Source organism: Apodemus sylvaticus, chromosome 3 (assembly GCF_947179515.1).
Source record: "Apodemus sylvaticus chromosome 3, mApoSyl1.1, whole genome shotgun sequence".
Classification (NCBI taxonomy): domain Eukaryota; kingdom Metazoa; phylum Chordata; class Mammalia; order Rodentia; family Muridae; genus Apodemus; species Apodemus sylvaticus.
In genome coordinates, this window is record NC_067474.1 from 73,288,240 (window position 1) to 73,543,518 (window position 255,279).

At 42.6% G+C, this 255,279-nt stretch overlaps 3 protein-coding genes and 1 non-coding gene across 7 annotated transcripts; 3 read left to right on the forward strand and 1 right to left on the reverse strand.

Moving 5' to 3' along the window:
- The first annotated feature begins 7,085 nt into the window (after positions 1-7,085).
- Positions 7,086-41,188, forward strand: Hsdl2 (hydroxysteroid dehydrogenase like 2). Its single transcript, XM_052176568.1, has 11 exons — positions 7,086-7,257; positions 14,499-14,662; positions 15,600-15,698; positions 16,813-16,927; positions 20,048-20,151; positions 20,436-20,534; positions 24,185-24,379; positions 29,923-29,994; positions 30,590-31,009; positions 32,934-33,062; positions 40,193-41,188. Exons 1-11 carry the CDS (start codon positions 7,241-7,243, stop codon positions 40,303-40,305), a joined length of 1,527 nt encoding a protein of 508 aa, XP_052032528.1. The 5' UTR covers positions 7,086-7,240; the 3' UTR covers positions 40,306-41,188.
- Positions 41,189-67,071: 25,883 nt separating this feature from the next.
- Positions 67,072-67,131, forward strand: LOC127681877 (U7 small nuclear RNA). Its single transcript, XR_007977223.1, has one exon. It is a non-coding gene; the product is annotated as a U7 small nuclear RNA (small nuclear RNA).
- A 3,681-nt stretch (positions 67,132-70,812) lies between these two features.
- On the forward strand, positions 70,813-206,855 carry Kiaa1958 (KIAA1958 ortholog). Of its 3 annotated transcripts, XM_052176571.1 has the most exons (5): positions 70,813-71,089; positions 137,605-138,799; positions 167,331-167,414; positions 186,059-186,231; positions 200,279-206,855. In XM_052176571.1, the coding sequence occupies exons 2-5, from the start codon at positions 137,629-137,631 to the stop codon at positions 201,083-201,085; spliced, it is 2,235 nt and encodes a 744-aa protein (XP_052032531.1). In that variant the 5' UTR covers positions 70,813-71,089; positions 137,605-137,628; the 3' UTR covers positions 201,086-206,855. The 3 variants fall into 3 exon arrangements, with proteins under 3 accessions (XP_052032531.1, XP_052032530.1, XP_052032529.1); XM_052176570.1 differs by lacking the exon at positions 167,331-167,414; XM_052176569.1 differs by lacking the exons at positions 186,059-186,231; positions 200,279-206,855 and having other exon boundaries at positions 167,331-169,035.
- A 14,171-nt stretch (positions 206,856-221,026) lies between these two features.
- Positions 221,027-233,343, reverse strand: Inip (INTS3 and NABP interacting protein). Of its 2 annotated transcripts, XM_052176572.1 has the most exons (5): positions 233,142-233,343; positions 231,642-231,722; positions 225,760-225,862; positions 224,325-224,415; positions 221,027-222,963 (listed from the first exon to the last, which is right to left on the reverse strand). In XM_052176572.1, exons 2-5 carry the CDS (start codon positions 231,664-231,666, stop codon positions 222,868-222,870), a joined length of 315 nt encoding a protein of 104 aa, XP_052032532.1. In that variant the 5' UTR covers positions 231,667-231,722; positions 233,142-233,343; the 3' UTR covers positions 221,027-222,867. The 2 variants fall into 2 exon arrangements, with proteins under 2 accessions (XP_052032532.1, XP_052032533.1); XM_052176573.1 differs by lacking the exon at positions 231,642-231,722 and having other exon boundaries at positions 233,142-233,334.
- Positions 233,344-255,279: the final 21,936 nt, after the last annotated feature.

Here is a 255,279-nt window from a genome sequence, read left to right on the forward strand (position 1 = left end):
CTGCCTGTAATTCCAGTCTCCGTTTCCTAGGCGAACAGGCTACTAAGACTAGCCACATCTTCTGGTGAGCTCTGGGTTTGATTGAGAGGTTGCCTCAAGGGCAACAACCTGTAGCCCCCCCCCCCACATGGATGCAAACACATGTGTACCATATAACTACACTCCCACACATGTAAGAACATACAACACACACACATGAAAACTGGAGAAAGGCGAGGAAACACTTGGTAGGGAGAAAATTAGGTTTACTGAATTCCAGGCAAAAGGCAGTGAGTGGGTTGACCATCCTGTAACTAGAGACCTCTCTGCCTAGAAGTTCTAATCTGCTGGACCCCAATCCCTTTGATCTCTCTGCTGGCTTGTGCTTTTGTTGCTGAATCAAAAAAGTCATTGCTGAAGGCAAGCCTATGAATGTTTACCTCTGGGTTTTCTTCTAAGAACTTCACGATTCTAATTCTTACGTTTAGGGTTTTGATCAATTGTACACTGGTTTTTTTTCCCTATGGAGTGTGAGGGTGGGATCTAGTTTTATACATGTATATTCCTGGCTATCTTAACATCCTTGTAATACAGTATGTTTTGGCCCAAACGGAATGATGTCTATAGACTTAATGAAAGCAATTGCCAACACATGGGTTTTGTTTCCAGGCTCTCAATTCCAATGCACTGGTCTACATTCCTCCTTTTATGTAAGTATTATATTAGTTTTATTTTTAACATTTATTTATTTTATATATGTGAGTACACTGTCTCTTTAGACACACCAGAACAGGGTGTCAGATCCCATTACAGATGGTTGTGATCACCATGTGGTTGCTGGGAATTGAACTCAGGACCTCTGGACCACTGAGCCATCTCTCCAGCACCCCACCCCTCACCCCACTTGCCCCATGTAAGTTTCTGTTGCTGTTATTTAAAGGAACAGACATTTTTAGAATAGTTTCAATGTGCATCAAAAGCTGAGCAGAAAGTACAGATTTCCTCTTGTGCTAATACTTTGTTGCTGGGACAAAATGTCTGACAGAAACATCTGAGGAAGGGTTTACTTTGGCTCACAGTCCGTGCCCTTGGGGAAGGCAGCTGCTTACACTGCACGCAAAGCCAAGAAGAGGAATTAACGGCGGCATTCACATTATTTTCTTTCTTTGATTCAGCCTGAGAGTCCAGCTCATGAAACCGGGCCAATCAGCGTGAGTCCCCCTCCTCAGTTAACACCCCACAGGCCCATTCAGAGATGTGTTTCCATGGTGATTCTAAAGTCAGTCAAGTGGACAATGAAGTTTAGTCACACACCTGTGTATCATTACCCTCTTTCTCATTAACACCCCCAAACTGGTGTGTCAGAACTGATACAATTAATGCAGATACCAGCACTGTATCTGCTAAGTCCACGGTTTACATTATAGTTGTGTGTGATGTACGTTCTATGATTTTGTCGTGTTTGGGGACATGTTGTGTAGCTCTCAGAGTCCTACTTAGTTAGTTGTCCAATGCTGCCCTTGAGCTCCCCATGTAGCCCAGGTGGGCTTTGGTCTTGGGACTCTTTTCCTTTCCAAGATGCCTCAGGGGCTGGCTTGCTGCCTCTTTGTCCCCTCCTCCTCCCCTCATCTTCTTCCTCTTCCTCCTTCTTTTCTTCTTCCTCTTCTTCCTCCTTCACCTCTTATTTTGGGGAGACTTGAGGGCCAACTCAGTGGTTAAGAGCACTGGCTGCTCTCACAGAGCATTAGGGTTCAATTCCCAGTACCCGCATAGTGGCTCACAACTATTTTTCTTCTTCTTCTTTTAATATTTATTTTATTTATTTTATGTATGAGTACACTGTAGCTGCCTTCAGACACACCAGAAGACAGCATTGGATCCCTTTACAGATGGCTGTGAGCCACAACGTGGTTGCTGGGAATTGAACTCAGGACCTCTAGAAGAGCAATCAGTGCTCTTAACCACTGAACCATCTCTCCAGCTCCCGAAGTGTATTTTTCTTAAAGATTTATTTATTTATTTTATGTATGTGAGTACACCATTGCTCTCTTCAGACACACCAGAAGAGGGCATCAGACTCCATTACAGATGGTCGTGAGCCACCATGTGGTTGCTGAGAATTGAACTCAGGACCTCTGGATGAGCAGTTACTGCTCTTAACTACTGAGCCATCTCTCTAGTCCTCATAATTACTTCTAACTCCAATTCTGGGAATCTGATGCCTTCTTTGGGCCTCTGAGGGAAATGCATGCATGGGGTACATTACAAACATGCAACCAAAACCCTTGCAAGCAAAACACTTCAAAACTACTTTATTCTTTTAATAGTGGCAAAAGCGACAAAATGTATTTTTAAAAATCTATTTTTTTCTAGTGTAGGAAATTAAACTCAGGGTGGTATACATCCTAGAATGGCTCTAATTCTCAGCTTCATACCCAGTGTCCCATCTTGACCATTATTAAGGTCATAGCTGAATGATAGCAAATACATTGTCTATCCATCTATAGTATTTTTAAAAACACAACTTCTAAACCTCAAATTCTGTACCCATTAAGCAATAACTCATCCTTTCCCCTCTCACCAATGCTGGGCAAACACCACCTCTCCATTTCTTGTCTGAATTTAACTACTTTACATGTCTCATATCACTGTAGTTACATAGTACTTGTTCCTTATGATGGCTTTATTAAGGTTTTCAAGACTAATCCATGTTGCAGCATGTGTTAGCATGTCCTTTCTACTAAAAACTGAGTGATGTGGCTCGGAGTTATGAACATCCATTCTACTTACCTGGCCATGGTCACCTGACATGGCCAGCAAGAAGTTAAACCAGGCTTGTGTTGGAGGGGCCACAGCAAGACAGAGGCTGTGACAAGTTTATTGAGAGCAGTCAGATTTTTTTCATACCCTTATCAGAAACAGAATATAATGGCAACTGCCAGGATCAACAAGCTATGCAGGTTACACAAGATTAATGTCTAAGACCAATTGTTCTGTTGGGCTTCCATGATTCCTTGGCTACTAAGAGAACAAAGAGAGAAGCACAAACTGGTGTGAAGGCTTCCCTGCCTGGGGCGTATGAAGTCACACAGTGCCCCAGGGGTCATGCACGCTAACCTGAACACCCTATCATGCCTCTCTAGGCAGCTAGACCAGGCCAACTCCATTCCCTACAGGGAGCCGGGAAAGCTGTCTAAGAGGAAAAGCAAAAGGATGCCTTGAATCCCAGAATGGGGAGACAGAAGCAGGAGGATCACTGAGTTTGAGACCAGCCTGGTCTACATAGTGAGTTCCGGGATGTTAGGACTACATAGAGAGACCCTGTTTCAAACAAACAAACAAGCAAACATGCAAACAAGACTGATACTACACGACCTGCATATGCTACATTTAGCTTACGATTCCCACTGAAGAACAAACGCATGTAACGCTTTGGTTATTCTAAGTAATGCTGCTGCCAGTGAAGGAGTGCCAGCCTCTCTCATCTGCTGGCCTAAGAGCTGATGGGTCAGACCTCAGTTTTATTTTTACTGTTTTGAGGAACCACTGTGGCACCGGCCCTGTTCCCATGAGATCTCCATGTCCCAGCCTTGGGTCACATCATCTTAACATTTTTCTTGCTCCTGATGTTATTATAGGCTTCTGGGCCTCCATTTTCTTTGAAGCTATTATTCACACTGCAGCTAGACAGAATCCTAAGTTAAAACCAAACTGTTCCCGTGCTAAACCCATATCTAATGTTAATATGGCTTCTTCTTCTTTACCCACTCCCAACCTCTAGCATTGCTTGTTGTGAGATAGGGTCTTACACTGCAGCCTAGGCTGGCCTCAGCCTCCTGTAGGCTAGGTAGAGGCATGGGACACCACGGGTTGCTGTATAATAAAATGTTTACTTATCTAACTCTAAGTTACCTTGCTACTGTAGTTGACCTGCCTTCTGTGATCCTCTGAGGCCAGAAACTGCAGGTTCTGGCACTTAGCACATCTTCCTCAAACTGCAAAGGATTAAGTAAATCGCCTTTGGACTATCTCAGCAGGACTTACCTGGCTCTAACTTTCAACCAGAAGTAGCAGGAAAAGAAGATACTTGGAGAAGTGATTATAGAATTTATTACTAAGTTGTAAAAAGTTTCCTATGAAAGCTATCTAAGAGGAAAAGCAAAAAGATCCTAAGTAGGGAAAGGGAAAAAATTCTCTAAGTGGGGAAAGGGAAAAGATTTCTATTCTAAGTGGGAAAAGGCAAAAAATTATTCTCTCTTTCTTTTCTTCAGTACTTATACATCTTTCAGAATACATCATTACATATTACAAAGTTCATGACAAGTTCACACAAAAAAATCAAATCATAAAATGAAAGTTTAAACAGAGAATGTTTACATTCTTTTCCATTAGGAGTAATTATCTGGCTAAACATCTAACACCTGTCTCAGCTCCACAGGGTCACTGAAGGTTTAAAAACCATAACTAAGTTATTAGTGAAGTTTTGTATAGATAAAACCAGTCAATATTTTATCTTCTGCACCTATAATCCTTTTATCCTAGCACCTATAATAAATTAGTTAGTTCCCTTTTTATGACCTTTGGTTAATTGTTTTACAACCTCTTGGAATGTGCTCTGAGTAGAAGTCTGGTTGCCATCTAAGAACAATTAACTGGTGACACTTGAGAAACTGACAGAGTTCTCATTTAAGTTTTGACTATCAGAAAAAGACCTAATAGCAGTCCCAATGTGAAAGAGTTTAATAATCACAGTTATAATTTTAGGAATTTTTTTTTCGAGACAGGGTTTCTCTGTATAGCCTGCGCTGTCCTGGAACTCACTCTGTAGACCAGGCTGGCCTTGAACTCAGAAATCCATCTGCCTCTGCCTCCCAAGTGCTGGATTAAAGGCATGTGCCACCTCCGCCCAGCTCAATTTTAGGAATTCTTATAGGATCATCATTAAGACTTAAGTCATCTATTTGTCTATATAGCATCACTACAAGACAGTACATCTTCATAGATCTGCAGAGATCTGCTCCAAAGGGGCGTAGTGATTGTTCTATATGCTTAATAGTAACAGGAAAAAGCATATTAATAGCAGGGAACTTTCCTAAAATGAATCTCTTACAGCCTTGCTTAATAAGGGTGCACCTGTCACAGATTATATAATAATCCAAAGAAGGCCATTTCAGGATGATCACCTGCTAGTTATTAGTTTGTCCCATTATGGCTCCTGACAGCTGAGGACAGACAGACAGCATTATGGTCTCCTGGAGCTGTAGTTATAGATGGTTGTAAGCCACCTGACAGGAATGTGGGAAACCAAACCCAGGTCCTCAGGGAGAGCAGCACTCACTCTTAACCACGAAGCCTTCTCTTCACCCGTGTCATTTATTTGCTTATTTATTTATTTTTAATTTGAAAATTTAATTTAGGGCTAGAGAGATGGTTCTGTGGTCAAGAGCACTGGCTGCTCTTCCAAAAGATCCAGGGTGTTATTCTCAAAACCCACAAGATATCTTAACAACTACATATAACTCCAGATCTAGGGAACCTGGCACCCTCTTCTGGCCTCTTTGGAGGTGCACAAACCTGCAAAAAGCAGGCAAAACACCCATAAACGATGATGATGATGATGCAGCAATTTAAATTTGCTTAGAAAAATTACCACTAATAATTTAGGAATAAACTTACTTTCCACAGATGAACCCCTGCCCCAGCCAAATAACTTAAGTCTAAGTGTTGAATTTACAAAATACATTTTATGACTGAAAAATTCACAACTTTTTTCTTTTAGTTTGCATCTTAGCTGAACCCTGTCTCTCTCCCTCCTCCCTTTTGTAACAAATGGAAATAAAAGCAACATTATTGGAGAAAGAGGAATCTGAGGGACCCAGAACATTAAAACTTCCAAGAGTAAGGAACGCTTTAGACCCAAGGAAGAGGTGTCATCTCACCACCAAGAATTCACTGTTACCAGACAAATATACAGACCATTCAGTAAAAGCAGCCAAGGGCTAATGGAGCATTTCATTTGTCTATTGCTTTCTGAAACATCTGAAATTCACAAAGACAAATGGACTACTCACACCTCCTAGGTAAGGACAGAGATTTGGTACTTTTCTACCCGCTGTGTTTCTCACTTATGAAGTACTAATATTTGTTGAACAAGTACATTCTTCTAGAATCATCATGAATAATCATAGGTCACAAACTCACATGTCAATAGATGATGGTTAGGGTGACAAAAGAGTAAACAGCCACAGGTTAATAATAATTAATAATGATTTGACAGCCACAGGTTAATAATTGATAAATTTTTAATTTGAAGATTTAATAAAGGGCAGAGATGGTTCCGTGGTTAAGAGCACCGGCTGTTTTCCAAAAGATCCAGGGTTTGAAAATATGAGAATACATACCTGTCTTAAGTTGTTTTTCTGAACTATGATTTTGATAACAACCTCTAGCATCTTTTTCTACCGCTACAAAATACAAAACAATTTCATTTCCAGGGTAGCTTAAATAGGTATAACTCCAATAACGAGAGTGAATCCCAGAAACATTCCAGCATTCATTCCAAGACTGAGAATTCTTTCTCCAAATTTGATTTCTGTGGCCCAGATCACATGATAAATGCTGGCGGGAGACCTTTGCAAAGATCTCTTCCAGAAGCTCTTTATCTCCAGACACTGGAGGTCAGGCTAAGTTTAGATTCAGTGGCAGCGAAAATGCGACGCTGACTGGCTTCTGCAAAAGCATTTTTCAGATGTCTATGTCTTCGGAGAGAGCGCCTTGGCTCAGGAACAGACAGGGAAAAACGACGCCCAGCACCCTCAAGTCAGTCCCCCGAGCGCCCCTCCATCCCCCATCCTGCTGGCCCGCAGCTGCCGACACGCCGAACCTGGGCTGGCGAGGAAAAGCCTACGTAGTACTGATGCTTTAGACACGCCAGTGGTCCCCCAGGAGAGACTGATTGTCACCTACAAACCCGGGAAAGGGGCGGGGCGGAGGTGTCTTCCAAAGCGCCTGCGCAGAGAGTTGGTTTCCTGGGTGTCGTTTGTAGAACTGCGGGAAGACCCGCCCAGCTCCCGGTGTGCGCAGGCGCACACCGTCTAGTAGGCGCTTAGTCTTGTAGGATCTCCGTCTTGGAGGAGGGCTAGTTCCCGAGCGGGTCTCGGGGCGGGGCCGGGGGCGCGGCTAAATGCGGAGGGAAGGTTCGCCTGTCACTCACAGCTCGCTGCTGTTCCTCTGACACCAAGTTCTCTGAACTGCGAAAGTCATGCTGCCCAACACCGGGTAAGAGGACGCGGACGGGGACGGGGTGGGGTCTGGGGCCAGTCGGCGGTTCGCCCTCCCTATCCAGAGGGCACGGCGAGGATCGGTGAAGCTGCCGCGCGCTCTGGAACTCCGGTTCTCGGAGGAGATAAGAGTCGCAGGGACCTGCGCGTGCACGGGAACCCAAAGTTACGTACTACTGGGACTCAAAAGTTATTCACTGCAGTGGGCGGGGGGGCCAGCGGTGCGGTGTCAGATACCCCACAGGGAAAGGTCGCGAGGGTAGGTGTCCCCGACGCCCCGGTGTGGCCTTTCCTTGTCTTTAGCTTGGCCTGGTGACAATGTTGCTTTCAGCTTCCAGGCGAAAGGTCGCTGGGACAGTGACTTCAGATTTTCTGTTTGCATACTTGATTGTAGAATAATAAAAGAATGGTGTTTTGAAAATGCTTTTCAAGTTAATAGCGAGTTACAATGTTACAATACAAATATTTCTGGGAAGGGGTTTATTTATTTATTTATTTATTTATTATTTTACTTAAAAATGGAGTGTATTTACCCCAGTCTAGCCAGGTGCGGTGGCACCTGCTTTTAATTCCAGCATTCTGAGGCAGGGTCGGAGGCAGGGTCAGAAGAATCCTTTGAGTTCAAGGCTATTCTGGTCTACATTCTGAGTGTGCTAGGTCAGCAAAGGCTACAGAGTAAGAACCTTGTCTACGCCCACCCCACCCCCCAAGCCCACTTATATATTAACACAATTGTGCAGCCAGTCACCAGGACTTTACAAAATCAAAACAAATACCCATTAAACAATGTTCTTCCCATTTCTTTTGTACCTTAGTTCCCACCAAACTCAGGTAGGTCCACTATGTTCTATGAAGTTTGAGTATCTTCTTAAGAAGAGTGACAAGTTAAGTCCATTCAGTAATTAGTTTGACACAGACAGTTAAAAAACTTAAATGGTTCAAAAGGGTATAATAAGTCTCTTTAAAACTCCAGCTAAAAAACTTAAATGGTTCAAAAGGGTATAAGTCTCTTTAAAACTCCAGTTTCTTTCTATTTGTATTCTTTGCACTTATAAACATATTTTGTACACTTTACAGTGCTATCTTCTTTTTAGAAAATAGTAGCAAACTCCATTTTGGGCTTGCTGTTTTTACCTGACATGTCTTAGTTTCCTGTACATACAGTTTGTCCTTGTTCTCTTACTTTGTTTGTTGTCGTTTTGAGACAAGTTTGTCTGTGCCCTAGGCCATCCTGGAACTCTCTCTGTAGACCAGGCTGGTCTTGAACTCTGGGCATTCCTCCTGCCTCTGCCTCCCCAGTGCTGGGATTAAAGGCATGAACCTGCCCTTGTCCTTTTTTAATGGTTGCAAATTATTACTGAAGACCATCATGGACTTAACCTGTTCCCTAATGTTGGATACTAAGTCATTCCCAGCTTTTTGTTATCTTTTTGTCGGCAGTATTTTTATTCCATCTTTGCTTCCGTTATTATTCTTTTGTTTGTTTGTTTGGTTTGATTCGATTGTACCCTGGCTGCCTTAGAACTTGTTATATAGACCAGGCTGGCCCTGAACTCACAGACATTTTGCCTGCCTTTGCCTCCCAGTGCTGGATTAAAGTTCTGTGCTACCATGCCTGGCTTTATTACCCCTCTATGTGTTAGTTCATAAATACCTGAATGTACCATCTAGGATAAATTTTTGAAAGTGAAATTGCTAGAACCAAGAGAATATTTTTTTTTAAATTTTGATATTGCAAGACAGATAGGTATTCACCATTAAAAGAACTGCATCATCAAAAGTGTGATTGAGAGTACTGAACCCAATCTAGCCAGTCTCAGGTCTGAAGTTTGAAAAACTAAAGACCCTAGAATAACCAGAAAGGGGGGGGAAATGAGGTGAACTGGCTTTTCCAAATATTAAATAGTTTATAAAACTAGAGTAATTAAATAGTTCTAATTCAGACTAAGTAAATAAAGTGGGAACACATCCACTGGTGGGGGGTGGGGCTCGTCATTATAGTTAAAATGTTTATTAGTTTTTCACTAGCGAAGGTGAGACCATTTGGCTTCCAGAAGACATTTGGCAATATCTGAGAAGACTGAGTGTCACAGCTGAAAGGGGGTGCTAAGTGGCGGAGCTCCTAGATGAATGTAAACGACTTACAAGCAGTAAACAGCCCTTGATAGTGGAACTGTCCAGTCTAGAAGATCAGCTCTGCAGAGACTGAGGAAGTATGGTTTAAAGCCATTTCTGAATCTTCTTACTGACACGGTTAATCATCGAGGTGTTTTTGTCTTTGTCATTGTGTTGTGAAACCTGCAACAGAATCTAGGGCCATGTGCATGTTCAGGCGAGCACCTTTCTAGCCTCTTGGCCCCAGTGGAGCTAGCACCACCAAGATTTTTGACTGGTCTCTGAGGACTCGCATATTTATTTGAGAAATCTTATCCTTTATCATGTTTCACAACAATATATTTTTGAGTTTTCTTATAACATTTGGCTTTGACTATGGTCCTCATTAAACATGAATAAACGTGCTTCCTCAAAGTCAGAATCATCACTCTGTCCTTTTAAGACTGTTTTAGACCACATTAAGATCTTTTATTTTAGGTGGTATTCTGATATCTTACACTCTTACACTGTCTTATTTACTGATTTTGTGATGCTGGAGATTGAACTCAGGAATTTGCATGCTTTAGACAAGTTCTCCCAAGCTATCTGCCCCCAACCCTTCCTTTTATACTTTAATAAATATTTCATCTTTATGGTGAATATATATGTGTGTACTATCTTCATCTTTTCCCATCCAGCTGAGATTTATTTTGGCCTGGGAAGTAGATTAGGAAGCCCACTTCATTTTGTTCATATGGCTTCCCTATACTCGCAGCCACAATGACCTAGTTATTCTTTTGTTTCTATTTGTACCACTACCATAAGTGAAGATTTTGTGTGCATAGGGATCTGTTTCTAGACTGTCCTGTGTTTCCTAGTCTGTCTACTCACGTATCAGAATCTAATAATTTAAATTACTCTAGCTTTATAAACCTTTAAAATCTAGAAAAGCAAATTCTCTCCATTCAGTTTGTGTTTCAGGATCTTCTTGCCTGTTCTTGGGTTTATAGTTATTGAAACTTTATAGAGTTTGAGACTTGCTTGTGTATATTTTAATTTTTTAAAATGGTTAATTTTTCATCACATTTACTCTAATTTTGAGAGGATCTTAGTAAGTTAAAGTATGGGCTGTCTCTGCATTTGCAAACTCTAGTTACTCACCAGTGGCACTGAGAAGAATGCCCTTGCCATTGGCATTCTGATCCTCACATTAGAGACCTTCCTAATAGCACAGATCTGGCTGCCTTTGCCACTCCTGCTTCCAATGCCCTGGACTCTGGGTGAGGAAGAATGTGACCTTTATCTTACTGGGACTCAGTCCAACTGCATACCAGGCAAAGGGACAAGCCCTTCAGGTCAATAGGTGGCAGACATTTTCATGTGACAACTTAACATTAAACATCTCTGGATTTGTATTTTTTTTATTTTATTTTCACAGGTGTGTATCACGAGTGTTCAGTGCCCTTGGAGGCTATAAGAGGGTGTCAGGTCCCCTGGAGCTAGAATAATGGCTGACTATGAGCTCCTGATGTGGGTGCTCAGTATTGAATTCTGGTCCTCAGCAAGAGCACAGAGCTCTCTTAACCTCTGAACCATCTCTCTGGCTTCTAAACAGCTCTTTAGTTATATTTTTTCAGGGTCTCACTGCTAGCCTGGGACCCAATATGTAGTCCGGCTTTGAACTCACAAAGATCTCTCTTGTGTGTAGAGAGATACACTACCACAGCTAGCTTTGTATGTAGGTGTGAGGTATGGAATTCAGATCTAGATGCTCTTCGCTGACTGAGCCATTTCTCCCAGGCCTCTACATATCTATCCCTTGTTTGTCTTATTAACAGAACAGGCAGGATCTTTGTTCTCACTTTTGACATGAGATATTCTTTTTATATTCTCCAATCTGGCTCCTGGGTCCTTGTCTTCATTTAGAGGACCCATGCCTCTGTCAGTGTCTAGATTTTATTATCTGAAATCTCCGTGGTTTAGATATCTCTCTCTCTCTCTCTCTCTCTCTCTCTCTCTCTCTCTCTCTCTCTCTCTCTCTCTCTCCCTCTCTCTCTCTCTCTTCCTTTCCCTTTCCTGCCTTCCCTTCTCCCTATCCCTCTCCCTTCCTCTTCTCTCTTTCTCTTTGTCTTTCTTTCAGGTAGAGTCTCCAACCCAGCCTGAAACTTACTATATATCCCATGCTGGCCTTGAATTTTTGTTAATTCTGCCTTAACTTTCTAAGAGCTAGAATTCCAGGTGTATAACCACACCAGAATAGTGTTTCTATTGCCACATGACTAACCTAGACAGCTTATTGTTTCCCGTATGGTACTAAGTATCAAACACCTAGGGCTTCATACATGCTAAAGTATACCCTGTACTATTTACATATACCCACAACCTTTTTGGGTTGTTTTTTTTTAAATTTGGTTTTTCCCAGACAGGGTTTCTCAGTATAGCCCTGGCTGTCCTAGAACTCACTCTGTAGACCAGGCTGGCCTCAAACTCAGAAATCCTCCTGCCTCTGCCTCCCAGAGTGCTGGGATTACAGGCGTGTACCACCACCACCCAGCTCACCCACAACCTTTTAATTTAAACTTAAAAATTATCTATTTTTGAGACAAGGTCTCACTGTGTAGATCTGCCTGGCTTGGAACTTGCTATATATACCAGGATTGTTTGGAATTGACAGAAATCTACCTTCCTCTGTCCCGTGCCTCTCAAATATTGGGGTTAAAGGCAGGCACTCCCTTGTCTTACAACCTTTGATTGTCTTATATTCTTGTATTTCAGTATTCTGTCTGGAAACACTTTGTCTGGCTAAAGTAAATTAAGTGTAAGGAAGGGAAAGTATGTGAATTGGACTGAAATAAAGGATGCTGTCATCATATGTGGATGATACAGTTTTCTGCATAAAAAGCTGAAGTAACTTCTGGCATTGCTGGACAGAATTGACTTTGAGTCTATGCTTCATTTATCTATTGTTGCCTAATAAACTACTCCAAGTTCACTGGATTAAAATGACTTATTATTCTCTTCTTTAGTAGGCGTGAGGTTTTGTACCTCACATACAGTATGTCGAGGTCAAATGTACGGACACACTTCTCACCACCCAGCTTGCCATGCCTGGACCTTATAATTTAGCCATGCTGTCACTGCTTAGTATCTGGCTTCTCAGAGAGAGGCAGTAGCGACCATTGTCGTAGTTAAAAGTTCCTGTTTCTGCGATAAAGTACCGTTGACCAAAGTCAACTCCAAGAGGAAAGGGGGTTTATCTCAGCTTACAGTTCCACAGCATAGTCAGCACTGAGGGAGTCAGGCAGGAACTCGGCAGGAACGGGAGCAAAGCCGTGGAGGAGTGCTGTCCTCTGGCTTGCTCTTCATGGCTGCTCACCATGTTTTCTTCATGGGCCGCACTACCAGCCCAGAAGCAGTATTGAGAAAGAGGGGGCACTTTCCCAACTGCGGTGTCCTCTTCCTAACTGACTGTACCTGCTGTCTAGTTGGCATAAAACCAGCCAGCACATCCATCCTGTGGCTTGGGAGGCTAAGAATTGGATGGCACTTCTATTCCAGTCTTTGGTTCAACAAAAGCTAGACAAGCCAGAATCCAGGGAGGAGAAAATATGCTCCTTTCCTTGATGGGAGGAGTGTCCCAGAATTTGTGGTCACCTTCGAGATTTTCATTGATGCACGACAGTGTCCTGTAAGCTACGGTGGGTGATGTGGTAAGGAAGAAACGTCACCAGCACGCCCCTCCCCTTTCCGAAGGAGGGCGAACACAGGCCCTGTGTGTTCCAGGCAATCACTACCACTGAGGGTGGTGCACCGCCACCCGCCCATTTCAATTATTTGATTGAATTTAGAATCCCCTAGAATCACTCCCCTGGGTGTGTCTGGGTTTAACTGAAGATGGAAGACCCGCTCTCAGTACAAGGAGAGGTGGCCATAGCACAGGTTGGGCCTGAACTAAGCAAAAGGGGAAGGGAAGAGTCAAGCAAATTGGCAGCAGTGTTTGTCTCTGCTAGCTTCCTGACTGCAGTCACACTGTGTGCAGTCACACTGTGACCAGCCACCTCACTCTCCCACCCCCATGTCTTCCCTGCCATTAATCCCCTCAAACTGGGAGCCCAAATAAAACATTTTAAATTTCATTTTGTGCGTGCATAGCTGTTTCTATGTGTCTGTGTATCCCTAGAGGCATCAGAAGTGGGGTAGGGTCCTTTGAGCCTGGGGTACAGGCATCCATAAGTGGCCTGAGGTGGGTTTAGGGATCCAAATTCTAGTCCCCTGATAGAACAGTTAGCGCTCTTAACTACCGAGCCAACCCTCCGGTGCCAACCCTCCGGTGCCAACCCTCCGGTGCCAACCCCCCGGTGCCAACCCTCCGGCGCCCCTCATTGCTCTTAAAAGGCATTTGCCAGACTAATGAGACCAGAAAGCCATGCATAAGGAGCAGTTCCACTGTGGCGCTCTCTACAGATGCCGTGGCACGCGTGACAGGGAGATGGGTTCACAACACCTGTAGCTCCACTCCTCCCGAATTGTAGGATGGGTACATAATACATCCATGTGTGGAACTTCACAGACTGCTAAAAAATACATATAGTTACTTGAATCAACGTGGATAACTCTCAAAAGAATCACATACTGTATGAATCTATTATATAGAGTTCAAAATTAGGCCAAAAAAAAAAAAAAGCTAAACTAAATACAGTACAAAGTTAGGCAGGATTTTTCTGTAAAAGGCCAGCTAGTAAATACTTGGTTTTGTGAACCAGAAGGCAACATTGGAGATGGACATACTTAGGTAAAAAAACATAAAAATCAACCTCCATAATATTTTTGTTGTAGGTATTCAAAATAATTGGGCACGATTTTTATAGTATAGTATCCAGTGAGAAGTTTTGAGAGGTTGCTAGAGTGATATAACTTTCTAGGATATTATAACAAAGTACTACACACTGGGGGTTAGGATTAGTGTTTTCTGTCATTAAATTGGTTACAAATAAATGTTCATTTGTAAAGGTCGTTCTTAGCTTTAGGCCCTCCCCATACACTCATAGGTAATAATTTGGACTTGAATTGTGGGCTATAATTGGCTGACCCTTGGATAGATGTAGACAGTGAGGTTTCTAATAAGGTCGCCTTTGCTCTGTTTAGGAAGCTAGCGGGATGCACAGTTTTTATCACAGGCGCAAGCCGAGGCATTGGCAAAGCAATTGCACTGAAAGCAGCAAAGGATGGCGCAAATATTGTCATTGCTGCGAAGACCACCCAAAGACACCCGAAACTCCTCGGCACGATCTACACGGCTGCCGAAGAAAGTAAGTGTGAAACTGCCACGCATGTGCTGTCCTCACAGTGGTGACAGTACATAATTTGCTATAGAATTTAGTTTAAGCTATTTGAAAGTTACTCTAAAGATAATTGCATTTAGAGCTGGCGAGATGGCCCAGCAGGTAAAGAAAAGATCTTGCTGCCCAGCCTGACAACCTAAGCTAGGTCCCTAAACCCACACTGTGGGAAAAATTGGCTTTCGCAAGTTGTCCTCCAACCTCAGCACACATGTTGTAGCACATGCACGTATGTTAAAATAAACTAAATAAATGATGGTACAGGTTTTTAACTCTAGCACACTCAAGGCAAGGGCAGGTGGATATTTGAGAGTCCGAGGCTAGCCTGGTTTACAGAGAACCAGATCAACCAAGATTATATAGACCCTGTCCCAAAAAATAAAAAACTGTACATTTAAAGAAATATTTAATTTGTCACTTGAGAGAGGTAGTTCTGACCATCTTTCACCACTAGCTCTTTTGAGCAATATGAGAGATTCTAATTAAATCATATCTTAGGGCCGGGCCTATGAGTTGGAGGTATAAAGCCTGGGTCCCATTCCCAGCCCTGGAAGGAAATAATTTCTTAGCAGAGTTATTCTTGAGGTGGACTGTAAGTGAAGAGAAGACATCTGAGGTAGCGCCGAGTAAACGTGCTAATAGTTTTTAGATGTATTTATTTTGTGTGCTTTAGCATTGTGCCTGTGTGTATGTATGCACACTGCGTTTGTTCCTGGAGCCCGCAGAGCCCCAGCTGGTTTGAAGCTACATTTAGTCAGTTGTGTTGTTGTATCTGCTGTGTTTGTAGGACCTGGTGATTTATTTACCTCTCTCTCTCTGGAGAGGGAGCCCCCTAGTTTGACTGCCTTGGCGGCAGAGTGAAGGTGTGACCCTAAATCCTTGAATGCTTCTGTTTGCTTCTCTTTAGTTGAAGCAGCGGGAGGGAAGGCCTTGCCATGCGTGGTCGACGTGAGAGACGAACAGCAGATCCACAGTGCGGTGGAGAAAGCCGTGGAGAGATTCGGAGGTAGCCCTGGTTCTGAAAGTTATCGAACACTCATAGACTGCACATGTAACAGCTTCCACTGAAACAACGGGTAGTGCCCGACGCTGTTGGTACTTTCCCCAATCCCTGCATCCCTGTGTAATGTCACGTAACCTAGGCCCACTTAGAGGTGATGGCATCAGTGCAGTGAGCAGTGAGAATGTGCAGTGGAGCAAAGGTCACGTGACCATGGTCTCTTCCTCTCTGTTGACATTTTGGGGACATAACTGACTGAAGCAAACTGGTGTGTAGCAGGTCATAAACAGCTGTTCCCACCCAAGGGAGCTAGTTAGCACCCTCTGTATAGCAGTGTTTTCACTGATATTTCATAAATCTTATTTTTGTTAAGCATATAACTAAAAACAAGATATATTGCATTTACATGGAAACTAGATGGAGTGCCCAGAAATTAGGATTATTTTAGGGGTGTGTGCGTTTCTGCATATGAGTCATTTTTTAAAAGTCTTGTTTGGGATTTGAAACTCAAGATGATTCTCTTCCCCTCCCCTCCCCCCCCCCCCCCCCCAGTTCCTAAGACAGAAAGAACAGGAGCCTTTTAAGAACAGGAGCCTTGAGGAGAGGGAGTCTAGTTTGCTTGGACAGGTCCTGGGTCCTGGCGAGTACTACAGAGGATTTGGTTCCTGGAGCCAGTGAGAGAGGGCTGCTACATAAGGGTTAAAGCTACAGCTTGTAAGACTCGGCCTCCTTGAAGTTTTCCTTAAAGTGCTGGTTATTGGCTGTGTCTCCTCTGTGCCAATGAAAATCAGCATCTACTGTTTTGAAAGAATTACTAAGTCTGCATTGGCATATTGATCACTCAGAGTCTAATTATATCCATGTTTGTGTGCATGCGTGTGTGTGTGTGTGTGTGTGTGTGTGTGTGTGCGCGCGCGCGCAATAGACCTATATGACTTTATATATGTATATATGTGTATATGCATGTATGTATGTGTGTATGTATTTGTGACTTAACTGAGGGGTCGACCATACAAAGGAAATGCTTCTGTGTGTATGATGGGGAGAGGGAGAGAGAGGGAGAGATATAAAGATGAAACTATGACTTGCATTAAAGTGGAAGTGTTTCCTTTGGAAACAGGAATTGATATTTTGGTGAACAATGCCAGTGCTATTAGCTTGACCAACACGTTGGAAACTCCAACCAAGAGAGTGGACTTGATGATGAACGTGAACACCAGAGGAACCTACCTTACGTGAGTCACAACAGGAGTGTGGGGAAGAAAGGCCCAGTGTGTTCTCAGAGAGCTACACAGAAACAGAGGGGAGCCAAACAGTAGCTTAAAATCTAGTTGGCGTATTTACCTATCTGATTAAGCTAATGATATTAGTGTCTGTCCTAGTTAGGACCCCATTCCTGTTATGAAACACCATGAACAAAAGCAAGTTAGACTAAAGGAGTTTATTTGGTTTACATTTCCACATCATACTCCATATTGAAGGAAGTTAGTACAAGGACTCAAACAGGGTGCTGGAGAGATGGCTCAGCGGTTAAGAACACTGACTGCTCTTCCAGAGGTCCTGAGTTCAAGTCCCAGCAAGTACATGGTGGCTCACAACCATCTGTAATGGGATCTCATGCCCTCTTCTGGTGTGTCTGGTGATAGTTACAGTGTACTCATATACATAATAAATAAATTTAAAAAAAAGAACTCAAACAGGGCAATAATGTGGAGGCAGATAGTGATGCAGAAGCCATGGCAGGGTGCTGCTTACTGGCTTTCTCAGTCTGCTTTCTTACAGAACTAAGACCACCATCCTGGGGGTGGCACTACCCACAATGGACTGGGTCCCTCCACATCAGCAACTAATTAAGAAAGTGCACTACAGGCTTGCCTCTTGTCGAGGCATTTTCTTAACTTGGGTTCCCTCCTCTCAGATGACTTTAACTTGTGTTAAGTTGACATAAAACTAGCCAGCACAATACCTAAGTGTTGTGCTGGGAGTTTTCAACGTGACGTGTAAGACAGAGTTTGTTTTTATGAAAAGTGGAATGGCATTTGTAATGGTGATGGCCCGGCTCACTAACAGAGTGCGCTGGCAAGGTCTCCTCCAATAGACCATAGGGAAGATGATGTCACGACCTAAGTGAGAGGAGCTCCTTCCGCTGAGGGCAAAGTTTGGTCTTATTGCCAGAATGGACTCAGTTTGTCCTATTGATTGGTTGAGGTACAGTTTCAGTTTTAATGAGAAGCACCTATAATATAGTTTGCCTGTCCTCAAACACCTTTGGAAGAGAAAGACAACTTACACAAAAGCTCTGTAGTGGTATTGCTTATATTTGATGTGTAAAGTTAAAAGTATGCTGAAGAGGTCAGACATGGAGGTGCTCACCTTTAATCCCAGTACTTGGAAGGCAGAGGCAAGGCGGATTTCTGAGTTCGAGGCCAGCATGGTCTTAAGAGTAAGTTGCAAAATAGCCAAGTTGACACAGAAAAACCCTGTCTCAAAAAAACAAAAAGAAAGAAAAATGTTGGAATTGATAACAGAGTTTTGTCTTTAGAAATAATAATAATAACAATAATAATATTAATAATAATAATAATTAATAATAAATAATTGGGGCTGGAGAGATGGCTCAGTGGTTAAGAGCACTAGCTGCTCTTCCAGAGGTCCTGAGTTCAAGTCCCAGTGACCACATGGTGGCTTATAACCATCTATAATGGGATCCAATGCCCTCTTGTGGTGTGTCTGAAGACACAGGTACAGTGTACTCATATACATAAGATAAAGAATTCTTTTATTATTGTTATTAATATATTAATAGCTATAGTATTGTTATTAATGATAATAATCTGACCTAAAAGAAGAATGGCTTACTTCACACCCCTGCCTTTTACTCCAGTGCTGGGCTTGACCCGTAGGCCTTATGTGTGCATCATGGTCAGATGCTCTACTATGGCAGTAGGGCCCCAACCTCAAAAACTCCCTTTGTTGTACTTTTGAGACATGGTCTCCCTGTGCAGCTCAGGTTGGCCTGGAACTTGCAATCCTCCTGCCTCAACCTCTTGAATGCTGGGATTACAGTCATGAGGTGCCATATTTGCTGCCCTTAGAGGTCCTGGAATATAAAAAAAAAATCTATAATTGAGGTACAATATGATGTTATAACTTTAATACATAAAATTGCAAAAATATTGGAAATAATTTTCTATAAAATAATGTAGTTTAATAAGCAGTTAAAAATACAATTAGAGAGCTGGAGAGATGGCTCAGCAATTAAGAGCACTGGCTACTCTTCTAGAAGTCCTGAGTTCAGTTCCCAGCGACCACATAGTGGCTCACAGCCATCTGTAGTGGGATCCAATGCCCTCTTCTGATGCATCTGAAGACAGGGACAGTGTACTCAAATATGTGAAATAAATAAATATATCTTCAAAAAAATTCGGGCAGTGGTGGCATACACCTTTAATCCCAATATTCAGGAGGCAGAAGCAAGTGGATCTCTGTGAGTTCGAGGTCAGCCTGGTCTACAGACTGAGTTCCAGAAAACCCAGGGAAACATAGAGAAAACCTGTCTCCAAAAACCAAAATTAATAAATAAAAATAAACAATAAGTAAATAAATAAATATAAAAATTAGCTGTCATGGGGGCAGATATGTATAATTTTAATACCCAGGAGACAGATGCAGTAAGAATGTTCCACATTTAAGGCTATCCTGGTCTACATAGGCCATGTCTAGGCCAACCTAACCTATGTAGTGAGACTATTGTCTCAAAAAGCAAAACAAAAAAACAGTAATCAGCACCAAACCTCTAAATTATACATTGCTTTCAAAGGCACATTGCACTTTGTACTGGTAAAAATAACTAGCACGTGCGATGATGCCCATAGCAACCTTTTACTTCATGTCCAGCATATGCACTGTCTGAAGCATCTCATTTAGATCCCTGGATCAGTCCTAGATGGTAGTGGGTGTTACCCATTTCATAGTAACAATTCTGAGAACTGGAAGGCTGTGGCATACAAAGGGGCAGAATCAGGATTTAAACCTATGACTGCCTCACAAGTATGTTTACTGCTTCTGGAAATTATGAGTGTGGGTTGGAGTGGGAGAATTTGGGACAGTTATGGTTGAAGATATCCTCAGTTGAACTTAAAGCTAATATCGACAAGGATTTACTTTTTCCATCGAGCAGACATGAAGCATATTTCAAAGCATGCAAACCAGTCCTTTTATTATCTTCTTTCTAGAAAACAGAAGTACTCCACAAGCAAGTATTACCAGACACATCACTGAGCAAGTTCAGTTACTCTGTAGAAGTCCTTTAAAACAGAAGCTAGTGACTTGACTTGTGTTTCTTTTATTTTCAGATCCAAAGCATGTATTCCTTTTTTAAAAAAGAGCAAAGTAGCTCATATTCTCAATCTCAGCCCACCCCTGAACCTAAATCCACTGTGGTTCAAACAGCACTGTGGTAAGTGTTAGACGGGCATATTTTGTCTGGCCTCAGTGGGGAAGAATGCGCCTAGGCCTGCAGAGGCTTAATGTACCGGAGGGGGTGAGGATACCTAGGGGGCCCCATGCTCTCAGAGGAGAAGGGGATGAGGAAGGATTGTGGGAGGAGGGACATGGAGGGGGGCAGTGGGCAGGATGTAAAGTGAATTTAAAAAAATCATCAGGGCAAAAACAGAAAATTGGTTGTTTCTACTCAAAAATTAGTTTCTCAACTAAATTATTAATGTTTGTGGTTTCTTTTAGCTTATACCATTGCCAAATATGGCATGTCTATGTGTGTGCTTGGAATGGCAGAAGAATTTAGAGGTGAAATTGCAGTCAATGCCTTATGGCCTAAAACAGGTTTGTACTTAAAAGAAATTACTCAAACCCAGTGTCGTGGTCATGTTTGGTGAGCTCTCTACCAGTGGGCTAGTTCCACAGCCCTGTCATCGACTCTTGTGAAGTATCTCCGGTCACCTGAAACTTTTGGGAAAGAAGACCAACTGTTTACTGTGCAGCGAAGCAGCCTTGCCGTCCATCTCCACACCTTTACTTGGACTAGTGGCTGACTCTGGCAGCAGCCATGATGGGAGCATCACACTAGGACATACGGAGAGTCTCATGAGAGCCAACAGAAGTGTTTCCAGCAAGTTCTGTTAGAGTTTCAGGTCAAAAGACTTATTAAAGGAGTGGTAGTTGTAGGTGGGTATGTGAACATGCCTGTAGTCCCAGCAACACTGAGGCTGAGGCAGAAGGATCACTTGAGCCCGGGGGTTCATAGTTAGTATGCCAGATGGTAGTAATGCTTGTGAAAACGAAGCAAAATCGGGAAATAGTGACACTCTCTCCAACACTGGAGAGAGATGCTTTTAATAGGCATTTGTTTATTACTTTCTTAGACACATTATGTAGATCAGGCTGGCTTCAAAGTCACAGAGATCCACCTGCCTCCATCTCTGAGTGCTGAGATTAAAAGGGTGCACCACTACACCCAGTCAGGTTTTAACTTCTAACAGGGTAGAAAGGTTTCACCTTTTTGAGAATGTGGCTTTTAAGCATAGATTTGGAAGTGACTGGAGTTAGCCTTGCTGCTGAGAGGAAGTTCAAGGTTGCAGCCTGTGCAAAGATTCTGTGCAAAGATCCTGTGGGTGGAAATGCCAGGTGTGGGGATCGAAGAAGAGGGAGAAGTGCAGGAGTAGTAAATGATGTGCTGAGAGCAGTGAGGAAGTGGAGGCCAGACAGGGGACTTTGCTGACTGAAGTGTTGAACCTAGATTCTGAAGAAGCAAAAGGAAAAACCACGTAGAGGTAACTGAAATAAGGGAGCATCACACTAGGTCACTGATGCTGGTGGCCATGACCAGGATGGTAGCAGTAAAGGTGGGAGAGGTCTGGTGCTGAGGAAATCTTGAGGTAGCACCAGGAGGATCTACTGGTGGATTGGATGTGATAGGAGAGAGGAAAGACAGCATCCGTGGTGACTGCCAGACTGGAGTAACCAGAGCAGTGAGTTACACGACTGAGATGAAGACAGCTATAGATGGAGCAAGTTTAGTACTTAACTAGAGACATTGTGTCAGAGCATCTAGGTAGAGATTGATGGTAGGCAACTGAGCTTATAAGTCTGAGGGTTAGCTGTAAGCCCTGTGGATTATCAGCAATGAATGATAATATAAAATCTCAAGATTCTGTGCCATGTAAGAAGTTGAGAAAGGACTATTGTCACTGCAACATGATGGTTTGGAAAGAAGGACTCCATAGATAGGTAACGTAGGAAGAACCTTAGTAGTATGAAGTCTTGAAGGAAGGCCACTTAACAGGAAACATAACGAGGGCAAATACTCAGTTGTAGCAGTGCCGCTAATAGTTCTTACAAGATGAGGATTCACCATTAGATTCAATAATCTGTCCATCTCCTTTTTGTCACTTACAACACTCATTATGCATGATTACGTTATAAATAGTAAGTGGTGATTGAGTGTGTAGTGGGTCTGCCTCTGGTAGCTCTAAACTAGACATTCTTCCTAAGCTTATGTAATAGGTAGACTGACAGGAAGGATTGAAGGTATTATCAGGATTGACAGGATTTGCTGAGGCCTTGCTTTGGCTCTGAGGTATTTGTTTTAGGTGTTTTACCTGACACTTCGGAGCCAGTATCATTTGGCCCTAGACATGATAATACTGAATTTACAGTTGAGTTCCTTGTGATGCACGGAATGCGGAATTACATACAGTGCTTTTGAAATGCAGCAGGAAGGACATGCAGCCCATGTTAAAGAGTTAAGAATGAGTTTCAAATGGAGATATAAATTGAAGTGAATAAATTCAAGTGGAGATATAAATTGTTCTCCAGGGAATGTTGAGGTTAGCAGAGGAAAACTGGGCATGATATATATTCATGGACAGCAGGAACAACAGGCAAAGACATGCAGCATGGGAAATCCGTGTGTGTAGTGGGCGTGAAGAGATCGAGGAGGTGTGTTCCGATAGGCTCATGGCTGTCGGTTCCCACTGCATCTGGGCTGCTCTGGTTCCTAAGCTGCAGGTCCACTGGAATGTTGGGTGGAGGGTGTGGGGAATGGGTGAACTCAGACTTTGGTCTAATTTGCCAGTTTAAGCAACCAGATTCTGTTCTCACTTTTTGGTGCAGGGGTTTGAACACAGGCCTCACATATGTCTGTGAGGCAGGTACTAGCATTCCTTCTCTAGCTTGGCAGCTTGAATTGCACACTACAGTCAGTAGAGAGCTATTGGAAAGATTTTAAAAAGATTTTATTTATAATAAGCAGAGGGGGACGTAGGAGCAATGAAGCCATACAGTGTTTATGTCAGACATGTAATTGACAGGGTTGGGAATTAGAGAGAGGAGATGGGAAGGTGAGCTAGACCGCTGTGTTCTTCCTGACAGAGTGAAAAAGAGAGAAGCTCACAGCAGGGGTGGGTGGGGCAGTGGGTAGTGGTGAGGTGTCTGGCTGTTTGGGTTTGGGTTTTTTGAGACAGGGCTTCTCTGTGTAATAACCCTGGCTGCTCTGGACTCTCTTTGTAAACCAGGCTGGTTTTAAACTCACAGAGCTCCACCCACCTCTGTCTCCCAAGTGCTGGGATTGCCTGGCAGCCATGAGGAATCTGCTTTTAAAAACACATTGGCTCCTGAGTAAAGATCAAGGATGTGTCCCTCACCAGCAGCTGCAGCTGCGCCCTCCAGCTTAGTGCTTGATGAATTCCATACCTCCAGAGAAGACATTGGGAGCAGGAGGCCTTACAATTTTCCCCTTTATAAAATAAGACCTTCTCATAGTTTCTGCTGAATAAAGGAAGTGACTGACTCTTCTAGACTGCTGGTCTAGACCAGGGTGGGAATAGGAAAGCCCACTTCCGAGCAGATTTTCCATATGCAGGGATGAGACTGTCAGCTACTGATTTGGTAATGGCTACAGAGAGGAGGATCACCTCCAGCCTTGGCATTATTTTAAACACTGGGAATACTGTGACAATTAAGAAATATCTATTTTCTAATGCAGAAAGCTCAGGCAAAAACATTGGAAAGGGAGCTTCATATTTTAGAAATAGGAAGCTGAAGCCCAAAGGTGTGAAAGTTGCCAAAAGTCATGGCCCAGTTAGCTTAAAAATCCCACTCACCACCCTTCAACTCAGGGCTTTTTTGTTGTTGTTGTTGTTGTTAGCCTGTAACTGGCTTTTTCAACTTATAAGACTGCTGTACAAATTCTTGAACATTCTACAGCAAAAATCAAAGCAGGTTTGCTGTGCTTCGTTTATTCTGTATTGAGTAGCGGAGGAGTTTGCTTATTGTCTCCCCGGTTCTGTGTTGAGGAACCGAGTGTTCGAGTGTTCCTTTCTGCCGCACTCCACATCCCTGTTCTGTCTGTAGAGCACTCAGTGAGCTCCCTGGCCGTACTTCCCTTTTCATCCCCTTGGTAACTCTGGCCCGTGGGACTGGCTTGCTATTCCCATGGTCGCATGGAGTCACGTGTGTGCATGTTTTCTCTGCAGCCATCCACACTGCTGCTATGGACATGCTGGGAGGATCTGGAGTTGAAAGCCAATGTAGAAAAGTGGACATCATTGCAGACGCTGCATATTCCATTTTCAAAAGGCCAAAAAGTTTTACTGGACACTTTATTATTGATGAAAATATCTTAAAAGAAGAAGGAATAAAAAATTTTGATGTCTACGCAATTACACCAGGTAATGCTTATATTTGTTGAAAGAATTAATGTTGTCCCACAGTTTACATAATGGACACACCTGTTTTATGTATGTTTGTGTAATAAAATGACTATATTCTTTTGCAAGCTGTTTTCCAATAAAGAGAAAACCTCACACTATATCTACCTTAAGAGATAAGAAACCAATACAAGTGGGGGCAGAGCTTTTTAAATGACACGATGCTGTAGAAGGTTGTTTCAGTTACTATCCACCTCCAAATTAGAAAACCAAACATTTAAAAGTTATTCATAGAAATCAAAGTGAAGATTTTATTCAGATATATGACTGGTGATACAGGAGTAGAGTTCTTAATTCTTTTTTAAGTTTATTTTATTTATCTGAATGCTCTATTTGCATATATACCTGCATGACAGAATATGGGATCAAACAGAAGAGGACATCCGATCCCAATAGTTGTGAGCCACTGTGCAGTTATGAGATTTGAACTCAGGACCTCTGGAAGACTGGAAGAGCAGCCAGTGCTCTTAAATACTGAGACAGGTCTCCAGCCTCCTGTTTGTTCGTTTGGGTGGTTGGTTGGTCAGCTTTTCAAAATGGGGTCTCTCTGTAGCCCTGGATGTCCTGGAACTAACTCTATAGACCAGGCCGGCCTGGAACCCACAGAGATGCCCCTGCCTCTGCCTCCTGAGTGCTGGGACTGAAGCTGTGTGCTACTACCGCCAGCTAAGATGCTTGTGAGCAGCCCTGTCTTATAACTAGTGGTCTGATCTGAGAATTTCTAGAGCTCTCCAATGTTCACTGTTTAAAAATAATTTCCTTTGAAATTATAGATGACTATGATAATGGATTTTTATATATATATATAATATGTTTTTTCGAGACAGGGTTTTTCTCTGTATAGCCCTGGCTGTCCTGGAACTCACTCTGTAGACCAGGCTGGCCTCGAACTCAGAAATTTGCCTCCCTCTGCCTCCCAGAGTACTGGGATTACAGGCGTGCACCACCACCGCCCGGCTGAAATATATTTATACTAAGCAGTTTGCAGTGGTCTCCACTACACTCCCAGCTACTCAGGGGATCTTATATCCTTTTCTGGACTCTGTGGGCACTCATGCATATGTGCGCACATGCTCATGTGTACATACACACACACAATAAATACATCTAGCTGAGTGTGGTGGCACCTGTCTTTAATCCCACCACTCGGGAGACAGAGTTAGGCAGATCTTTGTGAGTTTAAGGCCAGCCTGGCTACATAGTAAGACCCTGTCTGAAAAAAAAAACCAAAGATTTTTAAAAAATTAAATAAATGTAGAGGGCTGGAGAGATGGCTCAGAGGTTAGGAGCACTGACTGCTCTTCCAGAAGTTCTGAGTTCAATTCCCAGCAACCACATGGTGGCTTGCAACCATCTGTAATGTGATCTGGTGCCCTCTTCTGGTGTGCAGGCATATATGCAGGCAGAACACTGTACATAATAAATGAATGAATGTTTAAAAAAAAATAAATGTAGAAAACATTTGGCAGGTCAGGTCAGATTGAGAGTGCAACTCTGCCTCTCTCTGGATCGGTGGTGTGCAGCATGTCACCTGCTGTCTCTGGCCCTGATTTCCTTATTATTAAAATAAGAAAATAATTTTTTTTCTATATGGGATTTCAGAACTTTGTGCAAAAAGTATATAATGCTCTTGCCAGAGTACCTGCATATGCAATATTCAACAGTTAGTATTTGCAAGTAGTGAAACAAGTTCAAAGCTGTTCTAGTGCTGGTCTGTGGGTAGATGGACATGTGGGAGGACACACTCTGCATGTGGAACACTGTAATAATTCCTTTGGGGCTTTTGTGTCAGTTGTGTTGTTCTGGGTCCACTGTTAGCCTTGCACACGCTAGCGAGCACACACTCTTACCCGTAAGCTGTATTCCAGCTCTTGGCTTTCTGAGTCAGGGTCTCGCTGTGGAGTTCAGGTCGGGGAACTCATGATCCTCCTGCCCACGCTTCCTTAGCTCTGCACTGCAGCTGTGTAGCACCACACCTGGCTCATCTTAGGTTTTGAGATAGGATGTTATTATATAGAGAGTTTTAAATTTGTGGCTGGCGATCTTAGCACGTGGGGTGGAAGCAGGAGGAACGCAAATTTGAGACCAGCTACAGCTATATATAGCAAGATCCTGCCTCCTTCCCTCAAAATCCTGCCAAGGGTCAAGAACTAAATATAATGAGATACTGTGATTTGAGTATATAATAAAAATGAGTTTACTCTTTCCCAGGTGGGGGAGGGAGAGCCTCCAGAACTGAAGGCTTTATGACCCTCAGATCCCTCATGTACATGTCTTATAGATGCCAGTTAATAGTAAGATGATATTTAGATCGTTGACTTACTTTCTAACCACAACTTTAGCTGAAAAAAAAAAAGGCCCAGTGAAATAAAATGACTTTGCTTAGTTCTCATGATGGCAGACAGAGAAAGGGAGAAAAGATTCAAACACATGGATACTGAGAAGCAAGACCTTAGTCAGGGCTCCTGCTGTCATGGCCAAGGGGAAACTAACCCTAAGCATGTTGGAGGGATGGAGGATGACAGGTCAAAAGGATGATAGGGACACGTGCTCCTGGGATCATAGAGAGCAGCTTTATGTACCAGCTTTTACTTGTTTTATTTTATAGTCAGTCTTATCTAGAAGGCTATATCACCTGTCTTATCATGACAGGTGAGTTTTAAAACATAAACGTGCAGCCAGGTGTGGTGGCATACACCTTTAATCCTAGCACTCAGGAGGCAGAGGCAGGCGGATCTCTGATCTTGAGCCCAGCCTGATCTGTATAGTGAGTTCCAGGACATCCAGGACTATGTAGAATGACTCTATCTCCAAAAATCAAAACAACAGCAATAGTAGCAACAACAACAATGACATATAAAGTAATGACTTAAATACGGTTTTCCATACATAGTTTGTTCCTTGTGTTGTTATTGGCCACTCCCTTTCCCCATCACTGCACAGCACCACAATTCATAGCGAAGCACAAAGACCCCAAATGGCAGAACGGTACTGCAGGTGTTGCAGCACTCACCCTCAAACTATACTACAGATCAGTAGTGACCACAACATTGTGGTTCTGGCATGAAAGCTGACATGTGGGCCAGTAGACTAGAATTGGGGATCCGGGATAAGTCCACATAGCTGTAGGTACTTACTTTTTGACAAAGGATGTAAAAATTAGCAATGAAGAAAAGCAGCCTCTTCATCAGATGGTGCCTATAAAACAAAGAACTACAAAAATTAAACCCCCTTTAATAAATGGGTTAATGAATTAACAGTTGGATAAAGAGGGGACAGTTTAGTTTGTATACGGCAGATCTCCAGCCTGGATAGTGGCACATGTCTTTAATTCCTGCACTTAGGGGGCAGTGAATGAGTTCAAGGCCAGCCTGGCCTGCACAGTGAGATTATGTCACAAAAAAAGAAAAAAAAAAAAGAAAGAAAGTAGACCTTCAGGGGTCTGGGGGAGATGGCTGAATATGTAAAATGCTTGCAGCACGATCCTAAAGACTTGAGTTTGGATTCTTAGCCTTCATGTAAAAAGCTGAGCATGTTTTGCATATTCCTAATCCCAGAGCTGGGAGACAGGAAGACAGGGAGGCAAGAGACTTGCTGGGTCATCGATCTAACTGAAGCGGTGAGCTCCAGATTCAGTGAGAGACTCTGTGAGGTGGGGAGTGACAGAGGGGACACCTCAGGTCTTCTGGCCTCTACAAACACAACCACAGCCACACATACATGTAGACACACATGCATATATATATATATATATATATATATGTATCCCTGTATACAAATAGATATCTGGTCATAGCCACATGGATTTGTAATACCAGTGCTTAAGAGGTAGAGGCAGGTGGATTGCTACAAGTTTCCTGATTTATATAGAGAGTTCTAGGCTAGGCAGAACTAGTGAGGCTTTGTCAGAAAACAAAATGAAACAAAATTAGATCTTAAGATGAAACCTGTCATAAGGGAAGAGGTAACTGATTTACATAAAAATAATTGAATATATTAGATCAAATAGTTTAACAATTGCATAGGGGCCCTTTCCATAAACACAAAAGGATTTTTTAAAAGAGATATGACTTTTATTAAAAGGCTTAGGAACCCCGGTGGGGGAGCTGGTGGAAGGACTGGAGGAGCAGAGGGGGATTGCAACCCCATAGGAAGAACAATGTCTGCTGGCCAGATTACCCAGTGCTCCCAGGGACTAGATCATCAACCAAGGAATGTACAGAGAAGGATCTATGGCTCCAGATACATATGTAGCAGAGGATTACCTTGTCTGATATAAATGGAGGGGAGGCCCTTGGTCCTGTGGAGATTTGATGCCCTAGTGTAGGGGGATGCTGGAGCCATGGGGCTGGAGTGGGTGGGTGGGTGAGCACCCTCATACAGGCAAAGGAGACAGGGGAGAGGGCAGATAAGATGTGGGGGTTGTGGAGGGGTAACCAGGAAGGGGGATATCATTTGAGATGTAAATAACAGTAATGATTAATAAAAAATAAATAAATACATAATACAAATAATTTTAAAAATAATTTTATTAAAAAATGGGGTACAGAGTTAAACAAAGAATTCTCACCTGAAGAACTTCGGATGGCGGAGAAGCATCTTAAAAAATGCTCAACTTCATTAGTCATTAGGGAAATGCAAATCAAAACAACCCTGAGATTTCATCTTACACCAGTCAGAATGGCTAAGATTAGAAATTCAGGAGACAGCAGGTGTTGGAGAGGGTGTGGAGAAAGAGGAACACTCCTCCACTGCTGGTGGGGTTGCAAATTGGTACAACCACTCTGGAAATCAGTCTGGCGGTTCCTCTGAAAACTGGGCACCTCACTTCCAGAAGATCCTGCTATACCACTCCTGGGCATATATCCAGAGGATTCCCCACCATGTAATAAGGATACATGCTCTACTATGTTCATAGCAGCCCTATTTATAATTGCCAGATGCTGGAAAGAACCCAGGTATCCCTCAACAGAAGAGTGGATGCAAAAAATGTGGTATATCTACACAATGGAGTACTATTCAGCCATTAGAAACAATGAATTCATGAAATTCTTAGGCAAATGGATGGAGCTAGAGAACATCATACTAAGTGAGGTAACCCAGACTCAAAAGGTGAATCATGGTATGCACTCACTAATAAGTGGATATTAACCTAGAAAACTGGAATACCCAAAACATAATCCACACATCAAATAAGGTACAAGAAGAAAGGAGGAGTGGCCCCTGGTTCTGGAAAGACTCAGTGAAGCAGTATTCGGCAAAACCAGAACGGGGAAGTGGGAAGGGGTGGGTGGGAGGACAGGCGAAGAGAAGGGGGCTTACAGGACTTTCGGGGAGTGGGGGGCTAGAAAAGGGGAAATCATTTGAATTGTAAATAAATTATATCGAATAAAAATAAATAAATAAATAAAAATTGTATTTAAAAATTATTTTAAAAATAAAAATATTTTAAAATCATTATTCTATAATTATTATAACTTGATTATTTGGGGTTTAATTTTCAGGTCATCCCTTGTTACCAGATTTCTTCTTAGATGAAAACCCAGAGGCAGTTATGGAGGAAAAAGAGCCAAATGGTAAGAATCTAGGGCATATTTGATTTTACTCTTTCTTTGTATGTGGATGGGGATTTTGCCTGCATGTATGTCTCATTTGGTTTTATAACTCAGATGGGCCATCCAAAAAGGTGATGAATATTCCTCAAATTGTAGTTACTTTGTGTAAACATTGTATTGTTTAGGAGTGACTTTCTTTGGTTTGGGTATTTGTAACCTATTTTAAAAGCCAACCTTTTGTTTAGGAGAGATAGCTTTTTAGCATCCACAGCCATAACTGACATGGTTGGCTGCTTTTCCCATCAGTTTTTTTTGTTTGTTTGTTTGTTTGTTTGTTTGTTTGTTTTTTAATTTTGGATTTGGTTTTTTCGAGACAGGGTTTCTCTGTATAGCCTGGCTGTCCTGGAACTCACTCTGTAGACCAGGCTGGCCTCGAACTCAGAAATCCGGCTGCCTCTGCTCCCAGAGTGCTGGGATTACAGGCGTGCGCCACCACCGCCCGGCTCTAAAAGCATCAGTTTTATTTATGCTTTTAGATGCCATTTAATGCATTTAAAATAATTTGGCCTTATATTGACAAAACTTTAAGGCTCTTTATGTAAATTATATTTTATAGACCCTGTGCCAGAAGTGAAAGAAGAGAAGCTGCAGCAGCAAGAGCAGCCACCACTGCAGGCGCAGGCACCGCTGCAGGAGCAGCCACCGCTGCAGGAGCAGCCACCGCTGCAGGCACAGGCACAGGCACCGCTGCAGGCGCAGGCACCACTGCAGGAGCAGCCACAGCTGCAGGAGCAGCCACAAGCACCACTGCAGGCGCAGGCACCACTGCAGGAGCAGCCACAGCTGCAGGCGCAGCCACCGCAGCCGCTACAGCAGCGGTCACAGCAGCGGCCACAGCCACAGCCCCTCGTGCAGTCAATGCTACCACCGAAACCACATTTTGGAGCTGTGGAAGAAACATTTAGAATTGTTAAGGACTCTCTCAGTGATGAAGTTGTTAGAGCCACTCAAGCTGTCTATCAGTTTGAACTCTCAGGTGAAGACTGTGTCCCGTTATCTGGAGCTTTTAAGAAACAGTGGGACATTTTTGTTGAAAGAAAACCAGCCTTTGGTGCCTAGATACTTAGCTATATCTAGGTCTATTGAATATAGATACTCAAAAACAGCAAGTAACTGTCAATTTATATTTTTAAGTTAAGATTTGTTTATATGGAAACATATATAGAATACATTGTCCCGGCATATACTTTCAGTGTTAAATACTCCTTGGCATATATAATAGAGAAGAAATCCTATATAGATGGACAGGTAATGTACAGGTAAAATACAATAATTTATCAGTTGTGGGTAGCTATCTATTTTTATCTTTGCGTTAGGTCAGTATGAATTTAGTCTAAAACCTCTACACATGAGCTGGGCGTGGTCATGCACCGCTTTAGTCTTAGGATTTCCTGGTGCAGGGAAAGGGGTCAGCAGAGGCAGGTAAATCTCTGAGTTCGAGGTCAGCCTGGTCGACAGGGTAAGTAGCCAGAGCTACATAGAGGCACCCTATCTCAGAAAACCAACCCAATACAAACTCCTCATGTTTTCCTATATAATAAAAATAACAAAGACTAATGGTAGTTTTAAGAGCTACTTAGTTCTGTTATGTGCAGACATTTGTTTTCCTCTGTGCTGTTCTCTGCCTAACTGTAATCGTCCTATCTTCGTTTCTGAGCTCATGGTCTGTTGCTTCAGTCTTTATGTTTTGCTGATGTCCTAAACTTGCTGAACCCTCCATGCTTATGGCATGACCTGTCTGTCAAAGGCTTAGTTCTGGATGATTCAAACTGCCTGCTGTCCCCAGAGCTGCATCAAGGCTACCAAATCTTGTTAGACAAAAACCAAAGCAGTAGTATCAACTGGACTGGTGGGTTCCTCTTCAAATAGGGCTAAGCAGCACCTTAAACTTCTCTTTTGTCTGCTCACTGCCTCGTTTTCCACAGCAGATTATTTTTAGAAACTTGCAAATAGAAATGACTTCAGCTTCCTGCTATTAGATGTCTGTAAATCGGCCATCATAGGCCCCCTCTTCCTCCCAGGTGATGGAGCTTAGCTCCTGGAAGTGCCTCCCAAACTTGATTATACATAGACCCTTCCTAACGTGTAGAGTTTGATCCGGTCAGTCGGGGTGGGTCTGACAGATGGTGACAGTGAAGTCATCCGTGGTGACACTAGCAGTATCTGAGTTATAGATTCTGCCTCCTCTGGCCTCCTCAGGAGCTGTTCTGCTGACTGTCCCTTTTCTTCAACTTGTGCACATGCTGCCTCCTTTCCAGTGGTTATTTTAATGTTCCCAATTATGTTCTGTCGTCAAAACAGAATGTAACAGCCATCCCAAACCATACTCCTGTCTTTGTCTTTCAGAGCCACACTTAATTTTATCTGAAGCCCACTCTATTGTACATAGTTTTCCCCCTTCCAGTTTCCCCTGTTCCCCAAAGGTTGTCTTCACAGTGGTCCTAGATGAGGACTCTGCACCAGTGGGTATGTCATCCCTCCCTGCAGCTCCTCGGCACGTCTTCCTTCTGGAAATGCCTGCTTTCCATGGCTTCCTCTTTAATAGCCTCTGTTTTCTTCTTCACTGTCCGTCTCCAAACTGAAGTGTTGCACCTGATAAAATTGAGCCATTTCCTTTGCCCCAGCCTCTCCTAAGCACTGCTGTAACTTCTGTGTGAATTTCACTACTCCAGCTTGGCTGTCCCTCTATCAACACACCCATATAACCTCTGTTTCCTCTTTGGAGAAGAACCTGGCTTTTCTTTTTGTTACTGAATGATTTTCAGAACCTAGCACAGTGCTTAGACCATAGGCATGCTGAGTCTGATAGGGGCCTGAGGATTTTATCCAGGACAGCATGTTAGGAGATTATTACAACTGTAGTAATGACAGTGTGGATTTCCACATATTTGTCTGTACAGGTGAAGATGGTGGTACGTGGTTTCTTGATCTGAAGAGTAAAGGCGGGAAGGTTGGACACGGAGAGCCCTCTTACCGGGCAGACGTGGTGATGAGTATGGCCACTGATGATTTTGTCAAAATGTTTTCAGGTAAGTTTTCAACTCTTTTAGTTCACTTGTTTTGAATGGAATATTTTGGATATTCAGCTTATTCCTTTTGTAGATAATCAAGGCTCAGAAACATTCCCAGCAGTGGGAGGGCTCCGTGATGTTCGTAGGCTGCCTCTGACCCACCTCTGCCTCATCTAACAAATGGAGAACTGAGGTAGAGCTTTCTCATCACTGAGAAAATAATGTAACATTGGAAACAAAGAATAATCCACAAGGATTACTAAGTAGGCTTCATTCTACCTGAACTAAAGTACTGTATTTTCAATGTGGTCACCGGAGGCTAGAAGTCAGCAGTACCTCACCCTGGCCTCACCAGATGCCACAAAGGAGACAAGACAGGACTCTCCTGTGCCCTAGAGCCCTGCTTTTGTAGGATCTCTATCCCAGAGAATCTTCTGCATGAGTTTATGTTCTGCCCAGTTATCTCTAAAAGTGCCAAAGTAACTTTAAGGGTGATTTTTTCTATTTTCTTCTATTAGAATACTATTCAAACAGGTAAGTTAACACAAATTCTAAAAATTAGCAACAATACTCTCAACTAAGGCATTATAATATTCTAACCTAAAAATCTTACATGTAATGAATTATAAAGTACCACTCATATGCTTATTCTTCTTAAATCTTGTTAAATAGTATCAAAGTATATTGTGTACCCTCCAGACCTCCTTTTCGAGTTCTAATAAAGGATGCTAGTGGCCTGCACTGTACGTGAGCTAGTTTGTGTATGATGTCTCATTGACTAAAGTGGAACTAGTGTGTGTGCTCTGTGTGTGTGTGTGTGTGTGTGTTCTCTGTGTGTGTGTGTTCTCTATGCATGTGTAGGTTCATGTGCAAATGCACAATCATGTACATACATGTAGAAGCCAGATGAGGATGTCTGGCATGCTGGTCTATCGTGCTCTTCCCTTCTGCCATGGGCTTCCCTGAATCCTGAAGCTAGGCTAGGAGCTAGTAAACCCCAGCCATCCTCCTTTCTCAGACCCCCACCTCACTGGAGTTACAGGCATGCATGTAGACACACTCTGCTCTTTGTCCAGGTGTTGGGGATTTGAACTCAGGTCTTCAATCTTGTGCAGCAAGTGTTCTTACCCTCCAAACCGGCTCCCTACGCTCTTTAACTTTTACAGCAGTATTAAGTGTTTATTGAACAAATCTAGAAAAAGCAACTAAAAAAATAAAACTTTTTTTTACTATACCATTGAAAGGATAGCCATCAATTCATTTGGATTAGCATCTTATATGCATATATTTATGTCCATAAACATATACATGTTTATAAAAACAAAATTATATCATTATTACATTGATGATCTTTTCTTTGTTAAAAGATTTATTTATTTATTTAATGTATATCAGTATACTGTAACTGTCTTCAGACACACCAGAAGACAGTGTCAAATTCCATTACAGATGATTGTGAACCACCATGTGGTTGCTGGGAATTGAACTCAGGACTTCTAGAAGAGCAGTCGGTGCTCTTATCTACTGAGCCATCTCTACACACACACCCCTTTTTAAAAAATTTATTTATTTTACATCTTTTCAAATTGTACATTATAACATTTTAACTAATTTTGCCTTTAGTCATTTATAGTAGTAAACTATTTTTTTAAGTTAAACAGTGGTGGAGCACGCCTTTAACCTCAGCACTCTTGAGGCTGAGGCAGGCTAATCTCAAGAGTTTGAGGCCAGCTTGGTCTATAAAGTGAGCTCCAGGTCAGTAAGGGCTACACAGACAAACCCTGACTTGAAAAACCAAACCAAAACAAGCCAAAACCCTATTTTCTTATTAGATATTAAACAGCATTTTGATACATTTAATGATCAGTAAATATTTGTTTGTTTTTGGTTTTGGTTTTTGAGACAGGGTCTCTTTATGTCTTCCTGGCAGTCCTGGTTCTTGCTATCAAGACCAGACTGGCACTGACTTAACAGATATCAATGCCTCCTAAGTACTGGGATTAAAGGTGTGTACCACTATACTCACCCTAAATGTTTGGTAAAAATGAATCAGATTTTTAAAGTTAAGGACAATTTTGCTTACAAACGCATTATGCTAGTTAAGGTGGTATATGCTTATAATCTCAGCACTGGGGAAGTGAAGGCTGGAAGATTGTGAATTCAAGGCTCTTAAAAGTGAGTTTGAAGCCAATTCATATCTATCTAATAAGATCCCGTCTCAATAAACAAAATGAAACAAAAAGGCATTGACAGTGTCTAAGCTGAATAAGTTAATATACTTAATAACTATTGGGCAATTGCTGTGGTATAAGAATGAATTTAACTTGAGATAAAGTGTTTTTTACTAGGGCTTGAGAGATGGCTCAGTGGTTTAAAGAACTGGCTGCTCTTTCAGAGGACAAAATCCTTGTGGGTGATACGTCTCTCTAACTCCAATCCCAGGGGATTTGACACCCCCTTTTCTGGCCTTTGCTGGCACTATATGCACATGTTGCACAGACATATATGCAGGCAAAACCCCATACCCATAAAATAAAAGTAAGTAAATCTTAAAAAAATCATTTTCATCATTTTATAGAGGTGGTGACTGAGACTCTGAAAAATTAAGTAATAATCCCAAGATCATATATTGAGTGAGTAGATGTTGGAGCTAGGATATGAATCTATATGTGTCCATAATTATCGTGTAAACTTAATTTATTATTTCTGTGTGGAGATTGGATGGGTGGTAGGCTGTGGGGAACATGGGCATGCTGCAGTGGACTGGTGGAGGTCAGGATAATTCTGTAGACAGCAAAGGCCTTTACCTGCTGAGCCATCCTGAAGGCCACTCTTGCTCTTGCTCTTGCTCATTCTGCTGTTCTGACTGACCTTCCAGTCTTCCAGGCTGGCCTGGAAAGCTGTATAGCTGAAGATGACGTGAACTGTGCCTCCTGCCCACGCTCAGAGCTGGCACCACCACTCATGGCTCCGTGGCTGCTTTAGCTTTTCCTTCTGTATAAGCGTGAGACTGTGGGCTTTCTGCCTCTTTTTGTGAGTGTGCTCTTGCGTTTGCTGGAGTCCCCAAGTCATGAGTTATGGGAAGCACATCTGACACCTAGCGTTTAGACTGGGAAGATCGTGTCTTTCTCCTTTTGTTGTATTTATTAATGTCTTCCTTATATAGGTACAGTTTAGATCTTGGAGCCTAAGATGTCTCTTTTAGAGATCACAGCCATTTCTCTATCTAGAAGCATGCACTGTAAATACAAAAACCTAAAATAACAAATCTCTCTCTTTGGCCAGTAGAGGTCACTGTGTGGCAAACAGAAAGTAATAAACTGTGGCAGGCTCAATGGCACAGGCCTGCAATCCCAGTTTGTTAGGCTGAGGCAGGCTGATTGCTTGAGCTAGAAGTTTGTGGCCAGTCTGGACAACAAGGCGAGGCCTCTCACTTAAGGAAAAGGAAAGAAAATAAATTGATTAGTAACTTTCTTTGAAAGTTTTTTTCTCTATCAATATTGTTTTGGTATTTTTTTTAAAAACGATTTATTTTTATTTTATGCACATGTGTATTTTGACTACATGTGCATATGTATGAAGATGTCAGATCCCCTGGAACTGGAGTTATAGACAGTTGTGAGCTGCCATGTGGGTGCTGGGAATTGAACCCAGGTCCTCTGGAAGAGCAGCCAGTGCTTTGAACCACTGAGTCATCTCTTTAGCCCCATTTTGATAAATATTTATACTTAAATTTTTTTTAAAATAAATGAACATGATTCTTAGTATATTTTTAGAGTTAGTCATCTACAAATAAGCTCGACTTTGACAATATTTCTATTATTTTGGAAATTCTCCTTATATAGTCAGTTCCTATTTCCATTCAATCCATAGCTAACAAGATATTATTGCTTCCTGTTTTTACATTCATTTTTTGTAAGTGGAATAAAAGTGTATAGTATTGCACATCTGGCTTTTTTCAGCTTAAGGTTTTAAGATTCATTTATGTATCAATAGTTCTATTTATTCTCCTTGTTGCATATTTAGTCATATGGCTCTACCATATTATTTTCTTTATCAGACAGGTAGCCCAGGCTGTCCTCAAATTTGCTGTATAGCTGAGGTTGGCCTTCCACCTCTGAGAGTCTTGTTTCCACCCCCAAAGTGCTGGATTACAGACACGTGCCATCATGCCTCTCACAGCACACACTGTTTATACTCAGCACTGGCAGGCTTTGTGGAGCTTGGGGACTGTGTTCTGTTTTGGGCTATTCTGTGGCACTGTCATTCCCATTTCTCCAGGGAATGTAAGACTTTGTTGCTTAATTCTTGCCTCTGACAGCACTGGTGTTTAGTTCTATTGTTTTTAAAAAATGATTATCATCCTACTAGAATCTTTAAGTTTTGGTTTGGATTTCCCCAAATTGCTAATGGTATCGAACCTTTAAAAATATGCTTATTGGTTATCTGGGTAATGTCTTATAGAAATGTTTATTCAGCCTTTCTTTTACAGGCTTTAGTATTATGTGTATGGGCATTTTGCTTGCATGTATGTCCGAGCACCACTTGCATGCCTGGTACCCATGGAGACCAAAGGAGGGTGTCAGATCCCCTTGAACTGGGGTCGAGTTGCAGACTGCTGTGAGCCCCCATGTGGATGCTGGGGAGCAAACCCAAGTTTTCTAGAATAGCAAGTGCTCTTAGCCACTGAGACATCTCTTTAACTCCCTTCTTTAAACGAAGGGTTTTGAGTTGTGTTTTGTCCATGAATTTTAAGAATTATACTTATAGTTCAAGGTGTATTATATGTAAATGCTTCTGGTTTTTATTCAGTTTCTTTTTTAAGATTTATTTATTTTCCATACATAAATGCTCTGTCTGCATGTATGCCTGCATGCCATAAAGGGCATCAGATCTTATTACAGATGGTTGTGGGCTGCCTTGTAGATGCTGGGAATTGAACTCAGGACCTCTGGAAGAGCAGCCAGTGCTCTTAACCACTGAGCCATCCCTCCAGCCTCTCATTCACTTTCCTGATGATGTATTTTGAAGGAACATTTTAAAAATTTTGATAGGAGTATAGATTTACCTTTTTGTTGTTGCTTATGCTTTTAGTGTTGTATTCAAGACTCCCTGACAAGCTTGGAGTTGCAAAGCTTTGCCTGTGTGCTAGTTACTTTTCTGATGATAAGTGTGTTAAAATACCATGACCAAGGCAGCTTATGTAATGGAGAGTTTACTTGCCTCCTGATTCCAGAGGAAGTGCCCATGGGGGAGGTGTGGCAGCAGGTGCACAGAAGCAGAGAGCTCACGTCTCAGCTGCACATGGGGGGGGGGGGGGGCTGGGAGTGGGGAGGCTGTGAATTCTCAAAGCCTCCTTAAAATGGTATTCTTCCTGCAGCAAGCTTAACATCTGACAAATTTTGTATCCTCACACCTAACTAACACCACAGTTTGGGAACCAGATGTTCAAATAAAGGAGCCTGCAGGAGACATCTGCATTTAACCTACAATCCCTGTGTTAAGACTACATTTTTACTTGATACATTTAAGTCTAGATTCAATAGTTGAACATACCTGAAGCACTGTCATGAGCTGTATGGCTTTGGCCAACTTAAAATCCTCTTTGAGCTTCAGTTTTCCTATTAACCTTATGCTCCAGATTGAACTGATGCTGAATTAATAGTAAAAAGAAAAAGGGAGGGTATTTTTCTGTATAGATAAATATTGTTTGTCAGTTGCTATGATTCTCTCTCTCTTTTTCTCTCTCTCCCCTTCCCTCCTTCCCTCTCTCTTCCCCTCCCTCCCTCCCTCCCTCCCTCCCTCCCTCTTTCTCTCCTCCATCCCTCCCTCTTTCTCTTTCTTTCGTTTTAATTTTTGGAGACAGGGTTTCCCTGTGTAGCCCTGACATCCTAGAACTTGTTCTGTAGACCAGCTGGCCTTAAACTCAGAGATCCACCTGCTTCTGCCTCCCAAGTGTTGGGATTACATAGCTATAATTCTGTTTGTAATACCTACATTTCTCTGGTTGAAAAATGCTAACATGAACTTTTGTGTTTGTAGACTATACTTAAAAAATAATTTCTTAAATTGTGTGTGTGTGTGTGTGTGTGTGCGCGCACGCGCCCATCCTCACAGACCAGAAGCATCAGATCCCCTGGAACTGGAGTGATGGGCGTTTGTGAGCCACTGGACATAGATTCTAGAAAACAAACTCAGATCTTCTGAAAGACCTCTTAACCACTGAGCTATATCTCCATCCCTACATACACTATACTAAATATAAAAATGTTTAGCAATGTGTTTCCATGTTCATATGAGTACACATGTTCAGGTACTACTGTGCATGCATAGATGTCAGAGACAGCCTTGGGTGTCAGTCCTCACCTTTCAGCTTTATACCAGGTGTCTTTGTTGTTTATTACTGTATATGCCATGCTAGCTTTCCACAAGCTTCCATGGAAAGCTGTCTCTGCTTCCCATCTCAAAGTAGGACCACTAGAATTGCAGGTGTGCACTATAGTGCCCAGCTTTCCTGGGGCTCTGAGGATTTGCACTGAGGTCCTAACACCTGTGCAGCGAGTACTTTACCCAGTGAGGCATCTCCCCAGCTCCTAACCATTATATATTTAATGGTCTTAGTTGTTTGTCTTGTCACAATGTCACTGTTAAGCTCAGGCTGGCTTTGAACTTATGATCCTCCTGACTCAGACCCCAAGTGCTAGGGTTATAAGATATATGCTGCCATGGCCAGCTTAATAATCATTTGTAAATATTTTATATACTTTTACACCATTTGATTTCTTGAATTTAAACTTGAGGTAGTTAAAGAGTTTAATGAGCTATAACAGATTGGAAAATTAAATAACATAGTATTTGCCTACCAGAATTTACTGAGGCCGATGTCTCTTTAGTACTGTAACCAGCGGTTGTAGTATCTTCAGCTTCTTGCCATTTTCTTCTGATTCTTATGTTATCTTTTGTATTGTACTGTTAACATCCAAGTCAGGAAATGAGACTCCCTAGATAGTAATATGAAGTGCTGTGTAGACATCGCTGTGCTCTGGGATTTATCTAACTCTGGGAATTCTTCCTGGAGTGCACGTTCTTCAAGTAGCAGACTCCTTAGGGCACTAATGCTGCTTTCTCTGTCTTCTTTCTCATTTCAGGGAAATTAAAGCCAACCATGGCATTTATGTCAGGAAAGTTGAAGATTAAAGGAAACATAGCCCTAGCAATCAAATTGGAGAAGCTAATGACCCACATGAATTCCAGACTGTGAAGGACAAGAAGTACCAGTGTTGACATTTCTCCTCCGAAGTGAAAAAGCTCAGCAGTTACAAGTCTGTTGTCTCCCCCACTGTCTTATAAGGACATATAAGTTTTTTTCTGGAAAGAAGTAGAATTTCTGTATCTATAAGACTTGAAATTGTAACTAAAACAACTAACTAATCAAGGACAAGTTTAATTAAGTGACATCCTAATATATTGTGGTTTTCCCCAATTTTCCCCTCTATGCCTTTATTTCATTCATTGCCTTCTTGCGGAAAAGTATGTATCATGAACAACCAGTTGGTATCAAGCAATAAACTTAGCTGTGTACAAAACTTCTTAAGTAAAATGAAGCTACTTTATCTTCATACAGACAGTTGGGTGAAAGTTGGGTGAGGGACTACAGTATCATTTCTTTCTGTAACCCTGACTGGCTTGGGACTCACCCTATAGACCAGGCTGGCCTCATACTCACAGAGATCTGCCTGCCTCTGCCTCCTGAGTGCTTCAATTGAAGGTGTGTCCCACTACCTGCCTTTTTTCTTTTAAAGGACTTTTGTTTTGCCTGCCAGTGTTTTTTATAAATTTCAGTACATGATACTTGCAGGCAAAATTTTAATTTAAAATTTTCAGCTTTTCCCTTTTTTCCAAATGGGTTAACCCAACCAGCCTTAAACTCGAGTCAGCCCTCCTGCCTTAGCTTTCTTAGTGCTGTTATCATAGACATGAGATGCAATGCCTGGCTTTATTGAGTTTTCAAGCACTAACGTACTAAAGTATAATTTTTATGCCCTACAGTAGTTAGATCTACTCATTACCTTTAGCGGCTTCTTAAAAACCGATTCTTTAAATCATGTAACTTTAAATAAAGATGAATTTATCTTTTTTTTTCATTCTATGTGCCTTTTATTTCTTTTTCTCGTCATACTGTATGGACCCACCAATATAATGGTGACTACTGATGGAAAGAACAAAATTCCCCAACCTGAGGAATAAAGTAAGACCTGTCTTAAAAATTCCACAATACAAAACAAAACCAATTTTATTAATACAGAAATCACTATATAATTTATTCACTAAGCATATAATACAATGTTCCCCCACCTCCAGAGTTAGGAAACCCTCATCACAATGCATTAGAACCTTTAAAAAAACCTTACCTTTTCCTCTCCCTCCATCCCTTCTTTCTTTTGTATCCTGTGTGGAGTCAGGGAATCACTTGTGGGGAATCAGTTCTTACCTTCTGCCATGTGGGTCCTCAGGTCATCAAGCCTTTGCATACTGAGCCATCTTGCAGGCCCCAATCAGATTATTTTATTACCCTTTCCCAAACACACACTTCAGTATATGTCCCCCCTCAACAAAAGAGTTCAGTCCTATACAACTTCCTCTTGCTGCTGCCTTGTCTGTTCTGGACATAATGTGGAGAGTCACACTTCATCGCTTTCCTAATAGGCTTCCTTCACTTGGTGCAATATTCTCAAGGTTTATTCATGCCATATAGATTTCAAAGTTTGTTTGATACATTTGTTGTTTGACATTCATTTGGGGGCTTAACCTAATTTACTTGAAATTCTGCTGTGCCCTGTCACCTTTGGGAGACTCAAACCTTTCCTTCTCACACAGGAATTCATGCCAGGTATATTGGCTCTGCTAAAATTCTGCTACAGTAGTTGATGATATAGTCCGTTTGTTTTACATACCTGTGACTCAAACCAAACATACTTGACAGCTACTGACCACAATTAAAACAAAAACAACAAACCTAATAGAACATCATCATAAAGTCTTGGAAAAAAAATCTCTTTGCTAATGTTTTCAAAAGCCACCCAACCTGTCAGTGGACCTAATGAACAAACACGGCACCAAAGATTTCATTTCTTTTTAAAAATTACTTTATGTTTATAAGTGCTGTATATATGTGTGCCGTGTGTGCTTGGTACCCATGGAGATCAGAAGAGGGCATCAGGCTCCTGGAACAAGTTACAGATGGTTATGTGTGTAGTATGGGTGCTGGAACCAATCCTAGGTCTTTTGCAAGAACAATAAGAACTCCTCACCACTGGGTAATCTCTTCAGTCCCAATTTCATTTCTTTCTGCCTCTTTCTTGCCCACTAGTTAAATGTCCTGCTCTCTCCAGATGTGTTCGCCTCCTGTCAGCACGTCTTACCTTCTTGAGAATAAGTTCGTGCTTTATTCATTTTGGATCCTGAATCTAACTTTTGGTCATGGCTCTAGAATGTCACTATTGTGGGTTATATTTTAAAAAACACACACAACAAAATCACAATGAACATTACTTCATTCCTGTTTTCTGTCAACTAAATTATACAGATTGATGGACATTTGAGTTTTTCCAAGTTTGGGCCTATTATCTATAATGCTGCCTGTGAATGGTATTTAAATTATTTGTGCTGATATATTTTCACTTTTCTTGGTTATATACCTAGAAGTTCTGCAGCATTGTATGGTAATTTTTCCATACGACAGGAAATGGCAGAATTGCCATTTCCAAAACAGAGTTCTCCTACCCCCATCCTTTCCCCCCCCCTTCTCTCTTTTTAATTAGGTATATTCTTTATTTACACTTCAAATGTTGTCCCGTTTCATGGTTCCCCCTCCCCCCAAAATCCCATAAGCCTTTCCCCTCCCACTTCCCTGTCTGGTATTCCTCTACACTACAGTATCAAGTTTTTCCAGGACCAAGGGCTTCTCCCTCATTTGGTGTCCAACAAGACTGTCCTCTGCTGCCATGTCTGGGGCCATGGGTAGCTCCATGCTCCATGTCCACTCTTTGGTTGATGATTTTGTCCCTGGGAGCTCTCGGAGTACTTAGTGACTCATATTGTTGTCCCTCCTATGGCACTGCAAACCCCTTCAGCTCCTTTGGTCCTTTCTCTATCTCATCCATTGGGGAACCCTGTGCTCAGTTCAATGGCAGACTGTGCTCAGTTCACTAGTTTCCCCCTCTATTTGTTATGCACTAGCAGAGCCTGCCAGGTGACAGCTATATCCAGCTCTGTCAGCAAGTACTTGTGGGCATCCACAATAGTGTCTGGGTTTTGTAATTGTATATGGGATGGATTCCTAGGTGGGATAGTATTTGGATGGTCTTTCCTTCAAACTCTGCTCCACACTTTGTCTCTATCTCCTGTGGGCATTTTGTTCCTCTTTTTAAGAAGGACTAGAGTATCCATACTTTGTTCTTCCTCTTTCTTGGGCATCATTTGATACGTGAATTGTGTCTTGGGTATTCCAAGCTTCTAGGGTAATATCCACTTATCAGTGAGTACATACCATGAGTGTTCTTTTGTGATTGGGTTACCTCACTCAGGATGATATTCTCCAGTTCCATTTGTCTAAGAATTTCATGAATTCATTGTTTTTAATGGCTGAATAGTACTCCATTGTGTATATATACCACATTTTCTGTATCCATTCCTCCATTGAGGGACATCTGGGTTCTTTCCAGCTTCTGGCTATTATAAATAGGGTGGCTATGAACATAGTGGAGCATGTGTCCTTATTACATGTGGGAGAATCTTCTGGGTATATGCCCAGGAGTGGTATAGCAGAGTCCTCCGATAGTATTAGGCCCAGTTTTCTGAGGAACCGCCAGACTGATTTCCAGAGAGGTTTTACCAGCTTGCAATCCCACCAGCAGTAGAGGAGTGTTCCTCTCTCTCCACAACCTCTCTAGCACCTGCTGTCTCCTGAGTTCTTTATCTTAGCCATTCTGACTGGTGTGAGGTGAAATCTCAAAGTTGTTTTGATTTGCATTTCCCTGATGACTAAGAATGTTGAACATTTCTTTAGGTGCTTCTCAGCCATTCGATATTCCTCAGATGAAAATTCTTTGCTTAGCTCTGTACACCATTTTTTTAATAGGGTTATTTGATTCTCTGGAGTCTAACTTCTTGAGTTCTTTGTATATATTGGATATTAGCCCTCTGTTGAGTGTAGGGTTGGTAAAGATCTTTGCCTGATTTGTTTGTTGCAGTTTTGTCCTATTGACAGTATCCTTTCCTTTACAGATACTTTGTAATTTTATGCGGTCCCATTTGTCAATTCTTGATCTTAGGGCATAGGCTATTGGAGTTCTGTTCAGGAAAATTTCCCTGTGCCTATGTGTTCAAGGCTCTTCCCCAGTTTTTTTTTCTATTAATTGCAGTGTATGTGGTTTTATGTAGAGGTCCTTGATTCACTTGGACTTGAGCTTAATACAAGGGGATAAGAATGGATCGATTTGCATTCTTCTGCATTCTAGCCTCCAGTTGAGCCAGCACCATTTGTTGGAGAGGCTATCTTTTTTCCACTGGATAAAATTAGCTCCTTTGTCAAAGATCAAGTGACCATAGGTATGTGGGTTCATTTCTGGGTCTTCAATTCTATTCCACTGATCTACCTGCCTGTCACTGTACCAATGCCATGCAGTTTTTTAACACTATTGCTCTGTAGTACTGCTTGAGGTCTGGGATATTGATTCCCCCAGTTCTTCTGCTGTTGAGAATAGTTTTAGCTATCCTGGGTTTTTTGTTATTCCAGATGAATTTGTGAATTGCTCTTTCTAGCTCTATGAAGAACTGAGTTGGGATTTTGATGGGGATTGCATTGAATTTGTGTATTGCTTTTGGCAAGATGGCCATTTTTACTATATTAATCCTGGCAATCCACAAGCATGGGAGATCTTTCCATTTTCTGAGGTCTTCTTCTATTTCTTTATTTAGAGACTTGAAGTTCTTGTCATACAGATCTTTCACTTTGGCTAGAGTCACCCCCAGGTATTTTATATTTTTTGTGACTATTTTGAAGCGAGTCATTTCCCCAATTTCTTTCTCGACCTGTTTATTTTTTGAGTATAGGAAGGCTACTGATTTGCTTGAGTTAATTTTATATATGGCCACTTTAGTAAAGTTTCTTTTATGAATGAAGATGCCCTTGCATTTGGAGCATTGATGTTCAGAATTAAGAGTTCTTCTTGGTGGATTTTTCCTTTGATGAGTATGAAGTGTCCTTCCATGTCTTTTTTGATGACTTTAGGTTGAAAGTCAATTTTATCTGATATTAGGGTGGCTACTCCAGCTTGTTTCCTGGGACCATTTGCTTGGAAAATTGTCTTCCAGCCTTTTACTCTGAGGTAGTGTTTGTCTTTGACACTGAGGTGAGTATGCAGCAAAATACTGGGTCCTATTTACATATTCAGTTCATTAGTCTATGTCTTTTTATTGGGGAATTGAGTCCATTGATGTTAAGAGATATTAAGGAAGGGTAATTATTGTTTCCTATCATTTTTGATGCTATTTTTATGTTTGAGTGCTTATCTTCTTTTGGGTTTGTTGAAAGAAGATTACTGTCTTGCTTTTTCTAGGGTGTAGTTGCCCTTCTTGCATTAGGAGGTTTCCATCTATTATCCTTTGTAGGGCTGGATTTGTGGAAAGATATTGTATAAATTTGGTTTTATCATGGAATATCTTGATTTCTCCTTCTATGGTGATTGAGAGTTTTGCTGGGTATAGTAGTCTGGGCTGGCATTTGTGTTCTCTTATGAGATCTGTATGAGATCTGGGCAGGATCTTCTAGCTGTCATGGTCTCTGGTGAGGTCTGGTCTAATTCTGATAGGTCTTCCTCTATATGTTACTTGGCCTTTTTCTCTTACTGCTTTAAATCTTTCTTTGTTTAGTACATTTGATGTTTTGATTATTATGTGATGGGCAGTATTTCTGTTTTGATCCAGTCTGTTTGGAGTTCTGTAGGCTTCTTGTACATTCATGAGCATCTCTCTTTTTAGGTTAGGGAAGTTTTCTTCTATAATTTTGTTAAGATATTTACTAGCCCATTAAGTTGTAAATCTTCACTCTCTTCTATACCTATAATCCTTAGGTTTGGTCTCCTCATTGTGTCCTGGATTTCCTGGATGTTTTGGGTTACAAGCTTTTTGCATTTTGCATTTTCTTTGACTGTTGAGTCAATGCTTTCTATGGTATCTTCAGCACCTGAGATTCTTTCTTCTATCTCTTGTATTCTGTTGTTGTTTGCATCTATCACACCTCATTTCTTTCCAAGGTTTTTTTTTTTTTTTTTTTTTTTTTTTTTTTTTTTTTTTTTTGGATTTGGTTTTTTGGAGACAGGGTTTCTCTGTATAGCCCTGGCTGTCCTGGAACTCACTGGCTAGACCAGGCTGGCCTCGAACTCAGAAATCTGTCTGCCTCCGCCTCCTAGAGTGCTGGGATTACAGGCGTGCACCACCACCACCTGGCTTTCCAAGGTTTTCTATCTCCAAATTTGTCTCCCTTTGTGATTTCTTAGTTGTTTCTACTTCTGTTTTTAGATACTGGATGGTTTTGCTCAGCTTTTTCACTTGTTTGTTTGCGTTTTCCTGTACTTCTTTAAGGGATTTTTGCGTTGCCTCTTTCAGGACTTCTGCCTGTTGATCCATGTTCTCCTGTATTTCTTTAAGTGATTTTTGTGTTTCCTCTTTATGGGCTTCTATCTGTTGACCCATGTTCTCCTGTATTTCTTTAAGAGATTTTTGTGTTTCCTTTTGAAGGGCTTCTACCTGTTGGTTCACGTTCTCCTGTATTTTTTTAAGGGAGTTATTAACGTCCTTCTTGAAATCCCCTAACAGCATCATGAGGTGTGATTTTTAAATCCAGGTCTTGCTTTTCTGGTGTTTTGAGGTATCCAGGACTTGCTATTGTTGGAGAACTTGGTTCAGATGATGCCATGTTGCCTTGGTTTCTGTTGGTGATGTTCTTGCGTTTGCCTTTTGCCATCTGGTTATCTCTGGTGTTAGCTGGTGCTGCTGTCTCTAACTGTGCCTTCTCTGTGCTCCTAAGAGACCCGTTCTCTCTGTGTACACCAGTATGTAAGAACTGCAAGATCCACTCTCTTGTAGTTGTATTTGGGTATGTAGCTCTGTGGCCCCAATCAACTCTGGGTGCAGGTTGTGCTGGCTGTCTCCTCCACACCACTGGGTGTATAGCTGGCTTCTTGCACCACTTTGAGATGGTGCTGTGGCAAGGGATGTTCCCAAGCCAGAGGCAGAAACTAGAAGGCTCCTGCCAGAGGCCTCCGGACAGGCTCATCTGAGCTGCAGGGCAGGTCTCACCTGTGCTGGCTACCTCCTCTGTGCTGCTGGATGGATATCTGGCTTCCTGTGCCTTTTTTTTTTTTTTAAGAGACCTGCATGACCCATCCAAGATATGGTTAGGCTGAAGGGGTTTTTTGTTGGTGGTGGTAGTAGTTTTTTTTTTGTTTGTTTGTTTGTTTAGCCTATGGCTGTTTTAGTCATTTTATTTATTTATTTTAAAGATTTATCTATTATTATTAATATTATATCCCAGTGTACTTGCTGGGATTTAAACTCAGGACCTTCTGGAGAGCAGTCAGTGTTCTTAACTGCTGAGCCATCTCACCAGCCCCTCCTACCTACATCCTTATCAGAGCATGTCTCCTGCCTTTGTCGTATTCATCTTAGATGCACACTTGCCATCTGTCTTAGGGATTTGCTGCTGTGAATAGACACCATGACCAGGGCAGCTCTTAGAAAAAACAACATTTAATTTGGGCTGGCTTGCATGTTCAGAGGTTCAGTCCATTATCATCAAGGTGGGAACATGGCAGTGTATAGGCAGGAATGTTGCAGGAGGAGCTGAGAGTTCTACATCTTCACCTGAAGGCTGCGATAAGACTGGCTTCCAGGCATCTAGGACTAAGGTATTAACACCCACATCCATAGTGACATACCTACCCCAACAAGGACACCCCTCCAAATAGTGGAACTTGCTGACCCAAGCATATTTCTACCACATTCTACTCCTTGGTCCCCATAGGCTTGTTCAAACACATGAGTTTATGGGGGCTATACCTAGCCATAGTATAATAAAAAAATACATTTAGTTCAGCTTCCAAAATCCCCATAATCCATAGCAGTCTCAACAATGTTTAAATTCCAAATTTCAAAGTCTCTTCTGAGATCAATCCAATCACTTATCAGTAATGCCCAAAGCAAGACAAGAAAACAGCTGGGCAAACTCCAAACTCTATATCTTCATGTCTGATGTCAAGGGAGTCTTCAGATCTCCACTCCTTTTTCTTCCCTGTTGACTGGAACAAAGTTCTTTCTCCTGGGCTGGTTCCACTCCCTGTTAGCAGCTTTCCTCAGCAGATAGACCACAGTTCTGTCATCTTCAACATCTTGGGGTCTCCAAGGCAACTTCAGTGTTACAGCTTCTTGTTCCAATGTCTGGGATTCGCACATGATCTTCTGGGCTCCTCCTAAGGGCTTCGGTCACATCTCCAGCTCTATACTCTGTAGCTCTATAGGCTCTGGTTGACTCTACTCCATCACTGATGCTGATCTTGGTCATCCCAAAGTATAGGCATCTCCAATACTCAGGGGTCTTCTCCTGCAACTAGGCTTCACCAATAGCCTCTCAAAGGCTCTTTTCATGGTGCCAAGCCTCAACTCCTTTGCATAACTCCTTCAGTCCTGGGACATCAATTAGAACTGAAGCTGCACCTTCACCAGAGGCCTTCCCTGACCTCTCACAGTGCCAAGCCTCAGCAGTTCTTTATGACCCATTCATACCTTCAAAAACAGTACCACTTGGGTGACTCTTATACTTTACCAAGTCCAGCTAAAGCATGAGGTACAACCTTGGCTATCTCTGGAACACAGCTTTTTTGAGATCTCAGAAAATACTTCCCAGAAATTTTTACCTTAGTGATGCTGGTGTCTTCTTCATCACTGCTTCCTTAGTTCCAGCTAACCAGCACCAATTGTCCCAGTAGTCCCTTCTATTCTGGACTCTAAAGTCAGAGCCACATACCTAAAGCTGCCATGTTCTGCTGCTTGCTGGGGATGGAACATGGTCCCCCTTATTCTATTATCAGCTTTCTGTTTTCCAACTCTTTCACAGCCTAAACTTGGCTGTCAGGGAACTTGCTCTGTAGATTGTCCTTAAACTCAGAGATCTGCATGACTATCTCCTGAATGCTACAATTAAAGGTGTGTACTACCACACCTGAACTTAAGCTTTTTTTCACCTAGAACTTGCTCTGTCCCAGGCTGGCCTTGAACTCAGAGATTTGCTTGGCTTTGTTTCCTGGAATTAAAGTACTGTACAACCCTGCCTGAACCTAAATTTAGCTGGGTGGGATCTTGCCACAAAGTCCTACTCCCTTAATTTGTTATATCCTAGGATATAAGATTCAGTTCCATTCTACTTCCTAGTGTCCTTTAATACTTAAACCATATATATTTTTCTCAGCTTGCTCCTTTTCATAAAAATGCTCTTGATAAGAGTGAACATTAGTACTCATGTGACAGAATTTATAGCAGGCTGTTTTGAGATTTCCTTTTTCAAAGCAACTAATCTTAATCTCTTCATCTTAGTCTCAGGCAGTCTCTTTGGCCAATGGCAGAAAGCAGTTACATTCTTAACCAAAATACTAGAAACAGAGTCTCTATGCCACATAGTGAAATTCTTCATTGAAACCTCTTGGGCCTAGTCTGCCCAGTTCAAATCACTCTCAGCAACAACATCTTCTATATTCCTACTAGAATAGTCCATTAAGCCCCACTTAAAGGATCCCACTGCTTTCCAAGTCCAAAGGTCCCAAATCCACATTCTGCCAAACAAAAGCATAGTCATGCCTATCATAGCAATACCCCACTCCTGGTACCAGCTTCTGTCTTAGTTAGGGTTTTACTGCTGTGAACAGACACCAAGATCATGGCAACTCTTATAAGGATAACATTTAATTGGGGCTGGCTTACATGTTCAGAAGTTCAGTTGATTATCATCAAAGTAGGGGCATGGCAGCATACAGGCAGGCATGGAACAGGACAATCTGAGAATTCTACATCTTCATTTGAAGGCTGTTAGGAGAAGAATGGCTTCCAGCCAGCTAAGACTAAGGTATTAAAACCCACAGTGTTGGCACGCTGGAGAGATGGCTCAGTAGTTAAGAGCACTGACTACTTTTCCAAAGGTCCTGAATTCAAATCCCAGCAACTACATGGTGGCTCACAACCATCCATAACAAGATCTGACACCCTCTTCTGGAGTGTCTGAAGATAGCTACAGTGTACTTACTTATAATAAAATAAATAAATGTTAAAAAAAAAACAAAACCCCACTGTGTCACACCTACCCCAACAAGGCCACATCTTCAAATAGTGCCATTCTTTGAGCCAAGCACATTCAAACTATCACAGCACCCTATTGTGGTTTTGGTTTATATGTCCCCAGTGGACTCTATTGGTTATTTTAAAATCCTAATGTGTACTAAAAGTTCCATTCTGTCATGTATGCCTTGATAATATTAAACACAGCTATTATAAGGGTCTATCTATTGACCAGGACATCTGGGACATATGTAAATATTTTTGACTGTCCTTTTTTTCATTTTGGTTTTTATGCTTTTATCTTGTCATATATGTGATGCCAGATATTATGTAATACAAAATTTTAAAAGCTCCTCCACCAAAGATTTACTTTTCACAGACAGAATATTGGAACTTCATCAACCAGGGATGGAAGTAGCTCAGGGTTTAGTTGTGGCACTGGTGGGACCAATTTGATCTGATTTTTCTCAAGACAATCTGGTTCATAAACAGCCTCAGTTGAGACACTGATGTGTTTAACCAGGACCACCTTCCTATTTAATAACTCTTTCCAGTAGTGTCTTAGTTAGGATTACTACTGCTGTGATGAAACACCAAAAGCAAGTTGTGGAGGAAAGCACTTATTTGGCTTATATTTCCACATCACAGTTTATCATTAAAGGAAGTCAGGACAGGAATTCATGCAGGGTAGGAATCCAGGCAGGAGCTGATGTAGAGGCCATGGAGGAGTGCTACTTTCTGGCTTGTTCCTCATGGCTTGCTCAGCCTGCTTTCCTCCAGAACCTGGGACCACCAGTCTAGGGATGGCACCATAGTAGGCTGGACCTTCCCACATCAACCACTAATTAAGAAAATTTCTTACAAGCTTGCCTACAGCCAAACCTTATGGAAGCATTATCTCAGTTGAGTCTGCCTCCTCTTAGATGACCCCAGCTTGTGTGAAGTTGACATAAAACTATCCAGCACCACGAGACAGCTAAAGATATCTGTTTTACAATGTTTTCTGTAGCAGTTTCTTTTCATTGCTTGGTTTTTTTGTTGCTTGTTTTGCAGGTAAGGAATCCACAAGTTCTTTGGAGCAAACTGGCATATAGAATGACTATTTTTAATAGTATATAGTTACTTGGGGGCAAAAGTAGAATTTAAAACTTAGCTTCTTAATCGCTTAATATATACTGGTTATGTTAAATATATTTAAATCTTTTTTTTTTCAAGACAGGGTTTCTCTGTGTAGCCCTGCCTGTCCTAGAACTCAGTAGTTAGCCTCTGCCTCCCAAGTGCTGGGGTTAAAATTGTACTACCACTGCCTAATTATATTTAAACCTGCATGCCACTATTGGCAGATCTATCTAATCTGTGATAGCTGTGAATTCAGCACAACAAAATAGTACACTAACTTAAAACAGTATGAGATTTAATTTTTATTAAAGTTTTTTTAATATTTCTTATGCATTTGCATATGTATGTTTTGGTGTGGTTGGGTGTAGCCGCCCGCAGCTACATTTGAACTGGTTAGCGGGTTCCCTGGAAGGAAATCTGGGGATAGGAATAGGGTAGTAGCCGGGCGGTGGTGGCGCACGCCTGTAATCCCAGCACTCTGGGGGGCAGAGGCAGGCAGATTTCTGAGTTCAAGGCCAGCCTGGTCTACAGAGTGAGTTCCAAGACAGCCAGGGCTATACAGAGAAACCCTGTCTCAAAAAACCGAATCCAAAAAACCAAAAAACCAAAAAACTAACCAAACAAAAAGGAACAGGGTGGTGAGAGAAACATGGAGTCAAGACAAGATTTCCTGCTCAAGACTCAAAGTTTAATGGAAGTCTCCAAATATATATAGGCCAGGGAAGACCCTTCCCCCAAAGACTACAAACAGGTCTGCAGAACTGGTTCGTTTGCTCTGCCAGAGGCTGGTGTCAGGTGCTGGCTAGTGTCTCTCAGGAAACTGCTATCATTGGAGAACAATGGGCTTCACCTTGGTCTGAGTGCTCTACCCTAGGTGGAGGGGATTATGGCTAGCACAGGAATTCCTGCTCAAAGACTGGGAGAGTAACTTCACCTTGGTCAATGTCAGTCACGCCAGGTGGCATAGCACCCCAATACGGCTCTCTACATCTCCTCCATTTTTATTAGTTTTAAGAAGAGGAGGTAACAACCATGTGGATAAACATCTGTCAAAAGACAGTGGGCATTAACAATGGAGGGAAATATTGACCTGCTCCTCCTATATACTTTATGGTGTCTTTTTTATGGAGGAGAAGTTTTAGGCTTCCTTGCTGTTATTTTAAGGAGTGCCTCTAAACACCAACCTCTATGCAATCAGGTTTGCTTCACAGGGAACTCAGAGACAGAAAAACATGGTCCTCCCCTTGCAGTGCTTTGCCTTTTGCCTCTCACTGGCGCCCATGTCGGCTCATAAGCAGACACACATAGACCTGAGTTCTATGTGGCTCCTAAAAGGAGATCTACTTATATATGTTTTGATGCTAGATAGTCAATTTGTGACAAATGCTCTCCAAGTGTCTTTAACAGACACACCAAGTTTCAATCCAGGTTAGCCTGGGTGGAAGCAGCCAGTCCGATTAAAAGAGAAGGTCAAGAGTTAGAAGCAAACAGAATTAACTTGTCTTTGGATGGCCCAAGGTATCTCATTCAATTGCAAATTAGGAACTTTCAGACACCAAGCCTGACTTCCTAGTGTGGAGGAAGTGGCTCTGAGAATTCAGCTGCAATTTAGCAGCTATCAGACACAAAAGCTAGTCTCTGGGGTGGGGAAGGGTAGCTTTGTGAATCAACAGATAAGCAGTTATTTTTCAGGAAGAGTGGACACTATATTTTAAATTAACTCAGCTGGCTGATAAAGATTATTAGCAATCTTCATAATTAGAATCTCCAATATTGGATTTATTTCTAGACCAGTCTATGATTGAGTCAGCTGATTAAAGGAAAGAGAAGCGTCATTATAACTCCTCCTTTAGATTAATTTTTTCTAAGTCAGTTTTAATAGTCTCCATGTTCTGTCCCACAAGGTCTAAAAGCTTGAAGCAAGGCAGTTTATCTAATCTGGGACATAGGCAAGTAAAGTGGGTCGAGAACATACACCCAATACAGCTTTCCTGTCACCATTGTCAAGGCACTCAGCAAGCCCACAGGTCAGCATTATCTTTAGCATGTCACACCAATCACTCTGGCAGCTAGCATGCTTCTGCAGCATTTTGTGGAAAAAAACCCCACAAACATGCCTTCTTCCCCATATTAAAATAACTGATCAGGATCATGCCATATGCCAATTATTGGGTCTTTCCATCTCACCTAGGCATCACTATGCCTAGTTACAGAATGCTATAGACACTCAGCAAGAAGTTTCTTAGCATCCAAATTTTAAAATTTTTCTTAAAAATATACAAGCATAATTTAAATAATATGCATGGGGATATAATTTTTCCCTTTTTGTTTTTTAAGAAGACATAGTTTTAAAATTTCCATATTACCTCATCCTTGAGGGTTATAAAGAATTAAATTGTTGTTAAATTCATGTCAAAGACATCTCAAATGTTTGATGACTGTAATAAATAGCCAGTTCCATTATCTGTTTTAATCTAAGTTGGAACACCAAGCATAGACAGTAATGTAGGCAATTATGTAAGCATAGAAAATAAATGTAGCATTTTAGTTGCTTTTTCTGTTAGAGTAGTTGCAACTATAAAGCCTAAAAATGAATCATTAGTCACATGTACATATTTTAATTTTCTAAAATGAGAAATATGAGTACCATTCATTTATAATAATTGATTAAGTCCTCTAGAATTAACACCGTTATGTGGTACAGGTAGAAATTGAGGACACCAAGAACAAGTCTTTATAATTTGATGTGCACATTTTCTAAAAATTAAAATTATTTTCAAGCCATTACGATTTTGATGATATAAAGAATATGATCGTATGGCCAATTGTTTCTATGTAAGACCTATAGTCTGCCTGGGATATAAATCTTTTGTGACCTTGCCTTAAGAGGTCTTATCCAGGCAATCTAGAATGAGCTCATTTTTTAAAGATGTATTAATTTATTATACATAAGTATACTGTAGCTGTCTTCAGACACATCAGAAGAGGGTGTCAGGTCTTATTTAATGGTTGTCAGGTGGTTGTGAGCCACTGTGTGGTTGCTGGGAATTAACTCTTATATTTTTGGTTGTGAGCCTAGCCTTTAATAGCTGAGCCATTTCTCCAGCCCCTGGATCAGTTCTCAAATGTCCAGAGAACAGTTATTTAAAGGAACATATTTTTTTTAACTTGTATTTGTACAAATAGTTGTAAAATTTAAGAATTAGCAGTATCTAAGAAAGGAACAATTTCAAGCAATTGTAAGCCATGGTTTTACACACACACACACACTGGCTATCAGTATACAAATTAAAGGCTTGATTTTTAACCTTTTAAAATTAGCTGCTACAGCACTCAAGTCAATTATCTGTGCTGAAGCAGAGGGAAACTCAAAAGAATAAACATGTGATCCAATTATATGAGCTTCACTCCCACAGTAGATGCATTCTTTATGGGATGCATGTATAAGTCTATAGGAAATATAAAAGCATGTATAGAAGCAAATTTTAACAACTTATCTTTTGGATAACAATTATCCATTTTGCCCAAAAGGCTTGCCCTGCAATAGACCAACCATCAATATTCTGCAAAGACCAATTTGATTGCCATCTGAAACAAGGGACAATGTTTCATCAGGTTCTTTAGGCATTCCCTTTAAAATACCTTTATGATTTTATCTTATAACATTTTATTAACACACCAATATCTTTATTGGAGGATGTTAAAACTTAACTTGGAGATGAAAAAAGATGATTTTACATTAATGTTCTCTTTGGCAAGGAATGGCAGTGAACACATAACAAACTGTTGGCTAATGATTACAGTAGGTTCCTCCAAATTATTTGTCTTTCAGTTATTTTGTATTTATCTTGAGAACAGAGTTTTAAGTTCTCCTGTGGCAAGCTTGGGATGAGGTTAATATAAGATAAAGTCAATTAATATATCCTAACAACCTTCAAAAATCATTTAGAATAAGCAAATTATCTTTATTTGAATTTTCTGTGTCAATTTGCTTAGAATATAATTGATATACTACCTTTGAATCTTTTTTGGAACAACAACTACTTAAAAAAATGTTAGAACCCATTGTTAAGAGCAAAGGCCGATAATAAAATTCTATGAATAATATACACTGAAAGATTTAAAATCCTAGCTTCTTGTATTGAGGCAGAGACAAAACATTTTCTCACATAAGCTAAGACTATCAGCCATGGCCGGGCGATGTTGGCGCATACCTTTAATCCCAGCACGTGGGAGGCAGAGGCAGGCGGATTTCTGAGTTCGAGGCCAGCCTGGTCTACAGAGTGAGTTCCAGGACAGCCAGGGCTATACAGAGAAACCCTGTCTCAAAAAAAAAAAAAAAAAAAAAAAAAAAAAGACTATCAGCCATTTCTTGAGGAAAACCCTTCTAATGAAATTGCTCTATTGGCTCTCTTAGCTCATTAGAAGCAAATGCTTTTACAATTATCAGAATGTAAAGCAAAAAAAAAAAAAAAAAAAAAAAAAAAAACCTTTTAAATCCATAGTAATTTTGTATGGAGGAGACAGGCCAGATTTTAATGCCTTCATAAGTTTTACATAGTCTTATTAACCTTTCATAGATTTTTAAGTTTGAACTGTATTTTGAACCACACCTGGATAAATTTGTCAGGAATATTCTTTTGGGCCAGAAACTCCCTAAGTGTGGTTTGCAAGACAAAAGCAGTACCTCACAAGCCTCCACTGAGGCAGCTCTGAGCTTTGCATTAACTCAAATTAAGTATCTTCTAATCTGAGCCTATTGTCTAAAGCCAGACCCAACCCCACCTGTCCTGCAAGGCAGCGGCCTGCAACCAGACTCCATAGTGTGAGGGTCAAATAAAAGGAACCTGTTTTTTTATTTATTTTTTTGAGGGTTCCTGGAAAAATTCTACTAGCTAATTTTTAGTAGTCTAAGGAGCCTGTTGGATATCAAATAAATTCCCACTGAGATCTCCTTTTCAATCTTGGGGGGGGGAGGGGAGGAGGGGGGCATTAAATTTTGCTTCTATCACTGTAGCCAATAAACTTGTGAAAAAATTGCAACAGGCCTATACTGGCCACAGCTGTTTTGAACCTTTATCACTCCAATAATCATCTTAATTACAAAATATGTTAAGAATTGTGAGAATTCAATCAGACTGGAAACTGCAGTCAATGGTACACTGGCGGTTTTTACTGTAATTCTTAATTTTCTCTTGCAGTATTAGAGCATAACTACAATTTTGGAAAGCAAAACCCAATTATAAACAGTCTATTCTCTTTAAAATCAATGGCAAATGAATTATTTTCACAATATAAAATTTGTCTGCCATTTTTATGCTTGAAAGCATGACAGTGCAACTTATTAAAAGAGGCATTGTTTTAAATCTTATGCCACTTTGGAAGTATCTTAGAGGCCTGTTTTTCCTAGGTTGGGTCATGCCATGTGTTGCTGTTTAAGATGGCTCCAACCCTGAGTTACCATTTTTAAACTAACCTTTTGTTACCAACATTATATCTTTTAAATCATGCCCAATAACTTATAAGCCAATACTCTATAATCAAGGCATGCAAAACATACCTATACCTTTAGGACCAATTAGAAAAAAAAATGAAGCGATTACAGGAATCTCATAAATTTAAACCAAACAAATTTTTCTTTTTCTAACTGTAATTTCAAGAGAAAAAAAGCACTTTGGACCCAATGATCACAATTGCAGAATTTTTCTAGGAAAAAAACCAATTAGCCCACTTGCCATAGAACTTGAGGCTGTTGGCTCTTTTAAAGGCAGCTTTTTCTCTAGCTGAGTGCTGGGCTGCTTAAATCAGCCTCTGCTGTGTAAACTGAGACTGGATTAAGAGATAGACTGCCAGCAGATGAAATTTTTACCATTTTTTTCTTTTCGACATGAAACATAGAACAACAATCATTCAAACAACAAAACAAAGACAGACACAAATTGACACGTGGACAAATTGATGCACCAAAGACAAACAATATAGAGAGAGGGAAGCACTTGTTGTACAGTACTAAGAATATCTCCAGTAGGTTCCATAGAGGAAACAGGACATCTCTATATTTCTACCTGGCCCTAGGAGAGTTTTAAAATCCATTTTCCTTCTCTCTTTCTCATGTTTCTAAAATCTGTTTTGTTTTGGTTTTTTGTTTTTGTTTTTTACTTATTTTATTTTATTTTATTTATGCCCTATTCCTCTTGCCTGATGCAGTTCTAGACTGTGGACAATTTGCCTAACTGAATTCCCCGTTCTAATTCGCTGTCACACCCTAGCTGTTTTCAGCATCGGGCCTATACTGATTCAGTCTAGCCCATATCCCTTTTGCACCCCTGCAACAACAGTGTTAAAAAAAATGACATTTATAGTGCTAAAATTAATACTCTATTTTGCTTACCATGCTGGATACTTAACTTTTTTCTGTTTCTGTGGAGCTCCACCCAAGACAGCATCCCTCAGTTGGTCTCTCCATTTCCAGGCCCGTAGTCAGGTGCCAATTGTTGGGTACCCATGGAGTCTAGAAAAGTATGTTGGCTCCCTTGGAGTGGAGTTATGGATGTTAGGAGCCATAGGATATAGGTGCTGAAAGGATAGAAAATAGTACAGCCTAACTCTAATGAGCCTAAGAAGTCAGAAGTTTAAAATGCTATCTCACTTTGTTAGAAACTAGGTAAAAGGTCACATTCCAGAGCCAGCCCTTTGTTTAGAGTTAGCAGAAAGGCATTGAATAGGTGATCCTGGCCCCATAAGGTAACTGGAAATGGACTAAGCTTATCTTGCTTCTGTAAACTTACGCCATTACCCCTAGGCAGGAGTTCACACAGCTGTAGACATTCAAGAAAATAGGAAACTAATTGGTCCACTGAGTGCGGGCTCCAATAATTTAAACTGATTGGCCTAAAAACTATGGAGTGGTGCAAATCAATTGGCTCGCATTTTTCGGGCTCTCCATGCTAAGAAATGATTGGCTTGTGATTCGCTGGCTTTGTCGTAAACTTATAAAAGCTGTCGCAATTCGGCACTTGTGGTCCTCAGCCCTCTAGCCCTGTGTGGTGTTTGGCTGTGGAACCCAGAATTCTGGAATAAAGAAAGAAATCCTTATGCTATTGCATTGAGACCGTTTCTCGAGAGTGATTTGGGTGTTGCCTTCTGGGGTGTGGGGGTCTTACACTTTTTTGGTGCATTGGCCGGGAAATGCGATTTCCCTTCACATGCGAAAATCAACTTGGAGGTAAAGGGGATCCTCTCTCGAATGTGTGTGTGCCGGCGATGTTTTTGTTCTAAATGTCCTGAGTGTTTGAGTGCGGTGCTGCTGTGTATGTGCCTTGGTTTCTGTTTGTTGGCATAACAAAGCAGATGTGGAATCCTGCTCCATGGTTAGTTCACGGCCACCACTGTGGGTCGTACGAACCCAGTGGCAGCAGAAGGGGACGCCCTAGGGCCGCAGGCTGTAACCCCAGAGGACGTTCTGAGGGTAAGAGACAGTCAAGGGAGCCTGATTGTGGTTTTTTGGAACGAAGGGGACAGAGTGCTCCTTCTACTGAAAAAAGAGTGGATGTGGAATCCCACGGGGTCAGAGGTTGCGTTTGGTGGCTGTTTGTTTAAGTCCAGACGCGGACGAGTATGTTTGGAACACTTGTTAGTTTTGTGTGTCTTTGTCTACAGTTTGACCACTAGACAGTGCCGCGTGTTTGTTTTCTGTCTGTCTCACTGTGTCTGAAAGCTTTTTGTTTTTGCTTACAAGCTTCTGGGGGCTTGGAGAGTCTGTCTGGTACAGTGTGTTTGACTGGCTGTGGCTAGAGTTGAGACCGTGGGAGTCTAGAGGAAGCTTTAGACCCAGGAGAGCTGAATAAGGCTCTCCTCCATCTGTAAACAGCAAGTCAGTAATGGCGGAAGCCATGTTCTGCTGGAATCAGATATCTGGTGTCCTCTAGGGGCAAATTGCATGATTTTCCTTGCTCTGTGTTCTTGAATCTAGAGGCCTGATAGTGGCAGGGTCAGGCTGGCTATGTAGTGTTGTTTTGTACTGTGTTTTGTGTTCTTGGACTTAGACGGACGATATTATTTTAACTTTGACTGAAAAGCAACTGTTTGTGGTGCCAAAATCAGGTCATGTGACTCAAGCGCGCCAACTTAGAACAAAAGGAGAGACAAAATACTTGGACTATGACACCCCCTGGTGGGGAAAATAAGTCTTGACAAGACGCTCAATGTGACAGGTGTGAGAATTTTGGGTACAGATAGTTTATTTTTTTATTTTAAATTGTTTAAATCATTATGATCTATGTGATGCTAAACTTTGTGGTTATATTGCTCCTCTGGGAGAGAGGTCAAAATAAGGGAGACCTCCAGAAGACTAGATTCTAAAATATCAAATGAAAAATCTGTCTTTGTGATACTAAAATCTTGTTTTGAGATTTACATTACAGAAAATGCCACTCCCCTTCATATCTCAACATCCATGTTCAGATTGAAGAAACGTTTTTTCTAGAGAATATAGAAATGGTCAGATTTAAAATGGGGAGAAAATAATATCAATTTCATTTGATAAAATCTTTATAATGATTAAGCTCAAGGCATAAGTTCTTATTTGATACAGGTTTTATTTTGATACAAAAATCAAGGTTTTCATTGGTATAAATACTAAATTTGAAAGTACAGGATTTACACCCAGTTCTTTGTTATTATTACTGATCTGAGATGTGTTTAAGCCTATGAGTTTAGGGCTAAATAGAATATAAGGCTCTGAGTTTATTGTTAGGGTGTTTTCTAAGTTTTAATCAGAAATAGCTGAAGATAGTTTAATAGACAACAGTCCACATTACTTTACATAGATAGTTGGTTTTCAAAACCATCAAAAATCCATGGTATATGATGTTTATGTCTTAAAAGTTATGTTAAGCTTTCTCTATACTTTCAGTTAATATTGGTCACTCTTAGATTTCTGATGGTATTGAAGACTCATAGACAGGCCAAGCTGTTTAATCCTGAGAAAGCTGATATAAATTTAAATAAATGATTTTCAGGTGACATAACATTTAAAGCTAGGACATAAGAATTAACATTGTAAGAATTGACTTAAGTTGCATTGCCATATTCTTAAGCCTTATTAGGGAGTCCGGCCTCATGGTAGGAACTTGACATTGGTCAATGACAATCCCTGGCTTCGGGCAGGAATCTGACCTTAGGGCATAATAGGGAAGTAGGTTACAGCAGGAATTTTTATCCTACTGTGGAGCTCAAAGTGTGTACTTGACATTGGTCAAGGGGAACTTCTCCCAGCCTTTGTTGAGCCCGGATTCCTGTGCTAGTCCGGATCCTGTTCCACCTAGGGTGGAGAAGCTCAGTGAAGGTTAAGCTCATTGTTCTTCCAGGTCTATGAATTCCTGAATTAAGCAGGTGACCCACCCAGCAGTAGAGTCTATAATCGCCAGATAGACTTCCGCCTGGAACTCAGCCTGGGGCCTATGGGGAAGGGTTTGCCCAAACTGTTAAAAGGTCTGACTGACATTAAAGTTCCAGCTACCCAGTTCGTAGTAGTGGCAGGCAGCTATGGAATGCAACATTAAGTGTTAATTCTGACAGACTTTTAAGATAATACAGATGAAAAGGGTTCTGTTTAATTGACAGGGATGATAAACTAGGTGTTATGTCTATCTTATAGTTTATAATTTACAAAATGGTAATTATGCTCAATTGATATTTAGAGAGGACCACAGAATGGAGCAGGAGAGCACCTGAGACCACCTATCCTGATACCATGGTAGTTCTCTCACTAAGGGTATATTTCCCAAGAGACTAATTAATCTCTTTGAGACTGTTTTATTTGTAATATAGGAAGCCAAAAAGATTACCCCCTAAGACTAAAGGTAAGAGGCATCTGACAGACCAACACCAGATTCCATTGGCAGGTCTCGAGGGCATGGCAGCCCACGAATTTGACCAAGGTATGTAAGGTTAAGCAGGGACCAGATGAGTCACCTGCAGCTTTTCTAGAGCAGCTCATAGAGACATTCTGCCAATATACATGCTATGAATCCAGGGGCTTGGAATATAAAGCTACTATGACAATGGCTCTTATAGACAGGGCTAGTAGAGATATCAGGAAAAAGTTTCAGAGGTTAGAGGGATTTGGTGTAGGTTGCTGAGTTCTGTAGAAGGATTTAGTAGTGTAGGTTATTGAGAAAGTCTGTAGAGAGATTTAGTAGTTTTCTGAAACAGGGAGACAGAGGAGAAGAAACAGAAAAAGAAAGAAAATGACAGAGAAGGAAGGAAGCGACAGAGAATCCTGGATATAATAGTTAGAAAAGCAGAAAAGGGAGACAGAAAAGGACCAGTGTACATATTATAAGGAAAGAGGCCACTGAGCCAGAGTGTGCCCTAAGAAATAGAAATTGGGAGCAGGAATTCCCAGGTCTTGGGAAAAGTGCCCCCAAATGGCACAGCCCTGGGTGAAGACAGCGACTAGGAGAGATGGGTTTTCTGACCACCTCCCCCAACCCAGGATAACTATGGGAGTGAAAGAGAAACCCACTCAATTCTTGGTGGACACAGGGGCTCAACACTTGGTCTTTCAAGCCAATGGTGCTGTTTCCAAGAAAAGATCTTGGATCCAAGAAGCCCCTGGCACCAAACTGTATTCATGGACTACCGAAAGATCAGTGGACCCAGGGATGGGATGGGTAGCCCATTCATTTAGGGTCACCCCAGGCTGTTCCTACTCTCTGTTGGAGTAAGACATACGCTCCAAAATGGGGAGGGGGGCAGATATGCTTCCTGCCCAACAGGCTGCAGCTTATTGGCCCCAAAAGAGAGACTGACCCCTGCTGAAAGTTGCTACAGACTGGAGCAGTTTTCTCCATGATGGAAGCAGGTGCTGCTATGGTGGACGGCACAAATGTCATCTGGGTAGAAGAATCTTTATCCCCTGGCATGTCAATGCAGAAAGTGGAGCTTGTTGCCCTCACAAAGACCTTGGAACTTGGAACCAGCAAGAAAATCAACAGCCACATGGATAACAGGTATGCCTTTGCCACAGCCCACACCCACAGGGATATATGCCAAGAGGACTGCTCACATCAGAGGAAACCAACAGGAAATCTTGAACCTCTTAGATGTCCTAATGAAGTCAGTCACTGTGAGTATTCACTGCCTAGGACATGCAAAGGGAAAAGACTCAATGGGCAATAGCCAGGCAGAGCAAGTGGCTCCAGGAATGGATATGCAGGAGCCTATACTGATTATGGGTATGTATGATACACCCATTGGGAAATGGGACAGAATTAAGGAACAGCCTCACTTATAAAGGACTGAGATTGCTAGCCACACTACCAACCATTACCAAGAGAAGGTGCACACAAGAATGGAGAACTATACTCCCCAGAAAGTAAGCCAAAGACTCACTAGGTCAAGTGCACAGATGGACTCATTTAGGGGATTAAAAACCTTGTCCTGGCAGTTAAGGGACTAAACATATATATTTATGACTCAGGTTTTAGGCTAGAGAGATAATAGAACAGTGTAAGATATGCCAGCAAGTAAATGCTTATGCACTAAAGAGTAAACAGGGCAAAAGACCTAGAAGAGAACAGTATATTAAGAGATTTTATAAAAGCTATGGCAGGAGAATATGGTTATAAAATATAGCATTTATAGATACTTTTATCTAGATGAGTTGAAGCAGGAAACAGCTGCCAAGGTTAGAAGAAATTTTTCCAAGTTTCAGAGTGCCCAAGGTAATTAGATCAGACAATGGTTCTGTTTTTGTTTCTAAGATAAGTTAGAAATTGACAGAGATATTGGGGACTAATTGGAAACATTATTGGATGTACTGTCCCCAGGGCTCAAGGCAGGTAGAGAGAATAAACAAAACGCTATGAGAGACCTTAACTAAATTGACCTTGGAGACTGGCTCAGGGTGGGTGGTGCCTCTCCCCTTGTTTCTGAAGAGCCCCTACCATTTTATCCTGACCCCCTAGAGATCTTCTTTGATACCCCAACTCTGGTGTTCACTGGGCCCTCCCAGGAGGTGTCCCACAATAAGAGATTTGCCTTAAAAGCTCCAGGCATGCTAGAGACTCCTCACTGCTTCCAGATAGGTGACTGGATCTTTATAAGAAGGCTTCAGGAACTGTTGCTGGAACCCTGATGAAAGAAACCCTCACCAAATTGACCACAGAGACTGGTATTAATGATTAGATAGCTCTCCTACCCTTTTTGCTTCAGGCTTTTGTTCTCTAGGCTCAAGGCCCTCTAATGGGCGTGGCAGCAAGTGTGGAAGCAGCTCCAGGAGGCCTACTCAAGAGAAAGAGACTTGCAAGTCCCACATCTCTTCCAATTTGGAGATTCGGTCTACATTAGATGCCTCTGCGAAAAAAATCTTGAGTCTCGGTGGAAAGACTCTTATCTTGTACTCTTGACCACCCTGCTTTCTGATTTGATGAGACCCTTTGTAATTTTGCTCCCTTTGCTTACAATTGGAACCTGTGTGATTAACTGGTTAATAGTTTTTATTAGAGAACAAATAAGTGCTGTGCAGATTCTTATGCTATGCCAACAATATCAGAGATTTAGGGTAGGACAACCAAGAATATATAGAGTCAGAGATTTAGCTCTATAGTTCTAAGATTAGAACTATTTAACAAGAGAAGAACTGTGGAATGAAAGGATAGAAAATAATACAGCCTCACTCTAATGACCCCAAGAAATTAGAAGTTTAAAATGCTATCTCACTTTGTTAGAAACTAGGTAAAAGGTCACATTCCAGAGCCAGCCCTCTGTTTAGAGTTAGCAGAAAGGCCTTGAATAGGTGATCCTGGCCCCATAAGGTAACTGGAAATGGGCTAAGCTTATCTTGCTTCTGTAAACTTACGCCATTACCCCTAGGCAGGAGTTCACACAGCTGTAGATATTCAAGAAAATAGGAAACTAATTGGTCCACTGAGTGCGGGCTCTGATAATTTAAACCGATTGGCTTAAAAACTATGGAATGGTGCAAATCAATTGGCTCGCATTTTTCGGGCTCTCCATGCTAAGAAATGATTGGCTTGTGATTCGCTGGCTTTGTCGTAAACTTATAAAAGCTGTTGCAATTCGGCACTTGTGGTCCTCAGCCCTCTAGCTCTGCGTGGTGTATGGCTGTGGAACCCAGAATTCTAGAATAAAGAAATAAATCCTCATGCTATTGCATTGAGACCGTTTCTCGAGAGTGATTTGGGTGTCACCTTCCGGGGTGTGGGGTGCTGGGGCACCCTCGGTTTTGGGGGGTCTTACAGTGCTTAGAACTGAACTTGGGTCTTCTGGAAGAGCAAGAAGAACTTATCACCACTATACCCTCTCCTGCCCTGTGATGTAAAATTACTTTGTGTGTTTCATGTGTGGTATTCATGTAGAGGTCTGAGGACAACTGAAAGGGATTGGGTCTCTTCTTCCACCATGTTGGGTAGGGATTGAACTCAGGTTGCCAGGCTTATAGGCAAGCACTTTCACTCACTCACTTAGCCTGAGGGCCCATTATAAGATTTTGTTTTTAGGGGGCTGGAGAGATGGCTCAGTGTTTAAGAGCCCTGACTGCTCTTCCAGAGGTCCTGAGTTCAAATCCCAGCAACCACATGGTGGCTCACAACCATCCTTAACAAGATCTGACTCCCTCTTCTGGAGTGTCTGAAGACAGCTACAGTGTACTTACATATAATAAAAAAATAAATCTTTAAAAAAAAAGATTTTGTTTTTAATGCCATATGTATGTATGTATGTATGTATGTACACGTGTATACATCCCTCACACACATACACACACACACACACACACACACTCACTCAATTGTGCATTCTTGACCATGGACTTTGTAGGTGGTAGTGTGTTGCAGTGTCAATGATGACTATGCCTGGTAGTAGGCCCTGTCACTTTCTATTTTGCCTTTTTCCATGTGTACTGGCTGGTTTTGTGTGTCAACTTGATACAAGCTGGAGTTATTAAAGAGAAAGGAGCTTCAGGTGAGGAAGTGCCTCCATGAGTTCTAGCTGTGGGGCATTTTCTCAATTAGTGATCAATGGGGGAGGGCCCACTATGGGTAATGCCATCCCTGGGCTGGTAATGTGGGGTTCAATGAGAATGTAAGCTGAGCAATCCAGGGGAAGCAAGCCAGTAAGAAACATCCCTCCATGGCCTCTGCATCAGCTTCTACTTCCTGATCTGCTTGAGTTCCAGTCCTGACTTCCTTTAGTGATGAACAGCAATGTGGAAATGTAAACTGAATAAACCCTTTTATCCCCAACTTGCTTCTTGGTCATGATGTTTTGTCCAGGAATAGAAACCCTGACTAGGAAACCACCATTTGGGCAATGTCAGCTATCTCAGGAACATGAGATCATTTAGAATTTGTCCATTTTTTGCCAAGTCCGGCATGGCTTTGGTAGGGACAGAATGACACGATTCTGTTGTGCCTTGTTGTCCAAAAGGCCAACCAGGAGCCAACTCTGGGGATGTAATCACATTTTCAGTCTCTTTATTATGAACTCGAGTTTGGGCTTACTGCCAGCCCACAGGATGGTGTGGTGAAGCAGCCCAGAGTTCTTATCATTAGAACAAGACTTTATAGAAAATGGAAGCAAGTGAGGGGTGTCCATCCTGGCTGGCATCTAATTGATTGACTATTGTAAGCCGACAGGTGGGTGCTCTGAAGCAAGGCTGTATATAATCACAATGGTCTGAAAGTACCTCTGAAACCATCAGACTAATCTTTGACTAAACATTGTTAGGGAGTAGCTAGGGAGTAACTGACTAAGGACAAGCTGTGGGGTCCTCCCTGGTTCTTGGGTGCAGCTTGGGTTCTGCTGTGGACCAAGTTCTCAGGCCTTATTTTTTTCTTTTAAGATGAGGGTAGTAACAAGATGTTCCTGCCTCTGGGACAGAGCCAGCAGGTGTGGGCCTCCACAAGTGTCAATGGCCGCCATGGGCATAAGGCTTGTCTGTATAATAATGTTCGTGTTTTCATGTTCCTCTGAGGAATGTCCTCTGTGTTAACGTTAATGACTCCATGAAAAGACAGAATGAGTCCAGGAGGCAAAGGTGTGGCTTTTGCAATGTTAAGAAAAGAGAAGAAAAAATGCACTTGTCCTTTCTTTTCCTAAGAGTCAAGAGGCTAAAGTCATAGAATTTGGATTCATGGGGTGGCCAAGAGGGAGCCTGGAATAAATGAATGAAATGATATGTAAATAAAAAGTGGGATTTTGGTCTGCTGGAGGTGAGCTAACAAAGCATTAACAGTTCTTTTTTAGAATGTTTTCTCTAGTGAGAGCTGAACTGTCTGGAGATCTCTGAAGAGCAAACATAACTCTTCAAGAATTTTTTTTCCAACAGGATTTCTGATCTTATTTGGAAAATCCATGGAAATTGAATAGAGCTCTTTTAGAATTTTCATAGCTCTTTTAGATTTTTTTCCTAACAGAATTTTGGTCAGAAATCCTAAAAATTATCCAGAGAGCCACCAAGTGTTTTCTAGCAGCTATCCAGAGAAGGCTGTCTAAAGAGCGAACATAGCTCTTTTAGAATTTTTTCTGGTTTTCTGATTTTGACCAGAAAACCCAAGAATTACTTTTAGAATTTTTCTAACAGGATTTTTGACTTGGTCAGAAGATCCAAGAATTTTTTTTATAGTAGTTTTTCTTACTTTGGTCAGAAAACCCACTGAGCTATCCAGAGAGCTTTTAGAATTATTTACTAGCAAAGAAAAAGCAGAAAGCTTATCTGTCTCAACCATGGGGTTTTGTTTGTTTTTTGTTGTTTTTGAATAGCAAGAAAAAGCTGTCTAGAGCAGGGCAGAATATACATAGAGAAAGCAGCCTGGAAAGCCATCTCAGCTGAACATAGGCCGCCATCTTGGACCCATGAGTTGAATTCCAGTCATTTGTTTTCACTGCTTCCAGACACTCCCTCTGTCAGGAACTCAGACCTAGCCAAGGATGGTCCTTGGCATCTTTTTGTTTTGTTTTTTGTTTTTTTGAGACAGGTTTGTGTGTGTCTGTGTGTGCGCATGTGTACCCTTGGCTGTCCTGGAACTTATTCTGTAGACCAGGCTGTCCTTGAACTCACAGAGCTCCACCTGCCTCTGCCTCCCAAGTGCTCGAATTATAGGTGTGCAGCATTTGTTTTTTTTTTTTTAAAGATTTATTTATTTATTATATGTCAGTACACTGTAGCTGTCTTCAGACACTCCAGAAGAGGGAGTCAGATCTTGTTACGGATGGTTGTGAGTCACCATGTGGTTGCTGGAATTTGAACTCAGGACCTTTAGAAGAGCAGTCAGTACTCTTAACCACTGAGCCATCTCTCTAGCACAACTTTTTGTCTTTTTGAGGATTTGCCTTTTTGTTTTGCATTGAGGCTGTACCTTCTTATATCAGCAACACAAAAAAGATTCCAATTTCTCCACCGGAGTACATTTAAGAAAGATGTGGCAGTTAGCTATGTAAGGCATTTTGCTTTACTTCACATAGATTTCACTGAGTCAAAGCATTTACAGAAATGTTTCTATTTAGCTTGGACCAGAGTGTTGACAATGTACAGGTTTAAGATCATCATCAGTCTGAGGGGCTGGGGAGGTGGTTCCATTGTGGGGAGGACTCAGGTTTGATTCTCAGCACCTACATGGCAGCTCACAAAGGTCTCCAACTCTAGTTCCAGTGCCTTTTCTGACCTCAGTGGGCCATCCTGCATATGGTACACAGACATACACGTAAAATAAAATACTTAAAAAAATATATTGGGCTAGAGAGATGGGTCAGTGGTTAAGAGCACTGCCCGTTCGTCCAAAGGTCCTGAGTTCAATTGCCAGCAACTGCACAAAGGCACATGATTATCTGTAACGGGATCTGATGCCCTCTTGTGGTATGTCTGAAGACAGTGAGAGTATACTCACATACATAAAATAAATATATTAAAAAAATAGTAGCAGCCTTAAATACTTCAAGATTGTGAGGGGCTGGTGAAGTTGCTGTGCAGGAAAGAAGTGACCAATGTGGCAACTGAAGTCATCTGATATGTCTGGGATCCCTGGACCCTCTGTTTACAATCTGTCACATTAGTATCTCTCACCTACCTCAGAGGTAGGAATGAATGAGATTTTTTGTCCTAGGAGCTGTAAGACCCAGACGTGGATAGTGCCTAAGGCTAACCAGGCTATTTCTAAGTGGGACTTCCGACCATTACACATGTGTGTAAAGGGCTCAGTGCTGTGAGGAGAAAAGGGAGTCTGGAACTAGTGGATAAATCTGAGCTCCCACAACAAACTATGTACTCAAGATTTCTTAGTTTCTCTAAGCCCCAGTTTCTGAAAACTAAAACTATAATCATTTTTTTTTTTTCTGAGCAGGGTTTCTCTGGGTAGCCCTGGCTGTCCTGGAACTCACTCTGTAGACCAGGCTGGCCTTGAACTCAGAAATCCACCTGCCTCTGCCTCCCAAGTGCTGGGACTAAAGGTGTGCACCACCCCTGCCTGGCAATCATCTTATGAATTGCAATATCACTTCTCAGAATGTACCTGAAAATGTGGGGCTGGAGAGATGGCTCAAGTGGTTAGGATCACTAGTTTGCTCTTCCAGAGGACCTGGGTTTGATTCCCAATACCCACGAGGGAGCTCACAACCATCTGAAATTACAGTTCCAGGGCATTTACACCCTCTACTGGCCTGGGAAGGTACTGAGAGCATCTCTGGTACAGAAGATATTTATGCAGGCAGAACACCCACACACATACAATTAAAATTTGTATCCAAAATTTTCTATAGAATAGTAATGTTAATAGCACCAGTTTTGTAGGGTCACTAGGACTAACTGAATTATCAACCTACTAAGTGCTTGGCACAAAGGTATCTGGTAGTTGCTATGAAAGGGTTTTTTAAACATGCAGCCTTGTCTCAGTAGTGCCATGATGTGTAGGTAGCTTTCAGTCCCTTGTGTACCAGAGCACCACTCTGAGAGTTTTAGCTGTTCCAATGGCCCCACTCCTGAGGTGGGATGAATGTGTAGATGCAGAAGTACAGCTCTGAGCTCAGTGAGTCTATTCTTGAGCCAAATATGAATGATGGCGGCCCAGCAACATGGATTCAGATTGCCCTGAAAGACAAGCTCCACTGTGGAAGTAGTTACCTTAGCTTTTTATTATTAGTTACAGAAGAAAAAAAGTCATAAAATCAAGGCATTTACCAAATAGCAGGGACTGCAGGTTGGTGGATTACAGCCAAGAGAGCCAAACTTACAGGTTTCAGATACTGATGAGATTTGTAGCTTTTGACTTGGTGGAAGCCAGCAGTCAGCCAATAATATATTTCTTCTTTCTTTTTATTACTACTACTACTATTATTATTAATGGCATTATTATATTATAATAATAATATTATTATTATAATAATACTATCATAATAATAATAATAATAATAACTATATTATTATTATTAGTCGTTTTGCCTGCATGTACATCTGTGCACCACTGTGTCAGTACTGCGGGGACTGAACTCCAGACTGTTGTGAGCTACTGCTGGGAATCAAACTTGGTGTTCTGGAGGAGCAGCCAGTGCTCTTAACCACTGAGCTGTCTCCCCAGCCACTGCTAAAAAGGCATATTAAAGGTTTTCCTAAGGTCATGAGGGCATTAAGTTTGATGGGTAGGCAATAAAGGGCTTCCAAAGGAACTAAAACAAGCCCAAGATAATTTGGCTCTGGTCTGCAACATTTTTAACTCTTCACAGTCGTGAAGTTAAATTATTAAGCCTTGTAAAATCTTTAACACCCTGTAACATTTTTTTTTTCCAGAGGATTCCCGTTTATTACAGGTGTGTGCGTGTGACGCGGTGAGGCATTAGGACACTATGGAGTAAGTACACGGTGGGTGCCAGGCCACTTGGAACAACTCTGGCTGAGGTGTCACACACCTCTAAAGCGATCAAGCTTTGCTTACTTCAAGTGCTTGGGCTGAAGTGCGCGGAGACCAGGACAGCCGACACGCGTGGAAAGTGGCAGAGACCATGTGTTCTGTACCCGTCGGAGCGGCGGGGGCCGAGCTCGGCCGGCTCGGGGCTGCGCGTCGGCGGCAGGAGCTCGGCTCGCGCCCCCTTAGGGTAGCGAGCGCCGCGGGTCGAGTACCTTCCGCGGGTGTCGCTGCACACTTCCTGTAGGTCCCGCCGCCTGAGGAGCGCTTCCGGTGCCGGCTGGAGCCGGGGTCCGAGCCCCCGCTCCGCCCCTCTCCGGCCCCGCCCCGTGCGGCCCCGCCCCCGCGCTCCAAGCCGGGCGCGCGGAGCCCGGGGCGCACGGAGCGGCGCGCGCCGGTGGCCGAGCCAGGCTGGCGCCTGCGCCCCCACCACACCACCGCCGTCACCCGCCGCGCAGCCCGCGGGGCGCCCTTCCCGCTTCACCGACTTCGGCCCCGGAGCCTCCGGCTGTGGTGCTGCCGCCCTCCGTCCCGTCGTCCCTCCCCGTCCAGCTCGGGCCGCCGGGCTCCCGCAGGCCCCACCGCCCGCGTTCCTATGGACAGACGCACAGACACCTGCAGGTGGGTGAGAGCCCGCGCGGGGCTGAGGAGCACGCCGGCGCGGGGCCTCTTTGTGTGTGGGCGGCCGCGCTGTGACCCTCAGAACCTTCCTTTTGTCTGCTCTGGGCCAGCGAGGCGGGAGGGCGCTAGGGGCGGAGGGGTCCGCGGGCGCCGAGCGGGGCGCGCACGGGTTCGCGGCCCGCGGCATCTTGGCGGGGACTGCCGGTGCGCCGGCGTCCCCAGCCGGGCAGGAGGGCGGGACGGAGGAGGAACCGTCTGCCCAGCTAGTTGCAGAGTCTGAGGCACCTTGGGGCTCTGCCGGACTAGCTTGGAGGTACCGGGAGGTGCGTGTGGGGCGTGTAAAGGAACGTGCGGCGCTTTGCTCCCTTATTTATTGTTTCTAACGGAGGAGGGCTTTCTCCCAAAGGCTCCCCCCTCCCAATCTGAGGCTGCGCACAGTGATTTGTGTTTGTTATCAAATAGATCAAGAAACCCTGGAGAGGGGAGGTTGAGCTGACCAGCAACAACACATCAGATCAAACAAACAAACAAACGAAAAATGTTTGTGATTTTCTTATGGCTGTCTTTAATTTTAAAATTTAAAGGTCAGATAGTGACTTAAATGGAGAAAATCGAACATGGTTGATTTTTTAAAAATATATTTTTGTTTTGAAGTTTTGGAGTAAAGTTTTTTTTTCCTCAGGGTTGTTAGGATTATCACTGATAGAGTAGTCTACCTATTAAACAGTTAACTGGAGTGTCATGTAGTGACAGCTTTTACGGTAGGGCTTACAATAGAGAATAAAACATAATGATATTCTTTCTAAGCAGGCTAAAACCTTTGTTTTCCGTTTTAAGATAGGAGATTTTTTTTCTTTTTGGTAACATATGAAGAGAACGTGATCTTAGAAGTGATTTTCCCACCGGCATTTCCTTATTTTACATGATGGATTTATATATTCCATGCATACAAACCAAGGATTGGGTTGTATGTTAGAGTGTTTTGAAAGGTAGAAGGTAGTAGCTTTGATTTTTCTTATTTATTAGCTGGCTAACTTCGTGAACAGTTGTTTTTTGATCATAAATGATCAGATAATAAATGAAGTCTACTAAGCATTCATAAAATTCATTTCACAGACTCATGTTTTCTATGTAGGTATGGCATTATGCCCTATGTTAATCTGTTTGTTCCTCACTTTTAGAAACTTTAGTTTTGGCTACTGTGAGAATTCATATTGACATACATAAGTCTGTTACCTAGGGATGGTTGTTGTTTTTGTTCTTAATAGTTTTGAGGAGCACTAAACAACCATTTGAAGAAAAGGGAAGATTTCTTAAAAAAAAAAATCTAAATTTGAAGGGAAAAATACTATGGTATGAAAGTTCCTTAAATTTCTAATAAGTTGTTAAAAATATAAGAAAAATACAATTCAATGTACTTTTATTCGAGTACCCTATTTTTTTTTATAAAAGAACTTAATATGCTTAAAATAGTGACTTTTTTGTGAGAGAAAAATTTACCCTAGATTCCTGCCCCAGTTACGTTAGATTAACAATATTGTATACTGACTTTTTATAAGTTATTAGACTATACATTTATACACACTTAATGTTTAGAAGCAGCTTCATCTACCATAGTTAATCAGGTTTTGTTGTGACTTCCGGTCTGGATTAGGTAAATGGGTTTAAACTACACAAAGGGACAGAGCTTAGTGTGTAGCTCTGATCCACCCTGGCCTAAACCTTATAGATAGCTTAAAGAGGAGTCTTGAACTGGGTCTTTCGTTATCAGGAACTGGGAGTTCTGGAACCGCGTCAGAATTGCAGCTCTTTGGCACTGGTTGCAATACTAAAGAAGACAGGGCAGCAAACTGAACTGCTTGCTTGTGTATTTATTAGGCTGTCGGTGGCAGGGATAAGACTAACAAAGCATCTCTGTGAAATGGGGGAGAAGTTCACAGTGCCAGGGCTGTGCTGGGAAGGCCTTGGGTCAGCACTCAGTGCCTCTGTCTGTGCTGGCTGAAAGAGAGAATACCCTGTCTTTTCTTCATTTCTTTTTGACTGGTGTGTTGATGTTAATCTTTTTCTGTATAATTAATAATGGTATAATCAGAAGCATTCCAGAGTGGCTTATATATTTTTTACTTATTTCCCTTTTAGTCAGTTGGTGTCTATGTAGGCATATAAATTAATTTTTTGTTCTGATGGGTTTGGTTTCTTTTTCTTTTTTTCTTTTTTAACCTTACAACAAACAAATGCTCCTTGCAGAAAATTTGTGTCAATTGGACTTTAAAATGAAGTTACCATTCAGCTGTTTTTTGTTTTCCTAAGCAACACTAAGCTGTCAGTTAAATTTGGGAGACTTAAAAGTCTACAGGATTTTTCATCACTTTCCTATGCTTGGTACTAGCATAATAAAATAGGAAACTGGGAGGTAACAGATTTGCTCTTTAGAGACCTGACTTTGTCTTGTCCTTTTCCTATGACTTGTTCTTTCCTATGATGACTTTTGGTCGTGGTCGTTTCCATGTCCTGCAGGTATTGTCCCCAGTCCCCACCCCCACCCCACCCAGTTCTCTGTGGCCTGGTGAGAGGTGTGATAGGAACTGCTCATTGTAGGTCTTGTCATTTTGCACTGAGAGCACAAATCTATGCTGTTTGCTGACATGCAGAATCCATTCTTGGATTAATGTCCTGGTACCAGATGTACGAGGCTGGCTCTGAAGAAGCTTTCCCTCCTAAATACTGTCAAATAAAGAAGCTGAAGATTGGAGAGAAGCCATTTATTTGGAACAGTTTATTTTATAACAGTTTGTGTTTATAAAGAAACCTGCTCACAATATTTACTTGAAGGATCTACATAGTACCCGAAGAAGCCCCACAGGTTTCTTCCCTCCTCCCCCCTTTAAGTTTCCACAGAGCTTAGTGGTTCTGTGATACTTCTTGAGTTTGCTTCTGATTAGTTGATTTATGGACTTTATTTACCAGCGTGATTGGAGAATTCTTTGGCTAGTCTGAAATTGCACTCTGTCTGTGCTCTGGTCGGTTTCCTAGGAAACAAATGTACTGCATAGATTCCATAATGAGGACTGTGGTTGGCTAGTGACTGTGTAAATTCTGTTGTTTGGTAAAGCTTAGTCTCAAATTCAAATAAAGGTCAAGAAAGCAAAAGTAGTGAAAATGCAAATTTGGGGATTTTATTTTGTATCCAGTGCCAATGCAGGCTTCTCTGGAGAAAGGCAAGCTCCCCAGCAGCATTCATTTGCTTTGCAAAGTCGCACACTTGAGGCCCTTGGGAGATCTTGGTATCTTGTACTAGTGATGCTGGTGGCTGAAGTTGTTGCCGAAGTGACAACAGCAATGTATTTCAGAAGTATGTGCTTACACTCGAAAATCATGCAGAGAACAAAGGGGCAGGGTGTAGAACATCAGACATATTTTTATACCTAGAAGGAAGTAACATGTATATTTCAAAAACTATTATGCAACTTCACATGAAATAGAACTTTAAAAGTATTAGACAAACTTCTAAAAGGTACATTAAAATCATACCATACACTGATGTATTTATAATCTAGTGGTTTTTCTTCTGATCTATCTGGACTGTACCCCTGAACTGCAAGTTAGAGACTGACTTTCCCCCCTTCCTTACTGCTGCCCTCTGGAACTCCAGCTTCTGTGGCTCTAGATGCAGGATGAGGCACCGCAGCTGCTGGTAGGCAGAAGAAGGACGAGAAGCTCACAGATAGCCAGACCCCCACTAAAACCACGGCGAACGTCTTTTCTTTTTTGATTTTTTTCTTTCTTTCTGCTCTATAAAGTGAGTTCAGGGACAGCCAGGGCTAAAAGGAAAAGCCCTGTCTCTAGACAAACCCCCTAAGCCTCTTTTGGATTGTGGGACTCGCTATATCTAAGTCACAGTTAAGGATGTTTGTGAATTGTTCTGCTGGGACATGGCCTCCCTCTATACAGCTCTCCTAACAGCATCTTCCTGTGCGTGGCTTAAACAGGAGTTTATTTTCTGTTAATCCTTCATGGTAGAAGCATGAGGTCTGGGTTTCTGCATGGTTGGGTTCTTCCATGGAGGGCTCCTTGGATTGGTTTCTTTCTGCCTGTCTATGTCTTAATTTTATTTTGTAAAGATGTCAGTTATTTGAAGGAGTATATGGATTAGACTACCTATACAACTTCATTTTACCTTAATTACTTCTTTTGAAGACCTTAGCTCCAAAGATAAGTTACTTTTTTAAGGTGCTGGTGGTTAGAACTTGAAAGGAATCTGAGGATACAATGTATTCACGGCACAGCCTGTGCTTGTGCTTACTGGGAGCCCCAGGGATATACTTCATTCTGTTTAGTGATTTCTAGTGATTTGTTTTTATTTTATATGTATACGTATATGCCTGCAGGATGTGTACCATGTATGCAGAGCCTATGGAGGACAAAGATATAGTTGGAGTCCCTAAAATTGGGGTTAAAGGTAGTCGTGAGCCTCTGTGTGAGGGCTAGGAATTAAAGACTAGTCCTCTGTAAGAGCCGCAAGTGCTCCTAACCGCTGAGCTGTCTCTGGCCACAGAGTTTACCTTAAAGGAATGGAGAGTGCATGTGCTTATGTGTGTGCATGTATGTATTTATGTATGTACTTGTGTATCTGTGTGTGTGCACACACACACGCACATGCAGGTGGACGTGAACATGTGGGTACACTTGTATGTTTCCACCTGTGGAGGCCAGAGATTGATATTGTCTTCCTCAGTTACGCTATATCTTTATTTTTTGAGGTAGGATTTCTTGCTGAACCTAGAGCTTGTCGATTCAGTTTGGTTGTCATGGCAGTGTGCTCCATGATCCTCCCGTCTCAGCCTCCTCACAGGGATTGGCATTGCAGCCATGTACTCTTGTACCTGGCTTTTATATGAATGCTAAGGCAATGAACTCAGGTCCTCGTAGTTAGGCTATCTCCCCCGTCTAAGGAATGGATTTGGAGAGGGGGAAAAATAAGCCAGGAGTGTGGGATAGCAAAAAATTTTTTTTGGTGGAGGGGTTGGAAACAGGGTTTCTCTGTGTAGCCCTGGCTGTCCTGGAACTCACTCTGTAGACCAGGTTGGCCTCAAACTCAGAAATCCGCTTGCCTCTGCCTTCTAAGTGCTGGGATCAAAGGCATGTGCCACTACCGCCTGGCAAGATGTTTTACTAGTTGCTTTTATAACAATTAGTACAGAGCAGCCCCTTTACAAAACACAGAGGTTCTCATAGCAAGGCTGCTAGTTCAGCCTCTGTTGTGTGGAGTTTGATGTAGGCCTTACATTTGAATGAACCACTGAGTGTGTGGCACAGTCTGTGCTTTTATCAGCTTAGGGCAGAGGAATGGACAGTTGGCCCAGGTAGAAGCTGATGAAGTGCTTGGTTTTTTGTGCTAACTACCAGAGTTGCTTCCCGGGTGTCACTGCCAGGGGGATTGAACATCTGTCAGATTGCTTTGTGTATGGCAGCAGTGTTTGAGGCTCGTCTGTGTACCTTCCGAGTCCAGGTAGTGTGTTCCACTGAAGCATTCTGTGCCTTCCAGCATGCTGGCACTTTCGAGCCTGTATTGTACATGGGTTCCTTGAGTCAGGGCTGATGGCCAGCAGGAGCCCTGTGGCTAGCTAAGCTGTGGGTTGGGTTTTTCTAACCTATTGATGTGTCACAGCACCAGGCTCAAGTAAGCAATGTGTCAACTCGATGCGATTAAAAATAAAGTAGATAAAGGCTTTGATTTATTCACACTTTTCATATTTGTTATTAATGGTTAAATTAGAAAAATTTTGGAATACCAGAGGATTGTGTGACCAAATTCAGTGGAAGTGTGAATGCTGCTGATTTGTGATTTCTGAGGACACGTTTCCTTTGGTGGTCTGTTTGGTGCTATTGCCCTGCTTTCTAGGGAGTTATGCACCATCCTGTGGTTAATCACCTAGGGATATAGGAGGTGGTTTTCCTTATCCTTAGTCCTATCTTCTGTACATAATCAAGTCTCTAGATTTATCAGTTATGGTTTCCAAGATTTTTTTTTTGATTTTTATTTATTATATTATATGTAAGTAAGTACACTGTAGCTGTCTTCACCAGAAGAGGTGGTCAGATCTCTTTACGGATGGTTGTGAGCCACCATATGGGTGCTGGGATTTGAACTCATGACCTTTGGAAGAACAGTCAGTGCTCTTACCCGCTGAGCCATTTCTCCAGCCCCGGTTTCCAAGATTTTATCTAACTTCCAAAATTGCTCTTAAGTCTATAGCTACATACCTACAGGGCGGGAGGTATAGCTAGTGATATAACACATGTTTTCCATGCACAAGGCCCTGGGTCTCATTCTCAGCATGCATGTACATAGACAGTGTATTTGCATTCTTCATGTGTAACACAAACCCTTAGACAGCACTGTAGTTAGAAGTTCACCAAATCCTCATAGATGACTCATGTGAAAGGTACTTTCTGCTTTTTTATAAGTAAAACGGTTCATGCATTTATACTTTAAAGGTATAGTTTGAATAAAAACGCTTGTATTTGACTCAGGCTTTCTTTGCTCAAGTATCTTTAAGAAATGTTGCTTTATTATAGTGATGGGCAGATGTGTGACAGGTCAGATATAACTATCTTGGTTTTTCAGGTCTTAATTATAGTTATTAACTGAGCCTCTCAGAAGCAGGCAGGGTAGTATGTAAACACGCAAGCACTGTTTGTGCTCTGTTAAGAGGGGTTTGATTGGTAAGCCAGGCTGTGAGTTGCACTTGGTTACAAATCATAGTTTTCAGAATTGTACTCTGTTGTATTCTGGTGAGATGGACTATTGTCACAGGAGGACGGGGATTGAGCCCAGCGCCCTCATGTGTACTGCGAGGCGGAGTGCCATGCAGTTCTGTCTCCAGTTTGGATTTTCTTACAGGCAACTTTATCTCTGCTTAGATACCTAAAAGGCATTTCCCCCACTCTGAAGGACAATGCTTTTACTGGAGTATTAACTGCTTTTTGTTAATTTTCCCAGCTATATAAAGTATTTTGCTATATTGGCCCAAATATATTACTCTATTATAACTTTTAGTATTAATTGTATTTTATTGATTTTTATTTGGGGAGCTCCTGTGTTATACATACTAGATCATCCTTTCTTATCTTTTTTACATATACCTTTTCTGGTTTTTTTTGTTTTGTTTTGTTTTTTTAAAGCAGGGTGTCAGTGTGTAGCCAAAGCTACTCTGAAACTTGCTATGTAGACCAGGTTAACCTCTAAGTCACAGCTCTGTCTGGGCAGAGATTGAATATGCTGTAATATCTGGCCAATTACATTTTTAAAAATAATTGTCCTCATACTTGATTACTTGTAAAAAGAAAAAAGACACTTTTTATTTAAGTGTGAAGCGTTCCTTCACATGTGGAGGTCAGAGGACAGCTTCCTGGGGTAGGTGCTCCTCCTCTTACTGTGGGGCTGAGCCAGCCTACACCCGCTGGGTCACCTGCCAGCTCTACTTCACCTTCCTTCTCTCTCTCTCTCCCTCTCCCTCTCCCTCTCCCTCTCCCTCTCCCTCTCCCTCTCCCTCTCCCTCTCCCTCTCCCTCTCCCTCTCCCTCTCCCTCTCCCTCTCCCTCTCCCTCTTTCTCAACCTTTCCCTTTCTCTCTCTTTCCTTCCTTCCTTCTTTCCTTCTTTCCTTCTTTCTTTTATGTATGTGAGTACAATGTCACTCTCTTCAGAACACATCAGAAGAGGGCATTGGATTCCATCATAGATGGTTGTGAGTCACCATGTGATTGCTGGGAATTGAACTCAAGAACTCTGGAAGAGTAGTCAGTGAGTATTCTTACCGCTGAGCCATCTCTCCATCCCCACTTTTTCTTTTACAATCTTTATTTATTTACTTATTTGTGTGTGTGTGTGTGTGTGTGTGTGTGTGTGTGTGTGTACCACATGTGTGAGGGTACCCATCAAGGACCGAGGAGGGAGCTGGCTCCCTTGGAGTTCTGTGGTTACAGGCAGTTGTGAGCAGCTGGGCATGGGTCCTGGGACTTAGATCCTCCAGAAGAGCAGCAAGTGTTCTTAACTGCTGTGCCATCTCTTTACCCCACCCCACCACACTTTACTTTAAAAATAAATAGTTTATTCTTGAATGTGTATATGATACATGTATGAGTGAGTGACACTGTGCATATGGAGGTCAGAAGACATCTCTGCTGAATGCTGGGATAGCTGTGTGTGCCACTGTGCCTGACTGTTTACCATGTTAGTCCCTTTACCAGTCTTTCCGTGACATACATCTACTGAGTTTTAGTGTTCCTTTCAGTGTTTCTGGTCTTTGTTCATTTCTTTCTTAGTCTATCCTGAATTTTCCTTGTATATCCTTTGTCATCTAACCATTGTGTGTTTTTAGCTTTTTTGTGTCTCTCTGTCCCTCCACTCCCTACCCTGGGTGTGCTGTTCTTTCTGTCTGTGTCTTTCTTGTTTCACGTAGCCCAAGCTGTTGTGAAACCCCCTGTATAACCAAGGATGCTTGAACAACTCCTCCTTGCACTCCCCGGGGCTGAGAGTACAGACACTGGAATACTGGGCTACTGCGCATCTGCTTTGTACCATGTCCTGTGGTAAACCCTTATTGGCGTCAGTGTTCGGTTCTTGTCCATTATCTTCACGGCACCTTTCATGGTATAGTTTGGCTCTTTTCTCATGTTTATATTAAATAAGATACCTATATTTTAGAATGAGCTTGCTGTGCTAGGGATAGGAAGTTGTCTTAGATTCGTGGCTCAAGATATTTTTTCTCATATTGCTTTTATAAAGTACCTTTAAGTATAGCCACTCAAAAGTCAAAGTGAAATACCCTCATTAGAATGAAAAAGATGAAAATTTAGCAAGTATTGTGAGAAAATACAGCAACTGAAATTCTGCATTGCTGTGGGAATTATACATTGGTGTGAGAATGCAAATTGGAATGAACAAATTGGAAAGCTGTTTGGCAGTGTCTACAAAAACTAAACACTTGCATACTTTGCGGTTCAGCAGTTTTACTTGGAGATACATGTAAATGTACTAGAATGGTTGGTCATAGCACTATATCCCCAAACGGACTCTTCAGGGACCATCACTGCAGTGTATGGTAAAGTGTTACATTGGTATAACAAAATAAATCACATCTCATAATACTGATATATTTGTCTTTTTCCTTAGTAGTCTGCTTTGGTTAACTGGATATTAGGAAACCTTACTGCCATAGCAGCTTCATAAATGCTTAGACATTGAGGTAAATACTGTCCAGAGGCTGTAGCCAGAGCCCTAGGCCAGAGGCTGTGTGTATGTGTGTGTCTCTCTCTGTGTGTGTCTTTTTACCTAGGGGAAGTGGTAAAAGGAAAGGAGAAATGGGCGCTCCTTGAATGCAAGGAGTGTTCCATGATCTGGTTGTAGGCTCTGTTATAAAAAGTTGTGAAGTAGTAGGAAGACTTACTTATTATTTCCTGACTGCATATCATGTTAGAACAACGGAGATAACTAAGCCTTTCATGTAGCCTCTTCTCTCCTACTGTCTGAGGTTGTCTTTTCCTGGTATCTGTCCCTCCTTTGTGTTACCCAGTCCTCTTTGGTTGGTTGACTCTGTGTTAACAGTTGTCTTCCCAGGGTCTCTTAAGTCAGTGTCACCGTACGAAGTGAATCGTCTGCCTTAGGCCGAAATGTTTAGTGTTTGGTTCTTGGCTGATGGTGCTGTTGGGAGTCTGGGAACTTTTGAGGTGAAGCCTGCTGGAGGCAGTGAATCACTGGGGTGTGCTCTTGCTCTGGCCTTTTCCTTTGTTCCTTCTCTCTGCTTCCCGGCTGCTTCAAAGTGTGCAGCTCTGCTCTGCTCTGCCAAACCCTCTCCACCATGACGGACAGACCCCTAGACTGCGAGCCAAAGGAACTCTCCCCTTGAGTTGTTTCTCTCAGGTCAGGGCAGCCGCGGAACTGGCGTAGTGATGCGGGTGCTCTGTGCCAGCTGGGAGCTCGAGCGAGCGGCTTGGGCAGTTCTTTGTGGATGCAGTTTTACTTAAAGGAAGGCTGTTTTGTTAAGGGCAAAATTTGGAAATTTCATGTTTTCTGTCTTAAAATTAGCAGAATGGAACTTTCATACACACACACACACACACACACACACACATACACACACACCTTTGATCCTACCTAGATGGTCAGTTTTTCTGTTTATCTAAATAGATATCCAATGATATATCTCATATATCTAATATCTAAATAATAAACCAATAGTGAAGGTAGTTTAATTCTTTTACAGTGACAGGTTTGTTAATGTTTTTGTGGCAGTTTGGGTTTAGAAATTCACTTTATTTGGCCATTTTCAGAAAACTAGGAGCTCAACGTTAGTGGATTTCTCAAATAGTAAAAATTAACATTATGGGAAAAAGTCACTGTTTTAACTTTTTTGTGAACATATTTCCTCGAGTTTAAGTAAAAGCAGTTATGCTATTATTTGCCTTTGGAAATGTTGATTAACAAACAGAAACCTTTAAAATTATCTTTTTCTTTCTCTGGACAATATCTTCTTACCTTTGAAGGTTTGTATCTTTAGTCCTGCTTTCTGCAACCAGTTCCAGAAAGCATCAGTCAACCCTAGTGACAAGCCCATTACATTGACTGATTTATCCATCTGATTTGACTAGCCTTTGATGATGATCCTATGAAATGTTAGCTGAAGCCTCCCTGTGCCTCCTGCAGAGCAGTCCTTGAGAGATAAGCATTGTCTGGTGACAAGTATCTTCTCTCTTGAACATAAGGAAAGATGCGTAGCCTTATAAATAGCATTTTGCCTATGAATATATTGTACTTGTGAACATATTTGATATATGAATTTTTGATTTGTATGTATCCTACTTAAATTGCGTTTTATCCAACTGGCTATGTTCTTTCTGGCAGTCAAAAGTCTTACCACAAAGTATGTTTTCTATATACACTTCTTTATTGATGTATACATTGATATAAAGCCTCTACCTTTCATAAAGGAATTGATTTTCATATTAAAACTTAGTTTTAAAGCCAAATGTGATGGCACATCCCTGTGATGCCAACACCAGGGACAGTGAGGCAGGGGGATTTCTAGCTGGAACCAGCTTAGAGGTTGCATATGGAGATCCTGCCTTTAAAAAAAGTAGTAATAATTTTATAAATTTACCCTGTTGCTTTCCTTTTTCTAGGTCATTTTTTTGCTGTTAAACACTCAAGTATGTGCTTTGTGTGTGTGTCACATTGAAGAGAGTTGAACGTGGATGTGTGTGCATGTTGGAGATCAGAAGATAACTCTGGGCATCATAGTCACATTCCACCATGTTTTTCTTCTTGTTTTGAGAAAGGGCCACTCAATGGCCTGCAAGTAGACTAGACTGGCTGGCTAGCCATACCAGGGGTGGTTTGAATAAGAATGTCCCCATAAGCTCCTATAGGTTACGTGTGGCCTTGTTGGAGTAGCTATGGCCATGTTGGAGGAAGTGTGTCACTGCTGGTAGGGCTCTGAGGTTTCAGAAGCCCACACCAAGTCTCGATTTCTTTTTCTGCTGCCTACAGATCTGGATGTAGAGCTCTTGGCTACTTACTACTCCAGCACCATGTCTGTTTGCATACAGTTATGCTCCCCACCGTGATAATGTACTAAACCTCTGAGACAGTAAGAAGCCCACAGTTAAATGCTTTGCTTTGTAAGAGTTATCTTAGTCATGGTGAATAGAACAGTTTCCAAGACAGGTTGGTACTAGGGAACAGGGGATCTCTGTCTGTGCTGTTTGTTGGTAGAACTAGAAGACATTGAGACTTGGGACTAGAGAAACATTTAATTGGGGGTTTTCTTTCTTTCAGAAGAGTTGCCTTGGTTGTGGTGTCTTCATAGTGACAAGATGCAAGGATCCACCTTCCTGTTTCTGCCTGTGCTCAGCATTTTGTTGTTGTTGTCTTTCCTTTCCTTTTCTTTTGCTTCCCTCCCCGTCTCCCTTTCTTTCTTTCAGACAGTCTTACTATGTAGATCAGGCTGGCCCCAAACTCACAGAAATCCACTATCTTCTCCTAGTTTTTTGTTTGTTTTTTAAAATGTTGTTTCTGAGGCTCAAACTCAGGTCTTTGTGCAATGCAAGGCAGGTACTTTACCAACTGAGCCATTTTCCAACCCATATCTGTCTCCTTAAGAGTATACTATTGGTTTGAGAAATAAATATTTCCTTACATGTAATAAGCAATAATATGAGGTTCTAGATAATAGCTTTGAGAAAGGTTTACCAATAAAAAATCAATTTGACTAAGTACTTAAACTTTACTATTGTAAGAAAACAATTGCATCTGGGGGTCTAACTCAGTGCTGTAGAGTATTCCCTATCATGCACAAGGCCCCTCGGTGTCATCCCTAGCACTGCAGATCCATCTATCTATACATCCATCCCTCAATCCATACATACATACATACATACATACATACATACATACATAACATACAATTTTAAAGAAGGAACAATCAGGAAAATGGTGTAATGCTATAATAAAGAACTGATGTCTTTTGGGGGGGGAGGCAGGGGTTGAGACAGAGTTTCTCTGTGTAGCCCAGGCTGTCCTGGAACTGACTCTGTAGACTAGGCTGGCTTCAAACTCATAGAGTTCTTCCCTCTGCCTCTGCCTCCTCAGTTCTGGGATTAAATGTGTGCACCACCCCCACCCAGCCAAGAGTTGATGTCTTTAGACATTGTAAATATAAATTATTATTATAAATGTAAATTACTTAATTTGCAATTTAATTTGTTTTGTATGTGTTGAGTGTGTGTATGTGTGTGTGTATTCACCTTCTGTGGGTCCAACCAGTTCTCCATGGTTTAGAGTTCACACCCCGCAAGGAGGTTCTAGTTGCTGTATTCCTTGATTGTCTTTGAAAAGCAATTTGACAATGTACAAACTGAGAATTTTGGCACCAGATGTATAAACTGAGGGCATGACTGCGCCAAGGTATGTTTGCAGGAGAGTGCAGCCAGAGGCATTTGGAAGAGTTCAGAGCAGAGAGAAAATAGTAAACTGAACGTGGCCAACAGACTAGACTGGGCTGTGGGGTGTGGTTGTAGAGCAAGAGAGGAAGACAGAGGAAAAGAAGAGAGTGTGTAGCTGAAGTAGTAGGTTTACAAGGGAATGAGAAATGCAGAGAAAAACCTATGAGCTAGAGAAGCTTTTAGGGTTGATGACCAGGTGGGAAGAGCTAAGAGTCCCAGGAACAGCGTGAGAGCCTGGGTGAGCCTGGAGGCCAGCAAGCACTTTGGTGTCCCGAGAGGCTCCGCAGATAGCCCCTTGTCCTGCTGACAGTGATGAGAAAATGGCTCCTTTGCTGGAGGAGACTAGGTCCCAGGAATCGGGGAGTGGAGTTTCCTTTGGACATGACAGGACGCTTAAAGAGCCATAAGTAAATGCAGTCATACTAGTTTAGTAATTCTGATGTAAGGGGCAGGAGACAGATATACACATGCGCTGTTATCCCCAAACCAGTTGTCTGTGCTTACTTGTGTTTGTTTGAGTCTTGTTACTTAGTCCAGGATAGACATCAATTTGTAATGTAGTTCATACTGGCCTAGAGTTTGCCTTCCTCCTGCCTCCACTTCCCAAATCCTGGGATTACAGCATGCCACCATGCCCAACACTGTGGTTGCTTCTGTGCTGTTGAGCAGAATTGAGTAGTTATGACAGAATCCAGTCAGAACAGAAAACATTTATTAGGCAGTTGCTGTGTGTTAGGTACTTTCCTTTGTCCTATGAAATGAGTAAAGACAAAACCAACCTCCTTTATAAACATTTTAATTTGAGTAAGGCAGAGAAAGAGAGACCAAACAAGATAAAAGAACCTATAAGAGATAGGTGTTTAGGAGAAAGTAGCAGAGAAGAGGGATAGGAGATATTTCAGGCTTAGGGCTTGACATTTGAGTTAAGAGTTAGCCAAACTGACTGAGCCAAGCATACCATAGTCCCAGCACTTAGCAGGCAGAGCCAGTAGATCTCTGTGGCCAGTAGATTTGAGGCCAGCCTGGTCTACATAGTGAGCTCCAGGGCAGCCAGGAGTACATAGTGAGACTCTGTTTTGAAAAACAGAAAAAGAACTCACTGAAAAAAGTGCCTTTTATGTTAGAACTTAAAATAAAGCAAGGTGTCTAATGTGTCTGGTGAAGCTTAGGAGGACCCCAGCTGAGTGACAGAAGTGGGTGACAAGCATGTGGAAGAGGCGGGGACTGGAGAGATGATTGGAAGGGACAGGGAGTGTGTGTGAGATGGCCAGACCATGTGGAAGCTTGTGGCAAAAGGAAAATTCCGGCTGTAAAGTTGTCAAGTAGAAAAAGAAAGGAACAACACTTGTCTTCTACACCTGCCTAATTGTGACAGTTAACTTAAATATGCATAAAGAAAATATGCCGAAAATCTTAAAAAAGTAACCGTTATAGACTGTTAATGTAGAAGGACACAGTAGAGTGTTCACTGAAATGGCCTCTCCATTAGGGGAAGGTTTTGGTTGTAGATAAGGAAGATCCCAAAGCAGAGAGAATAAGCAGACTGGACATGGGCTGTCTTCCATGGGAGAGCAGAGGGTGAGGATAGTGGAGGCACAGCTGCTGTGAGGGCCTTGCCATTATGGGGGAGGTGAGAGGGCTAGGGGGCTAGCTCAGGCTCTGAAGCATTTGATGGACACTTGTGAATAGAGACTGTAGGAGCCCGGAGACCAGCATTGGCCTGGTTCACGGCTGCAGGGGTGTGTCAGTCACATGTCCCTCTGCCAAAGGCAAACAAGGGAAGGGACTCCTTTTGGCAGAGGGAGCCTTGAGAAAAGTTTCTAAGGAATGCTGTCTATTATCTAACTACCAGGAAACCCTGGTACAGTCCAGCTTGAGGTGGGTCAAGACTGTCCTTTCTGGGCACGTGTACTGCCTTTGGGAGTTTGGGAATTGGAATTTCCTTTGGACCTAACACTGTAGTGTTATATATTTTGTTCTTTTGCTGTACTTCTAGAATTTTGCTGTATTTTATTTGTTATTATGTAATTTTAAAAGTGTGTATTTAGGTCAGAGGACTCCTCACCTCTCCACAGGGTTTCTCTATGTAACCTTAGCTGTCCTGGAACTCACTTTGTAGGCCAAGCTGGAGTCAAACTCAGACATGCACCTGCCTCTGCCTCCTGAGTGCTGGGATCAAAGGCGTGTGCCACCATCTGGCTCAGAGTCTGGTTTTTAGGAGTGTGTTCTTGCCTTTCATTTTGTGTTTGGAGGCAGAGTCTTTGTTGTTGCTGCCGTTCTACATCCCCCAGGCTAACCCTCCATGGACTGCTGTACCCTCTCCAGGAGGACAGAGGCTGGGGAACACAGGAGCCACTGCATCCAGCTTTCCAACCTGGGTTCTGGGGATTGAATTAGGGTTGTCAGGTCACCTGGCAAGCTCAAGTACCCACTGAAGCATCTCACCAGGATTATTTAAAAAAAAAAAAAAGATTTTTAAAAACACAAAAGATTTTGTATATTTGTGTCTTTGAAAATCTTTGAAATCGAGTATTTTTGATCTTCCCAAGGTGAAAGTGATGTGGTTACTGAGAGCAGATGACAACAGTGTCTTCGCTGTCTAAGGAGCTAGGTTTTCTGTTTTTTTTTTTTGTTGTTGTTGTTGTTTTGGATTTGATTTTTTTCGAGACAGGGTTTCTCTGTGTAGTCCTGGCTGTCCTGGAACTCACTCTGTAGACCAGGCTGGTCTCGAACTCAGAAATCCGCCTGCCTCTGCCTCCCAGAGTGCTGGGATTACAGGCATGCGCCACCACCACCGCCTGGCAGGAGCTAGGTTTTCTTACTTCTGATCTTCATGTGTTTGAACCAAGGAGCTGTAGAAATGACTTTCTATCCTCACTTTATGATGCAGAAGTGATCTGTAAAGTGAACCAAGCAGGCTCTGGCTCCTTTCAGCAGTGTTTACAGCTTCTGTCATTTAATCTATGGCTTTCTCGATCCTGAGTGGCTTTTGTGATTAATAATTTAACTAATCTTTGTTGAAAAAATAAAGTTTTTGTGGAGAAAAGAAATCTAAGTTTGTTTCATAAACCACCACAGCAGCTCTGTGCCAGTAACAGGCATGTTTGCTTAGTTAAGAGCAAACTCTGGAGTCAGTCTTACTGGCTTTAGAATTTGTTCTCGGCCCCTGTTAACTACTTTCTGGCCTTTAGGAGTGCTTGACGTCTGTGCTTTTGTTCCCACATTTACAGAGACGATGCTAAGTACATGCTTCATAGAGTTGTAGTTAAGAATTAACTAAATTCATGTGGGAAGAGTGCCAGGCACATAAGATAATTATTACTGAGATTTAAATATCTGGAAGACTCTCATCATTTCCCTGCCCTCACCCCATCCCCACACATGCTCCTAGCTCCTGCCGGGCGGTGGTGTAGCATGCCTGTAATCCCAGCACTCTGGGAGGCAGAGGCAGGTGGATTTCTGAGTTCGAGGCCAGCCTGGTCTACAGAGTGAGTTCCAGGACAGCCAGGACTACACAGAGAAACCCTGTCTCGAAAAAACCAAATCCAAAAAAACAACAAAAAAAATTCAATGAAATCTTTAAGAAAGAATTCAAGAAATCTTTAAGCGCTCAGTGGTTAAGAGCACTGGCTGTTCTTCTGTAGACCTTAAGTTCATTTCCCAGTGACCACAGGGTGGCTAACATCTCTAACACCAGTTCTAGGGTGTCTAACTCTCTCTTCTAGTCCCCGTGGGCACCAGGCACAGAGGTGGTACATATATAAACATACAGGCAACACTTGTACACACAAAATAAAAATAAATAAAATCTTGAATCTTCACGTATTTATGTCTCAGTTAGTGCTGAGTTGTGAGAGAAGGACGCTTGTTTTACTGGAGTTAGAAAGACATTGTGATGTTCTCCGAAGTGACCGTGTTCTGAAATGTGGGGCAGCCTGAATGACAAGAGCAGCTCCTTGAAAGGCTGCGGATCCACTGGAGCAGGCAAGGACTTGCTCTGTGAGTATCTAGGTCAGGGTGGCGAGGAGCTTGGTTTAAACAGACACAGGTAAGGAGCATCCCGTGAAGAATGGTGGATGGAGATGAATCACCCTTCAAACATGCCACCGCAGCTCTGGTATTTGCATGTCCTCTAACCTCAGATGCTAAAGACCACTGAACTCACAGAGTGAATATAACCTAGGAATAAATCATTTACATGTTTAAAACATTTAAAAATATGACAGTGGTTTGATGAAATTGAAGGATGGAGAAATGAAATTTAACTCCGTGTACTATGAATGTTTGTGGAAAACAATCTGAGATTTTATGTCTTCATTGTAGTTAATGATAGATAACTTTATATCCATAGGCTTTCTCTAATCCAGTTTGTGTTTGTGGCTATTTGGGGATTGTGTAGAATTCTATTAGTTTCTATTAAGAAAAGTGGGAATAATACCTTTGAGTGGTTTCCTGGCCCCTGTGGTGAGTTGACCATTGCAGCCTAAGGCTGTGTGAGCAGAGTGATCTAAGGGCAGACTAAAGCTAAGCATGCGGGAGCTCTGGGATCGCAAACCCTTCAAAGGCAAGCTGTGGCCATGGTGGGGTGGCTTCCCTTCTCTCCCCAAGGCCCGTCTCCTGAGTCTCCTCCATGGCCCAGTAATGAAGGCTTCAAGTTATAGCTCTGTTCATGGGTTGATCATTGAGAGTCGAGAGCCCCCAGGGTCCAAATGCATCGTTTGGCTACCAAGCCTTCAGTGCATGAACATTTTTGGGGAACTTTATACGTAGTCCATATTGCACTAGTTTAACCCTAAAAAGAGTAACGGAACATATGTAAATAGAGATCATATATTTCTACTGCACTAGCTTACTACATACATGTTTATTGTCTTTGCAGAACTATAGCTTGTAACACAGGGTTTCCGTGGGCATGTTAACTGTCTTAAGACCTGAAGGGTGCTCAGCTATTAAGTGTGCTTTTGTAGTGAATTCTAACAGGTCTCAGGTTCTTACACACTCAGCAATTACTGCTTTTATTAACAGTTGTGGTATTTAATTGAACCTAGAGGTCACTTGAAATTTTCCTTATGACCTATCACAGGCCTCTAAGAAGTTATTTTTAAAGTGTGATGAATATGTATGATTTAGTAGGTAAGCTATGGGTTTTAGTGTTTGGGGTGCAAGGAAGGAACAACAAAGCCCCTCATGAATCATGAGAGGATGACATGGAGTTAGCATTCCCCACCTTCCTGCTGACCAAGGCTCAGCTCCAAGGACTGCCTTGTGACTTGGAGTGCTCAAGAACACCTTCGGGTTTGGGTTGGTGATATGTGCATGAGAATGCTCAGGATGTGGAGATAAGAAAATTACTATGAAGGAATGTTTTGGCTTAGTTTTTTTGAATGGGGAGTTGTTGTTACAAGAAGTATTAGCACCAGGGGAACTTCTGGACACCAGTCCTGCTTTGCCCTGGCAGTGACAAAGTGTTACCCAGAGACACTGTATCTCTTAGCTTTATTAGCTGCTTAGTTTTTTTTTCTCGGTATTTTTAAACCCCTTTGAGAATTAGTTAACAACTTTGTGTCTGGCATACTCTAGCCCAGGCTAACCTGAAAATCACTGTAGTACAAGGTGGCCTTGAACTCACAACAGTACTCCTCAGCCTCCCTAGTGCTGGCTGGGATTTCAGGCATGAACTGTCACATCCAGCTGTACCTACAGTTTGTTTTAGTGCTAGAACCAAGCCCAGGATTTCTGCTTGCTAGGCAAGTGCTTCGCCACTGAGCCCTACCCTGTACAGTGGTGTATACGTGGACTCCTCTGGTCTGTTATGCTAACACACTCTAGTTTGTGTGCTTGTACTTCAGCATATGTCTTTCCTCTAAAAATAGAAACTTAAGGTGTAAGATAAGGATAAGGGGAATGGAGTTGAGCTGGGAAAATAGAAGAAAGATTAACATGGTATTTTTTTCATAAGAAATCTATTCAAAAAAATTCCAGATAAAAAGTACTAGTAGTGTGCATGCGATTAAATAATTCTTCTGCATTTATTATGTTATAAAGACACAGTGTCTTCCTACTGGTGTATTCACAAAAGCACTCTAGCAAGGAAAAATTAAAAAGCTTACCTTCTCATTTTCATTTCTGAGGGAATAAAGAGGGAGAATTCATTATGTAAAGCATTACAAATAAGCATGTATTAAAGCAGCTACATATGATGATGGCATATTGTTGAACACCCCAAGAAAGATCATTTGCATGGAAGATGATTATTCAGTAGGGCTTTAATTTACAAGAAGCGTTCCATCGTTTAATTGAGCCCCTTTGCACACACTGCCTCGCTTCAGTGCATTGCATTTGCTGCCGCACATGTACAATGCCATCAGGGTGGTTAAAATTCGATTCAGTCTAGCTGGAAGCTAAAACAACAGCTGAATGCCATGTCATAAAAGTATACATTATTAAACACCCCAAGATTGGTTTTGGAGTCAGTTTTCTATTGGCTGGTTTGTACTGTAAAACTGATGGTCTGATTTTTTTCCTAATAAGATTTTTATATAAGATTATTTGTCTCTTTTGGTCACTAGTTAAATTATATGGTTCAATTTAAAATTTTTCAGTTTTCTATGGCCATTTATCAGTATTATGCTATTGTGAAGTGATCAAACATAACCAGTATTCATAGTTATTATAAAAAGAAAACTATTTAGTAATAAAAAACACACTGAAATAAACCTTTCAATAATTAGCTGACTTGGGATTAAAATGCCCAGAAAGATAATACATTGTAAAATTTTAAAAATATATTTTTTATTTTGATTTATTTTCTTGGTGTGTGTGTGTGTGTGTACTTCACTTGTTACAGATATTGAGGTCAGAGGATAGCCTGTAGAAGTCAGTGTTCTCCTTGTGAGTTAGGTCATTGGGTTTGGCAGCAAAAATCTTTACATGAAGAGCCATCTTTTCTAGCCCTGTAAAAAAGGTTTTTTACTGGGTGGGGGGGGGGTACAACTTTAATCCCAGTACTTGGGAGGCAGAGGCAAGGGGATCTCTGTGAGTTCAAGGCCAGCCTGGTCTACAAAAACGAAACAAAACAAAAAACTTTACTGCCTCTTCCTCTTCTTCTTCTTCTTCCTCCTCCTCCCCCTTAAATAGAGAAAAGATTTTGGATGAGCCAGGAACTGACTCCCTGTAGATATTTAGTCTTAGAGACATTTAAAATAAAATGACTGAGAAGCCGTACCCAAGCCCATTCTTTATGTGGGATTACTGACCTTGAGTGTCAGGGAGGAGACAACAGTCCTGCAAGCTAAGTCAGCAGAAGAGAAGAACATCAGCACTGTGGCTGTCCCTGCGTAGGCCCGCTGGGTAAGGGAGATAGAAATCTCGGACTGGAACCCATATGTTGATTACCATTTTCATGAAAAGTAATGGCAAAGAATATATGTGAGAATATGAAGGAAGCTTGAAGTGGAGATAGAGGAGGCTAAACTTCTTTTACAGTGTGTCTACCACGTGTTTGATGAGTGAAGTCTTTTTGCTAAGCATGGGGAGGGGAGTGAGTAAGGGTGAAATCGAACAACTAATAAACCTAGCGAGAGCGGATTTTAAACGGCTACCATGTGACAAGGAGCTTGACTGAGGGCAAATGACAAGTAGGCACAACAGTGAGCCCAAAGAGTGCATTGCAGTAGCCACCTGCCGGGCTCCCTAAGCTGGTCCACCTCTTCTTTATAAGTTTGCTTCTAAAAGCTCAAGTTTGATTGTATAACACCCTGAATTTTGAGGCTCTGTAGGAGTAGTTATTCTTAAGGCAAGAAAGGTTGGAATTGTTTAGAAAAAGACTGGATTATTATCTTATTTTAATTATTATATTATTTGTTCTTTGAGAATTCCATACATGCATGCAATGAATTTTGATTATACTCAACCCACACATATACTTCCTACATTTCTCTCTCAATTTCTTCTCCTCCTTCATCATCATCTTCCTCACACCCTTCCCCCCACCCCCGCCCCAGTGAATCCAGTTAGTCTGGTCCAAATATGTACAAGTGTAGACCATGGTATCTTTATACTGGGCAAATCTGTCAGGTATTTTGGGGGGGGGAGCATGAACAAAAGGCCTAGCTAACTGTATAAACTTTCTGCACAATACCTTACATAGTATACACTCTTTTTGTTTGTTTGTTTTGTTTTTTTGAGACAGGGTTTCTCTGTGTAGCCCTGGCTGTCCTGGAACTCACTCTGTAGACCAGACTGGCCTCGAACTCAGAAATCCTCCTGCCTCTGCCTCCCAAGTGCTGGGATTACAGGCATGCACCACCACTGCCCAGCTCATAGTATACACTCATAGTACCTAGATGTTCTGTTGTTCAGTTGTTTTTCTGTTTATGTGTGTGGTTCCACATTGTATGTAATGGGTGGGAGGGAATGTGTGTGCTCTTGTGTGTTTGTGTCTGAGTGAAGGGATGTGCATGTGCTGTAGTGCTTGTGTGGAGTTCAGAGGACAGCCTTTGTTTGAGAAGCTTCTCTTGGATGTCTTTGAGCTTTTGGAGTCTCTTGTCTCCCCTCACACTTCTCCTGCAGTGTTACTGTGGATTGTAGATGTTTGTGCTACCAAGTCTGCTCTTACTTGAGTTTTGGGTCTCTGACTCGGGCTCTCAGGCCTGTGTTGTGCACAAATGCATTTACAGTGAGCAATCTTCCTAGCCTTAGCCACCTCTTGAAAACAAAAAATCTGTTGACACTTGTTTCTTCTGAGCATTTAAACAATTGTATTTACTGTAATGACTGCTGTTCTTGCTGCTGCTATTGTATTTGGTACTGGAGGCTGACCCCTTGACTTTCAGATGCTGCTGGGTCTACACTGGTCCTGCCCTGCCTTTCTTTCTGTCTCTGTATCTCAGGTACCTGTACTTGAGCGCACAACAGCATATTGTTTTATGAACACGTGTCTCAGATGAATGGGCTGCAAGCACTGCTTATTTTCCTACCTTTACATCTCTATTAGTAGAGAATGGGACAGCTTCCATCCTGGTCAGAGTTGTCACGTAGCTGGATAGACAAAGAAACCTAAGTAAACCATCGGTGACAGTGAGTAGCTCAGTGAAGGGCAGGGGGCATCAAGTACATGTGGGAAAGGCTTTCTAATTTTTGTAAAAATGTTTTTAAATTTATTTTTATTATGTGTATATCAGCGATGTGCCTGCGTGTGTATTACATGTGCATGTGTTGCTTGCAAATGTCAGAGGAGGTCATCAGATACCCTGGAGTTACTTTCAGTTGTGAGCTGCCATGCTGAGTGCTGCATCTAGGTCCTGTGTGAGAGTAGCAAGTGTCCCTGACTGAGGGAGGGCACCTGTCTCTCCAGCCTCAGGTTTGCTGATTTCTGTAGGGCAGCAGGAAGGCCTTTCTACAGGGCGCTTACCTGGACTGCAGTGGAGGGACGGAGCAAGCAGGTGTCCATGCTCAGCAGCCAGTATGAAATCCTTGAAGTGGGAGCAGAAATGTGTTTGAGGCTGAGCGAGGGAGGGCTTTGCAGACTCAGGAGAGTAACCTGAGAGGTGAGGATAGACAAGTAGGTAGGCAGGGTATTGGGACAAGTAGACGGACTCTTCCTCTTGCCTGCTATTGTCTCTGTAAGAATGAAGCTGGAGACAGAAGGAATCGGAGAGGTGAAGAGGTGTCTGTTATCTGCGTGGCCCTGGGCCCACAGCCCAACATCTGACAGTTAAAGATGCTTAGGGGCCAACTGAAGTCTGCTGATTCAAACCCTTTGAGGCTGAAATGTTTTGTTAAGCCCACTGGGTTACTTTGGTGCACAAAAGTCTTGAGAGGCACTGCATAGAGGTAAGAACAATTACCCATAACACTAAGGACTCACTTGGATTTAGCTGCCATAACCTCTGTGTGCAAACTGACCTTGGCTTATGTTGAAGCAAGAGGGCAAGAGGGAGTTCACTGTGAACATGGGGTTGTTATAAGTGATGTCCCGTAAATGCTAAGGGGCAGAAATAAAAAACAAGGACAGCACGGTGAACTAATGACAGGGTAGGTTGAATCAAAATAAGTCCCTGAAAGAAACTCTGACACAGATCTGACTGACTAAACCCAGGCTGGCTTTGAACTTAAGAGTCTCCTGTCTTCCCCTCTTAGATGTTGGGGGAAGCAGGCATAAATCCCACAGCATTTATTTTTTCGAGTCTTGGGTAAGTCCTGTAACAACCTCTGAACCAGTTTTGGTATCACTGTGCAACTTAAGTGCCTAACAGTCGAGTCTTGTTGTTCAGAGCATGAAACTGATGTGTGGAGATATCCTGTGAACTCTGAAGTGCTTTGCCCTAGTCTGTGTAACAGTATTTTTCATACTACTTTCCCCCTTTTATGGCTTGTATTTTATTCATGAGGTATTCTGCCTCATCGCTATGACAAAAGTACAAATAAATCTTGGAGAAGAGCATGGAAAAGGCATATGTGACTATTGTAACCATTTGCCTTTTAATAAAATACTGTCTCAGAAATGTACCAGGCTTAAACTTCAAGCAGTGGCACTGTACCCAGACATACAACCAGTATTGTCATATTGGCAGTGGTAGGTCATTTTGTTGATGTTTTTGTCTGTGCATGCATACGTGCATGTGTATATGTGTATGTATTTGTGAAGAGGTTTTATTATGATAAAGGATTGACTTACATGGTTATGAAGACTGGGAAATCAGTTATCTTGGCCCTAGGAAAGCCAATTGCATAAATTCTTACTGGAAACTTTAGAACTGGAAAATTCTTGGGGCCTAGAGACTAGTGTCCCTGTTTGAAGACAGGGAAATGATGTCTCAGATAAGAAAACATCGAGCTCCTTCCTATTCTGTCTGTCTTATTTGTTCATTTAGAAGAGTCTAACATTTTGGGGGTGAAGAGCAGCCTGCTTTACTTGATTTAGATGTTAATTTCATCCAGAACTATTCTTGTATACATACACAGTAATGTTTGACCACATGTTCAAGTACCCACTAGTCAAGAGAACACCTAAATTTAACCATCACACCATCCGAATAATGAACAAAGTTGATAAGATTTTTTAAGATCATGGACATCAGATAACAAGGATAGTGATCTCTGAGAGGTGACAAGCATGACAGACTCAGTGGCTGCCTCACCACACGAGCTGTGGTGGAGGCTGCTTAGATGCCAGTGCTAAGAAGGTGGAACTGAGCTGGGGCGGCCAAGCTCACTACTACATTCATAGAGCTAGTAAGGCTCATGGGAAATGAAACCAGCTGTCTCTGTTAGGGTTTTACTGCTTTGAAGAGACATTGAGACTGAGGCAACTTTTATAAAGGCAAACATTTAATTGAGGCTGGCTCAAAGTTTCAGAGGTTTAGTCCATTATCATCATGGCAGGAAGGATGGCGGCATGCAGGCAGACATGGTGCTGGGGAAGGAGCTAAGAGGTCTACATCTTGCTCTGCAGGCAGCAGAAGGAGACTGTGCCACACTGGGGGTAGTAACAAGCACATGAGACCTCAAAACCCGTCCCCCCAATGACACACTTTCTCTTACAAGGTCACATCTCCTAATAGAGCCACTTTTATGACCAAGCATTTAAACACATGAGTTTTGGGGGGCCATACCTATTCAAACCACCATATTGTTGTTCACGGATAACATGGTCCATAGAGAAGAACCCCAAGATATTCAGAAGGAAAGAAGGAAGGTGCAAGGTGTAAGGTCAGAACACGCACATCAGTCATGTTTATATCATACAAAACCCGAAAAGGAGAAAGTAGTTTCATTTACAGTATCATCTCAGAGAATAGAATACATTGAAATTAATTTAACCAAGGTGGTAAAAGATTTGTACAGTGAATATTACAAAATATTGCCAAAGTAAAGAATCCCTAAATAAATGGAAATATGTTCCATGCACATCAGTAGAAATGCAACATTGTTAACATGCCAGGGCTCTCCAAAGCTTTTTGTCTGAACTGTAACAGAGGGTTTAAATGGAAAACTACATCTCTGAATTAATTAGGAGTTATAAGAGGCCAAAATAGCCTTGAGAGAGAGCAGTAAGATGAGTGTGGTAGCACGTCTTTAATCTCAGCACTCAGGAGCCAGAGGCGGGCAAATCTAAAATGGACAGGCATGAGTACAGTAGTACCTGTCCAGTTGAATTTCAGAGTGTGTGACATGTATGCTCAGTGAGGGAAAGAATAGTTTTACCATGTCATGCTGGAGTGATTGTATTTTTGCATCCAAAAGAATGAAGTCATACCTGTCCTTTGCCCTTATATAAGCCGTACTTCAAAATAGATCAGCCACCTAGATGTGAGTTAAAACCATAAAATGTTTGGAAAATAGAAAGGAATAAATCTTCATAACCTTGATTTGTGCAGATTTTAGATGTGATACCAAAAGTGCTAGGTTAGTGGAGGGGAGGGGGTTAGCTAAGTAGAAATTATCAAAGTTTAGAACATAAAATATCAGAGATCCCACAACTAAAATTGATTTAGCCAGAAAATCAGTAAGAATGCAAAAGACAAAACAAAAAATCATCAGCCAATTTCATGATAGCTGTAGAACATCTCACTCAGTCTTAACAAGCACACTCTATAAAATATTGACAAAAAGGAAGCTACATCCTGGCCTTAAAGATGACGTAATGTGACTTGATAAATTGGAAATATTTGAATTATGCAAAGTAGTTCTGTGACCACAGTTGGAGTGAGAGATGCCTGGGAAATCCTCAAATACTTAAAAAGGCCACAACACCGCTTTGAGTAATCCTGAGTCAAATAAGAAAAAGAGAAAACGGAGTCAGTGTGGTGGCATATCCCAGTGGTCCCAGCACTTGAGAGCCTGGCATAGGAGTATGTGAGCTTGAATCTAGCTAGCCTGGATAACATGATGAGGCCTGCCTTGGGGGTGTGAGTTAACAGGAATTGTTTTGAGCTAAATGAAAATGAAAACACAACCAGGCAGAGTGGTCCATCATTGTAATCCAAGCATTTGGGAAGAAGAGGCTGGAAGATCAAACCTTATCTCAAAATCAAACGATAAAGCAAATGCAAACTAAACAGAACATGAAAACAAACATCTGTGAGAGACAGCTAGAAAAACACTTTAGGAGAAGTCTATAGAAAAAAAACAACACAGTAGTCTGAACGTTCAAGAAAAAAGCAAATGATAACTGAAAAAAAGTAGAATATCAGAACTAAAATCTGAAGGAGAAAATAGACAAATCAAGAATTAGTTCTTTGGGGCTCAGCAGTTAAGAGCACTTGCTCTTCTCGCAGAGAACTGGTGTTTGGTCTCCATTATATGCTTGGTGCCCAAAAGTATCTGTAATTTCATATCCAAAGAATCTGATGCCCGGTCCTATCGTTGGACTGTCTCTGGCCGCCAGCTGAAAGCTGGGCCTGGCTTGGGCTTGCTCCAGCTAGCTCACAGCCGGTCTGTCACATGGCTCGTTACTTTCCCTCAGTTTCCTCCATGCCTGATTCTTTCCCGGCATTCTTACCTCTGCCCAGAAGCCCCTCCTATCCTCTCCTGCCTTGCGATAGGCCATCTGCTCTTTATTAAACCAGTCAGAAGGTGGTGGATGGAGCATTTACAAAAATATGGTGCAGCCATAAGAATAACAATACCAAAGTCAGGCCTGCAATCAGGTCTCTGCTGGTACAGAAATCAGCACTGGAGTAGTACAAAGACAACCTTTACATAGGGCACAAAGAGATTCCTGAGCACTCTTCTGACTTGCATGGGCACCAGGTGCACATGTGTGCACATAATATACATGCAGGCAAACAATCATGTACATACAATAAATATATTAGTAAAAGAATGAGTTCTTTGAGGAGCCTGTTGATAATTTTAGAAAACTTTAGAAATACATTTTCAAGTCTGACCAGAAAAGCAAGAGGAAACACAAACCACAGTACTGTGCATGAGAAAGAACATAATCTTTAGTACCTGAGGGCACTAAAAAGGCAGGAACAGATTTTTAGGAACAACTTAAATCTGTAAATCTATAGCCCATGACTCCCAAACTTGCAGAGCTCTTACCCTGTCATAGGAAACACATTTGTAGTTAAGAGCCTTACAGAAAAAGCTGTTGACCAAGATGACTTAAGGAAGAGATAATACCAATTATATACAAACTTCTAGACTATTGAAAAGGAGAGAATACTTCCCAGTGATTGTGTAGTACAGATACTACAAATCAGTCTTCTAGATTGGTGTCATAAATATAGCTAGATTCTTAACAAGATTATTACAAATGGAGTTCAGATAATTACAAAACAGGAAACTGTATTATAACCAAGTGAGGTTTCCCCCCAGAGTCGAAGGTTGCCTGAACACTCAAGATCCAGAAATGTAGTTTATTATCTTCACAGTGTAAAAGAGAAAACTATTACCTTCTGAGTAGAAAAGAATATTGACAGAATTGGACCTTCATTCCTGACTAAAAACAACTACTGTGTGCAGACTATCAGAATAAGGGGTCTTCTCTCCTCTGTAAAGGCATGTCTATGAAAATTATGTTAATATCTATGAAGATTATGTGGCCAGCCTCTGTAGTAGTGAAACTGTGAATAAGGAGCATCCAACTTTGTACTAGAGCTTCTAGTCAGTGAAAGTAGAGACAAGAGATGAAAAAGTAATGCGGCAGAAGAGTCTCCCTCTGTGTTTGCTGGCAATGTGATTTTGTCACACCATGCAGCTTGTGTGAGAGCAACACTGAGACCGCTTGGCTTGAGAAGGTTGCAGAATATAAATTAAACCGGTAAAACTCAGTTGCCTATTTGTAGATTAGCCAAAACTGTTAGGCATTGGAATTTAATATACTATTTCCAGAAGCATCCAAAAAAGTAATTACATAGAGATAAAGGTAACAAAATGCATTTGAGATTATACACTTTGTATTATAATGCACAGCTGATAGAAATGTAAAAGCTTAAGTAAGTGATATAACCTGTTTATGCACTGAACAGTCTGCAGTAGGAGATTAGTTCTCCCCAGCTGGATACTGTAGTTTCCATGCAAGCTCAGTCCATACCCCAGCAAAGTATTGGTTAGGAGTGGATACACTGGTGCTCAAGCCTCTTCAGATATGCAGAGGACCTAGGAAGTCATTCAAAGGGTGAAATAAACAGTATGTAGTAGTAATTTGATGGCAGTGGAGTGTATTGATAGAATTGTTAGATTATTACAGTGACATTACTGTAAGTATTGATAAACATACCTTGTTCCTAACTAGATGACGTTGCAGAAAGTGGACCATGTACAAGAAAAGGAGGGGTTCCGCCTCTTATGATACCATCTTAATTAAGATTAAGGATACTTAAATTCTGTTTGGGGAAAATGGCCAAGTGAAACAGTTGTTGGCCATTGAATACTTTGGCTCCATTGATTAGATTACTTAGTAGAAAAGGCAGAGAGAATTTAATGCTCTTGCATTTCTAAGCCTTAGGTAGAACTAGACAAGACAAAGGAAGATAATCATACAGCATGCATTTGCTGTCAAGGGTGTCTAACTCATTCTTCCTCGGTGGCTTGTAGGCAGCTGAGGGCAGCCTATGGATGTGTTAATCTCAAATAGCCAGGGACAGAATGAAATTGATATCTCCCATAAGTTGTGCATTATTTATTGTGTCTGATAAAGCAGCAACATATGTTTAGTGCTTTTACCTCGGCCTACATAATACTCTGTATGCTAGGAGTTATACAGGTCCTATGCCAACTCTTCTAAGGTAAGAGCTTTGATATTCTATGTGAATTACCATTCAGAAACCTAAACTCGAGAGGAAGGAAGACCAGTGAGAGAGAAGTTCAAGACCAGAGATAAACACTGCGCCACTGTGGGGAATGGAATTTCCCCACTATAGTTAAACACTAGAAGTGATTCTGACAAAATCAGATACAAATTTTTAGTTTTTAATAACAAAAAAAATCAAAGTATGAGGAATAGAAATGGTGGCTGGAGATGCAGCTCTGTGGGAGGGGCTTCCTGCCCAAACGTGAGATCCTGAGTTCTGTCCTCAGCACCTGAGTAAAAAGCTGAAGGGGAAGAGGGGGAGGGCCCCCTCCCCACCCCGGAGCTCATTAGCCATCCAGAAGAATCGGGTTTGGTTAAGAGAGCCCACCTTGAAAAAATAGTGATGGAGGAAGACATCCGACAGTGACCACTGGTCTTCACATACATGTGTACATGCCTCTTGCATTTACACACACACACACACACACACACACACACACAAGTAGGAATAAAAATGGAAGCTTAAAGTGCCTGTGCATTGCGTTTTCATTGTGGAAACGATTTCTAGACGCACGTGTGGCTTGGACCAGGCCATCCTGTCGCCCTTTCCATATGGGCATCTGGCACACATGCAGTGTTTGAAGTTAGGACATGTTGAAGCATGTTTACGCTTGATCTGTTGTCCTTCACAGGACAGCCCGTGCCGCTGGCAGTGATTTCTAGCTCATTAGCTTTATTCCTAAGCCCTTCTCTGTAGTATTTTGTTTTGTTTTTTATCATGTTTCAGACTTCTTGACCTTCATATTTAATCTGTTTATTCTTTGACCTTTTCATAAAAGTATTCGGCAGTCTTGTTTCTGGAGGGATTCCGTGCTGTAAGCCAGGTGTGGTGGAGGAGGTGGAGACACACAGACCTTTGACTCTGAGGGTGAGCTGTTCTAAACAGTTCCAGGACAGCCAGAGTTAGGTAGAGAGACTGTGTTTCAAAACAACAACAACAACAACAAAATTAAAAAACAAAAACTTCTGTGGCTTTCATTTCTAGTCTTAATCATTTAAAATAGTATTTTAAAAGAATGTCTTATTCTAATTTTTAGTTTTATTACATTTTGGTCATAAACTTGTATGATTTTTGCCTTTGGGAATTCTGAGATTTGTTTTCTATACATAATCATTTCTGAGGAATGTACCCCCCCCCCCGCGCGCCCCCAAATTCTTAGAAAATAGTATTTATCCTGTGTAGTCTCTTCATTCCAGTTCAGTTTAATTCTTCAGTGCTTTGTCTGTTTCTCGAGCTCTTGCTCTACTTTACTTCTCATATGACTGAAGTACATTCTCTGTCCTTCCTGTACTGGCCTTCCTCTTGCCTTTCATTTGCATCACATTTGATCTCTTGGTCCCTGGGTTGCGTTACACTGAATGTCTGTTCAGTGCTAGCATTGATTCTGGCACCTCTAAGGGGCCCACGACCCTGCTTGGCTTTACACCAAGGCTGTAATTGGTTTGGTGAAGGCATACATTGTGTTTGCTTTGACCATGGACCCAGATCTGTTGGCCCATTTTATTTGTGTTTACTATGTTTACTTGCAGCCGTAAAGTTGAGCATCCTTACCCAGACTGAAGACTAAAAGCTCCGCATGCTAACAGAGGAGGACTTGGGCAGTTGCAGGAGCTTATTATTATGTGAACCCCAACATCCAGCACCCTCTTCACAATGGATAGAATAGAAATTTGAAATGACGTCATCTAGATTGCTTTTAGAATGGATGGCGAGGGCGGGAGATATCCCCAAATTAATGGACATAGATGGCTTGAATTAACAAGGTCTGGGGTATTTGATGATATAGCTGGGCATTGTCTTCTGTGCCACAGTACAGCTGCTTCCATCATCACCACCTTCGTCCCAGCTACCCATGAAACTATTTATTTTCCCTCCTTACACATAGCTCATCTGAGAAGTGACTCAGACACACATGCTTGAGGCAGAGAGAGGTCTTGGTAAGACACTGGGGATGCACACAAGATAACTGTTTTGTTATTGTTCTTTGTCAGCCAAGTGTTTCCCATCTATACTTCCTTTTTCTTAGAAAGGCCCTGAAGTTAAAGTTTCAGTGATGCACACAGTTCTAAAAGAATTGTATATGGGAAAGGTTTAAGAATTTCTGGGCATAACCTTGTTTTACAAGGTGAATGGGTGTAGAGGGTAAAAGGTCCTTGTGCTCAGAGATAACCATTTGGGGAACCAGGAATGTTAAACAAGAAGGGTTGTTTCTTCCAAGGGAGAGATGTATAATCTGCCTTCTGCCTAGAAGGCTGGGAATGGACCTGGTTAATAGCCTGGTGACTTTTGCACTATCTGTATGACAGAGACCTCACTGACTTCTTTCCCAGACTTTTAAGATGTCACATGTAGTCAATCCACAGAGCCCATCTTTATGGAAGAGATCCCATGAATTTTACAAAGAGTTTTGATGTAGTCATGCCTTAAGCTTTATTGTATACATGGGATTGAGTTGATTATACCAGGAAACTTTTTTCCAGATTGTGCTGTTCTTAAATATGTCTAACATAAACTGCCCAGTGTCAGACTCTGGAAGTTTGAGCCAGCCCCGGCTACTGGGTTATGGTGAAACAGACTTCCTTCTTGTTTCTTGCTGATGACACTCTGCTGGCCTCCGTAGTTGCAGAGACCCCCACAGATGGTTTTAAGATCCCATCACAGATGTGTGAAAACATAGAAAACCAGAGTGCAGACGGGGTAACTGGACCACAGGAGCTAGCTCTTTGTCTAGTTACAGCCATTCATAAATCTTTACCTTTGGCTGTTCCATGCTCCAGAGGTATCCAGAGTGACACAGACAAGTTGTGCCTTAGGATACACATTCAGTAACAGAGATGCTTTTTAAACTGTACATAACCTAACATTTATCATCTGAACCATTAATGCATTGTCTACATCTGTATTTTTTTTTAGGGGAGGGGAGGAGCAGAGATCACATAATCCAAGGTGGCCTCCAATTTACCAAGCAACCTAAGAGATCTTAATTCTTGATCCTCCTGAGTGCTGGGATTAAATGTATAAGTCACCATACCTTTAATACCCTGGTACAGGGCTATATGCATGCTAGGCAAGTTCTGTACCAGTCAGGCTACTTCCCTAGCCCAGCTCATGTGTGTTTGTGTGTGTGTGTTGTACATGCTGGGCAAGTACTCTTTCACTGAGCTTCATCCCAACCTTTAGCAAGTCTTTAAAGTCCATAAGACCCTGGAACTCTTAAAGTTGCAGGTGGACTGTATTTTCATGCTTCCAGACTGTCAAGAATCTGTTACTTTAGTAAATGAGGGTTGCATTTTCTCATAGAGATAATAAATCTCTGATAGACTCTGTTATGTATTAGTATTAGTTTTATACTTCTGGTTATGAGAATCACTCTGTATTAATAGTACATGTATTTTCTAAACCAGTTATTGACCATCTTTAGACTTTAGATTCTTTAAAATTTTTGTACTTATATTTTATATGTATGGGTGTTTTACATGCATGTATGCCTGGGCACCACTTTCATGCCTGGTACTGGAGGGTATTGGGTGCCCTTGAAACTTGAGTTACAGATGTTTCTGAGCCACCTTGTGAGTGCTAGGAATTGTGTGTGCTGGGAAAACTATCCATATCTCCTGGGCTTCATATTGTTTGAACAGACTCACTCTGTGCTCTTCCCCTCAGAATTGTCCACACAGGCGATTGTAACTATCATGTATAAGAAAGGATACACTCTTTCAGATGTTGGGCAGATGTAATTTTGTCAAAGAAGGTTAGGTAGGTAGTCTTTTCTGTGATGATCAGATGGTGTTGCTACTGTACAGTGATGTTTGGCCAAGGCCTTGCTGCATTGTAATGTTGCAGGACATGAGTAGGTGAGGGGCCCAGAGGAGCAAACATTCCCTTTCATTAAGGCACCAGTCCCACTGTGAAAACGTGGCATTCATGGTCAACCGCCTTTAAGGTCTCACAATTAAATCAGTGGGTTTTGGAGAAAGCAGGCATTCAATCTGTAGCAGTTTCCCTTGGCTTGTAGGGATTTAAAAAGAAGTCATAGAGATATCTCTGGGAAGGTTTTAAAGAAGTAGAAGTTGTTCCTCCTGTAAGCCCCCAGAGAAATTTTTAGTGACATTATTTAGACATTTAAGACATATTCTCACTCTAGAACTTTAATACTTATCCTTTGTCTGGAATGTTCTATCCCCTGAGTGTCATCTAACTTGACTTTTGCATCTCTTGGTTTTCAGTTTAGGCACTCCCTTTTGAGAATGGCCTCCCCGACCATCCTGATTATGGTTTCTGATTATGGTGTAACTCTTTCTCTGTGCTTGGTTGCGGATGCCGGGAAGTGCTTGCTGACAGTAGCCTGATATGGCTGTCTCCTGAGAGGCTCTGCCAGAGCCTGACAAATACAGAGGCAGATGCTCACAGCCAACTTCGCAGGGTCCCTGATGGAGGAGTTGGAGAAGGGACTGAAGGAGCTGAGGGTGTTTGCAGCCCCATGTTGGGGAGCTACAGTGTCAACTGGCCAGAGCCCTGGAGCTTCTGGGGACTGAACCACCAACCAAAGAGTACACATGGAGGGACGGGCACCATATGTGACAGATGATGGCCTTATTGGACATCAGTGGGAGGAGCAGCCCTTGAACCTGAGGGGGTTCGATGCCCCAGTATAGGGGAATGCCAGGGCAGGAAGGCTGGAGTGGGTGGGTGGGGGAGTACCCTATAGAGGCAGGGGTAGGGGGGATGGAATGGGGGGGTATCCTGAGGGAAGACCTGAAAAGGGGATAACATTTAAAATGTAAATAAAGAAAATATCCAATTAAAAAAAAGAAATGTTTTTTACCAATCAGCCATAGCTCTACATCTTTACATTTCTCCCATGAATGACCATTAGGATTATGTAGCTACCTACCTCTTAGACATTTATACATTGATTTTCTTTCTTTAATTTTTTCTTTTATGAGTGCTTTTCCTGTCTGTTCACCATGTGTGGTCAGAAGACGATGCTGGGGCACCTGGAACTTGAGGTACAGATGATTGTGAGGGTGCTAGGAACTGGAGCAGGGTCCTCTGAAAGACTCGGCTCTCTCAATTGCCATCTTTCCAGCCTCGTGTTTACTCTTTTGACTGTCTCTACTTTCGCCATATGCTAGAGTACAGACAGTCCTGGCCTGTTCCCTTGACCTCGTGGGTTTATAATTTTAAAACAAACAGTGTTAGTCAAATACAGTCAGTCCTCATTATTCCCAGCTGAGTTACAGCAGGAAAGCAAACATGCTGCTTCTTGCTTTGGTTCTCACATTATATGCAAGTATAATTTTGTGCTCTACGTTCTCCCATGATTTTTACTTTGTTTTGTTTTGTTTTGTTTTCTTTTGTTTTGTTTGTTTCCTCTGTGTAGACCAGGCTGGCATGGAACTCAGAGATCCTCTACCTCTGCCTCCCGAGTGCTGGGATTAAAGGCCTGTGCCACCATCCCTTGCTGATTTTGACATTTTTGTACTTTGTGTGTTTGTTGTTACTCTTCACACTGGCTGCAAGTGTATGCTAAAGTGTTGTCGTGGTCCCAGACAGAATCAGCTATGATGTACCTTACATGCTTGGTAAGCTTTGTCCTGCCATTGTTTAAAGTGCTTGCCCAGAGATTACTGCTTATGAATGAACAGAGTCTATATATGATGTGTTTGAAGCAAAGGTTATGTACTGATTGTTTGGCAAAAACTAATGAGCATATGCTAGTAGGAGCATCAGTACTTCCTCTAGAGCAGTGGAAGATACTGGTCTAGTATCTCAAAGGACTGGTCAAATACAGTCAGTCCTCATGACTGTATTCATAAGCTGCTCATGAAGTGTCTTCTTTAGCAGTAAGCTAGGCGCAGTGACTTTCTAGGACATAGCTGCCACAGGGATGAAAACCATTTGCATAGTTTAAATGTAAAGAAAAACAGGAGGCTGCGACAGGAAGTAATTGTGGAGGACAGGCCTCTTTGGTTAGTTTAGAGGACCAGACTCTTGGGAGTCACATTTTAAGTTGAGATCTGTGGAAAGCACAATAAAGCATTTTAGTCAGGAGCCATCCCCCTCCTGTAAGTGCGGGGAGCAAACCCTGTTCTCCCCAAGCATCCCCACTGAGCCACAGTTCCAGCCCTAGCTTTGTGTGTGATCTTGCTGCTGCTGTTGTTCTCTCTGTTGTTGGTTGGAGGATAGCAAATGATGAAACTGGGAGAGAAAGCAGAAACTTGATTATGACTCTTAGAGGTGATGCTCAGGAGCTTGGAACGTGTAGTGGGAATGCACTGGAAAGTTTTAAACTGGGAGTTGCCATGGTCCACCCCAGCTGGGTATGGGGGTCACTGGGATGAGGGTCCTCAAAGTCCAGGTGGGTAAGGATTCAGCGGTCACAAACAGAAACAAACACAGAAGCAGTCTGAACCAGAGTGTATTTTGCAGCTCTCAAGCAGGGGACTTTATACATTAAACCAAATATAACAACTCTTAGAAGCTGTATCCAGTGAAACAATCACAAAAACCAACAAGAATCATTTGGCACAGTAAAATACAAAAATCATCTGAGCATTATGACTCTGAAACTACAGGTTCAGTGAATCACAAACAGACCAGGTAACATCACCATCAAAATATAAAAATTCTAAAAGAATATATTCAATAGGGCAGTCGTCCAAGGCTAGTGGAATATTCCCAAGAACAGGTTAATACTTCTTTATGGTCAGTGCTCTTAACCGCTGAGCTAACTTCCAGCCCCTATGGTTAATTATTGGTTAACTTGTAATGCCTGATTTTTTACAAATCTTCAAAGCATAAATTTAAACTATTTTAATACTTTCTTTTTTGTTGTATTTTTTTCTTATATCTTTATTTATGAACAGGTTATCAGTCTACCTCCCTGACCCCAAATATGTGGGTTTTTTGTTTTGTTTTGTTTTGAATAATATATATTTTTATCTTCTATATTCTTTGTTTACATTCCAAATGATTTCCCCTTTCCTGATTCCCCCCTCCCCATAAGTCCCATAAGCCCTCTCCCCTCCGCCCATTCCCCGATCAACCCCCTCCCACTTCTCTGTTCTGATAATCCCCTACATTGTTGCATCAAGCCTTTCCAGGACCAGGGCCCTCTCCTTCCTTCTTCTTGGGAATCATTTGATATGTTAATTGTGTCTTGGGTATTCAGAGCTTCTGGGCTAATATCCATTTATCAGTGACTGCTTTTGTGATTGGGTTACCTCACTTATGATGATATTTTCCAGTTCCAACCATTTGCCTAAGAATTTCATGAATTCATTGTTTTTAATTGCTGAGTAGTATTCCATTGTATAAATATACCACATTTTCTGTATCCATTCCTCCATTGAGGGACATCTGGGTTCTTTCCAGCTTCTGGCTATCATAAATAGGCCTGTATGAACATAGTGGAGCATGTGTCCCTATTGCATGCTGGGGAATCCTCTGGTTATATGCCCAGGAGTGGTATAGCGGGGTCCTCCAGAAGTGTCATGCCCAGTTTTCTGAGGAACTGCCAGACTGATTTCCAGAGTGGTTGTACCAGCTTACAATCCCACCAGCAGTGGAGGAGTGTTCCTCTTTCTCCATATCCTCTCCAACATCTGCTGTCTCTTGAGATTTTAATCTTAGCCATTGTGACTGGTGTGTGACTGGTGTGAGGTGAAATCTCAAGGTTGTTTTGATTTGCATTTCCCTAATGACTAATGATGTTGAACATTTCTTAAGGTGCTTCTCAGCCGTTCGAAATTCTTCAGGTGAACATTTTTTGTTTAGCTCTGTACCCCATTTTTTTTTAAAGATTTATTTATTATAAGTACACTGTAGCTGTCTTCAGACACACCAGAAGAGGGCATCAGATCTCATTACAGATGGTTATGAGCCACCATGTGGTTGCCGGGATTTGAACTCAGGACCTTTGGAAGAGCAGTCAGTGCTCTTAACCACGGAGCCATCTCTCCAGCCCTGTACCCCATTTTTTAATAAGGTTATTTGGCTCTCTGGAGTCTAACTTCTTGAGTTCTTTGTATATATTGGATATTAGCCCTCTCTCGGATGTAGGTTTGGTGAAGATCTTTCCCCAATTTGTTGGTTGCTGTTTTCTCCTTTTGACAGTGTCCTTTGCCTTACAGAAACTTTGTAATTTTATGAGGTCCCATTTGTCAATTCTTGATCTTAGAGCATAAGCTATTAGTGTTCTGTTCAGGAAATTGTCTTTCTAATTAAGGCTTTCTTTATCATATACCAAACCCCACCTCTGATAACACATGTGTAGCCATATGAAATTTTATTGCTGGGAAAGTTTTTAGCTATCATAATAATTTTGTAAGCGACTTGAAAAGTAAAGCGTTTGTTTCCCTGGAGATAAGGTCATGTAAGTGACCCATCTCAAGGGGTGGTTTCCTACCCATTATTCTTGCTTTAGATCATAGTTTAGGCTACCAGGAACCTGTAACTAAGAAAAGGAATGAAAGAGAACAAAACAAAACAAAAAAATTGCCTCAAGAACTACAGCTCAATATGTCTTCTCTGGCTGAGTGTTCCACAAGCGGTTCCAGGAGCCCTCCTTCCTTTTGAAGTCTAATGCCTCAGTCTGTGGAACTTTCACACAGACTACTGTGCTACTGGGGTCGTCATCGTGGCAGGGAGTAAAGCGATCTGCTTTACACTTTTGAAAGATAATCCGTCTTCTGTGAGGGGAGTGGTTTGAAGAAGACAGGGGTGATAATGAATTGGAAGTTAATGAATGTTCTAATTTATTAACGCTTACTCTGCCTGTATTTGCTCACTGTTGCAGCTTGCCATCCTTTCCCTCTACTTCTGTAAGGTCATATGGGTCATTCTGCCTTGTCCTTGCCCCACTAAGTCCAGAGGGCTACTATCTGGTGATGTCACCACCTTACTATTCCACTGCCCTCTTTAAGCCCCACTCTTGACTCCCCAGACCTCTTGAAGACCTGCTGTCTGCCTCCATTTCAGTCAGTGCCCACCACTGTGTTTTGCTTAGCATTTAATTTCCCATGTGACAGAAACAGCCACACTGTACACCCCAAACTTTACCTCTTTGGTGCCTGTTTACCCTGCTTTGCTTGTGAATTCTTTGTATTTGCCATCCTGGGGTGTTGGTGTGCAGGTGCTCCTGACATGCTGTCCTATGGTACCCAAAGCAAGAACTTACACTCACCTAATGTTCTGCATTCTGTATTGATTCCCATTTGTAGATCACTGTCTTGAGGTGGCAGCATCTAGATAAATCTTCTGTACAATAGTTATCCTTTTCCCACAAATAAAGTAAGCATTTATTTCTGTCAACATGGATATGTGGTGATGTATAGCTGTTACCTCTAAATTGAAACAGTCCCTAGAGGTGAGGTTGGGGCTCAGCAGACTGTATATTAGTTACTTTCCTGTTGCTGTGATAAAATACCGTGGCCAAAAGCCATTTACTGGAGAAAGAGGCTTTGTTGTTGTTGATTTGTTTACTGTTGCAGAGGTAACTGGGAAAACACTATAGCCACACATCAGAAGCAGAGAGAGAGAGAGAGAGAGAGAGAGAGAGAGAGAGAGAGAGAGAGAGAGGAGAGAGAGAGAGAGAGAGAGAAATGGAGAAAGGGAGAAAGGGAGAAAGAAAGGGAGAGAGAAAGAGAGAGAGGGAGGAGGTGAGAGGAGAGAGGGAGAGAGAAAAGAGAGGGAGGGGGAGGGAAAGAGGGAGAGAGGAGGGGAGAGGGAAGGAGAGGGGGAGAGAGAGAGAGAAGGGAGAGAGAAAAGGGAGAGAATTGGAAATGGGGAGACTATAAACTTTCTAAGCTGAACTCCAGTGATCCACTAACTCCAGCAAGGTTCCAGGCCCTAAATGTTTCATATCTTAGTTACTTTTCTGTGTCTGTGACAAAACACAATGACCAAGGCAACTTACAAAACTAAGTGTTTAGTTGGACTTCCTGTTACAGAGGGTTAGAGTCCATGATGGGAGAACAAAGAAATAGTATCAGGAAGGGCTGAGAACTCACATTGCATTAATTGTTAAGCAGCAGCAGCAGCAGCAGAGAGAGAGAGAGAGAGAGAGAGAGAGAGAGAGAGAGAGAGAGAGAGAGAGAGAGAACTAGTGTGAACAAGCATATTGAGCATGAGCCGAGACTTTGAAACCTGAAAACCTGCCCCCAGTGATACACCTTCTCCAACAAGGCCATACCTCCACATCCTTCCCAAATAGTTCTACTAACTGGGGACCAAGTGTTCAAATAGCCAAGCTGTGGAGGCTATTTCTCATTCAAAGAATTGTACTCGGGAAGTTCACAAAGCAATTAAGACTTGGGAGACTTGCTTGAAGGTGACAAGCAGTAAACAATTGCTGGGGGAAGGAGAGAGACTTCAGCAGGGCTGCCTGCAAGTTGCTTAGAGAACTGTAATGATGCTGGGTTGGGCTTTTGAGTAATTTTGTTGCTTTTGAGTCATCCATGCTCCTATAATTAGCCCTGGTAAACTCATTGGTTCAGTTATCAATACTGGAATAGAATCATTTATTTTGTCTGTGTATTTTCTGTTGGGTGTGAAGTGAGGTTCATTCACGTCTCTAGGAAAAGTCACATGACACATACTCTGGATTAAAGCCCAGTATCTATTTTCTTGCTCAGATTGTCCCAGCTTTGTCGGCCTTTGGGAGCTCTTTGAGTTGACTCCTCAGTCCTTTCTTACAGTCTGCTCTTTTGACCATTTTTAAAATTCTCTGGTACCGGTCCCTGGTTCTGGAAAGACTCAGTGAAACAGTATTTGGCAAAACCAGAACGGGGAACTGGGAAGGGGTGGGAGGGAGGACAGGGGAAGAGAAGGGGGCTTACGGGACTTTCGGGGAGTGGGGGGGGGGATAGAAAAGGGGAAATCATTTGAAATGTAAATAAATTATATCGAATAAAAAAAAAAAAAGAAAAAAAATTCTCTGGTACCACAAGGTTCTCAGCTGTTAGTTTGGAAAATTTAAATAATCTCAATGATCCTGTGGGATATGTGGATTTGCATGAATGAACCAGGATGTAAAAAGATCAGAATATTTTCAATATTCTTGGATATAATAGAGTATTCCCTTAATCCAAAACTTGGGAGGCAGAAGCAGGTAGACCTTTGAGTTTGAGGCCAGCCTGGTCTACAGAGTGAGTTCCAGGACAGCTAGGACAAAAGCCTTGTCTTGAAAAACAAAAAATTAATTTCTTTTTCAATATTGAATTTGTGTGATTATTTATATAGATAAATACTGTGTGTATGGCCACAGGTTTTATTTTAGAAAATTTTTCAGCTTTTATTGGTTTTTTTGTGAATGTCACCTTATGCACCCCAGTCCCACTCATCTCCCACCCTCTACTTTTGCAGTCTCCCCTGAAACAGATAAAACAGTAATCTCATAGAAACTGTAGTGTCACAGTATACCCACAGTATTTCCTTTTGTCCACACTTCTTTGCTTGCAAATCTTCACTTCAATGATTCAAGGCCTCTGGTTTCTGCTACTTTATCAATACTGGAACCTCACTGGGATATCCTGTTGTTGCCCGTATCACGGAGATCCTGTAGTTTTGGACCAGCCCCTTCATACACTCCAGCACTTCATCAATGGGGTAGATGTTGGGGTACGCCAATTCAAAGCCCTGGATCTGGGCCTGAGAGGTATCTGAGCTGGTCAGTCCATTGGCTCTCCCACCACTGGAATGCCTTCTGTGTCAGCTCCCCCAAACCCCTGCAAACCAGGGCTGGCTCTACCTGCTGCTCAGGCGAGGTTCAGGCCATGTTCTCTGCAGTGAGACTACAGCCAGTGAGGAACATGGCCAGTTCTCCCACTCATAATCCTGGGGCCAGCTTTCTCACGTGCCGCAGATGGTGAGTGATGAGGGAGGGGAGGAGGGGATCTCTCCCTTGTCCTTGCTACTGTCCAGCAGACAAGACATTGGGCCGGCTCTCCTGTGCTCACACGCTTGGTGCCAGCTCACCCGCAACTCCCACATCCAGGGCCAGCTCTACTGTGCTGGCCAGGCAAGGTGCAGGGCCTGCTCTGTGCTGCAGCAGGTGGGGGAGGGCCAGTTCTTCTGCTCTCATGACCCCTGGGCCAGCTCCTGCTGCACGTAGACGGCCACAGTTTTGTGCTTTCTCAGTTTGTTGAGATACAAGTTTCGTATTCTAGGTCACATTAGAGAAGCTCGATGTGTCTCCTGCTTTCAGCAGCTGAGCAGATAACATTCTTCCAGAAGTGCACCAGTGATTGCGTGTGCTGAGTGGGAAGACTGCTTCATCTAAAAACGGACTCCACAATATTTGGCTTTTGGTTTTAATTACCAGTCATGCTTGCCAGAAATTAAGTTTAGCTTTCAAAGGCCTAGAATTCTTAATATGTTTTTTCTCTAGCTAAATATCACCGAGTCTGTTATGAAACTCAGTAATTCTATTATATACCCAGACTCTGCTTCTCCTAACACACGCTGGTAGAATGACATGCAGTGTAATACAGGCTTGACCACAGCCTTCCTTCAAGGAAACTGACCCCAAGAACAAGTGAAGGGCTAGAAGAAGAAAACAAGGTTTTAATAGTGAGTCCTTTTAATAGATAGTGTGATGCCTCTCTTCTGTTTTTAAAGTAGAAATGAATTGTCATGTATTTACTATGTAAGGATTTTTTTTTTTTTTAGCAAGAGTTATGGGATAGAGCAGTCTGTTGGTTTCTCTTTGAGTTTATCTCAGATACTAAATGTTAAGAGGCCTTTTGAAAATAGTCCTACTTGGTTTACTCAGTTTTGTAATATGTTAATCTTTTCAGATTTCTCTGCGTCTTATTTATTAAAATTAATACTGAATGAGTCCCCTCTTCACAAGGCAGTGATCAGGTAGAAAGGCTAGTGTCCAGTGTCCATGTACCCCATGGCGCCGGTGTCTGCTTCCCTGGAACAGAGGTAAAGAACCCCAGGGTTAGGGTTACAGCCTGTCACCACTGCAGTGCTGTCGGACACAGCGATAATCTCGCATTCCTCTCTGAGGGGCCTGGTGGCCTCGGAGATATTCTAGGAACCTTAGGAGTAAAAATATCCCACATTGTCTAGCTGCCTCTAGGTTTTCAGCTTCTGGTGGTGTGGGAGGGGAATAAAGTTCAGGGCTCGGGCTTGGAATTTGCAGAGCAGCCTTTTCAGGCTGTTAATCCTTGGGACGTGTGTGCGTGCGTGTGTGTGTGTGTGTGTGTGTGTACACATGTATGTGGTTTAAGTAGTTATGTTCTAGTCTTCAAATATGTTCAAATAAGGACAATTAAAGATGGATTTTAAATTTCCTAGTAAATTAAACTTCTTCTCTCTCCATGCACTTTTGTTTCTTTTTCTCTTAATGAACAATACTTTTTGACTTAACATTTAGAAACATATTTAAAGACACACCTCATAAAAATGACCCTTGACACTAATGACCAGCACCCTGTCTATTCCTCTTTCTAACTGGGAAATACGTGTCAGAGAGTAGTGGCAGGGCGGTCATTTCCCTGGGTGTGTACTGGTGTGGAATGGCTTACCGTGTGTAAAACAGTGGAGGGATTATCAGAGCATCTGGTAGCCCCAGCTGGAGTTAGGACTGTCACACTAAACCCTGGGTCAGCATTTGAGCAGGCTTGTTTCACCCACGGTGTTCGTGGGAGTAGGTCCTGTGGACTAGAGTGTCACAGTGCAGTGCAGCTGCAGTGGGTGAGTGCTCCCGCCAGAGGATGCCTGTGCCTGCACTTTTGAGAGTGGGACTTGTCAGTACACTAGCATGCTAACCAACACCTGTACAAAGTACCTCTTTCCTTTGAAGCTACCAAGGTAGCTTTAAAAGCAATTATATATAGCCACTTGTCTATCTATCTACAACACTGTCCCAAAGTTGAAAATAGCATATTATATATAATAAAACAATATCTAAGCAAATTTTTTTAGTAGTGTGTTTTTATGTGTGCACACATGGGCCCCTACAGAATGCATATGTAACGTCTGTGTGGCTCCTCAGCTTCTGACTTGTTTGAGGCCAGGTCTAGATGTTTGCCAATGCCCTGTGTGAGCCAGGTTTGTGAGTTGGGGGCGGAGCAGGGGTCTCCTGTCTCTGCCGAGAGCACCAAGGCTGGAAGGGTGCTAGGTATTGATCTCAGCCTTGAACAGTTTCTAGATGTTTGAACTAAGGTCCTCATACTGCTTCACCCACTGAGCAGTCTCTCAGCCCTAAGTGAAAGTTTTCTAGTACTCATTTTTTAACATGCAGATAGTATAACAAAATTAAAACATGAAGATAGTATAACAAAAATAAAATCCCCCTAAATAATCTCCACAATTAAATATATTCTTCCAGATTTATGAAATAATGCTTTTATATATATATATATATATGTATGTATGTATGTATGTATGTATGTATATAACCTGCATTTCTACCAAATAGGTAATTGTAAAATAGCTCCTATTCTCTCGTGGATTTTAGTCTGTGGGGTGGGTCATGCTTGGTCTCAGAGCTTGTACTGGGAAAGAGAACAAATCTTTCCACCATGTAGGGTCCAAGGATCAAACTCAAGTTTTCAGGCTCAGTGGCAAGCATCTTCCACTGCTCTTGTTTTTGAAGACAGCATCTCACCATGTCACTCAAGCTGACTTTGAACTTGCTATGAAGCCCACCCAGGCTGACACTAAACTCTTGTCTTTCCTTCCTCTCCCTCCCAAGTACTAGCTTTCCAGGCATGTACTATCATGGTTAGCTTCTCTTTGAGTAAGGTTAGCAAATATATATAGTTAGTCACTGTTGTTTTTGTTTAGGGTAACTTGCTAAAAGAAGATATTCTGGGTGAGCGTAGCTCTTAGTCACATTATTAAACTGTATCTCAAGATTACTTTTCATGAAGCTGTATGTTCAGGGGTGTTCTCACCATTTGATTATAGCGTATTATATGCCTCAGGAGAGGCATGCTGGACAACACGGAAGGGCAGCAGTAAACACAAGGCCTCTAGTTTCCCTTCTGTTCTCAGCACTATTATCTCATTTAACATTTGGTATGACATTTACTAATTTGTGCATATGCATGCATGCATGCATGTGCACGTGTCATGATGCATATGTGGAGGTCAGAGGACAATTTGCAAGAGCCGATCTCTCTAACTACTATGTGGTTTCCTATGTGAGTTCAGGATCAAACTCAGATTGTCAGGCTTAGTGGCAAGTGCCTTTACCCACTGGGACATCCTGGCAACTCAAAGTAAGTACTCTTCCTTCTCTTCTTTCCCCCCTCCTCCCTCTCTTTCTCCCACCCCCACTTCCTCCTCTTCCTCTACTTCCCTGTCTCTTATTCAGTGTGTGTAGGAAGTGAGCCTGTGGAGATCAGAATAGTTGTTCTCTCTTCCATTATGTCGATTCTGAGGATCTAACTCAGGTTGTCAGGCTTGGGGGCAAACACCTTTACCCATTGAGCTATGTTGTCAGCCCACACTTAATTTGAAAAAAAAAAGCTATGCATATGTTTTTTAGTTGTAATGTCATATGCCCTTAATCTTAACACTCAACAGATCTCTCTGAGTTTCAGGTAAGCTTGGTCTACATAGTAAGTTCAAGCCCAACCAAGCTACATCTCTAAAAGTACACACACAGATAGATAGATAGATAGATAGATAGATAGACAGACAGACAGACAGAGTGTATGGCTTTGTATGGGAGACAGACAGACAGGCAGTGCATGACTATGTATGGGTGTCAGAGCCCAGAAGTAGCAGATCTCTTGGAGCTAGAGTTATAGAGGATTGTGAGCCACCTGATATGGGTGCTGGCATCCAGACAGGAGAGGATTTGTGAACATACTGAACATAAAGGGATTTGGCTGCTTTCCTTTCCTCCCATTTCCATTCTATCTGCAAGTTAACTGCTCTTTTCCGTGAGTAGCTGGATGTAACAGAAGCCTTTGGCTCCATCACAAGTGAATATAAGAGAAACTGGCTTTCTTCCATGAATATTTTGGATCAGGAAATAGGGGATCTTGTATGGACTAAGTTTCAGATTTAGAGACAGACTCTCTCAGATTTCAACTGATAACTAGTTTATCCTAATTAATTTAAAAAGTGTGTGTGTGTGTGAGAGGGGGGAAGAGACCAGTGAGTTTATGATAAAAATTATACAGCTGTACAAATGACCAAAAGCAGTGCAGGATGAAGCACAAAGTTGTAGGACCAATGATTCAGTCAGTAGCAGGGTCACTGTACTTTCCTCTAATGAGCAAGAGAACTGTAGTTTAGATTTTACAGACACATATTTCCACCTTATAAGATTACTTCTGCTCTGCAGGATATCAAGACTTGTAAAATTGTATAATCAAGGTAAATGCCAACAATGGATAAGCAAGCCACTGGGAAACCATAAACAACCCAAATGTTTGTGATACCATCAATGAATTGTGCAGGTCAGTTAGATATTCATATGGAATAGTATTAGCACTAAACTTATACATTAGAATTCTAAGTGAGATTTTGGATCTAAGTGTTTAGTGTAAAAGCAGCTAAATACCCACAGAGCAGACATACCTACTTTATGAGATAGGCACAAGTATCTGAAACAGTAACAAGAAGCCACAATCATCAAGGAAACATAAAGAGAACCACTTTGGTGTTAAAACTACCTTGTTGCTAGACAGTCAGCCACACAGTGGGGCAGGTCACTTCAGCACTAGTAACTGACAATGGGATTCATATGCAGAACCTTAGTGGAGTGAGTTTCTGCAGCCAGATAAGATAGTCAGTGCTATAGAAAGTGCCCTCAGCAACTGCGACTGTACGATCCAGGACTGGTGAACAAGAACATGACAGGGAAGCCCTACAGGTGGGTAGGAGAACCTGTTACAGTCTTTTGGGAAAACTCTAATCACTGAGTGTGTATAGAAGATAATGCCACAGGTGGATAAATGGAAATTTTGTCTCGAAATAACACCCAGAGCAAGAAAATGAAAGAAGTTGTCTTTCAAACAGAAATGTAATAAAAACTTCTATAATAACAAAAAATCATGGCAACAAGTGTAAGCAACTTAACAAAATAGAGAGAAAGGGAAACGGGGAAATACTGCAATCATAAATATGAAGTAAAAGAAATTGGACTGTGTGCTAATTATTGGACTAAATGTGAATAGATTAAATTCTCCTGTTAAAAGGCAAATCACTGTGGTTGCAGACTTTACTCCAACACTGAGCAGGCAGATCTGGGGAGACAGAGGGAGGTGTGTCTCTGAGTTTGAGGCCAGACCCATTTCAAAGAGGTGACAAGGAGGGAGAAGTGTTAAAGTACTGGAACCTAAATGAGTAGGAGAAATAAAGAAGAAATTTTACTTTTCTGTAAAAAGTACAGAAAAACACACTAAGTCCCCAAACAAAAAGCAAACAATAAATTGTAGGTTCATGACGTGAGATAGACAGTTCAATCGTAATCATATATGAAACGAGCAACATGGTAGACAAAAACCAGACAGCTGAAGGGAAGCTGGGTAACATTCCGGTATTGCACTCTGCTTTAGTGCTCTTTCCGTATGGGATTCAGATACTAAGTAAATCATGATCAGATACTTTAGCTGGATAGTATTTGGTGCCCACTCTCTTACTTTTGCTTTACACTGTTAAATAATGGTTGATCTTTGTAAAACTTACTAGACTTAACAATCATTTTTCCAGAGAGGATAAACAATAAGCGTGTAATCTTCAGCCGCTTTTGTGTCAAGGAAGTGCAAACCAAAGCAGGAGCTGCTGCTTCCTAGACACAGGGTGTGTAGTGAAGAACTATGGGGTAGTGAGATATGAAATATTACTCTTAGAATTGTCAGATAATGCAACTGCTTCAGAAACAGTCTGGCCCTTTCTTAGAGGGTTATAATTCAAGTTCCACTCCTAGACTATTATTTTCTAAGAGTATTAAAAGCAACTGTGGAGGTGAGGTGTGAGTAAAATGGCACAAGGTGCCAAGTCTTACATGAGCTCAGTCCCCATAACCTACGTAATGAAGGAAGACAACTGACTCCTGCAAACGTGTGTGTGTGTGTGTGTGTGTGTGTGTGTGTGTGTGTGTATGTGCGCACGCGCGCGCATGCATAAAAACTTATATGTGGCTAAGAGTATAGTCATAGAGCACTTGCCTAGCCTGTTCAAGGCCCTGGATTTGATCCTTAGCATTACATAAAACATACTTACACATGCATGTTTATAATCATGTTATTTATAAAGTAGAACAGCCAGAGCTGAAGAGATGGCTGTGATTAAGAACATCGGTTTGTCTTCCAGAGAACCCAGGTTTAGTTCCCAGCACCCAAATGGTGGCTCACAGCCGTCTGTAACTTGAGTTCCAGGGGGATCTGACATCCTCTTCTGGCTTCAGGAATGACAGGGACATATGGCACGCACATACATTCATGCAGCTAAAACACTTGTACACATAAAATAAACTAAATAAATCTTGGGGAGGAAAAAAGAAAGCCCAAACAGTCTAATGCCTGTCAGTAAAATGTGGCATCTCTGTATAGTGGGGCATTGTTTGCTTATATGAACTGTAATATAGATGCATCTTGAAGATATGTCAAACAAAAGACTGAAGTAATAAAGAATCACACATTTCATTTACACGAGCAGGTAAACAAGTCTGTAGGCATTACAGTGATAAGTGGTGGGGTAGAAGTACATGCTACTACGTAGAGGAGCTTTCTTCTAAGGGAGGTAAAAATACTCTTAGCTTTATTTACTTATTTGTTTAGAGATGGTCAAATGATGTAGCTCAGGCTGGCCTGAAACCTAGGGTTCTCCTGCCTCAGTTTCCTGAGTGAGTGCTGTAGTTAGAGGTGTGGACTGCTACTAGCTAACACTATTCCAAAATTGATTATGGTGATTGTTTTGCAAACACACACAATAACTATTGAATTATATGCTTGAAATTGATGTATTTATAGTATGTGGAATATGGTATATAAAATATATCCTGATACAGTTGCTCTCAACAATAAAATAACATTAATTAGTTATACTTGTTGACTTTAAATGAGCTCACCACTGTGTGTTTGAGCGAGGACAGTAAGGGCGGTGTGGGGTGATGGTGTAGTGAGCAAAGAGCTCGCTCGGATCCTGAGCACTCACTGAGAAGTCACCAGCAGTGTGGCCCAAGTGCTAGTGAGGAGGAGCCAGTTTGACAGGCAGATCCCTGGGCCTTACTGGGCCAGCTAGTCTAGCTAAAACTGTGAGCTCCAGGTTCAGTGAGCCACCTGTCTCAGAAATCAAGGTGGAAAAGGGATTAAGACACCCAGAGTTAACCTCTAGCCTTCACTCGTTCCCACAGAAGAAAGAGCACAGCTGTGCTTACATGTGCACAGAGTGCGTACAGATTATTAAAGATTGTGTTTGTAAGATGACAATACTATATAGACTATGTGTGGATGTAATTTTGTGAACATGTATTACATATATGTAGATACATAAACTAGGCTGGGTCACCCAGAAAGGGAAGTCTGTTAGGGCTCTCTGGAGAGAGATATATGGTGACATTTTAGGGGTTGGTGCACATGATTATGGAAGCTAGAAGTCTCATGACCAATATTCAAGCTGGGAATCTTGAGATGCCAGTAGTATGACTGCATCCAACCTGAAGGCCTTAGAACCAGAGGAACTGGTGGGATTACCACTTCAAGACCGAGAACTGGAGAATCCAGGGGCTGCTGTTCAAGTCGTAGGTTCAAAGGCCATAGAGCTTCTGTGTCTGTGTCCAAAGGCAGGAGAGGAAGAGACCAAATTGCCTTCTGTATCTGCTTTCTCCAGGTCTGGCTGATATGTCGCTGGAGAAATCCATCTGTATAGAAGGAAATCAGTTTACCAGATAGAAGCAAATGATGCTCATAGCGCTTTACAGTGTTCATTTTGTCAATTAAATGTCTTAGTTGACTTGCGAGAATACTGTTCTTAAATAGATTCAGCAGCTATGACTGCATTCTTATGGATATATTCCTAATGAATCTATTAATATTTATCAGATTTTAAACTGAGTTCTAAGCTTTTCCAATATGGTCAAGAATACAGGCTATGAATATGAATATATGCTGATGAAAACATGAATATATTCTTGGTGAATATATTGATATTCATTAAAATTTAAACTAGGTTTTAAAATGTCCCAATATGGTCAAGAACATAGTTCATGAATATGAATATAAACTTATAAAAATGTTCATGAATATATTCATGTTCATTAATTTTAAAGTGTATTAAAAAAGTTTTCCCAACAGGGCAAGGAAGAATGTATTCATGAATATATTCATAAGGAGGATATATTCATGAATATAATCATTATAGAGAATATATTCACATTTATTGAATATATTCACAAAGAATATATTCGCAGGAATGCTGGCTTATCCTAAAACCCTTTGCTTTTTTGCAATCCAGAGTTCCTCAAAGCTGCTGCAAAGCAGAGTGAAAAATCAGTGCACTGAAATCTCACTGAAGTCTTCAAAAGGAAGGAGGTTAAATTTGATACATTCAGCAAATTGGTCTGCTGATAAATTGGCTCCTAGCAAATGATTCTTGCAAATTAATTTAGAGCCCCCTTTCTCAGCATAAAATGAATCATCATTTATTATCTCATGTACTCTAGGAAAACAAAGAGAAAAGGAAAGGAGTTTTATAAACAACTGGATTGTGTGAGTGCCACATGATGAGGTCATGAGGAAGGGGGGGTAGGGTGGTTGTGTGGCCTCTAGGTGTGAAGTGCTGCAAGGGCAGCGGTGTCCTCTTCACTCTGTTACAGCCATGATAGACAGGGGCTTCTAGTGCTAGAAACCTGCATTTGGGAGCAGACTCCACTCACTGACCCTTTGGCTGACTCCCCCTGTCCCCAGTGAGGTCTGATTTACATGCGGTAAAACACAGAACTCTGTAAGTTGCTACATATGTATGAAGGCACACATACCACGCCAGTAATGCACAAAGTGCACTTCGCCCTCCTAGTGATAACAGAACTCTTGAGTTCTGTCACATGGAGTTTTCTGCCTGTTCTTGAAAAGTCATATAAATGGATTATGCAATATTTATTCTGAAATGTATTAGCAGTATATTATATTTGTAATGCTAGTGTGTGAACATATAGCACAGTTTAGTTTGTTCTCATAATGTGGATTGTTTGTACAGTGTTTTGCACAGATTGTCAAAAGGAAGACTACTATTTATGTTTTCGTGGGCTTGGGGATACTTACACATTTCTTAGTGCACACACACCAAACAATCTCACTTAGGACACAGATCTGCTCTGCCTTAAGACAGAAGTAGTCAAACGGGAAATTTAAAAAATATATATTTTGTTTTTATTGTAATTTATTTTACATCTCTAGCTCTTGATCTTCTGTAATTTACTGTCTTGTTGATGGTGTTTGGTTGTACTTAGGGGCTGAGGACTTCATTGTCGTTACCATCTGCACGATGATATGAATTAATCTTACTCTAAATAGAAGCAAGCTGGGAAGTCACATAGCTGGCTGTGTGTTCTCACTTCATCTTAGTGTCTCAGAAATTCACAAAAAGAAACCTCAAGGCTTTAGACAGTTTGCTGTCCTGAGACTGAGTGCGAAGTGTTTTGCACAGCTTGTTTCTGCCCCAGGTGAAGCTCTGAGCAGCTGGAACACCGTCGCCAGCAGCATCCTAGATCTCCCTGCCCATTTAAGGACCTAAATATTAGTGAATTTTATAGGTCCCAAAAGTAACCATCTATTTCACTAAGCAAAAAATTGATGATTACATATAAGTGGATATTGAGTTTATTAGAGCCCATGCCTTTGTTATAGACTTTGTGTATAATATTAATTGTCTAATGTTTATACAAAGAATGAGAAACTCGCTTATCCTCATTATGGACTTTACTATAAAACTACGATCTTCAGTCTGATTTATATTGTCTGTGTGGTAAGAATTACCATTTCCGATTAAACGTACTTTATTGTATGTAACAGATGCTAAATGTTTACATTTTAATGACTACATATTAGATTTTTAGATTAACCTCTTTATAAATAATTAGTACTTACAAGAAAATTTAGCTTAGGGATAAGAATCATTTGAACATAGGTTTTTTTAAAGTAATAATTTATCTTTCTTTATGATGTTTATAATACTGTCCTTTCTGTTCACTAACAAAGGGTAGGACACTAAGCCTTTTGTGTGTCTATTGTTGTGATAAAGATGCCTTCTTTTCTTCTGTGTGCCTAAAGACTTCTTAGACTTTGCTCCCATTTTCAGACATTTTCCTTTTTAGTTGATGTTTTCAGTTAGTGCACATGCTAGTGGGTTTTTTGGGATAGTTCATCTGTATTATTTTTCTTTGCTTGTGTTTGTTCTCCCACTGTCCTTCCCATTCTCCACTCCCACCATTCAGTTTGTCCGAGCTCTCATCATAGATGTATATATCTGTATATATGTGTGTGTTTGCGCGCGCGCGTGCGCGCGCATACACACACACACACACACACACACACACTCTGCAGTTTAATTTAGATTCTGCATATGAGGGGAAACATTCGGTGTCAGTTTTTCTGAGTCTGGTTTATTTTGATTAATATGATGACTTCCCGTTCTGTGTGCTTCTCTCAAATACCATGATTCCATTGTCTCTACGGCTTCTTAATGAGACCCCACTGTGTGTAGGTATCACATTCTTTCCTATTTCTTGGCTTCTGTGAGTTAATTCTATAAATATGGATATGTGAGTAAGGGTTGGCTGGCTATGTCTCTCTGTCAGGGCCTCAGGCAACCTGCACAGCCTATGCCATCATCTGACCAGAGCATTAGGGAGGGACGAGAAGGTTCCTTGTTTTTAAAATGGTGAAAACAAATGTCCTTAGGCCAGGGATTTTTTTTTCCCCAACATATCTGAATGTCTCACTAGGATGGGAGAGAAACGTTCACCATTTTATATATTCTTTAACCTCTCCACTAAATAGTGATTGGAGCTGCAAAATGGGTTCCCAAACTCTGGCACTCCATCTTTCTACGTATATTAAACACTAAGTCTCTGCACACTGGGTAGGTTGTTTTCAACAGTGTAAGCTGATTTAGCTTTGGAAATGAGGATTATAAAGACTTAAAGCCAAAGATCCGTAGTTGCCTGAGTCATTATGGGGCTGTGTGCCCTTGGAGCCGCTCCCTCCCGTCTGGTGGGGCTCAGGTTGGGATGTCGGGGATGGGGGCAACTGACAGGGTTCAGGATGCCATCACTGTGTCGGCTAGCTTTGGAATAAATCTTCTTGTTTCTGTGTGTTTTTTGAGACACAGTTTTTCTGTGTGGCCCTGGCTGCCCTGGAACTCACTTTGTAGAGCATGCTGGCCCCCAACTCTGAGATCTGCCTGCCACTCCCTCCTCTCACTGCCTCCACTGCTCAGTGAGCTTTGAATGGATCTTAGCTTCCTTATACACTGGGTGTGTGACAGAACACAATTTTATTAAGCATCCTGACTTTGTTCTCCCCTTTAAAATGAAAATGATACCTCCCTGTAAAGGTCAGTGTACCACTACGTCTCCTGTGTGTAGAGTAGTGCTTGCTCGCCAAGACATGCCAGTGTGCGCCATTACTTTATGTTCACTGAAGCTCTTGGGACCTTCTTCATCTCACAGTTGCTTAGAGAAGATGGACTGGCATAACCACCACAGTACTGATGAGAAGGACTCTCACTAGGTTTGTGTGTCTGATTATTGGATCAGTGTTGCTTTCTACAAAAGAGAGAGAGAGAACAGCCCTTTTGGACTTTGCTCACATTATTCACAAGTCATTGTAAGTGTTACTTATAGAATTCCTTATAGAATGAGAATTTCTACATTTATAAAATAACTCAATCAGATGTCATTATACTTCTAAAGCTAGCAGAAGTTTTTAAAATAAGGCAGTTGCGTAGAGAAATCAGGTAGATCTGTTCTACCTCAGTTTGACAAAAAGAACCTAAGAATTCTATTTTTATTCTATGTCTTGGCATTTATCACAAAACAGAAGTCTATTAAAAAGATGATCTGGAGCTGGAGAGACAGGTCAGTGATGCTCTTGAATTTGAGATCAATTCCTAGCTCCAGAAGATCCAACACCTTCTGGTTTTCTTGGGCACAAGAATATGTACATACACACATAACATACTCACATACATATACATATATACATTCACACACAAATACATACATATATACACACATTCATATATATACTCACATATGCACACACATGAAAATGAAATATTTTTCTTAAGAAAGCTACATTATTAATCAATAAGCAAAATCAAGCTAAGCAAAAATAATTAAAATTCAAGGCCTGATTAATTATAGTTACTGTATTGTTAAAAATTTTATTGGATTGGGCTGGAGAGATAGCCCAGCAGTTAAGAGCCTTTGCTGCTCTTAGAGAGGACCAGAGTTTTCAGTTCCTGGTATCCATGCAACGGAGCTGACTGCCACTTCTGTTACTACAATCTTCAGAGAATTTGACACCTGCTCTGGCCTCTGGGCACTTGTACACGTGTGCATACACAGACACAAATCTTTTTTTAAAAAAATCATAAAGAGTCATGGTGTTCTAATGCTAACTCCTAATATCGGCTAAAAAGTTGGTATGAGAACATCTTCCCAAGCCCAGCCTCCTAGTCAGTGCCTAGTAAGTGCCTAGGGTTGTCCCAGTAAGAGGTCATGGACTCTAACAACCCTAGGTGGTGTCAGCTGGCAGGATTCGAGAAGTATTGCTGTCTGCTTCCCAGTTGTCTACAGTCAGCCAAGCCAAACATTTTACTGTCTCTTAAAGCCAAGTGGAGGGTTCACCAAGAAAAAAGAATTAAAATCTGTAGAAAATCTGGAAACTAAGAAAGGAAGACTTCACACACACACAGATGTACATAGACTGGAAGATGACCCAGAAAGCTAATTAGCCCTGAGCCAAAGAAAAGTCTTTCTCCCTCCCACCCCCCATTTCCCAGACAAATTAGAGGTAAAGTTTCAAAAAAAAGAACACTGGCTGTCCCATAAATCATAGCCACAGGGCCTGGTTTGGAGTTGTTGCTGCAGCTCCTTGTACTGACCCTTGGGTTTAGAGCTACCCTCCAGGCACCATTTTGAAATGGTATTAAGAATACGTGAACTTCGGCTGGAGAGATGGCTCAGGGGTTGAGAGCACTGGCTGCTCTTTCAGGGGACCTGGGTTTGATTCCTAGCACTCACATGGCAGCTCACAAACATTGTAACTCTAGTTCCAAGGATCCAGTGTCTCTTCTGGCCTCTGCGGCACACAAATGATACACAGACATACCTGCAGGCGAAACACTCATATACATAAAAATACAATTAATAAAAACCATATAGGGGGTGGTGGCACATACCTCTAATTGTTGCACGCAGGAGGCAGGTGGATCTCTGAGTTCAAGGACAGCCAGGGCTACACGGAGAAACCCTGTCTTAAAACCAACCAAACAAAAAGTTCACAAAAGAGAAGAAATGAACTAGTTTGTAGCTTTAGCCACCAGAGACATTCCTGAGATTGAGCAGACTAGGAAAGTTGGGGTGGGGGTGGGGCAAACTAAACTTTGTGTCACACTGTGAGTGATCATAGCATTTACCCTCTGGCTTTATTAGATACCTCTTAGTGCCAAGTACTGGAGTTGTTTACTCTGCTGTAACCAAACACACGAGACTGTTTGGCTTACAAAGACCAGAAATGTATTCTTACAGTGTAAAGGCGGGGAAGGTAAAGATGAAAGATGCTGTCAGAGTTGGTGTCTGGAAAGGAGGGCTGGCTTCACTGAGAGTCTTCCTCTAGCAGATTCTCACAGGGCAGAAGATGCAAGAGAAAAGAGGCAAGCAGGTGCCTCAGTGTCCTCACACGACACCAAAGCAGAAATGCAGGAACCGCCTAAGTTCCTGTCTACAGGATACTATTCCTGTGGCAGAACCATGGTTCGGCCATTTTTTTCAGGGTTCTCTCTTAATACTATTACAGTGGAGATTAAGCTTCAGGGTGGTTTTGGAGAGGATCAAACTATGCCGCTACCTGAACTTCATAAGCTACACAGAAAGCTGCTGTGTTCTTGTACCTGGGTGTTCAGTACCCAGGAGTGAACAGCAAGAGGAAGAAGGCCAGCCTTGGCTACACAGCAGGAGAGGCCCTGTCTAAACCGCTCGCGCACACGCGCCTGCGCGCGCGCACACACACACACACACACACACACACACACAGAAGACAGAAGGGGTGTGGTGTGGTAAATACTATTTGGATATAATATTTAATATTATAATATTTATTATGTAAATATATAACTACCCCACCATAGATCATTTAGATGCCAAATAAAAGATACAAACCTTTATATTTATAGTAAGCCTTAAAGCACTAGAGCTGGCAGCTGTCAACCTCCTGTGTCATTTTGTCTGCTTCCCTGTCAGTAACCACAAGGTATCACTTGCCATGCCCTGCCTGGGCTGCTCCTACTCCAACAGCAGGCCCTGTGGCCATGTGCTCACGATCCTCCTACCCCATGGTGGTGACTTCTTTCTTCCTCCCCTCCCTTGTCATCTCTGCCTCTAATCCCAGGCCCGGGAACCTTCTTTCTACCCCCCTCTCTTCTGTCCAACCCAGACTATAGGCGTCTATTAACCAGTCGTGGATAACTTGGGGGCAAGGTTTGCACAATAAAAGCTGGTGTACATGAGGATCGGCTTGTCTTTGGAGCAACCAGATCTTGGGGTTCAGAGTTTAGCATTTGAATACAAGCAGCACTAGACCAACCCCTACATTTCCCCCCTTTCTGTCTAAATAGAAAGGCACATTCTCTTATAGAAATAAACAAATATACAGTAAGAAAGCTATGGTATAATAGTTACATTCATAATGACCAGTCCATTTGTATTTAGCAATTTAGGAGAAAATATTCTATCATTTATCCTACCTTGGTGAGTTTAGAGTTTTGTATTTAAATCATTTTTATTCCCATCTCAATTTCATTACCTCTAATTTTCGTAACTTGCAATTACAAACCTTACATTTCTGTTCTTGTCCATACTGCTCAGACTGCAGATGTGTGTGCCACCATATCCTGCTTCTTATGTGGATTCTGTGGATTGGACTTAGGTCTTGAAATATGCATGGCTAGTTTGCATCTTTAACCTCCGAGCCATTCTCTCTGCTCCCAGTTTCTGAATCTTAAACAAATTTAAAAAATCTTAGCCCTGGGTCCCAGCTGACCAGCTCCACAGAGGAACTAGTGAGGCAGGAGCAGGAGACAGGAACGCCAGGACCTGTTTGTGAATAATGGAGACTCGGGGACACTAGCAGTGGCAGTGAGAAATCTCTAAGTGTAATAATGTAGGTCTCACACCCTGGACAGGGGGCTAGCTTGGGTGCCTGTTAACATGTTAAAGCAGACTCTGGCTCTGGTGCTAGGGTTAGGACTCAGAATCTTGTGTTTGAGCAGCTGGCCTTCACAAAGTCCTCCCTAGCCCAAATGATGGACAATAGAGAAATAGATCAGAATATAAAATCTAGAGGTAAATGAGAGCGTGAAGTTTTGTGCTTTTATGAAGGGACCATAATATTCAAACAATTGATCTTTAATTTTTTTTTTACATGTTAGAAAAATGGTCTTCCTCCAATATTTTCTAGATGAATGCTACAGTCCCACGTCACTGGGATTTGTCTCATTAACAGTATATTGAGAGACAAACCACCTTGATGTTTATTGAACTTATTTCAGAGTTTGTTATGAGTAAGTGGGTTACCCACACCCCAGTGTTGCTGTTGTCTACCCTTCTCTTCTGTAACAACTAACATCGTGTTCAGCACTTGTCAGATTGTTCCTGAAATGAGTCAGAAGAGAGGAGTTATTAGAACGAGATATGAGTAGCTTCAGGTCTCACTCCCAAGGGCAAATATGTCACGGTAATGAGGCAGGTACATCCTCCCTTCCTGAGAGCCAGTGATGATCAGGAGTTAATTGATATAAGACTCTGTGGGCAGAGTGTTACCACATTTTTAAAAGGTCAGCAACTGCGTAAGAAAGAAAACACCGCTCTGTCTGACTGCTTCATCAATTTCTGTGAGTTTCAGAAGGGTTGCAGTGCTACAAAGCACAAGCTCTTTTAACACTTAGTTTTGAAAGCCAGTGGCTGGAATGAGTTTCCAGAATTGAACCAGGCCTGCTGGATCCTTTGGACGAATAGCAGCATATGTTGGAGTCAGGGAGGGGTCTAGAGTTTGAACTTCAGCAGCTAAGAGGAAAACATCAATTATTAAGACACAGTGGCTTTGGATGTTAAGTGTCCAGAGTCTGTACCTGATATCCAGCTCTCCATGGGTGGAGAACGCTATCTAGAGAAAGTGTAATCTGGGAAGAGAACACTGCTAACTATAAGCAGGAAAGAAACGAGGAGCAAACCGAGCAAGAAGGGTAGAGGCAGTACCCCGAGTCAGAAAAAGGAGGGTAGACAGTAGAGAGCAGCTCAGGGCTGGGGAGGCCAGTGGCCTGGGGACTGGCACTGGGCTTTTTTCATGCGGAGTGAAGTTGACCAAAGCCTTTGGGGTGGAAAGGGGGCCTCCTCATGCTGTTCTCAGAAATCTAGAACCAGACACCTTTAGCTCACTTACAAGGTGGGTCTTTAGCATCTAGGACAGATTCTTTGTTTGAAAGATATCATTGCTCTCTTAGTCTTGAACATTTGGGAAATGAAGTTGTGTAAATTCAGAGGCCGTTTAAGAATACATGTATTATTTACAGTGAGAAAGGATTTTCAGATTTTCTGTTCACCGTACTTCTTCGCACGGGCTATAAACTCATGAAGCATCATGTCAGATCATACCTATTGATAAGAACACCACCCTTTAAATTTCATAGATTTTGCCCCTTCTCCCTTCATCCTTTCCCTTCATCCTCCCCTTCTCAAGTTCATGGCCTCCTTTTCTTTAACTTTTATTGTTACATACGTATAAACACAATACCTGCTGCATCTGTTTTCTGTCACTTGTGAGTGTATGTTTTTAGGGCCCGACAACTTGACTGATATTGGATAAGACTGAGAGTTCAACCCTGGGGAAGCCTAATTCCTCCCTTCTCGGCAGTGATGAATTGAAGTTCTTCATGTAGTGCGGGCTTTGTGAGAGTCCTCCTGTTGTTAGCTTTTCACCTGCTGTTGCTTAAGTAGCTCTATTGTTGAGACATGAGTGTAGTTTCCCTGTCATCTAGAAGACTCCATCTTGCAGCAGACTGCCTAGCCCTCTAGCTCTTTAGACTCTTTCCTCCCCTCCCCCTGTTCCTCCATCTTCCCTGAGCCTGAGGTGTAGAGGTAGTGCTGGAGATACAGCAGAGATGTTTCAGGCACCCAGTAAGTTGTTCTCTATCTTTTTGACCAATTGTGACTTTCTGTAATGGATTCTATTGCTGCAAAAATAATCTTCTTTGGTGAGGGGTGAGAGTGTCACTATCTGTGCCTATAAGGATGGGTATTTAGAATGCAGTGGGATTATACGGGTTTGGAAAGGTAGTAGCTTCCATGACCTCACAGGACCAGACATTCCTTCTGAATGGGGGCCCTAAGTTCAGTTAGACAGCGGTTGGTTACCCCAAGTTGAACCTTTGGAGCTATCTTACTGTGCTGGCCAATGTGTGTCCCCTTTAGGGACAGGAGGACTGTCACAAAGGCCCACCCCTACATGAAGAACCTCTCTGTCACGGTGGGTAGGACCTTTGGTTCTTTCCTCCCTGCAGTGTGGATAGCACCTCTGACTAGGTGAAAGCTCTTCCTCAGCGGGGAGGCCTTTGGGTCAGACTTTTTTCTTCCTGTCCTGTGTCAGAGAGTGTAGAATAGCACATATTATGTGGTCTGGTGATGCCACTAGTGGAAAGGCTGGTGTGATGCGGTACCCTTCTTGTAACTGCTCTTTACCCTTCTCTGATGCTACAGAATGAAGACATCTATTCAGTGTAAACTGTGAAAACTTAAGACCATAAATAATTACACTTGAATTTTGAAATATTGGAAATTAAAAAAAATATTTTTATTTATTTTATGTGTATAAGTGTATTACCTATACGAATGTATATGTATATAATTGCACTGCATGCTTGCCTGATGCCAGAAGGAAGGCATTGGATCCTCTGGAACTGTAGTTAAGGACTGTTGTAAGGCACCTGTTTCAGGAATCCAATCCTGATCCTCTCTGGAGCTGTGACCCAGCCTGGGTTGTTTTTTTTTGAGGCATAACTAGTTAACAAGGTGTGAATGTTATCTCAGTGAGCCACACCAGAGCTGTTGCCCCCACCCCACCCACCCCCTTTTATCTTCCTTTTACTTGGTGTTCAGATCTGTTCTCTTCCCCTCGCCCATCCATTTGCCACTCTTCAAGGCTGGTTAGTCTCAAAACTCGCTTGAATTCCAGTTTCTATAATCAGAATGGCTCTGAAGTCACTCTCTTGCTTACAAACAAACAATGCTTTGCTGTTATCTCTACAACAAAGTCCAAAAAATATTTCCATGACCTGCAATGCCTTTGTGGCTGGAATTACATTGGATCTACAGATGGATTAGGAGACAGTCTAAATGTGCTGACTTTTGAAATACACTAATATGGTTTACCTACTTATTTATGACCTGCTTATTTTTTCTTATGTCTTTGTACTTTAATTTTTCCTTCTCTGGGTAGCCTTGGCTGTCCTGAAACTTGCTCTATAAACTGGGCTGGCCGTGAACTTAGGGAACCAAGCACCTGCCTCTGCCTCCCAAGAGCTGGGATTAAAGGTGTGTTCTGTCACACCCAGCTTGCTTTGTATTTTTGAGTATAGGAGTCCAGCATCTTTTATTATACTTATTGCTGTTGATTTTGCAAAGTTTAGTTTTCCAGCAGTGTGTTGTAAATTCTCTTGGTCTTTAAACCTAAACAGCCCTGCCTGCCCTTTACCAATAGGAAGGGTCTGGTCTCCTCCCCTCTCTTGTGAGGACTTCTCTGTCACCTCCTCCATTTCGACCTCTCAGTGGCTAGGTCTTCAGGGCAGTGTTGAGTAGAAGTGATAATAGGTGGACATTCATGCCACATTCACACAGAGGAAAGGATCTATTCTTCTACACTAAATGTAAATATTAGCCATGTATGTTCATAGCTGTCCTTTGTCCATTTGGGAGAGTTTTTCCAACTATTATTAGTTTGTTAAGAGGATTTTTTTCTGCATTTGTTAAGTGATCTTTTGGATTTTCTCTATAGACTGTTAATACATCGAATTATGTTTGTTTGTTTGCTTATGTATCTATTTTAATGTTCTACCTTGCACTCCTGGAGTATTTCTTTTTTTTCTATATTCTTTTTTTTTTTTTAAGATTTATTTATTTATTTATTATATGTAAGTACACTGTAACTGTCTTCAGACACACCAGAAGTGGGTGCCAGATTTCATTTTGGATGGTTGTGAGCCACCATGTGGTTGCTGGGATTTGAACTCAGGACCTCTGGAAGAGCAGTCAGTGCTCTTAACCTCTGAGCCATCTCTCCAGCCCTTTTTCTATATTCTTTGTTTACATTCCAAATGATTTTCCCTTTCCCAGTTTCCCCCTCCCCATAAGTCCCATAAGCCCTCTTCCTTCTGCCCATTCCCCAATCACCCCCCTCCCATTTCTCTGCCCTGGTAATCCCCTACAATACTGCATCAAGCCTTTCCAGGACCAGGGCCCTCTCTTTCCTTCTTGTTGGGAATCATTTGATATGTTAATTGTGTCTTGGGTATTCAGAGCTTCTGGGCTAATATCCACTTATCAGTGACTGCATTCCATGTGTGTTCTTTTGTGATTGGGTTACCTCACAGTGATATTTTCCAGTTCCAACTATTTGCCTAAGAATTTCATGAATTCATTGTTTTTAATTGCTGAGTAGTATTCCATTGTATAAATATACCACATTTTCTGTATCCATTCCTCCATTGAGGGACATCTGGGTTCTTTCCAGCTTCTGGCTATTATAAATAGGCCTGCTATGAACATAGTGGAGCACGTGTCCTTATTGCATGCTGGGGAATCCTCTGGGTATATGCCCAGGAGTGGTATAGCGGGGTCCTCCAGAAGTGTCATGCCCAGTTTTCTGAGGAACTGCCAGACTGATTTCCAGAGTGGTTGTACCAGCTTGCAATCCCACCAGCAGTGGAGGAGTGTTCCTCTTTCTCCACATCCTCGCCAACACCTCCTGTCTCCTGAGTTTTTAATCTTAACCATTGTGACTGGTGTGAGGTGAAATTTCAGGGTTGTTTTGATTTGCATTTCCCTAATGACTAATAATGTTGAACATTTCTTAAGGTGCTTCTCAGCCGTTTGAAATTCTTCAGCAGGTGAAAATTCTTTGTTTAGCTCTGTACCCCATTTTTAATAGGGTTATTTGGCTCTCTGGAGTCTAACTTCTTGAATTATTTATATATATTAGATATTAGCCCTCTGTTGAATGTAGGGTTTGGTGAAGATCTTTTCCCAATTTGTTGGTTGCTGTTTTGTCCTTTCTACAGTGTCCTTTGCCTTACAGAAACTTTGTAATTTTATGAGATCCCATTTGTCAATTCTTGATCTTAGAGCATAAGCTATTGGTGTTCTATTCAGGAATTTTTTTCCCCTGTGCCCATGTCCTCAAGGATCTTCCCCAGTTTCTTTTCTGTTAGTTTCAGTGTGTCTGGTTTTATGTGGAGGTCCTTGATCCACTTGGAGTTGAGCTTAGTACAAGGAGATAAGAATGGATCCATTTGCATTCTTCTGCATGCTGACCTCCAGTTGAACCAGCACCATTTGTTGAAAAGGCTATCTTTTTTCCACTTGATGGTTTTAGCTCCTTTGTCAAAGATCAAGTGACCATAGGTATGTGGGTTCATTTCTGGGTCTTCAATGGATTTCTTTTTGTTAATGCTTTGTGAGGGATTTTAACATAAACATTTGGAAGTAGTTATAATTTATAACTTTATTACAATAACCTCATCCATAAGGGTAAGGCTGTCATCCTTAAAGCTAGTGAGTACTCCCCCCACCCCTCTTATTTTACTTTGGTTTTTCAAGACAAGGTTTCTCTGTGTAGCCCTGGCTGCCCTGTAATTCACTCTGTAGACCATGCTGGCCTTGAACTCAGAGATCCTCCTACCTCTGCCTCCTAAATTCTGGGATTAAAGGCATGTGCCACTGCCTTCCCCCACCCCCTTGTTTATTTACTTAGAAATAAGATTTTGCTATGCAGCTCAGGCTAGCCTCAAATTATAACCTCCATTCTTCAGCCTCCTGACACTGCTGGTATCGCAAGCATGGCTTCAGTGCCCAGCCTCCTGGGGCTTTGTTGTTGTTGTTTTTTCCCCAAATACTTGCATATTTTTAAATGACTTTTCCCTAGCTTAACTGAATTTACCAGTAAAACCATCAGAGCTTTTACTAAAGAACATTTAAAAAATAAGTTGTTACAGAAATCTTATATGTAAGCAACTGAGATCTGGTAGTTTTAAAACAAGTAATAGAAAAGGCTTTGAAGAGTTAGAACTCGTAAAGATTGTCCAGCTGGTGAAGCATCTGATGCCAACTGGAAGCCAGCTAGGTTTTCACTCCAGGCTGACTACTAGGTAACTTTCTTGGGTTTGGGGAAAGTGGCATAATGCTTTTAGATCTGAATATTATTTTCTTTAAAACAATTTTCCTCAAACTATTGAAAAACTTACTCCTGTGTTCTGCCCTCCCTCTTTAATTCAAGGTTGATGAGTTTGCTTATCTTGCTGTTTGCAGGGCTGGGGCAGGGGCTCAGTGTGAACACAAGGCCCTCAGTTGTGGGTCCTCAGCGCCCAGCTCTGCTGACACACACCTGTAATCCCAGTGCTGCAGACAGGATGGTGCCTGTAGTACATAGGCTAGAGAGCCAAGCCAAATCAGTGAGCTGCTTCAGTGAGAGACAAGTCTCAAGGGGCGGGGTGGGGGTGGGGGAGCAGGCTCTGGAGTAATAGATAGCTCAGCAGTTAAGAGCACTGGCTGCTCATTCAGGGGACTTAGGTTCGATGGTGGTACACAGATATACATTCAGACAAAATGACAGTATACATAAATAGAGAAGCAATTGAGGAAGACCCTCAGTGTCGATCTTTGTCACCACAGTCATGCATTACATCCATGTCCATATAAACACATACACTACACATGTACATGCAAAAACATGCTTACACACAAAATGAAGATGAGCTTTCCATGTATCTGCTTGCCGTGTACAGACAGAGCTGGATGCAGAGGCCGAGGAGAGCAAAAGGAGCCAGAGACTACAAGAAGCGGGTAGTGCTGGGCAGTGTGTAGTGGGTCTCAGTGATCCACAATGCCTGTGGCTCAGGACTGCGTTGTGGAAAGAAGGGATCCAAATATAGTAAGGACTGTGCAGAAGGCTGGGTGGTATTCAGGACAAGTGCATAGTGCATAGCCAAGCAAGGAGCAACCAGGCTCCAGACGTATCCTTGGGCTCTTAAGGCACAGTCAGTCTCCTTCATATAACCCACGGATCCCCCAGCAGTTACACCACTTTACTTGGTTCTATTTCAGAGAACACTTTGCTTTTTAGTGGAGGTCACCCAAGCAAAAGGGAGAGACTGAGGTCCGTCTTCAGAGAACAATGCCAGTGGGGATCCTTGCAGCTAATGCTCCCAGGTGGCATCCCAGCAGGGGCTGAAGTTCCAGAAGGCAGCTCAGGCTGAAGGATGGGAACAAGTCCTGGCTATTGCCTGAGTGCCCTGGCTACTGTCTGTGAGCTCTGGCTACTGCCTGAGAGCCCTGGCTACTACCTGAGGGTGGACTCTGCTCCAACAGAGGATTCCTTGCCAGGATCTTTGGACCCCCCTACAGAGAACAAGCAGTAATCCTAACTAGTCATGGTCTCCCTATAGAAAAAGAAGCTCCTTGTGCCTACAAGCCTTGCCCTCTTCGCATCTGCCTCCCGTGGAGTAACTGACTATCCAGGCTGATGTTTTCTCTGTTCCTCAGACCTGGAGTCCTGTGAAAGTCTTTGGAAGTTTTCCAGGCCTCCTTTACCCAGCTTCACCAAATCCTGTGAGTGCCCTTACACTGAGAATGAGGACGACTGCAAATACCTGTTGACTCTTGTTTGACCTCTGGTTGCCTGCCTCTTTCCCAGCCAGTGTGCTCCTAACAGAAATTTCTAGGTCAGGTCTGGTACTGTTTTTCACGAGAGAAGCAGTGGTGAGCCCACTTGGTCAGTGGTGAGCCCTCTATGGTGAGAGCAGAATTAATGGCCCAGACTGGTTCAAATGCTTCAAAATATATTTATTGAAAAGAATATATTGAAAATGATAGACAAATAAATCTAACTGTGGGAGCTTATAGTTCTGATTTAGATATAAACCTAAGGAAATGTAAAATTCAACCTAAGTAAATCTGTAAAGCAAACAAATTCAAATCAACATTAATGTGACAGTGACCTAGACTTGAGGTAAAATCCTTCTGCTGTTATGCTGGTTGGTTATGTTGGTACACACTGGTAGATACACTGAAACGGTGGCAGCAAGGGGATCGTAGTTTGAAGCCAGTCAGGTTTTACCTTTGAGGCTGGAGAGATGGCTTAGGGATTAAGAGTCTGCACTACTCTCAGAGAAAGCAGATTTGGTTCCCAGTCTCCGAATTGGGTGACTCAGGCACCTATAACTCCAGCTTTGGGAGAATGTGATGCCTTTGGCCTCCAAGGCACCCTCACTCAACACACACACACACACACACACACACACACACACACACACACACACACACATCATTTTAAAAAATGTTTTTAAAATGCCAGAGATAGAACATTATAAAGAGCATAGACTCTAGAGTACAGCATAAAGTCAAACACTAGGTCTGGTACTTTGAGTACCATAATTTCTTCTCATTTATAAAATTAAGGTACTAATCGAAATCACGGAATTAAATTATAATTATTTAAATAATTAGGTTGTTTATATGTCAAGTCCTACAATAGTGCCTGACAATAATTATTGACTAATAATTATTAATGAGTGGTTTTACATTGTTGATGTACAAACCTGTAGATGGAAGCTGGTGGCAGTAGCCGTGCACACCTTTAGTTCACACTCAGGAAGCAGAAGCAGGGAGATCTCTTTGAGTTCCAGTGCATCTTGCTCTACAGAGTGAGTTCCAGACTTTGAGGGCTATACAAAGAGATCCTGTCTCAAAGAAAACCAGAAAAAAGAAATAGTATTTTCAGTGGTAGTGGCCCACACCTTTAACCTCAGCACTCTGAGGGAGGCAGAGGCAGGTGAATTTCTGAGTTTGAGGCCAGGCTGGTCTACAAAGTGAATCCCAGGACAGCCAGGGCTACACGGAGAAAAAAAATAAGACCCTGTCTTGAAAAAACAAACAAAACAAAACAAAACAAAAAGCCAAGCCTATAGATGGTGTTGGTGTTGGGCTTATTGTTAGAACATCTGCTTCTTTCTATATTTCACATTTTGAGTTTAATAGTACATGTCTCTTGCTTACCATATAGGATGATGTTAAAATGTCAGAGGCTTGTTGACTAGTTTAGGGTAATCATATCATATCTCACACATAAATGGACTCTTACAGCCAGGAATCCTTTTGTTTTAATCATTAGTGGTGTGACACTTAGTAACTGTACAGTGTTGAGTATTTTATCAGCCATGTGAGGTATGGAAAAATACCTCATGTGTGAAGACAGTTTCAGTTTTTGAGAGTGACCAGGGCCGATAAAGCACTCATGAAGGCCTTTGTGTCTCCCTGTCTAGCTCGCCTCTCATCTGAAGACTCCACACGACCTTTACACTTTCCCTCCCTATCCTTCTGTCCCTGCTTAGAACCCAGCCAGGACTTACAGTCACTGCTTCTGACTCCTACCTTTAAGGAATGATTTAATCCTGTTTCAGTTGTTTATCCGTGGGGCCCTCAGAAGGCCTTTTTATCTTTAACTGGAATGAATGGTGTCCTTTCAGGAATGTGGGAAGGCTGTGATATGCGGCTGCCTGTTCCTGCTGCTTTGCGCACTGCCTGCTCTCAGCATTTTCCCCCTATTCTGTCCTTCCTTTTCCTCAGACTTTCTTCTTAGCTTGTTAAGTCTAATGCCTCAGTCTCTCCGTGGACCTCAACTGCCTTGTTCTCTATAGAGTCCAGCAGATTTGCCCTCCCACCCTGACATTTGCCCTGCAGTGGATCCACATTGTTTTCAGCTCTGCCTCCAGTAATGTTTACTAGATGATGACGTGGAAGAGCAGTCCTCTTGGCTAATGCAAACAGTGCACAGGTTTTCTGAAGGATTGAGCAGATGCGCCTCCTGTCATGATGGGAAGAGCATACACTGTGAAGAAACGCCCCCGGCACTGCCCCACTTTTCTCTCTTCATTCTTTCTTCTTCCTTCCTCCCTCCCTCCCTCCCTCCCTCCCTCCCTCCCTCCCTTTCCCCCTCCCCCCCTCTTTCTTTCTTTCCAGGAATTGTAGCGATAAAGGAAGCTAACAACATTCTCTTGAAACTCCATCCTGTGCGAACAGCTGTCTGTCTTACCTTCGCCATCCCTGTTCCTATGCAGTGATGATATCTACATGCAGCTTACACGCACATTTCCTTTTTTATTCCGAATGATTATAGTTGGAAAAGAATGAACTCTGATGTGGGAATGTCTTGGGTAATAACAGTTTCTCATTTGATTATTTCCCTTTAGGAAAGACACTGCTGATCCTGTATCATGGAGGATTGTCTTCATACCTCATCTGAGAATCTCTCCAAATTGGTCAGCTGGGCCCACAGCCATGGGACCATTTGCAGTCTCATTCCAAACCTGAAACATTTGCTTTCTGAAGGTTCCCATGGGAACCTGACTGCAATGTGGGGCTGTAGTGCTGGCCATGCGTATCACTGGCCACTAACAGCTACTTGCAGAGCTGGGTCCCAAGAGAGGGTTTGTTTCCAGGACAACCGAAGTTTTAATTCTGATAGTCCCAGTATAATTGGGGTGCCTTCTGAGACACAGACTAGCCCTGTGGAAAGGTACCCTGGGAGACCTGTGAAGGGAAAGCTGGACTGTAACCGGACCAGAGACTCTTGTGACTTCTCTTACTGCAGTGAGCCCTCTGAACTGGGTGAAGCTGTTGAGGAGTATGAAGATGAAAACACGCTGTTTGACATGGTTTGCGAGTCTTCTGTTACAGATGAGGACAGTGACTTTGAACCCCAAACCCAGAGGCCTCAAAGCATTGCTCGCAAAAGGCCAGGAATAGTCCCATCTTCCATCCATTCAAGTTCCCAGGGACAGATGGTCGATGAATGCAGTAATGATGTCATCATCAAGAAAATCAAGCAAGAGATTCCAGAAGATTATTACATTGTGGCAAATGCAGAGCTGACTGGAGGAGTGGATGGACCAGCCCTTTCATTGACACAGATGGCAAAACCCAAGGCCCAGACTCATGCTGGTCCCTCCTGTATAGGGTCTGCTAAACTGATTCCCCATGTAACATCTGCCATCAACACGGAATTAGACCCACACATTATGTCAGCGTCCCCCTCTGTGATCTCCAGACCGATCATCCCAAAGACTGCTAGGGTATCTCTGGCTTCACCAAACAGAGGACCTCCTGGTGTCCATGGCACTGCCCACCAGGTGACCATGCAGATGCCTGTGAGCACCTCACATCCCAACAAACAGATCAGTATCCCTTTGTCTGCCCTGCAGCTGCCTGGACAGGATGAGCAAGTTGCTTCGGAGGAGTTCCTGCCCCATTTGCCTAGCCAGGTCTCATCTTGTGAGGTAGCCCTTTCTCCCTCTGTTAACACAGAGCCTGAAGTGAGCTCCAGTCAACAGCAGCCCCCCGTTGCTCCAACCATAACTACTGAAGCCACTGCGCAGTGCATTCCAGGTATGGAACTCGAGGTGACTGTAAGTCCCTCATCTGCGTGCCTAAGAGTTCTGCGCCGTCAACGTTGTAAGACCGTTGGTTTAGTTTACTAGGGTGTAGTCATTTTCATTCTCAGGAAGATAGAAATAATGAAATAAATTACATGTAAGGAGTACTAGGAAGGAATGCCATCTGAAGAAGACTGTCCACTCAGCAGATGCACCTTAGGGCTGAGGTGGCAAATAGAAGATTGTGCTGTTGATGGCTAGACTTAAGGATCATATCCAACCTTAGCTGAACTTTTTATAGTAAATTTACTTTTGAAATGAAAAAAAATTCTTTCACCTATTGGTATCAAGGTAGTTAGGCCAACTAAGGTATATGATAATAGATTTTTTTTTTTTTTGGTTATTTATTTGAACCAATTTCCCATTGCCATTCATTTTAGTGTGATGACTTAAACTGATTTTTTAAAAAGCAACAGGTAACTTCTTAAACAAGCATTTGATCCTGTCTTAAAACTTAAGAGAATCAGATAACACACATTTCTGAGGTAGACCAGCATAGCTCAGTGCATTCTCCTTGACAAGAGTGTGGGTCAGCATTTATGGCTGCTACCTCTACAATTCTAATTCTAATGCTCTTCAGTTTAAATATCCATCACTTGTCTGAGCTAGGATATAAAGGGGTTTGATGCCCATACTTGGGGTCCACAATTCAAATCTAAAAGGACAGACACAAGTCCTTTTATGGACAAAGGGTGAACAGGCGCAGAGAATACAGAAAGCAGAACACTGGAGCACATTTAATCCTTTTCAAAAGAATCATGTGCTTGGAAGAAACATCCTTCAAAGACTGATGTGCTAGTGCCTTTGGCCTGAAACTTTTTAGAATTAAGTTGCTTTTACAAATACACATTTACAGTTTCAGTGTCAGTCCCCAGGGCTCCAGAGGGAACTTAGCACCTTTCTATTACAGTTCTGCAGGCAGTGATGACTCCTGGGGAGAGTGTCATCAAGTTGCTTTGAAAAGTATGCTAGTTGAAAAATCATAGATTTTCCCTTTTTTGGTGTTTTTTTCTTAGCAATTTTATTGAAATGTGATTCACATTTTATAAAAGACACCTTTTTTTAAAAAATGTATTTTATGAGTGTTTCTGTGCATGTATATATGTGTACCACATGTATATTTGTGTGCCACATGCTTGCTCCATGCCCAAGGAGGTCAGAAATGAACGTTGGTTGGTGAATCATCATGTGGGTACTGGAAACTGAACCTTTGCAAGAGCAGTAAGTACTGTAACCTCTGAGCCACCTCTGGCCACTAGAAGCACTCTTTAAAGTGCGCGCACCCCAACAGAAGCAGTTCTTAAGTTCTCCTCTCAGTTCTTAAGAGCAGCAACTAATGTGTTTCCTATGAATTTACTTATTCTATGTATTTCATATAAACTATACTCTTTTGTGATTACTTTCTTTGATTTAATGTAGTATTTTCAGGATTAGTCCATATTAGAGAATTTTTATTGCCAAATGACATTTTACTATAAATATGCCATACTTTAATTTTCTTCAATCGATGGTCAGACATTTGGGCTATTTCCACCTTTGATCTGTTTGTTACTATGAACAGTTATATACAGTTATTATGTGACGTATACTGTGATTTTTGTGGGGTGTGGCAATGCCTGTGGTTAGACCTCAGGTAGGACTGTGGGCATCTGCTCACTGTGTTTTCAGTTTTCCAGAAGCCACTAACCTGCTTTCTAAAATTTGATTTAAAGTCTTAGCACGAATGCACAAAGGTTCCTGTTTCTATGAGTGCCACCAACATGTTATTTTCTGTGTTTTAAAAATTGCTCCTATACTCCCAGCACACAGGAGGCAGAGGTAGACACAACTTTGTGAATTTGAGGCTGACCCTGGTCTACAAAGCAGATCCTAAGCCATCCAGAGCTACACAAGAGGACCCTGCCTAAAAACATACAAACAAAACTGCTGTGTTATTGTGCCTGTATCACTCTGATAACTAATGATATTGAACATTTTTGTGTTTTTATTGGTCATATATACACACATTACATATATATGTATATGTATATACACATATATATTTTTGAAAGTTTTTAGATTTTTTTTTGTTCATTTTAAAGTTAGGTTCTCTTTCCTACTTTGAGTTGTAAGAGTTCTGGAGTTGTCTGTATTCTGATGTCGGCCCTTTACGTGGTTTGTGAGTGTTTTCTCCTATTCCCTAGACTCATATGCGCACCCATTGGTCCATTCATTATGTATTCATTCATATACTCTTCCTCCCTCTCCCCTCTTGTCCCACCACTTCTCATAGGAAAGTCTTGAACTTCTGATCTTTCCTCCACCTCCCAGGGCTAGAATTACAGGCTTGACCATGCCCAATTATGCTTTCTTTCTTTAAAGTACTTTATACTTTATTTATTGTATAATCCTGTAGACGTAGGCCGGTCTTCACACTGCAGAACACATGTTTATCAGGTAGTAAACATCTTTACACTAGGACATACAATTTTTAATATATGGAGGGTATAAGAAGTACTTTTCACTTAAAAGGTTGGTTTATCCTCTCTCTCTTTTTTTTTTTTTTAAATAGGAGACAACCTGGCAGAGTTTTCTCTATTCTCAAATTGTCTTTAATGAAACAGTCTAGAAATACATTTTCTCCACACTTACCTGTGAAGTAAGTTGTGGAACCCAGCTGTAAACCACATTTGAATGTCACTGTATAATGATTTGGAAAAGACATTCAACTTATTCGAAGAAGACGTGGTTTTTGTTTTGTATTGTTTTTCAAAAGGGTTTCTCTGTGTAGCCCTGGCTGTCCTTGAACTCACTCTGTAGACTGTTGGCCTCAAACTCACAGAGATCTACCTGCCTCTGCCTTCCTAGTGCTGGGATTAAAGGCATGGGCCATAGCCAGCACAGCCCAGAGAAATGGTTTTAATTCTTCCTTTAGTGCACATTAGTGCCACATTAGTTCTCTTTTTTATTGCAATCATACCTCTTATATCAGCTATAAAAATTAGGCATAACCAAAGATAGCATATCATTTGTCCAGCCATGAATTGATCTGACATTACTCCCACAAGGGGAGTTTGACAAGGAGAATGTGTTTGGCCTAGAGTAGAATGTTCAAGAAAAGCACTCTGAAGTAATGGCAGGTTTCCAAGGCGGTTCTTGTATTCTGGCCCACCATTCTGAGGAAATTTCAACATGCCGTTAGTTGGCTTCAGAAAAACTGGACTGGAAACAGCAGTGAGATTAATAAAAACCTAATTGACATTTCTGTTTTTGTGAGAGCTACATAAACTTAACATAAATCCTAGAGTCCAACCTAAGTTCTATAGTCTAAATTTTAAATTTTAACTTATTTACTTATCTGTGTTTTTGTATTTATTTATACTTGATCACACACATACAAAAGTATGTGATTACTGTATAAGTGGGCTCTGCACAGTTAATGTATCAAGCAAGCATAATGGAGATTAAACAAAAGAGAAAAGCCCTGGGGGAAAACAGCCAAAATTAATAACAGGCATTTGAACACCCTGGAAGCTTTAGTCTCTTTATCAGATCATTACAATAATACTACATGACTTTACAAATTCTATTTCAATAATAATAAACTTGGAGTCAGCCTGAAACAAAGAGAAGTTATTCCGTTTTTAGTGGTAACGTGTCTGTTGTCCATTTGAATATATTAATAATAAGCTGAGAGTCTCCGTGGTTATGTAGATGTGGCAGTGAGGAACTCAGACCCCCTCCCGTTGGTGCTGGCTCACCAAAGCAAGCCTAGCGTGGTTCTCTACTTCACACTCCACCTCTGCCTGCCTTAGGAGGCCTGCCTGTACCTGCCTGAAGGCGGCCCTGCAAATGTGTCTCTGTGTCTCTCCCTAACAAAGGCCCCCCTCTCAACTTTAGTGAACAGCACAGAAAGCATTACACAGGGAAAAAATGAGGGATAATTTAAAAAAACCTTTAACAGATTTTTACATGGAATTACATCGCTGATCCCAGCTGATCCAGATTACAAATAGTATTATAAATGCCATTGTTTATCAAGCAATATCCACTTGTTACATTCAACATTTATGGTTGATATTCATTTTATAAGATGACTTTCAACTTCTGTTTTTCTGTTTTAAGCAAATGATTATTAAAACACACAGATATTACTCTAGGAGCAAGCAAGGTATGGTAGTGTATGCCTTTTAATTCCAGAAATCCAAGGGGAGGCAGATCTTTTAAATCTGAGGACAGCCTGGTCTACATAATGAGTTCTGGAAGAGAGAGACCCTCTCAAAAAAATTGTTTTTCAACAATGTATTACCTTAAGTCATAAAGGTAAAGGTCGATTAAAGGTAAAGGTCGATTACATAAAAATTCTGAGACAAGTAAGGTTGGTTGTTACATTGTTTTCTTTAAAGGTAGTTAAACAAGCAGGCTGAGTACTCAGTAGGCTAGCAGTGTTAGTGACCTGGAGGTATATTGTCTGTGGAGTTCAGCAACAGTTCCAGTTCCAATCTTTTCCAGTCTTTTAGAGGTGTTGCTTTAACTCGTCGTACTGATATTTCTTAAGTTTTGTTCCCTGGTAGGAGATCATCCTTGTTTCAGTTCAAAACTGAATTCTTAAAGTTGTGAAATGCTAAGGTATAAAGCATTGACTTTCACATCCTTTCTGCTGTTTCACTCAACAGACTTTAGCAGTAAGAAAAGTGGTCAGACTATATTAGAATTACTAGTAGTAGCTTTTATTCCATTAACTTTCAATGTTTCTATAAGTATAGCTCATTTGGATGAAATTTAAAATCCTATTGTGTCCTGAGTTACATTTTTGTTTGTTTCTTGAATAAACTCTTGTGTAACCTTCTGTGGGGTTGTACTGGCTGTGCAACTTGACACAAGCTAGAGTAATCCTAGAGAAGGGAGCCTCAGTTGAGAAAAGTTTTCTATAAGATTGGGCTGCCAGCGAGCCTGTACGACATTTTCTTTATTAGTGATGGATGGGGGGGGGGGGGCTAGTCCTTGTGGGTGAGGCCACCCCTGGGCTGTTTGGTGGTCCTCTGTTTGGGTTCTGTAAGAAGACAGGCTGCACGCCTCCATGGCCTCTCCCTCAGCTCCTGCCTCCAGGTGCCTGCCCTGTTTGGTTCCTCCGGCTTCCCTCAGTGATGGACTATGTTGTAGAAATATAAGCCAAATAAAGCCTTTCTTCCCCAACTTGCTTTTGGTCATGGTATTTCACCATAGAAACAGTAACCCTAACTAGAACAAAAAGCAATATTATCTGTCTGACAGGATTTAGAATCACCTAGGAGACACACTTTGCCAGAGAGGATTAACTAAGGAAGAAAGACCTACCCTGAGGTGGGGGTACCATCCATTGACTGTGGCTTGGGGCTGACTTAAGAAGAGAGCGTCAGGTGCACAGCAGCACCCGTGTCCACTCCGTGTTCTGGCAGTTGCCACAGCTCCTGTTGCCAAGAAGCCACCACGACCATAATGGACAGGACCCCAGACCCAAGCCAAAGGAAACCTCTTCTACGACACTGGTTTTTGCCATGTATTTGGTCACAACAGTAAGAAAAGTAACGTTTTCTTTAAGCTTCCCATTTTTATTTACAAAATAATTCTTCTGAGTGTGTGTGCTCCAAGACTGCAAACTTGTATGACATGCTACTATAATGAAGAATGGAGATAATTGGCAGTGGCAGGTGCTTCTGAGTCTAAATATAGCTAAAAGTAAAAAAGTACTATGAAAATATAATAGATAAACAATAAATAGTGTGTCTCTTCACATCACACACCATGCATGGGGTTTGTAGGACCAAAGCTGCTTTGGTGAGTGTGTGGGTCCAAGCATTAACCACTCTTTTGGGGGAAAGTGCATCTCAGATACGTTTATTGAGGCCATATTGTAAATGGTACTTAGATATGTATACCGCGATGTTCTGTGTTCCCATCTATCACAGTTTTCTTAAGCTTAGCCTACTGACTTCATTTTGAGTGACCTCGGGAGCTGTTAATGATGGCCACAGGCAGGTGCAGGATGGGTTAGTGTGGGTCTTTATTTCTTGGGTTTTAACTAATCTGAACTTAGTTAACAGTTTATATCTTTTATCAGCACTCCTGATTTTATGAAGGTCATTAACCCAGTTCCTATGGAAATTTTCTGGTAAACCTGGGCCTAGCATGTTTCACAGGGACCCAGGCGTTCTTTGTAAGGCTCTGAAGCGTGTCAGCAGGATCCAGGCTGCAGGCCACAACAGATGACTGTACTCTGCTGCAGGCTGTAAGCTGTACTCCAGCCATGTTCAACTCACTTTAAAACTGTCTTCTTAAGTGAAAACTTAGTCTTAGCTTACAGTGTTAAACCTAAGAGCCTTGAGAAAAGACTGAGTCCACTATTCAGTTAAAGCAAGCTGCATCCTGAGGTGCACCTGGAGCTAGCCAGCGCGCTGCTAGCTAAGGTTTGAGAGAGCAGCCCCTGCTGGCTCTTGAAGTCCCTTTTATAGAAGAGATGAGGTGTTCACAGTGGAGAGTTGGCTGTTATCCATTGTTAGAAAGATACAGTGGAAAGAGAAGGAACAAAGTATATGTACGCATCATGTGAATGGACCCCAAACACTTCACACCACATGTAAGAGTCAGGAACACGTCATTACAAATGGAAACCCTTGCTTGCGAGGACAAACAGGAACTTATTGTCAACCTTCTTAACTGCACACTGAGCCCTTAACCGACAAGGTCTATTTTTCTCTTCTGGTTTCCCATTACCTTGCAAGGATTATTGTTCCTGTTTTGTTCTCAGAACTGTTAAGGTTTTTTCTTTTTTTTACTTCAAATTTTAGAAAAATTTTAAGCTTTTTGACTCTTGTAATAACATTTACCTTAAGAAACAATTCATTATTTATCATTAAATTTTACTATCTTTAGTCTGATGTGGGTGTTTGTTTGTTTGTTTTCCTCTCTCTTTTCTCTTTTAGGCATTTTAAGCTAGTTTAGTTAAAAACCAAGAAATAAACACCCACATCAGCAGAGGTTTTCACGATCAGAATCATTAATTTTACTGTCTTCTTCCTCCTCTACATCTTGTCTCTTTGGAAGATCTTCAGGGGGCCAAAAAGGTGGAGCTGCTGTCTCCTTTAGCTTCCTCCTTAGTACCTACCTGTTAAAGGACCGGCCTAAGGCTGTTTTCTTCATCTTATTGTGTGTCTGTGTAGGCGCACATTAAACTGGTTAGAGAGTTTCAGTTAGCATATAAAGGGATGCACACGGCCATCTCCAAGTGCTGTGCTGTGTACAGAGTGTGAGTGTGTGCTGCTCTCTGGGGTCTTCATGCAAACAGCCTCACTTCACAGGCAGCCAGCACATTGCACTGTGGTACCGCGAGGCATGATGACCACTAAGCAAGAGGAAGTTTCCTGTCATGTGATGATCATGAGACTGCTGTTACACACAGCCTGTCATTGGCTGAAGGGTTGACTGTGGAACCTGAATGTATTAGAAATAATACCCCGCTCTGGCATGTCTATTGAAAGTATATTGGGGGCCGGCGGTGGTGGTGCACGCCTTTAATCCCAGCACTTGGGAAACAGAGGCAGGCAGATTTCTGAGTTTAAGGCTAGCCAGGTCTACAAAGTGAGTTCCAGCAGCCAGGGCTACACAGAGAAACCCTGTCTTGAAATTTAAAAAAAAAAAAAAAGAAAGTATATTGGGTCCTAATTTTGTTGGTGATATCTTAGGAAATACAGATTTTCTTAAACTTTCTTGTGATAATAATTCTTTCATTCTTGTCTGTTTAATCTGACATATTTTCTGCCTTTAGTATTTTATTCAGAAAGTCCTTTCCCTATCTTGAGATCAGATAAATAGTTAGGTGATGTGGTATGTCTCAGTGATAGAGCTGACATAGACCCCAGGCATTTGCAATTATAAAACAAAACAAACATTTTAAAAATAGTTATCTGGGGCTGGAGACATGGCTCAGTTAAGAGCAATTGTTGCTCTTGCAGAATAGGATGCACTTCTTAGCACCCACATGGTGGCTCACAACCAGTCATAACTCAGCCTTCAGAGGAGCCTGTGCCGCCTTCTGCATACGTGCAGCCAAAACACACACTTAAAAAATAGAAGTAATTTTTAGCTATCTGTTTGTTCCTCTGCTTCTTCTATGTCCCCCTTTCCTTCACTCCTTTTTGACATTTAAAACTCTAAAATAGAATATATTAGGGGTGGGGATTTGATGTCATTTTCTGCAAGGTTCTAGAATAATTTTTTGAATAGTTCCTATGTCCAGTGATTTCATGTATCACATTTTTGTTTACAATTGGGTCTACTTCTAGTTTTTACTTTCATTGTTCTCTGTGTACTTTTTTCTTACATTTTTACCTTATGGTTTTGTTATGAAACAAAATATATTCAGAAGGAAGTGCTATAGTCTCAATTGTTCACTGTCCTTTTTGAAAAATTACTAATGTAAAATTGAGTTTAATGAGCTTCTAAAAATTAATAAAGGTATATGTTGCTTCCTGTTATTTGGTTCATGATGACACAATAATTAATGGTTTCTTTTGTTAGAAATAGAAACTGAGTTAGACCGGAGGAAAAAATTAATTGCCTTCAGGCAAGCATTTCTCCAGAGGGAGAGGCCATCTCATTTCTGCCGTCTTCAACCTGGGCTTCCTTGGTACATTTGTTTATCTCCACCTCCTCATTTAAGTGTGGAGTGAAGTTAGTTGTGCTGGCTGCTGTCGTGTCTGTCAGTTGATAGAACCCATGTCACGGCATATGTACTAACCACTGATCCAATCTTAGGAGCTTCAGGCCTCTACCCTAGAAATAATAGTAAGTTCAGTCCTTGGTTAGCCACATATCTAGAGAGAGGCGTTAGGACAAAGTTTCCAGGACAAGAATGTTCTTGGAAGTTCTATACTTGAGATGGGGACAGACAGAGCTACCTACTGCCATTATGTGCAGCGTTCATTCATATGGGCAGAAAAGGTTAATCCTTTAGAGACATACTGGCATGGACTTGAACAGTCTGTTAAAGGGTAGTAATATGTAAAATGTGTACACTTGCGTGTGCATAAACTTACATGTACTTATAAATGTACTCAGCTTCTGTGTGGCCATATTCCTCTAAAATGTGTGTGTGTCTTCTTCCAAGAAGGTTCTGTTTACCCTTTCTCATATTTATTACAGGAAATCGTGAGACAGAAGTATTGAAAGATAGGAGAGATCGTCAACAAATTCAAGTCTTTTTACCATCCTTTTCCCTGTGAAAACGTTCTTGTCTTGAGAACTGTGTGGCAGGCAGCCTGGTTGTACCAATTTAGGATAAAATATTTTTAAATCGATGCCTCCTGCTGGCTAGCAACCGCATTTACAAATTAACAACAATGCTTTTATAAAAACCAAACACAGAATTGTAAGGCGAGGCACTGAGGGGAGGCCTGAGCTCACCAGTACACTGCGTGAGTCACCCTGTGCTTCCTGCCAGCATTGGCAGGTCTCGTGTCTTTAGTGCACTCTGCTCGCTCGCTTGCTTGCCTGTTGGGGCACTCCTTAGGAAGTGAAGCTGATTCTGACTGTATCCTGAACTGTCACTTTCTCACCCCTTTATCTCCAGGTCCACAGGTTAGGTGTTAGATTGTATCCCCAAAAGATGTAAAGAAATTGCTTATTTTTCTGAGAAGCCTTTTTAGAAAGAGCTAGACTTTGACATAAAGATTACCTTGAATATCAGGACAAGAAAATCCTGTGTCTTAGTTTCCCCCACCCCACCCCCACTACACCTCTAGACAAGTCATTTGGCATTTAACAATTTTCAAGGTCAGCTAGCTATGTGATCTGACAGACACTTGAATCAAAGATGAATGTCAAATTCCCTGTCCGTGGGGATACCATTATTTAAAAGGGGCAGACAGACCACCTATTTCCAGTGCATAAGTTGTAGTGAAATACATATGTGGAACAGTTGATTTGGCCTTCAAGAACACATGGAAGAGCATTGCAAAGAGACCATGAACAAAGATGGTGTCCACAGTCCCTGTGGACCCATGAAGAAGGCAAGGAGCTGAGTATGGCTTGAGAACAGATTCAAGGGAGATGGCAGGCTTGCTGCAAGACAAGCTGGGGTCAGATGTGCATGCTGTGCATATGATGCTATGGTGCCCAAAGAGCTCACAGCCTTAGAAGAACATGTTTAGTAGGTGTTAGCGACCCAGGAAAGAGTGACTGCTCACATACCGCAGGCTGAAGGCATTTGGAGAAGAGGGGACAGATCATTTCAAGGGCAGAAAGGCACATCTCCAGGACCCAGAAATCTTCAGTAAAGCCGTGTGTGCAGTTCCCTATGTGGATGAGGTTCTGAGGCCTGCTACAACCATTCATTCACCTACTAGTTAAGCAAATGCCCACTGTGAGGCTCAGAGGCCTCGATCAGGTGACACCAGCAGCAGTGAGAAAAACCTCTCCAGTACTGCCGTCTCAGAATAACCTGGGTTGTCTAGAGCTGGCTCGTGGCTCTGCCTGTGATCCCACTATGTAGCTCTCACTTCAGCACAGTGTGGCCTACTTGTCAAACCCCAGTCTCAAAAACAATGTTTTTAAAGAACAAACTTGGTTCCAAATAATTGCTAAAGCATGATATTGTTAATTGAATTGAATGACTTTGTAAGACTAAATTGGTTGCCTTTAGATAACACGTTTATTAGGACTGTTTTAGGGTGATTTATGATTAAGAGGGAGTGGCTAGATGAGCAATTAAGCTGCAGTGATAAATGAAAGCCCCGACTTTCTTAGCCAGTCCTCATAATTTATTCAGGACACTTTCTCCTTGGCTACAAATGAGCCTGGTTGTGTTAAAATTGTAAATTTATTTTTGCAGACAACTGGTAACCTGGCTCTAAGATTTAAAAATACTATCATTTACTGTGTAGCCCTGGTTGGCCTGGAACTCAAGAAATCCTCCTGCCTTTGCCTCCAAGTGCTGGGATTAAACTTGCAACACCATGCTTCACAGGGGCTAAAATTCTTAAGTCAAAGCACCATGGGGTGAAATGAGTCTTTCTGGTGTTTGAAGCTGTATTGTCAATGCAGTAGAAAGCAATTTCAGTTGTTTTTGATTATTTTATTTCACGCATATGAGTGTTTTGCCCAGATATATGTCTGTGTACTACATGTGTACCTGGTGCCCAGGGAGGCCAGAATAGGGTATCAGTGCTCATGGAACTGGAGTTACATGGAGTCACCATGTGGGTGTTAGGAATCCAATCCAAGTCCTTTGCAAGAGTGGCCACTGCTTTTAACCACTGAGCCATCTCTCTAGCTCTTAAAAAGCAACTTTTAATATTGCAATTTACAGGCTATATCTAACATTTTATAGCTTTAAAGCTTTCTTTTACAGGACCTCACTATGTAGCTCTTGGCTGTTCTGCAACTTACCATGTAGATCAGGATGCAGAGATTTGCCTGCCCGGCCTCCTGAGCGAGTGCTGAGACTGAGGGGCATTCTTTACCTCACTCAGCTTTTAACTGCCTTATTTATGGTGGGTACTTCTGGAAAATGAGAACTAAGGACAGACTTTTGAGCAAAATCAGATAGAAACATTTTTCTTCTCATTTTTTTACAGTTTCTTCTTAAATTTAAAGAGGGTTTTTATTGTTTGTTTGTTTTGTTTTGTTTTGTCTTTTTGAGACAGGGTTTCTCTGTATAGCCCTGGCTGTCCTGGAACTCACTCTATAGACCAGGCTGGCCTCGAACTCAGAAATCTGCCTGCCTCTGCCTCCCAAGTGCTGGGATTACAGGTATGCCCCACTACTACCGGCCTAAAATAAGAGTATTTAAATGACAATAAAACAAAAACTGACAAGCTTAGCCCACACATAATAAGCTCAGGGACACAAATTCAAAGGCTGAGGAAAAATCAACACAGCTATAAATGATTTTTATACAGAATGATTGATTCAGCGATAGCCGGAAGCCCACCCTTTCTTCATTTAAATTATTAGTTTCAGACCTGACAGAATTTGAAAATAATGAAAGGAAATTGTTTGACTGGACCTTGTGAATCTGCAGGTTAGACAGGATTCTCTACTCTAGAGAGGTAACAAGTCAAATGAGTTGTCACGACCAGAGCCAAGTGCAAATGGACTCTGATGACATTGGAGGGAGAGAACCACTCTCAAGCCCCACTGTAAAAGACTCAGACATGCATAACGGGCAAGTTCTGGAAGTGAGGACAATGGATTTGGTGAATAGCCTTGCAGCCTTTGCCATCAATTCGTGTACATAAAATTGACCCACCTAGGTCCACAGATGGTTTCTAATACAGTCCTAGAATTGTGCTCTCACCACTGGCTAGTGTTTGTGATCTCCATTCCTCTTACCCCCCCAACCCCCACCCCGCATCTTTACCGCCAATCCCTAATTTTTATTTAGGCTCTTTTGATTTTTTAAAAAATGTTATTCTTTAAGAATTTCATCCATGATTATGAACTGTATTTTTTTTATTTTAAATATATGGGTATTTGAATATATATGTCTTTGTATCCATAGAGGCCAGAGGAGTGTATCAGATCTCCTGGAACAGGATTTATGACTGGTTATGAGCCACCACGGGGATGCTGGGAATCGAACCTGGGTGGGTGCTCCGGAAGGTCAGCCAGTACTTTTAACACTGAGCCATCTTTCCAGCCCTACAATGTATATTTTACTCACCCCCAACTTTCCCCTCTGATCCCTCTTGGACTCTTCCCCATGTCTACCTCCCAACTTCGTAGCCTCCTTTTGCCATCAGTAACTCATCAGTTCAGTTAGTGATCTGCGCGCACGCGCGCGTGCACACACACACGCACACGAGAGCATTTGGGGCAATTCACTACTTGTTTCTGCCTTTTATCTCTTAATGGAAACATCTCAGTTGTGGACTCAGCCTCAGGTTTTCTTGCGGCCAGATGTTATCAGCTCTGTCTCAGTGTAGACCTGAGGGATGAGTGTGGCAGATCACACAGTTCCTCTGTTGCCACCGTGAGCACTGCTGAACGGTTTCTGTAAACGCTTGTGCCATTGCATTTCAGCATCTGTGGCTCTAACTTCTAGATCCTTGCCAACATGTGTTGTTTGCCTTTAATTATAACTAAATCACTTCTGTAATGAATGATGGTCATGAACATATTTTCATTGTGTGGCCATATTTAGTACGATAATTCTAAAACATTCGAAGCATCCACGTGTTTCTCACTCAGTTCAGCGGTGACTAGTAAATCTTGCTGCTTGGGTATTGAGTATGTACGTGCAGGTCAGTAAGCCATTATTCACCTCTTTCTTCATCTAAAGTGATTCATAGGAACCAAGTTGCTAATTTCGCTATAGAAGTGCATGTAGCTCATAATAATTGAAGAATAGTAAAATGTAAGTACAAAATAATACTGAAGTAGCAAATCAGTGTCTTTGAGCATACAGCTCAGTGGTCATAACATAGTCACACAGTGATCTGCTGCAGTGCCCCAAGAAAACATTAGAGTTCCCGCTTTCTATTTATACTAAGAATTCAACTTCATTGGTTCTTAATATATTGAATGACAGCAGAGTGGGTAGAAAGGCAGTGGGGTGGGCGGTCCACCACTCTTGGAGGAGTTAAAATAATTTTTACCAATGGTCTGTGTTTTTGAAATGTCATGATGAAACCCATTATTTTGCATGCCAACTAGAAAAGATAATTTAAAATATCAGCTTTTCCATAGAGATGTATAATCAAGAAGGTTTGCAGGGCTCTAACGTAGTAAATAAAGTAGTTAAGTGAAGCTGAGAGTTAAAGTAAACTTACAGAACTCACCTTAATGACTAAATTTCATTCAAGAAGAAAAAATGACTATATAAGAATTATGATAGCTGTTGTTTCTGTGAATCTGACTGAGATTTGATTCAAAGCACACAGTTATGTCTTTTTTGAAAACAATGTCTGGAATCTTTAACTTCCAGATCATTGTAGTCTTGAGTATATAGTTGTTTACTATTATGGGAAGGTGTCATGTCATTGGCAAAGGCTTTAATTTTCTCTTTTACTCATGTGTATAACTGGGTGGTAGAATGCTGATCTACATAAGAAAACACTTTTTATTTTTTTTACAGTGAGGTTTTCTAGAATGTGCTGTGTTGTAGTCATTGACCTACTTAGAGAAATTAGCATCTTCCTTCTGTCCATTAGGTTATTGCTTCTTGGGTGGAATTTAATGAATATTAATAACTCAGTTCAGAAGGAGGTAATTTATTAGAGTTTTACACATTTCCATTTTTATGTTATTTGTTTTCCTTGTGCTTTATGTACCATACGTCCTTTACTTCAGGTTGATTAATAGCTGCTTTTTGTTTTTTGCATTATTATGCATTTTCTATATAAGATGTCTTCATATTTTTATTTGTACTGACTAAAATATGCAGTCATAAAATGGGGTGTAAATAGAAGAGAAGAAGTGGTTTCTACTCAGAAGTTTCTGGTAACTTGTGTAGTGGATATCATGATTCAGTTCATGCCCATCGTATGGTGCCTCGTGTTATGTTTGTTCTCGGTTGTTGAAGTCGGAGAAATTGGACAAGCTCATGCCAAGCGCTGTCACATTCTTCACTTCTATCGTACTAATGAACTGAAGACAGGGCTGACTCTTGGATGTTTTGAGATGGGTTGCCCCATATAGGCCTAGCTATCCTGGAACTTACTATGTAGACTAGGCCAGCATTGAACTTAAGGAAATCCTCCTGCCTTTGCCTCCCAGTGTCATGCATCTGACGGAGCAATGCTTACCCAACCCCTTTTCAGGATGTGGATCATTGCTGGTTAGCTCGCTAACCAGGGAGTGCAAGATAGCCTAGCCACAGTAGCAGCAAGCACTGCAGTCTGGTGCCTAAGGGGATGCTTCTCTTGCATCTCAGCAGCCTCCTTACCTGCAAGCGGTATTCTACACCTAGACTAGCATCTTCTCTGCTTGAGTCCTCCAAACACCTCACTGCCAAAGTTCTTCTTTCCTACTTCTAGTCTCCAACTACTCTGGTTGTCCTCACAGAAGGGATGAAATCAGGGTCTGACAGCTGCAGTGCACAGGCACAGAGCACTTGAAGCTGTGCCTCTCGTGTTGCACCACTGAATGTATTTTGTTGAAAGTTGAATCTGACATACAAATAGTAAGATTTCTAGAAAGGAAAAGGACATATGACCTTCAAGGTGGCTCAGCAGGTGAAATCACTTAGTTAACAGTCCAGATGACCTGAGTCCAATCGCCAATGCTCACACACTGTAAGGAGAGAACTGACTCCCAAACATTGTCCTCTGACCTCCACACATACCATGGCACACACTTTCACCAAAAGTAATAGCAAATCACTTTTTTTCATAAATTTTTAAAAAAATGTTTATTTGTTTTACGTATATGAGTATACTGTAGCTGTCTTCAGACATACCAGAAAAGGTTATCAGATCCCAGTACAGATGGTTGTGAGCTACCATGTGGTTACTACCATGTGGCAATTGAACTCTGGACCTCTGGAAGAGCATCAGTGAGTGCTTTTACCCGCTGAGCCATCTCTCAAGCCCAGTAAATCACTTTAAAAAAATAGGACATAACTTTCTGTTTCTTTGTGGCTTTATATTTTTTTAACAGTTTTATTGTCTTATGTTTTGATACTCACTTACATGTTTATCAGTTCCTCTTCTTCACTTCTTCAGTCATGGATGCATCCATGTGAAAATACAATGCCCCTTACTTCATGACGCTTACACTCTAAGGTTCTTTCACAGATACTAGGTGATATTAGGTATCTTCTTTCATAGATATTAGGTATGTCACACACATTGTTAGAGATGCTGCGGTGGGAAAGATGTGAGGATCAGCTGGGGTCAGGGAAAGCTTTGGGAGATCCCCATGGAATGGCCTTTTGGCTGTGAACAGAAGTAGAAACCACGGGAAATGGAGGGCAGAGGTGTATTCCTGAAAGAGGACTCGTGTTGTACAAACTCCTTAAATAGAGACACTCCTAAATTACTGAAAGAAGAGGATGTTTGAAAACTTGAACAGATGCCACTGTGGGTGGGAGTGAAGACTGGAACTGGTGTGGTAGATCAGGGTTTGTGAGAGGACTCTGAGGCTGAGCAGGAGAGCAGCCTGAACATGTGTGGAATTTAAAAGGCTTTTCTGTTTTCACCTTTCCCACATCTTTGTGAATTTCATACTGTGCACTCTAATCCCTCACCTCCCTGTCCCTCACACAGCATACCCTTGTGCCCAAACAGCTTTGCTTACAGATGTTCACTGCAGTGAGTCATGGGTCTGCTTCGAGGCCTCTGGCTTCTGCTGCACTGTCAGTACTGGGTCCTCACCTGGAGTCCTCTGGGGTATCCTGTGGTTGCCCTGTGTTTTAGAGATTGTGAGGCTTTGGATCTGTAGGACCAGCCCCTTCATGTTCTCTAGCAGTTCATAGTGGGGTAGGTGGTGGGGCGGGCCAACTGACGCCCTAGATCTGGGCCTGCGTGGTAGCTGAGTCGGTCAGCCTGCAGGCTCTCCCGCACCCACACCACCAGGGCGAACACTCCAGCACTGCTCAGTGCTGCAACCTTCGACAGGCAGGACCTGCTCTCCTGCCCTTGGTGTCCACTCTCCTGCACCCTCGCCACCAGAGCCAGCTCTACCACTCTGCCCAGTAGAGGTGTGGGCTGCTCTCCCAAGTGATCTCTCCCTCACCCATGCCACCGCACAGTATGAGGGACCAGCTCACCTAGACCCTGGCCACCAGGACCTGCTCTCCCAAGTGCACGGCTCTTAGACATTAACATGGTGCCAGGTGGCAGCCCAGACCAGGAACTTCTGAATGACCTTTGGTGGTAAAAAGGAGTTAGAGACATTGACACAGACCCCTGCTGCTGTGTGGCCAACAACCCAGACGTAGTCTTCAGTGGCAGCATGGCCAGGTCCTCAGGTGGCAGGCAGGCTGATCACATGAGGCTGGCTATTCCTGTCCACTCTCACATGTCCAGTTCCACCTGTCTTCACGGTGCTCAAACTGTTGTGCTTCTCTCTCTCTCTCTCTCTCTCTCTCTCTCTCTCTCTCTCTCTCTCTCTCTCTCTCTCTCTCTCATCTGCCCAGTACTTCCTGACTCATCATAGTGGCTGCCTCTGTGTCTTCCCTAGAAGTCTTGTTCTTGCTGCAGTGTGAACAGTTGAACCAGTGTGGTAGTGGGCATAACGAGTGCTCTAGAGTTAAGTGAGGAAGAGATTTCTCAGTCAACTGTGGATAGTAAGTTCAATTCCAAATCCTGAGTGACAGATGGGAAGGAATGTATCAGGAATAGTATCTTAGCCAGGTTGTGTTAGCAGTGGATTTCCTCTTGAGTATATGAGAAAGCAGCATTTCCAGAGAAAAAACAAAAAAGGATACAAAAAGAAACCAAGGACTGCAATTAGAACAGAGTGGACTCTATTCTTGGTAATTAAGGGGTAGTATTTGTAATTAAATTTTAAATTGAGGTGTGAGGTGTGGGTCAAGCCGTAGAACATTTTGCTAGTTATATGCAGCACCTTGGGTTCTTCCTCAGCACTAAAGTGTTGGCTTAGATTTTTAAAACCTCGGGCAGTGGTGGCGCACACCTTTAATCCCAGCACTTGGGAGGCAGAGGCAGAGGCAGGCGGATTTCTGAATTGAGGCCAGCCAGGGCTACACAGAGAAACCCTGTCTCGGAAAACAAAAAACAAAACAAAACAAAACAAAAAAACAAAAAAGAGATTTTTAAAACCTACTTTTAATAAGGGTTCTTAAATGCTTTAGCCTCCCTTCACCAGAGGTAGTGGAAAAGAAAGGCTATTAGCATATAGGGGAATTGGACCTGTTTAGAAATAGTTCTTTAGAGCAAATCCAATCCACTTTATTAGGATATCAGCAGTTCAGTTTACACAAGTCAGCAGCGAAAGCTTGTTCTGCTCACACCATTCACAAATCAGCAACGGCAGGTCAATCCGGAAGAAGCCTCTAGGCTCTGCTGTATGCCGTTTAGGAGTTCCTTTGGGGATTTTAATCTCCAGTTGTCAGGACACCAGCAGTGTAGTTCAGGATAGTAAACATGACCCAGTAGTGTTGGCATGACCCAGGAGAAATAGCCAGGTCTCTGCCAAATGGGCACGAGTCAGCAAGAGCAACCAGGACCAGCAGGGACGCCAGGAGAAGCTCTCTGTCCTGCCTCTCTCAACAAAGTGAAGATCAGCAAAGACCTGAGACCAACGAAGCATTGCACAGCGCCATGTAAGCCCACCGTAACTGCCTGTGGAGTCTTATTTATACCCCCTCCCGCACGCCTTGCCTCAGCAAACGCCACATGAGTCTGTATCAGCTGACATACCCAGAAACTTCCACTTCACTCTGCCCGTCCTCCCACGTCCACAGAAGGGGCAAGAAGCTGCCAGAACACCAGAACACCACCACAAGTTTTTTGGTGCATTTCTTTCTATGAAGTCATGACAAACAATGACCTGTAAGGAATGGCAAGGTGTACAAATACCATCTAGTGTCGTCCACCAAGTGCTGAGTTACATTCCTTCTTAACATCATATGACCTGTGTCTGCTTCAGCGAAACATTGCTTCATGTGTCTGCTTTAGCAAAACATCCTTTCACCTGTGTGCCCCAGCAAAACATCATCTAGCATTACTGCCTTTAAAAAACAAATCAGAAGTTTCCACTTCACTAAAGGAAAATCAAAATGTATCCAATGACAATCTCTTGGGGAGGGATTTATGGGTAGGGTTTTTGTTTGGGGAGAGGTTGTTTTGTTTTGATTTTGTTGTTGTTTTAATCTTTGCTATGTTTTTTTTTTTTTTTATTTCCTGGGGTGGGTTTATATTATCCTAAAATCCCTTTTTCATATATGAATAATTGCTCTTTTTTTTAAAGATTTATTTATTTTATTTATATGAGTACACTGTAACTGTCTTCAGACACACCAGAAGAAGGACTCGGATCCCATCACAGATGGTTGTGAACCACCAGGTGGTTACTGAGCAGGACCTCTGAAGATCAGTCAGTGCTCTTAATCACTGAGCCATCTCTCCAGCCTCATAAAACATCAATTTCTTTAAAGCTGAGCTGCTTAGAAACTAAAAGTTAGGTATGCACAGCAAAGTCAAGGATGTGACAGCTCACTGAGGTGCGGTGCTGTCAAGGCTGAATTCCTGGACTCTGAAGAGACTAATTTTTACTCTGGGAAATGATTTACTATTGAATCTTTCAATGTTTCTTTTAGGGATCGTGTTAAAAGCACTGGAAAAACATGTATGGGTTGATTGAAAATGCTTGTGTAAGAAACTCTGTGCTGTATAGTTAAATCAGTAAAGAAGGGACTGTAGAAGGACTGGCGGTGTGAGGGGACAGCTGCGGCTTCATTACTGAATCTGTGGAAGATGTAAATGTTGTCTCTCTAATGAGTTTATGTGGAGCCCTGCCTCCAGTCTAGGAAAGTGAGAGTGACAAGCAAGATTGTTTCTGGGAATTGTATATGCTATACCGATTTCAGTCTACTGGCATCAGCGCACTGTATAGTTTATGTATTACACCAGTGGCAGATATTCATACACATCAGAAGGTACTCTTGATTCAGTGCCTAGCAGTGTAATAAAAAGGGGGTGATGGTAGGGGTGTTCTGTGGTCTCTAATAAGCAATATCTCAACGGGCCCTGTCAGATTCTATGAAAAGTCCACAAGATGATGTATTATGTTAATTACCGTCCTGTGGCTTTCATGCTGTTAAGCCTACAAATGCAGCTACATTTTGAAGTTGATTTAAGAATATATTTCAGCCAGGATGAAAGCACTCCTTATTGTGATTAATGTCATACAATATTTATTCTCTTGTTCTCCTTTTGCCTTTGCTTTGGAATGCTTAATTTCTCTCCATAAAGTAGGAATTAGCCTTGAGATTTAAGCTTTTTCTAGTTTATTTTTAAACCTATTAGATGATCCCGCTTTTGGCTTTTAGTGTCTTATAATTTTAAAGACCAGCATTTTCAAGAGAGAATTCCACGATTGTATCGTTGTTTAATTCCATACTGAACAGGTTCAGTCACCAACCGATTCTCATAGTGACACCATAGACCTGGAATGGATATGGTCTCCAAAAAGCAAGCTGAGTTTACAGCTGCCTGTAACAAAGTATTTTCTTACACATGAAGAGCTTATAGAGGTTTGGGAAACTGTTTTCTGTGAACAAGCATCAAGAAAGACTGTTGGTTTTTTTGGCAGGTGATTCCTGCTTGGCAAGTGCTCACTCCATCGTTGCACTCATTGCCGGCCGGGGTAGGGAGATGTGGGCTCAGGGGGCTGGAACACATTTTCTAAGCAGTGATGCTTTAAAGGACAGAAGATACATGTGTGCCCAGTACTGAGCTACTTTGCTGCCTTACTCCATTTCCATACAACTCTTTTAAGAGATACAATTATAACCACTTAGGTTTAAAGCAGACATGATTTTATGAAGCTGAGCTCAAGCATTGCTTCTAAGATTTGAAAAGGATGTTATGTTAGCAAAGATCAGTTAACCATTGGCCACACTACCTATGTCAGATCAGCTGGGCCAAGTAGATGAAGATTTTAAAATGGTCTTGCAATTAGGTGGGCAGTGTTAATAACTTAATGATTCCAGGGGCTGGAGAGATGACTCAGTGGCTAAGGGTGTTTACTGTTTATGCAGGGTTCAGTTCCCAGCACCCATATTATGGTTCACAACTGCCTTTAACTCCAATTCTGAAGGACCCAACCCCCTCTTCTGTCCTCTACAGTCACAGTCACTGCCATTTCTCCCTCTTCTGCATTTCTCTCTCCTGGCCACTCCTCTGCCTGGAAGATCTGCCCCTACTTCCTGCCCAGCTATTGGCCATCAGCTCTTTTTTTTTTATAACCAACCAGCAGCAACATTATCTTTAGGCAGATGAGAAAGGAAGAACATTTACAAAATAGAAAACGCAGTGACTGGCCACAGAAATAACAAGACCAGAATTCTGCCTGCACTTGGCTCTCTGCCAGTACAGAATTAACTATTGAAAATACAGAGACGTGCCTTCATACAAGGTTTTTTTGTTTTTTAAAGTCACTCCAACAAAACCTCCCTAGTGGTTAGCAAGTATCTTGCCTAGGAAGTGAAAATCTCAGACTATAAACCCTGCTCTGCAGGTAATGAACTCAGACAGAGATTGGGCATGCACTTCCTAGGAAGAGGAGAGACCTTTCCAGGCACTCAGACTGTGTACTAATGGGCCACACTAGGGTTAGAACCATCTCAGGACTTGTTTAAAAGGCAGACTCCTGTACCCTGACAGCCTTAAATTAATTCCATGCTGTGGTCTCACCCCCACCTCTCAAAATACAGCTTTGCGGTCTGATTTAGTTTACAGAGAGATAGCTAGTGGCACAGATAGGAAAGAAACAGGCCTTTCTTTTGCTCTTGACACCCCTTGTGTTGATTTAATAGATAGTATGACATTTTGTGGTCTATTTGTGTTTCTAAATTTCTGCTGAGGAAATTCTCCAGAGGCTGTGTAGTCACATAGTGTACCCATCATGATTATAAACAGGTGATTGATACCATTGAGTGAGTTTTGCTTCAGTAAAAGAAACTAGCAAAAATCACACTAGATGAACTGCACTATTCCTGGTCTTATGTTCTTGGAGAGAGAGAGTGTGAGTGTGTGTGTGAGTGTGTGTGTGTGTGTATGTGTGTGTGTGTGTGTGTGTGTGCGTGCGCACACTCTCATATGAACTGTGGAACTGTGCTTTACTACAATCGGAAATAACTGGTCAGATGACTGCAGTAGCAGAGATACCTGGCTTCACTTAATGACGTTAACAGTCCTAGAAAGTAGCCTAGGTTTAAAGTCCTAGCAAAGGCAGAAAGCGAGTGAGGAACAGGCTTAAGAGAGAAGAAAGGCAGTGACTTTTTAATGTATTTCATGGCAGTTGTAAAATTTTCACAATTTATTTTCTGTATTTTAGGCAAGCATAGCTTACTGTTGTAGATATTAAGAGCTGTTGCTACTTTCAAAAATGATGCATAAATGTTGCCAAGTAAGTTTGTATGACTACTAGCAAAATTTAGGTTGTCTGTTTCCTAAGATTATCAAACAGGAATCTTACTTCTCCAACATAGAAGTCATAAGAAATTTGTTTCTCTCAAACAAGATACATTATCAGCCAGTATATTATCTTAGTAAAGATCAGAAAAGGAAGAGGGAGCTGTTGTCTACCTTTATAGATAATTATATTCTGATACAGACTTTTGTTAAAGCATTATTTGTTTTCTTATCCTAGTAAGATGAAGATGCTATCTTTTTTTTAAAGAGATTTATTTATTTATTTTCTGTATATGAGTACACTGTAGCTGTACTGATGGCTGTGAGCCATCATGTGGTTGCTGGAAATTTGAATTCAGGACCTCTACTGGCTCTGGTTGGCTCCGGTCCACCCCGCTCACTCTGGCCCTGCTTGCTCCCGCCTAAAGATTGATTTATTATTATATCTAAGTACACTGTAGCTGTCTTCAGTCACACCAGAAGAGGGCATTGAGTCCAACTACAGATGTTTGTGAGCCACCATGTGGTTGCTGGAATTTGAACTCAGGACCTTTGGAAGAGCAGTCTTAACCACTGAGCCATCTCTCCAGCCCGAAGATATTATCTTGTAGCAGTTTGTGTTGTTTTGAGTTGGGTTTGCTTTGTGTTTTTGTTTGAGATGGTTTTACTATGAAGCCTAGGCTAGCCTTAAACTCACACTACTGGCCTCAGGTTCTGAAGGGCTAGGTGTACAGGTTTGTTCCACCATACCCAGCAAGCAGGTTGTTGTGATGGCCAGTAATTCTAATTTCCTAGGGAAATATCCCTGAGGAAAGCCACTAGGGCCTCTTAGGCCATTTCATACCATCATTATGGATAGTCAATCACACCAACCCTGACCCCCGCTGACTGTTAACAGTCTTAAAAATGGATCAAGTGAGGCTTTGAAATCTGATTGTGATACCACAAATTAAATTCCTGGCCCTTGCTTTATTCTTAATGCTTTCTAAATGCAGTCAGCACAGTTTCTGAAGTGAACTAAGTAACCACCCAGTTATGTTAGCAACTGCCCTTTGACCTTAGTGCTGACTCAGCAGCCAGTGCTTACTGACCACCTTCGCCTGCATTTCCAGACTTGGGCTAACACATTGAAGTCAAATGGGTCCACTGCACAGAGAGAGACAGATATAGAATAACCAACATGTGCCAGGTGATGATAGGTGCTGGAGGCAGCAGTGGCAGAGAAGGAAGGAGTGAAGGATGGCAGGGGCAGGGGATGGCTGTCAGTTTGTTGGTTGATTGGTTTAGAAAGTAACCTATATTAGATTTTTGACATTTGGGGGTTCTTTGCATTTGGTGCTGTCTCTCTGGTCCCAGCCCCACTGGTCTAGCTTTCTCCTCTTCTGACTGTCCCCTAAACAGGAGTCAGTGCTTTACCCCCAGGAGCTCACAGTTTCTTCAGGGATACACCGCTGTCCTTTGTTGCTTAATCAAATGGCACCTGACCTTCCAGAACATCTCTCACTCCCTCCTAGGTTAGACACAGATGAAGCTCCCTTACGGCCCAAGCTTGAAGATCTCAACTCCCATAGAATCTGCAGCACTGCAGAGTCATGCCTGGCCTATTGAACTAATTTTCTGTGCATTGCTGATCTCCCTAACTGTGACATCATCTTCACAGTGGTTATCCACAGAAGTTCTTCAAATGCTCAAAGCTAATGGTACCCATGAGTATGGAGTCATTACTGATTCCAACCTCAGCCTCCTGTATATAAATCTGCTCACCAGATATTTTCTTTTTCAAATGTAAAATGCATTCTTACTTCATGCTTACTTCTTAACCATGGGCTTATTGTTCACTAGTTTATAGAGAATTAAGTGAAAGATAAGACAGAAATACTCCTTGTTATACATGAAAGCAATAAAGAAGTTAAACATTGGGAATTGTTTGATATTACTGCAGATGTATGACTTTAATAACAGCACACGGGGATGCCATAGCTAAGTTTGTGCCTGTTTTAAACTGAATGCAGCAGCAACAGAAGCAAATGTGTCTGGGTTTAAATCTGACATAGATCTCCTCAAATTAAATGAGAACATAAGATACTGCACTAATTATGTGTGTTTCCATGTCATCTCCTAACAAGGAAGGGAATAATTGGATTAATGGAGCATGGAGACAGTGAGCCGTGGGGAGCTGGGAAGTGATCTGGGCGGCTGGCTACATTTGCTGAAAATGCTGCTTTTCTTCACAGCACTTGGAAGAGCGTACTGAAGATTGACTTCTGTGACTGTCCCCACACTTGGATAAATCCCCCCAAGCTTGTCATCTAGCCTCTTTCTGTCCTGGGCTATTGCTTGGTGTGTAGGTGAGGCCCATCTCTGAGTTGAAAATGGAAGAGTTCTTAGGTTTCAGGCAGCTGCCCAGTGGGTAGGCAGACACTGAGTGGGAAGTGAAGCCTTGTGGGAAAGCTCCTTAGACCCTAAGTTACACGAGGTCTGTCTACATACAGCAGTTAGGCTGTTAGGCGTACAGGCTGGTGGAAGCAGGAGACATTCTTTTCATCCCTGCATGTTTACATGATTCAAATACTTGAATACTAGGAATATGGCTCAGTTGGCAAAGTGCTTTCCATGCAAACACAAGGACCTGATCAGATCCCTAGTACCAGTGTAAAAGGTCGTATTGTGTGTTCAGAATTCCATTCCTGGGGAGGCAGCCAGGCTAGCAAATTGGTGAGTTCTAAGTTCAGTGAGGGACTCTCAAAAAATTAAGTGGAAGGGCCGAAGAGATGGGTGAATGATAAAGGGTTGACCATGCAAGAATGAATTTGAATCTGCAGAGCTAAATCTAGGTCTGATGATCTAGAATGCTGGGCCTTTTGCAGTTAAATGGAAGAATTCCAGATGCTTGCAGGCTAGCTAACAGGTATATGCAGTGGTGAATTGCCTCAAGGTAGAAGGAACACTGAAGATTGTCCTCTGACCTCTGCATGTGCACCCACACTCGTGCAAGTGAGTACACATGCACACGCATCACAATCAATTGTAAGGTGGGGAACAGTTGAAGATAACCGTGGACAGCCTCTGACACAGCTACACATACACAAAAACCAAACACTTGCTTTGATTGGAAGACAATGACTTATATCTGCATGTCCTTGGCTGCCCAACCCTGCTTTGCTAACTTTTCTTGGCCTTTGGGGTTTACTGAGATGTTGGATTTATATGTAGTGGAATGTCACCCTCAGAGAGGATGCAGCACCTGCCAATGCACAGCCATGGGTGAGAGAGAGAAAAAGAAGCCCAAGGTTCCTTCCATTCCTAGGCATTACAGCAGTAGGCCCGCCAGCCAAACTCTGACATTTCACTAGAGAATGATGGAAGAAGGATTTCTTCTAATATGGCTCACAGGTTCGCTAGGTTCACAGATATTCTGTGTATGTTATACCTAGTTTAAAAAACAAAAACAAACAAAAAACTTTAAAAAGGAATGGGGTGGAAACTTCCAAAACTGGAGACAAATGCTCGATAGTTGCAGTTGCTTTGTTTTACTGCTGGTTTTCTCTGGCCTTACTTGATTTTGTTATCATCTGAGAACGTGTCACTTGTACAGGGTTTGAAAACTATGTCCTTGCTCTCTCCATGCAAGTGCTGGAGAGTGCCTTCCCTTCCTCCTGCCTCCTGGGGTGCATTCCAAGCTGCTTGAAAAGAGAGGCTACCACAGCTCCCTTGGGCTGGTCTCCTGCATGTGCACATCTGTTTGTTAAGGACACTTGAGACCTAGCAGAATGGAGGGAAAGCATTTCAAGCCATGCCAGGCTGAGGGTGTCTGGAGGAGGTCAGCTCAGAGTGCAGTGGGTTGGAGTTGAAGTGTGGCCCAGGCAGATGGAGGAGAGCTGGCCTCCTGGTTGGGGACTGTGACCCGTGCCAACTCCTGCAACACATCAGCCCAGTTCAGGTTCACAGCCATCCTCAGCTGCCCTGCAGCAACTGCTGGGGCTTCTCTGAGTGCGGAGCACCTGGGTGTATGCTCACACGTCCTGAAATCAAATTTCAACTTCTCTCTCCCTCTCTCCCTTGCTTCCTCTCTCCCTCTCTCCCTCTGCCCACCCCCGTCTCTCATAAAATTATTAAATACTTTACAAACTAAAAATGAGCACTGGCCAAGTAGAGTTGGTCCCTCAGAGTGGGATTTTGATGGTAGCTACTGAGTACCTGTGGATATACACACCCAGTACAGGTATATATCAGGTGTGATGGATTCACACACCCGGAACAGGTATATATCGGGTGTGATGGATTCAGGTGGCAGGGTACACGGACAGTCTCAGACCCCATATGAACGTTGAGGGGCTGCAAGTTATTTCCCTGAAGTTGCCTGTGAATGTTTATTTCCTAGAAATCCTTTGAAGTTTGAAAACTGCTTTTAGATATTTGCATAGCAGCCAAAGTCAACACGTGCTGGCCTCTGGCTTTCCTTGTCAATAGTCCAGGAAACCAGCTGGTGAAAGGTTACACTCAACCCCTGCCTCTTTGTTTTTAATGAAAAGGAAGCTGGCCGGCTTTGTTAATATATAAGCAATTTCAACTACAGAGAGAGACTGAAAGTTCAGCTGTTGAGGCATGAATTCTGTTTTTGTGCTTCCATTTTAGAAATGTCATGTCTCAGGTGTGCCTATGTACATAAGGAATTCGGAAATCTGTCCTAGAATTTGTCATTTAAGAGAAACACAGTAATATATGATAATGTTTTACAAAAAGTAGTTTATTCTGTGAAAAAAAATCCAGCATATTAAAAACTCTATTGTGGGGTATAATAATTACAAACACTATCACTGATAAGTCTTGCAAATTAACCTAAAGTTTTCCTTTATAAATATTTTCAATAAACAAAATGCTATTGCCTTATACACAAGAGTCCTGAGTTGTATTTTTTGTTTTAAATTAAGTTCCATGCTTCTCTCTTAAAATCAATAGGAAAACCAGTTTCATTGCATATCAGTAGATAGGCTGGTTTTCTACTGTGTGATTCTGAGTTTTGTCCAGACCATGTCTGATACACAGAACAGGGGGTTTTTAGCCAAGTTGTCTTGGTTTTTGTTTTGTTTTGTTTTGTTTTGTTTTTAGTTAGTTCGTTTTGCTGTCACTGGGTTTCTCTGTGGAGCTGGCCTCAAACTCACAGAGATCCACTTACCTCTGCCTCCCAAATGCGAGGATTAAAGGCGTGTGCTACCACCACCTGGCTAAGCCAAGTATTTTTATTAGTAAAGTTAAGGTCTCAAGTTTCATGTCACTGAAATGAAATCACTTAGTGTTTCTTAGACTTTTTTTTTAAATGGGCAAAATAGAGTTTCTTACACAGGATACTGGCATAGAGCTTGTTTCTGAGCCTGGGTGGGCTTTAAACTTGAGAGACCTGCCTCCTGAAGAACTTCTTAGGGAGCAGGGATTATAGGTTGAGCCTGGGATACTGGTTAGAATGCAGATGCCTAGGCCTGCAGCAGGTGGCCCACGTTTACTGAAGCATGGTCAAGAGTGAGGCCTCCACCTTGGACAGGGCTACTTAATGGGGATCATAGCTTGTGCCGCAGTCCTTCCGGCAGAGAGGAGATAATAAATCAAGAAAACGAACCACTGAACCAAGAGAGACCTTTCTCTCGCCTCACATTTAAGTTTTTCTTGTAACCATGAAGTTTGCTCCCAGTTGTCCTTTAAAAGAGCAGATAGATTCGGATCACTTCCTTACAAACTTTTGCTCTCCATAAGGAATATTTATAAATTGTGTTCTAAATTCCTACAGAAGAGCAGGTATCAAGCACACTGCCATCTAGTGCACCTAGCCCTTTCTGAATAGACTTCCATGATGTGTTACCGTAACAGAGCAGCCGGTGGAGCCAGCACTACCTCCGTTTTTACAGATGAAGTGATTGTACCAGCTTGGGGAGGGGTGCCTCACATGCACATAGGACAGAATGCACATCTCCGCCCACGGTTTTCCTCAGACAGAGACTACCTTCATTTTCACCCTTACAAAAGCCTTCACTCACTACGCTATGTGACTCAGGGCTAGCAAGCTGGCCGTGCAAGCCTGGGGACCGAGGTCAGTCCCTGGAGCTGTATGAAAATGGAAGGATTCGCACCTAGACCCACTCAGATGCATCGTGCATGCACACCACACAGTGACAACAAAGCATTTTTAGGGAGAAGTTCTCTCTCGTTGTCAGGATGGGCCATATCTTGTCCAGTACATTTATGAATCTGAATTTGGCTTCAATAGTGCGATAAGCACAGCCTATCAATACCATTTATATCACTGTTCTCTGAAAAAAAAAGATCCTTCTTCCCCTTTTTCATTATAAAAGGAAACTTGATTTCAGAGTAGCAAGTGCATTGTCTGAACTCATCCACACCCTCTTTGTCCCTCCCCTCCCCCGTTTGTTGCAGACCAGGATGAAAGAGCAGCTGAGCTCAGCAGAGAGCAGAATGAGAAAACCATCCGGAGCACGCAGACCGCGCTCCGCAATTTCCGGGAGTTCCTCATCTCCAAGTACCCTTCCGAAACCAGAGAGATCTATGTCATCCCTTGCAAGGAGCTAGATGCCTACCTTGCCTCCTTCTTCGTGGATGCCAGGCAGAAGGATGGGTCTGAGTACGAACCCAACAGCTTGGCGAATTACCAGTGTGGGCTGGAACGGTACCTGAAGGAACACAGGTATGGCTACAGCATCACCAGGGACAAGGAGTTCAAGCGGTCCCAGGAGGCCCTGAAGCAGAAGCAGATTGAGCTTCGCTGCAAAGGCAAGGGGAACAAGCCACACAAGTCCATGAAGCTCACCTTTGCCGATGAGCTCATCCTGCGCAAGAGGGGCCTGCTGAGCAGGTACAACCCCGAGGGTCTGCTCAACCTCGTCTGGCTCAACAACACCAAAGCTTTTGGGCACTGCACAGGCTTCCATGGATCCACCTTGAAGTGGGGTGATATCCGGCTCCGAGTCACAGAGACTGGGCTCGAGTACTTGGAGTGGATGGGTCAGGACACCGGTGATCTGAATGCCAAAACCAAGAGAGGAGGAACAGACTCGAGAGTCTATGCCACCCAGCATGCCCCACAGACCTGCCCAGTGCAGGACTATAAGGAGTATGCCCAGCGGAGGCCTCCTGCCATGCGCTATGAGGACGCCCCCTTCTACCTGTCCATCAAGCCCGTTGTGAACTTGGCAGCTCTACACTGGTACAACTGCCAGGCCCTTGGCAAGAACAAGCTAGCCAAGATGGTGAAGACCATGTGTGAGAAGGGCAACATCCCCGGCAGGAAAACCAACTTCAGTGTCTATCAGAGCTGTAGCACCCTGTCCGAGGCCCAGAGCAATCAGCTGGTGCTCATCTGCAACAACCTGAGCCAGCAGGCTGCCCAGTCCATGGCCGGCCACTCTGGCAGCGGCAATTTCATTGTCTCCTCCTATGACTCCTCCTCAGACACGGCCTGACCAGGTGGCTCGCTCAAGCCCTCACTTTGGTTTCTGTGTCCCAGGAAACCGTCATGTGTACTGCGTTGTCCCTTCCGCCTGACCTCACTGCTAACTTTATAAAATGCAGATCTCTATTTTTCTTTTTACAGATAAGCCAATGACAATAGTTTAGTATTACTAACCCAGTATTTGTAGGCTTGAGGCAGACAAGTGTGCTTGTGGGTCATGACATAGAATTGCTGTTACAGACTTGGAAAAAACGATAGCGGTTCTCAGGCAACTGTAGAGAAAGAATTCCGTTTAAAAACAAACAAGTCAGAAAGGAAACCGAGAGTCATTCAAGACACTGTGCCCTCAGCGTCTCCTCCTGCCTCACCTCCCGCTTTTAGTCTCCTTCATAGATGGATTTATTTTTTTAATTTTTGAAGATTACATATGAGTCAGGAGGCAGCTTTACTGCCCGTGCAGTATTGTTGAGCCAGATCAGAAAGTAGCGTCATAAGTTCAACATGAAGTTATTTGCATATATTTTTAGTATAGAGTTTTAGCCATGCCTCATTTTCACCGGATATGGAGATCCCAGCATGTAAAGGACTTTCCTTTGGGGAGGTGGGGTGTAGAAGAGGAATAAAGGTGCCATTCTTTTTTTGGAGATGTCTCATTTAAAAATAATATGCAAGGTCTGCTCTGGGTGGGAGGGTGGGTAATAAAAGACTGTTCCCTAGCTCATTTTTAGTGCGGTACTTGGACCTGAATAGAATGTTCTTTGTCTCTAAGTCAGTGGAAATGAGTTTGGTCATCAGATTTACAAGAAATTTAAAACTACCAAAAAATTTGAGAATATTTGAGTATTAGATTGTTATGTCAGGCATGAGAGAGCAGGTAGAGAATTAAGGCCCCACTAAAATGTCTGCGGCATTGGTAGAGCCAAGCTGCAGTATCCCGTTACTGTGTCTAAGCATTTAATGCGGCTCTCTTCCCTAGGGGTTACTTGACTCTGAGCTTAAGATCAAAAGAACATTGACACCCATTTTAAATCACAATATTTAGTTACCAGGCTTAGCAGAATTCAAAGCATGCTTCAGTTTCTTCTCAGTAAATAGAAATGCATTTATCTGTGATTCTCTGTAGTTTGAATAATTTTGGTTAAACATTTGTCATGGTTTTTTAAGTCTTGTTTTCAAGTCTTGAAGACTATAGTACACAATTAGTTAACTATAGTTTCATTTCAAATCTCAAGTACCTGTAGTTTTTAGAGCTACAGTGAGCCTGAGCTGGGGTCGTCCCCATCCTGTGCACTCAGTAATGGGTAAGAACTGCAAACCATCGTCGGTTTGCCACATCTGAGAGCCCTGTTGGGGCAGGCGTTTATTCTTCAAGTCAACCTTGTAACTCACATTAGCTTGGAAGGTAGGTGGTATTTTATATTATGGCAAAAAGACAAATATTTTTATTTGCTTTACTAAGCTGTCACAGAGCCGAGCTCTCCCGTGGCTAGGTGGCTCTTTGCATCAATAAGTAATAAGCACACAAGGACTTCTAGGCTGTGGTCTTCTAGTGCAGAAGTGGCAGGTCTGTGTGGGGCATTGTTGGGTAGAATATCCCCAGGAACTTGTCCTTCCAAGAGAAGTATTGGTAAGAAAAGGTGCATATGTTTCTATGCAAGTATTATCTAAATCTTTTGAACAACCTTAAAGAGAAAGTAAGTTGTTTTTATTTTAGGATGAAATTACAATAAGTCAGCTAGATGAAGAAGGAATAGTCGGCTTCCTCCCTCCCAAGCCTTTTCTGTTCACCCTTTTCAGTATGACCAAGGTGTTGGTTTGAGCCAGAAATGAGAGCAGTGTCTTTGCAGCGCTGAAGGCTGTCTGCTCTAAAGGAGCGCTGGGCAGTTCGTCATGGCTGCACACTGGCCTCCCGCCCCGCTCCCCGTTGCCTCCACTTTTAAACACACAGGGCTTTCTCCCAGTTCCTCTGCAGAACTTCCAACTCTCCTTCTCTAGAGCTGGCCTGTGAGCTTGCGGCAAGCCCAGTAGAAGGGAGCTCTTTAAAAGGCCTTTTTTATGTGGTGTACCTGCCATTTTTAAGGTTTCTATAAACTCTTATCTGAGACATAGTTTGTAAATCCTGATTGTGTTGACAGCAGACTGTTTAAGAAGGCCTGTCCCAGCACTGAACTGAGAGAGCAGACTAGCAGTGTGGAGTCCCTGCTGGTGTGTGCTGCGTACTGCCAGACAAACCCCGCCCTGCTTCATCCTCTGTACTACATCGAGACAATATCACATCAGTAATGTGAACTTTTTTGTTTATTTATGTTTTGCTGTGAGAACTAACCAAATAGGAACACTGTGATATTTAGATTAAAACAACCTTTTGAAAATGGCTTAATAGAAGAAGTATGGCCAGTTTAGAACTTCTTTAAATTATAAGAGTCTGTGACTACCTCTAAATTCTGTGTCTTTATCTCAACAACACCGAGGACATACCACTGCGAACGCCTTTTTTATTATTTGGAATTTTAACTTACAAAAATTATTCTACTCTGGCAGAGGCACATGCCAACATTTATTGTGGTTATTAGGGCTAACATGGAATGTTTCATACATAATATATGTCAACTATTAAATATTTATTTCATAATTTTAACTATGTTAAATGTGCCCTGTTAATTCATTTCCTCTTGAGTTTTTTGTTGTGTTTAGTTCTGTTTGATACAGGGTTTCACCACATAGGCCGAAATGGCTTTAAACTCCTAATCCTCATCCCTCTGCGTGAGTGCTAGAGTTGCAGTAACACTATATACAGCTTTTTCCCTAAATTAAGGTATTACCTGGTCTATAATATAATGTCTGCATTTTTCAGTTAGAGTCTTATTAGTGGAAACGCTGGCATTAACTAACATCCAGAGCTGTGATACCAATGAGTTTATTAACATGAAAATTTATGGCCATATAGGCGAATATTTAATGAAAATTTAGTTGGTGAGAAGTCTGTAAAGATGTACACAGAATTCTTCCTGTTCTCAAAGAAAATGTAAAGATGATATAATGAAAGTTTCATTTTTGGGAACCCAGCACCCCCAAAAAAGTCTCTGTACTGATCCCTTCTGTCTTATCTTGTGAACTTTCTGCTTCTGCAATTACATAAGTCCTTGAGTATTCCTCTTTGCTGCAGTGTACCCTACTTCTTTGAGTATTTAATGAAGACTTTTCATTAGAGCTTGTCTTAAAATTAGTATGGTGAGGGTATTTGTGTGGTGGTCCCTGTGTTCACACAAGTGTACACACGGGAGAGAAAGGATCTGTTGTGGCGGTCCTTTGTTAGAACATACAGTGTTCCCTTCAGCAGGTGCTTCTCGTTGTCGTTATTAATAATCACCTTAAGTTATTATTCTCCCTCTTCATGAAGGAGAAAATCAAGTTGCCCGTGTCACAGAACAAATGGGTAAGAGCAGCTGTCCTGTCCCTGAAGTACGTCTGGATCTAGTTGTCCCCTTCACTGTGACTGCTGTGGCTGGCGAGTCTTGCTTGTGCCCCTGGTAATTCTGCAGTAGGCTCTCTGCAGGAACAGGCAGAAGATAAACTCCCAGGTGTAAGACAGTGTTTTTGAGAAGGGGTCCAACAGGTATACTAGGCTGCCGTTTCCTAAGGTAGAGATAGGGCTGCCATGAGATCTTCAGCAGTCCTCACCACTAAAGGGGCTGGGAACCCAGACACACTGCAGATGCTGTCTGCCCATCACTGCTGGGTTCCGACATATAAAGGGGAACGTGTCGTTAGCTTACCAACAACTCTGAACTTACCATTCGTTCTAAGCAGAGAAAAGGAAGGGGGATCTTAAAGGGTCCCGAATAACTTAAAAATTGACCAGCTGGGTTTGCTGGAACTAAGTGAAAGATCCTATTTAGTATTGAAAAAGTGGTTTCTTAAAAATATGCCATTTGGGGGCTGGAGAGATGGCTCAGCACTTAAGAGCACTGACTGTTCTTCCAAAGGGCCTGAGTTCAAATCCCAGCAACCACATGGTGACTCACAATCATCTGTAATGAGATATGATGTCCTCTTTTGATGTGTCTAAAGACAGCTACAGTGTACTTATATATAATGATAAATAAATCTTTTTAAAAAATGCCATTTCTATATACTAAGTTGAGATTTAGTATAAACCATGGTGAATTATTACAATATTAACAATATTAGTTAGGTCTTGTGAATAAAACCATTGTCTGTGTTGAATTGTGATCTCAGAGGCTACCCGTAGAAAGGACCTAGGAAGGTGTCCAGTGGCTGTTGGGATTTAGACTAGGAAACCCTCCTGTATGGAGGTGGTAAGAAAGAGCATATGCACACACACACACTCACTGGGCACCTCAGAACACACACACACACACACATGCACACGCACACGCACATTCACTCTCACTCACTGGAGACTACCAGTCCTTAGGCCTTTTTTCCTTTGAGATGCTGTATTAAGTGGGTCCATGTTTCTTCTGTTAGACACCCTTCACATGGTCTTCATCACAACAGGAAACAACCCCCTTGAGAAACGAGATCAGTACCTGAGTCCTACCATTTTGTTGGGACTAGAGCTGGTGAACCCTGGCACCCAGAGTCCCTGTCCATTTATAAAAATGATAGAGTTTAGAGAATTATTCCTACCTACATGGACAGATGTTAACCCCAATTAAAGTGTGTTTTTCTTCTTTTCCAAGCTGTATTTTAAAATCTCATGTGTTTTCGCCTTGTTTTTTTTTTTTAAGATTTATTTATTTATTATATGTAAGTACACTATAGCTGTCTTCAGAGATATCAGAAGAGGGCATTAGATCTCATTACAGATGGTTGTGAGCCACCATGTGGTTGCTGGGATTTGAACTCAGGACCTTTGGAAGAACAGTCAGTGCTCTTAACTGCTGAGCCATCTCGCCAGCCCCTTCGCCTTGTTTTTTAAAGATTGGATCTCACTGTGTAACAGAGATCTGACTGCCACTGCCTCTGCCTCTAGAGTGCTCAAATTAAAGGTGTGTGTACCACCAAGCCCAGAATTAGCCCCCACATTTTTTATAGGCTGTTTGGATGTAAAACTTAACTTTTCATTGTATCGGATTATGTATTGACTTTAACCCTGCTTCATTGTGAGATTAGAATAACCTCTAGTGTAAATGGTTCTTAATAAATGTCACTCAGTTTGTTCCACTTACATTTAGTTTCCAGTTACACATGGGGAGGCAGACTACCTGCATCGTACCCAGTTGTAGATCATGGACCAAAAGGCAATTTCTGTTCATTGGCATTCTCTGGAGCTCAAACTGTTCAGTATCCATATTGTTGGTCTGAGACATAGTTTGTATGATCTGACTATTTGGGACAGACCTTCAGTCAAAAGGAATACATTTTTATCAACATAATTAAGATTTTCTAAAGTGTATTTGTTTAGTGAGAAGGGGAAAATAGTAGCCGATGATACAGGTCTCTAGCAGGGAGATTAGAAATGCGAAGCATGGTACTTGTATTAGCTTGACTTTTTTCTGTAAAGAAATTCAAGCATAAGAAATTTCCCAGATATAATTAAAAACTTATCAGAATTGGTGGAAACAATATCAAATTTTATGATTTTTTTAAAAGTACAGTGTAATTGTCTTTTTACAGATTGTTTGTCTTGGTATGACACTGGAATTAGCTTTTCTACCATTCTGCATTTGTTTCAGTGGGAGCTTTAAGAGTGCTGTGGCCTAGTTTTCTTGTTTGTGGTAGGTAGAATAGGCATTGGTGATCTAGAATCCTAACAATTATTGTGCTTACAGTGTTTCTAGTGGCTGTTTGTTTTCTGTGTTACAACATTTTATAAACCACATATCTTAGAATACTTCACTATTGATTTATAATTGATTATTTATACTGGGTGTCCATATTTAGTATTAGACCAGCAATATTAACTTTATCTAACTGAACTTTTATACCTATAATCCATATGTTACAACTTTTAAAATAGCATTTATAATTTTAAAAACTGCTTTATAAAGCATTTGTTACAAAAATAACTTGCCAAAAACCATTACAATTTCTATGCATTGTGTGATAACTGAGTGGCTCCAAGGCTTTGCATGTTGTTCTAGGTGCTTGTTCACAGTGTTTATAATGTTGTGGGATTGTTAGGCATTGCTGCTATCACTTACTGTAGTTAGGCTGTGCTGCCCACGTGTTTGTGTGACCTGAGAAAGTAGTGCTGTGTCTAGTATGTTGAGCCTGCACTTAGTGGCTTCTTCGGAAGGAAATGTAGTTGTCATGCAGTGCTAACCTACTTTTGTGTGTGTGTGTCATTCCATTCCAGAGGAGGATGGGAGACTTTCTTGCCACACACCTGCAAAAAAAGAAAACAATTCTGTTTTGTTTTAAAGTTTTCTGTCACTGAGAAGTTTCTTCTTTTAAACTTGAGCATATTTATGACAAAGTCCAGCAGAAGACAGTGGGGCAGCACAGCCTTCCTGGTCAGGTATTTTTAGGTTGAAGGGTGTAGCAGCAGAAGCCTGCAAGGTGCACACACCTGTCTTAGATGTCAGCATGGCTCACTGCTAGAACTGCCTCTGTAAGCGTAACTAGTACTTTAGGGGCTGGAGAGATGGCTCCGTGCTTAAGAACACGTACTGTTCCTCTGGAGCTAACACATCAGGTATCTGTAATTCTAGCTCCAGACCAAAAACCTCTACACATACTTACACATAATTAAAGATAATAAAAACGAATCTAAGAAATTTAAATTTAATTTATACCTTATAGTTCCTATTATCAGCTTTTATGTCAAGTGTTTACTTAGGGCTGAGGTGTTTCATGGCCTGATGTCCATCAGGTCTTTTTACCTGTCCATCCATAGTGTTTCCTTCTCTACTTGGTGATACCACACATACTCTAAAAATGCAGCACAGAGGAAAATATCGTTACACTCTTACTTAGTCTCTTACAGCAGAGGTTAAACTATCACAAAATATTAAGCAAAGAAGGCTGCTTCTAAAAGAGCCTTTCACACCAACATGCCAAAATCCCTTACTTACTGCAGGGTTTCCCCACCAGTTCAATAGGTAATAATTGCAAGATTCCTTTCATGAAGGAATAATCTCTTTAGTTACACAGAGGCTTTTTGTGTGGCTGTCAGGGGCATAGTGACAACCAATGCTGTGTTTGGACACATTGGTGCTAGAATTACTGATTTAATTCTAAGATTAAAACTAATTCGTCAGGGCCCCTGCCACATCTTTGTGTAGAGCAGCAGTTCTCAACCTGTGGGTTGTGACCCTTCTGAGGGCGTTGAATGACCCTTTCACACGGTTCACTTATCAGATATCCTACATGCCAGGTATTTATATTACAGTTCATAACAGTAGCAAAATTATAGTTGAGAAGTAGCAATAAAAATAATTCTATGGTTGGGGGTCATCATTATATGAGGAACTGTATTAAAGGGTCACAGCATTAGGAAGGTTGAGAGCCACTGACTTAGAAAGAAAGGCAGGTTTACCTGAGCATGCCTACCAGAATATGCTTTAAATGCCCACCCGTTCATGAGGTGGGGAAGCGAGAAAAAGGAACTGAGGTCTGTGTGGTGCTCACCTAGCCCTAGAGCCATGCCACAGCATTTCTTGATTCTGGTGTTGGGAGATTTCAGACAGAAGAGACTGACATGGTGGTCCCAGTGATGAAATCTCTGAGTTCACAATGGGCATGTGTTGGAATCCTGCTTTCGGCCGTTCTTTTTCACCCCCAGATCTTCTGTTTTGAATATCTCTCTCTATCCTAAGGGCTTTATGTCTACAGTAGCTTTTTGAACAAACCGTATATGTATTTGGTTTGTTTTTAATTTATTGTTTCCATTTGCCCCATGACTGTAAACATATTTGTTGCTAAAGTTGGAGTTGCCAGATCCACCTTGTGCTAAGGGCTTGTTTCCCTCTCCTATGCAGTAATAAAAATTTTCAACTAAAATCCCGTAGGTCTGGTGAGGAGACTGGATGGGTGACCATGCTTACATGCTTACATATACCAGAATCAGCATGTGATGCAAGTGTCAGCCACAAGGAAGACGCTTATGCCCTGGTGGAGGGAGGTGTGTTCAGCTCCGGTGAGGTCCTCCATGCTGGTTATAAATTGTAGAAATGTGTTTGCAGCTCCTTTTCCATCCCCGAGGACTTAGGGAATAAAAAGACAGACTTGTAGTTTGGTTAAGACCAGGCATCTGTTTGGAAATACTATAACCACAATTTTTGTTTAGGGAATATCATGAAACCACAGAGGGCTGTGCCGTGCTTTTTTTTGGGGGGGGGGGCCTTGCCCAGGTTGGTCAATTGGCATCTTTCTGTGTATTTTTTAGCCCCTGGCTTCTATATGGTTTATGTGGGAACATGTGTCTCTCTGTCACTTATGCCGTATTTTAAATTTTCTTTAAGCTGTTGCAGTTATAACTTGTGGCGGAACGCAGAGAGGGGTGAGTCCAAGTGGAAGGAGCTTGTGTTAACTTGTCAGATGACACTCCTCATGACACTCCTCTGTCGGCACCTGCTCCCTGTTGGTGTTTGTAACAATGCAGAACTTTTGTGACTAAGAGTGTATATGGTATCACTTTCATTTTTGTTTCACTGCTCACTGACCTTTCACACTAAGGTGTTTCGTTTTTCTCAGCTCATGTTCTGCCTTCATTACTGTCCGTGTACTTGTGCTTTAAATAAAACTCTAGTGTTGTGTCCCAGTGCTCAGTTCCATCATGTTTATAACATTTGCCTCTAATGTAGTAAGATTTTTCTGTTGTTGTTTTTTTATATATATATATTTGTTGGTACAGCCTAAAAATTTATGGAAATAAGCAACCCAATAAATTCAGCCAATGCGTGTTGATGGTGTCTCCAGTGAGGGCCTGTTCAGTCACACTGTCTTTTCTGTATTTGGACATGACAACCAGTTTTCAGTTAATAAACTATTTTATGCAAAGTAACTGTTTTTGTAACTTTACCAATTTAAAAAGCAGGTCTCAATTTGAAAACAAAATCAAATTGTTGGCCTGGTGTACCGCAGTGGTCCTGGGATGTCGTCACGATGTACAGAGCCAGGTACTACATATACGTGTATCTCACCATGAAGGGACAGCCCTGAAAGGGGAAGCATTTATGTGCACAACTATTTACACAGACATAAATAAATAAAATTCTGTAGTAGTGGCTCTGTAGCTGGCTTATTCATGGGCATTCTGTGGTTCCAGGCCGATTTATGGACCAAAATGTTCCACAGCAGATCTTTAACTGTTTATTTGTATATTTATTGTGGGAGGGTATGCAGATACGTGAGTGTGTGTGTGAGAGAGAGAGAGAGAGTTTGCACATACACCAACAGTCAAAAGCCAAGTTCTTGTCAATTGCTTCACCACTTAACTTTTGAGACAGGATCCCTCAATGAGCCAGGATCTCAACATTTTAGCTCAATGTCCTGGCCACTGAGCCCTCAGGATCCTTTTGTCTCTGTCCTCCAGCACTACATGTGAGCACTGAGCCAGGTTTCTACATGACCTTGTTTGTATGGAACCCCCTTTTATTTTATTTTATTTTATTTTATTTTATTTTATTTTATTTTATTCCATATTTGAGACAATATGTATCTCAGGCTACCCTCAAATTTGTTACATAGCAGAAGGTGGACTTGAACACTGATCCTCTACAACCCACCTCTCATGTCCTGGGGAGGGGGGAGGGAGAGACAGAGAAGGAATGTGCGCACACACATGCAAACACCAGGTCTGTTTTCTCTCCGTATGTAGACGTCTGCTGCCCCCTTACCTCCACAAAAGGATTCCATGCTTTTTAAATATATACAGAGTTGTACAGATGTAAATACAGAGATTTGTATTTAGATTGAAGAGATGGTTCAGAGGTTATTAAAGCACACGATTCCAGAGGACCTGAGTTTGTTTCCCAGCAGCCACGCAGCAGCTCACAGCTGCCTTCAACTCCAGTCCCAGAGCATCTAACACTCCTTCTGGTCTCTGCAGGTACCAGGTACATACGTGGTGCAGGCATACATGCAGGTAAAACCCTGATACACATTAAACATATGTATGCTGTAAAGCTGGGTGTCGTCACACCTGTCATTCCAGAATTTAGGAGTCAGAGGCAGGTGGATCTCTGAATTTGAGGCCAGCCTGCTCTACAAAGTGAGTCTAGGACAACAAGGGCTGTTATACTGAGGAAGCCTGTCTCAGAAAACAAAAACAAAAGAAATATATACATCAGGTCCTAGGTTTCCTTATTTTCAGGAAAATGTTTTTCGTCAGATAGGGTTCTCCATGTGTTGTTTATTACATTTAGTTTTACATTCTTCTTTAAGCAAAATAGAAATGGTTCCTTGTGCTTAATCCCAGACATCTTTGTCAGGTCACTAAAATTATTTGATGATGATGATGATAGGAGCTAGGGAGATAGCTTAATAGTTACGTGTATATTCTGCTCTTCCAGAGGACCTGAATTCAGGTCCCAGCATCCAGGTCGAGCAGCTTATAACTTAGTTGTTGGGGATCTGATACCTCTAGCTTCAGCGTGCACTTGTGAGCGTGCACTCGCAAACACACACACGATTAACAATAAATCTTTTTTAAAAAACATTGGAAAATAGAATGAATATTCACAACCACTTTGCTAAGATAAAATGTAAACCTATTGCATATCTGAGTAATTCACCAGTCTTCTCAGCTGAATATTCCAAATAGAAATGGCTGTATCATTGTAACAGCAATGTGGATGGTCTAACTAGAGGTTATGCCTGTTTTCATAGTACTTCAAGAAACAAGAGGCCTGTCTTTGAATAAGTTTGCAATTTGTAGATTTATGATGAATCTTATTTTGCTTATTGGGAAAGAACATTAAAACTCAAGTTGACTTAAGTACAAGACTTTGTTTCTATTTTTAAATTTTAAAATTTAAAAGTGATTTTATTTGACTAATATGGTTAATGCATATAAAATACACATTAGTTAAAAGATAAGAAAATATTGGAAATAGCAAATACTCAGAATAAACTTGTTTTTAAATGGGAGTAAAACCAGCATTTGCTTTATTTAGCATTCTAGTGCTTTTCAACTGGTATAGCAATAAACAGTCATCGCAAGTAAGGAACCGATAGTGTTAGGATACTGGGACGTGACTCTTGGATACTGCCACACAGATAAGACTTTCTCTAGTCTTTATCTGGGATGTGGCTGTTCAATCAGTGAACTCTTGAGGGCCAGGAAGTGTAGAACAGTGAGAAAGCGCCTGCTTTAACAGGCAGAGCCCACTGTTTGATCCCCAGAAGGTTGGCAGCAAATGGAGCGAGATAGTTTGAGATTGCAGCCTCACGAGTGCCCAGGCAGACCTGGAATTTGCTATGTGGATCAGACTGGCCTTGAACTCGGAGCACTGCCTTCCTCTGCTAAAGGTGTGTAGCACCATACCTGGGTGCACCTTAGTATTTTAAAGTATGTTGTTATTGTCTTGCACAAATGTGCCAAAGTCTATTTTAAAATACCTTAACTCAATGATATTCTAATTTTTTTTTTACTTTTATAAATTCACGTTAACTCATGCATATACTTTTGTATCTCTGATAAAATCCCTTAGACATTTTGAAAAGTCTTAGATCATATAAGAAGTTTTTGTTTTATCCTACATAGTTCCGAAGTCCTAGTGATTTTTACAATGTACAAAAGTAATATATTCATACTTAAAGGACTGAAAATACTATACAACCAGTAGCTAACATGATATGCATACTTCAGGACTTTTATAATGAAAGTATTAATAGACAATTTTATTTTCTTGTTAAAATGGCATTGTACTGCACATGTTACCTGAAAGTAAAGTTTACTTGTTTACTTTGTATCCTGCGGCTTGTTTTCGTAAGCATGTACAAGGGCAGCCCAGCTTTTAATGACAGCCTATAAACATGCGTTCTTCAGTTATTTCTCCATTAATAAGTTCTTGGTTGACATCTTTATTTTTGCATACTTATTTCTACACTTAGCTAGGAAAGGCTCCATGCAAGTTTAGATGTTGACATCTCAGAACGTTGGCCAAAGATGCAGCTGCTTCTTCATCTTCTGCCCAGAAGCAGGGTTGGCTGGTTGTTTGCTTAAGTCTTTGCCAGTTTGCTAAGGAAATCCGTCTTGTTTCGACTGTTACTAATGTGTTTCAATACTGGCGTTTCCTCAGAGCCCATTTCCTAGTGAGTCTCCCTCATTGGTCTCTAGAAGCTTGTCCTGTGTCCTTTGCTGCATATTTTTTGAACATTTTCTCCGGTTTGAATTCCTTCAGCACCAACGTCTGGCCTGCTTACCTGCCTTTGTGCCTTGTGGGTTGGATCATGGAAAGGCTTTATATCTCTGCACTCCCAATTTCTGCAAATCATTGCCTTTGTGAAAACAGCTTTTTAAAAAAGAACCACTTAGAAATGTGTGTGCATGTTGGGGGGGGGTGTTAAAATATGAATCAATTTGGTTTCTTTCTGACTTGACAGTCAATTATTTTTTTAAAAAAATTTTGTTTGCTTGCTTTTAAAACAGGGTTTCTCTGTGTAGCCCTCGCTATCCTGGAACTCACTCTGTAGACCAGGCTGTCCTCAAACTCAGAAATCCCCCTGCCTCTGCCTCCCCAGTGCTGGGATTACAGGCGTGCGCCACCACTCCTTGCTTGTTTATCACATTCTTGTAACACATTTTATCTTAGGATTAGGCCTCCCAATTATTATGTTTATGACTGTCTTCCCCCTTAAAATTCATTTATAAAACATTACTATGTTCTCTACTAAGCTTTAAAAATAGCTATCCAGGGCTAGAGAGATGACTCAGTGGGTTAAGAGCACTGCTGCTCTTCCAGAAGACCTGAGTTCAATTCTCAGCAACCACATGGTGGCTCACAACATCTGTAATGAGATCTGATGCCCTCTTCTGGTGTGTCTGAGGACTGAGCACTCACATACATAAAATAAATATTTCCCTAAAATGTATATTAAAGATTATCCTATCACAAAGGGAGTAAATAAATTAAATACCTTGTTGACCCATTCCACATTATATAGCCATATATAATACTATCCAGAAAGTGTTTTTTAAAGATTTATTTATTTGTTTTTTATGTATACGAATACATTATAGCTGTCTTCAGATACATCATAAGAGAACCTCGAGGGGGCTGGAGAGATGGCTCAGTGGTTAAGAGCACCAACTGCACTTCCAGAGGTCCTGAGTTCAATTCCCAGCAACCATCTGTAATGAGATTTTATGCCTGCCCTGCTGGCATAAGTAAAAATACTCCAGAAAGTATTTTTAAATTTTAAGAAGTTTTGGATTGTTTTCTTAATTGGATTACCCAGAAAAAACACACAGATCTTTAATTGATTTTTTTTTCCTGACATAAACATGTTCACAGCCCCCACCTGGAGGAATAAGAACCGTACTGAGCCTGGAAGTCTGTTCTCTTCCTGGTGTTATCGGCAAGGGCACTACCTAAGGCCAGCGGCTTGCTTCGTGCTTTGAGTTACACAGCAGTCTTTTCAGTCTACTTCGCCGGCTGGCTCTTTCTTGTACTATTACGCTGGTGGGATGCCCTCGTGCCCTTGCACAGTTTGTTTCAGTAGTTCATCGCTCACCAGTGCTCCGGGAGAATGTGCTGTTAAGTGTTCTATAATTTCAATGCAGTTGGTGACTTATTGGACAAAAGACAGTCTTCAGTTTGGGGCTATTATGCTGTTAGATTTTTATGAACATTCATATGTACCTGTCGATACACAGGTATACACTTTTGTTGGGTGTCTTGGGATGTTACAGATACATGTTCAACATTGGCAGATACTGCCAGTTAGTTTCAAAAGTGGCCATGGCTGTATTCTTGCCCCAGCAAAGTGTTCATTTTTAACATCTGGTATTTCTTCTTCATTGAAGATGCCTTGCTCATTGTGAATTCATGTATGATTCCTGGATCATTACTAGTTTTATATGAAGTTCATTAAAGTCTTATCCTTATGTGTATATGTGTGCGGGGAAGGGGGTGCCTGAGTATATGTGCATGCATGTAGTTCCCTCAGAGGCCCAAAGTGGGCATTAGCTTCCCTGGAACTGGAGTTACAGGTGGTTGTGAGGGACCTGAAGGGTGCTAAGGTAGAACCCGGGTCCTCTGCAGGAGCAGCGAATGAAGCTTGGATGATTCTTCTCTCTAGCCCTAAGTTTTCCAGATGAACTGTCTGCTTTCTCATTGACTGGTCAGATAAACTCTAGAGTTTAGAGTTCCAGATGGTTGTGAGTGACAATGTGAATATTAAGAGTTGAATCCTGTGCCCACTGCAAAAACAAATGCTCTTAACTACTGATCCATCTCTTCCGCCCTCCTCATGTTGTTTTAAAGATCTTTGTGTCTGTTTAGTTGCTGAGTTGGCTTGTAGGTTTCTTTATTTGGTTCTGTTTTTATGGGAAAGTGAGACTGTCTTATAGAGTTATAGGTAGGCTGCAGGGATTGCTCTGTGGGTAAGAGCACTTTCCACCTTTACAAAGGGCCTGCGTTTGGTTCTTAGCCCCCACATCTGGTGACTGAGAACCTCCTGTAACTCCAGTTCTTGGGGAGCTGACACCCTCTTCTGGTGTCTGCACTATATACAACCACAAACATAAACATAGTTTAAAACTAAAAATAAATCTTGCAGAAGATGTCTGGGTGTGCTGGTGGTGAATGTACTTGGGAGGCAGAGGAGGGCAGGGAAAAAAAAAAAAAGAAAAGAGAGTAGTTAAAATATTTTGTCCCCTAAAGGTAGGATAATTTGCTAGTAAAATCCTTCTGATCCTGATGCTAGCTTTCAGAGTATTTTCCTATAGATCCACTTTCTGTAAGCTGTGGAAGACTGTTCTAACTTTATAAATTTTTCATAGATCCTAGCATGTTGTGTCTTCTTGGCATTTGTGCTTTCTACTTAAGTTTTAGGTCTGCTGGCCTCACGTTGTTCATGATCTTTCTTTGTAAGCTTTAGTGATAATTTTCATTTCTGGTGTAAACCCGTCTCTCTCCACTTTCCCTTGCTAGTATTTAAAATCCTGTCTTTTCTAGTTCATCTTGGCATTTCTTCTTTACTGTAGGTTTGCTGTTCCACTGCTTTCTGGTTTTGTCCTTCTGTCAACTTCTCTTAGTATAGTTCTGTGTTTCCTTTTTGGAATAGTTGGTAGTGTTTCTTCTCAGGTCTACACAGCCAGTGTTTATCAGTGTCTCTGACACACAGTAGCTGTGTCCTAGACCTGGGTCGAGCTGTACTGTCCTCCTCGTGGAGTCTGAAATGCCTTCTTGCCCCAGGAACTCTGTCTGTCCTCAGAAAGAAGATGGTATTTGTCATATGTGTATATATGGTGCTTATATATCTGTGTGTGGTTTTGAATATGTTCCCATTTCTTCCTGTGGCTCATCTTTGTGAAAGGATGTTCTGTGCTCTCAGTTATCTACATTTGTTGGGTTTTGTTTTTTTTTTGTTTTTTTAATTTTTTAACCTGTTTTGTGCTTTCATTGTGTTTGGGAGATCAGTAGGAGTGTAGGCCCTCTGCTGTTCATATGTATCTTGTCAAACACCAGTTTTATTTGTGTGCTCATGTGTTCAGATTCAAGACTAGGTTATTAGTAGTCACTGGTAGGAATTCAGGTTTTTTGTTTTTTTTTGAGGGTTCCCATTTGATACATTTGGACAGAACTCACTTTTGCTGATCTTTTGGAGGATCCAGGTTTGGTTCCCAGCACCCAGATAGTGACTGTTGTCCCTACTAAGTTATTGTCAATGAGATTGTGTCCCTACAATACCCAATACCATTGTTATCATGGCCAGTGTGTGCCATCAAACTCCAGTCTGGAGCCTGGATCTGCCAGTGGCTAGCTCCTGGCTTCAGCAGCACACTTCGTGCATAGTGACGGCTCTGTGCTATGCATCTGATGAGTGTATGAAGCTACTAAGATATCTGGTGCTATTTCTTGTCTGTAAACAGGTATAATTGTGTACTTGTTCACAAATTATACACCAGCTTTAAAAATCGGCACATAGTAGGCTTCCTTTGATGTTAATCTTATTAAAGTCCAGAATGTCCTGCAAGTTTTTAGCTCCATGGTGCTTCAGACAGCGCTGGTGCGTGCTCAGTGTTGTGCGTTCCTCTCAATACATGGACAGTAAAGCAGTTTGTGAGTTCCATGGTTGTGGGCAGGATCAAGTTGTCAAAAGTGACGTCAGGTTTTTAAGGAGCATAGAGACCATCACCATCAGAACACACACCTGAGGAAGAGAAGGCAGATGTGGAAACATGGAAAAGGGAGGGTCTCATGTGCAGACAGCTTCTAGAAGAAAGTCTGAAATCGCTGAGTGTGTTGAGGGGCTGGAGAGATGGCTCAGTGGTTAGAAGCACTGGCTGCTCTTCTAGAGGACCCGGTTCGATTCCCAGCATCCACATGATAGCTTATGTAGCTGCAGTCCTAGGGAATCTGATGCCCTTTTGTGGCCTCTATGGACAGCAGGCATGCATGCAGTGCAAAGAAACACCCATACACATTAAAATAATGAAGAGTGTTGATTGTGTGGCATACACACACAGAGATGAGAGCATGCATGTGTGCATGTGTGATGCTCCTGGGTGCCAGAGGATTCTGGGTCCCCAGGACAAGGGAGTTCGGTACAGAGAAGATCCTCTACGGGAGCCTTGAAAACCAAGGTGGGTGGGGTAGAGTGAACCAGCTCAGAGACTGCACTGGCTTTATCATTCTGCTGTCTGTCCAGGACCAAGCCAGACTGTTTGAATATACATTCCTCAGAGGGATGCTTGGTTTTACCAAGTATAATATAAGGAAAGGCCAGCTAGTGGTTATGGGTTTGGTTTTCTTTTTGGCACTTTAATCTGTCTTCCTTCTCATCTGAAGGTGAGCTTACAGAACTCTCTGTTCCGTAGCAGTGCTTCCATTTCACCTTCTACTTGGATTTGAAACTGGTCAGTGGTTTGTGTAAGCAAGGCTTACATCAGTCTACCCTCCCATGCATGCCTGTGTGCATGGCTTTAGGGTGTCAGTGTGTATATATCATTACTTGGGGGAAGAGACTGATAGGAATAAGCTAACTCCACTTAGTTCAGGGCCGCCCCTGGTGGCACCAAGTAACTTGAAGCTGTGTTAACAAAGAACAAGTATTCTTTGTGCACTGAAGGTGTCACAGAAGTCACTCTGTCTTCCTCCCTCCCATCTTTTTTTTAAAATCTCCCCTACTTCCTTTCTTCTCATCTTTTGCTACTGTTAGAAGAGATGCTAATTTTTTCTAGTAATAAGTTTAGAATTTTTTAGTATTAATTCCATCCTATTATTGAAATGTTTAGAACTGCATTAGCCAGGGCAGAATGATCAGGGTTAGATGCAAGGCATAGATTCTCATACGTGTAATCAGGAGGCAGGGTCTCATTGTATAGCCCTGTTTGTCCTGGAACTCACTATGTAGAGCAGGCTGGCCTTGTGGCCATAGAGATCTGCCTACCTCCTGAGCGCTGGAATTAGAGGTGTGCCCTACCACTGGAAATGGCTAGAAATTTCACGTCTTTACTGTCGTTTTGGAGTTCTGTGTTACTGAATATCACCCCAGCTGAAACTCACTAAAGAAGGGGGTGGGACATTAATGTCTCTGTTGTTTTTATTTCTAGCTTATTCTACTAAACTCAACAAATTTCCTGTGTTTAATATCAATGATGACTTGAATGGTCTATGTACCAGTGCAGTGAGCCCAAACACCACCAAAGCCACGAGGTACGCCCTAAACGTGTGGCGCTACTGGTGCATGACCAACGGGCTTAAAGACCACACGGACATCACCAAGGTAAGGGACGCTTGAGTTTGCTAATTCTTTTGGCTGGCTACACTGAGCTTCCGGGAGCCAGCCACTGTGCTAACTACTGTGGGGACCGTAGGTAAGGGGACATGAAATACAAAGAAAATTATCTACAGAACCAAGTAGAATTTAGAGAGTTTTAATGACTTGCATCTATTAAGATATTCAGGAGAATAAATCCAGCTGAGATTCCAGAAGAAGGTTGGAGCTGGTAGAATTAGAAGGCGGGAGGTCAGAAGAACAGATGCTGTGAGGAGGAATGTAGCAGCGACACGTGCTGCAGTCCGGCTATACCAAAGCACAGGGTATCGAGGACTCTCAAGTGACAAGCTAAGGGTCTTGGTTTTGGTTTGTTTTAGTTTATTTTGGATTTTTTGAGACAAGGTTTCTCTGTGTATCCCTGGCTATCCTGGAACTCACTCTGTAGACCAGGCTGACCTAAAACTCACAGAGATCTGCCTGACTCTACCTCCCAAGTGCTGGGATTAAAGGCGTGTGTCACCACTGCTACCGCCAAGCTCAGGGTCTTGTAAACACCGGGAAATCACTGAAGTCTCTAGGTTTTCCATACTACAGGATTCGGATTGTAAGAGCTATAAGTCTCTGGGGTCAGGCAGAAGGGACTTCACTAGAGTTTTTCAAGCAGGAAGGAACATAATTAAAATATTTTAGAGAGAATAATTGGAAGTTTTAGACAAAATAGTTATCTAGTGTCCTTGGTCCCCAATTCCTCTGTAAAATGAGCTCTGATAAACTCTTCCAATTTCAAGTATTTGAGATTTGTGAATAGCAGGGGAAGATTTAAACCATGGGGAGGTTGAATAGAAAAGACACTGTTCTGCCTCGAATGCAGTTCCTTTAAGCCAGGGTCCAGATGGATCTAGCCATTAAGTAGTTGGGATTGTGAGGTTTAAAATCGTGGAAATGATGAGCTGGAAGCAGAGATCTAAAGGTCTCACAGCTAGAGGCCATTAGTTGAAGCCTGGCGGCATGGAAGGAAGCTTTCCGAGTTTGGGCCATGTACTTAGAGAATCAATACAGTTGACTGGAAAACCTGGGTTGCTCCTTTTGGCAGCATGGTGCATTAGGTGGTGTGAGAGGCTTCTCTCTTACACATGAAGAAGTTAGGAAGCACCCAGGGGTGGGGGCAAAAGAAGGAAGGGAGGTGAAACTGGTAATGTCAAGGAGGGACAACAGGCGACTACAGGACCTTTAGCTAGGGGAAGAACCTCTGAGTTCCTAAAACGTTCTAGGCCAGGGGGCTGGTGAGATGGCTCGTTTGATAAGAGTGTCCGCCATGAGAGCATGAAGACCTGAGATCCCAGCATGCACACAGAGCCAGCCCGGCGGGTGCCCAGAGCCCAGTGGCCACTCACTGAGCTAATCTGGGAGATCCAAGTTCAGTGCGAGACCCTGCTTCAGAAAGTAAGATGGAGACACAATTCAGGAAGATGTCTACTTGCTACCTGTGGCCTCCACATGCATGCTGTACCTCATGTTTATGTACACACACAAACGCACACACGTCAGAGATGGGATTGATTGGCTGCATGGTAAACAGCAAGCTCTGGCTGCCACCAGAGTCATATGTTAATGAGCCTTTCAGGGAAACATCCAGAATGTAGGCACCAAGGGGTTTTGGCAAATTAAGATCAACTGAGTAGGCGCTTGCTCTAAGAACCAATGCCAAGGTCAGAGGGTGGCATTCCAGTAAGAGTGTCTGCCGCTCTTGCTGAGGACCCGAGTTCAGTTCCCAGCATGACAAAAGCCATCTGTAACCATCTGTTGCAGAGAATCTGGCACCTTTTTCTGACTCCCACAGGTAACCCATGCATCAGGTGGTGTACAGACATACATGTAGGCAAAACATCTATTCACATAAAATAAATGCCAAAGTTCATAGTGTCTGGCATTTAATGAAAAACCACCAAATATGCAAAAAACTAGAAACTATATCCCTTAAAGAATTAATCAAGTCTGTGTGGGTGGCAGTCACATCTAATCCTATCACCCATTGAGTCAGGCTAAGCTACATTTCAAGACTCTGTTTCCAAAAACAAAAAAATAAAAATAAACAAGAGGGAGAGGGGCTGTAGAGATGGCTCAGTGATTAAGAGCAGGCTCTGCACTTACAAAGGACCTGAGTTAAATTCCCGGCACATATAATTGGTTAACCCACTTGTAACTTGTTATTCCAGTTCTAGGGGCCAATGCTCTCCTCTAGACTCTGCAGACAGCTCCACTCACATGACTATATCCACACAGAGACACATATTGAAAATAAAATAAATATTTAAAGGACTCTCAAAAATAAGTAGAAGAAGCTGTACAACTATATCATAACCATGTTCTTACCCAGCGATAAAAAGAAACTTAAGAACAGCTAGAAGAAAAGGAAAGATTACAGAGAGTCAAAAGTAAGGCTGAATGATTGATTATTAGAAACTAGGCAGGGGCTGGTGAGATGGCTCAGTGGTTAAGAGCACTGACTGCTCTTCCAAAGGTCCTGAGTTCAAATCTCAGCAACCACATGATAGCTCACAACCATCCATAAAGAGGGCTGACGCCCTCTTCTGGTGTGTCTGAAGACAGCTATAGTGTACTTGCATATAATAAGAAATAAATCTTTAAAAAGGAAAAAAAGAAAGAAACCAGGCAGCTGGAAAGATATTGGGACAAACATCTTCATTATTGAAAGGAAAGTAATTTCAGTATCCACAGTGAAGATACATTGCAGAAGATGCAGTAATGACTGTTGAGATGAGGGAATTCAGCAGCAGTAGACACACACATGGCCTCCATCCAAAAGGGAGAGGCTACCATCTGGAAATGTGGTCCTTCACATAGGGGAGGGAAGTACCGGGGGAAGGCTACTGGGTAAACACATGGGTGCTTTAAATCTTCCCAAGGAATCTCATTGACTTTCTAAACAAAACAGTAACAAGATCAAATGGAACAATAAATAGGGAATTGATCCAGAAAAGAAGAAACTGGGCAAAACCAGTTCTGTATTAGCAGTCTGCAAGGCAGACAAGGGATGGTAACATTCATAACTAGCTGAAAGAAAACCTGCCCACCTAAAATTTTACACTGCCTCTCCTCCCTGCTGTCCTCCTGTCTTGTTCTTCCTCCCCACCCTCCTTTCTTCCTCCCCTCTCTTTCTCCCTGCCTCCCCCTCTTTCTCTGAAAAAAAAAAAAAAAAACTAGCCAGGTGGTGCACACCTTTAATCCCAGCACTTGGGCAGTAGAGGTAGGTATATCTCCAGCCTGGTCTACGGAATGAATCCCAGGACAGCCACTGTTGTTAGACAGAGAAATCCTGTCTCAAAAACCAAAAGAGAGAAGTAGAGACTGACAGAGACAGAGATACAGAGACTATATTTTATAACTGCAAAGACATCAGCAGACATGACAGTAGAAGAAGTCCCATCAACCAAGAAAGAAGTTCTCAGTGACAGAGTCTTGATTAGTATATTGACTTTTTAGTGTGTCCCTATCTGTGACGGAATTAAAGTACATTAGTTATAGATCACTAACTAAAGAGATCCTGATTCTGGGGAGTTATTAAATGACTTACAGATCAAGAAGAAACCACAAAGTATATTATAACATACCACGAACCAAATGAAAATTACATCACAGCTTAGAGTTTATAGAACGTGACTCCTGCTGGGGAATCAGGTAGGCTGCCTGCAGATCTTCACCTCTCCTGTTCCTTCAAGTGCAGTCTCCAGTCTCATCCCCAGGCCTGCAGCAGACCACCTGTTGTAGCCTCCCTTCCCCGTCTGCCCCCATCTCCAGTAGATCACACAGATCTTCCCCCCAACCTCTCTCACTCCCCCATTGCTTTATCCCAGCCCTCAATTCAGCAGACACTCAGGGAAGCTCTCTGAGAAGGTTAGCAGGTAGACTGGCTGTAGAGCTGCCCTCTCCCTCCACTCCTCCAAGTCTGCGTCTTGAGTTACAGCCCCAGCTCTGTAGCAGTGGCCTGCCTCATCTCTGCCCCCATCCCCAAGGGACTAAGCAGCTCCTGATTACCCCCTGGTTTCCTCCCTCCTGTGGACCCTTTTCCCCAGGCCATCTCCATTCCTAAGTGTCAGCTCCCAATACCCAGAAACATCTTACCTGGAAAACCAGTGGCCACACCTATCAGGACCCCAGAAGGATTTCCTCCCAGGCAACACACAGCCACCACACTCTCTTGAGAACCATCTTAGGGCAACAGAAACCAAGGAACAAAACAACCACCCCACACAAAGACAAGACCAGATATCAGCACCTAGAATTATAATCTTCCTCAAATGCCTAGACACCAGGGTAAAAACACAGACGATCTGCGACAGTATGTCTCTACTAGAGCCCAGCACCCTACCTATCACAGCATGCCCCAGAGTGTTTCAGCATAGCACAAGAAAAAGAGTATAAAATAGCCTTAAAACCATGATCGAGCTCCTTAAAGAGGAATTAATAATCCCCTTAAAGAAATCAACGAAAGCACAAACCATGGAAGGAAATGAATAAAACAGTTCTGACCTGAAAGTGGAAATAAAATCAATAAAGAAAGCCCAAACTGAGGGAAGTCTGTAAGTGAAAAATTCAGGGACTAGAACAGTAACATCAGAGACAAGCCTCAGCAACAGAATACAAGAGATGGAAGAGAGAATCTCGGGCATTGAAGACAAAATAGGAGAAATGGATATCCCACCCCATCCTCAAAAAAGATACATCTAGCCGGGCGGTGGTGGCGCACGCCTGTAATCCCAGCACTCTGGGAGGCAGAGGCAGGCGGATTTCTGAGTTCGAGGCCAGCCTGGTCTACAGAGTGAGTTCCAGGACAGCCAGGGCTACACAGAGAAACCCTGTCTCGAAAAAACCAAATCAAAAAAAAAAAAAAAAAAAATCTAAAAACTGGCACAAAACATCCAGGAAACTCTGGGACACTATTGAAAAGACCAAGTCTAAGAATAATAGGAATAAAGGAAGGAGAAAATTCCCAGGTTAAAGGCACAGAAAGTATTTTCAACAAAATCATAGAAGAAAGTTTGCCTAGCCTAAAGAAGGAGATGCCTATCATAGTACAAGAAGCATAGAGAACACCAGATAGATCAGACCAGAGAAGAGAATCCTGTCAGCACATAACAATCAAAACACCAAAGGTACAGGGCAAAGAGCAGGAGACACTGCAAGGGAGAAGCGAGAAGGACTATCTAAAGGCAGACTCTTAGAGTTACACCCGACTTCTTGATGTTCCGCAGACTCTAAGAGACCATAGCAAATGAACCTAAGGAGCAATCTGACGTAGCCATTTTACCATACAGAATAGATTTCAAACCAATACTAATCAGCAGAGATAGGGAAGGACCTACATACTCATCAAAGAAAAAATCCACCAAGAGACACCAAGACATTACAATTCTTAACATCTATGCTCCAAACAGAAGGGCAATCAAGTTTGAACAAGAAATGCTGCTACAGCTTAAATCACATATTGACTCTCATACACTGATAGTGGGAGACGTTGGTACTCCAGTCTAACCAATATATATGTCATCCAGACAAACACAAAGAAATGCTTACAGAGCATTTCACCCAAACACAAAATAATATATCTTCTTTTCAACACCGCACATAACTTTCTCCAAAACTGATCACATACTCGGGCACAAAGCAATTCTCAACAAATACAAAATAATGGAAACAACACCCTGCAGCCTATCTGACCACCACTTACTAAAGCTGGGTATCAACAACAGCAGAGACAACAGAAAGCTTACAAACTCAGAGGAACTGAACAACTTGCTACTGAATGGAAACTGGGCCAAGACAGAAATCAAGGAAGAAACAAAAGAATTTCTAGAACTGAATGAAAATGAATACACACCATGCCCAAACTTATGAGACACAGTGATCTCCACATTGGTTCCAAGAGGCAAGTTCATGGCTCTAAGTGCCTACAGTAAAGAGAGCTCATACTAGTAACTTGACAGCACAACTAACGCTCTAGAACAAAAAGGAGAAATCACACCCAAAAATAGTAGATGGCAAGAAATCATGAAACCCAGGGCTGAAATCAATAAAAGTGAAATGATCAAACAAAAACAATCAATGAGGCAAATTGGTCATTTGAGGAAATAAGGTTGGCAAACTTTTATCCAAATTAATTGAAAGATGGAAAGGGAATATCCAAATAAAATTAGAAATGAAAAGAGGGACATAACAGTAGATACCATGGAAATCCAGAAAATCCATGAGGACATACATTAAAAATGTGTATGCTGCTAAATTGGAAAATCTAAGAGAAATGGATGAGGGAGGGAATACAGGGAGAGACAACTAAAATTAAGGATCATTCAAGGGATGGTATGGAAATCTAATACAGTAGAAACTTCTTAAAATTTATACATATATGAAGGCAATCTGAATGAAATTGCCAAATAATGAGGGGGTCAGGGCCACAGTTGGACATTTCTTTTCACCAAATGAAGCCTCTAGTACTGAGACTGGCTTACATCTAATTGAGTTTTTTGTCCCTAGACAACCCAAGCTGTTGCCAAGACTATAGGTTGTTTTCCACAAACTGTCAGCAAAACCTCATTGCTGAAAACAACACCTATACAACTCATTGAACATGGAGAAGTTGACCTAGTACCTATATATAGACTTTTACCCCTACATTCTAACTCCTTCAGGATAGGAAGTTACTCTGCAAGACACACACTCACACACACACACACACACACACCAAGTCAGTCACAAGCCCTTTAATTCACAATGCTATCCTGCCTGCATGCTAATACAATGGTAGCTCAAAGTTTGTGGGAGTGACCGTCCAATATCTGATTTGACATAAGGCCTACTCCACAAGATGGAACCTTTACTGACATCACTTAGATGGCCAAGAATCAGAGACTAGACAGCTCAGGGACCTAGGGTAAGACCAAATACTCCCATTCTGAAAACAACAATAATAACAACAACAAAGGTAACACTAAAATGACTCCTAATGATATTCTGCTGTACACAGAGCTAAGTGCTTTGCTCAGCCATCTGCCGAGATGCTGAATGGAAAGTCCTGCAGCAGGCGGGAATACATACAGAGCTACACCCAGGCATTACACAGAGAGGGAGAGACCTTGGAACACTCCATCCTAAATAGGTACCCCTCAGATCCTCCCCTCAGAGGTCGGGGAACCCCACCGAAGAGGCAGAAAGGGCGTAAGAGCCAGAGAGGGTGGATACCAAAGAGCCAGGTCCTCTAACTCAACATGAGCAAAGCTCGCTCAGAGACAGCGGCATGCGCAGTCAGAGCCAGGTCCCACATTTAGGCCTGGCTTCCAGTTCAGTGTTTGTATGGAATTCCTGAGTGTGTGAATGAGTGAGTCTGTGATTCTTGGTCTTCCTGTGGGCGTTTCCTTCTGTTTGTCTTGTCCAACTCCGATGTGTTATTTTTTGTTTTATTATATTTTATTATTAACCCTTGTTAATAATAAGGGTTTATTTCCTAAAGAGACAGAAGCGGGTAGATCTGGAGAGGAGGGGAGGTAGGGAAGGACTGAGAGGACTGGAAAGGGGAGCCATAACCAGATACGTTTTGTGAGAAAACACCCATCTTAAAGCAAAGGAATCAGCTTAAGGTATGTAAATAGTTTAATTGCATCTCTCAAGTATGTGGCTAATGTTTGATGGGGTGAGTCTGTGGCTATAGACCATTAAGAGAGCTGAGTGTGGTCACTTGCTCTCACAGCATTTTCTGAGTCCTTCGCCCCATAGGCTCATTGAGAAAGAATATAAATCAGTTAAGCATCAACTTTAATTTTCAGCACTCTGAACTCTGAGGGTTATTCCTGGTTTACATATGAAAAGAATTAGTCTTGAGAAGACTTAATTTTGAGAAGAGTTCATTCTTTTACCTAATCTGGAAGTTTCTTTTTAAAAATAATTTATATTATTTGAGGCTTTTATACCTAAGACCACTGCCTTTCCTCCCTCGGTAGGCTGTATACAATCTTCTGGCACTATGGAGACTAGCCAGTGGGCAAGAGGTTTTCTGGTCAGTCTTAAACGTATTTCTTTATGTCTGGCAACTAAGGTGTGTGGTGACTTCAGCTGTGTGTCCTTATCACATTATAATGGGCACCAAAGGATGTGGACTGTAGCCATGTTGCCTCTGGACCTGGGACTGTGCTGACCAGTAACTCATAGATGCACTATTCGTGGGCCTGCCCCCCAGATTTTTTATAATAAGCCAGGTATTCTTAAATAATAAGCCAGGTAGTGGTGGCACACACCTTTGATCCCACCACTCAGGAGGCAGAGGCAGATGGAACCCTGAGTTTGAGACCAGCCTGGTCTGCCAAGGAATTTCAAGATGGCCAGGACAACACAGAGAAACCATGTGTCAACCCCCACCCCCACAAACAAACAAATTTAAATAATAGAAGGTATGTGTGTGTGTGTGTGTACATATATGTATATATAATCAAATATGGAGGGGTTAAAAAATGCCACAAAAGCAGTATTTATAGGAAAAATATAGGTTAACTCTAAATGTTTATGTTATGGAATATAATACAAATATAAAAGCTGTAAATCAATCAATAAATATGATATTGAAATAACTTAAAAAGCAGTTCTATGTTGGGCCTGGAGGCACCCGTGTAGTTTCAGCACTCCGGGAGACAGAGACAGGGGGATTGCAGCAAGCTCAGGGTCAGCCTCAGCCGCATAGTGGGCTCCAGCCTTCCCAGGCCTCCTTCACCCTGCTCCCCCCCCCAACAAAACAAAACAAATTAAAAAAAAAAAAAAAAAAAAAAAAACAGTTTTAGACTCAGATGACAAGACCGGAAGACTTTCTGGAACAGTAAGGTTTGTGGTGACCCATGCCTTTGCTGCCACATAGTGGAGACAGAGGCAGGATGATTGTGAGTTCAAGAACAGCCTGGAGTTTATAGTGAGACACTGTCTCTTTTTTTTTTTTTTTTTAAGAAGAAAAGGAGTTAAGATTAAAGACTATAAAAGAATATAAAATGCCAAACGCAGTAATAAGGGGCATATTACTACCAACCTTATGAAAAAACAGAAAGGATTCTGTGAACAACCATGTGCCAGACAGCGGAACATAGATAAGAAGAACCAATTCCTAGAAGGATTTGAAAGAAACAACAGCAAGAAAAACTACCTTCTATAGCTTCCTTTGCCCCGAGTCAGTTCCCCGTCTTAACCTCGTAGGTTGACTCCCCGTGCTGCACTGCTCAGTGTCACGGACAGGGACACAGCTGCAGCCCTTTCCTGTGCCATCTCCCACCAGCAAACTTGCTGCTCTTCTGCCTAAAATGCCTTTTCTTCTGTGCGCATATTCGGAAACCTTCTATGTGGTCTCACACAGAGAGCCCAGACCTAAACTCTGTCCTCCCATCACCTGGGTCCAGTGGCCTTTGCATTTGTATTACGGTTCTGTGTTAGTTATTTCGCTGTGACCAATCCCACACAAGAAGCTACTTGATGGAGGAAATGGTGAGAGGCTTCTCATTTACAACTGAGTGACTCCACCCCCTTTTTCCCCCTATTTCCCCTGCCTTCACTTCCTGAGTGCTGACACCACAACAATGTGCCACTACTTCTGGTATATGTGGTGCTGTGTTGCAGGAAATACTAAAATAAAGCCACCAAGTCCCTATGCTCCCTCCACGTACTCTCTGTCCGCCAACTCTCCAGTGGGGCCACAGCGCCCGAGTTCCCTGCACTGCCACGCCAGCCCCAAGCAACTTCGTGGTCATGCGGTCAGCGGCCAACAGCCAGCAACCCGGTAGAAACAAACGCTAGAAGTTTATAATTAACAAGTCAGATTTATGTATCAATACATTGTCAATTCACAAGATGCCCACACAGTAACTTCAGAGCCAGTTGATAATAATACAAGTTGCCCACCCATATCAGACAAGTTATCCCAATATTCTATTCCTATAAGATATTCATAACTACCTGTGGCTATTTAAAACCACGCGTGATTGGGATCTTCCTGTCCATCTGTTTCCATCTTGGCTTTTCTCCTCTCCTCTGAGTCACTCTCTGTTCCTACAACTCTTTGCTCCGCCTTCTTTTTCCCTGTCCAATCACAGGCCTCCTGCTGCACTAATATTTTAATGTAAATGGACAGGGGAAATCCTACCACCTTGCTGGGGACAGAACCCAGAGCTTCTGCATGCTAGGCAAATAATAGACCTATTAGTAATAGATCAATTGATTGCCTGCATGCTAGGCAAATAATCAACCTATTCCATTCCCAGTCCTCCTGTCCCCCTTTTGACTCAGTCCTGGCCCCCAAGATTGGTGCTGTCTACAAAGACCTAGGAGCACCTACACTAGTGCCCCGGAGTGTCTTACTCCAGCTGAGGAAGAAGGTTAGCCCCTGTGCTCTCCAGTGAGTGAGCTTCTGAAGGCCTGCCTGCTGCCTCACGTGGTCCGGAAGCTCCTTAAGGCGGGAGCTGGGCCCAGCACCGACAAGAAGCCTGAGTGGATGGTGGCCGCCTGTGAGCTGTCCATGACTTAATCTACGTATCAGGAGCACCCCACACACGTAGATACACAAGATTTCTCTCAGTTTCCACAACATACTACATGCTTCTAAATAAAATCACAGTAAGGCAGGTCCAGAAACATCTACCCACAGAGTGTATTGCTCGCAACAGAAGAAGCAGTTCATTCTGGCCTGTGCCCAGACTGGTTTGCTTGTCAAATATTTCACATTACTAAGTTGTCTAGTCTCTTTAAAAAACATTGCAAAAGTAATTTTACTTCCACTATTGAGAGTCAACTCACCGTGTCATATGGGTAAAGGCTGGCAGTACCTTATAAACTTGGCTTCTGTCATGTAAGGATGGCTGTGACTAACAGCTGTTAGCTAGCAAGGCATGGTGACACACGTAAGCTCAGCATTCTGAACCACAGAACCACCTGGAGGAAGTATTTGCTTCTTTTTTCTTTTTTTTAACACGGCCTTACCGTGTAGCCCTCACTGACCTGTGCTACCTGCTGTGTACACCAGGCTGGCCTTGAATTCAAAGGGGGCTGCCTCCACAGTGTTGGGATTAAGGGCATGTGTCACCACGTCCAGTCATTTATTTGAGTTTTTTAAATTGTAGTAAAGTATACATAATATAAAAGCGAACGCCGGGCAGTGGTGACACACGCCTGTAATCCCAGCACTCTGGGAGGCAGAGGCAGATGGATTTCTGAGTTCGAGGCCAGCCTGGTCTACAGAGTGAGTTGCAGGACAGCCAGGGCTATACAGAGAAACCCTGTCTCAGAGGGAAAAAAAAAAAAAAACAAATCCAAAAATAAAAAAAAAAAGTCAACACTTGAACTATTTTTAGTGTAATTTTTTCTACTTTTTTGAGATTTCACTCTCATCCCCCTGCAACTCCTGTCGTGTTCCAACTCCATCTCAAATTCATGACCTCTTCTCTAATTATTGTTTTATTTGTGTGTGTGTGTGATGTGTTTATATTAGGAAACTCTATGTGGTCTCACTAAATTGACTCAGATTTTGCACCTTTCTTTCACACACACACATACACGTGCATGTATATTGCACACACATACATGACTTGCTGAGTCCATTTAGTGTGGCATCTATGTGCATGTGTTTAGGACTGACACATGGACCTAGCTTGGAGCTCATCCAGAGCAGACTGATTGTCCCTCTCTCTGCAGCCATTAGTTGCCTGTAGCTCTTCTTCTGGGGGTGGGACCTTGTAGGATTTCTCCCATCCACATTGGCAAGACATCTGGCATCACTATGGAGGACTCCTTTAGATGACCATTCATGTGAGATTTCCTGAGTACAGCTTCATGGTCCTATACAGAAGATACTACTTCTCTCACAACAGGCGTCCTGGCCTCCGGCTCTAGAATCCTCCCCTCGCCCTCTTCCGTGATGTTCCCAGAGCCTAAAGGGTAGAGATCACAGTGTAGATGTGTCACCTGGGGCTGGCAACCCCACAGGCAGCTCTCACATTTTATTTGTGGGTTTCTGTGACAGTCTTCATCTGCTGCAAAGAGAAGCTGTTTTGATAAAGGATGAGAGATACGCTTGCTTAGCTGTGGCTATAAGGATAAGTATGCAGACTGGTTAGAAATTGCACTGGTTTAGGAAAGTCACAGTAGTAGGTTCTCTGTGGGGTCCATGACCTCACCAGCCATGGGTCCTCAGCTAGGTTTACAACAGTAGGCATAGCCTCTCCATTGAGCTGCCATTAACTCCAGTCAGAGGCTCTTGATTCTTCAGCAGATAGGAGTGCCAGTGCTGCACCCTTCAGATGCTTTGCCTTGATGGTTGGTGTTTAGGGCGCCCCTTCGCGGCACTTCTTATGCTCATAGTGTTCTGCAGACCATCACTTTTATTCATTCCCGGGATGTTTTTTCATCCTTCCAAATGGAAACTTTATACTCACTAAATAATATAATACAGCTCTCCTTTCCTCTTTGCCCAGCCCTGGCAACTGCTGTCCTGCCATCTGCCTGTAGGTTCTGCAGATTAGGAGACTCTTCACTGTCCCTTGTTCTCTGTGTCTGAAGTGGGGAAGGTGACTTTTGTTTAGCATAACATTTCAAGATTTCTTTTTATTGCTGAAGAAAGTATCATACAGATATATGTGCCTCATTTTGTTTGTTTACTTACCTATTGGTGGACATTTAGGTTTTTCCACACTTTGGTCATTATGGAAAACACTACAGTAAAACTTTACACGTCATTTTGTTGTTTGGGCATCCGCTGTCAATCCTTGGGGGTATATGGCTTAGATTGAGGGAACGGCGGTTTCCAACGCAACTGCATCATTTTCCATTCCCATAAAGGCGTATGAGTGTTCCCGGTCCCTTACAGCCCAACCCACATTTGTTGTCATCTCTTTTCTTTTTCCTAACTCGAGTCATCCTACCTGGACAGAGGACAGTTCCATTCGGTTTTCATTCCCCTGTGCCAGAGAAAAAGCATGCACACTAAACAAAATAAAATCATTCAGACTATGTAGATTTTCAGACTAATACCCAAGAAGCATGCAGTGTTCTTTCCTGGTCTTTCTTTCCTTCATTTTATGTTGGCCTTCTTGTTTCTAATGTTCTGAAGCCCCTCTGTGCTTTTCTCTTCCTCTCTGACTTGACAGGACATTGTTAACTTGAAAGGTCTTTTCAAAGGTTTCCCCTTCGTCCTTTATTAATTTAGACTTATATTTTTATTGGCTCATTTTACTATTTCTGAATTTGATTTACTTTTCTAGCTTTTTGGGCATATAATCAGTTTGCTTATTGAGAATTTGTTTTCTAACAAATTATTCTAGTTTATGTTATTAGAGAATATTTAATGATAATATTAAAATAATAGAATATATTTATATCTAATTGTAGTTTAGTCAAATTTTGTTTTAAATTGAATTTTTCATGGATAATACTTTTGCAATGATTTATTTTTGCCAGTTGGGGGTGACACACCTTTAATCCCAGCACAGGAAGGCAGAGCAGGCAGATCTCTGAGTTCAAGGACGACCTGGTCTACAGAACAAGTTCTGATACAGCCAGAGCTACACAGAGAAACCTCGTATGTGTGTGTGTGTGTGTGTGTGTGTGTGTGTGTGTGCGCGCACGCGCGCGATGTCTGTCTGTACATATGTGTGTATGTGTGCATGTATGTATGTATGTGTGTGTGTGTGCGTGTATGTATGTATGTACTTGAGACAGGTTAGTAAGGGTGTGTATTCATTGCTGTTTACAAACCCTTGGAAGCTCTGGTCCACGTCCACCATAAGCATTTCTTGTGCACTTTGAGACAGTGACTACCTACATACTGTATTTTACAGATGAAACCTAGATCTTCCAGTTTGAAATTTTCACTGCTTCTCTACTATACTTCATGAAGGGTTTGGTCCTCTAGAGGTCAAGAAACCATCCTCTCCATAGTTGAGCCCTGAGTGAGGATTGGGGGAGGGGCAGCTGTCCGGGTGTCCTCCGATGTATAACCTCAGTGTTTGTCTCACTTGAGATCCCTGCAGTGAAGCTGAACGAGCTGCTTGAGAACTTCTACGTCACTGTCAAGAAGAGTGACGGCTCAGACTTCCTGGCTACCTCACTCCATGCCATCCGCCGCGGCCTGGACCGCATCCTGAAGAACGCAGGTGTGGGCTTCTCCATCACCAGCAGCACCTTCAGCTCTTCCACCAAGAAACTCAAGGAGAAGCTGTGGGTCCTGAGCAAGGCAGGGATGTCAGGGGCCCGTTCTCGCAATATCGTCTACTTCTCCCTTTCTGATGAGGAAGAGATGTGGCAGGCAGGGTGCCTGGGGGATGACAGCCCAATTACTCTCCTGTCCACGGTGGTCAAGTACAACAGCCAGTATCTGAACATGCGGACACTGCAGGAGCATGCGGATCTGATGTACGGTGACATCGAGCTGCTCAAAGATCCACAAAACCAGCCCTACTTTGCTAGGACAGACAGCGTGAAGCGGGAGAGCCGGAGCGGCTCAAGCAGAGTGTGCCATGGGAAGATCTACCACGAGCACTCCAGGGGGCACAAGCAGTGTCCCTACTGCCTCCTCTACAAGTACATGTACATTCACCGGCCTCCCACGCAAATGGAGGCCAAGTCTCCCTTCTACCTTACAGCACGGAAGGAGGCCACGGACATGGGCAGTGTGTGGTATGAAGAGCAGAGAATGGGCTTACGGTCTCTCCGGGGAATTGTCCCCAATTTAGCCAGGAAGGTCAAGCTGGAAAACTGTGAGAACTTCACCTTTGTCTCCTTCACTCAGGTCTCCAGGCGACTTGGCTCCTACAGCTGCTGCCAGTGAGCCTTCAGGGCCAGCCTCGGTCCTGCTTACCTACATGGCCGAGGCCAGGCGGCAGCAGGGGGCCTGACGCCACCGCCACCGCCACCATCACCGAGGCTGATGTCTTCGCTCTGTGATCCAGCCGGCCTCCACTACTACAGCAGGCCATTCCTCAGACTCGAGATTCACTTTTACATGAAAGTAGATGACAGAATAATTTGGATGTTTTATCTAAATGTGTGACACCTTGTTAAATCATAGACTATAACACAATATAAAATTACTATATACAAGAGTGAAGAAATTCATTTTATCTAGTGCCTTTTTAGCACAGGTTTTCTTGAAAAAGAAAAAAAAGGAAAAAAATGTTTTGAGTAGTTACTTAAAAAATATCCCAGTAGCCCGGTAGCTTTAGAATGGTATAGAATTATATACACTTTGTTGGGTTTTGGTTTTTTTAATTTTTATTTTTCTCTACATAGGGACCTAGAGCAGGAGAGGCGGACATAGAGCAAACTTGCACTCAGCGCCCTTTGTGGTTTGTTGGTGGAGACTCTGCCAGGGCAGCGGTCTAGGCTGCTCGCTGGGACAAAAGATACATTTTTGCTGTGCTGTCCACAGAGGCAGTGTGGTGACAGGAAGATCAGTTCTCTGGAAGGGTGTGTAGGAGACACCGTGTGCAGTGGACTCAGCGGTGTCACGGTGAGGAGTTCTAGTTAGCGGAGGGTGGACTTGGAAAGCCCCTGCGACCCAGATGTGAAAACCTCCTGAAGCAGAAGTGCCTGCGTCTGTCCGTTCTCCTTTGAGAACGATTGCTGTTTGAACTTTCTTTTGTTTGTTTTGTTGGTTAATCTGCTTTTTACATCTCGGATTTACATCTCACAGTTGTGTTGGCAGGAGTCCCTGGGCCTGCGAGGCTAGCAGCATGCTTAACTAGGAGAATCAACAGAGTAAGCCGCAAGGAAAACACTCCCAGGGCGCTTTAAGGACCCTAGGTTGGCACTGTGCTAGGGACACTGACTTAGGCAGCCTGCCAGGAAAGCACGCCCAGCACAGGGACATGTTACTGGCTTGGAGTGTCACAGCAGGTCATCCATGCATTCAAAAGTCATTTCACATTAATAAAAGTCAACCTGACCATGTGTTACTTAAAAAGCAGACTTTTCTAGCAACTACTGTGAATTCATGTTTTTAAAAAGGAGCCCAAAGAGTGCTAATGGATAGTAGTAATTTCTACTCTATTTTCTATCCCAGGAAAGACTGCGTTAATTGTACCATTATGTTGTTGTGTATGCTTTCTAATCACAAATTAAAATCCCAATGCACATTCATATTGCACAAGTCTTTAAATTAGTTATTTCTTTTTCAAAGCATTGTTTTAGTACTTACTTAAAACCATTGTTTTAAAGTCTCTCACTAGTCACTGAAGTATGTGACTCTGCCAGAGAAGACTCAGCCAGTGCTGCCTTAAGGTCTCATGTTGTTCCCTTTCTAGTGACTACATGCCTATAGTTCTGTGTACTAGGTACTTCCCTGGGTGGTGATGAGCTTCAGTATCTCCCTCTGTGTGTAAATACCAGGTAATTGATATCCAGCATTCTTACTCAACTCCGTGTCTTGGTCTGCAGTGGTTTCCAATTGTGATTTTAGATTTCTCTTTAGAAGAGATAGACGAGCCAGGTGGGGTGGCACACACCTTTAATCCCAGTACTTGGGATGCTGAGGCAGGTGGATCTCTATTAAGGCCAGCCTTGTCTACAGAGCTAGTGCTCAGACAGCCAGGGCTACACAGAGAAATCCTGACTGGGTGAGGGGTGAGGGGGTTGTTGGGAAGAAGAAGAGAGAGACATGACAGCAGGTCAGTCTTCTTTAGTTTGCTAAACACCCAGAGGGTATTTTGTCTGTGGAAAGCAGAGTCATTTTGTCAGTTCTGCGTGGAAGATGGAGACATGACTTGTGCGGCCAAGCTGCAGAGCCTGAGTCTCAAGTAACGACCACTCCAGTTTTATTTTAAATAGCTTCAACATGCTGCCATTAGGTATGCTGGGATTGTTGTGATGTTTCCAGAAGTAGCAATAACCAAGCTATTCATCTTCCTGTTAACTGTAACTTAACGTATCACCTATTTGATACATTGTAAATTCTCAGAATTCAGAAGTGAACAATTATACTAGAAACTCAGGGGTCAGATCTTCACTTACACCTGGTGGGATGAGGTTCTGAGTTAGGCCCTCTCAGCTCCTGGGAGTAACACACGTGCTTCAAGGACTATCACACACTGTGTATAGCTTTGTTACTTGTGCAGATGTGTGCATGTGAAACACACTTTCAATCAATGTGGGTTAGCTGGGCGAGCCCGCTGGCACGGCAGAGTAACTGTCTGTGTGGGAGGCCGTGCTGTGGAGGCCAGAGAGCTTGTGGCTGAGGTTCAAGTGAGGCAGTGAGTCTGTCTTCCCAGTCAGCTCTACCGGCTCCACAGAAGGGATGCAGCAAGCGACAGCTGTGTCCGCTCCCCTCGGGCTTCCGTGCTCCACAACTGGCATGGTTATCAAGCTCTTTAAGCTTGAGCTGGGGCAGCAGCTCAGTGGCAGAATGTTTGCCTCGCATGTGTGGGGCCAGGGTTCCATTCCCAGCACTAAAGAAAGAAAGAATTCCCCTAGTTAACCTAGACGCACGCTGCCTCGGAGCCCTGCGTCTGTGTTCTGAGAGGACCCCTACTCCTTGGGTGAGACCCTTCCACAACACCTTTTGTATTGCTCTAAAAGGAGGTGAGTTAGGTATGTTGGCACACACCTGCAATCTCAGCACTCAGGAGACTGAGGCAGGGGATTGACTACGAGTCCAGGGCCAACCTAGGCTACCCAGTAAGTTTTAAGCCATCTTGGGCTACAGAATGAGACTCTATCCCAAAACAGTTGAATTAATTAATTAGCGGGCTAGAGACGGCTCAGCCATTAAGAGCATTGGCTGTTCTTCAGAGGACTTAGGTTCCATTCTTGACGCCCACATGGCAGTCAGGCTGGTGCAGGAGATCCCACTGGACACAAAGAGGCTGGCATCCAGCTGTATCTTAGCCATGCAATGAGCTTTCTGTCTTTTGAATTAAAAATGTTAGTGACGTGTCACATGTTTCCTCCATGCCGAGACTCTGTTCCTTACATTTGTAAACTTGAAGAGGAAACCAAACCTCATAATGTGGTCTGGTGAGCACACCCATGCCTGTGAATTCTACCTCCAACACAACCAAGCCCAATACCTCACTCAAGCAAAAAACGAAAGAAGGAAGACCAGAGGAGTCCTCGGAGGCTAAAGTTTTTCCATTGTTTTCTGTGTTTTAAAACATACTGTATCTAACCAAAGCTGTAAAAGAAATGTTCTCTCTGGTCGAGTGGCATGGGCCCCTTCCCTTGGATTCTGTTCTCCTTTGTCAGCTCAGACCCATAAACGGTGTTTGAAAAAATGTGAAACTCTATTACTTTTTATATTAATTCATCTTATTAAAAGCATAAAGCATCTCAGCATGTTCATAGACACGCTCATTAAGATCTGAACAAGATGGTATTTATGTGGAACCTGAGATGTCCTGACAGACCCTGGGCGCTCCTTCACGTTCTCTTGGCAACTCCTGCTGGCACCACCCTCGGCCCCGCTGGGGGATCACGAGTCACACTGCTGGTCTAGAATTTCTCAGTATACTGGCATGCCTTCTTGAGAGATATTTTTTTTCTAATTTTCAAGTTTCACAGTTTCTAAAGTTAATTTGTTATCTTTAGACAGCAATGCTATTTTTGTTGGTTGAAGCTGACGGTGGCCATGTTGTTACCTCTCAAATGAACAAAATGGTTGCATCTCACCCTATCAGGTATCCATGACTTCATTGCTTTTATGAGGCATTGTTTACTCTTTAAAAAAAGAGAGGGTGAGCTTCCTTTATGCATGGATAGATGCAAACTAGTAAGACCTCAAGGAAGCTGGCCGATTTGCCCTAGACCTCTGCTGTAGTCTGAACTAAGGCTGAATCTGTTATGTCCGGTTTAAGTAATTTCACGTCTAAACAAAAATTTAATTCTTTGTCAAAAGGAAAAAACATTGTGTTGCTTAAGCTATGTTCCTAAGGTGACCCTTGTGTTTGTCTATATAAGTGAGTCCATTCAAGCCGACCGAGGCTGTGCACACCTGGAACCTCTTAGGATCTGAGTTGGGGGATTGCAAGTTCAAGGCTAGACTGAGCTACGCAGCTAGCGCTTGTCTCAAGTAAATAAATAAAACATAAACTGAAGCAGAATGGCGGTGACTAGCTACCCCTCCTCTCTGAGAGGCCCGGAGGAGGAGCATGAGGACTAGCCTTGAAATCCCTAGGCATGATTCAAGCCATGTTTGACGGCTACCCACAGTAGTGTGAGTGCGTCTGGTCTGTGCCTGCCGTCCTGGAGGTTTTCCTCCAGTCGCTCTTCACAGTCACGTTGTTCCATTTAACCCAAGTTCCTCCTCATTCAGCTAGCGCAGCTTATATGGAGATACTTAGGAGCACCCCGCCCCCAAGGAGAAAGTGTCTAATGTGTTGGTAAGTACACACCTTCGGTACTCACACTGACTACAGAGCTGCCTCCTCCCCCACTGTAAGGGGAAATAACTCCTAAGCCTCATTGGATGAGGCTGATAGCTACTTACTACTGCATCCACTCAGTTTCCACATGAAGACCCCAGCCTGACCAGCACTTGGAAGGACGGCCCTGGCTGCCTTGTTCCCTTAACCCTCACAACAGCTCTGCAGAGTGTGTCGAAGTAATCCCATGTCAAGCAACCAAGACTCACTTACTTCCCAAGTTCTTACAGAGAAAGCAAACCAACACCACAGCTTGATTCCAAATCTCACGCTCAGTTCATTAGGGAAACAAAACCTGCCTCCTTTAGGCTCGCTGAAGCCCATTTGACGTTGAAAAAGTTTGTTTTACAAGTTTTAGCCAGACGTGGTGGCACTCGCATGTGATCCCAGCAGCTGGGGGCAGAGGCAGGAGGATCAGGTGTTTGACATCCTTGACTACATAAACTAGCTTGGGCTACTTAAGATCCTGCCTGAAGAAATAATTTAAGAACTAACGAGCCAGGGTCCGGTTGCAGAATCAGGCCTGAGAAATGAGTCCGCCAGAGCATAGCTGGGAAGATTGGGACTTACACATTTATAGCACATTAGCTGACTGTGGGGAAACCGTGAACACTGCTTGATCGCTGCCCCGCCCCAGATGTCTCCTGATGCAGACTAGCTCCCAAGCCAGAGGTGCTGTAGTCATCTACCTGATGCTACACCGTGAAGGGAGGATTCTAGAGCTCACCTCTGCCAATCTACATCCCCATCCAGCCCAAGACCCCTGCTAACTAGGAAGTGGAAGGGACACACAGACACTGGTGCACTACTAGAATGAACAGTCATGGCTGGACAGCAGTAAGGCAAATTTTAAGACTTCCTGGATGATGTTGGTTTAGAGAGTGGGAACGCCAGGAAGTAGGAGGGTGCATCAGTCAAGCGCCCCGGGATTTCATGTAGTCACTGGCTAGAACTTACACAGTCCTCTTGCCTCAGATTCCATGTCTAACCAAGAGCATGGAATAATTGTCATAATTGTAAGAACACAGTCTGCTTCTATGTGATGCTATCTTGCTTGCTAATCATGCTAATGTTATCTTAAAGGGTTGGGAGAGAAAGGCGGCAGAGTGGGATGGAAACTGGGATGGATCAGGAAAAAGGGCTCTAAAGAAAGTGACAACAGTAGTAGGTTGAAACCTGTATGGGTTTCAGAAAAGAACAATACTGAGCCTTAGAAGCAGCAATTATGTGATGGACAAATGAGTTTTTTCTACTTAAAAAGTTTTTAATGAAGATAATTGGACATGAAAAACAACAGTAGCTTGAGTTTCCTTTTCATGGAAAGACTATATAGAGAAACAAGACTTTCCTGAACGAGTGAGTATCTGTGTTTATAACGTTTGAAAAGGCTTGGTATATTCCAGTTTCTCCCCCCGCCACCCCTTCTCTCTCTCACACACACACACTAAAATAAAATAAAATAAAAATAAAATGTGATTGAAACAAGTACCTAACACTTCTGGCAAAAATATCAAAGCATTTCAGAGAGTGAAAGATCCTTGGGATCCTTCAGACATCCAACGGAGGCAGCAAGCTGTCCCTAAGGAGACAGCAGTGACTGCTTCCGCTCCTCTGCAGCACCAAGTGCTGAGAAACAGTAGGATTTTAAAGAAAGTTATTTGTTATGATGAAGTCCAGCTACCCTGCAGCTTACAAAACCTCATCTAAAATAAATAAGTCTAATTTCAGTGTCTGTGGAGTGATAAACGTTAGGTTTATCCACTAGAGGAGAGAGGATGAGGGCATGCATCTGAAAACGCCCGAGTCCTCTCCACTGTGCTGCTGTGTAAGGTGTGTCTAAAGGTAAATACGGTGCTACCGGAGTGAGCTTTTATTACTGAAATAACCCATGGCAATTAGAAATAATAAAAAAAAAACCCAGATACAATTTTTCAAATAAAATCTAAATTATTTTAGACTTTTCCGACTGACAGTTAAAGCACGCTTGTGGAAGAGACCATTGTTTTCAAGTGGCCAAAGCCAGGGATTCCCGTCCAACTCTGTTCTGGAGTCACAGAGCCTGAGCTGGGCCTGCTCCACTCTCCCCAAGTCAGCGACAACAGGTACAATGTTTGACAGTTACAGGATGGGGACATGTCCCTTTTAACTGAATACATGGGGAGCTGGAGGTGGCCCAGGGGTGAAGCACTTCTGCTCTTGTAGGGGATCTGGGTTCGATTCCCAACACCCACTTAGGAGCTCACAATTGTCTGTAACTCCAATTCCTGGGCATCTAATGCCCTCTTCTGGCCCCGACAGGCGCCAGGCATGCCCATGTGCACAGATATTCATGCACACGAAACATCTGTAAAATAAATTTCAAAAAACTATGTCAGTAAAAATGGTATGTTCTGGAGTGGAAGCGTAAATTGGATTTTAATTTCAGGAAGCTGGCCAAGGTGGTGCTTTTCTAAATAATACACGAAATTCTAGACATCTGTCCAAGTTCAAGTCTTATGAGCTTGTGGGTGTAGCTCAGTGGAGGAGCACTGGCCCTAGTTTTTTTGTTGTTTGATGCCGGGTTTCACCATGTAGTCTTGGATAACCTGGAACTCATGTAGACCAGGCTGGTGCCAAACTCATAGACATTGACCGTGTGCCCCCTCCGGGTGCTGGGACTAAGTGCATGTGCCACCATGCCCAGCCAGGACGTAGTTTTGACACCCAGCTTGAAGTGGCAGGGGGAGCACAGTAAGAACAGAGACATGGAAGACACATTCCTTCTGGACCCTAAGCCTTAGTGTCGGCACTAAAGCCGGGTTCTCCCCTTTTCGTTGCCTTGCCCTGCACACACTTGTGAACAGGAAGGGAGCAAGGGAGCCCTCAGCCTCCTCACCCAGTTGCAGCAGCAGTGTGTGCTCCTAGCTGTGTGGCCGCTGTGAGCTCTCAACTAGATTTTCAGTGACCCAGATGCTTACTTTAAATTAGCAATACAGGAGCTCACAGATCGCTTTGTGTTTGCTGAGTCTTTCATTCTGGAACACTGTAAACCCTCTCCTCAGAGACCCGCACTCTCTTCTGGGAGGAGACCAGGTGTAAGCTTGCCAGGGTTTTCTTGCTTAGCTGTGATCGACTGAGTCTGACTTTACCATACATATGTAATCTCTTGTCTTAAAATGTTAGTGTTTTCTATGTGACAGTTTTTTCTTTTGTTTCCTTTTTTTGTAACAAAAATGTGTTTGTAATGTTTGTATTCTCCTGGGTGTTTTTAAACACACCAGAAAGCTCTTTCTGGCTAGTGTTCATTCACTCAAGACTGATTTTATTGTACCCTTCCCAACTTTTTCTCCCCTGGTGGCCACACCTGGGAACACACCGATGTGCCCAGGGAGCCCATGAGCTGCAGGCTGTGCAGCCAGCTTGCCCACCCACCCACCCGTGTTCCCCTCTGGTTGACGGGTCTGGTAGAATCTGTTGATATCGTGGAATGTCTGGACTTGGTTGGTTTGTTTGTGTTTTAATTTGTTGGTTGGTTTTATCATGGATATGCAGCTTTATTCTTTAACCCAGATTTTAAAAAAAAATAAAAAAAAATAATGTACATTTTATGTCTGTTTTCTTAAAGTAACCTAGTTACTCAAACCCTCAGCTTGAGGATTCTGACATCCTGTCACGTCCCTGTAATTGGTGTTTCACAGGTTGACACGTCAGGAGTGGTTCCATGCCCCCGTCTGACAGTGCAGTCATGTTATGTCAGCTGCCTCGTCCTCTGGTCCTCTGAAAAATCTGCTGACTGATTCCCATGGGATGGTCTCACAATCACATACCAGCCACTGTTCATGCTTTAATTTATGTCTAATTAATTATATTTAAAGCTCTTTGAGTTTTGTTACTTTGAAGACATTTAGTCCTCAGAACTTCCAAGTAAAAATCTATTGCTGTCTGTTTTACAACAGCTAAACTCATTTCTAAGAAACAAAATTTCACAAATGTTTCCAGTAGACTAGAATTTGGCTTCTTATTTAGGTTTCTGTCACTATGGTAAATGTCATGACCAGAAGCAATTTCCGGAGGATTACAGCTGTAGCACATCGTGAAGAGAGACCAGGACAGCAAGTCAGAGACAGGGACTGGTGCAGAGGCCACGGAAGAGCACGGCTTACCGACTCGCTCAGTCTGCTTCTTCATAATACCGAGGGCCATCAGCCCAGAGATGGCATCTCCCAGGGTGTGCAGGACCCTCTCACATCAAGAAAAGGGACCACAAGCTTGCTCAAAGGACGATCTGATGGGAGCATGTTCTTAATTAGCTTTCCTCTTCCCAAAAGGTTCTAGCTTGTCACAGTGACATAAAACCAGCCAGCACATGTAACGGTAAAAAGATTAAGGTCTTTTGTTAAGAATTATTGATCCTCCCCAGGCGGTGGTGGCGCACGCCTGTAATCCCAGCACTCTGGGAGGCAGAGGCAGGCGGATTTCTGAGTTCGAGGCCAGCCTGGTCTACAGAGTGAGTTCCAGGACAGCCAGAGCTGTACAGAGAAACCCTGTCTCGAAAAAACAAAAAACAAAAAACAAAAAAAACAAAAAAAGAATTATTGATCCTCAAACAAATTAACTCTTCTCAGTGTCCCTGTGATGGTTTGAAGGAGCTGTTCCTCACTTGCTCAGGCATCCGAATACTTGGTCCCCAGTTGGTGATACCAGGTAGGCTTAGGAGATATAGCCTTACTGCGGAAGAGTATGTCCCTTGCAGCAGCCTTTGAAGTTTCATAGGCCACACACCATTCTCAGTGTACCATTTTGGCTTTCTGTTTGCAGATGAGGTATGAACTCCCAGCTGCTGCTCCAGCCAACAGGCCTGCTGCTCGCAGCCACACTTTCCCACGGTGACAGACAGCACCCCTCTGGAACCACAGGCCAATTAAGCCTGTCCTTCTAAGAGTTGCCCCTGTTGAAGTGTCTTATCACAACAAGAGAAAAGTAACTGAAATTCTACTACTGCAGTAATCATTGATCTCTCCTAAGAGTGGCTTCAGGTAGCTTGGCTGCCACTCATGAGTCTGATGGCTGCTCTTTCTTTGGGAAGAAGCAGGGAAGACTACTGAAATGGTAGTCTTTTTGACTGTGCTGGTTGCTTTTTGACAACCTGACACAAACATAGAGACATTTGGGAAGATTAGGAAAATTAGGAAAATGTCCTACAAACATGCCTACAGGCAGTATGGTGGGAACATTATCTCAATTAATGACTGACTTGGGTGGGTCCCGCCTGGATGGTACCACCCCAGGCACAAGAAATGTCTTAAGAAAGCAGGCAAGCCAAGCAGTAAGCAGCTCTTCCGTGGCTTCTGCTTCAGTTCCTGTCTCATTTCCTGCACTAAGTTCCTGCCCTTACTTCCCTCAGTGATGGAATAGGAGACAGGAATTATGAGACGAAATAAAGCCTTTCCTACCCAAGTTGCTTTTGGTCATGATGTTTTACCACAGCAACAGAAACCCTAAGACTGTTTCTTTCTGTCCCTTAAAAAAAAAATAAGGAAGGAAGGAAGGAAGGAAGGAAGGAAGGAAGGAAGGAAGGAAGGAAGGAAGGAAGAAAGAAAGAAAAAGAAAGAAAGAAAGAAAGAAAGAAAGAAAGAAAGAAAGAAAGAAAGAAAGAAAGAAAGAAAGAAAGAAAGAAAGAAAGAAAGAAAGAAAAAGAAAGAGAACAGAAAGTAGTTGGGGCCGGAGGATTCGGTAGTGAGAAGACCTTGTTGCTTGTTCCCATCTGGCTCCCAAAAGTCCACCAGCCCAGCTTCAGGGAATCTGACTCTGCCAGCCCTGAGGAGCCCCACATACACAGGTACAGAAACACACCAGACACATCACACACAGGTACAGAACCACACAGAACACACACATCATCACACACACAGTGTGTGGTTTTGTGTGTGTGTCAACTTGACACAGGAAATGTCACAGAGAAAGGAGCTTCATTTGGGAAGTGCCTCCATGAGATCCAACTATGGGGCATTTTCTCAATTAGTGATCAAGTGGGGAGGGCCCCTTGTGGGTGGTGCCATCCCTGGGCTGGTATTCTTGGGTTCTATAAGAGAGCAGGCTGAGCAAGCCAGGGGAAGCAAGCCAGTAAGAAATATCCCTCCATGGCCTCTGCATCAGCTCCTGCTTCCTGACCTGCTTGAGTTCCAGTCCTGACTTCCTTTAGTGACTTCCTTTAGCAGCATGGAAGTGTAAGCTCAATAAACCCTTTCCTCCCCAACTTGCTTCTTGGTCATGATGTTTGTGCAGGAATAGAAACTCTGACTAAGACACACAGGTATGGAACCACACCAGACACACACACCATCACACACAGGTATAGAACCACCAGACACACACACCATCTTTTAGGTTTGAACTACCTGGGTGGAAAGAGGGTGTCGCTCAGTGTTAGAATGCTTGCCTCGAATGCACCAGGCCTGGGGCTCAATCCTCAGAACCACAAATCAAAACAAAATTAAAAGCACTTTTTTTGTGTGTGTGTGTAAGTTCTGGACTTTTTTTTTTTTTCAGGAAAATACATATATGCCTATTTTACACACAAAAATGTTTGTTTGTTTTTTTTACAAAATCTCTCCTCCAGGACTGGGGTGGGGGATGGGAGAGTTGATTAGGTGTCTCCATAGCGTGCCCAAAGACCTGGTCTGATGCCCAGCATCGCTTATACCAAGTACATTGGCACGTGCCTGTAATCCCAGCACACAGAATGTGGAGTCAGAATTTCAAGATTATCCTCAAGTATATAAGTTTGAAGCCAGCCTGGGAAGAAAATGAGAGTATGAGACCAAGTCTCAAAAAAGGAAGGAAGGAAGGAAGGAAGGAAGGAAGGAAGGAAGGAAGGAAGGAAGGAAGGAAGGACAAAAGAAAGGAAGAAAGGACTCTTGCACTAGATATATTTTCAAAGAGAGTTGCTTTATGAGACATCATCTAAAATTCTTAATGAAGGGTAGAATAACTGAAAGCACAGAGTAATTGTCAGAGCAGAGTGGTGTAGGTATGTGAAATTCATTATATGTCTCTGTCCTGTATGTGCGTGGCATTTTCCACAAGAACAATTATAAGCAAACAAACACAGAAGACTGAAAGGCTGAACCAGAGACGGTCTGTCTTCAGAGGTGAGTAATTCAGCTGAGGCCTAGAGACATGGGAGCAGTGCTGTTAACAACAGGGATGAAAACGGAGGCAGTTTCAGCTGGATTGTGATGGAAACATCCAGTGAGGAGAGTCACAGCGGGTCAGCCCTATTGGTGCCCTCTAACATGGCTCCTTTAATGTAGCTCTGTGGAGCTCTGTGCTGCTACACAGATGTGTGGTACACTGTGCCAATGTTCTTTACAGATTGGCAAGCTAGGCAAGAGGGTGAAGGAGAGCCCAGCCCCGAGGTGCTGCTGAATCAGGTGCCCTCTCTGAGAGCACAAGCCAGATGTGGGGTCCGGGGTGCAGGCATGAGGCCTGGGCTGTCTGCTGCCCACCATGCCCCTATCGGATCCTCCCAATGCCTACAGCCTCTCCTGACCAGAACGTCTGGGCTTCCCTCAGGTGTGTGGCCCCGGTACACTTCCCGTTTGGACCTCCTCTTCCTGTGGATTCTGATTCCTTCTTCTCCTTAGTGGCGTTCCCTCTTACTGTTTTTGCTGGTAAAGACACCAGGGACAGATGTGAGCGACATTAAACAAGAAGTATCTCAACAATAAACAAGATTCTTATATTTCTCAGGGGATCCCAAAGAAATAAAGATGAGAAACAAACTTTCCTGCTGGAGTATTTACAGTGTACTCAGCTGCTAAACCGCTCAGCATGCAATCAAAGAAGCAATTTAACATGTTTCTAACACACTTGGCTGTTGTAATCATCGTTAAAGAGTTTGGCCAAATTTAAAGGTCCCAGTCAATTTTTATGAGAGCATTAGAGAATCTAATGCAGCAGTAACAAATGTACGTTTGACAGTTAATAGAAATGCTGTGTTTGTCACTGCTTAGCTACAGCCGTTCGTTCCTTGGCTAATAGCCCAGAAATGAAAGCATGAGATCTGACCTCTCTCAGGCAGGAAGCGTGATCCTGCCTTTCCCTTTGCGCTGTGCGCAGTCCTAGGTGGACCTCGGATAATTCAGCTCCACAGCACTTGATTGCTCTCTTGTTTTTTCAGTGCAACTGCCAGCCAGCTCGCCGTCCCCGGGACTCAGACTACCACCACTTTCCAAGGTCACTTACTGTGCTTTTTATTTACATTGATCTTGTTTTAAAACGTGAATTTAGTGCCAAGTCTGGTGGCGCCTGCCTTTAATCTCAGTCCTTGGGAGGTGGAAGTGGTCAGATCTCTGTGACTTCAAGGCCCTAAGTTCCAGGCCAGCCAGCGCTATAAAGAGGGACCCTGTCTCAGATGGGTGGATGGCTGGATGGCTGGATGGGTGGGTGGGTAGATAGATCAGTCTGTCTTAAATTTATATTAAAGTCAAAAGTAAATGCCTTAAACAAAAAGTGTCCTCTATGATTAATTTCAACTTGACACTCAGATCCAAATGCATATTCTGCTTCTTCCTAGCTCTGAGATCCTGAGCAAGGACCTTCTATACCTCAATTTCTTTTTAAAAAAACTTTAAAGATTAATTTATATGTATGACCATTTTGCCTGTATGTATATATGTATGTATATATTACAAGTTCCTAGTGTTGTTGACAGTAAAAAGAGAGCATTGGATCCCTTAGAACCAGAGTTACAGACAGTTGAGATCTGCCCTGTGGGTGCTGAGAAATGAACCTGGGTCCTCTATAAGAGCAGTGAGTGCTTTTAACTATTGATAGCCATCTCTCCAGCTCCAAAATTCTTTTCTTCATCTTTAAAATGAGGGTAATATCACACACATCTTACCTTATAGGACTGTGAGGATTACAATATATATTATACATATTATATAGAGATGATCTAGCTATCTATTATCACATAGGACAATGCCTCATATGCAATAACTATCTAGATCTATATTAAAAACATATAAGGTTCCCTGCCTTATATACCCTTCCTAGTAGCACCGTAGTCACACTTTGGGCAATAGCTTTATATGTCCCTTCTCCTTCCCCTCCCAAAATGCTTGTGGTGACTGAATGAGAATGGTCCCCATAAACTCAGATATCTGAATACTTGGACCCCAGGGAGTGGCACTATTTGAAAGGATTAGGAGGTGTGGCCTTGTTGGGAGAAGTATGTCACTTAGGGTAGAATTTGAGATTTCAAATAATCCATTCCAAGCAGTGGTGGTGCAGGCCTTTAATCCCAGCACTTGGGAGGCAGAGGCAGGAGGATTTCTGAGTTCAAGGCCAGCCTGGTCTACAGAGTGAGTTCCAGGACATCCAGTGCTACACAGAGAAACCGTGTCTAAAAAAACAAAAAAACAACAACAAAATATCCATTCCACATTCCAAGCCCAGAATCTCTCTTCCTGAGCCTGTGGATCCAGATGTGGGGCTCCTGCACCTGTGGATCCAGATGTGGTGCTCCTGCGCCTGTGGATCCAGATGTGGTGCTCCTCCAGCAGCATGTCACCTATGTGCCACCATGCTTCCCACCATAACAACAATGGACTAAACCTCTGAACCCTAAGCCCGCTCCAATAAAATCGCTTCCTTGAATAAGAGCTGCCATGGCCAGGGTCTCTTCACAGCTGGGACGCCAGGACAGTGCTCTTGTGGGTTTCGGGTGCATCTCTAGATTCCATCAGGCATCTCATCCTCGAAAATTCATTTACACAGGTCAGCCTTACATAATTTTTCCCATGGTGTTAGCACACAGACTCCTAAATTATCTAAATACTTCTCAATTGCAGTCTTTATGTGAAGCCCAGAAAATTACTCAGGGCCTGTTTTCTTGGTTCCTCAAGATTGGCTGAGGTGCATAATGCTAACACAAGAGGTCGACACATCCAGATAGGAGGGCCTTGTGGCTGTAGGGCTTGCTTCTCTAGCAGAAAGCGTAAGGCTTCGGTCTCCCTCTCCCTCCCCCGCTCTCATATGGCCATTAACTGAGCAGGAGAACCTGCAGCAGAGTGTGCTGGGAAGAAGACATGTGCCATCAGATTTGGAGATGTTGTTTGGGGACAGAAAAGATACTCCACCTTCTCATAAGAACAGAGGCATATGAATTTAGATCTCAGGATGTACATTTATCTAGAAATGAGCTCAAACTGGACTACAGAAAGATGTAGATTAGGTGAAAGCCAGCATTCCGAGGGAACTTTTGAAACTGTTTTCTGTCCCCAGGAGTCCCTCCTCTGATACTTCTAAGCAACATGGCCTGCCCACCCCCTGCCCTGTGCTCTCTCACCTCCTGCAGACAGCTCTGGCCCTGTCCATGCTTCTTTTTGCATGTTCTGCTCTGGACTCTCCCAGATGCCCCTGGATATTTTCTCTTATTCACAATAAAAACCTTCCCCCTAATAACAGCACAGTGGTGCTGGCAGTTTCTTTCCTGCACCCCTTTGCATGCGTGCATACAGACTGAGACTCACTTTAGAGACTAACCACCATGAGGGGAGATGTCAGGAACAGTGGTATAAATGGGGAAGTAATCAAATGCTATCACTCAAAGCCATGCTACTGGATAGACTGACACAGGGTTGACTAAGCAAGGGGGTTTTTTAAAGTCCATCTTTAAGGGCTTTCCAATATTCTGTACTTGGAAAGAAAAGCTGGCCAGTGGGACAGAGGCCACGGCCCAGGCAGGAGGAACCCTGAGAGTGGAGCCGGGCTCCAGATGGTCAGTAGTGTAAAGACGCTACAGAGAGCACAGGTGAAACAAACTCCACTGCTCGGCTTAAGGGTGTAGAACTTAAAAAATTTTGGTGGATTTGTGTTATTGTAAGTCTGACCTGGGTGGGCTCAAGGAGAGAACTGGAGTCTGCCAGCACTGAGCACTCCTGGAATGTTAGGAGAGGAGGCAGAAGGACGGGGGTCAGGGGGCAAACATAGAGAGCCTTTACACTGCATTACAGTCGGAAAGCCAGGGAGTGGGAGGGACCAGGAGAGGGAGGGAGGAGAGTTGGGTGGGAAGGAAATAAATAACTTATTAAAAAGGAAAAAGAAAATACAAATACCTAGAAAAAACAAACAAAAAGAAAGCAAGCCAGGGAGTAGGGAAAAAAGAGAAAATGAGAAGAGAATCAAAATAGTATGAAAAATCAGAGAATATAGCCACCCAGGGCAAGTGGTTAGACATGTGTTGTGGGAAGCTGCTGTAGAAATTGTCAAAACAGTCTCCTGGGGAAGGGACAGTTAACCCAGGCTTGAGAGGACTGGTCATACCGGAAGGTCTTTAACAATGTACACATACACATGGTCCGGTAACGACAAAGGTAGGAAGGTGGTAACTACAATCCCAGGGTAAGTGGCCTTGGAACACACTGCAGGTGGCGGGGGTGAGGACAGGGACACGCATTTCCAGGCGTTTTCGTCTCCCAGGACAGCCTTGGAAGCAAACGATGTTAAGTATCTGGAGTCAAGGACTAGGTATCTACTGGGTCCAACTCAAGTGGCCATGGACTACTGAGGGCTCCACAACAGCAGCAGTAGTCACAGGCTCAGGAAGAGGCAGTCAAAGTCCTTCTAAGATGTAAAGGACCACACAGCATTTGACACACAACGGGCCTTGTACAAATAGTTATGGTGGTCAAACAGTGTTCTGGGAATTCTACATTCTCATAGTGGCAACAGTGGTGAGAATCTAACTGAATTTACAGACCGGATGTAGACTCAGTCATTATCTGTGTTCTTTTGAGAAGTCCAACCTTGCCACCCCCAAAGAGAGAGGAACACACATAAAAATGGGGGTGTAGAACACTTGGGGGGGTAGTTGTGTTGCATATGTGTATTGTGACTGAACCAGAAGTTACACGTCACAGTGGAAATGATCAGGAAAGGGTGTCATGGACGGCCAGCAGGTACTGTGGAGGCTGAGCTGCAGGGGAAATCGGAATAAGCAAATAATTTCTGTGGCTAAGAAAGATACCATACCAATGTAGGCTGAGGCAGCACTGTGTGGTAAAAGAAAAGAAAACAAAAACAAACAAAAAACTAGAGTTCCACGCCTACCCCATATGGTAAATTAATACTCTGAATTACGATCTTTGTAAGACAAGTTAGAGAGATAAACTAGACCCCAACCTAAATACAACTTAATGAGGATTTATCACATCTCAAATAGAACGTTTAGAAGGGAGGCCAGAATCTTGGAGTTATTTAAGTCATGGCAGTCGCAGGCCCATGAAAGCCACTGACAAGATTATCCTCTTGGCTCTGCCATTTAGGGTGCTGCTTTATTCCTCAGCTTGGCTCTACACCACGGCCACCTGGCTGCTGACAGCAATACTTCTTATCCATCCCTTTGGAAATTTTCTCAGATTGGAAACTGCAACTTTTCTAAAACCCCAGCAAACTCTCCAGAGTCTCATCTGAACCAGTTCTGGGTTCCAGGAACCTGAGAACTGGCTCAGGCAGGACTTACCTAAGTGACACTTTGCAATGGGGATTACACTGGTTTGTGTAACACGTAAATCAGGCCCACGTCTGCAGGCGTGGCTGAGTCAGCTTCCATACAAGGAAATGTGGCCAATAAAAATATGAGTGTTAGAACAGGAAGAAGAGCTAGGTGAACATTAAATCAACACCCTCTGACCATATCTGGTCTTTTCTTAAGTTCTTGGAAACAGATCTGAAGAAGAAACCAGAAGAGAATATAGGTAGAGGGGAGGAGAGCTAAGAGCAATCTGGGGAAAGGATCCAAAGTGAAATGGGAAAAACAGCAAGACCCATGCTTAGAAGAGAGTCAAATTATTCATGTTCTGTGTCTCCCAAACTTACCTTTTCTAAGAACAGATGAGGGCCAAATTTATTCATCTGTTTACCTGACATACATGCCCCTAAATGTTCAGCCTCCCAGCTTATACCAAGGGACTCACCCCCAGAATTCAAGTATGAATCCATACTAAACTCAGGTTCATTTTGTAAGTTTCGGTGTTGGGGATGGAATTTTAGACTTCATGTGTAATACACTCTCCCGATGAACTACAGTCCCAGTCCACCTAAGAATCGTTTCTAAAATATTAGAATCCGTTTTCCAGGAAGTCTTATTTTGGTTGATCCATGATGGCCCCTACGTAGTGACATCCTCCTGCCTCCATGGAGACATTGCCTTTGCTTTGAATACTGTTTTTCCTGTGTGACCATGCTCCATCTGTGAAGATGCTGTTCTCTGAAACAGCCTTCACCTGTCCTGCCACACTCAGGCCCTCAGCTCTCACCAGACTAGGGTACCAGACCCAGGGTATCCGGATCCACCCGACATGGTCAGATGTAATTGCACAATGACTATGTCCCCCCACCCTTTACAGCCCATGTCCATTCTTTGTGAAAAAAAGAATGAAGTTAGGGAGTTAAACAACCTCCAAGGGCGTGCACTGTGCACTGTGCAGCACCTCGATGCAGAGGTGAATAGGAAAGGTTCTTCCTAACAGTCGCAGTAGGACCTGTGTTCACTGGTGAGAATCTGATGGTGGGGTTGAATCAAATTATCAATTCTGTTCATCTTTTGTTCTCAGAACTGTATCATGCCAAAGCCTTTGCCTAACGAGGCTTTGAACTCATGAGGCTGACTCTTTGCTGCCCAAGCAAAGAACTGAGATGATTTAATGAAATCACTCACTGATTCCACGGCAGGAGGAATAAAACGACCATATGTGCCTCTAAAACTACTGAGTCATTTTGGTTTTATTCTGGCATCATAAAAGTGCTCATTTCAATTATTTGGTGGCTGTCAAATTTATCTTCCGTGTCTCATGTTAAAGGCAAAAGAAATACACAAACACCTTTTGGGAAGGTAGAGAGAAAGCTCAAATTGTAAAACTACAAGCAATGTGGACCTAAATTCGACCTCCAGCACCCAGGTCAAAGCCTGGCTCATGCCTGTGACCCCAGCACTGAAGAGGAGGCGCATCTCCAGGACTTGCTGGCCAGTCAGCCTAGCAACACCAGCAGGCCTCAGGTCCAGGGGAGACTCTATTTAAAACGTAAGTCGGAGAGAAACTCTTCCATGGCAAGCAAGGTTGGGTGTGTTCTTACATTCACTCCAACAGTAGGTATAATTACCTAACATACCAGGTATTCTAGATGGGGCACATAGATGGAGAAGGACCAGAGGGAGAAAACCAAACTCTTTGCTCTTGAAGATATATAAGCTAGAGTAGAACGTAAACTAAATACAGTCACAGAACATTTTTGAAACGTGCCTATTAACATATGCAGTACACTGTTTTATTTTTCTATTATTTTTTTATTTAATGCTGATACAATGCATTAAACCATTCAGCTGCCTTCTCAGCTCATAAACAGGCTGAGTCTAGTACTTTAAAACTTCTGGCCTAAATAAGTACGGTAATAGTCAGTTGTATACTGTTCCTACTTTTTGTTTTTGAGATATAAGGTTTCTCTGGATGGCCCTGGCTGTCCTGAAACTCATTCTGTAGACCAGGCTGGCCTCAAAACTCAGAGATCCGCCTGCCTCTGCCACCCTCACCCCACCCCCACCATGCCGCCGAGCTCTGAAATCACAGGTGTGCACCACCACTGCTTGGTGCTGTTCCCACGTCACAGATGGCAAGGCATGCACCACCCACCCGTGACTCACACTAGAGCCTCACTCAGGGCGCCAAGCGAGTCCAGTGCTATCTTTTAACACTGCACTTTCATCCCTGAAACTCACTCTTTTTTCATACTTCTTTGGGGTGGGGATGTTGGGCTCTCACTCTGTAGCCCAGGCTGGCCTTGAACTCAAAGTGATTCTCCTGCCTTTGCCGAGTGCTAGGATTACAGGCATGACCCACCACACTGGCTTGGCTGGAAATGTGACCTTTGTCTGGTGTACCTTCAGTCCCTTACCAGTTCTATCATCTGCCAACGTCTAAGCCTAGTCAGACAGCAGTGTACTCCAAGATGCTTGTCTTGTGCCAGAACTGCTTACTTTACTGCAACTTGAATGCCAGTGTGATCCTCAACAATGTCACCTCCCCATGTGCAGGTCTCTGTGACCTTTTTGTCCCTCAAACACAGCACACACCAGAGTAGGTATTAGTAGATATTCACAGAAATGAGTGTTACCCAAAGCAGAGGAGCACTGGAAAGGCCTCCTGGTTAGTGGGACAGTACTATCAGCTCGACATCTAGAATCACTGTAAGATGAACCAGCCTCTGCGCGTGCCTTGGGGAATTAGATAGTATTAACTGAGGTAGAAGCTCCACCCACTGCTGAGTGGCACCACTGCCTGGCTAGAATACTGCTTTATATAAAGACAGCACAGTAGTATCCATTTGTTCTTTAATTATTGACCAACTGCTTCAAGCTCCTGCTGCTTTGACATTCCAACCATGATGGACTGTGTCCAAACTGTGAACCTAGATAAGCCCTTTCTCCCATAAGTTGTTTCCATCAGGGTATTTTATCTGATACAGGAAAGGAAAAAAAGCACCTAGATTACAAAGTTACAGAGTAGGCAAAGGCTTCAACAGTGGAAAACTTATACACATGTTTTATCTTCCTAACATCAGCAGATAGATTTAGAACCATGTCAGTATACCAAAGGATCACACTGAACAGAAACTTGGCGAAATTCAAGAAAATGAAGACTCCTAGGAGTTGCAGAGGCTGGTTGGGCTTTTGGAGGGCAGGAGCAAGAAGGTCACTGGGTCAGCAGCAGACACGAGGGAATGCTGTGGTGACTGGGCTGGCTCCACCTTCCTCAATGGAAATCAGGTCATGTTTCTAAGACTGCTGCTTCACTTACACTGAGCAGGCTGGTGCTATGCGGCTGGTGAGAACACCTACAGGAAACTATCAGAAGGGAGTAAAACTGTGACTGAATATTGACCCAACTGAAAAGGTTTCAATTCCCCCAGCAGCAGAGAGAGTGGAGATGCAGTCAATTACACAGGGGATGAGGCTCGGGAAACAACATATCCGTAACTGTTAGTCCTAGGTTCAATCCTTGGAAACAAAACATGACAGGATCCTTACAAAATACCTCCCTTATAAAATATAATTCATATAATTTTAATCATGACATTTTTGTGTAAGGTATTATAGAACTCTCTAGCCATACTTTTCACACTTTAATCAAACTCTAATTTTACAGGGCAACGAGAGGGTAGGAGAGGCACATGTATAAATGAGCACCTCAGTTCTTGGTAAGGTTTGGCCCTGCTGAGCAACTTATCTAACCTTATTTAAAATGATTTAAAAGGCTTTAATTTGCCTAATTTTAAGTCTTCAATTCGATAAAAAATAGAAAATAAAAGCACTCAGGCACAGCAGTCAGGCAGCAACATGCCGTGAGAATACACACACAGTTACAGCTACCGTGTTTCTTGGGCTGCTTTTCAGAACAGTATTTAGTCACATCATTTATTTGCTATCATAGTAGCATTTATTTGAAAAAGATTTAAGATTGGCTGGTAATTTAGTCTGACTTGGAGTTTCCTTTTAAAATCCAGAGTAGGAGAACTAGTTATTGGCTATGAGCCTATGTCTAAATAGCTGGTTTCTTAACACAAGAAACCAAGAAGTATGTAAGCCTAGTCTTCACATTTTTAAAAAGCATCCTCATTTCTTTAAAGTTAGGACTATTAATGGCTCGTCTATTTGTTTAGGTTGTTTTTTTTTTGAGGCACAGTCTCATATACCTTAGACTGGTCTCAAAATCACTACCTACGCAAGGATGGCCTTGAACTTCTGACCTCCTGCTTCTATGCCTCTAGTGCTGAGATCACAGGCGTGTGCCGTCGTCAGAGCTTGTCTGTGCAGTGATGGGTCAGACCCGGGCTTCCCACATGATAATTCAGTCCAACTTGTTGAAGGTGATGCAGATTTCATGAGACTAAGCGATTCTGAGTCTGAGGGAAAGTCAGATGACAACACAAAGAAGTCAGTCTCGGCCAGCACAGCCAGGTCCTCCGCTGCCTCCACCACCTGAGGACTCGGTGCCCCAGCTCCGCTTCTCTTTCCTGTCCCACTTACTTATTCCTTTCTTTAAAGAAACAAAAGCTAAGTTCTCCAAAGTTCTCAAAGTCAGAGTTTGTATAGAGCCGAGGGAGAACTTTGACCTTTGATATTACAAATAAGTGTTCCTTATCGCGGACACTCTCTTCATTCAGGGTCAAGGCGAGGTAAGACAGGGAGAATAAGGTTCCCAAATGCAGAGTCTTGAGTTATGAAATATCCAGATGAATGTGCATGAGCGTGCTGAGAAAGATAAAACAGTACAAAAAAAAAAAAAAAAAGAAAAAAAGAAAGAAAAGCAACAACAAAAACCAATTAAGTTATTAAGAGTCACATTTTTTTAACCAAGGCATTAAAATTCCTTATCCTTTCTGAATTCCTAAGATCTAGTTTGTTTACACAGGCAACAGTAACACAGTTCAGATGAACACAAGTTAGTGCCTCTTTATCTGCCTCTGTGGGGCTCTCTCCAATCAGCAGTCAGGAGGGCTTTGTTCTTTGGCAGGAGGAGAAATAGCAGCAAAGGTCAGGAGACAAAAAGCCTGAGTGGGGCCAGCAGTCTGGGAAGGGACAAGAACAGTGGCACTGATGACCAAAACCCACCAGCACTGCGGCAGTGCTGGGAAGGAACTGATTCGGGAACTATCTGTCATATCCCCCTCGATTAAAAAAAAAAAGACTCTTTCTAGTCATTTGAGGTGAGAGATGATTTTTATAATGTCCTTTCCAATTCTGGGATTCTGCTTAAAAGCAAAGCCAATTTACACTATGCCTTTAAAAAAATTTTTTTTTAAGTTTTATGACATAGGGTTTTGCTACATAGCCTAAGCTGGCCTGGAATGCAAAAAAGACCTCCCGTGTCCCCCCTTGAAGTGCTGATATTACAGGGGTTACACAGGTCACCTATCCAAAAAAGAAAGACCCTCCCGTGTCCCCCCTTGAAGTGCTGATATTACAGGGTTACACAGGTCACCTACCCAAAAAAGAAAGACCCTCCCGTGTCCCCCCTTGAAGTGCTGATGTTAACAGGGTTACACAAGTCACCTATCCAAAAAAGAAAAAAACAAAAAAAAACAAAAAAAAAAAATGGTGTTTCACAGAAGATTTCCGAGAATTATCTAAGATGAACGTAATACTAAAACTTTGTCTCCCAGCTGGACCATCACTTACAGCCTAATAGGAAGAGCTCTGAAATATTTCCCATGTAAACAGTGCAGACATTAAAAAATATCCAAATAGTAACCCAGGAAGACAATCACATAAAGCAATACTGTGACCACTTGAAAATATTTATGGTGCTATTAAACTAACCAGTTCAGTTTTCTAGATCATTCGGTCCGTCCAAATATTTTGTGAACAAGAAATCTTTGGCAAAGTAGAGCAGAGAATCAATCACGCTGACTGACACAATGAAGGATCTCCTCATTGCTGTACTGTCCTTCCACCCCTTTGGGCGTGAGCGCCCATCGGCACACCCCCGCAGTTATCCGTGGGACAAGGTTATTGATAGTGCTCCACTGAGATACAAATTAAGTACTGCGCTGGCTTCCATAATCTGGACGTGGCCGAGGTGACTGACCAGACTGCCGGTTCCCTCCGCTCACCTGCAAAGCAGCCTTCTGTTGGGCCGCTATGTGCTGCTGCTCGGCATGGTCCCGGAAGTCCTTATTAAGAGAGGGTCTGGAGAGGGAGATGCTAAAATGGAAATCTTGGTTACTTGGCTACCAAACATACTCTCTCTTTTAAAAAAAAATTATATAAGGGGATTTATTAGATTGGCACATTTTTATTATAGTAAATTACTTTTAAAATTTGAGGTTCAGCTTACATATAAAATTGCACACATTTATGGTGTGTATGTTTTGATATCTATATACATTAAAATTACAATATCAAACTGAATAACCAATCCATCATACCACATGCCAATATTTTTTTAATTATGAAATAGATACAAGATCTCCATAATTTTCATAATATACATAATCCTTAACCAATCACAATGCTGTATAATCAATCTGAAGAGATCACCTGCTTAGTTTTGTTTTGATCTGTGGTCCTAGAAACCACACTCAGGCCTCAAGCACGCTGAGCACCCTGAGCAGGAGCTCACCCCTAGGTCTCTATGACGTACACGGAATCTTACAGTTTCATTATGTATTCTTTTAAAAAGATTTTTATTTTAACTTGACTTGTGTCAGACACATGGAGATCAGTTCTCTCTATATCAAGTGAGTCCTGAGGGTAGAACGCAGTTGTCAGGCTTGGAGGAAAGAACTCCTTACCCACAGAGCCATCTCTCAGGCCCTGTATAGTCTTTGTAGGGATACAAAGAAATTTCTATGCCAAATCCAGTGGTGCACTCCTGTAATATCAGGACTTCAGGGATGGACACAAAATTCTAAGCCAGCCAAGACTACACAGTAACTCGTCTCACAAAACTTGATAAAAATTTTAAAAGACCTTCTTGAATAAAAGCATCCCACTTCCCATTATCTACATCAACGTATGAAGAAAGCCTATCTGTATGGGATTTCAAGTAATTATGAAACCTATGTTATAGGTTTCATAATTTACAGCCCCTCTACTTTTAGCTCAGTCTGTCATCATCCTTATTATTTTGCTCTTTTTGTTTTAATTTTTTGAGACAGGGTTTCTCTGTGTAGCCCTGGCTGTCCTCAAACTCTAAGAAATCCCAAAGAACCGGACTTATTTATGATAACCATGTTCTACACAGGTGTAACAACTGAATTTTTAGAAAATCTGACAGTTGCTTATCCACAAGATTCTAAGCAGCTACTAGATAGCTGGCTCTGTGCTAAGCACTGGGATCTACAGGTATGCAGAACAAATCTCAGACAACAGCACTCGTGATGTACCATGAATTAGCAGACCTTGAGCACAGCTAGGACTATCTAAGTAAGGGGAAGCTCAGAGTGTAGACCTAATTCTCACAGTATGGGACCTCCAAAGAGCTTGAGGGGCTGCTTTTCCCTGTAGGGATGATTAAGAACGGCACTTCTGAAGAACAGTCAATACCTAGCTCCAGGGTGACTGGTTGAAGATTGGTTCTGCATAAGTAATTTTCTTTTCTCTTTGTCCAGTTCAGCCAAAATTGCAACTCTATTTTTATTTTGAAAACCTAAAGAAGAAAAGGGAGGGAGAATTAGAAGCATTTTAGCGCTAGGCCTAAAAACAAAATTCCTACTCTGTAACAAGGCCGTACACATTCACTAGTGAGCTCTTTCGTCCTACTGGCCATTTCCCAGCAACTTTAAGAGCATAAAGCAACCAAACTTGGTGGCACAAACATATAATCCCAGCTATCAAGAGGTGGAGTTCAAGGCCAGCCTGGGCTACATTAGACCCCATCTCTTAAAACAAACAAAAAACCAATAGGTCAGTAGGTTTTGCTAAACATGCACAAAACCCTGGATTCAGCCTCCAATATATTACAAAGCAGATGTGGTGGTGCATACCTACACCTGACAGAGGCAGAAAGATCAGAAGTTCAAGATCATCATCTTTTACTAAGCAGCACATTCAAGGCCAGCCTGGGCTACATGACCCCTGACTTAAACCCAAAGGCCCAGTAATGGCAGCATATGCTCTCAGGAGGCAGAGACAGGTGGATTGCTGTGAGTTTCAGGCCAACCAGTGCTAGTTCAAACCTAAAAAGCAAAACAACAAAAAGGTGTGTGTGTGTGTGTGTTTGTGCACACGCGTGCACTCATACTCCTGTTTTGATGACTCATCAGTTAGGAGCACTGGCTGCTCTCCAGAGGACCCGGGTTCAATTCTCAGCACCCATGTGTCAGCTTACAACACTCGCTACAGTCCCAGGGCACCTGATGCCATCTTCTAACCTCTGTAGTCACCAGACATGCTTACGGTGCACAGACATACATGTAGTAAGCAAGACATCCACACGTGTTTTAAAAAAACACAAAATAAAAACAAAACCCCCAGAGAACACTGTAAATGGGTACATAAGCAAAATAAAAATGGCTGAGAACTTTTAAGATGTGTTTATTTATTTTGTGGTTGTGGGACTTAGGATATACCCAGCAAGCATTCTACCACTAACTATAATCCCAGCACCAAGATTCTGATCTAAATAATTTTGTTCTCCAAAGTATGGGTTACTACTGCATTTATTTTGGACAAAATTTGGTGGGTCAATATATTGCACAGCCAAATCTCCAGGTGTACAAATTCCTTCATGAAAAAAATTATTATGTATAGTCAAATCAAATTCTCAGCTATTTTCAATCAGAAATGATACTTTTTTTTTTTTCAAGAAACAGCTAAAGAACTGCAAGTGTCCAGACCAGAAAGCAATCCTAAGTAGTAGAGCACAATTTATGGGAGACACCTCCTTTTATCAAGTATCAATACCAATGTCAAGTATTTGACTTGATTCTAAGCTTCAAACTTAGATAAGATCTTAGCAAATGTGGCCAAGTGTCCTGAAGCAGGCAGCAGGCAGCTAAACTTTTAAGAATCCAAATTAAAGCTGGGCAGTGGTGGCTCAAGCCTTTGATCGGAGTATTGAGGAGGCAGAAGCAGGTGGATCTGAAATTCCCCTTTCTCTTTCCCAGAGACTGAAAAGTGACTCAGGTGGGCCAAGAAGGGACTGTCCAGGTAATGTGAGCTTGTCCCAAGGACAGTGGAAACAGGATAGGCTAGTTTTGTATGCAGCAGGCATCTTACTGGTCTCCAGTGTCGGCCATTGCTTGGTCAGACAAGCAAAGCAAGCTAATGATGTCACTGAGTAGGTAGTACAGTGAAGACACACTGCAGAGCTCGGTATGATGACCCAACCTATACTTTGAGGGCACTCTAACTTCGGAGGCAGAAGCAGCAAGATCAGGAGTTCAAGGCTGCATAGTAAGGTTTTGAGGCCAGCCTGGGCTACATCAGATCGTTACCAAAAAAAAAAAAAAAAAAAAAAAAGAGCACAAAGTTGACTTTAAAAAACAAAAAAGCTAACCTGACCGTTGATTAAATATTAAAAAGAGACCAGTCAACCAGGTGTGATGGCTCACACCAATAACCACAGTCTAAGAGCTTAGGAAAATTGCTAGGAACTTAAGGCCAACCTGGAATACCCAGTAATAAATAAATTCTAAGCCAGCAGAAGCTAAAAATAGAAACTGGAGGAAGGAGAAAGACAGGGAGAGGAAGAGAGGCAAGAGGAGATTCCCAGAATTACAGCTTGGTAACTGTTAGGTTACTCAACTATTAGGCAACTATTAGGCTTTTGAAATTCCCACCTGCTTTTATTTATGGAGGGTCTACACTATGGCAACTAGCATTTTAAAAATAAGTTCATATCCAGCAATAAATGTTTGTTCTTAGAAATTTTTTGAAAGGATTTTTGCTTTGCCTTTGTTATTATTGCTTAATAAACACATAATACTGCAGAATGCTTTCAAATAAAAATACTAAGTTTATACATTGTTCAAATGTAGTGAAAATTTAAAGACTATAATAGTTGATACCTTGAACTAACTGGGCATAGTGATAATACTGAAACCCCAGTACTTGAAGGCAGGGCCATGTTGTCAGAACCTGGAGGCCGCCCTGGTCTATATCTTCAGTTTAAAGCCACCCAGCAAGGCATCTCAAAACAAGTAAGAAAAATTAACATTTATGTAATAATTTTTTTCTTTTCTTTTTTGTAGTAGCTGAAGATGATCTTGCATTTTTTGATCTTCCTGTATCTACCTCACAAGTGCTGAGAATACAATTCAAAGCCACCACAGTTGCTTCTAACCCGTAAGCCCCTTGCCTAAGGACAGATGATGGTTCCTGAGAGGCTGGAGGGTGTTGTCCATCTAACAAGCACCCCCACACTTCCTAACTATTCTCACAAATCTACCCATGTGTTTAACTACCTTCTAGGCTTTCCCGATGCAACGAAGCCAGTAGTTAAGTAAATACAATGATATCTGGCCCCTGCACCAGAAAAATTAATGAATTACAAGGCATATACCAACACTAAAAAAAAAAAAAATGTCTCTTCAGATGCAGAGACCCTCAACTAAACATTAGCAGGAGCTTGGGGAATCACAGGAAAACCTACAAAATCAACTAACCTTGGCCTGTAGGGGCCCACAGAATTGAACTGTCAACCAGAGCCTGCATGGGACAAACCTAGGCCTTCTGCACCAATGTAACAGTTGTGTGGCCTTGTCTTCATGTGGGGCTCCTAACAGCAGGAGTGAGCGGGGGCTGTCTCTGATTCTGTTACCTGCCGTTGGACCCTTTCCACTAACTGGGCTGCCTTGTCTAGCCCCAAGATGTGCCTAGTCTTACTGCAACTTAATATGCCAAGGTGGGTTGATATCTGTAAGATTCCTCCCCTGTTCTGTGGAGGGAGGATATGGGGGGAGGGGATATGAGAGAAGAAATGGAAGAGGAGGGAGAGAAAGCTGCAATCTGCATGTAAAGTGGATAAATATTAATTAATAAAAATAAAATGTATACTTTAAAATGTAAAAAATATCGTTTCTTTCTGTTACTATTTAAGAGTAACCGAGGCACCTGACAATGACCCCCATCTAATTTCTATACACATGAACAATAGAGAAGTACAGATGTTATACTAAACATGGTAAAATACAATGAAGATTTACAATTTTTATTGAGGAGCTGCAGAGATGGCTCAGCAATCAAGAGCAGTGGTTGCTATTTCAGAAGACCCAGGTTTGATTTCCAGCACCCACGTGTAACTTTAGTCCCAGGAGAGTTGAGATCCTCTAGCCTCCAAGGACAATGCATGCATGTAGTACACAGACAATACAGGCTAATCATTCAAACATGTAAAGTCAGAGTTCCAAGCCAGCTGGATGGCAGTGGTCCTAGCACTCGGGATGCACAGACGAAGCCACCCTTGTCTACAGAGTGGATTCCAGGACAGCCAGAGCTACCTGGAGAAATCCTGTCTTAAAAATGAAAAACAGCAGCCAGGCGTGGTGGTGGTGGTGGTGGTGGTGGTGGTGGTGGTGGTGGTGGTGCACGCCTTTAATCCAGCACTTGGGAGGCAGAGGCAGGTGGATTTCTGAGTTCGAGGCCAGCCTGGTCTACAGAGTGAGTTCCAGGACAGCCAGGGCTACACAGAGAAACCCTGTCTGGGGGGGGGGGGGGAATAAATAAATAAATTAAAAAAAAAAAAGAAAGAAAGAATAACAACGAAGAAAACAAAAACACCAAGCCAAACAAAAACCCTGGTCCCGCCAGGTCTATACAGTAAGACCCTATCTCAAAACAAATAAATGAACATCAATAAATAATGTTTTTTAACTTTTCACTGAGAATCTGCAAGTCTATAGAACATGGTATAGACGCCCTCTGCTGGTGTCCAATAGCAGCAGCTCCGTGATAACAGTGGAATTCCTAACAGTATCAGAAGTCAAATGACTTCCAACTAATTACTCTTTAGGTTTTGGATGCTTCATGATAGATCTATGAGCCAACCAAAAGCAGCACTACTAGTTGTTCCTAGTGCAACTGCAAAGAGAAAAGTTAACAAAAGCAGATTATATTATTAGAATGAGATAATTTAAAATGTTTTTATTGGGACTACATCGTGTGGCTTTTTTTTAAGCATTGTTTTTCCTTGGACTTCTCTTAGTGGACTTCTCTTAGTTTTCATTTTGGCTCAGTTTTGGCAGAGGTTGGGGAGTACTGAGGACCAAATACAAATTACTTTCATCTGAACCTTTCTAACTTAATTTTTTTTAAAGTTAAAAGACCATAACTACAACATTTGCCAAGACAATGAGTCAAACCTACCCTAAAAGTCAGACAGTTCAGGCCTGATATGGAAAGAGACCTCTTTCAAGTATTAGCATAAAAGTACTTACAAAATGATAGCTAATACTTTATAAAGACTACATTTTATGAGCCAGGTGTGGTGGCACATGCTTTTAATTCCAGCACTAGGGAGACAGGCAGAGCTCTATGTTGGAGGCTAGCCTAGTCTACATAGTATTTTCCAGGCAGCCAAGACTACATATCTTGTCTCAAAAATAAAAATAAAAAAAGAAAAGAATCCGGCACATACTTGTAATCCTAGCAATTAAGAGGCCGGAGCAAGAATACCACAAGGTCAAGACATGCATAGCCCTCAAAAAGCTAAAAACATCAAATAAATTTTTATTCCAACAAAACGTTTTTTAAAAAATTCCTTAACAGCAACTTGTACTTAACTTGATTTGATTAAAGAAGGTAACAGGTAACTGAAATTTTTTACAGCAATGAAGATAAAGGCACGGATATTATCTGACAACAGTTTTAAAACTAAGAAAACAGATGCCAGAGGATACAGTTTATGAAATGGGCTGGGGAGGCGGTTCAGTGGCTAAGCACTTGTTCCCAAAATCATGAGGACCAGGGTTTAGATTCCTAGAACCCACACATATGTTGTGTAATTTCGGCCTTGGAAGGCAGAGAGGGCAAGGAACCCCTAGAGAAAATTGGCTAGCAAGGGTTAGCCAGTGGGCAAGCCCTGGGTTTGACTGAGAGACCCTGCCTCAATGGATCAGGTGCAAAGTGCTGGCAGATGAATCTCCGTGTTAACCTCCAGCCTCCACATGCGCATGCCCACCCCACACACATGCACCCACACACATGCAAACATGCACATACACAGATGGACACTATACAAAAGTAAATGGAAGAAAAAAGTTTACGATGAGACTCACTAATCTTGGCAGGTTAAAATAAGAATTAGTAATATTAAAAAAATATGTTGCTGATACAGTGTTAAACTGATTTTAAATTGGGGGAATTCCACTTTGCTATTCACAATTCTGGATGCAGTAACTGCTCTATGCTAAATTTTCTCTACTTCAAATACATTAACTGTGTGGGAGAACATTCCTAATAATAACAGAAATCCCAGCATGCATTACCTTGTCCTGAAGGATTTGCTGCCATCTTCCTATTCTGTTTCAATTATATTCAGTGGCCACTGATCAGGACTTTACAATCATCTGTAAAAAAATTTTTGTGCACACATAAAATGCACTGGCCTTAAATTACAGTCTCAAAATTGTGAAGAACAGCTAGGCTGAGTTCGGTTTCTTACTCTCTTAAGGAAGATAACAAATAAAAAGTACAGACTTAAATCAGAAATTTAGCTCTGCAAATTCCTCGTGCACTTCATTAAATGACCATTGTTTTAGTCTTGAAGTTGTTAATACCAACATTTAGCATTACTTTTAATTTACATCGTCAAGATGTATTTACCAAATATATTAACCTTTTGAAAGTAAGCACATAATCAGTGCTAGGAAGGAAAATAAAATTCTATAAAAATCACTCTCCGTTCATTTAAGAACAAATTCCAGCATTTGCTGTGCTGGTAAAAGAATTAAGGAAAGAAAGAACCAACCAACCTAACAAGTATCTACTCTGCGCCATATACTGTGTAAGATGTTTCCCAAAAAATGCTTTTAATGAGCATTTTTATATAAGTGGAGGCCAACTGTCACAAAACTAATAAGCAAACTTGGACTCCTGGTTTCTGTGTGTGAGTGTGTGTGTGTGTAGTGTATGCCCAGTGGTGAGCCTGTGTGAGCAGACAGGAAAAGGCACTGGATGCCTTGTGCTTTCACTCTCCACCTTGTTCCTTTGAGAACAGGGTCTCTCACTGAGGCCGGAGCTAGGCTGGCAGCCAGCCATCCTCACCGTTCCTCCGTCTCTGCCTTCCCTCAGCTCTGGGGTGCAGGCGCTACAGCCACACCTTGGGCTTGCGACACGGATGTCGGAGATACCAACACTGACCCTAATGCTTGGGCAGCAAGTGCTCTTACCAGCAGGGCCACCTCTCCAACCTGCTCATCTCTAAGTTTAGAAATTAAGTTTTGCATTTGGCCACGCCGAAATCACAAGACAAACTCCTCGGCCCTAGAGTTTCATTCAAGTAATCACACTGGGTGGGGGAAGCAAACTAATTTAACAAATGCGCTCTTTAAAAACGTGACCGCGCATAGCGGTGATTCCAGCACTCGGAGAAAGAGGCAGAAGAACCGCGAGTACTTGGCCAACAAGGGCTACACAGCCAGACCCCGACTCAAAACAAAATAAGGCGCGAACAGGGTTGCGGAAGTAGAGAACTATTGTTGAACTATTGTTGAGCGAGGACACGAGCTCTGAGCAGATACCGGGTGTAAAGGACTCGCGTCTCCTGCGGCTGGAGCAGAGCGTGAGCGAAGCCGAGCTGATAATAAAGGCGATCAAGGCCACCTGAGAAAGGGTCAGAGCGTCCCAGGAGTCCCTGCCCGCGGGCGAGGTGGGCGAAACCCAACGGGAAGTGAGAAACCCTCGCACGCTATCCCGCGCGAGGCCGCTGCTCCGTGGCCGGCGTTCGGGCCACACTTCTCTTGGCGTCAACAGTCCTTTTGACTCACCCGGAATGCGAGGAGCCTCGAGAAACCTCGCTGTCCGGTGGCCGCAGTGCAGGGGGGCGCGCCCACGCAGAACCCGGCGAGAGTGCAGCAATGCGCCGCGCTACAACATTCCCGCCGGCACCAACTTCCGCCTCCTGACTGACGGATCCCTTGGAAGCGGAAGTCCCGCCTATCGACTGGACGCAACGGACGCTACCCCAAGTGATTCGTAGTTTAATAGCTTCTTCGGCGGGAAAGGGTTTCCCTTCCGAAGAATGACATTCGAAGAGGCTCACGGGAGATGCAGGCCTTGCAGCTGGGGGCGGGGCCAAGCGCTGATTGGCAGGAATGGAGCCGGGTCCCTAGCACCTAAATTGATTTTTTTTTTTTTTTTTTTGTCCTTCAGGTTTGCTGGAGACTAGTTGTCTGTCAGGATTTAACACTGGTGATAATCCACTTCCGTAGAGCTTCAGAGGGAAGTTGAGCACATTTTCAGGTTTTATCAACCATCCCAGAAGTATTTTTGTTGTTTACCATCTGAATAAATAATTATACACAAGGTGAGCGCTAAATAGGTACAAGTTTTGACTACTGTACATAATCTGAATTTTAAAAATGAAGCTGAGAGTAGTGAGGCATGCCTTTGATCCCAGCACTGTCAGGGGCGGAGACGGATCTCTCTAAGTTTGAGGCCATCCTGGTCTGCATAGACAGGTCTGCATAGTCCAGGACAGTCAGGACTAGACAGAGAGACCCTGTCTCAAAAGCAAACACACAAAAAAGTGCATGCCACTGGAAACGATCTGATGCTGAATAGCCTCACGCTAAATCTACATGTTCACCTTCAGAAGTAAACGTGTTTGCCAGGCGGCGGTGGGCCCAGGGAAGCAGAGCCAGGCATGTCTTTACGAATTCAAGGCCAACCTTCTCTAAAGTGAGTTAGGACAGCCAGGGCTACCCAGGGAAACCCTATTTGGAAAAAAGAAAACAAAAAGAAGTCAATCTGTTTTGATGTGTGTTATTTGTTCTGTGATTATTAACCACTTTCCACAATTTGCACCTCTGCTCTTAATATTTGAGATGCTGGAGATGTGGCTAAGCTGGGATAATACTTGTCTAGGACCCAGGAGGCCCTGAATTTGATACCTCACACCACATAAAATTGGGCATGGTAGTGTATACTTTTTTGTTTGTTTGTTTGTTTTCTTTGTTTTTTTGGATTTAGTTTTTTCAAGACAGGGTTTCTCTGTATAGTCCTGGCTGTCCTGGAACTCACTCTATACACCAGGCTGGCCTCGAACTCAGAAATCCACCTGCCTCTGCCTCCCAGAGTTCTGGGATTAAAGGTGTGCACCCCATCGCCCAGCTTAGTGTATACTTCTTAATCCAGCCTTGGGAATTTAGTGGGAAGAGGATCTTTTGCCCAAGGTACCATAGCTTGAACAAGGTATATAACTTCATAGCAGGTTTAAGGCCAGTATTGACTACATAAACCTCATTTCTAAAATAATAATTGATGTTTGCTAATGTCTACAATGCACAATTTTGTTGGACACTGTCCATGACAAACAGCAAGTTCAATACCAAATATTTACTTAGTTCACAGAAAAAAAATTGTTGAGTGTTTTCCACGTGCTAGGTGCTAGCTCTACATCAGCTATGCCTGCCTGTGATTTGTATATGGGAAGCAGAGATGTTACTACATTGTATATAGCAACAAGCTGAGCTAAAACCCCCAAATTCTAGCAGATTCTTAACTTCCAAATTTGCTCTAGAGCAGCAGTTTTTAACCTGTGTACAGGGATTACGTAGGTAGCCTTCATATCAGATATTTACATTAGGATTCATAACAGTAGCAAAATTACAGATATGAAGCAGCAGAGAAGATAATCTTATGTTTGGGGTCACCACAATGTGAGGAACTGTATTAAAGCATTAGGGATTCCTCTGGAAGCAGCTCTTTGTGATTCCCACCCCCCCACCCCCCACTCCCCCCACCCTCCCACCCCCCCCACCCCCGTACCCCCGCTTGAGACGAGGTTTTAGTACTTAGAGGCTGTCCTGGAACTCACCTTTTAGCCCAGGCTGCAGACTGGAAAACTCCTGTCTCAACTTCTTGAGTGCTGGCACTGATAGGCCTGAGCTTTCACACTCAGTTCTATTAACTAATTAAAATATAAAGCATGCCAGTAATAAGAACACTTGAGTCTCTTCTTCTGTGATCTGCTGGGAAAACACAGCCTTATTCAAGCTTAAAAATCCTAACAAATTCTTTCAGTTAAAAGGTCATTGTGAGGCCGAGTGTGACTTAAAAGATAAATAAGATCTATATTCTTAGGAGAATTCTTTTTTTGTCCTGTTGCCTGAGTAGTCAGTATAGGAACTAGGGCACAGTAAGCTCTTTAATTCCCAAAGTGTGTGTGTGTGTGTGGGGGGGGGGCGGGGAGGTTTGACTAGCTAAAAATGTTTACTCCCCTGATCATGACCTGGTGAATACATACATCTTACTATTAACACTGCACTGCTTACATAAGTACAGTTAAAACAATAATGCATTAAAATAATGGACAATTATTCTAAAAGAACAATATTTAAGGAGTGGAAGGAAGTTCCTTCAAAACATTTCATAGTTTCCTGGCCAGTTCAGTATGTCAGGAAAGGGGGGACACGATCAGCAGAAAGATAAATTTTACTCATGACCAATTGTTTTGCCTTTGATTTTTGACTAGTAATCCTTGAAAACATTTTGTTTTCTCCTTGAGAGAGTTCTTGGAACTTCTATAGGCAAGCCACGACTGCATAGGGAGACCCTGTCTCAGAAACAAGGGGAACAAGGTATTGTGAAACTTTTGTAAAACCAAAAAGAGCCTGAACCATAGAACCACCAGATGAACCATATTTGTGCATTCTCTTTTCTTTCTCTTTTTCTCTTATTACATGGCCCAGGCTGTTCTCAACCGTGTGGGCTCAAGTACGACCACGACCTCAGCTGCCAGAGTGGCTGGGCCTGGGATGTGTAGACCATTGATGGCGTGTATTTATCTGTTTGTTTGTTTGTTTTAACTTTATCTAGATGGGTGTTTTGCCTGCATGTGTGTATGTGTACGCATGTGTGTATGTGTACACATGTGTGTATGTGTATGCATGTGTGTATGTGTACACATGTGTGTATGTGTATGCATGTGTGTATGTGTACGCATGTGTGTATGTGTACGCCTGGCACCTGTGGAGGCCTGGTGCTTTTGGAATCCAGAAAAGACTCTTAGGTTCCAGGGACCTGGATGTACAGGTGATGTACAGAAACAGAACCTAAGTCCTCTGGAAGAGCAGCAGTGTTTTGTTGTTTGGTGTCTTCTTGGTTGGTTTTTTGAGATATCATTAGCCTTGGAAGAGGATCATCTAGTTAAGGGAAATGACCTGATTCCTTTAGAATGAATTATATTCGAGATAATTCTCTACCAATATAGCAATTTTGATGGGGGGGGGGGGGAACTTTCATCGGCTTGTCCAGTAGATGGCAGCAAAGAGCAGAGCATGGGACAGAGCTGAAGAACTCTTTTACCAGACAATGGAAGATGAATAGTTTGGAATTGACTGTGAGGTATTGGATGTTGGTCGCCAAAGGATTTTACCTGTAAGTGGGTACTTGTATCTAAACTTTTTACTCTCTCCCTCTGCCCCAATGCCTTGCTGTGTGATACTATGTGGTTGAATTTGAACATTTCCTACTTTGCATGAAGATAAGAAAAACTTATCCTTAAAGTTGGGGATAAGTCCAAATGTACGTGGTTTGATGTTCAGTAAAGCAGAAGGAAAACTTCTGGAAACCATGGGGGAAATCAGTCTCACTTAACGAATCCTCACCGTGTTCTAGAAGCTCCACAAGCATTTTCTCAAGGCCAACCTTTTAGAAGGATATGGTTGTCATCTTCCTATTTCAAAGGTGAAGACACATTGAGACTTGGATAAATAAAGCAACTTTTCCAAGATGCCATAATTGTTTTGTTTGTTTGTGAGACCCAGCAGAACATGCTCCTTGTGTTTATAATCACCAAGAATTGCCAATGCTGCCAAGCAGTGGTGGTACATACGTTTGGTCCCAACAATGGAGGCAGAAGCAGGTGGGTCTTTGTTGACATTTGGTCTGTTGCTATGTATTGTAAAGCTAATACAGGGCCCCTGAAAGACCTGCCTGTCCTTGGGGACAAGACAATCCTCACTTATACCACCAAGTGATGCTATGTGGCCTTGTTCCTTAATTTAAAATTATTGGTTGAATAAAGATACTGACAGCCTATAGCTGGGCAGAGGAGAGGTAGGTGGAGTTTCTGTTCCTGGGCTTCATTGTCTGAGAAGGACCATGAAGGAAGAAGAAGGTGGAGAGAGGAGAGAACACCATGTGGTAGGTGGGTCGTGGAAACATGGCCTCGAGGGCTGGCCACTTGGAGTTAAGAGAAGCCCGGATGGAACATAGCATCTGGTTGTTGATAGGGAAGTGGGTACTTGTAACCAAATTTTCCCTCCATCCCCATGCCTGGCTGTGTGGTAATATGTGGTTGGACTTGAACACTTCCTACTTTGCACAAAGATAAGAAAGATAGATTCATGGCTATACGCTACTGGCCGCTGTGTATGCTCCGTTCTTTAATGGGTGATAATTTGCAATTAGATTGAAGCCTGTCTGGTTATTGGCTATATTGAACCCTGGTGTTTTCTATGGGCTGTTTAGAGGGCTCACTGAATTGCACTAGGTTTCCTGTGGAATGGCTGCATGATGGCCAACGTATATTTCCTAACACCTATTTATAATTTGAGTGCCTCTACAGAACCAAGTTTCCAGTATTCTAGTATTACCCAAGTGTCTAGAAGGATGCCAGGAAGGTGTGGTGTTGACTAATGTTTCATTGAAGTCCAGTTAAAGCTGACACGTGGAGCTGGAGACCTGCACGAGCAGCAGGGCGCTGGCCTAATGCTTGAGGCCCTCAGTTCAAAGCTCCAGAAGAAAAACGCTGAAACTCGCTCATTCATTCAACAAATATCTAATGACTCACATGCTGTGTGAGGCACTAGAAAAACACAAGCAAAATGAGGTGTTCTTGTCTCCATAAGAAACTTTTGCCGGGCGCGGTGGCAGCACACAGCCTCAACCCCAGCAAAGGCAGGGGAATCTCTGTGAGTGTGAGGCCAGCCTGGAACACTTGTCGGCTCTCTCCTATAGCGAACACGAGGGGCCACACACGAGGGCCGACAGAAGATGCTCCAGAGTAGAACCTGCCTTGTATCTTGAGCTTGAATTTTCTAATGCCTGCAGCTGGGAGGCACAGTATCTGCTATTTAAGCAATGGTATTTTATTGTGGCAGCCCCTAGTAAATGCTCTAATATAAGATGTGATGCATACGTCATATTGAACTTCAGTGTAACTCTCTTCCTTCCTCCCTTCCTTCTTTCCTTCCCTCCCTCCTACCTCCCTCCCTTTCCTCCTTCCTTCCTCTTTTCTTCCTTCCCTCCCTCCTCCCTCCCTCCCTCCCTCCCTTTCCTCCTTCCTTCTTTCCTTCCTTCCTTCCTTCCCTTCTCCCTCCCTCTCTCCCTCCATTTCTCCCTTCCTTCCTTCCTTCCTTCCAATGAAGACTGACCTTGGATTCCCTATGTACTAAGAAGGACCTTTAATTTTAGATCCTCCAGATTTTATCTCCCAGGCCCTGGGTTCACAGGTGAGGCCACCATGCTAGATTCATGAGGCACTGGGGTCTCATGCTTGGTAGGTGAGCCGTCTATTAACTAAGCTACATCCCAACCTATCACTAAAAGAATTTATTTGTGTGTGTGTGGGGGGTGTGTTTTGCCTGCATGTCTGCCTGTGTATCACTAGTCTGCAGCGCCTGCAGAGGCCAAAAGAGAACATGGGATGCCTTAGAACTGGCATCACAGACGACTGCTAGCTGACATGTAGGTGCTGGAGCCCCAGCCAAAGTCCTCTGGAGGAACAGACAGTGCTCTTAGCCACCGAGCCATCTCTGCAGCCCCACAGCCTGTCACCTCTGAAACTACATACTGCTTAAAGTTATTTAATTAGAAGTTTCAGTTGTTTCCGTACTGGAGCAAATAGTTTCTCCAAACGAAAATGACTTAAAACTACTTATGTATAGTTGTACAAAAGCTGACCAACTTTCATTATCAATGAAAGAAATCATTCTATTCTTATAATACAGTTAATTTATTGATAAAACTCTGATAATATACACTTAAAATTATAAACTAGTTAAGTATGTGTATTTGTCAGGGTTCTCTAGAGTCACACACAGAATGCATGGGCAGTCTCTATATAGTAAGGGAATTTGTTGATGACTTACAGTCTGTAGTCCAACTCCCAACAATGGTCAGCAGCAGCTGTGAATGGAAGTCCAAGGATCTAGCAGTTGCTCAGTCCCACAAGGCAAGCAGGCAAAGAAGAGATAGAGTGAATCTTCCCTCTTCTAAAGTCCTTATGTAGGCCTCCAGCAGAAGGTGTGGCCCAGATTTCAGGAATGTGCCACCACACCTGGATCTGGAACTTGCTTTGTCCCAGATGACCTTGAACTCAGAGATCTCCCTGTCTTAATCTTCTGGGATTCTAGGCCACTATGACTCAAGATCTCCAAGCCAAGATCTAGGTCAGAGTTCAGATATAGTCAAGTTGACAACCAGGAATAGGCACTACAGTATGTATATATTTATTTTGTTATGAATTAAATATCAAGATTATCCGATATGACTAGTAACAGCTGTCTTTGATATTACATCAGCTTTCAGTCATATCCAAAGCACAGCTTTATATTAGCTTGATTTATAACCTTTAAATATTTATACAGGTGTTGGAGTCACAGCTGAGTGGCAGAGAGCTTACCTAGCAGGCACAAGGCCCTGAGCTTAATCCCCGGTACTGCCGAAAATAAAGTAGAGTAAATATCTAGAAATACAGAGTCTAAGCCTGCATCTGTGTTCTTGCCCTTGGCCCCCAAATATCCATACGAACTTAAAAAAAGCACACATTTCACCTTCTGTCTCTTGTTAATTCCTTATAACATACAGAAGTCTAAGCTGACATATTTGATCATCCTCTCTCCCTCCCTCCCTCCCTCCCTCCCTCCCTCCCTCCCTCCCTCCCTCCCTCCTTCCTTCCCTCCCCCTCCCTCCTTTTCTTTTGATAGTACTTGGCATTGACCCTTTGTAGATGTAAGGCAAATCTTCTACTATATAACTATAGTTGCAGCCAACTAAATGACCTACCTCCTTTTTTTGGGCAAACTATATTATTTTTTTAAATCCTTGCAAATAAATTTAAAAAAAAATTCACACACCAAAATTAACCACACCTAAAGTCTGCGCACCTTTATGTCATTATATGTGTTAGAATCTGCTTTAAAGTGGTGCACACCTTGAATTCCAGCACTTGGGAGGCAGAGGCAGGCAGATTTCTGAGGACAGCCTGGTCTACAGAGTCAATTCCAGGACAGCCAGGGCTACACGGAGAAACCCTGCCTGGGGGGTGGGGGGAGTGGGAGGAATCAGCCCTAGAAATGGAAGCTGCCAAGCTTCATTTAAATTTTCCACTTTCAGTATTGAGTGTGTTTTATGCACTTAACCATCACCAAAATCAAAAAGCCACTGAACTTCCTGGTAGTAATTCTGTCCTGATTTCCTTTACATTTTTGTTACACATTTATTTATGGTGTGTGTGTGTGTGTGTGTGTGTGTGTACACACAGTGAACCATGTAGAGTCAGAGGATGTTATATGTGAGACTTAAAATGAACCATACATCTGCTCACCCCAGTGGAGAACCTATAACACACAGAAATAACAATTCTACCAAAGTTAAACTTGGTGAACCAATGAATCTTTGCTGGGGTTACTTACAGGACTACGGATGACTCAGTGAGGGGTTTTACCAAAAGTCCGTCCCAACGCAGGTGACAGCTCAGGGACACTGCGGCCAGGGAATCCCTTTGCACAGCTTGCACACAGCTTGATAGGTCCAAGAGTCTCCTCTTGGCAGCTTGGCTGACCAGTGTCTCCTCCCCCACAGTTGTTTGCTGCATCTGTAGCCCAATAATTTCTTAACCTTATGTAAATAAAGGACTGATAACCCATTTCATTAGTCAGTAAAATCATGGTCATCTAGACAATTCAGAATATCCTGCTACTCCATATTAAGATTTCCAGAAAGTCATTATCTACAGCAATGACTCTCAGCCTGTGGGTCAAAACTCCTCACCAACCCTGTCACAGAGGTTGCATATCAAATATTCTGCATATCGGATATCTACATTATGATTCCTAACAGCAGCAAAATTACAGTGACAAAGTAATAATAAGATGATCTTATGATTGGGCTCAGTACACTATGAGGAACAGTGCACCGGGGTGCAGCCTCAGGGAGGCTGTGAAGCATTGGTCTAAGTGAAGACACCAAAGGTCCGAAGCAGCTCAGGTATGAATGCGTGGCACTTACACAGGTAACGACAAAATGACAAACAATCCCGAAGTGGAAGGAAGACAAGCACATTCTAGTTGGCAATAATGGTGAAGCGTTCTCCTAAAACTGTAACTCTGTAATGGGCTTCCCATCCTATGACATAACTGTGCCTGTTAACACCGTTTCAGAATGCATCGTTCAAGGTGAGGTTGCAGAAGGGTGTTTGTAGGGGAGAAGGCAGCCACACGGCTGTCAGGTGGGGTTCCGGCTTCTTCATGGAAATGGTCTCTGTAAAGACACAGTAGCAGGGAATCCAAGTTTCTCAAAAGGGCCATGGACACTTCTTCAGGAATTCCCTAACTTTCATAGTGGAGAGGCATAGGCATAGAGTTGGAATCACAGAGGTGCTGCTTGTACTCAAAAGGGAGAGGCAGAATGTTGCAAGTTCAAGGCTAGCCTGGGCTACAGATTCTAGGTTAGTCTAGGTAACGTACTGAAAAGCCAAAAGCTCCAAACAAGTAAAAATAACTTGAAGAGGAGGAGAAGGAGGAAGAGGAGGAGGAGGAGGAAGAGGAGGAGGAGGAGGAAGAGGAGGAAAGGATGGAAGGAAGGAGCAGGAGAGATGGCTCAGCAGTTGGAGTGTTCTGCCCTTAACTCTAAGTTTGGTTCTCCACATTCCCATCAGGCAGCTCACTATCAGCTGTAACTCCACCTCCAGAGGATCTGACACCCTTTCCTGGCTTCCAAGGGCAACTGTACTCACTTGTACAAACCCCTACACAACACACATGCATACACATAACCCGAAATAAAAATAATTACTTTTTTTAAAGTGAAAAAACCAAATATTAATGTATTGCTTAGTTTTGGGAAAGAATAAGGAGCTACTATAGATATCTTTAATTTATAGGTTTCCTACATTTTAATGTTTTAGCTCTCATTCATATTTATGAACTAAAAAAAGACGTAAGTGACCACTGCAATGCCTAGATGTAAGTAATATGAAATTGTAGAAAGGAAACAGTCTACTGTGCCCTACACCTTAACGGTTTGGTGCATGTTGTGACTATGTAAATATCTACACATATATGGGGGGGCAGAGGAGCTGTGGAAGCTGTAGGGAGCAGGCCTGGAGCAAAAGTGGGGCTGAGGTGTCTGCAAACCCTGGAAATCTTATCCTGAGATTGGCAGTAGTGGGATCATTCCCTCCCTCCCCCCATATCCCAGCCTACGCAGTCCTGGGTCCACAACTTTCCCCTCAGAACATCATGTAGACTGGCAACAAGGATGGACTCCCTCTCCTTACAAGTCCAGCAATATCTGAAATTCTTCCCTTTGCATACGAGGTGTCCTCAGCACCCTGACCCTGGCCAATGATTTACACTCTCCCCAAAGACCCCTACCTACTCCCCAAAGGTTCAAATAGCCTTTGCTCTCCCAATTAAAGGAGAGCAATTTGAATCTGAACGATGCATTTTGAAACTGTCTTACTGAATCCTGCCTCCCCCCCTCCCCAGAGGCTATTCTCAGTGTGCTCACTTGCTGCCTGAGGTCTTCATCCCCCTGACCATCCAACCCCAATTTTCCTCTCCTCAGTTGTGATCATGGGCGATTACACCACTATGGATGGGGAAGTGGAGCCTGACAACACATAGACATTTATATGTGTGTGCATGTATCATACATATGTGTGAATATCTATTTCTCTTCTTTTCCAAGTCTGTGTGCATATGCACGTGGCTGTTCACAGAGACCAGAAGACAGCATCAGGTCCCCCTGAGACAAAGCTACATACAAACATTTGTGATCCGCCTGCCAGAACTAAGTTTGGGTCCTCTAGAAGAGCAGCAAGAGCTTTGTGCTGGTTAATTTTGTGTGAACTTGCCATAAGCAAGGCTCATCTGGGAAGAGGGGTGCTTAACTGAGAAAACACTTCCATAAGGATAAGTCTGTATGCAAGTCTGTGGGGGGCAGCTTCTTCCTTTTTCCCATTTCTTTCTTTCTTTAATCCAATGACATCACTTTCCTCTTTACCTTTCCTCCCTCCGACCTCTCCCATGCCCTTCCTTCCCCACCTTCTCTACCCCCCAACTCACTCTCAAATTGATGACCTCTTTCCTCTTTTCCTTTATTTTTCACACACACACACACACACACACAATTATATAAATACAACTTACTGAGTCCATTTGGTGTTACCTATGTCCCAGCACCAGAAGGCAGAGACAAGATCCCTGGGGCTTGGGGACTGGCCAGTTCAGCCCATTGGTGAACTCTACGTTGAGTGAGAGACCTGGTCTCAAAAAATGAGGTGGTAAGCTGAAGAGATGTATCAGCAGTAAAGAGCACTGACTGCTCTTCCAGAGGTCCTGAGTTCAATTGCCAGCAACCACGTGGTGGCTCACAACCATCTGTAATGGGATCCAGTGCCTTTTTCTGGTGTGTCTGAAGACAGCGGCAGTGTACTCGCATACACAAAATAAATAAATATTTTTTAAATAAAACCATGAACAACTCTGTTCTTTTTTTTTAAAGTTAGTTTTTGTTTAAAGATTTATTTATTTATTTATTTATTTATTTATTATATGTAAGTACACTGTAGCTGTCTTCAGACACTCCAGAAGAGGGAGTCAGATCTCATTACTGAACTCAGGACCTTCGGAAGAGCAGTCAATGCTCTTAACCGCTGAGTCATCTCTCCAGCCCCCAAAATAAATAATCTTAATAAATAAATAAATAAATAAATAACTCTTAAAAAAAAAAGAGTTCTGACTGCATCAGGCAGTGCTAGTGCACTTGGGAGGCAGAGGGAGAGGAGGATCTCTGGAGTTCCGAGAGGCCAGACTGGCCTTCAGTACGAGTTCCTGGTCAACCAGGGCTATACAGAGAAAACTGTCTCAAAAAAACAAAACAAAACAAGAGGGTGCTGGCTCCTCTTCAAGAGACCATGCACATAGCTGCCCACAGCATCTGTAGCTCTAGTCTAGGTATACAGTGACGTCCACGGGTACTCAGCCCACACTGTACACAGACATGTATTCAGGCAAGACACCTGTAAGCAAAAAATAAAGATAAATAAGTCTTTTAAAAAACAAACGAGGCGGAGAGCAATAGAGGAAGACACATCTGTGTTAACCTCCAGCCTTCCTCTGTGCAAGTATGTGAAGTGGAAACAGCAGTTCTTTGAAAAGTTGTTTGGATGGTGTTTTGCTGGGAAACAGTTGAAAGAACATTTCGTTAAAGTGGACACGCAGACTTGTGAAGGAAGGTTTCGCTGAAGCAGACACAGGAGGGAGGATGTGTTGCTAAAGCAAGCACATGAAAGGACATGCGATGGAGGATTCTTTGCTAACCACACAAATGTATTGGTCTGCCTTACATTGTGTAGTTGGGCTGCATTTGTTGGGACTCCATAGAGAGAAACGCACCAAAAACCTTCTGGTGGTGTGCTGCAAGGACTCGGGCTGATTGGATGCACATGCATGTGGAGGACACGTGATGTTTGGAGGGTAGAAATAGGACTCCATGGAGACAGAGCGTGGCTTGCTGGTACAGGGGGCTGTGCAATGCTTGTGGGTCTCTGGTCTTCCCTAAACTGTGAACTAAACTGCTGATTTCCTGACAACACAGACAGAAGTTGCTCCAAAGTACCTTTCTAAACAGGTCCACCCCGCCCCCCCCACCCCATCCTTTTTTTTCTACTATCTTTTGTGGGTTGTGGGTTACAAGGAAGGTAAAGCATTTAAGAACCATCATTAAAAATAGGATTTGAAAAAATTAAAGTTATGGGCACACATATGCATATAACATATCACACACACACACACACACACACACACACACACACACACACACACTATAATGGGGTGTCCTAGATGCGATACTGACCTGGGAAAAGAACATTAAAGAAACACTAGTGAAATCTGAATGGAGAATCCAGTCCAGCTAATGGCAGAGTTAGCTCCTTAGCTGTGACAAATGGGCCATATTGATGACAGGAGATGTTGACCATGGGAGAAGACATGGAGTGGGGCACATGCCAAACCTCTCTGCACCAGCTTTGCATCTTTTCTAGATGTCAAAAAAGCATTCTCAAATAAAAAGCTTAAATGAGAAGGAGGAGGGGTGCAGTTCCTATGGCCAGCCACACCCTTCCTCAGGGAGCCTAGCTTAGCCTAAAGCCTGGCCTTCAGAAACAGGCGATGTGCCTCTAGCCTAGTGCTTAATTTGAACAAATTATATGGATGGTCAGAAAGGAATTTGGAGGAGTCATTTCTCAACACCTACTGCTAGCTCACCACCACCACAGCTAGCTCAGAGACACTCCCTGTGACTGTGGATTCTAATTGTTCTGATCTCACCATGTGTCTGGTGACTCAGTGGTCACCAGGCCACACCATGTGCCCGTCCCAGCACTCGGTGGTCCCAGTGCCCTTCTCGGTGCTAGTGCTCCTGATTTTTGAACCCTGGCTCTGTCCTTCCTTTCTAACATTTTTGCTGTTCTTTCTACTCTTCCTATTTTGACTCCCTAAGTTCTGGTTCCTCACTTTCCTCAGCTTTCCACAGCTTTGGTCTCAGTACCACTCGGAGCTGCAGACGGATAACATTTCTTTACACTTCACTTTGCTTGTCCTAGCCCACGCCCTGCTGAAACTTAACTGGAAAAAGTGGACTTGGGAAGCTTCTCCATATACTATCAACAGCTGTGTTAGCAACGATCAAGACATCCTCTCTACAACTGGAAGGATGCTGGAGTTGTAAGATGAGTAGCTGGGCTTTGGGCCAGGGAGATACCTCGGTAGGTGTGATGGCTATTCTAGTTTGTCAGCTTCATACATCTAAAGTGGACCACATTTCAGAAATGGAAGACACAAGCTTTTGATCCAGATCTTGAGGTGGCAGGACACACACTCTTAATGTGGATAAACACATGCTTTTAATCCAGATCTTGAGGCACACTTTTAATCTGGGCCACACCTTCTGCTGGAGAGAGACCTGTATCCCGACAATAGAGAGAGGAAGGGTTTCTTCCTTCTTGTACTTACTCTGCCAGCACTTCTATTGGCTCCTCCCTCTCCAAGAGTCCAGCTTATACAGAAGACCAGCTGAAACAGCCAGCCGGGTGGGGCTGAGCGAGTGCTAGCTTCTTAGACTTTCTACTCACAGCTGATCATTGTTCAGTTAGTTGGACTGCAGCCTATAAGTCATTCCAATAAATTCCCCATATGTATGTATGTATGCATGTATGTATGTATGTATGTATGTATGTGTATATGTGTATAGATGTAGATATATATAATATATATGATAGATATGGACAGATTCTATATCTAGAAATTCATTTCATAAGTGCTCTGACTCTAGAGATCCCTGGGTAATAGTGCTTGTGGCTGAATTTGGAATTGGACCTGAGTTTGATCCCAAGAGGTGGGAGTGAGAACTTCTTTCCTTCAGCAAGTCTGTACTATCTCCAAAAACAGCACCACCAACTAGGGACCAAGTGTTCAAATATTTGAGCCCGTGGGGTACATTCCTCATTCAAACCACCATACCATGTATCAATACTCCCAAAGAATTCTGGGTAGCAAGGGTGCTGCTGCCCGAGACTGCAGAAATCCTCTGGTCAGGATTAAATTGTTAGCATCGAAGCCTCCAGGATATGTGGTGTTTCCTGAGAACTTCAGCCTGCCTTGACCTGATGCCCAGAATTTGCCGAATGAGGACATTTGGGAGATGACAACCTTACTACGATGCTAACCTGGAGGATCCAAGGTATGCAGCAGGCCCTTAAAATTGGGAGCAGAGTGCACATTCTAGCACAGGACTGGGTAGTTAGTTTACAACATCTTGAAGAGGCCTGGGTTTGATTTTGAAGATATGAACATGTCATCAGATTAAACTTCCGAGAAGTTTCCATTTATTAGCCTAAGTTCAAGGCTGCTGTTTCAGCAAGCAGAGGCAGTCAGAAAAGTGACTGCAAGTTAAGGCAGCTTCCTGATCCTCTTTTGCTCTGCAAGTGTGATGGCGACAGTTTTTGTCACAAAATAGGACACCCTCAGTGGAGGAGACAGGGCAAAGCAAGCTTCCCACCAAGTCAAAGATTCTTAAAACTCCTGCATAATTAATGACCTCATATGTGTAGGTAGGAAGCCCTGGGAATCTATAATCAGGCAACTATTTTTGAGCTGGGGTCTCTAGCCCAGGCTGGCCTCATTCTTAAGTAGTTAAGGATGACCTTGAACTCATGATCCGCTCACCTCCACGCTCTGAGTGCTGCAATTACAGATGTACACCACCTGTATGGTTTAAGTGTTAGGAACGGTACCAAAGGTCTTGGGCATCCTAGGTAAGCAGTCTACCAACTGAGCTCCATGTCCAGCCCCTGACTCTAGTTTTCTATAGTGGCCTACAGCCCTTGCTCCACTGTTTAGAGTTATACAGAGAGAGGACTTGTGTCCTGCTTAGACTCCTGGTCTGGGTAGTGAGGGCTCATCTGTGGACCTGCAGAACCTTTTGTCACCTGTGTTAGAACCCTCAGGAGGGAGTGAGCAGAGCACACGGGACAGGCACGGTGGCTCTGAGAATGAGGAACTCAGAGGCTTGGGGAAGAAGCCAGAACTCTGCCTCAGAACCCAGAGACGCCATTCCTCTTGTTTTAGAACTTTTCCTGTTTTAGACAGTGTTTCCTTATTACTATCTGTGGTAGTTTGAATAAGAATGGCCGCTATAGGCTCATATGTTTGAATGCTAAGCCATCAGAGAATTGGTTCTATTTGAGAAGGATCGGGAGCTGTGGTCTTGTTGGAGGATGTGTGTTCCTTGGGGTGGGATTTAGCTTTCAACCCCTTCCCCAGCTCTCTCCCCACCAATGCCTCTGCCTACAGATCAAGATGTAGCTCAAAACTATAGATCTGGTGCCATGCTCTCTGCCGTGATGATAATTGACTCCGCCTCTGAAACTACAAGCAGTTAAGAAGTCTGGTGTGAGCAGGGGAGATGATGGCTCAGTGAATAAAAGTACCTCCTGCTAAATCTGACACACACACACACACACACACACACACACACACACGACTAATAATAAGCCTGTTTGGCATTAGCTACACTGGTACAATGGGGTTGTCTGTGCTGCTTAGTGTTTATTGTCAATGTAACACAACCTTGTATCACATGGGAAGAGGAAACTTTAATTGAGGAATTTGCCAGATCAAAGTGATATGAGGCCATAACTGTGAGATCATGTCTTCACAGATGAGTGACATGGGAGGATCTAGTGTATTGTGGGAGACATTATCACTAGGTGGATGGGCCTGGACAGTATAAGAAAACTAGCTGAGAGCAAGCTAAAAGCTAAACAGTGAACGTTATTCCTCCATGGCTTCTGTTTGAGTTCCTTGCCCTGACTTCCCACAATGGGGGATTGTGACCTAGAAGACTAAGGTGAAATGTAACCCTTCTTCCCCAATTTACTTTTGACCGGATGTTTTTGCTACAGCAATAGAAAGCAAACTAGATATCATTGAAGACTTAACTTTTCCACTCAGGGTCCTCAGGGTACCAGGGGATTAGGACTCCAGGCTGACTGTGGTAGCTTCAGGCACCAGTTTACACAGGACGCATTTGAAAGGAAGAGACCTGGCAGGATACAAGCAAGAAGGCAATGAAACATTGTAGAAGACTGAGAGCAGCTTTAGGTTTTAGCAGGGAATGGCACCCAGGCTCATGTGTGCTAAGAACACATTTTTTTAAAAACTGTTGGAGGATTTCCTTTATGCTTGTGCTGTGTTTTGATCAAGTCCATCCCCCACTCACTCCCTTCCCCCACTCACTCCTCTCCCCCACTTATTCCCCTCCCCTCTATCACTCTTCACACTACTCCCTCCCAAGGTTGTTTGTGTGTTTCTTTTGAAAGCCACCGAATCCACTCACTGCTGCCGGTGTGCATGGTGTGCACGGGTAGCCTCTTGGGGGGCTACATCACTGAAGAGCAAGCACGTACTCTAACCGCTGAGCCCCAGCTCCCTAACTTTACCTAAAGTAGCCTCCTCCTAAACTCAGGTGTACACCAACATGAAACCAAGCAGAGAAGTGTACTGGCTGATTGACATTCTGCAAGTGGCTCAGTACCTCTGGTGTGGCCTCACCTTCTCAGTCCTAAATCAAGGAACACAGAGAAGATGCCTCCTAGAAACGTGAACTTTAGCCGGGCGGTGGTGGCGCACGCCTGACACACTGGATTAATCCCAGCACTTGGGAGGTAGAGGCAGGCAGATTTCTGAGCTCAAGGCTAGCCTGATCTACAAAGTGAGTTCCAGGACAGCCAGGGCTACACAGAGAAACCCTGTCTGGAAAAAACAAAACAACAACAAAAACCCATGAACTTTTCCATTGCATGTATTTACTGTGCATCTCGTGCCACGGCATGTATAATGGCAATTGTAAGAAAGCTTGCAGGAGTCAGTTCTCTCCTTGTTCTTTTTTGGTTTTTTGAGACAGGGTTTCTCTGTGTAGCCCTGGCTGTCCTGAAACTTACTTTGTAGACCAGGATGGCCTTGAACTCAGAAATGCCTCCCAAATGCTGGGATTAAAGGCATGCACTACCTCTGCCTGGCTTTTTTTTTTTCCTGTCCTTGTTTCATGTGGATCCCTGGTATTGAACTCAGGTAATCAGTTTTGGCAGCAAGTGTCTTTACCCCCCCTGAGACTCTTGCTGGGCCTAAAATATAAAATTAATACAATAGACCATCAAGGTTTGCAAATCATAAATGGTCTACTTGAAGTCTTACAAATAACAACCTGATGGCTCAGGAACTGAATGTTAAATCACCTCCAGAATTCCCTATAGGTGTAAAAAATACTCTCTTAGCACTATATGTCAATTTTGCCTGGTTTGAATTTTATGTAAGTAGAATCATGTGGTAGATATTCTTTTGTGCCTGGTTTCTTTCATTCACCATTATGTTTCTGGGACTTACTCATCATGTGTTCCTATATTGTTATGGATGTGTAATATTCTATTATTCAAATACACCACATTTACTTTTGCATTACAGTGTTGGTAAGTCGTGTGAGTTTTTTTCTAGTTTTAGCTGCCCCCTTTATGTGTGTGTGTATGTGTGTGTGTGTATGTGTGTGTATGTGTGTGTGTGTGTATGTGTGTGTGTGTATGTGTGTGTGTATGTGGTATATGAGAGCAACGTATGTGATGTGTGGATGGAGTTCACAGGGAGACATCAGGTGTCCCTATTGTATCGCTCTCCTTTGATTCTCTTGACAAGGTCTCTCACTGAACCTTGAGCTAGGCTGGCAGCCAGCCACAGCCAGCTTGTTTCACTCTTGTGCCTATAGTGTAGGGTTGTAGGCAGCACACAACTATGCCCAGCTTTTTATGTGGGTCCTAACTCAGGCCCTCACGTGTGTGCAGCAAACACTTTGATTGGCTGAGCCATGACTCTACCACGGTTACCTAGAGCTGTACTTCACCTTCTGGTGGGTATATCTATGCCTCCGACCCACCCTCAAACACACACATGCACACATGCATGGAAAGAGGAACAGCTAAAAATAGAAAAAAAGAAAACCAGGACTCATGTCCGATTCTTGGCTAAATAGAAGTTTGAGTCATAGACTATGTCGTCATGAGGTGTATCCATCCTAACCAGAGAATCACTGCTAATACAACTCGATGTCAGTCTTTCCAAATGCTTGTTAGCTCCACAACTTCTCCAGCCTGGTCTGTGCTGGGCAGTCACAACCAAGGCACACATCCTTACCTACCTCACTCCAGCCAACACTTGCTTGAGAAGAAAGCTGGAGGGGGGTAGAGATCCTTAGGTGATGGCAGCAAATAGCCATTCTAGGGCCAGCTGAGGCCCCCAGCCACCAGGAGTCTACAGCAGAGTTCTAGAAAATATCCTTCCCTTCGTGATACATTCCTAAAATGTGGGATGAATTGACTCACAGTCTAATTCATCTGAACGTTCCCACCTGCTCTCTCTCTCTTTGAGACAGGGTTTCTCTGTATAACCGCCCTGGCTATCCTGGAATTTGCCCTGTAGACCAGGCTGGCTTTGAACTCATGGAGATCTACCTGCCTTTGTCTCTGGAGTGCTGGGATTGAAGGCATGTGCCACTACCACCTGACTTCTTCTGAAATTTAAACCTGATAAATGTTCAAACAAAACAAACCACCACCAAAACAAGCTGTGATGGCTTGAGGGTGGGTTGGAGATGCAGCTCAGGAGGCAGAAGCTTGATAGCATGTAGGAAGCCGTTTTCTGTTCTATCTTCAGCTCCTCTTAAACCACATATGTTTTATGTAATCCAGCACTAGGGCGGGTGAGGCATGAGGATCAGAAGTTCTTGGCTAAATAGAAGTTTGAGTCCATCCTGGAACACTTGAGATCCTATCTCAAAAGAGGGGGAGTTGGAGGGGTGGATGGGGAAGAATACTTGCTGTGCAAGCTGGAAGACCTGAGTTCAAAGCCCCAGCACCCATATTAAAGGTGGACTGAGTGCCTGTGACCCCAGTGCTGGGGGTGGGCAGGGTAGGTGGATCCTAGCAGCATGCTACTAGCCAGCCTGACTGGCATGGCTCAATAGAGTATGGAGGAAGATACCTGATGCCCTCTTCTGGTTTCCATGTTTATGCACACAGATACATGTAAACCTGCACGCATATACCTAAAGGAAGGGGGACTTCTAGCCTCCCCCACCCTACCCTGTGTTCCTGTGTGTGTGAGTATGTGTGGAAGCAGGAGGTGGATGTTGGGTGTTATCTACAAGTAATTATCATCAGATTCTTCCTCTTCTTCTTCCTCTTCCTCCTCCTCCTTCTCCTCTTCCTCCTCCTTCTTCTTCCTTCTCCTTCTTCTTTTTTGACAGGATCTCTGCTTTGTTTTGGAGCTCAGGGATTTGGTTACCCTGGATGGCCAGTGAGCCTCTAGGATCCCCTTGTTTCCCCCTCTCTGGGGTTGCCTCTGATTTTTTTCCCAGGATTTATTTATGTTTGTATGTGTGTGAGTACCTGGCACTGATTGAGACTAGAGGAGATCCCTTAGAACCAGAGCTATAGGCAGTTTTGAGCTGCCACATGAGTATGCAAATCAAACCAGGGTCCTTTGCAAGAGCAGCACGTGCTCTTAACTACTGAGCCATCTCCCCAGCTCCTACATCTGGGGTTGTGGGATCTGAACTCATGATGGGGTCTTCATGATTGTACTGCATGCACCGTGACCCACCTGCCTTGCCACAGAACGTTTAGATATGGACAGGTAAAATGATCTTGTCATTTACCCCGAAACTCATCTGCTGCCTCTGAAGCACAATCTAATTTCTTGTTTGCAAAACTCTTCAGATTCTGGCTTCAAGCAGATTTGCTTCTTTCTGGGGACGTTACCAGCTGAATTAAACTGTCCACACAAATTTCTCTCTGTTGGGGTTGCGCCTTCTCAGCTGGGTACTCCCCATTCCGTTGTTTGAGACAGCTCTCTGTGGTTTGTTACATGTCACTCTGAATGTCCTCTGAAAACCTCCTTTGTACTCACCAGCCATCCACTTTAGAAGTGGTGGCGTTATTCTGAGGCGGGGTTTGGAACACCATATAGAATAAAGCTATGATTGTATTAAAAGCCAGCGGGGGATAAGCAGCTAACACAAACACCAAGTGTCTAAGCACCTGCTGTACCAAGGGAGAAAATGGGACAATGCCCATTGGCACTGGACATTCACATGCAGTCCTGACAGAGTTGCTAGTAAGGGTGACAGGGCTCCTCTTTGGCAAAATACTAAATTGTGGGGCCCAGGGCCCTATCTCCTGATAAGTCCCAGGCTAAGTGCTGTCCATTCCCTGTGGATGGGAAGGGGCCCAAGCAGCTGGGTCTTGCTTCAAAGGTAGATAGTTTATTCTGCGCCAAGTATGTTTGGCCATGTCCCAAGGAACAAAATGGGTTGAGGGTACTCTGAATGACATGTTCTACGGTGGAAGTTAAATATATATAATTGAGACAGGGACTCACTATGTAGCCCCGGCTGTCCTGTAATTTACTTAGGTAGGCCGAGCTGGTGGTGATATCAGCTAGGCAGGCTATAGCAAAAATAGGGACATCTCGCCAGGTGGTGGTGGCGCACACCTGTAATCCCAGCACTTGGGAGGCAGAGGCAGGCAGATTTCTGAGTTCGAGGCCAGCCTGGTCTACAGAGTGAGTTCCAGGACAGCTAGGGCTATACAGAGAAACCCTGTCTTGAAAAAACCAAATCCAACCCCCCTCCCCCAAAAAAGGGACATTTCTGCTCTAGGCCTCAGATGCTCTCTGATGACTGTTTTTTTCAGCTTTTGGGTTGATGAGTCTAGTGGTTTGGTGAGCTAACACATCCTAAAGATTTTATTTGATAGTCAAAAGGATGTTAGGTCAAATACAGAGGTTAATAATTCATGCCCCCCACCCCTTTTTTAAAAGAGAGAAACAGGGTTTCTCTGTGTAGCCCTGGCTGCTCTGGAACTCTGTTGGTAGACCAGGCTGGCCTTGAACTCAGAGATCCACCTGCCTCTTCTGGGACTAAAGGCACGTGCCACCACACTCAGCAATAAGTGACTAAGGGAACTAAAGATAGACAAAGATGATCTGCAACATTCCAACACCACAAAGTTGTAAAAATTTACTCTGTGGAATTTTCAACAGAGATAGGCTTTTCTGGGGAAGTGCAGTTCCCAAGATATTTGGGGATTGTCATGACACTGGGGACATCCCACAAACTCCTGTGTCTTTCACAGAATTCAGCCTTAGAAACACAAATTTCCCTCCATAAATCCCAACCCACACCACAGCTTTTGCTCTGAGAACCTGGCCACACTTCCTCTTCACCACCATGTTGTGCCAGACACAGAGTCATGTGCTCTGGGACTTAGGTTAGTTCAGGAACTATTCCTCACCACCGCAAGGAGCACTGAAAGGAATCAGAAAATGGTGGACGGGACAGGCAGGCCTCAGCTGAAAATGAACGCTGGAACTTTCCACCAAAATATTCCCCATAGTTCACTTTCTTTAGTTTTGATGACTACCTCTTCTTGGATCTTGTGGTCAGATGCCTCTGACAGACCAGGAAAGTAAATAAAGAAACTTTCATATGGCCGTTTAGGAGGCCTGGTTCTTTACTTCCTCCCTCCCTCCTTCCCTCCTTCCCTCCCTCCCTCCCTCCTTCCCTCCTTCCCTCCCTCCCTCCTTCCCTCCCTCCCTCTTCCCTCCCTCCTTCCCTCTTCCTTCCCTCCCTCCCTCCCTCCCTCCTTCCTTCCCTCCCTCCCTCCCTCCCTCCTTCCTTCCCTCCCTCCTTCCCTCTTCCTTCCCTCCCTCCCTCCCTCCTTCTCTCCCTCCCTCCTTCCCTCTTCCTTCCCTCCCTCCCTCCCTCTTCCCTCCCTCTCTCTCTCCCTCTCTCCCTTCCCCCTTTCTTCCTTTCTTCCTTCTCCTCTCTCCTCCTCATTCTCCCCTTCCTCTGTGGGGAGACATAAAAACAGTGTCAGTTCTGACTCAAACTAAGGAAATGGAGTTTGGAATGCATCATATAATTATGGATATTCTGTGGTTGTTGTCTCATAAGAATAGTAGAGAAAAACCTGAGGGAAAAGGAAGGGGGTGAACACTTCAGGAACTCCTAACGCTCAGTCAAGGCAGTCATCCTGGGAGTACCACAAATGTCTCACGTATGACC

Bases quoted from the DNA above. Each gene is read 5' to 3' on its own strand.
- Hsdl2 (XM_052176568.1), top strand. The intron at 20,152-20,435 runs GTAAGTGTTAGA...GGTTTCTTTTAG, and splicing joins GTGGTTCAAACAGCACTGTG to CTTATACCATTGCCAAATAT. The intron at 31,010-32,933 runs GTGAAGACTGTG...TTGTCTGTACAG, and splicing joins CTATCAGTTTGAACTCTCAG to GTGAAGATGGTGGTACGTGG.
- Kiaa1958 (XM_052176571.1), top strand. From the start codon at position 137,629: ATGGAGGATTGTCTTCATACCTCATCTGAGAATCTCTCCAAATTGGTC. The intron at 138,800-167,330 runs GTATGGAACTCG...CGTTTGTTGCAG, and splicing joins CACTGCGCAGTGCATTCCAG to ACCAGGATGAAAGAGCAGCT. The intron at 167,415-186,058 runs GGGAGTTCCTCA...TTTTATTTCTAG, and splicing joins GACCGCGCTCCGCAATTTCC to CTTATTCTACTAAACTCAAC.
- Inip (XM_052176572.1), bottom strand. From the start codon at position 231,666: ATGGCAGCAAATCCTTCAGGACAAG. The intron at 225,863-231,641 runs GTAATGCATGCT...TTTCTTCTTTAG, and splicing joins AGCAAATCCTTCAGGACAAG to GTTTTCAAAATAAAAATAGA. The intron at 222,964-224,324 runs GTGAGCGGAGGG...TATCTTTCTCAG, and splicing joins AACAGAAGGCTGCTTTGCAG to CACGCTCATGCACATTCATC.